The sequence below is a fragment of the Salmo trutta genome, chromosome 34 (assembly GCF_901001165.1).
Source record: "Salmo trutta chromosome 34, fSalTru1.1, whole genome shotgun sequence".
In the NCBI taxonomy this organism is placed as follows: Eukaryota; Metazoa; Chordata; class Actinopteri; order Salmoniformes; family Salmonidae; genus Salmo; species Salmo trutta.
Genome location: NC_042990.1, coordinates 12,958,678 through 13,184,569, shown reverse-complemented (window position 1 = coordinate 13,184,569; position 225,892 = coordinate 12,958,678). Strand labels below are relative to the sequence as shown.

At 43.2% G+C, this 225,892-nt stretch overlaps 5 protein-coding genes and 1 long non-coding RNA gene across 15 annotated transcripts; 5 read left to right on the top strand and 1 right to left on the bottom strand.

Annotated features, from left to right (window-relative positions):
• Positions 1-4,302: 4,302 nt before the first annotated feature.
• On the bottom strand, positions 4,303-11,687 carry snapin (SNAP associated protein). The gene is made up of 4 exons (XM_029731906.1): positions 11,554-11,687; positions 6,161-6,207; positions 5,707-5,825; positions 4,303-5,404 (listed from the first exon to the last, which is right to left on the bottom strand). Exons 1-4 carry the CDS (start codon positions 11,667-11,669, stop codon positions 5,297-5,299), a joined length of 390 nt encoding a protein of 129 aa, XP_029587766.1. The 5' UTR covers positions 11,670-11,687; the 3' UTR covers positions 4,303-5,296.
• Positions 11,680-17,585, top strand: chtopa (chromatin target of PRMT1a). Of its 3 annotated transcripts, none has more exons than XM_029731902.1 (6): positions 11,680-12,057; positions 12,776-12,859; positions 14,018-14,168; positions 14,631-14,814; positions 15,914-16,057; positions 16,230-17,585. In XM_029731902.1, exons 2-6 carry the CDS (start codon positions 12,795-12,797, stop codon positions 16,445-16,447), a joined length of 762 nt encoding a protein of 253 aa, XP_029587762.1. In that variant the 5' UTR covers positions 11,680-12,057; positions 12,776-12,794; the 3' UTR covers positions 16,448-17,585. The 3 variants fall into 3 exon arrangements, with proteins under 3 accessions (XP_029587762.1, XP_029587764.1, XP_029587765.1); XM_029731904.1 differs by having other exon boundaries at positions 12,776-13,118; XM_029731905.1 differs by lacking the exon at positions 12,776-12,859.
• A 14,228-nt stretch (positions 17,586-31,813) lies between these two features.
• LOC115173625 (interleukin enhancer-binding factor 2 homolog) lies at positions 31,814-39,202 on the top strand. Its single transcript, XM_029731901.1, has 15 exons — positions 31,814-32,201; positions 32,666-32,725; positions 34,315-34,357; positions 34,708-34,812; positions 35,047-35,124; positions 35,236-35,338; positions 35,747-35,812; positions 36,077-36,193; positions 36,466-36,544; positions 36,891-36,978; positions 37,373-37,434; positions 37,571-37,685; positions 37,879-37,969; positions 38,056-38,247; positions 38,890-39,202. Exons 1-14 carry the CDS (start codon positions 32,197-32,199, stop codon positions 38,205-38,207), a joined length of 1,164 nt encoding a protein of 387 aa, XP_029587761.1. The 5' UTR covers positions 31,814-32,196; the 3' UTR covers positions 38,208-38,247; positions 38,890-39,202.
• A 15,466-nt stretch (positions 39,203-54,668) lies between these two features.
• LOC115173623 (atrial natriuretic peptide receptor 1) lies at positions 54,669-181,290 on the top strand. 3 transcript variants are annotated; one of them, XM_029731898.1, is made up of 23 exons: positions 54,669-55,026; positions 55,380-55,482; positions 58,302-59,084; positions 105,905-106,092; positions 119,494-119,607; positions 129,387-129,522; positions 160,717-160,811; positions 161,015-161,150; positions 162,993-163,077; positions 165,437-165,557; positions 166,251-166,325; positions 167,600-167,680; positions 167,994-168,098; positions 168,526-168,597; positions 169,451-169,610; positions 171,387-171,542; positions 175,054-175,222; positions 175,511-175,657; positions 175,880-176,003; positions 176,990-177,058; positions 177,931-178,105; positions 178,254-178,352; positions 178,466-181,290. In XM_029731898.1, the coding sequence occupies exons 3-23, from the start codon at positions 58,316-58,318 to the stop codon at positions 178,615-178,617; spliced, it is 3,228 nt and encodes a 1,075-aa protein (XP_029587758.1). In that variant the 5' UTR covers positions 54,669-55,026; positions 55,380-55,482; positions 58,302-58,315; the 3' UTR covers positions 178,618-181,290. The 3 variants fall into 3 exon arrangements, with proteins under 3 accessions (XP_029587758.1, XP_029587757.1, XP_029587759.1); XM_029731899.1 differs by having other exon boundaries at positions 54,688-54,768; XM_029731897.1 differs by having other exon boundaries at positions 54,669-55,482.
• On the top strand, positions 120,516-120,913 carry LOC115173624 (uncharacterized). 2 transcript variants are annotated; one of them, XR_003871634.1, is made up of 2 exons: positions 120,516-120,740; positions 120,821-120,913. It is a non-coding gene; the product is annotated as an uncharacterized LOC115173624 (long non-coding RNA). The 2 variants fall into 2 exon arrangements; XR_003871635.1 differs by having other exon boundaries at positions 120,516-120,745.
• Positions 181,291-193,886: 12,596 nt separating the features above from the next.
• On the top strand, positions 193,887-216,753 carry LOC115173622 (integrator complex subunit 3). Of its 5 annotated transcripts, none has more exons than XM_029731896.1 (29): positions 193,887-194,217; positions 194,924-195,007; positions 195,975-196,058; positions 197,965-198,078; positions 198,231-198,315; positions 198,510-198,576; positions 199,013-199,154; positions 200,272-200,401; positions 200,524-200,621; positions 200,819-201,010; positions 201,216-201,303; positions 201,546-201,625; positions 202,036-202,127; positions 202,348-202,466; positions 203,150-203,272; positions 203,779-203,911; positions 204,632-204,686; positions 205,344-205,447; positions 205,543-205,707; positions 206,059-206,212; positions 207,824-207,892; positions 208,000-208,075; positions 208,190-208,303; positions 212,725-212,773; positions 212,871-213,038; positions 214,775-214,875; positions 215,083-215,155; positions 215,298-215,454; positions 215,737-216,753. In XM_029731896.1, exons 1-29 carry the CDS (start codon positions 194,134-194,136, stop codon positions 215,812-215,814), a joined length of 3,078 nt encoding a protein of 1,025 aa, XP_029587756.1. In that variant the 5' UTR covers positions 193,887-194,133; the 3' UTR covers positions 215,815-216,753. The 5 variants fall into 5 exon arrangements, with proteins under 5 accessions (XP_029587756.1, XP_029587752.1, XP_029587755.1 ...); XM_029731892.1 differs by having other exon boundaries at positions 202,348-202,478; positions 203,150-203,278; XM_029731895.1 differs by having other exon boundaries at positions 200,272-200,407; positions 203,150-203,278.
• Positions 216,754-225,892: the final 9,139 nt, after the last annotated feature.

The following is a 225,892-nucleotide window of genomic DNA, read 5'->3' as shown; positions in this document are numbered from 1 at the left end:
TTAACAAGGCAAGTCAGTTAAGAACAGCTCGGGATTTGATCTAGCAACCTTTCAGTAACTGGCCCAATGCTCTAACAACTAGGCTACCTGTCGCCCGAGTAGGCCTACACACCGCCCCAAGTTTGATGACTATTGTATTGTTTATTATGTCCCTATTATTTTTGCACCGCTAAGCATTTCACTGTTGTATTCTGCGCACAGCAAGTCGCACATGACAAATAAACTTTGATTTGATTTGACCCTCATTTGTTAGCTCTAAGGTCATTTTAGAGTGAAACTGAAGAGGCATGGCTAACAATAACAGACAACAAGGTACCATGGTGACAAATAGGGCAACTAGTACTCCACTTGTCTTGGGTAATACATTTGATCTACTGAACTCTAGAAAGAGTGTGATAACTTTTTTTTCTAAACCAACCATCAAATCAAATCAAATGTTATTTGTCACATGCGCCAAATACAACCGTTGTAGACCTTACAGTGAAATGCGTACTTACTAGCCCTTAACCAACAATGCAGTTTTAAGAAAATACCTAAAAGAAATGTAAGAGATATGAATAAATAATTAAAGAGCAGCAGTAAATAACAATAGCGAGGCTATATACAGAGTCAATGTGCGGGGGCACCGGTGTCGAGGTAATTGAGGTAATATGTACATGTAGGTAGAGTTATTAAAGTGACTATACATAGATAATAACAGAGAGTAGCAGCAGCATAGAAGGGGAGGAGGGGTGCAATGCAAATAGTCTGGGTAGCCATTTGATTAGCTGTTCAGGAGTCTTATGGCTTTGGGGTAGAAGCTGTTTAGAAGCCTCTTGGACCTAGACTTGGTGCTCCGGTATCGCTTGCCGTGCGGTAGCAGAGAGAGCAGTCTATGACTAGGGTGGCTCGAGTCTTTGACAATTTTTTGGATGGCAGGAAGCTTGGGCCCGGTGATGTACTGGGCCGTATGCTCTACCCTCTGTAGTGCCTTGCGGTCAGAGGCCGAGCAGTTGCCATACCAGGCAGTGATGCAACCCGTCAGGATGCTCTCGATGGTGCAGCTGTAGAACCTTTTGAGCATCTGAGGACCCATGCCAAATCTTTTCAGTCCCCTGAGGGGGGATATGTTTTGTCGTGCCCTCTTCACGACTGTCTTGGTGTGCTTGGACCATGTTAGTTTGTTGGTGATGTGGACGCCAAGGAACTTGAAGCTCTCAACCTGCTCCACTACAGCCCTGTCGATGAGAATGGGGGCGTGCTCGGTCCTCCTTTTCCTGTAGTCCACAATCATCTAATTTGTCCTGATCATGTTGATGGAGAGGTTGTTGTCCTTGCACCACACGGTCAGGTCTCTGACCTCCTCCCTATAGGCTGTCTCATCGTTGTCAGTGATCAGGCCTACCACTGTTGTGTAATCAGCAAACTTAATGATGGTGTTGGAGTCATGCCTGGCCGTGCAGTCGTGAGTGAACAGGGAGGACAGGATGGGACTGAGCACGCACCCCTGAGGGGCCCACATGTTGAGGATCAGCGTGGCAGATGTGTTGTTACCTACCCATACCACCTGGGGGCGGCCCGTCAGGAAGTCCAGGATTCAGTTGCAGAGTCCCAGGGTCCTTAGCTTATTGATGAGCTTTGAGGGCACTATGGTGTTGAACACTGAGCTGCAGTCAATGAATAGCATTCTCACATAGGTGTTCCTTATGTCCAGGTGTGAAAGGGCAATGTGGAGTGCAATAGAGTTTGCATCATCTGTGGATCTGTTGGTGCGGTATGCAAATTGGAGTAGGTCTAGGGTTTCTGGGAAAATGGTGTTGATGTGAGCCATGACCAGCCTTTCAAAGCATGTCATGGCTACAGACATGAGTGCTACAGGGCGGTAATCATTTAGACAGGTTACCATGCCCCTTCAAATCAAATCAAAGTTTATTTGTCACGTGCGCCGAATACAACAGATGAAGACCTTACAGTGAAATGCTTACTTACAGGCTCTAACCAGTAGTGCAAAAAGGTATTAGGTAAACAATAGGTAGGTAAAGAAATAAAACAACAGTAAAAAGACAGGCTATATACAGTAGCGAGGCTATAAAAGTAGCGAGGCTACATACAAACACCGGTTAGTCAGGCTGATTGAGGTAGTATGTACATTTAGATATGGTTAAAGTAACTATGCATATATGCATATAACAGAGAGTAGCGGTGGTGTAAAACAGGGGTTGGTGGGTGGTGGGTGGGTGCGTGGCATATGTGAGTGCTACTACCTCTACCTGAGCCCCAGGCTTTGTGGTACAGGTCATTAAACGATTGCTTCTGCACTGCAGAGAGAGAAACGCAGAAGGGGGCTGGATCCTCAAAGATACAATAGAGTTATAGGCATAAAGAACTGTCGTGAAATTCTATCTAACTCTCCATTGAAAGTGCCATACATACCTGTCTGCACAAATTCTCCCCAAATCCATATTCAACCTAAGATGACGCAACCATAAAACTCAAACTCGGCCTCACCCAATCCATTTTGATCAATTCCTCTTCCACAAGCCTTCCCCTCTTGACCTCCACCCCTCTCATATCCCTCTCTCACATTCCCTGCTACTCTAGCTCAAACCCAACGGGGTCACCTTCAACCCCCCTTCTCTCATTACAAAACATTCAGTATTGACATTGGAGGCAGACATACATTGTATTTTATCACTGATCCAATTATGCAAGAGGGCAATGCTGATAAAGGTATTCAGGCGAAGGACTTTTTAAAAAGAGAGGTGGAGGAATTCTAGCTCGATCTCATATTTGTTGGCTAACAATGACCATAGGAACTGACAAGAAAGCACAAAAAGATATGGGAGCAGGCTAGAGCAATACATTTTTTTTTTAAAACACAGCCCATTGTTCTAACAACAGGTTTGAACAGTTCAATGTCTTGTTGGTCCTAAATGACCACAATCAGTGATGTTACATTCCACTGATGGTCAATATACACTCACCGGACAGTTTATTAGGTACACCCATCTACTACTGAGCCAGATTCCCCCCCCCCCCCTGCCTCCAGAACAAAACAAGGTGTTGGAAACGTTTCACAGGGATGATGGTCCATGCTGACACAATGGCATTGTTGTTGCCGATTGGACGGCAGTAAGTTCATGCTGCGAACAGCCCGTTCCACCTCATCCTAAATATGCTCTATTGGGTTAAGGTCTGGGGACTGACCAGGCCACGCAAGTAAACTGAACTCACTGTCATGTTCCAGGCAATGTTTTTCCACTCATTTGTCCAGTGTTGGTGATCATGTGCCCACTGGAGCCGCTTCTTCTTGTTTTTATCTGATAGGAGTGGAACCTGGCGGGGTCGTCTGCTGCAATAACCCATCTGTGACAAGGATCAACGAGTTGTGCATTCCCAGATGCCGTTCTGCACAACACTGTTGTACAGCGACGTTATTTGTCTGTTTGTGGCCCGCCTGTTAGCTTGCACAATTCTTGCCATTCTTATTCGACCTCTCTCATCAACAACCTGTTTTTGTCCACAGGACTGCCAGTGACTGGATTCTTTTTGTTTGTCCCACCTTTTTAAGTAAAACATAAAACACGGTCATGCGTGAAAAGCCCAGGAGGACGGCCGTTTCTGAGATACTGGATCCGGTGCACCGGGCACCGACGATCATACCACGCTCAAAGTCGCTTACAGTAGGTCACTCGTTTCGCCCATTCTAACTTTCATTCGAACAGTAACTGAACGCTTCAATGGCTGCTTTATACAGCCAGCCACGGCCATGTGACTCACTGTCTGTAGGAGCGATCCATTTTCGGGAACAAGGTGGCGTACCTAATCAATTGATCTTAGTATCCTACAACGCTGTCTCTCATGGCATGACAACACAATTATTTAAGATCAGTATACCCACATCAACTTTATTTACCACACAAGGTTTGTTTGTGAGAAAGACGGAGTTGGTTGAGATTTGTGATTAGAATTACATCGCCTTTTTTAAAGTGTCCTTGAAGTTTACTGTTAAAATGCTTGAAAACTGTTGATAAGAAGGATACTGGCTCGACACCATTCATCTTCCACGTTGATACTGATCTGTCATCTTGAACCAATTAAAACTGTGTAAAACTTAAAAATATTTTACTACAATAACACATTTCATTGTGGAGTCAGACCCCTCCCATAGAACTCAAATAATTGTATGAATTTGCTCTGATTGTCTATACACACACATCATGCAACCATGTAACGACAGTAGTACTAAGAAAGTTTCCTTATACTACAATTTATACACATTAACAGAGTATATGTGCAATTCATAATACAGAGGACCGAAAAAAATTGTGATGCTTCTGTTTTATTCAATAGCAACTAAGTACAGAAGTTGTCATTAACATATTTTGTATGGTTAGGTAATACTGCACTGTTGGAGCTAGAAACAAGCATTTTGCTGCACCTGCGATACCATCTGCAAAATATGTGTATGCGACCAATAAAATGTGATTTGACCAATACAATTAGATTTGACATCGAGAAAAAAAAAGGTTTGACAAACCATATTAGGCAGGGTTGCATATCAGTTGCTGCTAGAAGCGTGAAACAGTGACGGCTCCGTTTCCGTACATTCCTTGCATCTTTTTTTCTGCACTACATTGTATTGCCGGGTCTAGTTACTTAGTCCACAGTGACAAAAATACTTCACCCTAGAAAAGAACAGGTTCCATCAACTACATGTCTGTGGCCATAGCTTTGAATGGAATGCAGAGGCATCCATACACATATTCTGGAAAGAGAGAGGGTTGTAAAAATCAGTAGGCCCAAAGTCCTCCAGCAGTGTAAACACATTTCTTTGCATAAAATTATTATTTTCGATTCCAATTTTAGCTTGCGCAATCGTAACATTTGATCAAGTTGTGTACGTTTTTGAAGCAAAGCACCCCTGATTCCAATTGCCTTATTGAAAACTAGCAGTTTATGACAACTCAAGACACGTACACGTTGCTACAATAGCACAAAGCAGAGATGTGAGGTTGGCGTTTAAGCAGGTAAACTGAGTATTGCCTTAGTCTGTGAGAATGGAAAGAGAACTTGTCACTAGTTGGGACCCCAACCCCCCCTCCCCCTAAAAATGTAAATATGTTTGAAAATAATAGCGCCCCTTGTGCAATACCGGATTTCCCGGTATGGTACAAGAACGGTATGAACATCTGCATACTGCCCAACCCCAGTGGAGTTTGTGAAAACTTTATTCAGTCCAGGACACAGGCAGACAAGCTCAGTGTTGTTATTAAGCAGTTTTTTCCAAGCTGAGGAGTGGGGCATGGTTTACTGGTCATGGTTTACTGGGCGACCGAGGCGTGAACGCTCCAGAGGTCTCCAGCATGGTCTTCCGACGCGCTGTCTCTTTGGCGACGTTGTGATTGAGCCGTCGCAACCGTTCCTAGAGAGAGGGAGAAAGAGTGAAACTCAAGTGAGCATTGAAAGTCAGTAGCTTGACATAATATACCACCTGAGCTGCATGAATTCAAAATGCACACAACAAAGCAGAATTGCCATGCCCATTGGAATTAATGTCTAGATAGATACATGGGATGAACACTACGTCACTGAATTTGACAGTGACACACATACAAATAGCGTGTTAGATACAAGGATAGGAGTAAAAGAAGGCCCACAAAATAGCATAAGATACTGCACAGGCAAAGAAAGAAAGCATCCACGCTCTTGCTTTGAGCCACTGACCTGAGCATTCTGTAGTATGTTGTTGACCAGCACCACCCTGCGTCTTGCATTCAGCAGCTTTTTCACATAGGGATCCAGGTCTAGCACCACCTTCTGGTGCTCATTTATCCTGCACAGCTCTAAAAATGAAGGGATGAGATGAGGATGACCGACAGGATGATTGGCTAATCTCATAAAGAAAATGGATAAGGCAGCAGCCATTTTGGTAAAGTATTCAAGCTATTGTTCATGCCTTCAATTTGTAGGATTTATTCTGTATGTAGTTAAAAGCAATGTATTTTTTATGACCTCATGAGAACCACATCACAGCAGCCTCTGCCTGTCTCACACAGGGGTTTTCATGGGCTCGGCAATGGGCTTTCTTTCACAAGGTCAAGTGCATTAACCAGGCACCCGTCCACTTCCCTGTTCCCCCGGGAGTGCATAATAAGCATGTAAAAGTGAATCATTTTACCTGTGGCTAGATTGTCTATGTGTTCTCGTAGTTCCACCTGGCTTTCCCTATAACAAAAAAACAACACAATAGCATTATAAATAGAGAAATATAGTAAAGTAACAAATCATGACTACTACTACAACAGACCGAGTGGTTACAGAAGACATTGATAGCTGTAGCCTAGGCCTACAGCAAGTAACAAATGAATGAGGAAAGGACACATTCAGAACGTCCCCCCATAAAAACACGGCACTTCGAGACAATTGACTTTTCGTAGCAGGTTAGGAGAGCATTTTCTCTCACTCTAACCCTTTTCCTAACCTTAACTCCCTAACCTGCTAAGTTAATTATCTTAACCTGCTGTGTAAGTTCTCCTAGCCTGCTACGAAAAAATGTGTAGCCGAGCCATCAACACAGAGAATAGTGAGGCACTGGACAGAAGAGACAGACTCAAAGACGCAGGACTGTTTTGAGGATACTGATTGGAATATGTTCATCCACCCAGGACTCATCCATCAACGTTGAGGAATATACACTGTCAGTCACAGGCTTCAATAGGAAATGTGTTGATGTACCCACAATAACAATCCGAACATACCCCAAACAAAAACCCTTGGTGAACGGAGATATCCGTACCATTCTGAGAGCTCGTACTGCAGCATTCAATGTCAGCAGAACAAACCACAATGACTCGGTGGCCAGCAACGTGTATAAGCAAGCAGGTACAAGCTCCACAAATCTATTAGGGATGCAAAAAGACAATACAGACTCAAACTTGAATTTATATTCGACAACTCAGACTCGCATCGCATGGGACAAGGACTACAGACTATCACGGACTACAAAGACAAATTAAGCTGTGTGATGCCCACTGAAGCGTCCATCTCAGAGGAGCTTAACACATTCTTAACACATTCTATTCCATCCAGGAAGGACGGCCAGACGTATCCTCAGACATCTTCAACCTGTCCCTGTCAAGGCTGTAGTCCCCACCTGCTTCAAGGAGCCCACCATCATCCAAGTGCCCAAGAAAAGCAAGGTGACATGGCCAAATGACTATCGCCCGGTCATTATGAAGTGCTTCAAGAGGCTGGTCATGGCTCAAATTAAAGCTAGCATGCCAGGCACACTGGACCTGACCGCAAGGCCCTCCAACGGGTGGTGAAGACGGCCCAGTACATCACTGGGACCGTGCTCCCACCCATCCAGGACATCTACTCGAAACAGTGCCTGAGGAATGACCACAGAACCATCAAGAAACCCACACACTCCAGCCACGAGCTGTTCACTCCCGATACAGTCCGCCTGACGGTAAGGAACATGAGGTCTGATACCAAGAGGCTCAGAGACAGGTTCTATCTACAAGCCATCAGACTGCTGAACACTTGAACTGGCTGACCACCTGCTCTGATTCTCCACACGCATGCACTCACGCACACATTCATGCTTCAGATATATATATTTTTTTTTAAAGTAGGGGCATGGATCAGAAAACGAGTCAGTATCTGGTTTGACCACCATTTGCCTCATGCATTTGCCTCGTAACACATCTGCTTCGCATAGAGTTGATCAGGTTGTTGATTGTGGCCTGTGGGATGTTGTCCCATTCCTCTTCAATGGCTGTGCAAAGTTGTTGGATATTGGCAGGAGCTGGAAAGCGCTGTCGTACACGTCAATCCAGAGCATCCCAAACATGCTCAGTGAGTGACATGTCTGGTGACTATACAGGCCATGGAAGAACTGGGACATTTTCAGCTTCCAGGAATTGTGTACAGATCCTTGATGAACGGTATGACAATGGGCCTCAGGATCTCGTCACAGTATCTCAGTGCATTCAAATTTACATAAATAAAATGTTTTTCTATTCTATATCGAAGTGGCATGTTTTTAGGGAATCTCCCTCCCTGGGACTAAACCCCTCCCTCTGCAACTAGATCCTGGACTTCCTGACGGGCCGCCCTAAGGTGGTAAGGGTAGGTAACAACACATTTGCCACTCTGATCCTCAACACAACATGCATGCTCAGTCGCCTCCTGTACTCCCTGTTCACACATGACTGCATGGCCAAGCACGACTCCAACACCATCATTAAGTTTGCCGACGACAACAGTGGTAGGCCTGATCACCGACAACGATGAGACAGCCTATAGGGAGAAGGTCAGAGACCTGGTAGTTTGGTTCCAGGATAACAACCTCTCACTCAACGTGATCAAGACAAAGATGATGATTGTGGACTACAGGAAAAGGAGGACCGAGCACGCCCCCATTCTCATCGACGGGGCTGTTGTGGAGCAGGTTGAGAGCTTCAAGTTCCTTGGTGTCCACATCACCAACAAACTATCATGGTCCAAATGGAGGTCAACCGATTAATCGGAATAGCCGATTAATTAGCGCCGATTTCAAGTTTTCATAACAATCGGTATTTTTGGCCACCGATTTGCCATTTTTTTTTATTTACACCTTTATTTAACTAGGCAAGTCAGATTAAGAACACATTCTTATTTACAATGACGGCCTAGAAACGGGGGTTAACTGCCTTGTTCAGGGGGGATTCTTTTTTGCAACCTTCGGTTACCAGTCCAATGCTCTAACCACCTGTCTTACATTGCACTCCACAAGGATTAACAGGCTGACTACCTGTTACGCGAGGGCAGCAAGAAGCAAAGGTAAATTGCTAGCTAGCATTAGACTTATAAAAAAAACTATCAATCTTAACATAATCACTAGTTAACTACACATGGTTGATATTACTAGTTTATCTAACGTGTCCTGCGCTGCATATAATCGATGCGGTGCCTGTTAATTTTCATTGAATCACAGCCTACTTCGACAAACGGGTGTTGACTTAACAAGCCCATCTGCGAAAAAAGTACTGTCGTTGCACCAATGTACCTAACCATAAACATCAATGCCTAACAGGAATATTTAGACTTAGCCACCTGTTAGATAAAATACGGAACGGTTCCGTAGGTCACTGAAAGAAAAAAACTTTTGTTTTCGAGATGATAGTTTCCGGATTCGACCATATTAATGACCTGAGGCTCGTATTTCTGTGAGTTTATTATATTATAATTAAATCTATGATTTGATAGAGCAGTCTGACTGAGCGGTGGTAGGCACCAGCAGGCTCATTCATTCAAACAGCCCCTCGCTGTGCTTCAAACATTGCGCTGTTTATGACTTCAACCTGGGTGGGTATCATTTGTGGAATGTTCCAACAGGAATCTATTCCAAAAACGTCGTAAATAACAAGGTTTCCAAAAAACAACGCATACAAAGTTGTATAGCGGCAGAATAAGATACCGGGTAGGGAGTGGTCTATTTCATTGCGTTTTTCACTCATCACGTTTATTCCGAAAAATTTCTGTCCTCACATGTCTGTTTGCCTATGGACAAACATTAAGAATAAGCTACGTGGTGAGTTGATGCCTATTCGGCAGCTAGTTAGCTAGGTTTGTATGCGTTGCTACTTTGTATGCGTTGTTGGTTGGCAACCTTTTACTTTACGTTTTTTGGAACAGATTCCTGTTGGAACGTTCCAGAAATTATACCCACCCCTTCAAGCCTATCAACTCCCAAGATTAGGCTGGTGTAACCGATGTGAAATGGCTAGCTAGTTAGCCGGGTGCACGCTAATAGCGTTTCAAAAGTCACTCGCTCAGAGACTAGTAGTTGTTTCCCTTGCTCTGCATGGGTAACGCTGCTTCGAGGGTGGCTGTTGTCGATGTGTTCCTGGTTCGAGCCCAGGTAGGAGCGAGGAAAGGGACGGAAGCTATACTGTTACACTGGCAATACTAAAGTGCCTATAAGAACATCCAATTGTCAAAGGTATATGAAATATAAATGGTATAGAGAGAAATAGTCCTATAATTCCTATAATAACTACAACCTAAAACTTCTTACCTGGGAATATTGAAGACTCATGTTAAAAGGAACCACCAGCTTTCATATGTTCCCATGTTCTGAGCAAGGCACTTAAACATTAGCTTTCTTACATGGCACATATTGCACTTTTACTTTCTTCTCCAACACTTTGTTTTTGCATTATTTAAACCAAATTGAACATGTTTCATTATTTATTTGAGGCTAAATTGATTTTATTGATGTATTATATTAAGTTAAAATAAGTGTTCATTCAGTATTGTTGTAATTGTCATTATTACAAAAAATAATAATAAATAATCGTCCAATGAATCGGTATCGGGGTTTTTGGTCCTACAATAATCGGTATCGGCATTGAAAAATCATAATCGGTCGACCTCTAGTCCAAACACACCAAGACACCCGTGAAGAGGGCACAACAACACCTTTTCCCCCTCAGGACACTGAAAAGATTTGGCATGGGTCCTCAGATCCTCAAAAGGTTCTACAGCTGCCCCATAAAGAGCATCCTGACTGGTTGCATCACCACCTGGTATGACAACTGCTCAGCCTCCGACTGCAAGGCACTACATACGGCCCAGTACATCACTGGGGCCAAGCTTCCTGCCATCCAGGACCTCTATACCAGGCGGTGTCAGAGGAAGGCCCAAAAGATTGTCAAAGACTCCAGCCACCCTAGTCATAGACTGTTCTCTCTGCTACCGCACAACAAGCGGTACCGGAGTGACAAGTCTCCTTCCAAAAGGCTTCTTAACAGCTTCTAACCCCAAGCCATAAGACTCCTGATCAGCTAATTAAATGGCTACCTGGACTTTTCGCTGCTGCTACTCTCTGTTTATTATCCATACATAGTCACTTTACCTCTACATACATGTAAATATTACCTCAATTACCTTGAGTAACCTGTGCCCTCGCACATTGACTCTGTACCCCCTGTATATAGCCTCGCTACCGTTATTTTATTGTTGCTCCTTAAAATGTGTTTTAATTTTTCTATTATTATTTATTTATATATATTTTACTTCAGTTGATTTTAGTAAACACTTTTTCTTAAACCTGCATTGTTGGTTAAGGGCTTGTAAGAAAGCATTTCACTAAGGTCTAACACCTTTTGTATTCGGCATGTCATAAATACAATTTGATTTGATTTACTAGGGAAGGAGGGGCTGGATCACGGGACTGTCATGAATATATTAGTTTATTGCCGCATTCTAAACAACTGGGAACTCGGAAATCTCCGACTTCAGTTCGTTCAAGACAACCGAGACTATCGGAAGAAAACCGAGCTCCAACTGGTTTTTTTTTTTTTAACGGTCATACAACACGGAATTCCAAGTAGGGAACTCGGGACTCTTTTCAGAGCTCCGACTTTCCACTTGAACATCTCTGACGTCATGATTTCAACTCGTTTGTTCCGAGTTGTCTTGAACGCACCATATGTGTCTAGCAAGCTAACTAGCTGTGATTGAAGGGAGCGGTATCTAGCAAGCACAATTGAAGTTGAAGCAAAAATATTGCTAGCTACCCACCTCACTGAGTGCACATGAAGATCAAGCTGCTGGACAGCTGGTTTCAAGAGGCCAAGCAGTCCCTCTGCAATTGCATCTTTCCCCGACGGTGTCTCCACAACAGCTAGAGCAGCCATTCCTCTTCCAGAACCAGAAGTGATAACAAGAAACGTAAAGCACGCCAGGAAGTAGCTCTGTGACGTAGCTGTAAAACCTCTCCATTTTCCGTCGTCAGGTAGTTAGCACCATTTTGTAAGGAAATGAGAGAGGGAGAATAGGCTGGCCTCAGTTTATATATTTTTAAGCAGATACGATTTTAATCACTGTAGCTAGCTAGTGTAGTTCGTATTTTAGTAGTATCCGTAAGAGCAAGGTTAAATAAAACATCTAGTGAGTAGTGGATCCAGATCTGTCGGTTGCAACTAGCTTAACGTTCGCTGCTAACGTTAACTGGGCTATCGCTCAAGCTAACGCGCTTGCTAGCAAAGTGATACACGAGTATCGGCAAAACAAGCAACGATCGAAGTGAGTTAACTAATAATCGCCTATTGGACTTGTTTCAGACAATGTTGACTGTTTTTAGTTAGATATTTCCTAACTAGCTACGTTGGCGAATAATGTTCAGGCTCGATAGGACGACAGTCTAACTTGAGTTTACAGGCTCCTATTGTTTTTCGCACAGTCACAGCCTACTTAGTTAATTAGCTAGTTAACGTAGTTAGCTAGCTTTCCTAGTTGTCCCGTCTCTCGTTGGCATTCAAAAGCAGTGAAGTCGACTCATTTGCTACATTTTGTTTTATGAACTGGACGTGTATATTGTGCCTTTCGGGAAAGTCTATATGTTTATTTCGAGCCCGTGGCGTGGCCCTTTTGCGTCTTTTCTTCAAATGATGTATCCAACATTAACGTTAGTTGGCAAATGAAAGGATACTAGCTAACTGCATACCACAACTAGTCAAACGCAAGCTAGCCATCTACTAACTAAGCTGACCATTTTGCCAGCTAAATATAATGTATTATTGTGAAACTAGCTAGTAACATTACCTATGACCTTGAATGGTTATGCACAAATGGAATGACCAACACTGGTATATTTCCTTCTCCTGGCTCGTGAAATTGTTTTTCTAACCTATTTTTCCCGCACTACACCTTCCCCTGGCACCTCCGAATTTGACCTACCCCACCCACCCTCCCTATCCCTTTCTATCACTTTCTATCCCTCTCATATGTTGCTGGTTCCAAGGAGTTCAAGCGAAGTCAAAATGAGTGCTCCCTCCTCCCAAAAAGTCGTGCTGAAAAGCACCACCAAGCAGTCCCTGAATGAGCGGTGAGACGCGCTACGCACCCTGACAGCACTAAGCGAGGCGAAGGTCGAAAAAGTGGTACAGACGGCCCTAGTGTGCTCTACTACGGAAGGCCACTGTTGGGGACCAGACATGGACGCTAGACTGCCCGGGGCAGACGTGTGCGCTGCTCACTCAAAATGCATGCCGTATTCACCGTTTGCTGACATTAGAAGTTTGGAGTGCCTTTTGTGTGAGCAGCGCACACTTAGACCCAAGGAGAGAGGGTAACAGTGATGCTTGGTAAGGCGATGGCCGAGAATGGGCACAGGCCGCACTCCTGATATGCCCCGGCACTCCTCCTCTCTGTGTGTCACACATTGGTGCAGTCCCAAAATATACTGTACATATGGGAGAGGAGAGACCAAACCAATGAAAAGGGGAGGGTGCACCCTCCCTCCCGCTCCTCTCCCACCCTCTCTACACACACACAACTCTCTCTCAACTAAATGACTGTTTATTTAGCCATTTTGTGTCCTTTTCCTCTTCTTTGCTACTACTTTCATTTTCAGTTCTCTGTGCTCTGAAGTCTTTCTGTGAGACTAGGTGCCCAGTCCTAGCCCGGACGTGACCAACCCCCCTTTCCTTGCTCTTCTCTCCCCCTTTTCCTCCTTTTCTCATATGTGTGGTGTGAGCACAAGGCACGGTCCGGGCTGTAAGTGGCTGGGTTGCCAGATACCCCTCCAGTCCTGGGCCTCCAACCTCTGCCAGGCCTTTTTCAAAGGCTGATGCCATCAAAACGGGGTGGCGTGGAGGCCTGTAAGTGGCAATCACTCTCCTCTCTTGTCATCCACTTTCCTTTCTCTCTGTTTTCTCTTCTGCCTTTCTCATTATTTCCTCCAATCTGTTCTAGTGTTTCTTCTGCTGCTTTCTCTATCTTTCCACTTTTGTTTTAACCTAAAATGTGCTGAATTGCTTCCAGAAAGCATTTTGGGTTGTCAAATACTTAAAAATGAGAGAGAGCAAAACAAAGAGAGTGAGGTGCCAACAAGCGGGGCATTCATAACACACGCCACAGCTCCTGTGGCCGTGTCCATGGTATGAGAAATGACTTGATTTGGAACCATCCCTCCCCCTCCGTATCCTCTCTCTCTCTCCCTCCTTTTACCCCCTCTCTGTCCCGCTCCCCCTCCCCTCCAAAGCTTCACTACCATGCTGAAGAACAAGGCGCCGACAGCGGTGAGTGTGCGAGCCACCATGCAGCAGCAACACATGGCCAGTGCCCGCAACCGCCGCCTCGCCCAGCAAATGGAGAACAGGCCCTCTGTGCAGGCTGCTCTGCACCACAAGCAGGTGAGACAAGGTGATCTAGCTCAATTAGTCTTTCTGCAATTCCTCACCTTCTCAACAGTATTGGAGGAGACGGTCCAAGTCCCTTCTCTCGGGCCTTCTTCTCCAGTGCATTTTGAGGAGGAATCGGGGAAAGATGAATTGAGAGAGCCAAATGGGGAGACATCTGAAGCACTGTAAACAGGTGAGATTGCGAGAGGAATGGCACACCGGAGACAGGCCATGTTCTACAAACGTGTAAGAGGGAGATAGGGTACAGGAAAAAGGCTATACACTTAATAGATATTAGGAAATGCTTGACACAGACCTAGAGGGCACCATAGAGCAAAGGTTAATATACAGATCACATAAATGGCTGAGTGTTTGGGTCAAGCACTGAAGCGACAACTTGACAAATCCAGCACAGGAGGTCAACACCTCCCTAACCCTGCCACTTGGTATCAACCTACCACCTAACCCTCCCAGAGCCTGAAGCAGCGCCTTGGGAAGAGCAACATCCAGGCCAGGCTGGGCCGGCCCATCGGGGCCTTGATGCGGGGGGGCACTGGCGGCCGGGGATTCGCTGTTGGAGGGATGAGGGGGATGACGAGAGGAGGCCTGCGAGGCCGCGGCAGAGGAGGAACCCTGAGGGGCGCTATGGCTCTGAGAGGTGAGCATTTGGTACCACACAGCAAAGCCTACTGGGATTGATGTTTTTCTACAATGTTAGAATTGAAAACGTTGGCTTCATAAATTGTTGAAAGACATTTGACATGACATTTCATGATTTCTCTTAAATGTTCAACTCTGGGGCTGGAATACACTTTCCACAGTGCTGTCCAGGCTTTTAAGTATGACTCATACTTTTTTACGGGGGGGTAAGGCAAACTTTTTATTATTTTAAGGGGTGACGTGATCTCATCAGTAAACTAGTTTGAGCAAATCCACCCTGCTGAGTTGAATGGAATAGTCCAGGTGGATCTGTCATAGTATGGCTTAACCCCCTGGTTTACTATCCATCCCCTCAACCTGGGGGAATGTGGCTGTCAATCATTGTGACTCCACCCTCCATAAACCCCCTGCTGTCCTGGTTGGTCCGGCACCTGTTGTGCTACTGAGCATGTGGTGACAAATCTAACAGCTGCACTGCCCCTGCTTATCCACACAGTTACCCCACACCCACTTCTACACACTCCCGGTGGAGGGGATTGGGGATTTTAGACTCCATTAAGACAACAACAAAAAATGACAGTAATACTTCAAGTGAAATTCATTTAAAGACGTTGGCTTTAAATGATCCAGGTTTAGAATGTAATGGTGCAGATACAAGATGTGCACTGTGGTCACGTATATGTTGCATACAATGCAGAACTGTGGCATTCCAGGATAAAAAAAACAAAACAATGTTGGTCATAGCATTTGAAGTGATATTAGTGCACTTTTACTGTAGAAGGAATTGTTATTCAGTGAATACCCCATGCCTAGTTAGAACAGAAGTGACTTGAGAATACATGGGCAAACACCTCTAACCTGTCTGTCATGGCAAGCGTAAAACAAGTTGGAGTATAAATGACATGCGTAACATGTTTTACCCTTCCATAGAATTTGAATACTTAAGCTGCTTTAGTTAAGTTGGTGGCTGAGATGTGGGTCAATGATGGGCATATAAAAGGTTTTTGCGTTCACTTGACAACTTTGTTCTTAAACTGAAACGTGGTTAGCTAAGTCACTAGTTAACTGCTCCTTTGTTACATCCTGTGTCCTGATAGGGAATCGCCTTCCCCCAGGCATGGGCCAGATGCGTGGCAGAGGGGGTCCAGGACGTGTGGCCCTCCGTAGGGGGATGCGTCAAAGAGGGGCTGCTGGTCGTGGTGCCTTCGGCAGAGGAGCTGGAAGAGGAGTGGGAGCCAGGGGTAAGGAACTGGATTCAGAGTTCAGATTCATTTCATCTGTAAATTGACACATCACAATCTACCTCAGGTTTCTTGTTTACATGAACACTTATACAGCAACCATTTTGTTAACGCATTGTGATTCCATCTTTAATTTTTTGGGGGGGGTGTTGACCACCATCTTTCCCTCCAGGACGAGGTGGTCTGCGTGGGCGTGGTGGCTTCGCTGGCAGGGGTGGTGGCCGCGGTCGCGGGGGTGGAAGAGGAGGCCGCGGCAGGGGAGGTGGCCCAGGAATGACCCGCGAGCAGCTGGACAACCAGCTTGACGCCTACATGTCCAAGACCAAGGGCAACCTGGACGCTGAGCTGGACGCGTACATGGCCCAAGCTGACCCAGAGGGCATGGAGTGAACCAGGACCTCCACTGTGAGAGTAGGGACTCCTTCAACAGGCCCACACTGAGACAGTATTGATAACATGAAAGACGCAGAGAGAAGCTTGTATAGTACTATTACACCACACAAATGTAATGATAAACGCACTTACGTAAACTCTGTGCACTGTCTCACATTACATGGCTAAAATTTGTGATGTGATCACAACCTCTGCTTGAATATAAAACGCACATTCACTGACACACATGCATACAAACACACTTGTTCTAAAATTGTGGGCCTATGAAGAGAACTGTTCGAAACTTTTTCCTGAATGTGGACTTGACCATTCTATCAGTATCAGTACAAAGTAGACTCGCACCTGCACAGTTTGAAACCTTTTTCCTGTGTGTGCATGAAGAACGCAAAGATCTTTTAAACTTGAATGGACGACACTGACCGGAGTAGAGACTTAAAGAACCAACATTATCAACGCTCCTGAAATGCCTGCTTTTTGGACCAGAATCTCCCTTGGCAGAGTGTTTTGAAACTGAATTGGGACTGTTACCGAACTTTACGTCTATGTCCATATGGTTAAAAGTGCTTTAGCTCCATCATGTCTAACTAGCATCCACTTCTTATATTTCGTAAACCTATTTTTTACAACCATGTTTTTATGTTAGGATTTGTATTTAGTATTGGATGCTCCTTTTACGGTGTTAGCAGAAGTGTACAAAGACTTGACTCTCGAGTAGAAAAATTGAATGAAAATTACAAGGGGAATTCTAGAAAAATCTTTTGTGTTTTTATTCTATTTAACGCCACCAACTTAAGCTTTGCTTCTGGAGAATTGAAGTATGTTGCTGTCTTTGGTTGAAACTCCCCTAACAGCATTTTATGGATGCTTGTCATACCAAATAAGCAACTACACGAGATGCTAAATATTTCAATCCAAGTTGCAAAGGTGTGCGAGTGGTCTTCCCCCCCCCCCTGGTGTCAATTGTAAGAATTTGAGATGGTCTTTAAAAAAACTGGTTGTACACCACTCAAATAAAGTGAGTGGAAATGTTTTCAGATTGTGTCCATCTGGATGAAACTCCAAATGCTATGCAATTCCCTCTCCTTCCAACTGGTTATTGTCATAGAATAGAGAATAAACTTTCATCTTTTAACATCGTAGTTGTTTGGGTATTGGTTCCATCACGTGTTCTTTCAAGACTAATACACTGCGAGCACTTTGGTTAAATCACCATATACACTCAATGGCCAGCTTATTAGGTACACCACCCCTGACCTGAAAATGGATTGCTATATAAAGCAGACAGGCAGCGAGTTACTGTTCGTTTGAATGTTAGAATGGGAAAAACGAGTGACCTAAGCAACTTTGAGTGTTGTTATGATTGTCAGTGCCAGATCCAATATTTCCTTAACAGCTGGACTCCTGGGCTTCTCGCGCACGGCAGTGTCTAGGGATTACTGAGAATGGTGCAACAAAACATCCAGTCAGCGGCAGTCCTGTGGAGGGAAAAAAGTTTGTAGATGAGGTCAAAGGAGTATGGCAAGCTAACGGGGCCACAGACAAATAATGGCGTGGTACAACAGTGTGAACCCTGACAACCCCTACGAACACCTTTGGGATGAATTGAAACGCCGACTGCGAGCCAGGCCTAATCGCCAAACATCAGTGCCCGACCTCACTAATGTTTGTGGCTGAATGGAAGCAAGTCCCCGCAGCAATGTTCCAACATCTAGTGGAAAGCCTTCCCAGAAGAGTGGAGGCTGTTATAGCAGCAAAGGGGTACCAACTCCAAATGAATGCCCATGATTTGGAATTCGATGCGAAGGTGTCCACATACTTCTGGTCATGTAGTGTAATTTGTAAAGGACCAAAGTACAAGTTAATTCTACTCTAATCTTATATTTTAACAATACCATTCCTCTGTAGCTGTAGCAATTGTAATTATTCTGTAGTACAACATTGCATTGTAGTTGAAATTAGTGGGGTTTTTTCTTGAACACAGTCCCTGTAATTAAAATGTCTCAACTCATAGCTTTATCACACAGCAATTAATATGTAACAGTTATTACATCATTTGAATAATTACAGGGTTACTACCCAAACAACACTATAAATTACCTTTGTTGAAAGCCTAATGGCCGACTTATTGGTAGATCTTGTCGTAAAAAGTGCATGTCTGTGATTTTGAAGTCATAAGAATATCCATGCATTTCAATATATTCTCCCCTGTGTATTTATTTGGACAGTGAAGCTAAAACCTTTAATTTGTCTGTATACTCCAGCATAGTCCCCCCATTTGAAGGTGTCAACAGTATTTGGACAAATTATAGTGTATTAAATTTTGTAAAAAGTGTAGTATTTGGTCCCATATTCCTATTTACTAAATGTAACACATAAGTGAATTTTGTCCAAATAATTATGACACCTTCAAATAGGGGGACTAGATACATAAAGTGCTTGAGGGAAGAAGTGTGTCCTTACTGGCCCTCCATCACAACACTTTCTGCAGCATCTGGTCTTCCAGCCAAGGGTTGACGTCATCAAAAGAGGACAATTTCATACGTTTGCAATGAAGTTGGATTATTGGGTAGCTATAATTAGTAGGCAAATTGCTTCATATTTGAGTAACCTAGTTGATTAAATATCACTTCAATGTGAAAGAAAACAAATTAAAACTGATTATTGCCATTTTGATTGTAACTGGTCAATTAACATGTTATACTTTTTGTAAAATGGTTTTCGTGTCTATCTATTTCAACATCAATCTAAAGAAAGAAGACGCAAAACATATTGTTAAATTTCAAGAAAACGCCCAGGTCGATGGTTGCTATCCATCGACCTCTGGGTTATGGGCCCAGCACGGTTCCGATGCGCCACTCTGCCCCTGTCGGCGTTAAGATCCTGGATATGTATTCACTCTTTCTGATGGCAGTCTACACGTTGACATTGTGCCTTTTGTTAGGGTTAAACTGGCTATTTGTTTGCATAACCTATATAATATACCGGGGAAGCTATGCTACAATATTAAGTATATAAACTACGGATAAGTCAACTGCTGAAGACAAGAACTACAACCGGCGACAGGAAGTGCGTCACGAGGCTGGGACCAGCCTGCACGCCGACGATAGGATGAGCAAGTTTAAACCACGCTCCTCCTCCCTCTGACAGGCCAGCATTGAGCGGGAACTCTCTGTCAGAGTATATAAGGGAAAACAATAGGATGTGACGCTCTCTTCTCTGTCTGCCCTGCGTGGTGTCACAGCGAGACCGTATATATACGAACAAAGTATTTACCACACACGTGTTTGCAATAATTAAAGAACAAAGAAAACTTGAGTTACTCTTTGCCAAATAGTTTGTTCTAATACCAGATTTGAATTGACGCGACCTTACACTTTGTCCGTAGCAGTACTCCATCCAGAGTTGCCATGTCCGCAGTTTTCTTATTAAACTTGGGCCACTTTGAAAACGATGTCGCGGGGGAAAATGTAGACTATTGGTTGCGGGTGGCATGTTTTTATATATTTCCCTGTGACCTGCAGCTGCTGACTATTAAGCAGTGAGCTGGCTGTTACTGAGTGAGTGAGTGAGTGAATGGTGGGGAGAGGGGCGGGAGGTGTGTGTGTGTGTATTGAGATAGCACTGCACGCGCGCATATCGTGACAACTTTTTACCAGTTGTAGGTAGGCTATTTAGATTGTCATCATGAAGACACCTACACTACCGGTCAAAAGTTTTAGATCACCTACTTATTCAAGGGTTTTTCTTTATTTTGACTATTTTCTACATTGTAGAATAATAGTGAAGACATCAAAACTATGAAAAAACACATGGAATCATGTAGTAACCAAAAAAGTGTTAAACAAGTCCCCCCCAAAATTATATTGAGATTCTTCAAAGTTGCCACCCTTTGCCTTGATGACAGCTTTGTACACTCTGGCATACTCTCAACCAGCATCACCTGGAATGCTTTTCCAACAATCTTGAAGGAGTTCCCACATATGCTTGTTGGCTGCTTTTCCTTCACTCTGCGGTCCAACTCATCCCAAACCATCTCAATTGGGTTGAGGTTGGATGATTGTGGAGGCCAGGTCATCTGATGCAGCACTCCATCACTCTCCTTCTTAGTCAAATAGCCCTTACACACAGGTTGCCTAGTGGTTAATGTTGGGCCAGTAACCGAAAGGTTGCTGGATCGAATCCCCGAGCTGACAAGGTAAAAATATGTCGTTCTGCCCCTGAACAAGGCAGTTAACCCACTATTCCCCGGTAGGCCATCATTGTAAATAAGAATTTGTTCTTTACTAACTTGCCTAGTTAAATAAAAAAATAAAAAAATACACCACTTGGAGGTGTGTTGGGTCATTGTCCTGTTGAAAAACAAAAGATAGTCCCCCTAAGTGCAAACCAGATGGGATGGCGTATCGCTGTGGTAGCCATGCTGGTTAAGTGTACCTTGAATTCTAAATAAATCACAGACAGTGTCACCAGCAAAGCACCATCACACCTCCTCCTCCATGCTTCACGGTGGGAACCACACAGGATGAGATCATCTGTTCACCTACTCTGCATCTCACAAAGACACGCGGTTGCAACCAAAAATCTCAAATTTGGGCTAATCAGACCAAAGGACAGATTTCCACCCTTCTAATGTCCATTGCTCATGTTTCTTGGCCCAAGCAAGTCTCTTCTTATTATTGGTGTCTTTTAGTAGTGGGTTTTTTGCAGCAATTCGACCATGAAAGCCTGATTCACACAGTCTCCTCTGAGCAGTTGATGTTGAGATGTGTCTGTTACTTGAACTCTGTGAAGCATTTATTTAGCCGCAATTTCTGAAGCTGGTAACTCTAATGAACTTATCCTCTGCAGAGGTAATTCTGGGTCTTCCATTCCCATGGCGGTCCTCATGAGAGCCAGTTTCATCATCGCGCTTGATGGTTTTTGCAACTGCATTTGAAGAAACGTTCAAAGTTATTGACATTTCCGGTATTGACTGACCTTGATGTCTTAAAGTAATGATGGACTGTCATTTCTCTGCTTATTTAAGCTGTTCTTGCTTAATATGGACTTGGTCTTTTACCAAATAGGGCTATCTTCTGTATACCCACCCTACCTTGTCACAACACAACTGATTGGCTCAAACGCATTAAGAAGGAAATGAATTCCACTCATCAACTTTTAACAAGGCACACCTGTTAATTGAAATGCATTCCAGGTGACTACCCCATGAAGCTGGTTGAGAGAATGCCAAGAGTGTGCAAAGCTGTCATCAAGGCAAACGGTTGCTACTTTGAAGAATCTCAAATATAAAATATATTTTGATTTGTTTAACACTTTTTTGGTTACTACATGATTCCAAATTTGTTATTTCACAGTTCTGATGTCTTCATCATTATTCTACAATGTAGAAACTAGTAAAAATAAAGAAAAACCATTGAATGAGTAGCAATTTTTTTTGTCTGGTAGCAGGGGTTGCTATGTGTGTGTAACATGAATATGTGTGTATATATATATATATATATACAGTTGAAGTCGGAAGTTTACATACACTTAGGCTGGAGTCATTAAAACTAGTTTTTCAACCACTCCACAAATTTCTTGTTTTGTAACAGTATTTTTTATTGGAGTTTCACAATTTTCACCCATATTAAGAGATACAACAACAAAGACAAGGCAAAAAAAACAGCACTCACTTACACATATCCGTATGTATGCACGCACGTACACAAACACACACACCATTTTCCTCTCCCCGCTCAGCGCTTCTCTCACCCCATCCCCCCGTTGCGTCTCTCAATACATACATTTTAAACAAACATAAACAGATATACAAAATAAAATAAATAAATAAAAAATACAAATAAGAAAAAAAGAGAAAAAAAAAGCTCAGTTTAAACCAAGAAGTTGAGTTCCCCACATGGACCGTACAGTGTAATTCTGAAATACATAGATCACCATTCTAAGAGAATCCTTGCAGCATAATAGCTGATACTTCAGGTTCTAGGTAATTTAGGTAAGGCTCCCATACTTTGTAGAACTGATCTGTCTTAGAATGCAATGTACATGTCAGATATTCCAGCGGCACCCATTCAAATAGTATCTTATGCCAATCTTTAATAGAGGGAACTTTATCACTAATCCACTGTAAAAGTATGTTTTTCCTCGCTGCGAAGGTGAGGATGTTGTAAAGCCTCCTCTTACCCACAGAAGTTACATGCCTACTAGGGAGACCTAACAGTAGAGAAACTGGGTCCAATTCTAGATCGACCCCTAGGATCTTTTCAATTTCTTGCAGAACACCAGACCAATATCTTTGTATTTTGGTACATGACCATAAACAATGTGTTAGGGTGCCTGTATCAGTTTTACATTTAAGACATTGAGGAGGAGAGGAAGAGGGGCTAAAAGCATGTCTGCGATTTGGGGATATATGCAATCTGTGTATTATTATTAATTGAATTGCTCTAGTACGATTACATATAGATATTGTTTTTGCATATTTCCAAATGTCCTCCCACATCTCTTCGTCAATAGTAACAGACAGTTCTTTCTCCCACACTTGTTTCACCCTCTGTGTGTCAACAGCGGAAAAGGACCTTAAAGCATCATAAAACAGACTTACAGACATTTTCCTTTGTGGGGAAAAAAGCATTATTTCAATGACAGACATATCAGGGTTGCCAATTAAGGTGGTGCTCTTCAGAATATAATGTCTTACTTGTAGGAAACGGAAAAAGTCCTGCTTTGGGAGTTGATATTTCTCGACCATCTGCTCAAATGACAATAAAATCTTATCCGCAAATAAGTCATTTAGTCTGCGTATGCCCTTATTAAGCCAAACGTTAAAGCCAGCATCCAGCAATCCTGGGGCAAAATCTGGGTTGTTAAGAATTGGGGTAAGAGCAGAGGTTAGTTTGGACCTTCCCAGGAAACGTTGAACTGACCTCCATACTTTGAGTGTGTTAAGTGTAATGGGGTTGTTACAGTGATCTTTTACAGACTTGAAACTTGTGAAAAACAAAAGATCCTGTAAAGGGTATTTTACAAGAGAAGTCTCAATGTCTAACCAAATAGAGGAGTCATCTTTTGTGATCCAGTCTGAAATATAACATAGGTGGGCACACCACTGATAGAACCTGATATTGGGCAGATCCAAGCCACCCATAGAACTTGGCAGCTGCAATATTGCCATCTTAAGTCTTGGCTTGCGTTTACTCCATATAAAGGAACTTAGCCATCCATTTACATCCTTTATTACCTTATTGGAGAGTAATACTGGGATCATTTGAATTGGGTAAAGTAGCCTAGGTAAAATGTTCATTTTCAAGAGGGATATTCTACCCAACCATGAAATCGGAAGAGAGTTCCAGCGCTCCAGATCCTGTCTTATTGTGTCGAACAAGGGAACAAAATTGGCTTTTTGCATTTGTTGGAATTTAGGAGTTACAAATATACCCAGATATGTAAAACATGAGGGAGACCATTTAAAAGGGAAGGGGGGAGAAGTATTAGGTACAGAGTGAAGGTTACCAAGTGGCATAGCCTCTGATTTAGTTAGGTTAATCTTGTAGCCTGAGAATTCGCTGAATAACTCAATAATATTAATAAGAGATATGATTGAAGTCTCAGGATTAGAAATGAATATCAGGACATCATCAGCATACAAGCTTATTTTATGGTGAACATCACCAATGAGCAGCCCCTGTATAGCAGGCGTTACCCTGATGGCCTCGGCCAGTGGTTCCATAACAAGTGCAAATAGGAGGGGGGACAAAGGACAGCCCTGTCTGGTACCTCTGTGTATAGAGAAGCTATTTGACCGTAGTCCATTAGTAAGGACAGCAGCCTGAGGATCACCATATAAAACTTTCACCCATTTTATAAAGTTGTCCCCCAGACCAAATTTATTTAGAGCAAAGAATAGGTAAGACCACTCCACACGATCAAATGCTTTCTCAGCATCTAGGGAGAGCACAAGACCATCCATAGCACTTGGTAGACTTCAATTACATTAAGAAGCCGTCTGACATTGTTACTGACCTACGTCCCTTGATGAAGCCAGTTTGGTCTCCTTTCACAATTAGTGGCAGTGAGTCCTCTAATCTTGTGGCTAGAATTTTAGAAAGCAATTTTCTATCCACATTCAGAAGGGAAATTGGTCTGTATGAGGAACAAGACTCCGGACATTTTCCCTTTTTGAGAATAAGTGATATGTTGGCTTCTCGCAGCGTTTGGGGGAGCTGGTCATTTGAAAATGAGTGGTTAAACATATCACGCAATGGCTCAAGGATCAGGCCATGGAACTCTTTATGGAACTCACCACAAAACCCGTCCGGACCTGGGGCCTTACCATTTTGCAGATTCTTAATTGCGGACATTATCTCTTCTTCAGTAATAGGGGCATTAAGGAGAGACCTCTGTTCTTCGGAGATAGTAGGGAGCTCAATCTTAGAAAATAAGTTCTCCATTAACTTGGGTGCGTCATTTGGCAGTTCTGAGGCATAAAGATTTGCATAAAATTTCTTAAATGAGTCATTTATCAATTTATTTTCATATAAATGATTTCCATCAGAATCAGTAATAGCCGCAATTGACTGTGAGTCAGCTCTCTTTTTAGCTAGGTACGCCAAGAACTTTCCTGGCTTATGTTCATATAGCTTTTGCTTGACAAATCTCATTTTCTTTTCAGCGTCCTGTGTTAGGAGGGAGTCCAACATTGATCTAATGACTGATATTTCCTTTAATAGGGCAGGAGTGGGAGTTTTAATGTAGTCCTTCTCTTTAGTTCCTAATTTACCCTCTAGTGTTTTTTGCTTTTCACGCTTTTTCCGCCTCTTAGTGGCTGCGTATGACATAATCAGACCCCTGGCGTACGCCTTACAGGTTTCCCAAAGGAGTGAGGGGTTATCTGTTGATTGAGAGTTAATAGAGAAAAATGCTTTAAACTCTGTAATAAAATATGATGTGAATGTATGGTCTTTAAGAATGGTTGTATTCAACCTCCAATGTCTTGACTGATTGAATGCCCCGTTGAGTTTTATGTCCAGGATCACCTCCGCATGATCAGATATGACTATGCTTCCTATCCTAGCGGATAAAACAGACTGCAGTGACGTCCTGGGCATAAAAAAGTAATCTATTCTAGTCTGACATCCATGAGGTGCAGAGAAAAAAGTGAACTCTCTGTTGGAGGGATGAAAAGCTCTCCAAACATCAGCATACCCCAGATCATCACAAATAGCTGTAAGTGACTTAGCTTGAGGAGAGAGTGAGGCTATACCACTGGGAAGCTTATCAATAAGGGGGTTCAACAAACAATTAAAATCTCCTCCAACCACTGCAGTGTCTGAGTTTAACTCTGAAAAGTCTAGAAATACCTTAGTGAGGAAGTCAGGGGGGTGGGCAGGGGGGAAGTAAATATTCATTATGGAAATGCTCTGCCCTTGTAAAGTACCATTAATTATAACAAAGCGACCCAATTTATCTTTCACACACTTCAAGACCTTAAGTGGTAGGTTCTTTTTCACAAGAATTGCTACACCTCTACTTCTGGATGTAAATGATGAGAAAAACACTTGACCAAACCCCCCTTGTTGTAATTTCAGATGCTCCTTATCATTCAAATGAGTTTCTTGTAACAGGGCATTATCAATATTTTATTTTTTCAAAAAGGACAGTACCTTCTTCCTTTTAATGGGGTTATGGCTCCCTCTAATGTTCCATGTACATACACGTAGTCTGTTACCTGCCATTGCGCTTTGACCATTCAATATCCAGACTGAATCCTACTGTAAAAATGGGGTGGTACCTTTTTCCATGTGTTGAACTCTCCTCTATCTCACTGAGCGTAAACAAACGATATGAACCCTGAACTCGAACTATACTAAACCCAAAAATTAAACATGTAAAGATCCAAAAGGGGATTTTCCCACTAGCTAACATGCAGGGGATTTCAACTTTCCAATGTAGACTCTTAAGTCCGCATTGCCACTCAATAGCCTCATCCTTTATATATGTGGAAATTAAAATCAATAGAAGAAGATTGAGGCTCTTCCACCTAAAACCAAGCCTGGGCACCAATATAGGTTCACACATATCTCAGTCTGAGCCACGGCGGCAGTTACTTTAGCAAGAAAAATAATACCGATACGAATATTACTGAACAGGAGCACGTGAGAACTTACATCACTGTTTCATGATCAGATTCAAAATAAAATAAGACGTTATCCAATGCTGCGGAGGTGCAGCTTAAGGTTATTTACCCGAGAGAGTCAATAAACGCAGCAGCCTCTTCAGATGTGTAGAGTTTTTTAGGCGATCCGTTAACCATAATCTTCAATGTGGCCGGGTACAGCAGTGCGTAGTCGATCATTCTCTTGAGTCAAGCCTTCACCTCATCAAACGCTTTGCGCCTTCGTACAACCGCTGTGGAATAATCATTGAAGAATGAGACCTTTGGACCTTTACGTTGACTACCGTCAGAACCGATGTTTCTAGCCGCATCCATGACGCGCTGCTTGTCGGTAAAGTTGTGGAACTTTATAACCACTGGTCGTGGGCGCTGATTGGGACCGGGTATCGGTGCTTGAGAGCGATGTGCTCTGTCTAGCTTCACACGACCAGCCTTAGTGTCCATTTGTAGGTAGCCAGGGATCCATTCCTCAAAAAATTTCACTGAACGTGTCCCTTCAGAATTTTCCGGGAGTCCCACAACACGGATATTGCATCTGCGTCCTCGATTATCCAAGTCGTCAATGTGCTCCGCCATTTCGCACACCTGTTTCTCAAGTGCTTTTATCTTAGTGTCCATGGATGTAGTTGAAGTTTCCACAGTAGCAATTCTTCCTTCCGCCTCATCAACACGTTTGACAACCCTCTGTAGTTCAGCTGAATGGCCTGCTATTGCTTCCAGGACCGTTCTTATCTTAACATCGATAACTTTAGTAATGTTATCCGTCATCCTTTGAATCGCCAGGTCAATTGTGCCTGGATCCGCAATGTTAGATTCGCTAACGTTGGCTAGCTCATCCTGCACATCTACAGGGATGGCGGATTTGGTCGACTTCTTAGTATCTCTGTTGGGCATGTTGTCGGAGATTTTTGAGAAATAGTCGCCAAGACTCATTGTAGGGTAACTTATTTAGCCAATTCTACCACTTTTCCAAGCTAGGAGATTAATGTAAGAATATAAATTTACGAATACCGCGTGAGCTCACTGAAACACTGTGTTCTCTCTACGGCGCCATTTTGTTCCCCCACAAATGTCTTGTTAACAAACGATAGTTTTGTCAAGTCAGTTAGGACATCTACCTTGTGCATGACACAAGTAATTTTTCCAACAATTATTTACAGACAGATTATTTCACTTATAATTCACTGTATCACAATTCCAGTGGGTCAGAAGTTTACATCCATTGAGTTGACTGTGCCTTTAAACAGCTTGGAAAATTCCAGAAAATGATGTAATTGCTTTAGAAGCTTCTGATAGGCAAATGTACATCATTTGAGTCAATTGGAGGTGTACCTATGGATGAAAGTCAAGGCCTACCTTCAAACTCAGTGCCTCTTTGCTTGACATCATGGGAAAATCTAAAGAAATCAGCCAATATCTTAGAAAAAAATGGTAGACCTCCACAAGTCTGGTTCATCCTTGGGAGCAATTTCCAAAATCCTGAAGGAACCACGTTCATCTGTACAAACAATAGTACGCAAGTATAAACACCATGGGACCACGCAGCCGTCATACCGCTCAGGAAGGAGACGCGTTCTGTCTCCTAGAGATGAAAATACTTTGGTGCGAAAAGTGCAAATCAATCCCAGAACAACAGCAAAGGACCTTGTGAAGATGCTGGAGGAAACAGGTACAAAAGTATCTATATCCACAGTAAAACAAGTCCTATATCGACATAACCTGAAAGGCTGCTCAGCAAGGAAGCAGCCACTGCTCCAAAACCGCCATAAAAAAAGCCAGACCACAGTTTGCAACTGCACATGGGGACAAAGATCGTAATTTTGGGAGAAATGTCCTCTGGTCTGATGAAACAGAAATATAACTGTTTGGCCATAATGACCATCATTATGTTTGGAGGAAAAAGGGGGATGCTTTCAAGCCGAGGAACACCATCCCAACCGTGAAGCACAGGGGTGGCATCATCATGTTGTGGGGGTGCTTTGCTGCAGGAGGGACTGGTGCACTTCACAAAAAAGATGGCATCATGAGGCAGGAAAATTATGTGGATATATTGAAGCAACATCTCAAGACATCAGTCAGGAAGTTAAAGCTTGGTGGCAAATGGGTCTTCCAAATGGACAATGACCCCAAGCACACTTCCAAAGTTGTGGCAAAATGGCTTAAGGACAACAAAGTCAAGGTATTGGAGAGGCCATCACAAAGCCCTGACCTCAAGCCTATAGAAAATGTGTGGGCAGAACTGAAAAAAACGTGTGCGAGCAAGGAGGCCTACATACCTGACTCAGTTACACCAGCTCTGTCAGGAGGAATGGGCCAAAATTCCCCCAACTTATTGTGGGAAGCATGTGGAAGGCTACCCGAAATGTTTGACTCAAGTTAAACAGTTTAAAGGCAATGCTACCAAATACTAATTTAGTGTATGTAAGCTTCCGACCCACTAGGAATGTGATGAAAGAAATAAAAGCTGAAATAAATAATTCTCTCAACTATTTTTCTGACATTTCACATTCTTAAAATAAAGTGGTGATCCTAACTGACCTAAAAGAGGGCATTTTTACGAGGATTAAATGTCAGGAATTATGAAAAACTGAGTTTAAATGTATTTGGCTAAGGTGTATGTAACCTTCAGACTTCAACTGTATATATATATACGGTATATATATATATATATATATATATATATATATATATATATACTGCTAAAAAAAACAAAGGGAACACTTAAACAACACATCCTAGATCTGAATGAAATAAATAATCTTATTAAATACTTTTTTCTTTACATAGTTGAATGTCCTGACAACAAAATCACACAAAAATAATCAATGGAAATCCAATTTATCAACCCATGGAGGTCTGGATTTGGAGTCACACTCAAAATTAAAGTGGAAAACCACACTACAGGCTGATCCAACTTTGATGTAATGTCCTTAAAACAAGTCAAAATGAGGCTCAGTAGTGTGTGTGGCCTCCACGTGCCTGTATGACCTCCCTACAACGCCTGGGCATGCTCCTGATGAGGTGGCGGATGGTCTCCTGAGGGATCTCCTCCCAGACCTGGACTAAAGCATCCGCCAACTCCTGGACAGTCTGTGGTGCAACATGGCGTTGGTGGATGGAGCGAGACATGATGTCCCAGATGTGCTCAATTGGATTCAGGTCTGGGGAACGGGCGGGCCAGTTCATAGCATCAATGCCTTCCTCTTGCAGGAACTGCTGACACACTCCAGCCACATGAGGTCTAGCATTGTCTTGCATTAGGAGGAACCCAGGGCCAACCGCACCAGCATATGGTCTCACAAGGGGTCTGAGGATCTCATCTCGGTACATAATGTCAGTCAGGCTACCTCTGGCGAGCACATGGAGAAATGCCACCCCACACCATGACTGACCCACCGCCAAACCGGTCATGCTGGAGGATGTTGCAGGCAGCAGAACGTTCTCCACGGCGTCCCCAGACTCTGTCACGTCTGTCACGTGCTCAGTGTGAACCTGCTTTCATCTGTGAAGAGCACAGGGCGCCAGTGGCGAATTTGCCAATTTTGGTGTTCTCTGGCAAATGCCAAACGTCCTGCGCGGTGTTGGGCTGTAAGCACAACCCCCACCTGTGGACGTCGGGCCCTCATACCACCCTCATGGAGTCTGTTTCTGACCGTTTGAGCAGATACATGCACATTTGTGGCCTGCTGGAGGTCATTTTGCAGTTTTCTGGCAGTGCTTCTCCTGCTCCTCCTTGCACAAAGGCGGAGGTAGCGGTCCTGCTGCTGGGTTGTTGCCCTCCTACGGCCTCCTCCACGTCTCCTGATGTACTGGCCTGTCTCCTGGTAGCGCCTCCATGCTCTGGACACTACGCTGACAGACACAGCAAACCTTCTTGCCACAGCTCGCATTGATGTGCCATCCTGGATGAGCTGCACTATCTGAGCCACTTGTGTGGGTTGTAGACTCCGTCTCATGCTACCACTAGAGTGAAAGCACCACCAGCATTCAAAAGTGACCAAAATATCAGCCAGAAAGCATAGGAACTGAGAAGTGGTCTGTGGTCCCCACCTGCAGAACCACTCCTTTATAGGGGGTGTCTTGCTAATTGCCTATAATTTCCACCTGTTGTCTATTCCATTTGCACAACAGCATGTGAAATTTATTGTCAATCAGTGTTGCTTCCTAAGTGGACAGTTTGATTTCACAGAAGTGTGATTGACTTGGAGTTACATTGTGTTGTTTAAGTGTTCCCTTTATTTTTTTGAGCAGTGTATATATATATATAGTACATACACACTACCTATCAAAAGTTTGGGGTCACTTAGAAATTTACTTGTACATTTTTTGTCCATTAAAATGACATAAAATGTATCAGAAATACAGTGTAGACATGTTAATGTTGTAAATGACTATTGTAGCTGGAAACAGATTATTTTTTTATGGAATATCTACATAGGCATACAGAGGCCCATTATCAGCAACCATCACTCCTGTGTTCCAATGGCACGTTGTGTTAGCTAATCCAAGTTAATCATTTTAAAAGGCTAATTGATCATTAGAAAACCCTTTTGCAATTATGTTAGCACAGCTGAAAGCTGTTGTTTTGATTAAAAAAGCTAAAAACTGGCCTCCTTTAGACTAGATGAGTATCAGCATTTGTGGGTTCGATTACAGGTTCAAAATGGCCAGAAACAAATAACTTTCTTCTGAAACTTATCAGTCTATTCTTGTTCTGAGAAATGAAGGCTAGAAATTGCCAAGAAACTGAAGATCTCGTACAACACTGTGTACTACTCCCTTCACAGAACAGCGCAAACTGGCTCTAACCAGAATAGAAAGAGGAGTGGGGGACACGGTGCACAACTGAGCAAGAGGACAAGTACATTTGTGTCTAGCTTGAGAAACAGACGCCGAACATGTCCTCAACTGGCAGCTTCATTAAATAGTACCCGCAAAACACCCGTCTCAACATCAACAGTGAAGAGGCAACTCTGGGTCTTGGCAGGGTTGCAAAGAAAAAGCCATATCTCAGACTGGCCAATAAATAAAAAGAAACGATGGTCAAAAGAACACAGACACTGGACAGAGGAACTCTGCCTAGACGGCCAGCATCCCGCTTATTCACTGTTGACATTGGCTATATACCACACCTCCTTTGAGTTATAGCTTAATTACAGCAGTCAAAACAAGTTAAATCGACATCCATTGATGGAAAATGATCAGGGGAGTTTAAGAAAGGCAAATTATATTTTCTCTTGTGACATATTCTTAAACTCGCAAGAATTTGTATTTTGATGGAAAACCGAATTAAATTATTCTGTTAGCCTGTATCAAAACAAGTTACGTCGATATTCCATCTTAATTCGTTCGATAACGTTATGGTGGAAAGGGTTTATTGGATACATGTGGCAACTCCTTTCTTTCTGCGAACTTCTGGCTAGTTTTCAGGCCTTATGTACAGTTTCTGGGTAATTGGGGTCGAAATTTTTATGTGGACCTGGCAACCCTGACTCCATTAGTCTGCCTGACCGGCGTTGGATGCTGGTGATTTCTCTGTGAATATCTACATTAAAACATCAACACGTCTTACGCGATGAGGTAATTTCATACATCTGATAAAATCGCAATGTTGGATTATATTTATACAGTATCCAACTGTAAAAGATGTGTAGACAGACAGAATTTAAAGGGGTGGGTTAGAAGAGGTTTTATTAGCTAGCAACGTGTAGCGTGCTAACATTAGCCCAGCTAGCCTTTTTTTCTTCTTAACTAGCCGTCTTTGTTAGCCAGGTGGCCTGTAGCATAGCTTTACTGATAACTAACTAGTTAGTTGGTGGATAGCTTTGTAGATAGGTAGCTATCTTGTTAATTTATGATTAGGTAGCTAGCTAGATGTGCATTGTTATCTTAGTAAAATGAATGAACAGTCAGTAGCTAGCCCCGTTAGCCATGCTATGGTAGCAGCTAGCTAGTTAGCTGCTGCTGCTTCTTCAGCAAATGAGTTAATGAGGTAATTGCTATCACACAACTAACTAATGTATTGATAATGTAATACATTTCAGAGGCGATAGGGGCAGGGGCCGGGGTGGCCGGTTCGGCTCACGTGGTGGACTGGTGCAAGGGTGAGTAGCTAGTTAGCCAGTTGCTAGAATAATAATATTGCCTTGTCTTTCATTCTTCTAGCCAGATGAGCCTTGGCATTACTTTGAAGTTGTAGACCACTTCAAATTGAGCATGCCTGCTTTTAGTTTTGTGTGATGCCATAATGGTTGATTTACTTTGCCCACAACTGTAAAGTTAACCAGTCCAATTTATGATTTAGGCCTATGAGATTTAATATTCATGAGGTAACTTTTCCAACTAAAATTCATAGAAGAATATCAAATCAAATGTTATTGGTCGCATACTGCCGACAGTGCAGTAATATCCAACAAATTACACAACATATACACACATCTAAGTAGGAATTAATATTAAGTGACTAAGATGTCGTAGAATAGTATAGAATACAATATATACATATTTTTTTATTTCACCTTTATTTAACCAGGTAGGCAAGTTGTGAACAAGTTCTCATTTACAATTGCGACCTGGCCAAGATAAAGCAAAGCAGTTCGACAACATACAACAACACAGAGTTACACATGGAGTAAAACAAACATACAGTCAATAATACTGTAGAAAAATAAGTCTATATACAATGTGAGCAAATGAGGTGAGATAAGGGAGGTAAAGGCAAAAAGGCCATGGTGGCAAAGTAAATACAATATAGCAAGTAAAACACTGGAATGGTAGATTTGTAGCAGAAGAAAGTGCAAAGTAGAAATAGAAATAATGGGGTGCAAAGGAGCAAAAGAAATAAATACAGTAGGGGAAAAGGTAGTTGTTTGGGCTAAATTATAGATGGGCATATGAGATGAGATGAGTAATGCAAGATATGTAAACCTTATTTAAGTGACTAGTGTTCCATTCCTTGAAGTGGCCAGTGATTTCTAGTCTAATCCTATAGGCAGCACCCTCTAATGTGCTAATGATGGCTGTTTAACAGTCTGATGGCCTTGAGATAGAAACAGTTTTTCAGTCTCTCGGCCCCAACTTTGATGCACCTGTACTGACCTCACCTTGATGCCCCTGTACTGACCTCACCTTCTGGATGTTAGCGGGGTGAACAGGCAGTGGCTCAGGTGGTCGATGTCCTTGCTGATCCTTTTGGCCTTCCTGTGACATCGGGGGCTGTAGGTATCCTGGAGGGCGGGTAGTTTGCTCCCGGTAATGCGTTGGGCAGACCGTACCACCCTCTGGAGAGCCTTGCAGTTGCGGGCGGTGCAGGACGCTTTCAATTGTGCATCTGTAAAAGTTTGAGGGTTTTAGGTGACAAGCCAAATTTCTTTAGCATCCTGAGGTTGAAGAGGCTCTGTTGCGCCTTCTTCACCACGCTGTCTGTGTGGGTGGGCCATTTCAGTTTGTCAGTAATGTGTGCGCCAAACTTGAAGCTTTCCACCTTCTCCGCTGCGGTCCCATCGATGTAGATAGGGGGGTGCACCCTCTCCTGTTTCCTGAAGTCCACGATCATCTCCTTTGTTTTGTTGACGTTGAGTGAGAGGTTGTTTTCGAGGCACCACACTCCCAGAGCCCTCACCACCTCTGTATCTGTATCTGAATGTCTGGTGCAATATAAGATTAATCAATGTTTATTGGTCCCTTGTTTCAGGTATCGGCCATTTGTCCCCCACATTCCCTTTGACTTTTATGTGGTGAGTATTTGCCACTTTATGTCAAGCATCCTTCCCATATACATGAGCTCTTGCACCAATGGTTATTTTGAAGAGAGCATATCAGTGGTGCAGCATGTAGCTCACTTTCATTGAAATCAACAATTTCTTATTGTCTCATTCTCCTGAGTCAGACAGTACAGGCAGATTGTAATTAATGGAGATCAGCTCACCTACTCATACTGATTGTAATCGATGGAGATCAGCTCACCTACTCATACAGAATGGTCTAATGCTCTAGTTAAAACAACAGGGATCTTGTCAAAGTAATACAGTAGCGCCGATAGGGATGTCGAGTGGACAGTGCTAAGCTGGCTCTGTGGTTCCCCCAGTGTGAGATGGCCTTCCCCAGAGTGAAGGCAGCAGCAGATGAGACTGCCTTCAGCGAGTGTCTACTGAAGAGGAATCAGGACCTCAGCCCCACACCCGCAGAGCAGGTGGAGAACACGCACACAAACCTCTCTCTCTCTCTCTCTCTCTCTCTCTCTCAAATCTTCAACACACTACACTCTCACTCGGTCATCCTCACTCAAACCACACTTGCTGGATCATTTAACTCAAGCTGTTGTATGTACACACCAGCATATTCCTTTAGGTTATGTGTTAAACAACACACCTACGCTATGCTTATTTCCATTGACTACATGCAAACTCTCTGCTCCCCCTTTCAGTCCTCTATCTTGTCCCTGGTCACCAAGATCAACAACGTCATCGACAACCTCATCGTCGCCCCCGGCAACTTTGAAGTGGTGAGTTCCAGACCTTAGTAGAGATTAACGTGCCGAAATGTATCTGTATCTTGGATAACATATTTAGCCATGTACAATAACAATGGGAATTTCTTTCTCCTCTCATTCCAGCAAATTGAAGAGGTACGTCAGGTGGGCTCATACAAGAAAGGCACCATGACAACGGGACACAATGTCGCTGACCTGGTGGTCATCCTCAAGATCTTGCCCACACGTGAGTTCTGTGTGTGTGCCAACAAAGCAAAGCCCATTTGATACATTATTTGATTGGTCTTCAAATGTCAACGACGTTGATTGCTGCACAGCATTTTGCAATATTGCTGGGTTATAATACATCCACATTTGCATCATTTAGCAGCTCTTATCCAGAGAAACTTACAGGAGCAATTAGGGTTAAGTGCCTTGCTCAAGGGGACATGGACAGGTTTTTTTTTTTTTTTACCTTGTCGGCTTGGGGATTCGAACAGGCAACATTTCGGTTACTAGCCTAACACCGCTAGGCTACCTGCCGCCCTAAAATAAATCATTCCTCATCCTGGGCTGTATTTCCCATAGCAGCCATTTTGAAATTGTCTCCATTGGTTGTACTGAACCCCCATAATGAAAGTTGTCTCTCTTGCAGTGGAGGCTGTCGCGGCTCTTGGCAACAAAGTGGTGGAGACCCTTCGCACACAAGACCCTGCTGAAGGTGACCGATATTACACAGTTGCATTTGTTTTCATGTAGCCACATTGCAACATTAGTCACTGAAGTTAGATTTAGCTTTCAATAGCATCAATTCTGCTCCTATTTAGCTTTGTTGATAGGTCGTGCCATGTTGTTTTAGCGACGAATTCATTCAAAAGTGTAAATACAAGGATAATGTAGGCATGCTGGGTAATAGGATACAGGGTATTCTTGATCTTCAGTGGTTAGGATGTAATGTTGCCAACTGACTCCCTCTTTGTCCTAGTTCTCTCCATGCTGACGAATGAGACAGGTTTTGAGATCAGCTCTGCCGATGCAACAGTGAAAATCCTCATCACCACCGTTCCCCCCAACCTGCGCAAGCTGGACCCTGAACTGCACTGTATGTACATTCAGACGCACACACACACACAGTACAATGTGATATAATGTAAACACGAGCTGCCCTCAACTACACTCATAGATCTACATAAAAATAATTCAAAACACTCAGGTAGATGCTCTGTGATTGGCACAAAGCTCTCTGTCGTGCATGCCATAAGCATTCATTGTAGACTGGAGGTTTTTAATGTAGCTGTATTGTCTGTTTTCAGCTAGACAATGGTGCTGTAAGTGGTCATAACGGTGTCGGTGATATGGTCTCTTTCTCCCCAGTGGACATCAAGGTGCTGCAGAGTGCTCTGGCCGCCATCCGCCATGCCCGCTGGTTTGAGGAGAACGCCTCCCAATCTACGTAAGACACATTTAAAAACCCTTTGGTCTTTTACCTCCCAACCCGTTTACCCTCCCAAACCGATATCTCCTCAGTATGTGTCTCAAATGATGTAATAGGTCCTCAGTCTCCTTTTTTTCTGGAACCTTTCACTTTTCACATCCTCAATATTTCTTACAAGTGAAGGAGGAATAAAGGGAGACTTTTTTAATCCTAAATGTTTCAGCCATAATGACCTTCTGTCTTGATAAAGACCGTCTCCCTTTATTATCCTGTGTATATTGTAAATGGCAATACAGCAAAGCGCTGACTAACTTAACTCCTTTTAAAGTGTTCAACTCGTGTCCTGGTTATTGTTGTAATTTAGGGTGAAAGTGCTGATTCGCCTGCTGAAGGATCTGAGGGTGCGTTTCCCCGGGTTCGAGCCTCTCACCCCCTGGATTCTGGATCTACTGGTGAGTCCATTGCACTGACCGTAGTTCTACTGAATGTACAGGTTCTGCCACGACATCCCCCATTCTCACGACTCAACACTTAACTTGTGATCGTAGTTAACCCACTGCATTCATCACAGTTATGCTGATGTTCAGTTCTACTGGTGGGGACACTACACCTACCATTAACACAACTACTGGTAAACCATTAGCATCTAATACTGGTGAGGCACCATAATGGAGGATTTAGCTATTTGTTGTGAATTACCACACACAGAGGAAGTCACCTGGCTAATATGTTATGTTCTGTGTGATTCTCTGTCTTTGCTATTGTATTGTCCCTAACTGAACGCTTGTATCGTATCATGGCATAACTAAAGGAGGAATGAATAAGGAATGAAGTGTTTCTGCTCAGGGTCATTCTGCTGTCATGAACAACCCCTCCAGGCAACCCCTGTCACTCAATGTGGCTTACAGGTGACTCTTCTCATTCCCCCAGTCAGTTGTTTTTCAACTGTAGGTGTCTTTTGTTGACTGTCTCATTTTCAAAACATGACTTTGTGATACTTTACTGGCGGTGCCTTCATTTTTTTGTTGATGTTGCTCTTTTCAGACGCTGCCTACAGATGTTGGCCGCCGGACTTTTCCTGCCAGGCTCAGTGGGCATCACTGACCCCTGTGAGAGTGGAAACTTCCGGGTGCACACCGTTATGACCCTCGAGCAGCAGGTAATATCTTAGCTTTAGCTGCCTTCATGGTACAGGGGTGGGGAACCTTGGTCCTGGTGACAGGGTTTGCTCCAGCCCAGCACTAAATCAGCACTAATTCTTAGTTTCCATGATCATATGTGTTTGGTTAGGATTACTTTTAGGTGATTCACATAGGTTTATCAATTGAAAGTGTGTGTCTGTTTTTTTGTAGGACATGGTTTGTTTCACTGCTCAGACATTGGTCAGGGTCCTCTCTCATGGAGGGTACAGGAAGATTCTGGGCCTGGAGGGTGATGCCAGCTGTGAGTACCTCTCTCTGTCTCTCTCTCTCTCACTCACTCCCTTTTTCTCAAAGTAAACATTAAACAAATCTACCTCACCCTCCCAGACCTGGCTTCGGAAATGTCCACATGGGACGGCGTGATCGTCACACCCTCTGAGAAGGCCTACGAGAAGCCACCAGAGAGGAAGGAAGAGGAGGATGAGGCACTAGAGGAAGGAGGAGATGTAGAGGATGAAAGCATGGAGACACAGGAGTGAGGAAGACCCGGAAAGTGATGCGCCACCAGTGGGCTGCCAGGTACTAGTAGCCAGGCTCATTACCAGGCTAGCTAGCTAGCTGCCTAGCTTGTTGTTACATCTCCTACAGTAGCTTAGTTAGAACATTTAATGTAACGTTCTATAAATTAGCCTAGTTGCTAGTAGCAAATCCCATTAATGTATTTAAGAGTTAACAAAATCAACATAACTTTTTTTGTTTATGGAAATAAGTCATTGTCATGCCAAGTCATAAAGTATAAGCGATGTAGCTGCCACACAACTCACCAGCCAGAGACTAGCCGGCGAGAGTAGTGCATGGAGCCATCTACTGTATCAGTGTTACAGGCGAGAATTCTGCCAAATCAGCTCCGCTTCACACAGAGTATAATACAAGAAGGTTTGCAAAGGACATTCTTTTGTCTTTGAGAACCACCCGAAGTTCGACTTCGATTCTAACCCTGTGTCCAGTGATGATGGAGCCAGATATTTTATTTAGTAAAAGAGAAGAAAAAAAAGGTCAATGATCAATTGGTTAGTGGAAGACGGGCAGCACCATTAGCGTTGCAAGTGACGGGGAGTAACAAATGCTGTAAGTGGTGGGATCCAAGTCACTCTTTTACCCATACAATGTGATCTGAGGCTTAACAACGTTTTATTCCCCCCCCCTCTTGTCGCCATCTAGAGGATCCAGTGCCACGTCTTTTTAAATGAACGTTTACCCCTGACTCTTTGAGACCCTTCACTCGCCCCTTTGTTCTTCAATGAAGTTCATGTCCACTAATGAATTGACTGCAACAACCTGGACCAAAGTTCTCCAACTGGACGGACAGACTCGCATAGACTGTTACTGGTCCCTCAACGCCCTCAACAAAAATGAAATTCGCGGTCTTTCCAGAAAGGGACGGGTGTCGCTATCTATTTGTATTCCGTGTCTTTGTCTGGTTTTTACTTTGTAGCAACAATGATGACTAAATTAAACAGCTTTTTTTAACATTTTAATGCCTCTTTATGTAAATACAGCAATGCATACCTTTATTTTCAAATGTGTGGCTGGCTAGATAGAAAACATAGCCCCGTACTTGTGAAAAGACACTTCATTTTCAGAGGTTAGATCTGGTCGTGTAATTACCTCCACAGAACATTTCCAGTCTAGGTACTCTACATTTAACAAACCTTTTTAGTGTTTAATTTATTGGATCACAGTTAAACTTAAATGCTGTTTTGCAGTTCAGATTTTAGAGGTTACCCAGTAAGAGGAGCATTTAATTCAAAACATAATTGTCAACAAAACAATCTGATCATAAGATGCCATGTAATTTGTGAAAAACTTGTAACGTTCATACTCCTTTTTTATATCAAAACTCAAACACGTCACTGAATAGGGATCGTGATTTAATTGACGCAAGTATTACACACCTTAGTATCAGTTATAGGTAGGCTTATTGTTTTGGTTACCTTGCTAATAACCAAAAGTCTCCAAGTAATGCTCTTAAGTTAGCGCTGGAAAATACCTGGATCTTTTGAATGGACTCAACATAGGCACTCAAGCAATTTGTAATAGGGTCTCTGTCACTAAACCCTCCCTCAAAGTTCCATAATGGGGTGAAAATAGCAGCCATCTTGGTCAGGGAGAAAAATCCAAAACCAGTCTAATTGGAATGAATAGCAGTAGAGGCATAGGTAGTGCGTTTCCTGCTTTTACTTATGCAGGAAATAAAAGCAATGCATGTGATGTATCAGAAACAGTTTTTTTTATGGGTTTTATACACATTTTCTGTATAAATAGTCTTTAAAATATATGTATACAGACCGTACATGTCTGATTGTGCTTTATTGGAAAGCTGTGAGTGCTATTATATGATATAATATCAGTTCTTGTTGCATTTACAGCTTGTCTAAGTCCTATCAACTGATTTGAGCCAATGTATGGCTGTGGATTGACTGCATTGTTGGAATGGAATGTTGGCATATTGGCAGTTCATTTGACAGATTTAAGGAATAATTTGAATAATTCCTCAAACTGACTGGCTAGCAAGCTAACTCGCATGCAGTGCAGATAAATTCTTCACATTCATTGTTTTACACATATCTTATCACAGGACTGGCAAACCATAGTTGACAAACTCCCTGACAAGGTTAAAGTCCATTCTGTTATTCTAATTGTCATCTTTTTTTTTTTTTTTGAAGTTGTAGGTATCACAATCGAAATAGGACTTACAGTAATACAATAGGGCCTAATGCGGTAACTCTGAAGACTGCATAACATTAGAACAATTGATGACCAGCCACAAGTAGCATTGCATGCCTGTAGATGGCATCAGAGTATTTCAGACAGCAGACAAGCTCAAGCGACTGTTGCTGAAATCCCAATGATGATCAATCAATCAACTCTACAATTCTAAAGGTAGCTAGCTCATCACGCTATGTACCATGATCTTACCATTTACCAAATCTAATGCTATTCTCAATAATTTAATCCGAAACAGGATATTCATGATATTGGGTTGTATTCTTACATATAATGGCTCAAGTCCATCCAATGGCGTGTTTACTGAGTGAATTTAACCAATGAGCTGCAGTGAATTAGTGTCTGTTCGAGACCGTGTGATCTTGTTTTTGATCCAGTAGACCTTATTAACCTAACAGTGAGGTCGTCAAGACATTCAGATGTCTTGGCATTACAGCCAAGGTGTTGGGTTGACAGCAGCATGGGTTCAGACCCCGGTCGGGACTAAAGCCCTGACTTTTCTATGTAGAATGTACAAAAACCTACATTTCCCATGCTGATTATAAGCCATTTATCTTTTAGCATTAAACAGGGACTGTGTGTGGTGGTAAAGCACTACAGTTTAGTCATCCTATCTTATAAACTGGGTCGGCCTTAAGTCTTCAAGCCCAGGTCTTATAGAACGGTCTTTCAGCCTTCAACAACCAGCTCCTTCAAACTTAGTTTGTCACAGTTAACTATATCGTAGTTTATTGTATTGCAAAGATCTCTCAACAGCTCTTTTTCAAACAAACGTGACATCTTCCTTCCAATTTCTAACAACTGAGCCATATCTGTAAATGCCACATCTTGTTCACTTTCCATTTCCCTCCTTTTCTGAAGCAATTGCCTGGAACAGCCTATTTTTGTTCCCCTGCAGGAGATAAACTGGGATGTTTGAATGGGAGTGAGAAGCAATTTACTCAGTCGAATAAAACTGGCACTCGGAATCTGGGATCCTATTGAGTCACACAGGGGCGCCCAGCTGTTCCAATGACACCAGGAACAGAGGAAAGACATGGACTAAGCACCTCAATCACAATGACGACATCAGAAAAATTCTTGTTTGAACCGATATTTCCCTGCTGAGAAATTAATTTCCCTTCAAACTCATACCAATTCATATTGCTCGGTTAATGGAATCTTATAAAGGACTGAAAATGAACTGATCGCCGGGAAACGCGAGCGGGGGAAAAATTCACATTGCATGAAATGAGTTGTCGGCGGGAGAAAATCTCCATGTACTCTATAGCTGGGATTGTAAAGATAGACACAATTGTGAGCTGAAAGTAGCCTAGATGCATCACCCTCACTCAGACACTTATTAAAATAGTGCAGAAAATAGGAACAAGTGGTCTCAAACTACTAGAGAGCATTTGGAGGCAGCATGCTTGTACAATCAGTCTTGTCATTGGCTGAAATCCTGGACATTGGTCTGCAAAACTGGACATTTAGTCCCATGTAGCCTTATATACAGTACGTTTTTCCAGCATTATTTCCCATAGAGTGAGCGTTGTCTCACCTGTTCCTTCAGAGAACCTTGGTTACATACTGTACGTAATGGAACCTTTCAATATCTCAGGTCTAGATCGGACACTAATTCAGAGGATGAAAACCTACAGGAGTCAACTTCGACACCCTCCTCTCTATAATCACTGTTCTGGTGACTCATCTCGTCTCTCACTCCGAGGGAACAGTTTCTCAATGGCGCCGTGTCAATAATAGTAATTGAAATGAAACGGAAAGGACATGCAGCTGCTGTCAGAGTCACATAATGTAAAATCTACATCATTAGCTTGCAGTCATTTACAAATGGCCATAAATGAGTGTCTAGTGAGTGCCATTTAAACAGAGTGCCTGGTTAATTACAGTACTTTTACCCAATCTTCCTATATACTTAGGCAAAGGTAGTAATGGTTAAATGTGCAACAACATTGTTTTTGAACTAGCATCACATGACAGTAACCTTGTCTGAGACATGAGGGTTTGACATTGACGCATGTCCTCCATTTGATTTTGGCCACACAGTTGATGCTTAAAATCTACGTTTGTCACATCCATAATTGCCATGCTCCACACCATGCTGATGCTAATTTGTACTTTGTCCAGAACAAAATACTGTGTAGACTGGCCATTAGCTTAGCGCTAGAAGAGAAACAATATATGTGTCATCCACATGAGCAGAAATAACCTTCCAAGGTCAGGGGCTTGAGGTAGAAGTTGCCCCTGATCCTAATTTCCCAACACCAAATACTGACCTTATACCCATGAGGAGGATATCAGACTTGGACCAGTGGTTGGGAGGAGGGTGGTGCGGCTCTCTATTCTAAGCCCTGTTAGGCAGTAGCTAGTCTGGTATTTGTAATCATTAGTACCTCTCAGTCTCCTCCCACAGAGAACATCTCTAGACAGTTGCTCTTTCTTCCCATCAATAGCTACATTTCCTCATCAATACCTGGGAACCTATCTCCAAGAATATCCCCATTGTCTCAAGACACACATGTATGTTTGACTCCTCTCCAGTATTACAGTTTTTCTCAGCGTCTCGGGTACAAAAGCAAGAAAATTATCAGAAGTTCTATGTATCTCTTAGACCGCTTTTTGCAAAACATTAAATACAAATATTTTCAGTATTTGTTTTGACGTGTATGGAATTGTTTGGTTAAAAATATATAAAATGAGAGTAATTTCTCAGGATTCTGTACCTTTGGATAGTTGTACTTCTAATTTTGATCATTATGATTTAGTAACTTGGACTCAATAGATAAGTATGGTTACATGAATCTTTTTGCAGGCATTCATGTTATTGTTAGGGGTTCACAGTGAAACCTACGTCTAGCCTTCCCTGTGGCTCAGTTGGTAGAGCATGGTGTTTGCAACGCTAGCATGGTGTGTGCAACGCCAGGGTTGTGGGTTCGATTCCCACGGGGGGCCAGTACAAAAAAATGCATGAAATGAAATGTATTCATTCACAGCTGTAAGTCGCTCTGGATAAGAGCGTCTGCTAAATGACTAAAAATGTTATTCTCTACTTATTGTTTTTTTTTTTATGTACATGGCCAAATAATTCAAGCATAGATTGGTAACTTTTTTTCTAATTTGGCACAGAAATTTGAGGCCATTAGGGTGGCAGGTAGACTAGCGGTTAAGAGCGTTGGGCCAGTAACAAAATGTCAGTGGTTTGAATCCTCGAGCTGACTAGGTGAAACCTCTGATGTGCCTTTGAGCAAGGCACTTAACCCTCATTGCTCCTGTAAGTAACTCTAGATAAGAGTGTAAATGACTAAAGAGTGCTAAATGACTAAAATGTAAATGAATAACTTAGTCAAAAAGAATGGTACCGATTGGGCTATAGATGGTGTGGTGCTGTTATAACCAGTCTCACTTATACCCTCATATCCATTGACCTTGAAACTTTGTATGTAGGTTTCTTTCCTCATGCTGAACAAATTTGCCTCAAGAACCAATAAGGTCCGCCTGGATAGATTTTTGAAAACAAAATAACACATCTCTGGAACATCTCTTGTACATCTCTAAACTTAGTTTGAGAGAAGCTATGGGATTGGTTAAGAGATGACTGAGTTATTGATCAATCATTTAAGTCCTTCGTAAATCCACTCCACAATGGCCTATCAACATGAAACGTTTTAGGGTCATCAAAGCCATCACCATGATGAACCATGTTAAGTTTGGCATTGATATTTAAAAATAAATAAATAAGGACACTATTAACGCTAATGCTCAAAATCCTCTGCAATCATCTTCTCATTGATCCATGTGTCAGATTCTCAGATTTTGTATGTAGAATCACTACATCAGTACTTAATGGTTTTGAGAAAAAAATTGTTGCTGCATTCGAATATGACTGCACTGTACCTATAGTGGCACCTTCACCTATAGATGCACCTTCTTCCATAAGTTAGATTGACTCCAGATTTGGTATATAGACTCAATTAATTAGCCTCTAATGAATTTAAGAATTATTAGTTTCTGCATTCAAAGTCGGTAACACTGCAAACCTAGATGGCACCATATCTCACCAGGGCTATAAGAACTGAACCGATGGACATGGGCCATGAAATTTGGTATGTAAAATGTATGTATATTTCTTTAGAAGCTGTGTGAATATAAAGTCACTGCAACCATAGATGGCTGCACCAGACCAGTTGGTAGCAATATAGATGTCATTGGCATCATAGGATACTAGAGCAATTCATTTATTCAAGTGGACTTTTTCTCATGCAAATTAATGTTCGATTTTAATTATGCAGATGAACAATGTGAAGTATTGTGAAAATAATACTGGAAATATTTCACAAATCTTAACATAAACCATTAGTCAAATTGACCCCAGAATTGGTATACAAACTCGATACATTAAGTAATGACTATAAGAATGATTACTTGCTGCATTCAAAGAACCAACCTACAGCACTAGACTAAACTTCACTTGCATCATCCTTGTGGAATTGATAAACATGCTTTTACAGATTGCACATGAAGGAAGATAGTTCCTACATGATAGGGTGCTTGCTTTGTTATCCAACTGATCTTGTGTCCTATCCGTCATCATGTGAACCCCATTCATTGCTGCTCGCAGTTATATTTATGAATGTATTTGCAATTTTGACGGTATAAAAGTTTTGATTCATGCATTTGTTTCAAGAAGGTAACTACATTTTGAAAATACATTTACTGTTTTACAAAAGGCCACAGAGTTCTGTATCTTGTGAACTCTTGTTTTGAAAATCAACAACATTATTCCAAAAAATGCTTGCACGCGATTAGGAAAAACTGTAACTTTATTCTCAGTCTTTATTCTCAGTCTTTTGAATGACTGATTTCTCATCTCTCCTCCTCTGGACCACTGTGTACAGTATGAAAGTTTTCATCTTGACCAATTAGGAATTTAATGATAAATGTTACTATTCAAAAGTAGGGTGAAATCAAAACCATGTCTGGTATCGGTCTGATATTTTCTAAACTGGCTAAAGGGCAACCAATTAACTGTGTCTTTCGATTGGTTGGTTGCACCCTTTAACCGTAACCCGGGCATGCATATACAGTTTGATGTGACTCATCCAATTTTTTTTTTTTTTGCATATCCGAAATCTGTTGTTTTTCCTGCAGTCTGAACAGCCAAAAAGCCCTTGGAATCGGATATGTTAAGTCACATTTCAAACCACCTTCGTAAGTGGTTTTAAGTCAGATTTAAATCTGATTCCTGGTCATGTGTCTGAACGGTCAAATCTGATTTATTTGCCCTCAAGTGGTTTTTAGACTGTTATTTGGCAGTTTGACAAGAAAATGAGGTAGCTAACTAGCTTTCTAATTGTTTACAAACAAATTAGTCAATGTGCCAGACAGCTAAACAGCTAACTAACTAGTTGACTGCTGTAGCTTGCCAAAAATGACTTGTTTTGAAAGTTGGATAATCTTATACTTTGAGGCTTTAAAAGTGTTCTTACTCTGATTTTGAACATTCAAAGCAGCTGGGAAGCGTCCATGGCAGGCATTGTTGTCACTTTACAGTGCATTTGGAAAGTATTCAGACCCCACAACCTTTTCCACATTTTGTTACATTACAGCCTTATTCTAAAAATTATTAAAATAGTTTTTTCCCCCTCAATCTACACACCATACCCCATAATGACAAAGCGAAACAGGTTTGTAGAAATGTTCTAGTCTCCCAATCCCTGCCACTGAAAAACATCCCAACAGCAGGATGCTGCCACCACCAAGCTTCACTGTAGGAATAGTGCCAGGTTTCCTCCAGAAGTGACGCTTGACATTCAGGCCAAAGAGTTCAACCCTGATTTCATCAGACCAGAGAATCTTGTTTCTCATGGTCTGAGAGTCCTTTAGGTGTCTTTTGATAAACTCCAAGCGGGCTGTCATGTGCCTTTTACTGAGGAGTGGCTTCCGTCTGGCCACTCTACCATAAAGGCCTGATTGGTGGAGTGCTGCAGAGATGGTTGTACTTCTGGAAGGTTCTCCCGTCTCCACAGAGGAACTCTGGAGCTCTTTCAGAGTGACCATCGGGTTCTTGCTCACCTCCCAGACCAAGGCCCTTCTCCGATTGCTCAGTTTGGCTGGGCGACCAGGTCTAGGAAGAGTCTTGGTGGTTCCAAACTTCTTCCATTTAAGAATGGTGGAGGCCACTGTGTTCTTGGGGAACTTCAATGAGGCAGAATTTTTTTATACCCTTCCCCTAACCTGTGCCTTGACAAAATCCTGTCTCAGAGCTCTACGGACAATTCCTTCAACCTCATGGCTTGGTTTTTGCTCTGACATGCACTGTCAACTGTGGGACCTTATATAGACTAGAGGTCGACCGATTAATCAGAATGGCCGATTAATTAGGGCCGATTTCAAGTTTTCATAACAATCGGTAATCGGTATTTTTGGACACAGATTTTTTTTTACACCTTTATTTAACTAGGCAAGTCAGTTAAGAACACATTCTTATTTTCAATGACGGCCTAGGAACGGTGTGTTAACTGCCTTGTTCAGGGGCAGAACGACAGATTTTTACCTTGTCAGCTCAGGGATTCAATCTTGCAACCTTACGGTTAACTAGTCCAACGCTCTAACCACCTGCTTTACATTGCACCCCACGAGGAGCCTGCCTGTTACGGGAATGCAGTAAGAAGCCAGGGTAAGTTGCTAGCTAGCATTAAACTTATCTTATAAAAAACAATCAATCAATCAATCATAATCACTAGTTAACTACACATGGTTGATGATATTACTAGTTTATCTAGCCTGTCCTGCGTTGCATATAATCGATACGGTGCGCATTTGCGAAAAAGGACTGTCATTGCTCCAACGTGTACCTAACCATAAACATCAATGTCTTTCTTAAAATCAATACACAAGTATATATTTTTAAACCTGCATATTTAGCTAAAAGAAATCCAGGTTAGCAGGCAATATTAACCAGGTGAAATTGTGTCACTTCTCTTGCGTTCATTGCACGCAGAGTCAGGGTATATGCAACAGTTTGGGCCGCCTGGCTCGTTGCGAACTAATTTGCCAGAATTTTACGTAATTATGACATAACATTGAAGGTTGTGCAATGTAACAGAAATATTTAGACTTAGGGATGCCACCCGTTAGATAAAATACGGAACGTTTCGTATTTCACAGAAAAAAAAAGTTTTGTTTTCGAGATGATAGTTTCCGGATGCGACCATATTAATGACCTAAGGCTCGTATTTCTGTGTGTTTATTATATTATAATTAAGTCTATGATTTGATAGAGCAGTCTGACTGAGCGGTGGTAGCACCAGAAGGCTCATAAGCGTTCATTCAAACAGCACTTTCATGCGTTTTGCCAGCAGGTGTTCGCAATGCTTCAAGCATTGCGCTGTTTATGACTTCAAGCCTATCAACTCCCAAGATTAGGCTGGTGTAACCGATGTGAAATGGCTAGCTAGTTAGCGGGGTGCGCGCTAATAGCGTTTCAAACGTCACTCACTCTGAGACTTGGAGTAGTTGTTCCCCTTGCTCTGCATGGGTAACGCTGCTTCGAGGGTGGCTGTTGTTGATGTGTTCCTGGTTCGAGCCCAGGTAGGAGCGAGGAGAGGGACGGATGCTATACTGTTACACTGGCAATACTAAAGTGCCTATAAGAACATCCAATAGTCAAAGGTATATGAAATACAATCGTATAGAGAGAAAAGTCCTATAATTCCTATAATAACTACAACCTAAAACTTCTTACCTGGGAATATTGAAGACTCATGTTAAAAGGAACCACCAGCTTTCATATGTTCTCATGTTCTGAGCAAGGCACTTAAACGTTAGCTTTCTTACATGGCACATATTGCACTTTTACTTTCTTCTCCAACACTTCGTTTTTGCATTATTTAAACTAAATTGAACATGTTTCATTAGTTATTTGAGGCTAAATTGATTTTATTGATGTATTATACACTGCTCAAAAAAATAAAGGGAACACTTAAACAACACAATGTAACTCCAAGTCAATCACACTTCTGTGAAATCAAACTGTCCACTTAGGAAGCAACACTGATTGACAATAAATTTCACATGCTGTTGTGCAAATGGAATAGACAACAGGGGGAAATTATAGGCAATTAGCAAGACACCCCCAATAAAGGAGTGGTTCTGCAGGTGGGGACCACAGACCACTTCTCAGTTCCTATGCTTCCTGGCGGATGTTTTGGTCACTTTTGAATGCTGGCGGTGCTTTCACTCTAGTGGTAGCATGAGACGGAGTCTACAACCCACACAAGTGGCTCAGGTAGTGCAGCTCATCCAGGATGGCACATCAATGCGAGCAATGGCAAGAAGGTTTGCTGTGTCTGTCAGCGTAGTGTCCAGAGCATGGAGGCGCTACCAGGAGACAGGCCAGTACATCAGGAGACGTGGAGGAGGCCGTAGGAGGGCAACAACCCAGCAGCAGGACCGCTACCTCCGCCTTTGTGCAAGGAGGAGCAGGAGAAGCACTGCCAGAGCCCTGAAAAATGACCTCCAGCAGGCCACAAATGTGCATGTGTCTGCTCAAACGGTCAGAAACAGACTCCATGAGGGTGGTATGAGGGCCCGACGTCCACAAGTGGGGGTTGTGCTTACTGCCCAACACCGTGCAGGACGTTTGGCATTTGCCAGAGAACACCAAGATTGGCAAATTCGCCACTGGCGCCCTGTGCTCTTCACAGATGAAAGCAGGTTCACACTGAGCACGTGACAGACGTGACAGAGTCTGGAGACGCCGTGGAGAACGTTCTGCTGCCTGCAACATCCTCCAGCATGACCGGTTTGGCGGTGGGTCAGTCATGGTGTGGGGTGGCATTTCTTTGGCGGGCCGCACAGCCCTCCATGTGCTCACCAGAGGTAGCCTGACTGCCATTAGGTACCGAGATGAGATCCTCAGACCCCTTGTGAGACCATGTGCTGGTGCGGTTGGCCCTGGGTTCCTCCTAATGCAAGATAATGCTAGACCTCATGTGGCTGGAGTGTGTCAGCAGTTCCTGCTAGAGCAAGGCATTGATGCTATGGACTGGCCCGCCCGTTCCCCAGACCTGAATCCAATTGAGCACATCTTGGACATCATGTCTCGCTCCATCCACCAACGCCACGTTGCACCACAGACTGTCCAGGAGTTGGCGGATGCTTTAGTCCAGGTCTGGGAGGAGATCCCTCAGGAGACCATCCGCCACCTCATCAGGAGCATGCCCAGGCGTTGTAGGGAGGTCATACAAGCACGTGGAGGCCACACATACTACTGAGCCTCATTTTGACTTGTTTTAAGGACATTACATCAAAGTTGGATCAGCCTGTAGTGTGGTTTTCCACTTTAATTTTGAGTGTGACTCCAAATCCAGACCTCCATGGGTTGATAAATTGGATTTCCATTGATTATTTTTGTGTGATTTTGTTGTCAGCACATTCAACTATGTAAAGAAAAAAGTATTTAATAAGATTATTTCTTTCATTCAGATCTAGGATGTGTTGTTTAAGTGTTCCCTTTATTTTTTTGAGCAGTATATTAAGTTACAATAAGTGTTCATTCAGTATTGTTGTAATTGTCATTATTACAAATAAATAAATAATCAGCCGATTAATCGGTATCGTTTTTTTCTGGTCCTCCAATAATCGGTACCGGCGTTGAAAAATCATTATTGGTCGACCTCTAATATAGACAGGTGTGTGCCTTTCCAAATCATGTCCAATCAATTGAATTTACCACAGGTTGACTCCAATCAAGTTGTAGAAACATCTCAAGGGTGATCAATGGAAACAGGATGAACCTGAGCTCAATTTCAAGTCTCATAGCAAAGGGTTTGAATACTTATGTAAATAAGGTATCTCTTTTTTATTATTAATACATTTGCTTTGTCATTATGGGGTATTGTGTGTAGATTGATGAGGGTAAAAAATAATTTAATCTCTTTTAGAATAAGAATGTGAAGTAACAAAATGTGGAAAAAGTCAATGGGTCTGAATACTTTCCGAATGCACTGCTTGCTACATAACAACTCGAATGTGGCGGCCTCGCTATCTCAATATCACTCCTTCTCATTTCGCCGTTTCTTGTCCACACTTCTTGTCTCCATGCCTTCTGGAATGTGATCAAAGCCTGGTGCAATTGGCTGCCTTCTCTCGAATTCAACGATTCCAGCTGCTACCAGGAACTTGTACCGCTATGCCACAGATTACCCATGGTTGGCAGCTGCACAACCCCATAGCACAACATGTCACCCATGCGGGATGTGGCAGTTTCCAGCGCTCCCTCTTGGGGGCTAACTGTAATCAGAAATGCATAGTTTAGTTGAGCTTGTCAGCTGTGATGCCTCCGATTGAGGGCAAAGAGTCTGAAAAAGTCAGCAAATGAACTGCTGTAACTGACTTGTGTCCTACGACATATGCATATTGCATAGGCCTGCAGTGTGTTTATATTCATATTGGACATCTGTTATTTGACTATTTGCGATGGATAACAGTGTTTTGTACCTAATTAGTTGCAATTATCTTGCACTGACTCAATGAGGTGGGGGAGTTAATGGATGGGAACGTGAAAGGTCTTGCTACATACTGTATTTACCAAAGGAGAGGTGAATGTGGTTAATAAGTCATTGTCCGTTTTCAGCTAAGCCAAGATGGTTTCCATGGGATACCTGAACGTGTGGTACTTTCCCTAGCATTAATTAAGGCCGTAGATTAGTCCCCACTCTCTACATTTCTCTGTATAGGTTCTGTGTGGACTGCTCTTTTTTCCATTTATATGACAGATCTATTACAGGTTTCCTCAATCGCGTACAAGTCTTTTTTTGGAACAATGTTGTCGATTTTCAAAACGGAGTTCTCGAGACACAGAACTCTGTGGCCCTTTTGCAAAAACAGTAAATGTGTTTTCAAAATGTAGTTGCCATCACAAAACCAATACATTCATCTAAATTATATTATACCGTCAAAATTGCAAATATATTGAACGGAAATATAAAACGCAACATGTAAAGTCTTGGTCCCATGTTTCATGAGCTTAAATGATCCCAGAAATGTTCCATATGCACAAAAATATTATTTCTCTCAAATGTTGTGCACAGATTTGTTTACATCCATGTTAGTGAGTATTTCTCATTTGCCAAGATAATCCATCCACCTGACAGGTGTGGCATATCAAGAAGCTGATTAAACATCATGATCATTACACAGGTGCAAATTGTGATGGGGACAAAAGGCCACTAAAATGTGCAGTTTTGTCACACAACACAATGCCAGTTTTGAGGGAGCATGCAATTTGCATGCTTACTGCAGTAATGTCCACCAGAGCTATTGCCAGATAATGTAATGTTAATTTCTCTACCATAAGCCGCCTCCAATGTTATTTTATATAATTTGGCAGTACGTCCAACCAGCCTCACAACCGCAGACCACGTGCAACCACACCAGCCCAGGACTTCCACATCCGGGTTCTTCACCTGCGGGATTGTCTGAGACCAGCCACCTGGACAGCTGATGAAACTGAAGAGTATTTCTGTCTGTAATAAAGCCCTTTTGTGGGGAAAAACTCATTCTGATTTGCCAAGGCTGGTTCCCCAGTGGGTGGGCCTGGCTCCCAAGTGGGTGGGCCGCAATATTGCGGTTTGTCTCTCTTGAGACGCCATAGCAACAACATAGGTAGCATACCTGGAGTGATTTAGAATTTTGTGCATTAGTATTTAGTGATTACCGGAAACAGTGAACTCAATTGCACAAATGTTTCTTCTGATGAAAACAATGTATATATTCTGTGAACAGAATACATAACAGTGAATTTTGTATTCACCGACGACAGTCAGGTATGAAGGCAAGAAAATTATCAGAAGTTCTGTAAATGTATTTCAGCATTTGATCATTGCTGCGATTGAGAAAAATTACAGTTCAGAGAATGCCAAGAGTGCAAAGTTGTCATCAAGGCAAAGGGTGGCTACTTTGAAGAATCTAAAACAAAATATATTTTGATTTGTTTAACACTTTTTTGGTTACTACATGATTCCATATGTTATTTCATAGTGTTGATGTTTCACTATTATTCTACAATGTAGAAAATAATCAAAATAAAGAAAAACCATTGAATGAGTAGGTGTTAACATTTTTTTTACTGGTACAGTATATACTCCCAACAATTTAAGTAACGTTGGTTAGGATTACCCATTAAATTGTTGGGGGCACAGTCTCTGTCTTTCTTTATTTTCATACAAATTACTCTCTGTTAGTCAGCACCTCCATAAAAATAGTTTTTTGGGGTGGTGTCAGCTGATGATTTTTACTAGACTGTAGCTTACTCCCACACACAGGCAAACACACAGGCAAACACACACAAACACGTAGTGAAGAAAAGCCTCATTAGTGAAGCTGCATCATGTCAGAACCATTGAAGCAAGTAGCCAGAAATTAATAGTTTTCTTCTATGGTAAGATCAAGGCACTCTCTCACACCCACACACACCCACAAATGTGTGTGTGTCGACCACACACTAACAACATCAATTTCTGCCACCACAGCGGTGTTCGGCTCGCCATTTCACTCATTGAGACCATTAGCAGCTTTGGAACAGTGTGAGTCGGCAGGTTCAAAGGGACAGAGACCAAAGAGAAGGGAAGAGGACCCAGAGAGGTGAGGCATCATCACATGATACGCTCTGGGCAAGAAATGCTAGTGGGAGTGCAGGGAAAGAGTCATCAAGAGAGGGAGTAAAGCAAAACATGAAGGAATTGTGGAGGTTTTTTTTGGTCCTATGTCTGTACGTTAGTGTGTACAATAGCTACATAAGAGGCTTCTGGGGTCATGATGTTTTATTTCTTTATTTAACCTTTATTTATCCTGAGGTATTCTGTGGTCTTCCACCAGTTAATCGTGTGTGTGTGTGTGTGTGTGTAGGGGAGAGAGAAGCATGTGTATAATTGTCAGAACAGTGTGATGACTAATGACCTGAGTGCACTGGCCTAGTGGAAGAGGGAGGGAGGGAAGGGGGGGTGGATGAGTATGTGTGTGGGGGAGGAGGGTCTGTCGGGGGTGTTCAGAGATAATATCCAGGAAGAGGCACAGGGAAGAGAGGGAGTGCGCCACTGTGCCACATCCTGTTTTGGAAACCGTATCCTGTAACCTTATTGGAGTGTGGCTTGGGACGGTTGGGCCGAAGGATAAGGGGCTAGATGGGTGGACAGCAGTGGAGGAGGGTCGTACGTTACCCAAGGGAAACGCGTGTGGGGGTAAGAGGAGCGTGGTGACCTCACTCCTCTGTGGGAGGTACACGTCCCGCGGGTGATTTAGGAGCCGCCATGGCACTTGGCACCCTGCAAACACACGTTCTTCCGCCGCCGTGCGTCCGGGAAGCCAACGAGCGCTTGTGTTTTCCCTTTATTGATCTGGTAGTTGTTTTTCAGCGAGCAGAGCACGCTTGCAAGTGATGTAAGATCCAGGATAGGGCAAGGTGAAATTAAACAAAGTGCAGTGAAGACAAGAGAGGGGGAGAGGGACTAAGTGGCAATAAAAGCTTAATGGACGTACAAAAATAGCACACTAATTGAGAGGAAGAGGGGAAAAAAACGTGGAACAATGAAAAGGAAGAGGAGCATGTGATTAAAATGCAGGAGGTCAGTGTGGGTTGGGCAGAAATTCCGCTCTACCTTGGTTCACTCTTAAGAGCTTTTAGCCTAGCTTAGTGACAGTCGGTAGTAGGCAATTGTTCAATACATTTTGTTGATATGAGTCCATTTGCAGAAGTCACAAACAGTAGCCTACAATAGTATCCGGTCATAATAGGAGTGACTGGATTACCATATGCAATCACAGTTAACCTTACAAGGCATATTTTGCAAAAGTCTAACTCAGCTGGCGTACTCAGATTGAGGAACAATGGTTCCAGATGTGCACATCGACCAAGCTCAACCAATCAAGCATTTATCTGGAAATCAGATCACCAGCCCTGATATCCAAACTATTACCTTACATGCATTTGGGAATACGCACACGCACACAATGACGCATACATTTCCTTATGCACACACACACACTCAAACATAATGTTTAGGTTCGTTTTGGCATAAATTAGCAGGCAATGACTCAGCTCCCCATCCAACCATTCAGCACACATTTGTTGTTATTGATGACACATGGTAATATGATGGTATATGCCTCCCCTTCCCAACCCTGTGCACAAAAGCAAATATATCACACTGTCGCACACACACACTGGTTACCCTTGTGACCCGAGCTCCCCAGCGCTTGCGTATTCATCAGCGCGAGAGAGAGATCGATCCTTGTGTGCTGCTGTGTGATTGAGTTGAGTTCAATGTTGGCGATGTGCGGAGAGAGGAAACCGCTGCACGCACCTCAAAGAATGACAGCCCGGTTCATCCGTCGTCTTCGATTAACTTTGGATGTTTAGCTGATGTCGACTTTTTACTTTTTTCTTCAATGGAACCAACAAGAGACTAGTAAAATCGCAGCCTTCACAGGAACAGCAAAACAATGTGTTGGAATTTAGTCTAAGAAGCAGTGGCTTCAGATTCTAAATAAACGAACGTGATAGACATTAAGGTATAAGTCAGTCACCTGCTGCAGATATTCACCTAACTATTGGGATATTAATGATCCCAAATATCTGCCAGAGCTAAGAGTACGTTTTCCTACAGCCTAGTGTTGCCCATTAAGCGTATAGCCTTGCCTACTTGGCAGACGCTCCTGGCATACATAGAGAGCTCTTATATAAACGGTTTCTGCGTTAAAAAAAAACTAGGCATTTCAAGAAGACAACAGTTCAATTCTACAGTTCAACCTGAATTGAAGGAGTTAGGAGATCAATGATTTGCACTCTAGTGCGAGTGGTGCGCAACGAGATGTCTCTCTCATGAGGCGCAATGTCTTTACAGCTTCGCATCTTCCATTGACAGGAGAGTCACCGGGAGACCATCAACCAAGAAACTCGATAGGCTGTCCAGAGACAATCTGTGGAAGAGATACACAAAATGGCGAGACATAGCCATCGAAATTGAGGTAAAATGTACTTTTAATTAAATGTAGGCTAATCCTGTAAAGTTTAAAGCAATACTTGGCAGACCGCGGGGTTATTTTATTTGCCCCCCAAGTTTTCTGCGCAAAAAATGAATAAATAAAAATGTTTTATTTTTTATTTGTTTTTATTTGTTGGACATAAAATACTATTAAAACATCAGCAATCAGCTCCAAGTGATATTAATTTTGTTAATCCGCTCCAAAGTATACCCACGCATAATAGAGATATTCAGAAATAAGAAAGCTGATTGAGGATCTTTTTACTGGTGAATGTTTTATTTTTTATGACCATGTTTTTCTCTCTGCTTGCATTTTGTATTTATATTTTTATGTGTGTATTTTCTGTAATTCAGGGCTCATCTGTAAAATATACCTTGGTCTCAGTATGACTCCCTGATCAAATAAAGGTTAAATAAAAAATATATGCGATCATATACAAATGTAAGCAAAGTTTGAAATTATTACAGTGAGGCAAAAAAGTATTTGATCCCCTGCTGATTTTGTACTTTGCCCACTGACAAAGAAATGATCAGTCTATAATTTTAATGGTAGGTTCATTTGAAGAGTGAGAGGCAGAATAACAACAAAAAAAATCCAGAAAAACGCATGCCAAAAATGTTATTAAATGATTTGCATTTTAATGAGGGAAATAAGTATTTGACCCCTCTGCAAAACATGACTTAGTACTTGGTGGCAAAACCCTTGTTGGCAATCACAGAGGTCAGACGTTTCTTGTAGTTGGCCACCAGGTTTGCACACATCTCAGGAGGGGTTTTGTCCCACTCTTTGCAGATCTTCTCCAAGTCATTAAGGTTTCAAGGCTGACGTTTGGCAACTTGAACCTTCAGCTCCATCCACAGATTTTCTATGGGATTAAGGTCTGGAGACTGGCTAGGCCACTCCAGGACCTTAATGTACTTCTTCTTGAGCCACTCCTTTGTTGCGTTGGCCGTGTGTTTTAGGTCATTGTCATGCTGGAATACCCATTCACGTCCCATTTTCAATGCCCTGGCTGAGGGAAACAGGTTCTCACCCAAGATTTGACAGTACATGGCCCTGTCCATTGTCCCTTTGATGCAGTGAAGTTGTCCTGTCCCCTTAGCAGAAAAACACTCCCAAAGCATAATGTTTCCACCTCCATGTTTGACGGTGGGGATGGTGTTCTTGGGGTCATAGGCAGCATTCCTCCTCCTCCAAACACGGCGAGTTGAGTTGATGCCAAAGAGCTCCATTTTGGTCTCATCTGACCACAACACTTTCACCCAGTTGTCCTCTGAATCATTCAGATGTTCATTGGCAAACTTCAGACGGGCATGTATATGTGCTGTCTTGAGCAGGGGGACCTTGCGGGCGCTGCAGGATTTCAGTCCTTCACGGCGTAGTGTGTTACCAATTGTTTTCTTGGTGACTATGCTGGTCCCAGCTGCCTTGAGATCATTGACAAGATCCTCCCGTGTAGTTCTGGGCTGATTCCTCACCGTTCTCATGATCATTGCAACTCCATGAGGTGAGATCTTGCATGGAGCCCCAGGCCGAGGGAGATTGACAGTTCTTTTGTGTTTCTTCCATTTGCGAATAATCGCACCAACTGTTGTCACCTTCTCACCAAGCTGCTTGGCGATGGTCTTGTAGCCCATTCCAGCCTTGTGTAGGTCTACAATCTTGTCCCTGACATCCTTGGAGAGCTTTTTGGTCTTGGCCATGGTGGAGAGTTTGGAATCTGATTGATTGATTGCTTCTGTGGACAGGTGTCTTTTATACAGGTAACAAGATGAGATTAGGAGCACTCCCTTTAAGAGTGTGCTCCTAATCTCAGCTCGTTACCTGTATAAAAGACACCTGGGAGCCAGAAATCTTTCTGATTGAGAGGGGGTCAAATACTTATTTCCCTCATTAAAATGCAAATCAATTTATAACATTTTTGACATGCGTTTTTCTGGATTTTTGTTGTTGTTATTCTGTCTCTCACTGTTCAAATAAACCTACCATTAAAATTATAGACTGATCATTTCTTTGTCAGTGGGCAAACGTACAAAATCAGCAGGGGATCAAATACTTTTTTCCCTCACTGTATGTTTTAGTCAAATGTTATATCTGTTTTGGCTTCTTGCGGTCAATTTGCAGTCTACAAATTATTTGTAATTAAGTTCTGACTTCCTGACCATCTAAAAAATGATTGGCCCACGGCTGAATCTAGTTGATGATCCATGCAATAGGTAATTTGATAAAAACACTTGGAGTAGCCTATTTGTTTGCAAAGATGACGCACTTCGCTGACAGCTCAGTTAGTTTTGGCTTCACGCTCACAAATACATCACTGGTTGACTACGGGGTTATACTTATTTTTTTGGTGCCTCAAGTAAGAAAGTAACTGTTATGCAATTACTAGATAAGATGTTCAAAGTGAAGTATACAGTGACAGATCTAGTAGCCATCCTCACTCACAACCAGTCAAATGCCAAACTTTATCATAGCATGTGTCTTATCCACACACACCAAATAAGTAGATTAGAACCTGTTAATATCATGATACTTCCCTTATCCCCCCTCCTATTTTTCCCTTATTCTGTCAGTCTGCCATCCATCCAAATTCCACGATATTTGACATAGAATAAATTCAACACTACTTTGATAGTCTTATCTAGTGGTTATTCAAAATCCTGCTGCAGAATTGACCTGAATCGAAGAATCATTCAAACCAGAAGGCCACAAATGCCTCTGGGGGTTGGGGCTGGTGTCATAATGTTGTAAATCATTACTAACAGGCCACCTCACGCACTCTGTGTGTTTGTTCCTGCCAGCCCCCCTGTGGTTGATGGTGATGCCTGAGCCCAACCCAGCAATGCAGAAGACGAGAACCTGGTGGTGGCAGGGCCGACTGGGAGTTTCTCTGCTGTTTTTGTTTTTCCCGCTCCTCAGGACCGAACCGCTCCAACTCGAGCTGTCGTTCAATGGACTTTCGGAGCCCCAGAATGTAACACTGGCTGCTATCCTGCCTTTGCACAACACTGAATACCCGTGGGCCTGGCCTCGCGTGGGACCCGCTCTGATCAGAGCTCTGGAGCGAGTCAATGACGAACCCACCCTGCTGCCGGGCCACCGCCTCCGCATCGTCTACGACAGCAGCGAAAGCAAAGACGGAGTCTGCTCCGACTCAGTGGCGCCATTGGTGGCCGTGGACCTCAAGTTCTCCTACGACCCGTGGGCCTTCATTGGGCCTGGCTGCGACTACGCTTCGTCTCCTGTGGGCCGCTTCACCACCCACTGGGACGTTCCCATGGTGACGGCCGGGGCAGCGGCCATCGGCTTCAACATGTACACGTCCATCACCAACACGGGCCCCACACACAAGAAGCTGGGCGAGTTTGGGGTGCGCCTGCATCGCCATTTTGGCTGGCACAGGCATGCCATGCTCATGTTCAGCGACAACAAAGACGACGACCGGCCATACTACTTTACGGCAGAGGGGTTGTACACGCAGCTGCAGCTGGACAACATCACCACAGCAGACAAGGTCTTCAATGAGAAGACTGGACCGGTCCAGTATGATGACCTCATCAGTGACATAAGCCAGAGTGCCCGAGGTGAGCTCCCAGTCCAATCTCTGTCCATCTGACCTCTGTCCTTTTTCTACCTAAAGTATTCTGGACACCCTCTGTCTTAATCTGGGTGACTGTTTAAGCCTTGTTCTCATCTTGATAACGTTTTTTTTTCTTCTTACAATCGCATACAGATGCATACATGTTGACATGGTTTTATCAAAAACCTGAGAAAATAGCTCCCAATCGGTCACAAACCCAGCTTACAGTAGATTTGCCTGAATGTCAATGTCCGCACATTAAAGCCATATGTGTAGAATGTGAAAATAAGTGGCCTGACCAATTGCTGTTTGGCTGTAATGGTATTTTCATTCCATTATTTCAGTCATCTGCAGAGAGCAGTCATTCCCAGTTGGTCCTTATTTCAAGACCACATGTGTATGCTGTTTTCATTTGCAACCACTCTTTTCATTATTGTAAATTGACCTGTCAACTTACTAATTATCTCGACACGTGACGTCTCAATTACCAGATGTTGGACTAAGTGCACATGCGCAGTTTCAATCCAATAGATTGAATGATAATATATGAGCTGAAGTTTTATTGACCTAGTGAGTCAATAAACAGATGGACCTACAATGTTACCAAACGCGTATTAATGCATGGAACTGGCAGAGCGAGAAGGAAAAAAGTTGTTAACTTGCCACAATGTCAATTAACACATAACACATTAAGAGAGAGGAAAACGGACATCTGTTAACACGCATTTAACCGACAGCATGACAATGTAGGAAGAGGAAATAGAAATGGCTAAAAATCCATCATGGCGGACCTTACGGATCCCTGAGGCACATTGGTTCCTTGTGGGGAGAGGGACCTACGTACCGAATTTCACGACTTTAGGTCAAACAGGGTGAGGGGTGTGACCTTTTAAAGTTTGCATTTTCAATCTCTTGTCATAGCGCCACCATCTGGCCGATCGGCGTCATTTTGTAAATGCCGGATCTCCACGCATCATTCACCCATCATTCACCCACCCGTCAAAATCGGGCCAGTGCTGTCTCAGATGTCACTTGTGACTAATGCACTAATGTACTAACATACTAACGGATGGAGACAAGTCCTCAGTCCCCTCCCCGATTTCAGCGTGGGGAACAATAAATCATGGCAGGTAAGAAGTGTAGAGGGAGTTAGAGAAAGTGAAAAAGAGTGGGTGTGCACAAGCAAAGCGATAGGTCTGTGAAAAATACAGTATATTGGAGGAAACAGGATAGTGAGAGAGATTGCAAATAGTAAGAGGACGTTGGACCGAGAGATGGCAAGTGTTAAAATATAATGGTGTTGAAAGGGTTCAAATATTGAATCATATCGTGTAGGAATAGAATAGTGCTCTCTGCTTTGTTGGGCTATGGATGAATCATAATGAGTCCACCCCTCCGCTTTAGCTCCGTGTGTGTCAGTGGTCCTATCCACATGGCAGCAGGGGAACACCCTGTGCACATTCTGACACCACAACCTACCACATTTCTTCCCATAAAGAGATGATGCGTCTGGGACTGTGTCTGCAGGTGTGAGGAGCCTCGCGGTTTCTGCTCAGATGTGCAGAAAGTTCAGCTGGCATCGCCTTGCTGCTGCCGAGACCATTAAAGGTGCCTCCACAGGCGCTAAAGTCTAGGAGAGGAGTAGAGGCGTCCAGGAAATGCTGACAGAACATGAACCTGAAAACTCTCTATCACACACACACACACACACACACACACACACACACACACACACACACTAAGTTGGGCACCTCCCCACCAAATAGCAATGGAAAGTTGCGGGAAACTTTAACAGAGGCAACTCCGCTTGGCATACAGCTAACCTTATTAAGTACTCGAGCGCTTCATTGTTATTTCAAATCTGTAACTAATTAAGTGCTCCCTGGCTAGCGCCCTTCACTGAACCGCCACCAAGCAATCAATATCTCCAATATGAAGTTTGAGACCACTGTTAATGGATGTTGCTTCGATTCGATAATTGGCTAGTTCAGGTGTTGACTTATGCTGTCATTTGCATTTTCTCACACCATATAATTATTTCTTTTGGAATTAACCCAGAAAGTAACTGTCTCTAGTTGGGTGTAAAATCCATGTATTGATTGAAAGAAATGTGTCGATGGGAATGCTTGATTGGTGCTAGTTTAATTGTAATGGGGAATGTATTGTCTGTTTCCTTTGACACATGCAGACACATGCATTTCTGTGGCTCGTAGTTTCTGAGACAGAGGACATTACGTGAACTTGAATGTTAGAATGTAGGTGGTATGACTGCCCTGTTGGGAACCACCTCCCTCCTCGCATCGTGCCCAGCCCCAGCCAGTTTCCTGTATTCCACTCCCCCAGTTCCCACATGGGTACGACAACATTTTTAATTAAAAGTCCCAAACTTAAGCAAGAGGTCTAGCCAGTGGCCCCTCTTTGACTTTATAAGGGAAATGGCTCAGGACATTTCTGACACAAAGGTATTTCCTGCGAAACATCATTTGTCCTGACTTTTTGTTCTTCTTGGCCACTGTTTTATAGGGCTATTTCGGGTATCGGCCCCGTATGACCGCCATCTGAGTTTATTGACTGTGTCAAACAGTCGTTTGTCTCCCGAGCAACTGGGAATCAATTCACAGGCTAAGCTGACCAGGCTGGGGGCGGAGTGGTGGTGGGTGGGAGAGAGAAGGAGAGGGAGAGGGAGAAGGAGAGAGAAGAGGGATGGCTGGCTCCTCGGCTTTATCCCAGTCCATTGTTGAGGGATGCTCAGTTCTCACATGATCTTCGCTGCACTCACCCTCCCTCACCAGGAGCCTAAACTTTTTGTTGTTGGTCAAAATAAGACCGTACCATCAGTGTCCTGTCAGAATCCCTCCACCAATCACCGCTTCAAGAGATTAGGAAACCAATGGGAACCACTCTTAATTGGTAAGAATCCACAGTTTAAAATGAATAATTCTTTCAAAATGCTAGCCCTGTGGACAATATCCCAGTGTTGTTTTCCTGTTGTGTTTTTCCGGTTGTAGCCTGTCCAAGCCCCAGGGCCTCTGGAATGATATAAGGCTGATGGTAAAAGGAAACAACGTCATTTGATGAAATGATTTGCAAGCAGCGCTCTATATCTGAGCCAGCAGTCCCATTAAGTCCCATTAAAAGGCAGAAAAATAAGCCTGGTTTCTCTGGCTCTTTGAGTTGCAGTGGAGGCGGAGAGCTCCCCTAATTCAAACAGCATGGAGACTTCCAGTGTGGAATTACTTAGTGGTGCTTTGGCTGTCTCATCCGTCGTGTTTACCCCCCCAGCGGCGTTTAGCAAATCACAGCTGGAGATTGTGTCGGTTTGTTAGACTGGAAGGCAAGAGAAGGGGATTGAGAGAGAGAGAGAGATTAAGAGCGATACTGTTAGAAAGACATTTAAACATAGAAATAGAGCCCAGCTAGCATATTATGTTCTGAGAACCATATGTTTCTTAGAGCTTGGTAAAAGCTTGGTTGTCCTATGTTTTTTTTTTACATACAACCTTCAGACAACTTTCTGGGAATGGTGGAGGATAGTTACTTGGCTTCGGAACATTCTCAACACATTTTTAAGAACTTGACAAAAATACATTATTATCTTGGTATTTCATTACTTTAACAGAATGTTTCCTAAAAGTTCAAACATAGTGATATTTTAATTTCAATTTTGGTAATGTTCTAGGAACAATCTCCAACTGGTTTGACATTGAAAATGTTTTCAAATAGTTCAGAGAACGTTAAGAAACAATGTTCTTCTGTGAGAATTTCAGTACTTCAGCATAACATTTCCTACAGGTTTCATCATGGTTCTATTTCAAGTAATGTTCTCAAATTGTTCCAAGAACATTAAGAACTTTCCAGAAAAAACAGAAAACTTTAGTAACATTCAGAGAACATTATAAGAATGTTATTTAAAAGCATAAGCATTCCCTTCTCAGCATCAGACAACTCTTTCTTTCTTGTTAAGTGTGTCCAGGTGTGTTGGCTGCACCCACTAATTGACCACACCTGATCTTAAGAAGATTATAGGTTGAAATCTCACTGATGCCATGTCACAGCAAAAAATAAATGTGCTTGCATGATTTAATTTCTAAGGAAATTAATTTCCATGTGTCCTATCTGTGCTTGGTGTAAAAAAAAAAAAAGAAGTTCACCCAAAATGAGCTAGCAGTTTAAAAAAAAAAGTCTTATTGAAATATTCAGTGAAAGTTTTAAGGAAGTTACAAAAAAAACCTCCCATTTCCTTTCTCAGAGCATTAAGAAAACCTTACAGGAAAACATTCAAGGAGCCAGAGAAAAACATTCTCAGAACCTACCTGTAACGTAAAAGTAAATATCCCCAGAAAAGGCAAAATGTTCACTTCTGTTCTCAGAACCTTTTTTTTTTTAAATGCAGTTTTACCAGTCAGGAAACATATGGCTTTGTTCCCACAACCAATGTGAAACCGAAAACATACGTTTTCACAACTTGCAAGGAACTAAATGTGCTAGCTGGGAGAGCTTTTGTAATGCTGTTCCATCAGATGAGGCTGGTGGGAGGAGCTATAGGAGGACGGGCTCATTGTAATGGCTGAAATGGAATCAATGGAACGGGGTCCAACACGTTGTTTGATGTGTTTGGTACCATTCCATTGATTCCATTCCAGCCATTACAAGGAGCCGTCCTCCTATAGTTCCTCCCACCAGCCTCCTCTTTGTTCCATTATTACTTGTAATTGCCCTGGCAGCGTTCACCTGTCACAGTTATGCCGGTAAAGAGTATTTGGATCAGAATGTTAATTTACCATAGAGTCATAGATCTCACCAGAAGGGGAGACAGAGTGTGCCAGAATGTGGCAGCTTGTCAAACACAGCCCGAGGGGCAATGAGAAAACAGTTTTGTCGTAACTTGCTCACAGGGAAATATGCAAAGTATTTCTTTAATCACATTCCAAATTATTTAGTTCTGGCTGTTTATCTTCCCATCCAAGTAAAATGTTCAACCAATGGTAATAATTTACTTTAAATATTACCTGCCCTGGGGCTATGCAAACAAAGTTGCAAAACAATCAGTTAAAATTTAAAAACATAGAAATTAGTGAGAGAAATAAAGACATAAAGAGACGGCGGAGGCTTGGCCAATGAGGGCTGTCTCGGAAATAGAAAGAAAAAGACCAAGAGAGCCAAGACAGAGAACTGGAGAAACGCAAATGGAGTGTGAATGAAAGCACAGAGCTGCTTTGTAAACCTCAGCTTAGCTGGATTTGAGAGTTTACCCTTTAAGGTATTCGGATAGACGGCCCGTTTTAAAAAAAAATTATCCTCCTGATGTGCCAGGATGAAAGTTTGACGGAGAGGAGAATCCGCAAAGCATGGCTGAGCTGAGGAGATAGTTTCCATGGATACGGGCAGCATCTGCGCCGGAGCGCAGGAACAGGTGGGCGTGACAGGAGCTATCACCTGCCCTCCTGTGTGGTATATTTTCCTCTGGCGCACATTGGAACTGTCAGTGTGACCACCAGATTGTTGGTCTCTCCTATTCCCTCTCTCCCTCTTTCACGTGCTCTCAAACATACAGAAACACTCACAGTCTGTCTCTCTCTCACACACCACATTCAAATACATACAAGTGGCAGAGTATGATTCAATCTTCTGTAAATCACACAATAACCATATGTTCGAATTCATGTCATGTTAAATCAAAGATTATTTTGTCACGTGCGCCGAATACAACAGGTGTAGACCTTAAAGTGAAATGCTTACTTACTGTGCACGTATGTGCATCTGACAGGGTACATTTAATGCATGTGGACTAATGATGTGCAGATGTCTAATACTCCCAGATACACAGCAGCCACACATCTGAATGTAAATCAAATTCGCAGGCTAAGTTTTTTACCTAAGCATCTAACTGACATCACTGGACTCATATGAGAAAAAAAGGCATGCAATTGCTATAGACAATTAACAAGACAGGACTTCGAGAACTGACATATACAGTGCATTTGGGAAAAGTATTCAGACCCCTTCACTTTTTCCATATTTTGTTACGTTACAGCCTTATTGTAAAATGTATTGAATTAAGGTTTTTCCTTATCAATTTACACACAATACCCCTTAATGACAAAGCAAAAACAGCTTTTTAGACATTTTAGCAAGTTTATTAAACATAAATACTGAAATACCTTAGTTACATAAGTATTCAGACCATTTGTTTTGAGACTTTACATTTTGCTCAGGCGCATCATGTTTCCATTGATCATCCTTGAGATGTTTCTACAACTTGATTGAAGTGCACCTGTGGTAAATTCAATTTATTGTACATGATTTAGAAAGGCACACACCTATCTATATAAGGTCCCACAGTTGACAGTGCATGTCAGAGCAAAAACCAAGCCATGAGGTTGAAGGAATTGTCCGTAGAGCTCCGAGACAGGATTGTGTTGAGGCCCAGATCTGGGAAAGGGTACCAAAAAATGTCTGCAGCATTGAAGGTCCCCAAGAACACAGTGGCCTCCATCATTCTTAAATGGAAGAAGTTTGGAACCACCAAGACTCTTCCTAGAGCTGGCCGTCTGGCCAAACTGAGCAATCAGGGGGGGAAGGGCCTTGGTCTGGGAGGTGAGCAAGAACCCGATGGGCACTCTGACAGAGCTCCAGAGTTCTTCTGTGGAGATGGGAGAACCTTCCAGAAGTATAACCATCTCTGCAGCACTCCACCAATCAGGCCTTTATGGTAGAGTGGCCAGATGGAAGCCACTCCTCAGTAAAAGGCACATGACACCTAAAGGACTCTCAGACAATGAGAAACAAGATTCTCTGGTCTGATGAAACCAAGATTGAACTCTTTGACCTGGATGCCAAGCGTCACGTCTGGAGGAAACATGGCACCATCTCTACGGTGAAGCATGGTGGTGGCAGCATCATGCTGGGGGGACTGGGAGACTAGTCAGAATCGAGGGAAAGATGAACGGAGCAAAGTACAGAGATCCTTGATGAAAACCTACTCCAGAGAACTCAGGAGCTCAGACTGCGGCGAAGGTTCACCTTCCAACAGGACAACGACCCTAAGCACACATCCAAGACAACGCAGGAGTGGCTTCGGGACAAGTCTCTGAATGTCCTTGAGTGGCCCAGCCAGAGCTCAGACTTGAACACGATCTAACATTTTTGGAGAGACCAGAAAATAGCTGTGCAGTGGCGCTCCCAATCCAACCTGACAGAGCTTGATAGAATCTGCAGAGAAGAATGGAAGAAATTCCCCAAATACAGGTGTGCCCAGCTTGTGGCGTCATACCCAAGAAGACTGTAGGCTGTAATCACTGCCAAAGGTGCTTCAACAAAGTACTGAGTAAAGGGTCTGAATACTTATGTTAATGTGATATTTTTTTTTTCTTTATATACATTTGCAGAAATTTCTTATTTTTGCTTTGTACTTATGAGGTATTGTTTGTAGATTGATGAGGGAAATTTATTTAATCAATTTTAGAATAAGGCTGTAATGTAACAAAGTGGAAAATCAAGGGGTCTGAATACTTTCAGAATGCACTGTATTTACTTTTTTCAACTTGCCTGGATTTGATTCACATGATTAAATTTGAACTACAAATTGGATGCGCAAGCAAGGGCATCGCTAGAAGTGTTGTCACGTAAATTAAATAATGTCAAATAAAGCAACTATTCCCATTCATTATGCTATGTGAAATTTTATCAACGCATCTGATTCTGTGGAATTGTTTATCTGCCACTATCTCACAACTGTTTGATGTCAATAGAATGGATACAAGTTTTGGAGTGAATACGCTCCCTGTCATCATTGCAAATTACTTGATGAACAGAGGTTTATCATTGGTTGAGTTGTCATATCGACTGAAAAGGTAACCCAATGCCTTGTGCACTGGGGCAAAATGATACGATATCGGTCCACTTCTCTGAATTGGTGTGAATTACTTTCACACCAGCTGCGAATCTAACACCTTTTTGTATTGGCAAACTAGGTTGCCTTTTCTTTCTTCTCATTTTGGCATAAAAATCCTATCACACCTGTTCAAACAAAACAAACAACCCCTTTCAAATTATCCAGGTTTGACAGATATCCACCTTAAATGGTCCATGGAAGTCAGTATGGGTATGAAGTAGAGTTGACCGGACATGGCTGAACACACATAGGGCTGTTACGGTGACCGCATTACCGCCACCTGCGGTCACAAGTTATGAAGACAGTCAAATTCCACGTGACTTTTTAGTTACGGTAATTAGGCTTCTCCAAGCTATGATGCTGCTGATGGTCATTAGTAGCCTACCAAGCTTGCTAACTGCCTGATATTATTAATTCTATTGTCCCTCTAATCACTCTGACATCAATGCAAATGTAATCGAAAATCTAATCAAACACTCCATGTGAGCCCATGAGCTCATGTTGCGCAACATTCATATAGGTTATGCAATTGCGTGAGAAAACAGAGTGATGGCCTCTGTTAAAAAGAGGAGGATCCCATCAGCCTAACTGACATACATACGTAGCGCTTGTTTGAAGTTTGGGGTAGATTATTTTCACCATAAAAATGCACCTTTATGATAAAAGCATTACATGCATAATCGCATTTGCGACTAATGGTACATTCACGCTAATAGCCTACTGCCGTGTGCGCATTGCTGTGCTTATAATGTGAAGATGTAGCCTAATAGTTTATCAATATTTTAAGCTAAACGTTCTGATCTGTTGCGTCAGCCTCATTATGTAAAAAGGTTTTTTGATGCCAGTTGTTGTAGTAATTTGGAATCTATCACATCCCACAACTGTGCCAGACTACGTTTGGAATATTTATTTCTCATACAGAATATGTCAACTTTTGAACCATGGGGGATAGTAGGTTGACAGGCTAGTGGTTTTGCTGTTTGGTAGGCCTACTCATCTTGTTGACTGACTAAAAGTAAATGTGGACAGTTCTTCCAATATCTTCAATATTTGCCTCGAAATTGGATAAGGACGTGCGCAGTTCCGTCCAGGATGTGTCCGTTTTCACTTGTAGCCTGTGAGAAAGACCCGATCACGTGATGGAGCGCCACGTGAGTGAGGGGTGCAAACAGCACGCAGGTAGATGGTAATTATTATCATTATTATATTCAGCCCAAAGGCACAACAGCTACTGGCCGAAAAAGGCATGGATTTTTTTAGGGGGCATTACGGCCACACAAAGGGGGTGCCGTCGGGAAATTCGAGGCATTACCAAGTGCTTGTCAAATTGTGAATGAGAGACTGATGAAGTATGTGCAGCCTGTCCAAAAAATACGAGCTCATGCCTTTCATGCAACTTTTTTCAAATCATCATTAGAGTCACATCATGCAGCCTTAGAATGTATTGAAAATCAAAACATATAGCCCAACGTTTGTATCATGACTAAAGTTACATAAATAACACAAAATTAAGCATATAGGAGTACCTGTTTTGTTGTTAAGCGCTCAACACAGAATAGCCGCATGTGCGCACTCCCTCAAATCGTTGGGAGAAAATATCCTTTCTATTTTATTCAATTGTATTCTTCATACTACAAAATAATGCCACGGAATTTTAAGCAAATCTTGTCTGCTAAATGGAACTAGTGTAGCCCACAGCCATATGACATAGCCAGATCAGTACCTAACATAAGGACAACTCAGAGTATGTTATTCTGTTCTTCTGAAATTTTCTTCATGTTTCTTTAGACCTGTCTAAAATAAATAATGGATTTATTGTGAAGGTGTAGGCTATATTAAATTGATTTATTACACTTTCTAAAATGCTGATGTTCCAAAGGTCTGCATCAGTGGCTTGTAGGATATGTGTGGAAGCCAGAAGATGCTAAATGTGTTTATGTTAACTAACGGTCAATTACCGTGAGACCGGAAGTTATTTGCTTGACAGTCACTGGCTGATGAACTTCTGTGACCACCACAGCCCTAAACACACCCTGAATCTAACATGACCTCCAATTGAACCAGGTGTGAAAGCCAACTTAGATGGGCAGTTTGACCAGACATAGCTGAAGAGGAATCCACCTGATGGGGGTCAGTGTTTAGGCACTCAGACAGGACGATGCACCTGGACACAGTCGCTACGTAACAGACGGAGCATGTTGTTTGGCTGAAGGACCACTGAAGCGCGGCTCCGGGGGTGACGCCTGGCTAAATGGCACAGCACACACACACACAGAGGAGCGATGGGTCTAACCCTACCTGATTTATAACGGCTGATACAATACAGAATGACATGGGTAGAAAGATTGCTGGTCCGATTAGCCTGGCAAACGCTCCTGCCATTTTTGTGGGCTCTAATAAAGGGGACCATCTGTTGCCCCTGGAGATGTGAGGCATTGCTTCTGTTTTCCATATGCAAGGCCCGCCACCGCTCGTCATCAACGCGCTGGACGTAGTGTGTAAACAAGATGGGCCTGCTGCTGCATTTCTTTCACCACCTAGAATCTAACTCTGCCTGAGATGCTTCCTCGACACAAGAAAAATGGATTTGACGGAATGGAAATGTTACACTGAGCTAAACATTTTAACGATGTCGGAGAGCTTAGTCAACCTGCTAATATTCCCTGGCAAGAAGCAAATATAAAATTACTTACTAACACAAAGTCAGTCCTTGTTCACCTTCACCCCTAGAAGAGATTTATTATGTACATCGAGCCAGGTACAGTTTTGTGATTGTAAATTATTTAGGCAGGGTACTTTGCAGTATGCAAAGATAATGCATCTTAAATCATGCAAATCCCTGTATATAAGATTGATAGTAGCTTTGACCCAGCCTTCCTCTTCGAAGAGCGAATGTGAGATTATTCAAGATAAGATAAGTAGACATTTAGATTGTGAGGTTTTATATCCTAGTCGATGTATTGATTGGTTACAGAATACTTAGGGCACTTTGAATTTCACTTATGTGAAACAAAAGCATCTTACCAATACAAATCCATGTATATAGGATAATGATTAAGATTGGCAGGTTTAATACTGATATAAAATCCTGATTTTTAGACCCTTTTCAATGTATTGTTAATAGTCTGTTTGACATGTGGCTTTCATTAACCAGAAATGGCCGTAAAGATCTGGCAACCCTCACCCATCCCAACCTTCATTAATCCTCTCCACGGGGCAGCCACAAATCAACACTGACAGATGACACTCAGAGGACATCCCCACCCCATCTACATCCTCTACATCTACCTAGAGGGAACGGGAGAGGGGCGAGATGGAAAGCGAGATCATATGAGAGACGGAGAAAAGGGGCACAAGAGGGAAAGGAAAAAGAAAGAGAGAGACAGGCAAAGAGAGAGAGGAATGGAAGAGAGAAATGCAAGAGAAAGAGGAGCTAGACGACCGCGTATAAGTAATGAGAGTGATTATAAAGAAAGAGAGGAGAAGGAAGGAGAGATAGAGACAGAATGTGTGTGAGAAATGGAGCAGATCGTCCTCCAGTAATGAAGTCGTCTCCCAGCTCCTCAGTCTTAAGTCCCTCACCCCGTCTAATTTACGCTTGCCGCCTCACGACCCCATCCAGCAGAATAATTTAATCAGGCAGAATTTGTTTAGAATAATGACTCTTTCTTGGATGCTTTATATTTAGCATTAGCGCATAGGTTGTTTCAGGATAGGGAATTGCTTGTGGCAGTTGAGGTATTGTTTTTGTCCACATACAGTTGAAGTCGGAAGTTTACATACACCTTAGCCAAATACATTTAAACTCAGTTTTTCACAATCTCTGACATTTAATCCTAGTAAAAAGTCCCTGTCTTAGGTCAGTTAGGATCACCACTTTATTATAAGAATGTGAAATGTCAGAATAATAGTAGAGAGAATGATTTATTTATTTCAGCTTTAATTTCTTTCATTACATTCCCAGTGGGTCAGAAGTTTACATACACTCAATTAGTATTTGGTAGCATTGCCTTTAAATTGTTTAACTTGGGTTTCGGGTAGCCTTCCACAAGCTTCCCACAATAAGTTGGGGGATTTTGGCCCATTCCCCCTGACAGAGCTGGTATAACTGAGTCAGGTTTGTAGGCCTCCTTGCTCGCACATGCTTTTTCAGTTCTGCCCACACATTTTCTATAGGATTGAGGTCAGGGCTTTGTGATGGCCACTCCAATACCTTGACTTTGTTGTCCTTAAGCCATTTTCCCACTACTTTGGAAGTATGCTTGGGGTCATTGTCCATTTGGAAAACCCATTTGCGACCAAGCTTTAACTTCCTGACTGTTGTCTTGAGATGTTGCTTCAATATATCCACATAATTTTCTTCCCTCATGATGCCATCTATTTTGTGAAGTGCAGCAGTCCCTCCTGCAGCAAAGCACCCCCACAACATGATTCTGCCACCCCGTGCTTCACGGTTGGGATGGTGTTCTTCGGCTTGCAAGCCTCCCCCTTTTTCCTCCAAACATAACGATGGTCATTATGGCCAAACAGTTCTATTTTTTAATTTAATTTTTAAATTTATTTCACCTTTATTTAACCAGCTAAGCTAGTTGAGAACAAGTTCTAATTTACAACTGTGACCTGGCCAAGATAATGCAAAGCAGTGCGACAGAAACAACAACACAGAGTTACATGGAATAAACAAGCGTACAGTCAATAACACAATAGAAAAAAAAGAAAGGCTATATACAGTGTGTGCAAATGGCATGAGGAGGTATGGCAATAAATAGGCCATAGTAGCAAAGTAATTACAATTTAGCAGATTAACACAGGAGTGATAGATGAGCAGATGATGATGAGCAGATGATGGTGTGTAAGTAGTGATACTGGTGTGCAAAAGAGCAGCAAAGTAAATAAAAACAATATGGGGATGAGGTAGGTAGATTGGGTGGGCTATTTACAGATGGACTATGTACAGCTGCAGCGATCGGTTAGCTGCTCAGATAGCTGATGTTTAAAGTTAGTGAGGGAAATGAAAGTCTCCGGCTTCAACGATTTTTACAATTCGTTCCAGTCACTGGCAGCAGAGAACTGGAAGGAAAGGTGGCCAAAGGAGGTGTTGGCTTTGGGGATGACAAGTGAGATATACCTGCTGGAGCACGTGCTACGGGTGGGTGTTGTTATCGTGACCAGTGAGCTGAGATAAGGCAAAGCTTTACCTAGCATAGACTTGTAGATGACCTGGAGCCAGTGGGTCTGGCGACGAATATGTAGCGAGGGCCAGCCGACTAGAGCATACAGGTCGCAGTGGTGGGTAGTATAAGGCGCTTTGGTAACAAAACGGATGGCACTGTGAAAGACTGCATCCAATTTGCTGAGTAGTGTATTGGAGGCTATTTTGTAGATGACATCGCCAAAGTCGAGGATCGGTAGGATAGTCAGTTTTACTAGGGTAAGTTTGGCGGCGTGTTGCGAAATAGAAAGTCGTCTCTAGATTTGATTTTGGATTGGAGATGTTGATGTTTGGATTGGAGATTGGAATGACTGGAACGAACTGCAAAAATCACTGAAGCTGGAGACTCATATCTCCCTCACTAGCTTTAAGCACCAGCTGTCAGAGCAGCTCACAGATCACTGCACCTGTACATCTGTATATAGCCCATCTATCTACCTACCTCATCCCCATACTGTATTTATTTATTTATCTTGCTCCTTTGCACCCCAGTATCTCTACTTGCACATTCATCTTCTGCACATCTACCATTCCAGTGTTTAATTGCTATATTGCAATTACTTCGCCACCATGGCCTATTTATTGCCTTAACTCCCTTATCTTACCTCATTTGCACTAACTGTATATAGACTTTTTGTTTTCTTTTGTTCTACTGTATTATTGACTGTATGTTTTGTTTATTCCATGTGTAACTCTGTGTGTCAAATTGCTATGCTTTATCTTGGCCAGGTCGCAGTTGCAAATGAGAACTTGTTCTCAACTAGCCTACCTGGTTAAATAAAGGTGAAATAAAAATAAATAAAAATCTTGACGGAAAATGTTGTAGTTGGGTATGGAAATCTCAGAATTTTTGGTGGCCTTCCTAAGCCAGGATTCAGACACGACAAGGACATCAGGGTTGGTGGAGTGTGCTAAAGCAGTGAGTAAAAGAAACTTAGGGAGGAGGCTTCTGATGTTAACATGCATGAAACCAAGGCTTTTTCGATTACAGAAGTCAACAAATGAGAGTGCGGCTAGCAAAACTGGTCGTCTAGTGCGTTGGGGACAGAGAATAAAAGGAGCAGATTTCTGGGTGTGGTAGAATAGATTCAGGGCATAATGTGCAGACATGGGTATGGTGGGGTGCAGGTACAGTGGAGGTAAGCCCAGGCACTGAGTGATGATAATTGAGGTTGCATCTCTGGAAATGCTGGTTATACTGGGTGAGGTCACCGCATGTGTGGGAGGTGGGACAAAGGAGGTATCTAAGACATGTACAGTGGGACTAGGGGTTCCGCGGTAAATTAAAACAATGATAATTATCCTAAACAACAGTATACAAGGCATATTGACATTTGAGAGAGACATAAAGCGAGGCATAAAGCAATCACAGGTGTTGATTGGAAGAGCTAGCTAAGTCAACAATGGGTAAGACATCAACAGCTAAGTCAACAACAGGTAAAATGGCGATGAATGGGCAGAGAGGGTCGGTTAACTACACACAGGGCCTGAGTTCGGGGCTAGGGCCGACAGATAAACAAAGGTAAACAATGTGGCGTACCGTGATAAATGAACAGTCCATCAGGCATCAGCTATGTAGCCAAGTGATCATAGGGTCCAGTTTACAGCAATAGATGGAACAGGGAAGCCGCTAGGTAGTCATTACTACGCTAGCACGTGGGAGACAGGGCGTTTAAAGTTAGCAGTCCGGGGTAAGGAGAAGCGTCTGCTCTGTCGTCCGGCAAAGGCCGGTTGAAGGCACAGCTGATGGAATTACGTCTGCGGACCAGTCATGGTGGTACGGCGGGGCGCCGTGTCGACGAAGGGACCGGGCCAGATGGCAAAAGAGGTATTGTAGTTGTGGGAATTTCGTTTGCTAGCCGGGAGATGTGCCTGGCTCAGGGCTAGCTTCGGGGCTGGGTCACTCAGTTGAAGATAGCTAGCTGTGATGATCAATGGTCCAGGGTTTACGGCAGGAATCTGGCGTTGTAGTGGAGAAAAACAGTCCGAGGCTGGCAGGTATTATCCAGGCTAAAAAACGGCTGGTGCCTGAGCAGAGGGTAAAGGCCGCTAGCAGTGGCTAACAATGACTGAATGGCTAGTAACTTAGCTAATTAGCTGGCTACCTTCTGATGAAAGTTTTGGCTATAGGGTCTAAAAAAAATAGCGGATCCGTGTCACATTGAATGAGGCGGGTTACCGGAAGGTATGTTTAATTTAAAAATGAAAAAAGAGATTGAAAAATAAATTGGAATATATACAAAAAAGACGAAAAATATAAAAAGTAAACGAGAGGACAACAAACCACGTCTGCACTGCTACGCCATCTTGGATCTGTTTCATCAGACAGGAGGAAATTTTTCCAAAAAGTATGATCTTTGTCCCCATGTGCATTTGTAAACCATAGTCTGGCTTTTTTATGGTGGCTTTGGAGCAGTGGCTTCTTCCTTGCTGAGTGGCCTTTCAGTTTGTCGACATAGGACTCATTTTACTGTGGATATTGATATTTTGTACCTGTTTTCTCCAGCATCTTCACAAAGTCCTTTGCTGTTGTTCTGGGATTGATTTGCACTTTTCGCACCAAAGTACGTTCATCTCTAGGAGACAGAACGCATCTCCTTCTTGAGCGGTATGACGGCTGCGTGGTCCCATGGTGTTTATACTTGCGTACTATTGTTTGTACAGGTGAAGGTGGTACCTTCAGGCATTTGAAAATTGCTCCCAAGGATGAACCAGACTAGTGGAGGTCTACAATTTTCTTCTGAGGTCTTGGCTGATTTTCCCATGATGTCAAGCAAAGAGGCACTGAGTTTGAAGGTAGGCCTTGAAATACATCAACAGGTGCACCTCCAATTGACCCAAATTATGTCAAATAGCCTATCAGAAGCTTCTAAAGCAATTACGTAATTTTCTGGAATTTTCCAAGCTGTTTAAAGGCACAGTCAACTTAGTGTATGTAAACTTCTGATCCACTGGAATTGTGATACAGTGAAATAATCTGTCTGTAAACAATTGTTGGAAAAATTACTTGTGTCATGCACAAGGTAGATGTCCTAACTGACTTGACAAAACTATAGTTTGTTAACAAGACATTTGTGGAGTGGTGGAAAAACGAGTTTGAATGACTCCAACCTAAGTGTATGTAAACTTCCGACTTCAACTGTACATCTGGTTGTTTTGTCAGGTATAGTATGGATTCTTTCAGGGTCAGGAAAGGTTGATTTATGCCACAGATTATCCATTATATTGACTAGATACTCAAGTGGCCGCTCTAACAATGAATAGGTGTATTAAAAAATGGAAGGCAGTAGGGAGGAGGCAAGATCAGTTTGGACCCTTCAAGCCAATGAGAGGGCAGAAATGCATGTGAACAACAGGCACAATGTCAAAATTGGCTGTATTGTAATAATTCATGAAAATAAAAATGTTAAATAAAATAATATTTGATTTAAGGTTAGGGTTAGGCATACGGTTAGCAGTGTGGTTGGGGTTAGGTTTAAAATCTAATTTTAATAAGAGAAACCGTAGAATTAGGCAGGGTTTGTTTTTTGGTAACTAGTGACGACCAGGCAAAACACTGATAAAAAGTGTTTTTTCTCCAAGTTGCCGGGATGTCACATGTCGTACTTACAGTGCATTCAGAAAGCATTCAGACCCCTTATCTTTTTCCATATTTTGTTGTGTTACAGTCTTATTCTAAAATGGATTAAATTAATTGTTTTCTGCATCAATATACCCACAATACCCAATAATGACAAAGCAAAAACAAGTTATGACTTTTTGCAGATTTATAATAAAAAAAATACAGAAATACCTTATTTACATAAGTATTCAGACCCTTTGCTATTAGACTTCAAATTGAGCTCAGGTGCATCCTGTTTCCTTTGATCATCCTTGAGATGTTTCTACAACTTGATTGGAATCCACCTGTGGAAAATGATATTGATTGGACATGATTTGTAAAGGCACACACCTGTCTATATAAGGCCCCACAGTTGACAGTGCATGTCAGAGCAAAAACCAAGCCATGAGGTCGAAGGAATTGTCTGTAGAACTCCCGAGACAGGATTGTGTTGAGGCACAGATCTGGGGAAGTGTACCAAAAACATTTCTGTAGCATTGAAGGTCTTCAAGAACACAGTGCCTCCATCATTCTTAAATCGAAGAAGTTTGGAACCACCAAGACTCTTCCTAGAGCTGGCCGCCCGGCCAAACTGAGCAATCGGGGGAGAAGGGCCTTGGTCAGGGAGGTGACCAAGAACCCACTGGTCACTCTGACAGAGCTCCAGAGTTCCTCTGTGGAGATGGGAGAACCTTCCAGAAGGACAACCATCTCTGCAGCACTCCACCAATCAGGCCTTTATGGTAGAGTTGCCAGATGGAAGCCACTCCTCAGTAAAAGGCACATGGCAGCCCGCTTGGAGTTTGCCAAAAGTCACCTAAAAGACTCTCAGACCATGAGAACCAACATTTTCTGGTCTGATGAAACCAAGATTGAATTCTTTGGCCTGAATGCCAAGCGTCACGTCTGGAGGAAAACTGGCACCATCCCTACGGTGAAGCATGGTGGTGGCAACATCATGCTGTGGAGATGTTTTTCAGTGGCAGGGACTGGGAGACTAGTCAGGATCGAGGGAAAGATGAACGGAGCAAAGTACAGCGAGATCCTTGATAAAAACCTGCTCCAGAATGCTCAAGACCTCAGACTCTGGTTAAGGTTCACCTTTCAACAGGACAATGACCCTAAGCACACAGCCAAGACAACGCAGGAGTGGCTTCAGGACAAGTCTCTGAATGTCCTTGAGTGGCCCAGCCAGATCCCGGACTTGAACCCGGTTGAACATCTCCGAAGAGACCTGAAAATAGCTGTGCAGCGATGCTCCCCATCCAACCTCACAGAGCTTGAGAGGATTTGCAGAGAAGAATGGGACAAACTCCGCAAATACAGCTGTGCCAAGCTTGTGGCGTCATACCCAAGAAGACTGTAGGCTGTAATCGCTTGCAAAGGTGCTTCAACAAAGTACTGATTGATTGATTGATACTGAGTAAAGGGTCTGAATACTTATGTCAATTTGATATTAGTTTTTTATTTGTAATACAAAAAAAGTCTAACAAACATGTTTTTGCTTTGTTATTATGGTGTATTGTGTGTAGATTGATAAGGGGGGAAAAAACGATTTAATCAATTTTGGAATAAGGCTGTAACTTAACAAAATGTGGAAAAAGTCAAGGGTTCTGAATACTTTCCGAATGAACTGTATGTATATCAGTACACTCGTCACAACCTAATCATTATGAAACTTCTATTCAATCAAATAAGCCACATGATGCAAATAAGCAATTACATTTTTTGTTAACCAAATTCAACACTCATTGATCTCCATACAAACACTCCTCGCTTGAAGAGTGGAAAAAAAGAAAAGACGCCACCTGCTCGAGAAGAAAGATTTTTGGCCCAGTTATACCTCTCGCTTCGCATCTTCCTCTCTGTTTATTCTAACAGAAGGGTTGTGTGCAGATCTAGAATCAAACAGTAGGTTTACTAGTTTTCTTTCAAATATTTGGGCATTTGATTGATCATGCCAGGAATGCCAAATTGATGGGGTTTGTACTTTTGGGACGATTCCATTTAGCCAGACAAGTGCAATCAACTGCCGCCCAAGTATTATAAAGACAACAAATACTATACCATCTGAAGCCAGGTCTGGTTGTATAAATAATGAAGTTTGTGAAAACGTGCTACTTGTGTGGTGAAGAGAGCTATTTTCAGTGGTTTGAGTCTTCTTTAGACTCATTGCTTCTTCTTTTCGGCAGGTGCCGGCTGATCAACTGTGAGCCAATGTAAACGGAGGGCAGAGCGTAATGCCTTTAGCTAACAGAATGTGACAAGTGTGTCTCAACAGCGTGAAATTAATGAATGATTCCGCTTTTCAATGTGTTAGGAGCACATTTTTGTATCAGCCTTCACAGATAATTGTCAAAAATGGTGCAACTTAACAATGGGTGACCATTCAGACCATTTTTAATACAGGAAATAAATGCTATCTACACGTTTGTCCTAGTCTAACTTTAAAAAAATATATATTCCATCTAGAGTTACCAAAAAGTACTTTGTTTAGGATGTGTTTTGCCTTGGTATTTGTTTAAGTATTTCATTAATAGGCATATTGTCTTTCCCCAGCAATTTATGATGTGGCTGGCTGGCTTTTAAATCATCTGGTGTTTCCTGTATTGAGGTTTTCTGGAACAGAGTGCGTTATGATATCCATAGTTATATTTATACACTGCTCAAAAAAATAAAGGGAACACTTAAACAACACAATGTAACTCCAAGTCAATCACACTTCTGTGAAATCAAACTGTCCACTTAGGAAGCAACACTGATTGACAATACATTTCACATGCTGTTGTGCAAATGGAATAGACAACAGGTGGAAATTATAGGCAATTAGCAAGACACCCCCAATAAAGGAGTGGTTCTGCAGGTGGGGACCACAGACCACTTCTCAGTTCCTATGCTTCCTGGCTGATGTTTTGGTGACTTTTTCATGCTGTCGGTGCTTTCACTCTAGTGGTAGCATGAGACGGAGTCTACAACCCACACAAGTGGCTCAGGTAGTGCAGCTCATCCAGGATGGCACATCAATGCGAGCTGTGGCAAGAAGGTTTGCTGTGTCTGTCAGCGTAGTGTCCAGAGCATGGAGGCGCCACCAGGAGACAGGCCAGTACATCAGGAGACGTGGAGGAGGCCGTAGGAGGGCAACAATCATCAAATCAAATCAAATTTATTTATATAGCCCTTCGTATATCAGCTGAAATCTCAAAGTGCTGTACAGAAACCCAGCCTAAAACCCCAAACAGCAAGCAAAGCATGTGAAAGAAGCACGGTGGCTAGGAAAAACTCCCTAGGAAAAACTCCCTAGAAAGGCCAAAAACCTAGGAAGAAACCTAGAGAGGAACCAGGCTATGGGGGGTGGCCAGTCCTCTTCTGGCTGTGCCGGGTGGATATTATAACAGAACATAGTCAAGTTGTTAAAATGTTCATAAATGACCAGCATGGTCAAATAATAATAATCATAGTAGTTGTCGAGGGTGCAACAAGCACGTCCGGTGAACAGGTCAGGTGTTCCGTAGCCGCAGGCAGAACAGTTGAAACTGGAGCAGCAGCATGGCCAGGTGGACTGGGGACAGCAAGGAGTCATCATGCCAGGTAGTCCCGAGGCATGGTCCTAGGGCTCAGGTCCTCCGAGAGAAAGAAAGAAAGAGAGAAAGAGAGAATTAGAGAGAGCATATTTAAATTCACACAGGACACCGGATAAGACAAGAGAATACTCCAGATGTAACAGACTGACCCTAGCCCCCCGACACATAAACTACTGCAGCATAAATACTGGAGGCTGAGACAGGAGGGATCAGAAGACACTGTGGCCCCATCCGATGATACCCCCGGACAGGGCCAAACAGGCAGGATATAACCCCACCCACTTTGCCAAAGCACAGCCCCCACACCACTGGAGGGATGTCTACAACCACCAACTTACCGTCCGAAGACAAGGCCGAGTATAGCCCACAAAATCTCCGCCAAGGCACAACCCAAGGGGGGGCGCCAACCCAGACAGGAAGACCACGTCAGTGACTCAACCCACTCAAGTGACGCACCCCTCCCATGGACGGCATGGAAGAACACCAGTAAGTCAGTGACTCAGCCCCTGTAATAGGGTTAGAGGCAGAGAATCCCAGTGGAAAGAGGGGAACCGGCAAGGCAGAGACAGCAAGGGCGGTTCGTTGCTCCAGCCTTTCCGTTCACCTTCACACTCCTGGGCCAGACTATACTTAATCATAGGACCTACTGAAGAGATAAGTCTTCAGTAAAGACTTAAAGGTTGAGACTGAGTCTGCGTCTCTCACATGGGTAGGCAGACCATTCCATAAAAATGGAGCTCTATAGGAGAAAGCCCTACCTCCAGCCGTTTGCTTAGAAATTCTAGGGACAATTAGGAGGCCTGCGTCTTGTGACCGTAGCGTACGTGTAGGTATGTACGGCAGGACCAAATCGGAAAGATAGGTAGGAGCAAGCCCATGTAATGCTTTGTAGGTTAGCAGTAAAACCTTGAAATCAGCCCTTGCCTTAACAGGAAGCCAGTGTAGGGAGGCTAGCACTGGAGTAATATGATCAAATTTTTTGGTTCTAGTCAGGATTCTAGCGGCCGTATTTAACACTAACTGAAGTTTGTTTAGTGCTTTATCCGGGTAGCCGGAAAGTAGAGCATTGCAGTAGTCCAGCCTAGAAGTAACAAAAGCATGGATTAATTTTTCTGTGTCATTTTTGGACAGAAAGTTTCTGATTTTTGCAATGTTACGTAGATGGAAAAAAAGCTGTCCTTGAAACAGTCTTGATATGTTCTTCAAAAGAGAGATCAGGGTCCAGAGTAACGCCGAGGTCCTTCACAGTTTTATTTGAGACGACTGCACAACCATCCAGATTAATTGTCAGATTGAACAGAAGATCTCTTTGTTTCTTGGGACCTAGAACAAGCATCTCTGTTTTGTCCGATTTTAAAAGCAGAACGTTTGCAGCCATCCACTTCCTTATGTCTGAAACACAGGCTTCTAGCGAGGGCAATTTTGGGGCTTCACCATGTTTCATTGAAATGTACAGCTGTGTGTCGTCCGCATAGCAGTGAAATTTAACATTATGTTTTCGAATGACATCCCCAAGAGGTAAAATGTATAGTGAAAACAATAGTGGTCCTAAAACGGAACCTTTTCCATGTGAATGTTAAAGTCACCAAAAATTTGAATATTATCTGCTATGACTACAAGATCCGATAGGAATTCAGGGAACTCAGTAAGGAACACTGCATATGGCCCAGGAGGCCTGTAAACAGTAGCTATAAAAAGTGAGTGAGTCGGCTGCATAGATTTCATGACTAGAAGCTCAAAAGACGAAAACGTCATAGTTTTTTTTTTTTGTAAATTGAAATTTGCTATCGTAGATGTTAGCAACACCTCCGCCTTTGCCGGATGCACGGGGGGTATGGTCACTAGTGTAACCAGGGGGTGAGGCCTCATTTAACACAGTAAATTCATCAGGCTTAAGCCATGTTTCAGTCAGGCCAATCAGATCAAGATTATGATCAGTGATTAGTTCATTGACTATAACTGCCTTGGAAGTGAGGGATCTAACATTAAGTAACCCAATTTTGAGATGTGAAGTATCACAATCGCTTTCAATAATGGCAGGAATGGAGGAGGTCTTTATACTAGTGAGATTACTAAAGCGAACACCGCCATTTTTTATTTTGCCCAACCTAGATCGAGGCACAGACACGGTCTCAATGGGGAAAGCTGAGCTGACTACGCTGACTGTGCTAATGGCAGACTCCACTAAGCTGGCAGGCTGGCTAACAGCCTGCTGCCTGGCCTGCACCCTATTTCATTGTGGAGCTAGAGGAGTTAGAGCCCTATCTATGTTCGTAGATAAGATGAGAGCACCCCTCCAGCTAGGATGGAGTCCGTCACTCCTCAACAGGCCAGGCTTGGTCCTGTTTGTGGGTGAGTCCCAGAAAGAGGGCCAGTTATCTACAAATTATATCTTTTGGGAGGGGCAGAACACAGTTTTCAACCAGTGATTGAGTTGTGAGACTCTGCTGTAGAGCTCATCACTCCCCCTAACTGGGAGGGGGCCAGAGACAATTAATCGATGCCGACACATCTTTCTAGCTGATTTACACGCTGAAGCTATGTTGCGCTTGGTGACTTCTGACTGTTTCATCCTAACATCGTTGGTGCCGACGTGGATAACAATATCTCTATACTCTCTACACTCGCCAGTTTTAGCTTTAGCCAGCACCGTCTTTAGATTAGCCTTAACGTCGGTAGCCCTGCCCCCTGGTAAACAGTGTATGATCGCTGGATGATTCGTTTTAAGTCTAATACTGCGGGTAATGGAGTCGCCAATGACTAGGGTTTTCAATTTGTCAGAGCTAATGGTGGGAGCCGTCGGCATCTCAGACCCCACAGCGGGAGGAGTAGAGACCAGAGAAGTCTCGGCCTCTGACTCCGACTCGCTTAATGGGGAGAACCGGTTGAACGTTTCTGTCGGCTGAATAAGCGACACCGGTTGAGCATTCCTACAGCGTTTCCCTCCAGAAGCCATGAGAAAGTTGTCCGGCTGCGGGGACCGTGCGAGGGGGTTTATACTAACGTTACTATCTGTACTTGCTGGTGGCACAGACGCTGTTTCATCCTTTCCTACACTGAAATTGCCCTTGCCTAACGATTGCGTCTGAAGCTGGGCTTGCAGCACAGCTATCCTTGCCGTAAGGCGATCGTTCTCCTGTATATTATAAGTACAACGACTGCAATTAGAAGGCATCATGTTAATGTTACTTAGCTTCGGCTGTTTGAAGTCCTGACAAACCATGTCCAGAAAAAACCTCCGGGGTAAAAAAGTTGAATGGAAAAAAGTTGAGTGAGGGTAAAAAGTAAAAATATACGCTAATGAAAAAGTAAAAACCGTCAGGTAGCAAAGTAAGATCGGCAACAAAAACACACAGCAGCGTAAACAAGTCTGCAAGTTGTGACCGGAAGTGATGAGTGATGATCAATCCAGCAGCAGGATTGTGCAAGGAGGAGCAGGAGAAGCACTGCCAGAGCCCTGCAAAATGACCTCCAGCAGGCCACAAATGTGCATGTGTCTGTTCAAACGGTCAGAAACAGACTCTATGAGGGTGGTATGAGGGCCCGACGTCCACAGGTGGGGGTTGTGCTTACAGCCCAACACCATGCAGGACGTTTGGCATTTGCCAGAGAACACCAAGATTGGCAAATTCGCCACTGACGCCCTGTGCTCTTCACAGATGAAAGCAGGTTCACACTGAGCACATGTGACAGACGTGACAGAGTCTGGAGACGCCGTGGAGAACGTTCTGCTGCCTGCAACATCCTCCAGCATGACCGGTTTGGCGGTGGGTCAGTCATGGTGTGGGGTGGCATTTCTTTGGGGGGCCGCACAGCCCTCCATGTGCTCGCCAGAGGTAGCCTGACTGCCATTAGGTACCGAGATGAGATCCTCAGACCCCTTGTGAGACCATATGCTGGTGCGGTTGGCCCTGGGTTCCTCCTAATGCAAGACAATGCTAGACCTCATGTGGCTGGAGTGTGTCAGCAGTTCCTGCAAGAGGAAGGCATTGATGCTATGGACTGGCCCGCCCGTTCCCCAGACCTGAATCCAATTGAGCACATCTGGGACATCATGTCTCGCTCCATCCACCAACGCCACGTTGCACCACAGACTGTCCAGGAGTTGGCGGATGCTTTAGTCCAGGTCTGGGAGGAGATCCCTCAGGAGACCATCCGCCACCTCATCAGGAGCATGCCCAGGCGTTGTAGGGAGGTCATACAGGCACGTGGAGGCCACACGCACTACTGAGCCTCATTTTGACTTGTTTTAAGGACATTACATCAAAGTTGGATCAGCCTGTAGTGTGGTTTTCCACTTTAATTTTGAGTGTGACTCCAAATCCAGACCTTCATGGGTTGATAAATTGGATTTCCATTGATTATTTTTGTGTGATTTTGTTGTCAGCACATTCAACTATGTAAAGAAAAAAGTATTTAATAAGATTATTTCTTTCATTCAGATCTATGATGTGTTGTTTAAGTGTTCCCTTTATTTTTTTGAGCAGTATATAAACGTATCAATGAAGCCCAATGCTTCTATAGATCTTTTTAACAGCTTTTTGAGGAGGAGTGGAAGTGAACCCTGGCACCCAAAGAACTTTCTAAACAACAGCTGTTCTGTCGCAGATGTAAAACAGCTAGCTAAACTACAGTAGCTAACTTAGTTGTTTTCTCAAGGTTAAAATTAGCATTTTGACCATAGTATTGAGAATGAATGTTTATAGATTTTCCAAAGAAGCATCGCAGCGGGCTGCACTGCCTGCATAGATGATGTGTAGTACACAGGTAAGTTGTTTATCAAGTTAACCATCTATTCTAGGTAAAGTCAGTTTCACTTTCAAGTTTTATTAGTCGTATGTACGGGTTACGCATGGTATACATCGTCCAAATTGGTTACTTGCTGGTTACTTCTCGACAATGCAACAACAATAAGAAACAATAAAAGATAAGAATATAAACAAAGTAAATGGCAGTACAATAGCATTTTTTTTGTCTGTTAGCAGGGGTTGCGATGTGTGTGTAACATGGATGTATATATGTGTGTATATATACAGTTGAAGTGGGAAGTTTACATACACTTAGGTTGGAGTCATTAAAACTCGTTTTTCCACCACTCCACAAATGTCCTGTTAACAAACTATAGTTTTGGCAAGTCGGTTAGGACATCTACTTTGTGCATGACACAAGTAATTTTTCCAACAATTGTTTACAGACAGATTATTTCACTTATAACTCACTGTGTCACAATTCCAGTGGGTCAGAAGTTTACATACACTAAGTTGACTGTGCCTTTAAACAGCTTGGAAAATTCCAGAAAATGATGTCATGGCTTTAGAAGCTTCAGATAGGCTAATTGACATCATTTGAGTCAATTGGAGGTGTACCTGTGGATGTATTTCAAGGCCTACCTTCAAACTCAGTGCCTCTTTGCTTGACATCATGGGAAAATCAAAAGAAATCAGCCAAGACCTCAGAAAAAAGGATGAACCAGACCTCCACAAGTCTTTGGGAGCAATTTCCAAACGCCTGAAGGTACCACGTTCATCTGTACAAACAATAGTACGCAAGTATAAACACCATGGGACCACGCAGCCGTCATACCGCTCAGGAATGAGACACGTTCTGTCTCCTAGAGATGAACGTACTTTAGTTGCAAAAGTTCAAATCAAACCCAGAACAACAGCAAAGGACCTTGTGAAGATGCTGGAGGAAACAGGTACAAAGTATATATATCCACAATAAAATGAGTCCTATGTCGACATAACCTGAAAGGCTGCTCAGCAAGGATGAAGCCACTGCTCCAAAACCGCCATGAAAAAGCCAGACTACAGTTTGCAACTGCACATGGGGACAAAGATCGTACTTTTTGGAGAAATGTCCTCTGGTCTGATGAAACAGAAATAGAACTGTTTGGCCATAATGACCATTCTTATGTTTGGAGGAAAAAGGGGGAGGCTTGCAAGCCGAAGAACACCATCCTAACCGTGACACACAGGGGTGGCAGCATCATGTTGTGGGTGTGCTTTGCTGTAGGAGGGACTAGTGCACTTCACAAAATAGATGCCATCATGAGGGCGGAAAATGATGTGGATATCTCAAGACATCAGTCAGGAAGTTAAAGCTTGGTCGCAAATGGGTCTTCCAAATGGACAATGATCCCAAGCATACTTCCAAAGTTGTGGCAAAATGGCTTAAGGACAACAAAGTCAAGGTATTGGAGTGGCCATCACAAAGCCCTGACCTCAATCCTGTAGAAAATGTGTGGGCAGAACTGATAAAGCGTGTGCGAGCAAGAAGGCCTACAAACCTGACTCAGTTACACCAGCTCTGTCAGGAGGAATGGGCCAAAATTCCCCCAACTTATTGTGGGAAGCATGTGGAAGGCTACCCGAAACATTTGACCCAAGTTAAACAATTTAAAGGCAATGCTACCAAATACTAATTGAGTGTATGTAAACTTCTGACCCACTGGGAATGTGATGAAAGAAATACAATCTGAAATAAATAATTCTCTCCACAATTATTCTGACATTTCACATTAACATAAAGTGGTAATCCAAACTGACCTAAGACAGGGAATTTTTACTAGGATTAAAATGTCAGAAATTGTGAAAAACTGAGTTTAAATGTATTTGGCTAAGGTGTATGTAAACGTCCGACTTTAATAACTGTATATGTCTGTGTGGGTGTGTGCATGAGTGAGTGCATGTGTGCTAAGGTGCAGAGAATCAGAGCAGGTGGTCAGTCCAGTTCAGGTGTTCAGCAGTCTGATTGCTTGTAGATAGAAACTGTCTCTGAGCCTGTTGGTATCAGTCGTCATGCTCCTATACTGTCTGCCCAACGGTAAGAGAGAGAACAGCTCATGGCTGGGGTGTGTGGGGTACTTGATGAAGTTACGTTCCTTCCTCAGGCACCTTTTCAAGTATATGTCCTGGATGGGTGGTAGCACGGTCCCAGTGATGTACTGGGCCGTCTTCACTACCCGCTGGAGGGCCTTGCGGTCATAGATGGAGAAATTTCCGTACCAGGACATGACTGGTCAGGATGCTCTCGATGGTGCAATGGTTGAATTTGGAGAGGACCCGGGGCGGCATGTCGAATTTCTTCAGCCGCCTGAGGAAGTAGAGATGCTGTTGCGCCCTCTTAATAAGAGTGTAGGTTTGGTTGGTCCATGACAAGTCCTCGGTGAAGTGGACTCCAAAGAACTCTCTCTACTCCTTTGTCTTGCTGATGTTGAGGGAGAGGTTGTTGCCATAACATCACAATGCCAGTTCACTTACCTCCTCCCTATAGTCCGACTCGTCTTTGTTTGTTATCAGGCCTACAACCGTGGTGTCGTCAGCAAACTTGATGATGGAGTTGGTGTCGTGCAAAGCCATGCAGTTGTGGGTGAACAGGGAGTACAGCAGAGGACTGAGGACACACCCCTGGGGGGGCCCTGTGTTAAGAGGCAGTGTGGAGGAGGTGTTGTTGCCAATCCTCACAGCATGTGGTCTGCCCGTCAGGAAGTCCAGGATCCAGTTGCAGAGGGTGGTGTCCAGACCCAGGACTTTGAGCTTGATGTCAAGCTTGGAGGTAACAATAGTGTTGAATCCTGAACTGTAGTTAATGAACAGCATTCAGTGCCTTCGCATACAGTGCCTTCAGAAAGTATTCACACCCCTTGACTTCTTCTACATTTTGTTGTGTTGCAGCATGAATTAAACATTTATTAAATTTAGATTTTGTCACTGGCCTACACACAATACCCCATAATGTCAAAGTGGAATTATGTTTTTACACATTTTTACTAATTCATTAGAAATGAAAAGCTGAAATGTCTTGAGGTTTTCCAATGCATCGCAAAGAAGTGCCCCTATTAATAGATGGGTAAAGAAAAAACTGACATTAAATATCCCTTTGAGCATGGTGAAGTTATTAATTACACTTTGGATGGTGTATCAATACACCTAGTCACTACAAAGATACAAGGAAACTTCCTAACTCAGTTGCCAGAGAGGATGGAAACTGCTCAAGGATTCCACCATTTGCCAATGGTGACTTCAAAACAGTTACAGAGTTTAATGGCTGTGATAGGAGAAAACTGAAGATGGATTAACAACATTGTAGTTACTCCACAATACTAACCTAATTGACAGAGTGAACAGAAGGAAGCCTGTGCAGAATAAACAAATTCCAAAACATAGATATTGTTTGTGTTAATGCACTAAACTAAAACTGCTAAAAAAATGTGGCAAAGAAATTTACTTTATGTACTAAATACAAAGTGTTATGTTTAGGGCAAATCCAATACAACACATCACTGAGTACCACTCTCCATATTTTGGTGGTGGCTGCATCATGTTATGGGTATGCTTGTCATTGGCAAGGACTAAGAAGTTCTTTATGATAAAAAAGAAACAGAATAAAGCTAAGCACAGGCAAAATCTGAGAGCAAAACCTGGTTTAGTCTGGTTTCCAACAGACACTGGGAGACATTTGCCTTTCATCAGGTCAATAACCTAAAAAAACAAGGCCAAATATACACTGTAGTTGCTTACCATGATGAATAATGAACTTGACAGAGCTTCAAGAATAAAAACTAAGAATAATTTGCAAATATTGTACAGTCCAGGTGTGCAACGCTCTTAGAGACTTACCCAGAAAGACTCCAACATTTACTGACTCAGGAGGTTGAATACTTATCTAATGAAGATATATTAGTATTTTTCAATAATTCTGTATTTTTCTTCCACTTTGACAGAGATTTTGTAGATTGTTAACAAAGAAATTACAATGAAATCCATTTTAATCTTGTAACGTCTGCGTCCAACTCACACTCCCAAACACTTAGATCCCTGGAATGCAGCCCACTTTCCAGCTCACTCTCCAGATCCCAATCACCGGAATTCTAATCACCTGTTCACACTCCTGCATGTCATCATCCCACACTATTTAGTTCAGTTCCTTGCACCCCATCACTGTAAGGTATTGTTTGTCTTGAGACACACTTCTTTCGGAACTCTATTTTTTTCCCGTCCTTCACTCCTCCCGTGTATGATAGCTTTTGTCTGCCTCACTCACAACGCCTTTTGCCTATTCCCTGCCTGTACTGTTGCCATTTTAGACCTACCGTGTATGGCCTTCTGCCTGCCCCTGGACCCAGCTACCTGCCTCCTATGGTCCCTTCCAATAAACACATGCTGCGCTCTGCACTTGAAACCAGCTCTCTGTCTCCTATCGTGTTCATTACAGAATACCTCACCAAAAACGACAGATGGATTCAGCGGAGCTGCAGCTACGTCTAGCACGACAGGAGGAACAGATCGATGAACTCTGCGACCTCCTTCGCTAGTCCATTCCTGCTTCCCCGATATCAGGTGCCACAGCCTCCTCTGGTTCATCCTCCCCTACCAAAAGGTAGTTTGGTATCCCGGCTCCTCTTTCTGCTAATGGGGTCACTCAGTTTGTGGAGGGACTTGTGGACTCAGGGGCCGCAGGAAATTTCATTGACAAACAATTGGCACAACAGTCAAACTAATACCTGTTAATCCTCCCTTTAGGATTAATGCGCTGGACAGACAATCTCTCGGAACTGGTCTTGTGACACCTCCCAAATTACACCCATGTGGCTTCTTTTCCAAGAAACTTTCACCCGCTGAGAGGAACTATGATGTCGGGAACCTAGAGCTTCTCGAAATGAAGCTGGCTATCGAAGAGTGGCGCCACCGTTTAGAGGGAGCTCATCACACATACATTGTCCTTACCGACAACCGCAATTTGGAGTACTTAAGAACTGCCAAGAGGTTCAACCTCAGACAGTCTCGCTGGGCACTCTTCTTTACCCGCTTCAACTTCACCATCACCTATCTGCCCGTCAAGAAAAATGTGAAGGCTGATTCCTTATCCCGCCTATTTGACTCCCCTTCCTCTAACCCAGCTCCCGAGCCCATCCTGCCTCCGTCTTGCATCGTGGGACCCATACAGTGGGAAATCCAATCCAAGAGGCCCTAAGCCACGACCCAGCACCTGCAGGCAAGACCTACATTCCAGCGTCCGTCAGACCCCAACTAATGCAGTGGTGCCATACCTCGCTGAGTTCTTGCCATCTTAGAATCACCCGGACCACGAAGATACAGACACGCAAGCTCTGGTGGTCGCCCCTAACAGCAGACGTCCGAGATTACGTTCTCTCCTGTCCCGTCTGTGCATGGGCAAAGAGCCCTCGACAACTACCTACCGGTAAGCTCGAGCCTTTACCTACACCACACAGACCCATGGTCTCACATCGCCATGGATTTCCTCACGGATCTGCCGGACTCTTCAGGCTTCACGACTATTTTAGTTGTGGTGGACCGGTTCTTCAAGATGTGCCGACTCATCCCCCTTCCGCATCTAACTAATGCCATGGAAATGGCCGAGTGCATGCCCCCCCCGCCCCTGACTGGGGGTCTCCATCAGCCTATCCTCCGGATACCATCCCCAAACCAACGGGCAGTTGGAACGTCTGAATCAGGAAATAGGGAAGTACCTTCGTCAACACTGCACCCACCAACCACACAAGTAGAGTCGCTATCTAGCCTGGGCCGAATACGCACAGAACTTCCTGGTGCATTCCTCACTCCATCTCACTCCTTTTCAGTGTGTCCTCGGGTACCAACCCCCCGTGTTCCCATGGGAGACCGAGCCCGGAACTGTGCCTACCGTCGATGAGTGGTTTCGAGTGAGCAGGTTTGGGAGACCGCACACCGGCACCTCCATCAAGCATCCCTCTCCCAGAAACCGTTCGCTGACCAGCGTCGCCAACCTACCCCACTCTTCCATCCTGGGCAACGTGTGTGGCTCTCTATCCGGGACATCCGGCATCGTGACCCCTGCAAAAGGTTCAGTCCCCGGTTCATTGGTCCCTTCAAATAACACACCGCATCAATCCTGTCACCTACCGTCTCCAGTTGCCCCGCCATGACCAGATCTCCTCATCCTTCCATGTGTCCCTCCTCAAGCCTGTGAGGTACAGCCCTCTCCATCCTCCTGTGGCGCACCCCCCCATTTGACGTCGGCGGTGCACCGGCTTATTCCATCCAAGCCCTCGACTCCAAGCGCCTGGGTGGTCGCATCCACTACCTGGTGGATTGGGAGGGGTACGGACCCGAAGAACAGTCCTGTGTCCCCGCTCAGGTCATCCTCGACCCAGCCATGACCCTGGCTTTCCACCGGAACCGTCCTGACCGCCCAGCTCTACGCCCCCTGGAGGAGTTCCCCTGCTCAGCTTTGTAACACAACAAAATGTGAAAAAATCACATTTTATTGGTCACATACACATGATTAGCAGATGTTAATGCGAATGTAGCAAAATGCTTGTGCTTCTAGTTCCAACAGTGCAGTAATATCTAACAAATCATCTATTCAATTCCCAACAACTACCCCATACACACAAATCTAACAAGTAATCTAACAATTCCTCAACTACCTAATAAACACAAATCTAAAGGGGTGAATGACAATATGTACATATAAATATATGGATGAGCGATGGCCGAGAGGCATAGGCAAGGTGCAGTAGATGGTATAAAATACAGTATATACATGTGATATGAGTAATGTAAGATATGTAAACATTATCAAAGTGGCATTGTTTAAAGGGACTAGTGATCCATTTATTAAAGTGTCCAGTGATTGGGTCTCAATGTGGGCAGCCGCCTCTCTGTGCTAGTGATCGCTGTTTAGCAGTCTGATTGCCTTGAGATAGAAGCTGTTTCTCAATCTCTCGGTCCCAGCTTTGATGCACCTGTACTGACCTCGCCTTCTGCATGATAGCGGTGTGAACAGGCAGTGGCTTGAGTGGTTGTTGATGTTTTTGATGTTTTTGATGTTTTTGATGATGTTTTTGGCCTTCCTGTGACATCGGGTTCTGTAGGTGTCATGGAGGGCAGGTAGTTTGCCCCCGGTGATGCGTTGTGCAGACCGCACCACCCTCTGGAGAGCCTTGCGGTTGACGGCGGTGCAGTTGCCATACCAGGTTGTGATACAGCCCGACAGGATGCTCTCGATTGTGCATCTGTAAAAGTTTGTCAGTGTTTTGGATGACAAGCCAAATTTCTTCAGCCTCCTATGTGGGTGGACCATGTCAGTTTGTCTGTGATGTGTATGCACAGGAACTTAAAATTGTCCACCTTCTCCACTGCTGACCCTTCAATGTGGATAGGGGGGTGCACCCCTGCTGTTTCCTGAAGTCCACGATCATCTCCTTTGTTTTGTTGATGTTGAGTGAGAGGTTGTTTTCCTGACCCCACACTCCGAGTGTCCTCAGGATTTGAGACCCAGGGTCTCAAGCTTGATGATGAGCTTGGAAGGTACTATGGTGTTGAATGCTGAGCTGTAGTCAATAAACAGCATTCTTACATAGGTATTCCTTTTTGTCCAGATGGGATAGGGCAGTGTGCAGTGCGATGGCGATTGCGTCATCTGTGGACCTGTTGAGGTGCTATGCAAACTGACGTGGGTCTAGGGTGGCCGGTAAGATGGCGGTGATATGACTAACCTCTCAAAGCACTTCATGATGACAGAAGTGAGTGCTATGGGGCGGTAGTAATTTAGATCAGTTTTCTTTGCCTTCTTGGGTACAGGAACAATGGTAGCCATCTTGAAGCATATGGGGACAACAGACAGGGATAGGGAGCGATTAAATATGTCCGTTAACACACCAGCCAGCTGGTCTGCGCATGCTCTGAGGACGCGGCTATGGATGCCGTCTGGGCCAGCAGCCTTGCGAGGGTTAACATGTTTAAATGTTTTACTCACGTCAGCCACTGAGAAGGAGAAGGGGGGGCGGGGCAGTCTTTGTTAGCGAGCCGCGGTGGTGGCACCGTATTATCCTCAAAGCAGACATAGAAGGTGTTTAATTTGTCTGGAAGCGTGACGTCGGTATCCATGACGTGGCTGTTTTTTGTTTTTGTAGTCTGTAATTTCCTGTAGACCCTGCCATTGAATTGCGACTCCACCTTGTCCCTGTACCGGCATTTTGCTTGTTTGATTGCCTTGCAGAGGGAATAACTACACTGTTTATATTCAGCCATATCACCAGACCTCTTTCCATGGTTAAATGCGGTGGATCACGCTTTCAGTTTTTTGCGAATGCCGCCATCCATCCACTGTTTCTGGTTAGGGTAGGTTTTAGTAGTTACAGTGGGTACGACATCTCCAATGCACTTATTTATAAACGCACTCACCGAGTCAGCGTATAGATCAATGTCGTTCTCTGAGGCTGAGTGGAACATATTCCAGTCTGTGTGATAAAAACCATCTTGGCGCATGGCTTCCGATTGGTCAGACCAGTGTTGAATGGTTCTCTTCACTGGTACATCCTGTTTGAGTTTCTGCCTATAAGCCGGGATGAGCAAGATGGCGTCGTGGTCGGATTTGCCGAAGGGAGGGCGGGAGAGGGCTTTGTATGCATCGCGGAAGTTAGGGTAGCAGTGGACCAGAAGACCGCTCCGTCTGCCCCTTCTGCGTCACCGTTGTTTTCGGTCAGCTGCTGGGATTAGATCCATTGTCCTCGGTGGTGGTCCGAAGAGAGGATCGGCTTCGGGAAAGTCGTATTCCTGTTCGTAATCTTGGTAAGTTGACGTTGCTCTTATATCCAATAGTTCTTTCCGGCAGTATGTAATAAGACTTAACATTTCCTGGGGTAACAATGTAAGAAATAATACATTAAAAAACTAAATACTGCATAGTTTCCTAAGAACGCGAAGCAAGGCGACCATCTCTGTCGGCACCATTTCAAGGGGTGTGAATACTTTCTGAAGGCACTGTATCTCCAATGGGCTATATATGCTATTGGTTTACTGTCAGAATTGGTTGTACGACAACAGAAATGCTGTTAAAAGTACCAATGCATTGACCTCGAACATGCATGGAGATCTATCTACCGAGTGTGCAGGTTTATGGTCTAGCCCAGCACTGCCATTCAGCTTATTATTTGTATTAGACACTATTGATTTAACTATTCAATGATTTCTTGTTTTGGAGTATGATGGATGTCTGAACCCATTAACCATTTACATAGGCATTCTTTGTATGAATGAAATAAAATGTTGGTTCATTGAATTAAGTACAGTAACTTTTTTGATCATTGAACATTCCCTGTTTGTCTATTTTTATTTGATTGTCACACTCATTTTGTCTGACGATATTGCAGAGATTTGCAGCTGAAGCTGATGTTCTTTATCATTGGTGTGGGTGTAACAATCCCTGTATGGCTGACCTGAGATGCAACCCCTGTCCACAACAACACTTCATACCCACAAGCATCATCCATTATCCTACCAAAACTATGATCTTGGTTAGGCTAGGATAACAGTACTTTAGTTCTCAGGGCAGGTGACATCACAACATGATGGCTTTGTCTCACTTTGTCTTTCCTTGATTACTCTCGTCCAATCTCCTCACCTGTATTATATTGCAACTGTATTGGAGAAGGTACAAGGTCCCTACCCTCTGACCTTCTCCAGGAGGCGAATCGAGGAAGGATGAATGAAGAAATAGCCTAACACTCACGTGTCAACTAGCTCACGTGCTACACACTCACCCTTCTGCTACACCCACTGACCTCCTTTTCTGCGTCAACTTCAGCAGCCAGCAGAGCAGACTGTGTGAACTGAGTCAATCTAGCACCCACAGAATACATTTTGTGAGTACTTAATTATGCTAAATTGACTGCGGCTGAGTTATACTGTTGGTGGGTAGGAGGTGGTGAAAGCAGTGTGACTGTAGCAGAGGTGAGCTTCAGGTGAGTTCTAGTAGCCACTATGATGTGATGTCATCCCCCTAAGACTTGAAGTAGTGTCTCCTTCTGTCTATCATGAATGTATTTATATTTTAATACCATAAGCATCTCAGCTGCGGGAGGATATCCTCCGGCAATTTGCTTCCTTCTGCTATACTCGCCTTCCTCCTTCTCCAGTGGTTGGCATGCTAGCTACAAGGCCATGCAAACTCACATTCAAAGTCCAATGTGACATCAGCAAAGAGACCTACTCCGACTCTGTCATCAGTTAGACAGTCAAGATCATGGATCTAAAAAACGGAAAGGATGCCCATAAACAGAGAATGAGAACATTCTTTATTTTGGAAATCTCTTCCAAAGTATTCCAACGCATAATAGAGAGATTCTGTAAAGTAAGTGTAGAAGAGGTGAAAAAACCCAAAACATTATTGTTCTATATCAACAATGACAAGCCACCGGGTTCTGACAACTTGGATGGAAAATTATTGAGGATAATAGGGACGATATTGCCACTCCTGCCATATCTTCAATTTTAGCCTACTAGAAAGTACAGTTGAAGTCAGAAGTTCACATACACCTTAGCCAGTTTTTCACAATTCCTGACATTTAATCCTAGTAAATATTCCCTGTCTTAGGTCAGTTAAGATCACCTGTTACGTTCATCAATGGAAGGATCGGACCAAGTTGCAGCGTGGTAGGCGTACATTTTAATTTTATTAAATGAACACTGAAACAAAACAAATACAACCGAACCATAACGTTCAGTAGGGCTACACAGCACAGTTCCAAAAACAAGAAGCCCACAAACTAAAGGTGGAAAAAAGGCTGCCTAAGTATGATCCCCAATCAAAGACAACGATAGACAGCTGCCTCTGATTGGGAACCATACCCAGCCAACAAAGAAATAGAAAACATAGATTGCCCACCCTAGTCACACCCTGACCTAACCAAATAGAGAATAAAAGGGATCTCTAAGGTCAGGGCGTGACATAACCACTTTATTTTAAGAATGTGAAATGTCAGAATAATAGTAGAGAATGAGAACATTTTCTATAGGATTGAGATCAAGACTTTGTGATGGCCACTCCAATACCTTGACTTTGTTGTCCTTAAGCCATTTTGCCACAACTTTGGAAGTATGCTTGGGGTCATTGTCCATTTGGAAGACCCATTTGCGACCAAGCTTTAACTTCCTGACTGATGTCTTGAGATGTAGCTTCAATATATCCACATAATTTTCCTTTCTCATGATGCCATCTATTTTGTGAAGTGCACCAGTCCTTCCTGCAGCAAAGCACCCCCACAACATGATGCTGCCACCCCCGTGCTTCACAGTTGGGATGGTGTTCTTCGGCTTGCAAGCCCCCCACTTTTTCCTTCAAACATAACGATGGTCATTATGGCCAAACAGTTCTATTTTTGTTTCATCAGACCATAGGACATTTCTCCAAAAAGTACGATCTTTGTCCCCATGTGCAGTTGCAAACCGTAGTCTGGCTTTTTTATGGCGGTTTTGGAGCAGTGACTTCTTCCTTGCTGAGCGGCCTTTCAGGTTATGTCGATATAGAACTCGTTTTACTGTGGATATAGATACCTTTGTACCTGTTTCCTCCAGCATCTTCACAAGGTTCTTTGCTGTTGTTCTGGCATTGATTTGCACTTTTCGCACCAAAGTACGTTCATCTCTAGGAGACAGACGTGAGCGGTACAACGGCTGCGTGATCCCATGGTGTTTATACTTGCATAGTATTGTTTGTACAGATGAACATGGTACCTTCAGGCGTTTGGAAATTGCTCTCAATGATGAACCAGAGGTCTTGGCTGATTTCTTTTGATTTTCCCATGATGTCAAGCAGAGGCACTGAGTTTGAAGGTAGGCCTTGAAATACATCAACAGGTACACCTCCAATTGACTCAAATGATGTCAATTAGCCTATCAGAAGCTTCTAAAGCCATGACATCATTTTCTGGAATTTTCCAAGCTGTTTAAAGGCACAGTCAACTTAGTGTATGTAAACTTCTGACCCACTAACAGAGTAACCACAGCAAACAATCCCACACAAAGACTAGCAGGCAGCGGAGGTAAATAAACCCACCGAAATCAACTAATAGGACACAGGTGTGAACAAAACAGACAGACACAAGCGAAAAGGAAAAATGGATCAGTGGCAGCTAGTAGGCTGGCGACGACGGCCGCCAAGAACCGCCCGAACAGGGAGAGGAGCCACCTTCGGTGGAAGTCGTGACAAAAGCCGCCTTTACTGGCTCAAATAAATCAAATCAAATCAAATTTATTTATATAGCCCTTCGTACATCAGCTGAAATCTCAAAGTGCTGTACAGAAACCCAGCCTAAAACCCCAAACAGCAAGCAATGCATGTGAAAGAAACACGGTGGCTAGGAAAAACTCCCTAGGAAAAACTCCCTTGAAAGGCCAAAAACCTAGGAAGAAACCTAGAGAGGAACCAGGCTATGAGGGGTGGCCAGTCCTCTTCTGGCTGTGCCGGGTGGATATTATAACAAAACATGGTCAAGATGTTAAAATGTTCATAAATGACCAGCATGGTCAAATAATAATAATCATAGTAGTTGTCGAGGGTGCAACAAGCACGTCCGGTGAACAGGTCAGGGTTCCGTAGCCGCAGGCAGAACAGTTGAAACTGGAGCAGCAGCATGGCCAGGTGGACTGGGGACAGCAAGGAGACATCATGCCAGGTAGTCCCGAGGCATGGTCCTAGGGCTCAGGTCCTCCGAGAGAAAGAAAGAAAGAGAGAAAGAGAGAATTAGAGAGAGCATATTTAAATTCACACAGGACACCGGATAAGACAAGAGAAATACTCCAGATGTAACAGACTGACCCTAGCCCCCCGACACATAAACTACTGCAGCATAAATACTGGAGGCTGAGACAGGAGGGATCCGAAGACACTGTAGCCCCATCCGATGATACCCCCGGACAGGGCCAAACAGGCAGGATATAACCCCACCCACTTTGCCAAAGCACAGCCCCCACACCACTAGAGGGATGTCTACAACCACCAACTTACCGTCCTAAGACAAGGCCGAGTATAGCCCACAAATAGCGGACCAATCAGCCAGTACCCAACCCTTAGTAAACTTTTGTAAAAAATGTTTGACCAGATACAATTCTATTTTACAGTAAACAAATTGACAACAGGCTTTCAGCACGCTTATAGGGAAGGACATTCAAGTAAAGCCAGTGTGTCTATGTATACGGATGACTCAACACTATACATGTCAGCTACTACAGTGACTGAAATGACAGCAACACTTAACAAAGAGCTGCAGTTAGTTTCAGAATGGGTGGCAAGGAATAAGTTAGTCCTAAATATTTCAAAAACAAAAAGCATTGTATTTGGGACAAGTCATTCACTAAACGCTAAACCTCAACTAAATCTTGTAATGAATAATGTGGAAATTGAGCAAGTTGAGGTGATAAACTGCTTGGAGTAACACTGGATTGTAAACTGTTGTAGTCAAAGCTTATTGATAGCTAAGACAATAGCTAAGATGGGGAGCAGTCTGTCCATAATAAAGTGGTGCTCTGCCTTCTTAACAGCTCTATCAACAAGGAAGGTCCTACAGGCCCCTGTTTTGTTACACTTGGACTACTGTTGAGTTGTGTGGTCAGGTGATACAAAGAGGGACTTAGGAAAATTGCAATTGCTCAGAACAGGGCAGCACGGCTGGCCCCTGGATGTACACAGAGAGCTAACATGAATAATATGGATGTCAATCTCTCCTGGCTCAAAGTGGAGGAGAGATTGACTTCATCACTACTTGTATTTGTGAGAGGTATTGACATGTTGAATGCACTGAGCTGTCTGTTTGAACTACTGGCACACAGCTCAGACACCCATGCATACCCCACAAGACATGCTACCAGAGGTCTCTTCACAGTCCCCAAGTCCAGAACAGGTGCACAGTACTACATAGAGCCATGACTACATGGAACTCTATTCCACATCAAGTAACTGATGCAAGCAGTAGAATCAGATGAAAAAAACAGATAAAAATTAACCTTATGGAACAGCGGGGATTGTAAAGAGACACAAACACAAGCACAGACACATGCATACAGACACACAATAACATACGCACTATACGCACTATACACACACATGTACACCTGGATTGTGTGTTGTAGATATGTGGTAGTAGAATAGTGGCCTGTTTTGAATGTATTGTAATGTTTTTAAATTGTTGTAAACTGCCTTAATTTTGCTGGACACCAGGAAGAGTGGGGATCCATAATAAATACAAATACAGAATATGTGATAGTATACAAATCTAAGTAAGGTTTGAAATTATTATGTTTTAGTCAAATAGTATATATGTTTGGGCTACTTGAGGTCAATTTGCAGTCTACAAATTATTTGTAATTATGTTCTGGCCTCCTGACCATCCACTCAAGAAAATATTGTCCCGCAGCTGAATCTAGTTGATGATCCCTGGCCTATGATATTAGTTAGAGCACATAAAGATGTATATAATTTATATAAAAAAAGAGGAAATTCTGGACTCCTATGCTATATATACAAAAGTATGTGGACAACCCTTCAAATGAGTGTTGACTATTTCAGCCACACCTGTTGCTGAAAGGCATATAAAATCGATCACACAGACAAACATTGGCAGTTACTGAAGAGCTCGGTGACTTTCAACGTGGCACCGTCATAGGATGCCACCTTTCCAACAAGTCAGTTCGCCAACTGTCCGTCTACTGTAAGAGCTGCCCGTCAACTGTAAGTGCTGTTATTGTGACATGGAAACGTCTAGGAGCAACAACTGCTCAGCCGCGAAGTGGTAGGCCACACAAGCTTACAGAACAGGACCGCCTAGTGCTGAAACATGTAGCGTGTAAAAATTGTCTGTCCTTTGTTGCAACACTCACTACCGAGTTCCAAACTACCTCTGGAAGCAAAGTCAGCACAAGAACTGTTCGTCGGGAGCTTCAGAAATGGGTTTTCATGGCCGAGCAGCCGCACACAAGTCTAAGAACAACATGCCCATTGCCAAGCATCAGCTGGAGTGGTGTAAAGCTTGCCGCCATTGGACTCTGGAGCAGTGGAAATGCGTTCTCTGGAGTGATGAATCACGCTTCACCATCTGGCAGTCCAACGGACGAATCTAGGTTTAGGGGATGCCAGGAGAACACTACTTGGCATAGTGCCAACTGTAAAGTTTGGTGGAGGAGGAATAATGGTCTGGGGCTGTTTTTTATGGTTCGGACTGGGCTCCGTAGTTCCAGTGAGGGGGAAATCTTAAAGCTACAGCATACAATGACATTCTAAATGATTCTGTGCTTCCAACTTTGTGGCAACAGTTTAGGGCGTGACCCAAATGCAGACACAGGAGGCAGATGGTTGAGGAGTAGGAAAAAGGCAGGTCGTGGACAAGCGAGAGTTCATAAACAAGGTCAGAGGCCAAACAGTACCAGGCAATAGGCAGGCACGAGGTCAGAACAGGCAGAGTGGTCAGGCATGCGGATACGGCGTCAGGACAGGCAAGGGTGAAAACCAGGAGGGCTAGGAAAAAACAGAGACTGGGGAAAATAGGAGCTAGAAAAAACGCTGGTTGACTTGGCAAAACAAGATGAACTGGCACAGAGAGACAGGAAACACAGGGATAAATACACCGGGGACTAATGGGGAAATATGTGACACCTGTAGGTGGGTGGAGACAATAACAAAGACATGTGAAACAGATCAGGGCGTGACACCTTTCCTGTTTCAGCATGACAATGCCCCCGTGCACAAAGCAAGGTCCATACAGAAATGATTTGTCGAGATCGGTTTGGAAGAACTTGACTGGCCTGCACAGAGCCCTGACCTCAACCCCATCGAACACTTTTGGGATGAATTGGAACGCCAACTGCGAGCCAGGCCTAATCGCCAAACATTAGTGCCCGACCTCACTAATGCACATGGTTTTACCGCAACAAGCGCTACAGACTAGCGCAACACTATTCAATTGAAATGGTGGTAAACAAATGAAAGTGGCTACATCTCTGATCAGAAATGAAATCAGAAATGAAATGAAATAAATACAGTACCAGTCAAAAGTTCGGACACACCTACTCATTCAAGTTTTTTGTTTTTGTTTTACTATTTTCTACATTGTAGAGTAATAGTGTAGACATCAAAACTATGCAATAACACATATGGAACCATGTAGTAACCAAAAAAGTGTTGAACAAATCAAAATATGTTTTATATTTTAGATTCTTAAAAGTAGCCACCCTTTGCCTTGATGGCTGCTTTGCATTCTCTCAACCAGCTTCATGAGGTTGTCACCTGGAATGCTTTTCCAATAGTCTTGAAAGAGTTCCCACATATGCTGAGCACTTGTTGGCTGCTTTTCCTTCATTATTCGGTCCAACTCATCCCAAACCATCTCAATTGGGTTGAGGTCTGGAGATTGTGGAAGCAAGGTCATCTAATGCAGCACTCCATCACTGTCCTTCTTGGTCAAATAGCCCTTACACAGCCTGGAGGTGTGTTTCGGGTCATTGTCCTGTTGAAAAACTAATTATAGTCTCACTAAGCGCAAACCAGATTGGCTAGTGTACCACTGCAAAATGCTGTGGTAGCCATGCTGGTTAAGTGTGCCTTGAATTCAAAATGAATCACCAGCAAAGCACCCCCACACCATCACACCTCCTCTTCCATGCTTCACGGTGGGAACCACACATGCCAAGATCCTACATTCACCTTCTCTGCATCTCACAAAGACATGGCGGTTGGAACCAAAAATCTCAAATTTGAACTCATCAGACCAAAGGACAGATTTCCATCGGTCTAATGTCCTTTGCTCTTGTTTCTTGGCCAAAGCAAGTCTCTTCTTCTTATTGGTGTCCTTTAGTAGTGATTTCTTTGCAGCAATTTGACCATGAAGGCCTGATTCACGCAGTCTCTGAGCAGTTGATGTTGAGATATATCTGTTACTTGAACTCTGTGAAGCATATATTTGGGATGCAATTTCTGAGACTGATAACTCTAATGAACTTATCCTCTGCAGCAGAGGTAACTCTGGGTCTTCCTTTCCTGTGGCGGTCCTCATGAGACCCAGTTTCATCATATCGATTGAAGAAACTGCGACTGCACTTGAAGAAACTTTCAAAGTTCTTGAAATGTTTCGTATTGACTGACCTTGATGTCTTAAAGTAATGATGGACTGTCATTTCTCTTTGCTTATTTGAGCCGTTCTTTCCATAATATGGACTTTGTCTTTTACCAAATAGGACTATCTTCTGTATACCACCCCCCACCTTGTCACAACACAACTGATTGGCTCAAATGCATTAATTAAGAAGGAAAGAAATTCCACAAATGAACTTTTAACAAGGCACACCTGTTCATTGAAATACATTCCAGTTGACTACCTCATGAATGCTGTGAGAATGCTATTCACTGACTATAGCTCAGTGTTCAACACCATAGTGCCCTCAAAGCTCATCACTAAGCTAAGGATCCTAGGACTAAACACCTCCCTCTGCAACTGGATCCTGGACTTCCTGACGGGCCGCTCCCAGGTGGTAAGGGTAGGTAACAATACATCTGCCACTCTGACCCTCAGGGGTACGTGCTCAGTCCCCTCCTGTACTCCCTGTTCACCCACGACTGCATGGCCAGGCACGACTGCAACACCCTCATTAAGTTTGCTAACAACACAACAGTGGTAGGCCTGATCACTGACAATGATGAGACAGCCTATAGGGAGGAGGTCAGAGACCTGGCCGGGTGGTGCCAGAGTAACAACCTATCCCTCAATGCAATCAAGACAAAGGAGATGATTGTGGACTACCGGAAAAGGAAGACCGAGCACGCCCCCATTCTCATCGGTGGGGCTGTAGTGGAGCAGGTTGAGAGCTTCAAGTTCCTTGGTGTCCACATCACCAACAAACTAGAATAGTCCAAACACACCAAGACAGTCGTGAAAAGGGCACGACAAAGCCTATTCACCCTCAGGAAACTAAAAAGATTTTGCATGGGTCCTCAGATCCTCAAAAGGTTCTACAGCTGCAACATTGAGAGCATCCTGACTGGTTGCATCACTGCCTGGTTGGTACGGCAACTGCTCAGCCTTCGACTGCAAGGCACTACGGAGGGTAGTGCCAACGGCCCAGTACTTCATTGGGGCTAAGCTGCCTGCCATCCAGGACCTCTATACCAGGCAGTACCAGAGCAAGGCCCTAAAAATTGTCAAAGACTCCAGCCACCCCAGTCATAGACTGTTCTCTCTGCTAGCGCATGGAAAGCGGTACCAGAGCGCCAAGTCTAGCACCAAAAGGCTTCTCAACAGCTTTTACCCCCAAGTCATAAGACTTCTGAACAGCTAATCAAATGGCTACCCGGACTATGCATTGTGTCCCCCCCTTGCCAACCCAGCCCCCCCCCCCCCCCTCTGTTTATGATCTATGCATAGTCACTTTAACTATACTACCTCAAATAGCCCAACTAACCGGTGCACCTGCACATTGACTCTGTACTGGTACCACCTGTATATAGCCTCGCTACTGTTATTTTTTGTTGTTGTGTTTTTTATGTTATTTCTTTACTTATCCATTGTTTACCTAATACCTATTTTTTAACTTAACTGCACTGTTGGTTAAGGGCTTGTAAGTAAGCATTTGACTTTTAGGTCTACACCTGTTGTATTCGGCGCACGTGACAAATACACTTTGATTTGATTTGAAGCTGGTTGAGAGAATGCCAAGAATTTGCAAAGCTGTCATCAAAGCTAAGGATGGCTTACTTTGAAGAATCTCAACTATAAAATATATTTGTTTAACACTTTTTTGGTTACTACATGATTCCATATGTGTTATTTCATAGTTATGATGTCTTCACTATTATTCTACAATGCAGAAAATAGTAAAAAATTAAGAAAAACCCTTGAATGAGTAGGTATGTCCAAACTTTTTAATGGTACTGTATATTGGAGCAGTAGAACTTCTAAGTAGGCTTCAATTACTTTTCAAGGACCAAATAGCCTAGAGGAAATGTTCAAGGTAGGCTATTCCATTTACTGGTAGATTTCATAACTTGGAACATATTTTTCCTACCACTTTCCCACCCCTACTGCTGTCGGTCTTCGGAGAGCTGCTCCACGCAACAACCAGCTGTGTAAGAGCTGGTGTTCTCTCTGCTCGTCATATTATCAATAGGCTGAATGTGTGCAGCGCACGCGTGATAAATATTTGACATAAGGAACGAAGAGCTTCGGGAACCCATCTGTTTAATAATCAATTATATAGCTTCGGTTAAAAATAACATTATTACAATATTTTTTTTCATTGGCACAAGCGGGCATCTGACAGGGATGGTCAACTGGCCCGGAGGGTTTCCAAATCCTCCCCTGCCAGTGGGCAGACCTGTATGTTGAGCCCTGAATGACTTTATCAGATGATTACTCATGATTTGGATCCAACCAAATCATGGTCTGATGCCACCAACTGTAAAAGTTAGTGACACCTGGGGAAAATGTTAGTCTGGAGCCCTGGTCAGATGCTCATTAAAAAAGGGCACCCCTCTTTCTTTTTTAACATTGGCCTATTTATTTTCAGCAACAGCACACTAGTCACTCATTGTAAGCTAGTTAGTGCCAGTGACTTCTAGTAGGCTACTAACTAGAGTGGAAATGAGTGACATCGGGAAAACGGGCTATCAGCTGATCATATCGAAATAATAATGATGTAAATCTGCTATTTAGCTTTGCTGTCAAAATAAGCTAAATAGCCTTGATTTGAGTTTGTTCTGTTGACATCTGCTTCTTACTAACAAACTTGAATTCCCCTTTTCTCCGTCTATAGCAGTGAGACAGACATGACAGGTCCAACTCAAAGTAACCTACCTGTATTGAAACGTTTAGCCCATAACCAGCAAGGCTCACTGCATGCAGAAGTCAGGCATGACGGAGGGGGTATTTGCCAAGATTCAAGACACATTTAATTAGCTAGTTTGATGTGCAATTCGTTACATTTAAAATATATATATTTAAAAGTGACAAAATGAAAAACAAAAGCCACCAAGCTGATAGGAGGCCAAAAGGGCACTTTCTCATAGATTTGATTTGATATATTAGGACCCCCATTAGCCAACACCATTGGCGACAGCTGGTCTTACTGGGGTCCGACACATAACGAAAAAGACATTACAGACAAAATACTTTAACATGTAATGTGTTTGTGTGTGTTTTTGCGCAACTATCAGTTCCACATACATGTCAGTACATACACACAACAAGTAAGTCACATGAGGGGGAGGAGTTGTGCCGTGAGGTGTTACTTTGTTTGTTTTTTGAAACTATGTTTGCTTTTCACTTGCGCTATATAAGATGGAAGGGAGTTTCCTGCTCTCATGGCTCTGTATAATACTGTACGTTTCCTTGAATTTGTTCTGGACCTGGGGACTGTGAAAAGACCCCTGGTGGCATGTCTGCTGGGGTAAGTGTGTGTGTCAGTGTTGTGTGTAAGTTGACTCTGTAAACAATTTGGAATGTCCAACACTTGAATGTTTCTAATCAAAACAAGAAGTGACGCAATCGGTCTTTCCTCAACTCTTAGCCGAGAGAGAATGGCTTGCATAGTATTAATATTAGCCCAATTAAGAGCAAGAGGTCCGGCTCTGTTCTGGGCCAGATGCAGCTTAACTAGATCTTTATTTGCAGCACATGACCATATGACTAGCCAATAATCAAGATAAGATAAACTAGAGCATGCAGGACTTGCTTTGTGGAGTGTGGTGTCAAAAAAAGCAGAGCATCTCTTTATTACATGATGTCTAGACCGGGCACGCGCGTACCTCCGCATGTTGATTTTGTACATCCACTCCAGACGCGATCAGGACACGCAGGTTGAAATATCAAAACAAACTCTGAACCAACTGTATTAATTTGGGGACAGGTCAAAACACATTAAACATTCATTGACATTTAGGTAGCTAACTTTCTGTTGTTAGCTAATTTGTCCTAGGATATAAACATTTGGTTGTTATTTTACCTGAAATGCACAAGGTCCTTTTTTCTGGAACTTTGTAGAATTTTGATAAAAGGATGCACTTGAGCTCAATTTCAAGTCTCATAGCAAAGGGTCTGAATATGGTATTTCTGTGAATTATTTGTTATAAATTTGCTAACATTTCCAAGAACCTGTTTTGTCATTAAGGTGTATTGTGCGTAGATTGATGAGATGTTTCTTTTTTTATCCATTTCAGAATAAGGCTGAAAAGTAACAAAATGTGGAAAAATGAAAGGCATCTGAATAATTTCTGAACGCACTGTATAGTATGTTTCACAAAATCCTAACATATAATAGAAACTGTAATTCGTAACATATAGGAAATGGGAGATGGACATCCACAAATGAATGCATATGATACGAAACGTAACGTATACTAAATGTAGTGTTTTGGATTTACGTACAGAATACGAAATGCTCTGAGAACAGGTTGCAGTGCAGTGGATGTTAGTCTTTCACCTATGTCCTTTTTCCTCAATGTTGCACCTGCATTGCTCATTAACAGTACTAGCCAATTCCCCTTATTGTTTTCTGTCCACCCTCTGTAGGGTCACTCAAACAGTAGAACATTGGTAAATTCCACTGTGGTACACAAACAGTAGCACATTGGTAAATTCCACTGTGGTACACAAACAGTAGCACATTGGTAAATTCCACTGTGGCACACAAACAGTAGCATACAGTGGTACATTCCACTGATATACTGTACATGTCATTGATACATTCTTCTTCTTCTACTTTTTCTTCAGTGGTGTACATGTGCTGCTCATGGGACACTTTCCGGAGGCTGATGGTACAGTTCTGGAGGGAGGGCCTGCCCCCGGAGGACTATGCCTTCTTCTTCATCGACCTGTTCGGCCACAGCCTGAGGAAGCGGCCCGCTAGGCCCTGGTACAGAGGAGACGCAGACGACCACGCCGCCAAGAAGGCCTTCAGGGTGAGAGGGGGATGACAGAGAGGAATGAGGGAGATCTGTAGGAACGAAGGGAGGGAGAGAATGAGTAAGGGGTATGGGAGAGAGATTTAGTGGGGACTGCGTCTTTGGGTCTGGGAAAAGCGCAATAAAAATCTGATTTATTATTATGCTGTAGTTATGAGTAATATACGACTGGTAGGAAGGAGGGATGAGAGATTTTTTTTACCAGGTAGCCTAAAAAAGAGGAATGGAGGGAGGATAGAATGAGTAGAGGATATAGGAGAGGGATTTAGTGGGGTACTGTAGTTATGAGTGATATTACGATCGGAGGGAGGGTAAATGAGTGATGATTGCGCAAGAGATAAGAAAAAAAGGCTTAAATCATGCAGCTGTATCGGTAGGTAATAAGAGGTTCATGTTACATTATTTTGATGAGGTTGTGAAACAGGAAGTTTCATCGGAATTTCAAGGAAATCGCATTAACCCGGTGAAAAATTGGAGTGTTTGCCAAAGAATTGCAAGGTTTTTCTGTGATATACAGTGCATTACGAAAGTATTCATACCCCTTGACTTTTTCCACATTTTGTTGTGTTACAGCCTGAATTTTAAATGGATTAAATATACTGTACCAGTCAAAAGTTTAAACACACCTACTCATTCAAGTTTTTTTCTTTATTTTACTATTTTCTGCATTGTAGAGTAATAGTGAAGACATCAAAATTATGAAATGACACATATGGAATCATGTAGTAACCAAAAAAGTGTTAAACAAATCAAAATATATTTTATATTTGAGATTCTTCAAAGTAGCCACCCTTTGCCTTGATGACAGCTTTGCACACTCTTGGCATTATATTAACCAGCTTCATGAGATAGAATGGAATGCATTCACCTGGAATGCATTTCAATTAACAGGTGTGCCTTGTTAAAAGGCTGTGCGAAGTTGCTGGATATTAGCGGGAACTGGAACACGCTGTTGTATATGTCAATCCAGAGCATCCCAAATATGCTCAATGGGTGACATGTCTGGTGAGTATGCAGGCCATGGAATAACTGGGACAACAGAAGGTGATGGCGGCAGATGAATGGCACGACAGTGGGCCTCGGGATCTCGTCACGGTATCTCTGTGCATTCAGCTTGCCATCGATAAAATGCAATTGTATTCATTGTCCATAGCTTATGCCTGCCCATACCATAACCCCACCGCCACCATGGGGCACTCTGTTCACAACGTTGACATCAGCAAACCGTTCACACACACGACGCCATACACATGGTCTGCGGGTGTGAGGCTGGTTAGACGTACTGCCAAATTCTATAAAAGGACATTGGAGGTGGTTTATGATAGAGAAATGAACATTCAATTCTCTGGCAAGAGCTCAGGTTGATATTCCTGCAGTCAGCATGCCAATTGCACACTCCCTCAAAACTTGAGACATCTGTGGCATTGTGTTGTGTGACAAAACTGCACATTTTAGAGTGGCATTTTATTGTCCCCAGCACAAGGTGTACTTGAGTAATGATCATGCTTTTTAATCAACTCCTTGATATGCCACACTTGTAAGGTGGATGGATTATCTTGGCAAAGGAGAAATACTCACTAACATGGATGTAAACAAATTTGTGCACAACATTTGAGAGAAATAAGCTTTTTGTGTGTATTGAACATTTCTGGGATATTTTATTTCAGCTAATGAAACATGGGACCAACACACAGTTTTTATTTTTGTTCTGTGTAAAATAAAAAAACAGACAGTGAATATCCCTTTGAGCATGGTGAAGTTATTCATTTCACTTTAGATGGTGTATCAATACACCCAGTCACTACAAAGATACAGGTGTCCTTCCTAACTCAGTTGTTCACCATTAGGCCAATGGTTACTTTAAAACAGTTAAAGAGTTAGTTACGCCACAATACTAACCTAATTGACAGAGTGAAAAGAAGGAAGCCTGTACAGAATACAAATATTCCAAAACATGCATCCTGTTAGCAACAAGTCACTAAAGTAATACTGCAAACAATGTGGTAAAGCAATTCACTTTTTGTCCTGAATACAAAGTGTTATGTTTGGGGCAAATCCAATACAACACATTACTGAGTACCATTCTCCATATTTTCAAACATTGTGGTGGCTGCATCATGCTATGGGTAGTAATCGTTAAGGACTGTGGAGTTTTTCAGGATAAAAAGAAACGGAATGGAGCTAAGCGCAGGCAAATCCTAGGGGAAAGCCTGGTTCAGTCTGCTTTCCACCAGATAGTGGGTGATGAATCCACCTTTCAGCTGGACAATAACCTAAAACACAAAGCCAAATCTACACTGGAGTTGCTTACCAAGAAGACAGTGAATGTTCCTGAGTGGCCGAGTTACAGTTTTGTCCTAAATCTACTTGAAAATCTATTGCAAGACTTGAAAATGGTTGTCTAGAAATGATAACCAAACAATTTAACAGAAAATAATAATGTGCAAATGTTACACAATCCAGGTGTGCAAAACTCTTAGAGATTTACCCAGAAAGACTCACAGCTGTAATTGCTGCCAAATGTGCTTCTACAAAGTATTGACTCAGGGATGAGAATACTTAGGTAAATTAGATAATTCTGTATTTCATTTGGGATAATTTTGGGATAACATTTGGGATAATTTGCAAAAATTTGCAAAAATGTCTGTAAACATGTTTTCACTTGGTCATTATTGGGTATTGTGTGTAGATTGGTGAGAAAACAAATCACTTTACTCCATTTTGAATTCAGGTTGTAACACAACATAATGTGGAATAAGTCAAGGGGTATGAATACTTTCTGATGGCAATGTACTGTATGTACCTTTTTCAAGAGAGGAATGGATGAGAAAAAGGAATGAGGAAAAAATGACTATGCCAAAAACATGCTACAGCTGAATATGTCTGATTATATCTCCCATTACACAGTAACACTGTATGAGATATATAATGTGTTTACCATGCAGATGCCTTGTCTTGATGACAGTACCCAGACAGCAAAACTATAACCACACCTACAAGTTACGGCCAGTTACCACTTGGTATTACGGTCTCTTAACCCAAGCTAATCCATTTTCCCGGCATACTAAACCATTTGACAAAACAAACTTGCACAGTGAATGGAAGTTATGTAAAGTTTGTCCCTCTGGCGTTCATTTTAAATAGATGCAAGCTGCACCTCAAGGGGGGACGCTAGCTGTGTACAGCGCTGTCAGCATGTTTTCTAACCCTAATTAACCATGTACATTAGTCTGTACTGTAAATCAAAACTATTTCACTGCTTCGCAAATAAAGTCTAGAGCTTCGTGTGTGCTACACCTTCTACAGTCGTGGCCAAAAGTTTTGAGAATGACACAAATATACATTTTCACAGTCTGCTGCCTCAGTTTGTATGATGGCAATTTGCATATACTCCAGAATGTTATGAAGAGTGATCAGATGAATTGCAAAGTCCCTCTTTGCCATGCAAATGAACTGAATCCCAAAAAACATTTCCACTGCATTTCAGCCCTTCCACAAAAGGACCAGCTGACATCATGTCAGTGATTCTCTCGTTAACACAGGTGTGATTGTTGACTAGGACAAGGCTGGAGATCACTCTGTCATGCTGATTGAGTTCGAATAACAGACTGGAATCTTCAAAAGGAAGATGCTTGGAATCATTGTTCTTCCTCTGTCAACCATGGTTACCTGCAAGGAAACACGTGCCGTCATCATTGCTTTGCACAAAAAGGGCTTCACAGGCAAGTATATTGCTGCCAGTAAGATTGCACCTAAATCAACCATTTATTCGATCATCAAGAACTTCAAGGAGAGCGGTTCAATTGTTGTGAAGAAGGCTTCAGGGCGCCCAAGAAAGTCCAGCAAGCGCCAGGACTGTCTCCTAAAGTTGATTCAGCTTCGGGATAGGGGCACCACCAGTACAGAGCTTGCTTAGGAATGGCAGCAGGCAGGTGTGAGTGCATCTGCACACACAGTGAGGCGAAGACTTTTGGAGGATGGCCTGGTGTCAAGAAGGGCAGCAAAGAAGCCACTACTCTCCTCTCCAGGAAAAACATCAGGGACAGACTGATATAATGCAAAAGGTACAGGGATTGGACTGCTGAGGACTGGGATAAAGTCATTTTCTCTGATGAATCCCCTTTCCGATTGTTTGGGGCATCCGGAAAAAAGCTTGTCCGGAGAAGACAAGGTGAGCACTGCCATCAGTCCTGTGTCATGCCAACAGTAAAGCATCCTGAGACCATTCATGTGTGGGGTTGCTTCTCAGCCAAGGGAGTGGGCTCACTCACAATTTTGAATGGTACCAACACATCCTCCGAGAGCAACTTCTCCAAACCATCCAGGAACAGTTTGGTGATGAACAATGCCTTTTCCAGCATAATGGAGCACCTTGACATAAGGCAAAAGTGATAACTAAGTGGCTCGGGGAACAAAACATTGATATTTTGGGTCCATGGCCAGGATACTCCCCAGACCTTAATCCCATTGAGAACTTGTGGTTAATCCTCAAGAGGCGGGTGGACAAACAAAACCCCACAAATTCTGACAAACTCCAAACCTTGATTATGCAAGAATGGGCTGCCATCAGTCAGGATGTGGCCCAGAAGTTAATTGACAGCATGCCAGGGCGGATTGCAGAGGTCTTGAAAAAGAAGGGTCAGCACTGCAAATATTGACTCTTTGCATCAACTTCATGTAATTGTCAATAAAAGCCTTTGACACTTATGAAATGCTTGTAATTATACTTCAGTATTCCATAGTAACATCTGACAAAAATATCTAAAGACACTGAAGCAGCAAACGTTTTGGAAATTAATATTTGTGTCATTCTCAAAACTTTTGGCCACGACTGTACACTCTTAGAAAAAAAGGTGCTATCTGGAACCTAAAAGGGTTATTCAGCTGTCCCCACAGTTAGAACCCTTTTTGTTTCCAGGTAGAACCCTTTTGGATTCCAAGTAGAACCCTTTCCATAGAGGGTTCTACCTGGAACCAAAAAGGGCTCTAACTGAAACCCAAAAGGGTTATCCTATGGGAACAGCCAAAGAACCCTATGGGAACCCTTTTTTCTAAGAGTGTGCAGCATAAAGTTTGGTATGATTTTTAGATCCTTGAGTTTTTACAGAATACAGGCTCTGAACAATATCGCCACATTCTTAAATTACAGCTATGTTTTTACTCATGAGCTCGTGGAAGATCGGGCTCCTCGTCTTAAAAGTGTCACATGTAGCAGAGAGCCCATTTGTCATACATTCCTATGTATTACATAGATAGAATATGACTCACATCATGAGTATTATAGATTATCTCTTGCCTAAATGTATAAAGCCATGTTTAATTACAAATTAGTCGGTCAGTATGTTTAGTTCAGGGTTTTTTATGTTGATTGCCGTCTCCTCTTGCGTCATTCACTATTGTTGTAACGTCTACAATACAATAAGAAGAACGAGCAAGGAAAAGGAAAAATTAAGTAGATTGGAAAATTGAAAGAAGGCAGCATATCACAAAGAAATAGTGAATGCATTGAACATACAAAAAGACAGGGAAAAAAGAAAAGGATGATGAGTCTGCGGTAGGGAAACAGAGGGAAGGAATTATGCTAGTCGTATGGGATTTTGCCTCACAATTAGCTATTTCAGATGATGGACTGTGGCCTTCAAGGGAGAATGATGTGAGAAAAAACAACATTGGTTTGTTCTGAGCAAGGCAGTTAACCCACTGTTCCCCGGGCGCCGAAGACGTGGATGTTGATTAAGGCAGCCCCCCACACCTCTCTGATTCAGAGGGGTTGGGTTAAATGCGGAAGACACATTTCAGTTGAATACATTCAGTTGTTCAACTGACTAGGTATCCCCCTTCCCTTTCCCTTTCTTGGCGCTCCCGAGTGGCGCAGCGGTCTAAGGCACTGCATCTCAGTGCTCGAGGCGTCAATACAGACACCCTGGTTCGAATCCAGGCTGCATCACAACCGGCTGTGATGGTGAGGCCCATAGGGCGGCTCACAATTGGCCCAGCGTCGTCCAGGTTTGGCCGGTGTAGGCCGTCATTGTAATTTGATCTTAACTGACTTGCCTATTTTTTTTATTTTTTAACACAGGTGGGTATACGGCATTTGAGAATTCGTCATTGGCTTTGATACTCTGATTGGTTAGAGATGATCCAATCACTAATTTTGACGTCATCACAAAAGATTTCAACGATGGCAGTCTGAAGTATGTAGCAAACATAGAGCTGCGGAAGAATTCAGTTTGACTCATCAGGCAAGATGGTCATACAATGCCATGGGCCATTTAGATAATTGATTTAGAATTTTAGGACCCCTGTAGGTACAGTTGAAGTCGGAAGTTTACATAAACTTAGGTTAGAGTCATTAAAACTCGTTTTTCCACCACTCCACAAATTTCTTGTTAACAGACTATAGTTTTAGCAAGTCGGTTAGGACATCTACTTTGTGCATGACACAAGTAATTGTTCCAACAATTGTTTACAGACAGATTATTTCACTTAAAATTCACTGTATCACAATTCCAGTGGGTCAGAAGTTTACATACACTAAGTTGACTGTGCCTTTAAACAGCTTGGAAAATTCCAGAAAATTATGTCATGCCTTTAGAAGCTTCTGATAGGCTAATTGACATAATTTGAGTCAATTGGAGGTGTACCTGTGGATGTATTTCAAGGCCTACCTTCAAACTCAGTGCCTCTTTGGTTGACATCATGAGAAAATCAAAAGAAATCAGCCAAGACCTCAGAAAAAAGGATGAACCAGACCTCCACAAGTCTGGTTCATCTTTGGGAGCAATTTCTAAACGCCTGAAAGTACCACGTTCATCTGTACTAACAATAGTACGCAAGTATAAACACCATGGGACTACGCAGCCGTCATACGGCTCAGGAAGGAGACACGTTCTGTCTCCTAGAGATGAACGTACTTTAGTGCGAAAAGTGCAAATCAATCCCAGAACAACAGCAAAGGACCTTGTGAAAATACTGGAGGAAACAGGTACAAAAGTATCTATATCCACAATAAAATGAGTCCTATATCGGCATAACCTGAAAGGCCGCTCAGCAAGGAAGAAGCCACTGCTCCAAAACCGCCATAAAAAAGCCAGACTACTGTTTGCAACTGCACATGGGGACAAAGATCATACTTTTTGGAGAAATGTCCTCTGGTCTGATGAAACCGAAATAGAACTGTTTGGCCATAATGACCGTTGTTATGTTTGGAGGAAAAAGGGGGACGCTTGCAAGCCGAGGAACACCATCCCAACCTTGAAGCACGGGGGATGGTGAAGCACGGGGGATTTGCTGTAGGAGGGACCGGTGCACTTCACAAAATAGAGGGCATTACGAGGGAGGAAAATTATGTGGATATATTGAAGCAACATCTCAAGACATCAGTCAGGAAGTTAAAGCTTGGACGCAAATGGGTCTTCCAAATGGACAATGACCCCAAGCATACTTCCAAAGTGGTGGCAAAATGGCTTAAGGACAAACAAAGTCAAGGTATTGGGGTGGCTATCACAAAGCCCTGACCTCAATCCTATAGAAAATGTGTGAGCAGAACTGAAAAAGCGTGTGCGAGCAAGGAGGCCTACATACCTGTCTCAGTTACACCAGCTCTGTCAGGAGGAATGGGCCAAAATTCACTAAACTTATTGTGGGAAGCTTGTGGAAGGCTATCCGAAACGTTTGACCCAAGTTAAACAATTTAAAGGTAATGCTACCAAATACTAATTGAGTGTATGTAAACTTCTGACCCACTGGGAATGTGATGAAAGAAATAAAAGCTGAAATAAATAATTCTCTCTACTATTATTCTGACATTTCACATTCTTAACATAAAGTGGTGATCCTAACTGACCTAAGAGAGGGAATTTTTACTAGGATTAAATGTCAGGAATTGTGAAAAACTGAGTTTAAATGTATTTGGCTAAGGTGTATGTAAACTTCCGACTTCAACTGTGTCAGAAAAACATATTTAGAAACGCATTGAATAACACATTCATACGTGGCAAATCAGATAGTCAAAAAATAAATCAAAAGGAAGTGTTTTGAAGTATGTATCCTTTATCTGACAGATATAGAAAGCTCATTTTTATATATATATAAAACATATGTGGATTGACACATACTCTTATGATGTGGAAAGAACCTATTCATCTCCAGTCATTTTTACAGACACCGGCGGAAGCAGTTGATTGAGACGCAGCCCAGAAGTCTCTCTTAAACACACAGACTTTGATGAACACAATTATTATGCTAATTAGATTTAATTCAAATTTTACAAGTCCCATCTGCTGATGTCACAGACACTATCTTGAGTACAGCATTGGGCCAATGTGCCAATGATGTGTTGAAATTGGTTTTCTGTCCCCAAACACCAGTCTCCTGTTATTCCAATTTTTCAGTACACCAGGTATTCCTGCTTGGTCATGGTCTTATTTCAGACACTGATTGTTTGGAAATTGCAAACAGTATTCAGACCCCTTGACTTTTTCCACATTTTGTTACGTAGCAGCCGTATTCTAAAATTGATTAAATTGTTTTCTCCCCCTCGTTAATCTACACACAATACCCCATAATGACAAAGCAAAAGCAGGTTTTTAGTAATGTTTGCAAAAGTATACAAATCTGAAATATTACATTTACATAAGTATTCAGACCTTTTACTCAATACTTTGTTGAAGCACCTTTGGCAGCGATAACAGCTTTGAGTCTTCTTGGGTATGACACTGCAAGCTTGGCACCCTGTATTTGGGGGAGTTTCTCCCATTCTTCTCTGCAGATCCTCTCAAGCTCTGTCAGGTTGGATAGGGAACGTCGCTGCACAGCTATTATCAGCTCTCCCCTGAGATCTTCGATCGGGTTCAAGTCCGGGCTCTGGCTGGGCCACTCAAGGACATTCAGAGAAGCCATTCCTCCATTGTGTTGGATGTGTGCTTAGGGTCGTTGTCCTGTTGGAAGGCTAACCTTCGCCCCAGTCTGAAGTCCTGCGCACTCTGGAGCAGGTTTTCATCCAGGATCTCTCTGTACTTTGCTCCGTTCATCTTTCCCTCGATCCTGACTAGTCTCCCAGTCCCTGCCGCTGAAAAACATCCCCACAGCATGATGCTGCCACAACCATGCTTCATAGTAGGGATGGTAACGGGTTTCCTTCAGAGGTGACGCTTGGCATTCAGGCCAAAGAGTTGAATATTGGTTTCATCAGACCAGAGAATCTTGTTTTTCATGGTCTGAGAGTACCTTAAGTGCATTTGGGCAAACTCCAAGCAGACTGTCATGTGCCTTTTACTGAGGAGTAGCTTCCATCTGGATTGGTGGAGTGCTGCAGAAATGGTTGCCCTTCTGGAAAGTTCTCCCATCTCCACAGAGGCACTCTGGAGCTCTGTCAGAGTGACCATCGGGTTCTTAGTCACCTCCCTGACCAAGGCCCTTCTCTCCCGATTGCTCAGTTTGGCCAGGCGGCCAGCTCTAGGAAAAATCTTGGTGGTTCCAAACTTCTTCCATTTAAGATTGATGGAGGCCACTGTGTTCTTGAAGACCTGCAATGCTGCAGAAATGTTTTGGTACCCTTCTCCAGATCCTGTCTCTGAGCTCTACAGACAATTCCTTCGACCTCCTGGCTTGGTTTTTGCTCTGACATGTATTTTCAACTGTGGGACCTTATATAGACAAGTGTGTGCCTTTCCAAATCATGTCCAATCAATTTAATTTACCACAGTTGGACTCCAATCATCATGTAGAAACATCTCAAGGATGAGCTCAATTTTGAGTCTCATAGTAAAGGGTCTGAATACTTATGTAAATAAGGTATTTCAGTTTTTTATTTTCAATACATTTGCACACAAAAAAGAACTGTTTTTGCTTTGTCATTGTGTGTAGATTGATGAGGATTTTTTTTATTTAGAATAAGTTCGTAACGTAACCAGACAGATTACCAGGACATATACTCAGAGCATTCGTCTTCACTGACATTTTCAAACTCTCCATGACCGAGTCTGTAATACCTACATGTCCCTGTGCTCAAGAAAGCAATGGTAACCTGTCTAAATGACTACCGCCCTGTAGCACTCACGTCGGTAGCCATGAAGTGCTTTGAAAGGCTGGTTATGGCTCACATTAACACCATCGTCCCAGAAACCCTAGACCCACTCCAATTTGCATACCGCCCCCAACAGATCCACAGATTAAGCAATCTCAATCTCACTCCACACTGCTGTTTCCTACCTGGACAAAAGGAACACCTATGTGAGAATGCTGTTCATTGACTACAGTTCAGCGTTCAACAGCATAGTGCCCACAAAGCTCATCACTAAGCTAAGGACCCTGAGACTAAACACCTCCCTCTGCAACTGGATCCTGGACTTCCTGACGGGCCGCACCCTGGTGGTAAGGGTAGGCAACAACACATCTGCCACGCTGATCAGGGGCTCCTCAGGGGTGCGTGTTTAGACCCCTCCTGTACTCCCTGTTCACCCACGACTGTGTGGCCAAGTACGACTCCAACACCATTAAGTTTGCAAACGACACAACAGTGGTAGGCCTGATCACTGACAACGATGAGACAGCCTATAGGGAGGAGGTCAGAGACCCGGCAGTGTGGTGCCAGGACAATAACCTCTCCCTCAATGTGAGTAAGACAAAGGAGCTGATCGTGGACTACAGGAAAAGGAAGGCCGAATTCTCCCCCATTCACATTGACAGGGCTGTAGTCGAGTGGGTCGAGAGTTTCAAGTTCCTTGGTGTCCACATCACCAACAAACTATCATGGTCCAAACACACCAAGACAGCTGTGAAGAGGGCATGACAACGCCTTTTCCCCCTAAGGAAACTGAAAAGATTTGGCATGGGTCCCCAGATCCTCAAAAAGTTCTACAGCTGCACCATCGAGAGCATCCTGACCGGTTGCATCACCACCTGGTATGGCATCCGACAGTAAGGCGTTACAGGCATCACAGCCTGGCTCGGCATCCGACTGTAAGGCGCTACAGAGGGTAGTGCGTACGGCACAATACATCACTGGGGCCAAGCTTCCTGCCATCCAGGACCTGTATACTAGTTGGTGTCAGAGAATGGCCCAAAAAATTGTCAAAGACTCCAGTCACCCAAGTCATATACTGCTCTCTCTAGTACCGCACGGAAAGTGGTACCGGAGCGCCAAGTCTAGGTCCAAAAGGCCCCTTAATAGCTTCTACCCCCAATCCATAAGACTGCTGAACAATTAATCTTAGGGCCACCCGGACTATTTGCATTGCCCCCCCCCCCCCCTCAGTTTTTACACTGCTGCTACTCGCTGTTTATTATCTATGCATAGTCACTTTATCCCTATCTACATGTACAAATTACCTCAACTAACCTGTACCCCCGCAACTTGACTTGGTACCGGTACCCCCTGCATAAAGCCTTGTTATTGATCATTATTTTGATATTTTTTACTTTAGTTTATTTAGTAAATATTTTCTTAACTCTATTTTCTTTAAACTGCATTGTTGGTTAACGGCATGTAAGTACGCATTTCACGGTAAGGTCTACACCTGTTGTATTCGGTGCATATGACAAATAACATTTGTTTTGATTTGCTTTGTTTTAAACAAAATGTGGAAAAGGGAAGGGGTCTGAATACTTTCCGAATTCCTGATTCTCCCTGGATTATGTTGGAGAGGCTTCCATTAAAGAACACCCTCTGTGTTCTATTAGACAGGTAACTCTTTATCCACAATATAGCAGGGGGTGTAAAGCCATAACACATACGTTTTTCCGGCAGCAGACTATGATCGATAATGTCAAAAGTCCCACTGAAGTCTAACGCAACAGCACCCACAATCTTTTAATCATCATCTTTGAATGCATCAACTTTATTTTCTCAAACTCTTTAGGGACAAAGACCAAATTTGGAGTGAATCTGACTTTTAGTCCAACAACCCTTATTCTAAGCTTTAGTTTATTTATTTATTTATACATTTTTTAGCTTACGGCATTACGGTATTCCCAGGCGGTCTCACGTCCCAGTACTTATCACACTGGTATGGTATGGCCAGAAGCATATTTTTTTACCCAGTTTTCTCCCTGAATTAGATCCCTTGGCTCATCTCTGCAACGGTCAAGTCATGCGTCCCCCGAAACATGACCCGCCTGGGCGCCTACTTCTAATCACAATGCTCGCTTAACCCAGAAGTCAGCCGCACCAATGTGTTGGAGGACACACAGTTCGACTGAAGACCGGCATCAGCTTGCAGGTGCGCAGCCCTGTCACAAGGAGTTGCTAGAGCACGATGAGCAAAGGAAAGCCCCACCGGCCAAACCCTCCCCTACCCCGGACATCGCTAGGCCAATTGTGGGCCGTCCTATGGGGCTCCCGGTCACAGCCAGTTGTGACGCAGCCTGGGATCGAACCACAGGCTGTAGTTGCACCTCAGCACTGGGGTGCAGTGCTTTTGAGCGCTGCGCCACCCAGGAAAGATATCAATGCCAAACTTAACATGGATCATCATAGTAATATCTTTGATGCCCCTAAAAGGTTTCAAGTGTGAAGTGGATTTACAAAGGAGTGGATTTACAAAGGATTTAAATGGACACGTGAAGTCTGATTTCCTGATTCATCAATAACTCAAGCATCTCTTAACCAATCCCTTAGCTCAAACTAAGTTAAGAGATGTACCATGGGCATATGTACCGAATGTTGTGTTATTTGGACTTATGGTTAATGAGAATACGTTTTTCAAAAGTTTTCAAAAATTTCCAAGATGGAGGAAAATGTATCCTGACGGACCTTATGTGTCCTTGAGACGAATTTCTTCAGCATGAGGAAAGACGCCTACATACAACATTTCAAGTGTCTAGGTCAATACGGGTGTTTGGCCTCCCGAGTGGCGCAGCGGTCTAAGGCACTGCATCTCATTTCGAGAGGCGTCACTACAGTCCCAGGTTGTATCCCATCTGACCGTGATTGGGAGTCCCATAGGGCGGCACACAATTGGCCCAGCGTCGTCCGGGTTTGGCCGGGGCCAGGCCTTCATTGTAAATAAGAATTTGCTCTGAACTGACTTGCCTAGTTAAGTTAAGGTTAAATAAATACAAATAAAATAAGCGAGCCTGCTTTTTACAGCGCCACCTACAAGCCTATCGATGGGTGACTTTCTTTTTTGACCAAGTCATGGGCTCTAGTGTATGTGTGCCAAATTAGAAAAAAGTTACCAATCTATGCTAGAGTTATTGAACATGTCCAGGTTTTTTTTAAATCTAAGAATAACAATAGGTTTCACATCTTCGCTGTGAACCTCGAATTAAAATAAGACGCAGGAGTTGATGAGTGTTTGTGCTGTATGTAACATGAGACTATGGCAATGTGTATGGTATAATCTGTACGCTATGTGTTATTGCGTTTTTTGGGTTGTCATTCATCTATCCTGACAGAGTGTGAAGATCCTGACCTACAAAGAGCCACAGAACCCGGAGTACAAGGAGTTTGTTTCCAACCTGAAGACGGACGCCATGAACATGTTCAACTTCACCGTGGAAGACTCGCTGGTAAGTGAGGATGGCCAGTTGGTTGCTTGCTTGTTGGTTGATTGACAAATTGATTGAGAGGCAGGGTGATCCCAGAATAGAAAGAAGGTAGAAATAATACAGTAAAAGTTAAACTACATATGATGTTGGCAGGAGAGTGGTAGAGACAAAGAGGGTGTCTTTCTTATTCATAGGATGGACACTGAAGAACATCCAACTTTGGAAAGGATTGTACCTCCTTCAGACCCACAGACAGAATTAAATAGACAAAAAAAGTTGTTTTATTAGCTGTAAAAACACACCGATAAATTCACAGGCAGACTCATAGACCAACAGAAATGGAATCACCTCTTGCGGCTTATCTGCTGGCTCACAGTTACCGATGTGGGCCCAAACTGTGCCGCCTCTATCTGCCTTCACAATGCATGACCTTTCAAAGGCTGCTGGGACAAGAGCTTGTAGAATTTTCATAATTTCCCCTCAGTCTTAATGGATCTCATGGTAAAAAAAACAAAGGCTGGGTTCAATCTTTGCCAATAGGGATGTTCTACAATGTGATGTGTGTCAGGTTGTTTACACTGTATTGGAGTCAACAGAGTGATGGCCGACACACCTCCTGAGCTGATTAAAGGTGGTTAAAGATTAAAGATTGGAATCTTTTTTACCCTTCTATGCATTGAATCTGAACTCTTAGAAAAAAAGGTGCTCTCTAAAACTAGGTAGAACCCTTGTGAGTTCCATGTAGAACCCCCTGTAGAGAGTGTAGAGAATGAACATTCTGGCGTTTTGCCTTCTGGCTCAGTTTGGATTTGCTAGCATAGAATTACCTTAACCACATGACATTTGCAGGTTCTCAATATTCACATTTAAGAAACCTCTTTACCGGTATGCAATTATCAAACTTAAGTGTAAGTGTTACATTTCAATTCCAATATTTTCAAGTCAGTCAGCAATCGCTGTGGGACATCTAGAAATTGTAATTTCCTTGCACTTTTTGCATAATCCCTAAGTATGATTGTCAAGGAAAATTAAAATTTTATCAGACTGTTGTCTGGCAACAGATTTAGATGTTACACCTAAATACTAAATTCTGGTAACCATTGCTCTAATATATGGTTAGCTGTGCTCTTTTTGGCTCTGCTAATAGAATATAGGTTAAGTAAGAGATAAACACCTCCGTTCTGTACATTACCTTGGAAATGATGGACGACGCAGTGGAGTTAAATTTTCCAAGGTAATGTACAGAACGGAGGCATTCATCTCACTTATACCACAGTTGTCAAAGAAAACAATACTAAAGCACACATTTACCCGTAAAAAAAAAAAACATTGATATTTTCATTTTTATAAGCAAATTCATACTTGGTTGCTAGAGACGGTTGCTAGAGACGCGACCCAGTGGTTGGTTTGATTAGTTCGATATTTATGGACCCGAACCAGTTGTTCGTTCATTATGTTCCGTTGGTTCTTATCCCTTGCTTGCTAGCTAGCCGACTAGCTACGGCTAACACAGTCAAGACCTCAGCAGCCAGTATAACAGCCAAGTAGCTGCATTTCTATTTGTTTACGCCGTTTTCTATTGACATTCCTTTCGATACATCCATAACAATGAGCTGATAATGCCGATTTTCTCTGGCATAGCTAGAAATGTTTGCCTTCCCGTCAGGACACTCGTCGACACTGACTGTTAATTGCGAGGGGATCGCATTGCATAACAAACACTAGGGTAGAAGCTAGCTAAATAGTTTGTTGCTAGCAAACCTGCCAATATTACAACTGGATTAAAAAATATAAGTAGCTGTAAACAGCTGGATTAAACTAGAAACATGTGGAAGGATTTGACAGCATAGCGGCGGAGGGGACCGGAGAACTGTATGTTCATCACACCCCGTTAGGTCATCAGATGCTCCAAAAAGTAAATCTCTGGAAAAACAAATCAATGCTAGCAAGCTATGTGTTTTCCTCGTTGGACCTGTGTTTACAATGTATCCAATTTCAGTTTGTGTGGCTGTTGGTTTAGCTTTCTGTAACTTTGTAGCAAGTACGGCCTGCATGTGCAGGCGCGTATTGCGTCATGATTGCAAGGTGTCACGATATCTTTTACAACTGTCCCGTTACCCTGTTTTCTAAGTGGATTATTGGGCTTGCTGGAGTGTATATTTTCCACACAAACTTTGCTTTCAATGGTTGAAGTTATGCCACAGAATTTTTTTTATACTGCAAACAGGGATTTATCCATCAAATAGAGCCTGTAAAGTTACATATCTCCTCTTGGGAAGATTACGGGTCTTTTAGGTCTGCGGCATCATATTGTTTATGGAAAATAACAAACTATTGGTTTATAGCCACTTCTGTCGAGTGACAGGGCTGTGTGTCACACTCCAGTGTCTCTAGTCTCAGCCCAATCAATGTTAGGAAGTTAGGACGCTAGAAAGCCAGTCACTAATTAGTGCAGCAGCAGTCCAGGGAAGGTAGAAAGTAATGCTTCTCCTCCCATTTGGCACTTGGGAAAACTTGCTGATATACTGATTGCCATAGCAACACGGAGCCTAATGTAGAAATGGAAATTATTGCACAGTGTACTTGGGCAGCCCTGCTTATTACACTATGAGACAGGGGCTAAAGTTCAGGCTAAACATCTATGTGGATTTGCCAGCTCGTGAAAGCAGTTCCATGCATCTTTAGATCACATTTCATTTATGCGGTAGACAAGTTTCACTTAAATACACAAATTAAAATGTCTCTATGAAAAGTTGGTCTATTACACAAATTGTGTGAGACATTAATTGTGTGAAACCTTGTCAAGGTATATAAATGCTCGGCCTCCCGAGTGGCGCAGCCGTCTAAGGCACTGCATCGCACTGCTTGAGGCGTCACTACAGACCCAGGTTCAATCCCAATCTGGCTGTGACCAGAAGTCCCATAGGGCGGTGCACAATTGGCCCAGCGTTGTCTGGATTAGGTGAGGGTGGGGCTTTACTCATCTCGCTCTAGTGACTCCGCTGACTTCGGTTGTCAGTTGAACGGTGTTTCCTCCGACACATTGGTGTGGCTGTCTTCCGGGTTAAGCAGGCAGGTGTTTTTAAGGAGTGTGGTTTGGTGGGTCATGTTTCCTTTCCGGGAGGGCCTTTGCCTCTCCCGAGCCTGTTGGGGAGTTGCAGTGATGAGACAAGATAGTAATTGGATATCACAAAATTGGGGATAAAAAGGTTATGGAAAAAAAAGGTATATAAATGCTGTTATTATGTTTGAATTGTAGGTGGTAATAGAGTGACTGTGGGGTTAACGGGGAGTGTGAGTGTATGGAGCTGCCTGGCTAATATTCAAGGGTGTCCTCTGTAAGAGAGCTTAAATTGGTACTGAACGTCCCTGTGTGGCGCCAGCTAAAGTGCTGAACGAGAGGTGTGGGTGAATCTACCTTTGTTAGAGCCAGTGAGAGATGGTCTGTGGGGACGGTTGTTTGCTCAGGGACCAGCTCATGTACTTGTGTCTGTCTCTCTGTCTGCCTGTTAAAGGTCCAATGGAGACGTTTTTATCTCAATGTCAAATCCTTTCTGGGTAACAATGAAGTACCTTACTGTGATTGTTTTCAATTCAAATGGTCAAAAAGAAGCACAAATAGCTTCTTTGCAAAGAGAAATTTGTCAAGCAAGAATGTTGCTAGAACTGTCTGGGAGTGGTCTGAGTGGGGAGGGGAAAAACTAGCTGTTATTGGCAGAGAGGTTTGGAACTTTCTTTCTTATTGGTCTATTAACCAATTTACCGTGATGTCACCAGACAGGCCAAAGCTCCATTCCACCAAAACATTCAGTCTTTTCAAACAGCTCTTACAATAAAAGCGCATGATCATAATTTTCACAATTTCACAGTATAATTCCAACCTCATAGTGTGGAAGTATATACACTGCTCAAAAAAATAAAGGGAACACTTAAACAACACACCCTAGATCTGAATGAATGAAATAATCTTATTAAATACTTTTTTCTTTACATAGTTGAATTTGCTGACAACAAAATCACACAAAAATAATCAATGGAAATCCAATTTATCAACCCATGGAGGTCTGGATTTGGAGTCACACTCAAAATTAAAGTGGAAAACCACACTACAGGCTGATCCAACTTTGATGTAATGTCCTTAAAACAAGTCAAAATGAGGCTCAGTAGTGTGTGTGGCCTCCACGGGCCTGTATGACCTCCCTACAACACCTGGGCATGCTCCTGATGAGGTGGCGGATGGTCTCCCGAGGGATCTCCTCCCAGACCTGGACTAAAGCATCCGCCAACTCCTGGACAGTCTATGGTGCAACGTGGCGTTGGTGGATGGAGCGAGACATGATGTCCCAGATGTGCTCAATTGGATTCAGGTCTGGGGAACGGGCGGGCCAGTCCATAGCATCAATGCCTTCCTCTTGCAGGAACTGCTGACACACTCCAGCCACATGAGGTCTAGCATTGTCTTGCATTAGGAGGAACCCAGGGCCAACCGCACCAGCATATGGTCTCACAAGGGGTCTGAGGATCTCATCTCGGTACCTAATGGCAGTCAGGCTACCTCTGGCGAGCACATGGAGGGCTGTGCAGCCCCCCAAAGAAATGCCATCCCACACCATGACTGACCCACCACCAAACCGGTCATGCTGGAGGATGTTGCAGGCAGCAGAACGTTCTCCACGGCGTCTCCAGACTCTGTCACGTCTGTCACATGTGCTCAGTGTGAACCTGCTTTCATCTGTGAAGAGCACAGGGCGCCAGTGGCGAATTTGCCAATCTTGGTGTTCTCTGGCAAATGCCAAACGTCCTGCATGGTGTTGGGCTGTAAGCACAACCCCCACCTGTGGACGTCGGGCCCTCATACCACCCTCATGGAGTCTGTTTCTGACCGTTTGAGCAGACACATGCACATTTGTGGCCTGCTGGAGGTCATTTTTCAGGGCTCTGGCAGTGCTCCTTCTGCTCCTCCTTGCACAAAGGCGGAGGTAGCGGTCCTGCTGCGGGGTTGTTGCCCTCCTACGGCCTCCTCCATGTCTCCTGATGTACTGGCCTGTCTCCTGGTAGCACCTCCATGCTCTGGACACTACGCTGACAGACACAGCAAACCTTCTTGCCACAGCTCGCATTGATGTGCCATCCTGGATGAGCTGCACTACCTGAGCCACTTGTGTGGGTTGTAGACTCCGTCTCATGCTACCACTAGAGTGAAAGCACCGCCAGCATTCAAAAGTGACCAAAACATCAGCCAGGAAGCATAGGAACTGAGAAGTGGTCTGTGGTCACCACCTGCAGAACCACTCCTTTATTGGGGGTGTCTTGCTAATTGCCTATAATGTCCACCTGTTGTCTATTTCATTTGCACAACAGCATGTGAAATTTATTGTCAATCCGTGTTGCTTCCTAAGTGGACAGTTTGATTTCACAGAAGTGTGATTGACTTGGAGTTACATTGTGTTGTTTAAGTGTTCCCTTTATTTTTTTGAGCAGTATATAAAACACAGGGAAATCACAATGGGCCTTTAAAGGTGCAATATAAAGAAATCGCTCCGCCATTTCCTGATTGCTAAAAATAGAATAGTTTGCCTAATTTCAGTGTATGTGACAAAACAAGCAATGTGTAGACAATCAATCTAAACCGCTGTGAAATAACCAAAAATATTGTATTTTCGGCTGTTTGACGCTGGTGTACAAAATTGAAAGTAAAATACGCAAAAACGAAACGTAATAACGGCAAGCATAAAAGTAGTGCACATGGACCAGATCTATCGTGTCTTAGATTTGCTTTCAACCAGAATGACAAATCTATAACTCACATTTCTATGTGAATTTGGTTGGGTCGTCCAAAAAGTTTCATATTGCAGCTTTAAGACAAATTTAGGGTAGAAAAGACAAGTTTCGTCCTGATGGATCGCAGACACTCTTCTGTGCCACTCCACTGTGACCAACATGCCCTTAATTTTGTCTGCTTTGCCGTCACTTTTGTCTGCGACCCACCAGGACAACACTTGCCTTTTCTAACATAAATTGGGCCTTTGTCTGTCTGTCTGTCCGTCCATCTGTCAGTCTCTCTTTTGCCAATGAACAATGTCTGCTACTCTGATATCTCTCTGTTCAGCTCTCTCCATATCCCAAACTTTATTTTCCTCTCTTCCATGTGTCTGTACTGGGCTTGAATGAGTCCACCTAGCCACTGTTTTTGACTACCTAAGCCTTTCACCCCCCCCCCCCCCAAATCTTTAAATGCACATATCGGAGGTTATTTTTCTCACCCCTACAACTACTGCTGCATGCTTTGGAGATAGTTTTATCATTAAACTCCTTCACATCTTCATCCCTTGGTACCTGTGGGCAACAATGAGAGCGTCTGTCAAAATACCTACCGCAACATGAGTCACTAAGATCCCATCACTACTGTACTTATTAAAAACACACTGGGACCCACCACGTGTACAGAGTCAAAGGTCAATTTAAACATAAACAGACAGAGGAGAGAACTGACTAAATAAGCATCATGTTTGCTTATGTTTGATTAATGTGTGAATTTGTCATTATGGGATATTGTGTGTAGATGGGTGAGAAAAAAATATACATTTAATCCATTTTGAATTCAGGCTGTAACACAACAAAATTTGGAATAAGACTCGAATGAATCCACCTGGCCACTGTTTTGGACAACCTAAGCCTTTGTATGATCCAAATGTTTTTTTTAATTATATTATTTTATACTAATACACTTGCCAAGAGAAATAGATTTAGTTTAACAAGTAATACAAAAAGCTTTCACACCAGTGGTGTGTTTGACGTCGAAATAATGATGCATAAGCAGAAAAGGACCAACTGTAAAATATGGTGGTGGATCTCTGATGTTATGGGGCTATTTTGCTTCCACTGGTCCTGGGGCCCTTGTTAAGGTCAACGTCATCATGAACATTACCCAGCACCAGGATATTTTAGCCAAAAACCTATTTGCCTCTCCCAGGAGGCTGAAACTTGTAGGCAAGTGGATCTTCCAGCAAGATAATAACCCCACGCACACATCAAAATCCACAAAGAAATTGTTAAATGACCACAAAATCAACATATTGCAAGGGCCATCTCAGTCTCCGAACTTGAACCCCATTGGAAACCTGTGGTTTGAACTGAAGAAGGCAGTCCATAAGTGCAGATGAAGGAAATCAAGGATCTGGAAAGATACTGTATGGAGGAATGGTTCTCCATTCTCATAAAACATTTTATACAAAGGTTCAGTGCCGTTTTCCTCCCAATGTGAGGTATTGAAAGGTATTGAAAACAGGGGTGCCAATAAATTTGACCCCTATCTTTTTAGGGAAAAAAATATTGCTTGTTGAACAAAATCTCTTTCTCTGAGAAATGAAAAATAATATTGTTTTCCAATTTTTTTTTTAGCATGAATGATGATTCACTGAAAGATATGAAGGTATTCAGAGGATATTCCAGTGGACCATTTGAAGCATCTTCAAGGTTAATTTGCAGGGCTTCTCCAGATGTCCCATGTCCACAGTGGGAAGTTAGACAGTTCTAACCACAGGGGAATATGATCTGTTTCTCCATGTCTGAGCGATGTGAATATATGGCCAGTTTGGCCACACGTGTAAATCGCAGCTCCTAGTCTGGTCTCTAACACAAACAAATAAAGGTTTGACTTATGAGCCTGTGCTAAGCATTCTATAATAGTTATAGTTACACAGTTACATTCAGGGTCAGGAAATCCCTATGTCAGCTTGACCTCTTTCAAGGTTGATTCAGGACACACAGTCGCGGTTACAAACACAGACTCACATGCAGGCGTGTTTGACTCTGACTCACACAACAACATGTAAATACACTGTATATACAAAAGTATGTGGACACCCCTTCAAATTTGTGGATTCGGCTGGAGTGGTGTGAAGCTTGCCGCCATTGGACTCTGAAGCAGTGGAAACGCGTTCTCTGGAATGATGACTCAAGCTTCACCATCTGGCAGTCCGACGGACAATTCTGGGTTTGGCGGATGCCAGGAGAACGCTACCTGCCCCAATGCATAGTGTCAACTGTAAAGTTTGGTGGAGGAGGAATAATGGTCTGGGGCTATTTTTCATGGTTTGGGCTGGGTCCTTTAGTTCCAGTGAGGGGAAAATGTTAACGCTACAGCATACAATGACATTCTAGACGATTATGTGCTTCCAACTTTGTGGCAACAGTTTGGGGAAGGCCTTTCCTGTTTCAGCATGACAATACCCCCATGCACAAAGCGAGAAATGGTTTGTCGAGATCGGTGTGGAAGAACTTGACTTGCCTGCACAGAGCCCTGACCTCAACCCCATCGTACACCTTTGGGATGAATTGGAGCGCAGACTGCGAGCCAGGCCTAATCACCCAACATCCATGCCCGACCTCACTAATGCTCTTGTGGCTGAATGGAAGCAAGTCCCTACAACATCATGCCTTCCCAGAAGAGTGGAGGCTGTTATAGCAGCAAAGGGGGGACCAACTCCCTATTAATGCCCATGATTTTAGAATGAGATGTTCGACGAGCAGGTGTCCACATACTTTTGGTCATGTAGTGTATATGTGGGAGATATATTATGTACAACCTACCTAAAAGCAAGAGATCGCTATGTGCACAGGTAAAATCCGGGAAATTGCTGCTGGCCGTTGAAACAGGTTAGTATAATGGTAAAATAGAAGAGGAAAGATTATGTAACTATTGTGGGGCGGCAGGTAGCCAAGTGGTTAGAGTGTAGGGGCGGCAGGTAGCCTAGTGGTTAGAGTGTAGGGGCGGCAGGTAGCCTAGTGGTTAGAGTGTAGGGGCGGCAGGTAGCCTAGTGGTTAGAGTGTAGGGGCGGCAGGTAGCCTAGTGGTTAGAGTGTAGGGGCGGCAGGTAGCCTAGTGGTTAGAGTGTAGGGGCGGCAGGTAGCCTAGTGGTTAGAGTGTAGGGGCGGCAGGTAGCCTAGTGGTTAGAGTGTAGGGGCGGCAGGTAGCCTAGTGGTTAGAGTGTAGGGGCGGCAGGTAGCCTAGTGGTTAGAGTGTAGGACTAGTAACCGAAAGGTTGCAAGATTGAATCCCCGAGCTGACAAGGTAAAAATCTGTCGTTCTGCCCCTGAACAAGGCAGTTAACCCACTGTTCATAGGCCATCATTGAAAATAAGAATTTGTTGAGTTGCCTAGTTAAATTAAGGTAAAAAATAAATAAAAATTGTGACCTCAAATAAATAGAGAATGAAATACATTTTATTCTCTATTCCCTTATCTACCACGATATACGCTGGTCCTTATTCTAGAAAGTCCACCAGATTTACCCTGGCATTATGTGGCTGAGTGATGAGGAGAAACGGAAATGTTTTTTTGTCCATTGTGTATTTCCATTTGCGGATTTTTTTGATAAAGCCTGGAATAAAAGAAAAATGGTGACTTATAATTAAATTCTAAAAATATTTAGCTCCTATATAGCAAATGGCACTTATGTATATATATTGTGTGTACTGTAGGCCTGTCTCACACTTGAATCTTCTCTTTGTGCCAGAGTTGGTTCAAATGCCTTCCATTTCATTTTTCTGGATTTATTTATCTGTATACACTACCGGTCAAAAGTTTTAGAACACTACTCATTCAAGGGTTTTTACATTATTTTTACTATTGTCTACATTGTAGAATAATAGTGAAGACATCAAAACTATGAAAGAACACATATGGAATCATGTAGCCACCAAAAAAGTGTCAAAATATATTTTATATTTGAGATTCTTCAAATAGCCACCCTTTGCCTTGATGACAGCTTTGCACACTCTTGGCATTCTCTCAACTAGATGAACCTGATCGCAGGAGGCTTCTATGACGGCGTGATGCTTTACTCTCAGGCCCTGAATGAGACCATGACAGAGGCAGGGGGCCGGCCGCGAGGGGACACCGTCACCAAGAGGATGTGGAATCGCACGTACCATGGTGAGTCATTGCAGATACACACACACACATGTGTGCGCACGAACACACACACACACACAGAGAGGATGTGGAACCACACGTAACATGGTGAGTCAATGCAGATACACACACTCACAATGCTGTGTGTATCTGCTGGCTTTAAGGCCTGTCCATTGAACAGAAAAGGTCACCCATCATCTGTACACTGTTAGAAAAAAAGGTGCTATCTAGAACCTAAAAGAGCTCTACCTACGGCTTTTAAAGGGTCATGACTGCAGTCAAATTCCACATGACCATTTAATCATGGTAATTAGGCTTCTTCAAGCTCAGATGCTGCTGATGGTCATTAGTAGCCTAACAAAATTGCTAACTGCCTGGTACTCAGCATTCTATTCACTCTGACATCAATGCAAATGTAATCAAAATTGAATCAAACACTTCGTGAGAACCCCTAAGCTCATGTTGCGAAACATTTCTATAGACAATTGCGTGAGAAAACAGAGTTTTGATGACCTCTACTAAAAAGAGGACTATATTTATTTCTATAATTTCCTAATATTAAGCACATTGGTTATATTTACAACAGGAGTATAGCCTACCTGGCTGGCATGAGAATAAACCACGGGAAAAGCGTCCTCCATTCACTATTTAAGTGCATAGATGACAGGTATTTTTTCCCCTGCTCCTGTTTTGAGTCAGGTGCATGATAAGGGTCCATTCTAACTCAAAACAAATTTCACACATATATTATTTAGTATATGTAAAGAAAAGATTAAATCAAGAATAGTCTGATGGGTGACAATATTAGCCTAATAATATATTATCACTTGTGAATGATGCCCAGCTTGTGAGCGGTAAGGCAAGAAACAGAGCATGCCTTTTTTTCAACTTTTTCAAATCATAGTTGCACACCTCATGTAGCCTAGCACATAGGCATATATATTTGATAAGTTTTGTTTCACAACTAAAGTGTAAAAATGCACCTTTATAATGAAAGCATTACATGCATAATCGAATTTGCGGTCACTTTTGAAAATTGTGTTTTCCCGGTAATTGATTGCATTTTGGAACATGCGCTCTTACAGCCTACTGCCGTGTGCACATTGCTGCGCTGATAATGTGAAATAGTTTCTAAACATTTTAAGCTAAATGTTCTGATCTGTTGCATCAGCCTCATAGATTTTGAACGTTTTTATTTTTAAGCTAGTGGTTGTATTAATTTGGGATCTATGGCATCCCACAACTGTCCCAGACTATGTTTGGAATATTTATTTCTCGCACAGAATAGGTCAACTTTTGTACTATTGGGGGATAGGAGATTGACATAGGCTAGTGCTTTTGCTATTCGTTAGACCTACTCATCTTGTTGGCTGACGAAATGTAAATGTGGACAGTTCTTCCAATATCTTCAATATGCACCTCGGCAGTTGCGTACCTGATGTGTCTGTCTTCACTTGTGTCCTGTGAGAAAAACGTGATGGACATTGGCTAATAAGAATTGAGATACAGTGCATTTGGGGAAGTATTCAGACCTGTCACGTCATGGCCAGTATAAGGGTTAATTAGTATTGTAGTTTGGTCAGGACGTGACAGAGGGTATTTGTTTTATGTGGTTCAGGGTGGGTGATTGTTCTGTGTGTAAGCCGTATGCTTTACCAGACTGTTTGTAGTTGTTCGTTCGTTTCGTTTTGTTATTTTGTATGTTCATTTTTGTAGTTAATAAAAATCAAGATGAGCATACACGTACCTGCTGCGTTTTGGTCCTCTTTCACCAACGACAACCGTGACAGAATCACCCACCACTCAAGGACCAAGCAGCAGAGGAAGGAGCAGACGGCGTTCGAGTTGGACTGGCGGGAGAAGTGGACTTGGGAGGAAGTTCTGGACGGGGCCGGACCTTGGCACCAGGCTGGGGAGTATCGCCGCCCGCAGTGGGAAATTGAGGCAGCCAAGGCAGAGAGGCGGAGGTACGAGGCCATGGACGCGCTGAGGGAGAAGCACGAGAGGCACCCCCAATACATTTTTTGGGGGGGGCACACGGGTAGTTTGGCTAGGCGAAGGAAGAGCCGGAAGCCAGCTACCCGTGGTTATATGGAGGAGCGTATGGGGTGGAGAGCGCTATGTTTCGCTGAGAAGCGCACTATCTCACCCATACGCACGCACAGTCCGGTGCGAGTTATTCCAGCCCCTCGCAGGTGCCGTGCTAGAGCGGGCATCCAGCCTGGTAGGAGGATGCCTGCGCAGCGCATCTGGTCGCCGGTACGCCTCCGAGGACCAGGCTACCCAACTCCCGCTCTACGCACGGCTACCATCAGGCCCCTGCACAGCCCAGTCTGCCCTGTACAAGCACCCCGCTCGTACAGGGCTACTAGTTCCATCCAGCCAAGGCGGGTTGTGCAGGAGGTAAAATCTAGACCGGCTGTGCGCCTCCATAGCCCTGGGTTTCCAGCTCCTGTCTCTCGTGCGGACCCGGAAGTGCGTCAACCCAGTCCGACTCATCCTGTTCCCGCTCCCCGCACTAGCCTGCAAGTGCGTAAACCCAGCCTCGCCAGTCAACAGTCGTCAGAGCTTCCCGCCAGTCAACAGTCGTCGGAGCTTCCCGCCAGTCAACAGTCGTCGGAGCTGCCCGCCAGTCAACAGTCGTCGGAGCTGCCCGCCAGTCAACAGTCGTCGGAGCTGCCCGCCAGTCAACAGTCGTCGGAGCTGCCCGCCAGTCAACAGTCGCCGGAGTGGCCAGACTGCGCTGAACTGCCGGAGTGGCCAGACTGCGCTGAACTGCCGGAGTGGCCAGACTGCGCTGAACTGCCGGAGTGGCCAGACGGCGCTGAACTGCCGGAGTGGCCAGACTGCGCTGAACTGCCGGAGTGGCCAGACTGCCCTGAACTGCCGGAGTGGCCAGACTGCCCTGAACTGCCGGAGTGGCAAGACTGCCCTGAACTGCCGGAGTGGCCAGACTGCCCTGAACTGCCGGAGTGGCCAGACTGCCCTGAACTGCCGGAGTGGCCAGACTGCCCTGAACTGCCGGAGTGGCCAGACTGCCCTGAACTGCCGGAGTGGCCAGACTGCCCTGAACTGCCGGAGTGGCCAGACTGCGCTGAACTGCCGGAGTGGCCAGACTGCGCTGAACTGTCGGAGTGGCCAGACTGCGCTGAACTGCCGGAGTGGCCAGACTGCCCTGAACTGCCAGAGTGGCCAGACTGCCCTGAACTGCCGGAGTGGCCAGACTGCACAGACTGTCCCGAGCTGCCAGACTGTCCCGAGCTGCCAGACTGCCCAGACTGTCCTGAGCTGCCAGACTGCCCAGACTGTCCCGAGCTGCCAGACTGCCCAGACTGTCCCGAGTTGCCAGACTGCCCAGACTGTCCCGAGTTGCCAGACTGCCCAGACTGTCCCGAGTTGCCAGACTGCCCAGACTGTCCCGAGTTGCCAGACTGTCCCGAGTTGCCAGACTGCCCAGACTGTCCCGAGTTGCCAGACTGCCCAGACTGTCCCGAGTTGCCAGACTGCCCAGACTGTCCCGAGTTGCCAGACTGCCCAGACTGTCCCGAATTGCCAGACTGCCCAGACTGTCCCGAGTTGCCAGACTGCTCCGAGTTGCCAGACTGCCCTGAGTTGCCAGACTGCCCCGAGCTGCCAGACTGGCCAGACTGCCCCGAACTGCCAGAGTGGCCCGACTGCCGGGAAAGGCCTGAACCGGAGCCACCTCCTGATATAGGTGGGTTGGGGAGGGGGGGTGTAGCACAGTGCCGTCGTTGACGGCAGCCACCCTCCCTTTAGTAGAGGGGAATTTTTGTTTTGTTGTTTGGGGTTGTTGTTTTTGTTTTGTTTTTTGTTTTAAAGGTGCTTCCGGGGTTAGCACCTTTAAGGGGGGGGTACTGTCACGTCCTGGCCAGTATAAGGGTTAATTAGTATTGTAGTTTGGTCAGGACGTGACAGAGGGTATTTGTTTTATGTGGTTCAGGGTGGGTGATTGTTCTGTGTGTAAGCCGTATGCTTTACCAGACTGTTTGTAGTTGTTCGTTCGTTTCGTTTTGTTATTTTGTATGTTCATTTTTGTAGTTAATAAAAATCAAGATGAGCATACACGTACCTGCTGCGTTTTGGTCCTCTTTCACCAACGACAACCGTGACAAGACCCCTTGACTTTTTCCACTTTTTGTTACTGTGAGGACAGATGCTGGGAGATGAGAAGCAAGTACAGGGTGTGATGATTAAATGGAAAAATGGACATAACAAAACAAGAACAGCGTCTGGATGGGGGGAACAAAACTACATTAACCTTTCTGGGGGGGTGGGACGCTACCGTCCCACCTGGCCAACATCCAGTGAAATTGCAGAGCGCCAAATTCAAAAGCAGAAATACTCATTATAAAAATTCATGAAACATACAAGTGTTATACATCGGTTTAAAGATTAACTTCTTGTTAATCCAACCATGGTGTCAGATTTCAAAAAGACTTTACGGCGAAAGCAAACCATGCGATTATCTGAGAACAGCGCCCAGCAGACAAATCATTACAAACAGTAACCAGCCAAGTAGACGAGTAACAAAAGTCAGAAATAGCGATAAAATGAATCACTTACCTTTGATGATCTTCATATGGTTACACTCACAAAACTCCCAGTTACCCAATAAATGTTTGTTTTGTTCGATCAAGTCCCTCTTTATATCCATAAACCGTTTTGTTAGTGCGTTTTGTTCAGTATTCCATTGGAACAAAGCGCGGTCACAAAAGACAGACGAAAAATTCAGAAAAAGTACCATAAAGGGTCGTAGAAACATGTCAAACGATGTTTATAATCAATCCTCAAGTTGTTTTTGTCATAAATAATCGATCATATTTCAACCGGACAATATCTTCGTCAATAGGAAAGGAGAAACAAGAAAGGTGCGCTCCCGGTCACGCGCTGGCTTCATGTCTGGAAATTTCCACTGTCCACTCATTGAAAGTGCTGTTTCTCCCTCATTTTTCAGAGTAAAAGCCTGAAACAATGCCTAAAGACTAGCCACATGTCTTTGTATGGTGGATAGGCTTTCAATGGAATAGAGACATTTTAAAATAATAGCACTTCCTGCATGGATTTTCCTCAGGTTTTCACCTGCCATATCAGTTCTGTTATACTCACAGACATTATTTTAACCGTTTTGGAAACTTTAGAGTGTTTTCTATCCAAATCTACCAATGATATGCATATCCTAGCTTCTGGACCTGAGTAGCAGGCAGTTTACTTTGGGCACGCTTTTCATCCAAAATTCCGAATGCTGCCCCCTACCCTAGTGAGGTTAATGGATAAACGGACATATAACAAAACAAGAACAGCGTCTGGACAGGGGGAACAAAACGGCATTAATGCAGACACAGGGATCAAACTGAGGAACAGACAGATTTAAAAAAGTGAAGGAGTCCAGGTGAGTCCATTGATGCGCTGATGCACGTAATGATGGTGACAGGTGTGCGTAATGATGGGCCACTTGGCGTCCTCAAGTGCAAGAGAGAGGGAGCGGGAGTAGACATGACAGTTACGTTACAGCCTTATTCTAAAATGGATTAAATTGTTTTTTCCCCTCATCAATCTACACACACTACCCCATAATGATGAAGCAAAAACTGTTTTTTAGAAATATTTGCAAAAAACAAATGAAATCACATTTACATAAGTATTCAGACCCTTTACTCAGTATTTTGTTGAAGCACCTTTGGCAGCAATTACAGCCCCGAGTCTTCTTGGGTTAGACGCTACAAGCTTGGCAAACCTGTATTTGGGGAGTTTCTCCAATTCTTCTCTGCAGATCCTCTCAAGCTCGGTCAGGTTGGATGGGGAGCGTTGCAGCACAGCTATTTTCGAATAAGGCTGTAACGTATCAAAAGTGAAGGGGTCTGAAAGTTTTCAGAATTAACTGTAATTGGGTACATTTTCTAAATAGAGTAATCCTGTTACCTAGGCATTCTCTGTGTGAATACAATGTAATGACGCACTTCAAAGTGCTTAAATGTGCATAAAATCTGCAAAAATAAATTAAAGTGCCGTAATTGGAGACCTGCAGTTACCACACACTGTCAGTGCTTTTAAACGTTGAAATGTTAGTCTACTTCTCACAAGGCGCTACCTGCTCTGCACAAAAGACCACCCGTTGCCATTCCATGTCTCCATAACAACAACCTAACCCACAAACCGACTACCCCCCCGTCCCCTTACTTCTAAAACTGATTACACTGACCACTGTAGAGAACTCACAAGCACCTCTTGCTGTCTCCAATAAGCACTCACCAGCTAATCAAAGGGTGAAAAGGCATTGACATGATACAGCGAAGCAATTTAAGCAGTTAAAGAACGTTCAATATCAAAGATGGCAGCGCAAGCACACACATGATGTATAATCACATGTATTTGTGAAGATTTTAGAAGAAGCATGTCAAACGCTGTTTAAAATCATTTTTTATGCTATTTTTCTCGTAAAATAGCGATAATATTCCAACCAGACAATGTTGTATTCATTCAAAGAGGCAAAGAAAAAATGGCGAGGTCTCGTGAACGCGCATCTCCAATATCTCTGTCACCAGGCAGTCCACTGACAAACTGTGCTCCTGTTATCTGCCCAGAGACAGAAGACACCCCATTCCACTTTCTGGCGGCTTTAGAGAGCCAATGGAAGCCTTAGAAAGTGTCACGTTACAGCACAGATGCTGTAATGTTCATAGAGATGCAACAGAAGGACAACAAATTGTCAGACAGGGCACTTCCTGTATGGAATCTTCTCAGGTTTTGGCCTGCCATATGAGTTTTGTTATACTCACAGACACCATTCAAACAGTTTTAGAAACTTTAGAGTGTTTTCTATCCAAATCTACTAATTATATGCATATTCTAGTTTCTGGGCAGGAGTAGTAACCAGATTAAATCGGGTACGTTTTTTATCCGGCCGTGAAAATACTGCCCCCTATCCCAAAGAAGTTAAGCACCAGCTGTCAGAGCAGCTCACAGATCACTTCACCTGTACATAGCCCATCTGTAAACAGCCCATCCAACTACCTCATCCCCATACTGTATTTATTTATTTATCTTTCTCCTTTGCACCCCAGTATCTCTACTTGCACATTCATCTTCTGCCCAGTGTTTAATTGCTATATTGTAATTTACTTTGTCCCCATGGCCTATTTATTGCCTTACCTCCCTTATCTTACCTCATTTGCACTCACTGTATATAGACTTTTTGTTTTCTTTTTTTCTACTGTATTATTGACTGTATGTTTTCTTTATTCCATATGTAACTCTGTGTTGTCGTATGTGTCGAACTGCTATGCTTTATCTTGGCCAGGTCGCAGTTGTAAATTAAAACTTGTTCTAACTAGCCTACCTGGTTAAATAAAGGTGAAATAAATGCAAATAAAAATACATTTGGAAAAATGTCTAAAAACCTGTTTTTGCTTCGTCATCATGGGGTATTGTGTGTAGATTGATGAGGGGAAAAGTAAGGCTGTAACGTAACAAAATGTGGAAAATGTCAAGGGGTTTGAAAACTTTCCGAATGCACTGTATACATAATATAATGTTTTTTGGGGGGTCCGGGGGACCCTAGCGGCCGGGTTTCCTGTGCGACCACTTATGTCGCTTATGCCCAGGGCCGGCCCTGCAAATCATCACCTCGCAGGTAAACCATAACTTGATTGCATTGATCGAAAAAATACAATAATAAGATTACAAATTACCCTCAAGGGTCTCTCATTCTGTAACAACGCCTCTCGCCGGAGGGGGGTGTGTGGAATCAGGACCAGGAGGGCAGATGGGTTCCAGGGTAATAAAATGTTTATTCAGGCGGTCCCGAAGGCACAGCACAAACACAAAGGGAAAACCGCACAAAAGTCATATGCACCCACAGGGAAGGTGTGTAAAACCAGACAGGTGTGTAAAACCAGACAGGTGTGTAAAACCAGACAGGTGTGTAAAACCAGACAGAACTAAACGAAAAGGAAAATGGGATCGGTGGCAGCTAGTAGGCCGGCGACGACGACCGCCGAGCACCGCCCGAACAGGGAGAGGAGTCACCTTCGGTGGAAGTCGTGACACATTCTGACAGCGGAATGATTCGCTCGTCATACCAAAGTCCATCCTTCTCACTTGAGGCCTATCCAAGCTCTTATCTCTGCTTTTGTTCTTGATGTCGTCATGCAAACTTCCCTAACGAGTTAGCTCACTGGGCACCGTTTGCGTTGCTTCACCAGCGGGACTTCTTTTCATCATGAAGATAAGCTCACCGCGACTGATGGTCACATTCAGCGACAGCCTGTTACAGCACCATGATTCATATCTGTGTTTGATAGGATTGGATTGTAAGATGTCGTATGGGTACATTGTCAAATTGACGGTTTGCCTCCAAGGACTTATATTGGGTACATTGTGTTTGGTGGCTGACAGGGAATAGCATAATGTAGGGAGAGAGAGAGAGAGAGAGAGAGAGAGAGAGAGGAAGAGATAAATAGAGGAAAGAAAGAGACAGAAGGATAGAAAATCATGAGAGAGAGCGATGGAGACGGACACTGAGTAATACGGCAAATCTTGACCACGGGTCTATCAGGTGTCTAACTGTCGGAGCTATTGGCTGCTCCAGCCTGAGGGAGAGCACCAACTTCAGCTCTATTCTATTTTTCTTCCATTGTATTGACCAGCAGGCTGTCTGCCCCTGACTGACTCACTGAGGAGAACAGCACAGTCCCTCAGGGATTACGTGTCTGCTCCGGCCAAGGCACGCAAGAGCCAGTGACCTACCACAGTCACCCCCCCCCCACGCACGTGTGTAACAGAGAAAGAGAGAGAGTGTCTGTGTGTTTGTATGTTTGGTATTTAGTATTTTATTAGGATCCCCATTAGCTGCTACTCTTCCTGGGGTCCTGAGTGTATATGAGTGTGCGTGTTTGGTATTTAGTATTTTATTAGGATCCCCATTAGCTGCTACTCTTCCTGGGGTCCTGAGTGTATGTGTGTGTGTGTTTATTGAGACTACGTCGTGGGAGGGAAGCGCTCTCTCTCTTTCTGTTCTACAGGTTATTTTAAGCCATCTCTGCTGGGTTGTCTTCACGTGTCGGCTGATAGGAGTAAAAGCATTTTGACATGAGATAATACATAGAGGGTAGAGGTGAACTCCTCAGCGACCGTACACAGACACTGGAATGTGTATGTGTGTGTGTGTGCGTGGGTGCCTGTGCGTGTGTGTGTGTGTGTATAATTTACAGTATAAACACCCAGGTCTGTGCATGTTCTTGACTGGATTCAAGTGTGATACTTGTGCGTGTGTGTGTGTGAATCTGTATTAACAGTACTTTACTGTAATGTTCCGGACCTGTTCATCGCTATCCATGTTTATGTTTATGTCTACTGTTCATGCATAACTACCAGGGGTTGGTGCCTTACGGTGGCATTATCAGAGCCATGTAAGGGCACAGTTAGAACAGGTACTGCTGGCAAGTATAGCACAAAGACGTTGATTGGGCCTAGTTTTTTGGCTTGGTACTCAAGAAATGCTGGCGACCATGCCAGAAGCCAAGTGTGAGTTGGCTTGGGGGCGTGGTTTGATATGTTTCTTGGGTGTGTCCTTGCCACCACCAAGACACAACCATCTGTCAGAACCTGGCCCGCAACTGTTTCCCCCCCACTCAATCACAACAAACAAACCTCCTGCAGGTTGAGTTCAATAACTGCCGGAGGAAGCTTTGTATAGGTCAGTAGCCAACAGGGTAATACAAGAAGAATGCAATTGCTGAAATTATGTAGATATTCGAAATGAAGTGTTTTGATACGTTTCAAATGTACTAACAGGTCCATGTAGAATAAACAACCTTTAAATAATACCATAGAAGCGGTGTTCCGCTAATATAACAATGTGCACCTTTCACCTGCCATAGTCATTCCCAGCCGATACAGAAATTCCTATCGGCATAGTGTCAGGTGGTAATGGGGCTACCTTGGCAAACAGTGGTCATAACTTCCTATGTGATGTCTCGTATACAACAGGAGTTCCCTGATCCTGTTGCAGAATACACAGGGTTCCTCCTTCCCCATATTGACTGATACCGTTCAATTCAATCATTTAAAAAAAGACAACACAAGTAAAAGTTGTGTCCAGTAAAATGTTAATGCTGAGGGCCAGGTCTCTCTTCGTTTAGAGACCTCAGAATCAAGCCCGTCTGTCAGTCTGGACTTCATCACAGCATCTTGCATTGTACTGGCTCCATACATGTTTCTGTGAACACATACACACATAGTCACTGTTCTATTACCAATGTCAGTTAGGAGAGGTCATATCTGACACACAAACAGGTGATATTTTGACTTTTGAACAGATCATACTGAACATACCTAACTCTGTTCTCCCCATCGACCACCGTTGGTGAGCAGGCAAGAGGTGAGGCTGGAGGTAAGGTCTTTGCCAGCGCCCCATTTATGCACATGGCAGCGTAGATCAGCTCCTGGCCCCTAATCAAAGATACTGGTTGGTCACACACAACCACACACACAAAGCACTGATTACATACATTATCAATGGTTTTATGATTAGCATAGTGGAACCAACCTGATCGCTGCATTCACCTTTCTATTTCACTTCAAATGTCATGATATGTAATGTGAAATATAATGGTAAATGCAGTGATCAGGCTGGTTCCACCAGGCTAGGTTATGAAGGTCAATTGGGACAAAACTTGAAACTGTTTTGACCTTTGACCAGGTCAGATGTCACCAACTTGATTCAAGTTTCCTCCCTGAACCATTTCTAGGAATGCTCACAGCGAGGGCATGTCTGCGTGATGCTGAGGCTCCACTTGCTGGTAACCCTAACCTTAACCACACTGCTAACCTTATGCCTAACCCCAGTCTTGTGTAGCCATACCTCCAAAATCACGTCATTGTCACACCTCCCTTGGAGATTTGGAGAATTTTGTATTAGCCAAAACGGTTTGAATTGACCGCTGTGTTCATCACTGTTTTCAGACTGGGTAGGACACATTTCCGTATGCTAGTTTGCAGCATTGCAGAAAATGAAAGACAACCTGCAGGAAAAACTGAATTATGTTTTTCCAGAAGTGTGCTCTATAAACAAAATCAAGGTTTTATTCTGAGATTTCCTTGCCATCCTCACGCACTGTTGTACCTACTACACTAATCTAGTGAGCACCTTTGGAGCTTCGCCCAAGCAAGACGTTTGATTGGTTTGACGTGTTGCGAGGCGTTACTGATTTACAGCGTGTTCCCACCCCTATTTAGCAATTTTTCCCATTTTGGTTCTGGTTTTCGACAAGGCTAGACGAACCCTAACCTTAAATTATGGCCAAAAAGCCATTTTTTGTTTTCATTAATTTTATGATATAGCCAATTTAGAATTTGTGGCTGTGACAACTAGTGGAAACCCTAATTAAATGCTTTACAGATGTAGACTGATTGTAGCTCAAGATTGGATTAGATTCCTGCTGGTCACGTCGTTATAGTCAGACTCAAAAATGCATTGAATTGTTTAACTTGAGTCAAATGTTTCGGGTAGCCTTCCACAAGCTTCCCACAATAAGTTGGGTGAATTTTGGCCCATTCCTCCTGACAGAGCTGGTGTAACTGAATCAGGTTTGTAGGCCTTCTTGCTCGCACACACTTTTTCAGTTCTGCCCACAAATTTTCTATAGGATTGAGGTCGGGGCTTTGTGATGGCCACTCCAATACCTTGACTTTGTTGTCCTTAAGCCATTTTGCCACAGCTTTGGAAGTATGCTTGGGAACACGGTCCATTTGGAAAACCCATTTGCAACCAAGCTTTAACTTCCTGACTGATGTCTTGAGATGTAGCTTCAATATATCCACATCATTTTCCTCCCTCATGATGCCATCTATTTTGTGAAGTGCACCAGTCCCTCCTGCAGCAAAGCACCCCCACAACATGATGCTGCCACTCCCGTGCTTCACGGTTTGGATGGTGTTCTCCGGCTTGCAAGCATCCCCCTTTTTCCTCCAAACATAACGATGGTCATTATGGCCAAACAGTTCTATTTTTGTTTCATCAGACCAGAGGACATTTCTTCAAAAAGTTCGATCTTTGTCCCCATGTGCATTTGCAAACCGTAGTCTGGCTTTTTTATGGCGGTTTTAGAGCAGTGGCTTCTTCCTTGCTGACCGGTCTTTCAGGTTATGTCGATATAGGACTCGTTTTACTGTGGATATAGATACTTTTGTACCTGTTTCCTCCAGCATCTTCACAAGGTCCTTTGCTGTTGTTCTGGGATTGATTTGCACTTTTCACACCAAAGTACGTTCATCTCTAGGAGACAGAACGTGTCTCCTTCCTGAGCGTTATGACAGCTGCGTGGTCCCATGGTGTTTATACTTGCGTACTATTGTTTGTACAGATGAACGTGGTACCTTCAGGCATTTGGAAATTGCTCCCAAGGATGAACCAGACTTGTGGAGGTCTACAATTTTTTTTCTGAGGTCTTGGCTGATTTCTTTTGATTTTCCCATGATGTTGAGCAAAGAGGCACTGAGTTTGAAGGTAGGCCTTGAAATACATCCACAGGTACACCTCCAATTGACTCAAATGATGTCAATTAGCCTATCAGAATCTTCTAAAGACATGACATTTTCTGGAATTTTCCAAGCTGTTTAAGGGCATAGTCAACTTAGTGTATGTAAACTTCTGATGCACTGGAATTGTGATACAGTGAATTATAAGTGAAATAATCTGTCTGTAAACAATTGTTGGAAAAATTACTTGTATGATGCACAAAGTAGATGTCCTAACCGACTTGCCAAAACTATAGTTTGTTAACAACAAATTTGTGGAGTGGTTGAAAAACAAGTTTTAATGACGCCAACCTAAGTGTATGTAAACTTCCGACTTCAACTGTAAGCTTATATTAAACACAATAAGTTACGACCTAACTAAGTTGTAATGAGGTAGCTAGCTAGTTATCGAGCTAGCTAGCTATGCTAATGTTAGCTAAAACATTAGCTAGCCTGCCTCGCTAGATAACGGTTGTTAGCTTGCCTCGCTTTATCAAATGATAGGTACCTAGCTACATGACCAGCAATAACGTTATCTAACGTCGTTAGCTAAGTTATACCAGAGGTCATTATATTCCAGTATCTCTGGTTATGCTCACCACCACCAGTCGTTGCACACCAAGCTAGAGATACTGGTGCCTACTTGGGGACGGACAAACTCCAAGCACCTATTCCATACTAGTGTCCTTCGGCAGTGCATGCAAACCATAGAACTTTGGCTGTGGAGGCATGGTCAATCCATATATATGTTTTGATCTAACCCAAGATTGACCACAGTCGTTTCCAATGGGAGCAAATTAATCATAGACGTCAGAACAGACAAGGAAGTGGGTGGGGCCAAGCATGAGCTAGCGAGATCCTATTGTCGCGTTCTAGCAGGTATTTGCATATTTCCGTTCGGGAACGCCTACTTTGAGAAGTGCACAGTAACTACATTCGCCCTTGCACTCCTAAACAATGCACATTTTTTTCACTTTGGCAAAGGGTAAAGTCGACAGAGCTTAGTCCACTCTGGTCATAATAGATTCTAGTTTTGGGAACAGAAAAATGTATTGAGATAAAATGTTTCATCGCTGAGAAAATTTGGGAAATGTCGGACAAAATTTATCTCGCTCCATCTTCTCCCACTGCCAGCCACTGTGCTTCCTCTCATCACCATATTTGGCTTCAGATCTGCTGCAAGCAAGCCTGTTCTTTTTTTGTTTGGAACACAGCCCTGCATCCCCACCATCACACAATTACTGTTGTTTTTTACGCAAGCCAAAAGCAGTCCCTTACAAATCGCAAACTGGGTCAGGTGGGCGTCATTTGAAAGCTTACAGTATCTATTGCCAACATTACTTGCTAAGTTATAAAATACAATCTTTCAGTGTTATGCTTTCTTGTGCGCAGAGAATAGAGTCATGAGTGCATTTAGGTGTGTGTTCCATGTCAATTCTTTTCACAATACGGCGAACATGGGCATATTCTGTTCAGGAACTACCCAGGGTATGACGCCATGTCTTCTTTGTAACTGTACATCGAACATTGCAATTATAAATGTCGATACTGTAAATGAAATGAGTTTTGTTGTATGGAAATGTGAAGAGCACATTTGAACTCATGGGTGTGTGGTTTGCTTGTATGAATTCAAAGCCTTATTTATTATAATCCTCAACGTTTCATCTTCCAGAACACACCCTCTCCATTTACTGCATTCCCCTCACTTAACTCAGACAACACCAACATGTGCAAAAGTAATCCCATTGGCAGGAAGGATGGGGGCATCTTCTTGCTGCAGGTGTTGCTCCCACTTAGAACGTCTTACAGTTGAATACCATTCAGCGCTGTAAAGCAGAGACTTTGAGCTCAGGTATAGCAGGGGTAGGCAACCCTGTTCCTGGAGTGCAGCAGGTACCGCAGGATTTTGTTCCAGCTAGGCGCCACACCTGACCAACTTAGCTAATTGATCAGTTCAGTGATTGCCTAAATTCAACACTCCTGCGGCACTCCAGGATCAGGGTTGCCTAGCCCTGATGTATAGCATGTTACTGTACACAGACACTGTCTTCCTATTTATGCGCTTATCAGAGACCAAATCTGCCATTTTGTAAAGGGGAAATGGTTCTACCTGGAACCAAAAGAGTTCTACCTAGAACCAAAAGGGTTCTTCAAAGGGTTCTCCTATGGCCCTCAAACTCAACTCTGGACCTCGAAATCAGTTCCACTGCATTTTTTCATTGTTCCCCTCTAATCAGGGACTGATTTAAGACCTGGGAAACCAGGTGTGTACAATTAATTATCAGGTACAACAGAAAACCAGCAGGCTCCGGAACTCGTAGGGGACAGCCAAAGAACCCTCTTAGGTTCTTTTTTTTCTAAGAGTATAGGTTATGTGTGCTCTTGGGACATGTAGTTTTTGTGTGCAGGACAATGACTGACTTCTTCACAAGCTATCCAATCCCACAAAATGCCACTCAACAGTAAACTTCATTGTGGCTTAATCCCTTTTCCTCTCCATAGACAGACACAATCCGTCGGCCATTTAAAAAAAACAGATGCTCAGGCTGCTGCCTAAATGGCCTGTCTGCTCTACTCTCTCTCCTCCAATTATAATCATCCCTCTTTCCTTTCACCCCTTCATCTCCATCCTCTCCTCACCACCACCGCTTGATGCTTGATATCACACCAAGAGAACAGTCTCCCTTTGACAGGCGCCTTAATTCAAATGTTTAGCCACCACGTCTAGCTAGAATTTAATCAGGCTCTATTTGTATTGATGCTGTTCTGAAGACGGACCAGCCATCAGAAAGCAGTAATAACACCTTTAGGCCTGAGAGGGGAAAAGCGAGAGAGAGGGGAAAGAGAAGGTGAGGAACACCTTTCTAATGATGAGTTGCACCCTTTTATTGTCACATACACTGGATAGGTGCAGCGATGTGTTGTTTTACAGGGTCAGACATAGTAGTACAGCACCCTTGGAGCAAATAAGTTAAAACATTTATTTATTTTTTACCTTTATTTAACTAGGCAGGTCAGTTAAGAACAAATTCTTATTTACAATGATGGGCTACCCCGGCCAAACCCAGACGACGCTGGGCCAATTGTGCGCCGCCCAATCACGGCCGGTTGTGATTCAGCCTGGAATCGAACCAAGGTCTGCAGTGATGCCTCTAGCACTGAGATGCAGTGCCTTAGACCGTTGCGCCACTTGGGAGCCTCTGAAGTGCCTTACTCAAGGGCACATCGCCAAATTTTTTCACCTTGATGGCTCAGGTATTCAAACTGGCCCAATGCTCTAACCACTAGGGTACCTTCCACCCAATAAACTTGTCTCTCAGTCCTGACCAAACCATTCCTCAGAAATGTTACAGTGTAAAGTGGGGATTTGGGAAAGTTTGCATTGGATTTGCGTCATGAGAGGACGTCCGGTCAGCTAATTGCTCCTCTGTGGCTAGCGTATGTAAATAGCCAGAGAGATGGAGACGGATGTGGTGTAGAATTGGAGTGAGCCCCGCTTATCACATTAGTTGATGGGGCCTGAGTGAATTTGAACTTGGTGATATAGAATGTATGACGTTTTTCTGTGTTGGGAATGGTTACAAGGTTTTCAACGCCATTTTCTCTGATTTCATTAATACAGTCATATTCACCACCCCTGTAGATAAAGCAAACAATGACCATAATCATTTTCATTCCTTTGAATCAGACATTTATGCACTTATGCTGAAACCCCTCCACAAGACCATCCTACCAAGTGCTGGTCACCTGAAGACCTTAAGTTACCATAATAGACAAGCAATGAGCACCAAGACAATTTTTTTTGTCAGGAGTATTACCTTTTTCCAGGAGTAATATACTGTCGTATGAATTACTTGAAATTATGTGTAATGGCCTACGGGATGAATTTGGCCTAGTTCGGTCCTCTGCTGGGTTGACTTCATGTGTCGGCTGATAGGAGGAAACACACGGTGACATGAGTTAATACGTAGTAGGGTAGAGGTGAACTCCTCAGAGACACTACACAGACACTGGAATTAGTGTGTGTGTATGTGTGTGTGTGTGTGTGTTTGTGTGAAGAGAGAAATGCATGTAAGTGCGTAATGTTTATAGTCTCTTCTTTGTTTTCCCCAAATAATCAGGGCTCTATCCATCCTCCACGTCCAGTCCTGCATGTGTGCTGATTAACCTTTTTACTGCAGTGGGCTAAATCAGTTTCACACAGAGTGTTTCTTGGTAGTCTTAAACAAATCTACTTTGAAACAAAAGTCTACACCTCACACACATGGTTCTGGGTTTAATAAAAGAAGACATCTGTACCATGTCAGATATAGAGTTAAAATGTATTACATTTTGAGTTTGCGTCCCAATATTGCACTTTATACACAGAAAACGGAAGTATAACAAAACCGTTTGACATAGAAACACCAGATTTTCGGCAGCTTTTTTAAAAAATGTAAAAAAAAAAAATTATATGAATAACATTCCACCCATGAGGCCACTAGGTCATTTGACAGCAGGAAAGGGCTGCGACACATGTGGGTTCTGTCAGAACACATGACGGTACAGGACCAGAATAAAAGCAAGGAAATCTAATAAAGGGGAAACAGAGCATCCTGTTTATCTCTCCCATCTGGGCCCCCTCGCCCTCTGCCTCTGTCATACAGAGAGCAGCACAGCAGAGCAGCACCCTCCCCTCTTAAATCAGTTTTACCCTCACACTTGGTCTCTGTCTTGTTGCATCTAATCCTACCCAGTGTGCTGGTTACAATTTCATTATTATGAGGTGTTTTGTGACGTCACGTTCAGGTTGTTTACCAGCTATAAAAGGACATTTTTGAGACATCTTTTTAGCGATCAGAAAAATACATCTTTAACTGGTTGTAGTCTGGTAATCTGACCAGATCGTCTGGATGACGTCGTGAAAAAATAAGTCTCTAGATCGCATCTCTACAACCAGAAAACTGGTTGACAACCAGATAACGGCGTCATTATGCTACATTTTGTCAGCTAGGTAGGCCTACACTCTATTCTTGTATTTTGTCCCTCCTCAAAACTGCTCTATCCATTTAAATTGGTATCTCTCTGTCCAGGCTCTCACTCTTGTTGTTTTACTCTCTTTTATTTTATTACACCTTTACTGTACCTGTCTCTTCTTTATCTTCTTCATCTTGTACTCTTGTTACTATCTTGCTACTTTACTTGTCTTTTCATTACGCCATCTGTTTCTCCTTCCTTCTCCCCATTGGTCTGTTCCTCTAAGCTCGCTTTCCCGCTTTCTCTTTATCGACGCTCCCCGCCTTCTGAGGTCTCTGTCACTTTTTTTGCTATCCATCCCTCTTCACACTATTTCTCCCTATCTCTTCTCCTTTTCCTTTCTAGTTTTACAGAGTGGGCTCACTTTCTCTGACCCGCCACCTCTACCCCCAACCGAAGACTGCCAGCAACTCGGCCTCAACGTAACCTCAGCTTTCTCTAACTTTGCTATCACGTCCTTAAAATGTATTTTTTGACTTTCATTGCTTCAAACACCACAGTCTCTTTTTACCCCCCCCCCCTCTTTTTTTCTTCCCACATTATCGGCTTGCTCTAGCTGGCAGAGTGTTTGATGTCAAAGGCAGCTTGGACTCACAGAGCAAAGAGCAGACACACACAGTCAGGCCACCAGAGTCAGAGCCATGTCAGCTGCCCCTGACTGGCACAAAATGGACGCAGGTCGCCTCGTCACCCTCATCAGTGGGAAGGAAAACAAAGGCAGCCTGTGATGTCAGTCTGAGCAGTTTGCTTGGTCATTATTCTTGTACTGTAGTTCTGACGGATAATGTACAGTGTTTGACTGTCATAGCCACATGCCGTGTTGATATAGTGCCCTTCTTATCCCAGTGTGGTCTATATTACATGCTGTGTATACTACCATTCAAAAGTTTGGGGTCACTTAGAAATGTCCTTGTTTTTGAAAGAAAAGCAAATTTTTTGTCCATTAAAATAACATTAAATTGATCAGAAATACAGTGTAGACATTGTTAATGTTGTAAATGACTATTGTAGCTGGAAATGGCTGATTTTTTTATGGAATATCTACATAGGCGTACAGAGGCCATGAGACATAGTCCCGACACAAATCTAAGATTGCTACCCAAGCTGGCTGGTCATATGTTCTATTGGTTCGGTTGCCAGAGACGAGACCCAGTCGTTAAGTCTTTTTGTTGTGCATCTATGGACGTTCGTTGTTCGTACTAAATGTTCCATTGCCATACTGGCTGGCAATGTTCTTATCCTTTGCTTGCTAGCTAGCCAACTACGGCTAACTTACGGTCAGAATAACAGTAAAGGAGCTGCCTTTGCATTAGTTTAAGCTGTTTTCTAGTGACATTTATTTGGACACATCCATAACAATGAGCTAATGATACATGATTACCCTTGGCATAGAACATGTGCTCTCTCATCAGGACACTATTGTTTTGAAGAGCTAGCTAACAACACAGCTAACAAAATCACTTCAAACTGAAGCTGGAAAGACTGCAAACTAGCCGCATTTTGTTTAGTTCGACCTGTTTTCTATTGACATTTCTTTGTATATATCCATAAAAATGATGCTGATTCATGATTTGGACCGGCTGAACCTGACTGTCTGTCTTGTCCCGACTCCCGACTCCCTACACGTTCATTACTATGGGACAGCTGGAGATCAAATTTCAGTATTGAAACAATGTTGAACATTTCAGAGACAGACAGCATGGTTTATGAAATCTCCGCTATTGAAATCCAGTTGCTAGTCTAAAATAAATGGGAGATAATGTCTAGATGCTTTTTACAGTGGAGATCAAGTTTATAAATTGCCTGGCTGGGCTGATGACACAGTGGATCGCTCAGTGGGATGGAACAGAGGAAATAGGCATTTCAACATCATAGCTTTAGCCGGTGGTAACTTGTGGAATAGACACCAGCTGGAATGTGGTTTTAACCAATCAGCGCCCAGTATTAGACCCACCCGTTGTACACTGCTCAAAAAAATAAAGGGAACACTTAAACAACACAATGTAACTCCAAGTCAATCACACTTCTGTGAAATCAAACTGTCTACTTAACACTGATTGACAATAAATGTCACATGCTGTTGTGCAAATGGAATAGACAACAGGTGGAAATCATAGGCAATTAGCAAGACACCCCCAATAAAGGAGTGGTTCTGCAGGTGGTGACCACAGACCACTTCTCAGTTCGTATGCTTCCTGGCTGATGTTTTGGTCACTTTTGAATGCTGGCGGTGCTTTCACTCTAGTGGTAGCATGAGACGGAGTCTACAACCCACACAAGTGGCTCAGGTAGTGCAGCTCATCCAGGATGGCACATCAATGCGAGCTGTGGCAAGAAGGTTTGCTGTGTCTGTCAGCGTAGTGTCCAGAGCATGGAGGCGCTACCAGGAGACAGGCCAGTACATCAGGAGACGTGGAGGAAGCCGTAGGAGGGCAGCAACCCAGCAGCAGGACCGCTACCTCCGCCTTTGTGCAAGGAGGAGCAGGAGGAGCACTGCCAGAGCCCTGCAAAATGACCTCCAGCAGGCCACAAATGTGCATGTGTCTGCTCAAACGGTCAGAAACAGACTCCATGAGGGTGGTATGAGGGCCCGACGTCCACAGGTGGGGGTTGTGCTTACAGCCCAACACCGTGCAGGATGTTTGGCATTTGCCAGAGAACACCAAGATTGGCAAATTCGCCACTGGCGCCCTGTGCTCTTCACAGATGATAGCAGGTTCACACTGAGCACATGTGACAGACGTGACAGAGTCTGGAGACGCCGTGGAGAACGTTCTGCTGCCTGCAACATCCTCCAGCATGACCGGTTTGGCGGTGGGTCAGTCATGGTATTGGGTGGCATTTCTTTGGGGGGCCGCACAGCCCTCCATGTGCTTGCCAGAGGTAGCCTGACTGCCATTAGGTACCGAGATGAGATCCTCAGACCCCTTGTGAGACCATATGCTGGTGCGGTTGGCCCTGGGTTCCTCCTAATGCAAGACAATGCTAGACCTCATGTGGCTGGAGTGTGTCAGCAGTTCCTGCAAGAAGAAGGCATTGATGCTATGGACTGGCCCGCCCGTTCCCCAGACCTGAATCCAATTGAGCACATCTGGGACATCATGTCTCGCTCCATCCACCAACGCCACGTTGCACCACAGACTGTCCAGGAGTTGGCGGATGCTTTAGTCCAGGTCTGGGAGGAGATCCCTCAGGAGACCATCCGCCACCTCATCAGGAGCATGCCCAGGCGTTGTAGGGAGGTCATACAGGCACGTGGAGGCCACACACACTACTGAGCCTCATTTTGACTTGTTTTAAGGACATTACATCAAAGTTGGATCAGCCTGTAGTGTGGTTTTCCACTTTAATTTTGAGTGTGACTCCAAATCCAGACCTCCATGGGTTGATAAATTGGATTTCCATTGATTATTTTTGTGTGATTTTGTTGTCAGCACATTCAACTATGTAAAGAAAAAAGTATTTAATAAGATTATTTCATTCATTCAGATCTAGGATGTGTTATTTTAGTGTTCCCTTTATTTTTCTGAGCAGTGTATAATGGTCAACAACTCCGATTTTAAATCCAATCCACTCAGATGTTATAAAATGTCTTAGATTCATTCGTCTCTTTCTTATATGTTCCAGACCTGTACTGGTGAGATACTTACACTCTTTCTTTATCTTTACCTCTCTCATGAGCTATGGTTTCTTTGTCGCTGCCTTTCTCTCTCTGATCATGCTGAGAATAATGCTTTGTTAATGTCAGTATTGCCTTGTAACTTAAACTTTAGACCTTGTATGTGAATCCATTAATTTTACAAAGTAATCAAATACACTTTTAGAATTCCATTCTCAGACATTTCTTCATTGCCTATTACTGTAACTCAACTATAGTGTTCTATTACTGTAACTCAACTATAGTGTTCTATTACTGTAACTCAACTATAGAGTTATATTACTGTAACTCAACTATAGAGTTCTATTACTGTAACTCAACTATAGTGTTCTATTACTGTAACTCAACTATAGTGTTATATTACTGCAACTCAACTATAGTGTTCTATTACTGTAACTCAACTATAGAGTTCTATTGCTGTTACTCAACTATAGTGTTATATTACTGTAACTCAACTATAGAGTTATTACTGTAACTCAATTATAGTGTTATATTACTGTAACTCAACTATAGAGTTCTATTGCTGTAACTCAACTATAGTGTTATATTACTGTAAGTCAACTATAGTGTTATATTACTGTAACTCAACTATAGAGTTCTATTACTGTAACTCAACCATAGAGTTATATTACTGTAACTCAACTATAGTGTTCTATTACTGTAACTCAACTATAGTGTTATATTACTGTAACTCAACTATAGAGTTATATTACTGTAACTCAACTATAGAGTTATATTACTGTAACTCAATTATAGGGTTCTATTACTGTAACTCAACTATAGAGTTATATTACTGTAACTCAACCATAGAGTTATATTACTGTAACTCAACTATAGTGTTATATTACTGTAACTCAACTATAGTGTTCTATTACTGTAACTCAACTATAGTGTTATATTACTGTAACTCAACTATAGAGTTATATTACTGTAACTCAACTATAGAGTTATATTACTGTAACTCAATTATAGTGTTCTATTACTGTAAATCAACTATAGAGTTATATTACTGTAACTCAACTTTAATGTAAAATATTACTGTAACTCAACTATAGAGTTATATTACTGTAACTCATCTATAGAGTTATATTACTGTAACTCAACTATAGTGTTATATTACTGTAACTCAACTATAGTGTTATATTACTGTAACTCAACTATAGTGTTATATTACTGTAACTCAACTATAGAGTTATATTACTGTAACTCAACTATAGTGTTCTATTACTGTAACTCAACTATAGAGTTATATTACTGTAACTCATCTTTAATGTAAAATATTACTGTAACTCAACTATAGAGTTATATTACTGAAACTCAACTATAGTGTTATATTACTGTAACTCAACTATAGTGTTATATTACTGTAACTCAACTATAGAGTTCTATTACTGTAACTCAACTATAGTGTTCTATTACTGTAACTCAACTATAGTGTTATATTACTGTAACTCAACTATAGTGTTATATTACTGTAACTCAACTATAGTGTGTGTGTGTGTGTGTGTGTGTGTGTGTGTGTGTGTGTGTGTGTGTGTGTGTGTGTGTGTGTGTGTGTGTGTGTGTGTGTGATAATTATTATCTCACCAGAAAGGTATTTGATAGTGGAGGTCAGAAGTCAACTTCAGAACAGCCATAAACAACAATGGGTCACATTACTCTAAGTGGTCTGAGCCTGACGTCGCCACTCTATCTATTCTCTTCAGCATCGGCCAAACTGGTCTGAGGTCTGTGAATCATGACTGTGAGCTTCCATTCGCAATGGAGTGACAGCCTCTAGGGACTCTGGATCAGTTTCTGCATCTTTTACTACTTAACCAATTTACTAAGACTAACGTCCCTTTTACAGTACCTCCAAAACCCATTTTTTTACTAAGTGTTAAAAGACTCTAAATGGTGTTTTGGAGTGAGGGCTTATGTGTGTAGGTAAAACGGTTTACAGGGGCACATTGGTAGAGTCGTCCTTCGGAAAAGGAAACATTCTGTTGCAGTTCATGGCAGCACAGTTTTAGAATGGGATCATTCAGCTGACTTCAGGGTTTGTTTTGGATCCAGTGTGGTTTGTTTCTATTGAGAACAAGTGTCAAAATTTTGCAAACTAAACGAAGCAAAACAAACCACACTGGATCCAAAACAAACCCTGAAGTCAGCTGAATGATCACATTCTAAAACTGCACACAGTTCAGCCCCTGCACTGATAAAAAAAAAATCGCCCTTGGCGCTTGTTTATTATTTTTGATTAAGTCTTCAAAGCTGGTTAGATGTGGTTATTGAATCATTTCAAGCCTGTGGGTTGTGGGCTAAACCCTAAACAGCCATAATGTTGCCAGAGGCTGCCTGTGGGTAATGTGAGCTCAGTGGTGTGCTGCTGACTACTGAATCATCATGTTCTCCTGTTACACTGAGTTCAGCCTGCTCCCCTGTCTGCATCTATCCCCACTGTGCTGACGAGTGTTATAGGTAACTCATTGATGACTGTTGGTTTCTCTCTCTCTTTCTCTCTCTCTTTCAAATCCCCCTTCTCCCGCTCTCTTTATTTTTCAGTGTCTCTTTCTATATTTTTATTTCGCTCTTATAAAAGTTGTTTGATTGGCATGAGCAATGCAGTGTTGTAATGATGCAGTGTTGCAAATTTAACTAAAAAAACAACTTTTTTTTTCTCTCTTTCTGGTATGGAAATAAGAAGGTATTTCCAGCTCCCAAATGTTCAATTTAACAACCACCTCTCAGGTACCTCCTTGAACTCTGGTCCTAAAGTGTGCTGTGCACCCCCCCCCCCCCCCCCCCCCCCACACACACACACACAGACACACAGACATTATTGACTTTGCCCGTCCTCCCAAATCCATACATTTTTGTCCCTCGGACCGCACTGTATATCTCCACTTCCCCATTTCTCCTCTCACTGATTAGATTAGGCGCAGCTGTAGCCAGCGTGTGTCAATTCCCTTGATGGACACACACCCTGTGTCCAGGTGCGCGTCCACATGGCACCCTATTCCCTATACAGTGCACTCATTTGGACCAGAGTCCTATGGGACATTTGGAACGCACACGTATGTTTTGAATAGGAGAATGGAGAGTCCCTATTTCCTGTGGTTGGTTGCCTAGCACTGGTACTTTTTGTTTTTTGATTGCTCATGGTATTGATTGTACAAATGTTTTACATATGGTAATATACTTAATAGTTTTATTACGGTATAGGACAGCTGGTAGGAGTTGTATTTTAAATGGGAGAAATGCCCTTGTCATAGTGGCTGGTGGCACAGTACTTTTCCACTGCGTCTGATGTTTTTCGATCACACTGTTGATTTTGAGTTGGCCTAATATTTTCATTAGGACAACTGGCTAATGTCACAAGCCTGTGGTCTTCATATTTGTAAAGGACACGAACGTAAATGTTTTGATTATCAGATTGCCTGTTCTTATTCCAGGCACCGAAGAAGCATTGGAATGATTGGGACTGGAGAAGCATTAGCAAGCCAACAGTGTGATAATCCTTCTTGCTACCAATCATTGCCAGTCTGCCTTCCCTCCTATTCCTGATGTGTGACATCAACCAGTTCAGATTTTCATTAGGGCTCTAATCAGCAGTAATCAGCAGTAAATATAGTCTATTCAGCGCCATGCGCATTATCGACAATGCACTTCTAATATAGATAGAACAAGAGGGCCTGACACACACACACACACACACACACACACACACACTGACTAGCTCGGATGATTAACAAATAAACAAATCTTACATTTGAATCACCTATCTGGAGAAATCTCAATGACTGAACCAAAATGGCAATATTAGGCAAGACTGGAAATCAAAGTCACAATCCCAGTTATCTGATGATAATTATTTACCTTAAATTTACCTTAAATTGGGCTCCCGAGTGGCGCAGCGGTCTAAGGCACTGCATCTCAGTGCTAGAGGGGTCACTACAGACACCCTGGTTCGAATCCAGGCTGCATCACAACTGGCCGTGATTGTGAGTCCCGTAGGGCGGCGCACAATTGGCCCAGTGTCGTCTGGTTTTGGCCAGTGTAGGCCGTCATTGTAAATACATTTTAAAAATTGTAAAACATTTGTCATTCCAACCAAATAACCATGTTCCACATCAAAGCTCACAATACACCTTTACCTGATGCACAGTGTAGCTACATGGCCTCTGTACTTTAGTGAGCAGTTAAATAATTACGCACTCTGAAAGCACAGGGCCTTGAGAAAAACAAGCAAATGATCTATTTTCAAGATATGATATAACCCAGCTAAATGGGTGCCAAGAGCAATCCAGAACAACAACATGTTAAAAATATCTGTTGAAAAACAACCAGTCTGTCTTACATCTATTCTCAGAATAACATTCAACAGCGACCTTGTGGCCAATTTAGCATCACTGTACAATACCAAACATCTGAATCATTATGAGAGTACATTTTCAGAGGAGTTGTATCGATTGAGCACATACAGATGTAGGATCTTAATTTGATCCAGTTTGCTACAGCAGGAAAATAATCCTGCAGCAACAGGAAATGTTCATTATTATGCGTATTATAATTAATGGATTTTTTTTGTAGGGAGGATACATTTTTCGTTCGGGCAAATCAAGTCTGACATTTTAAACTTGAAATGATTAACTTTAGAAGCCTTTTTAAACCTTGAATACACTACAAGTTTGCATTTCCTGGACCCACTCGCCTAACTAAATCAATAGACTCCTGTAGCAAAGGATGCTCAACCAATAAATTCCCCTCTTTACTCTCATCAACCAATCGCCACAGAGATAAGAAGGCGGCTACCCAGCGGGTGTCCATGGGAACATCGAGGCTGGAGGTTGATGTTGTTCTCCTGTGATTCCCATCTTCGTCTTCTCCTAATCCCAACCTGGGAGTGGGATCGCTCGGTTCCTCCGATTCCCACAGCCCACTCTCTGTGAACTCCGCAAGCCTCTTCTCATGGCTCTTCAGTTACCCACAACCCCCTCGGTGACGATACGGTGCGGCACTGTTGCATTTCATAAGGGAAAGCCTGTGTTATTCCATGATAAATGGCCCCGATGTTACATTAGCTCATGTGTGTGGTTGGTTCCTTTGTGACTTCTTGGCTGGTTGCTTCCGTGTTGACAGTTTTAAGAGGCCCCGGATACGTTGGGGCAGGCATGTTTTGGGTTGTCTAACAGCCATGGGTTCCTGTGTGTTTCCTGGCTGATTGTTTCAATGTGACATGGAAGAGGCCACTACATTGGAATGTATAGCTTTTAAACATACAGGAATTTATTTCATTTGTTTGTCATTTAGCAGATGCTCTTATCCAGAGCGACTTACAGTAGTAGTGATTGCATACGTTTGTCATACTTTTCCGTACTGGTCCCCCCGTGGGAATCGTACCCACAACCCTGGCGTTGCAAGCGCCATACTCTACCAACTGAGCCACAGAGGACTTAAAAGAAAGGCATTTGAATTTAATTAAAATGGCTGATTAATGATATGTGAGCCTTTATAATTATCAGTGGGTTGTGTTGACATTTCTAAAGCAAACACAAGCATCGTATTCAATTTGTTAATTTTACTGTGAAAATGACAAAGGAAATGTCAACTTAGCTCGTTACCGAGTGACCTTCCATTGTAATTTGTTAATAATTTATAATACATGAATAAGGCATGAATAAGCTTTAATAACAAGCGGGACCTATGCCGGAAGAGTCTCCATTAATGGAGGCTCCATAGAACGGGTAAACAAGGTACCTCTTCATTGATCTGAGTAGTGAGTGACAGATGTGGTCGGGATGGGAAGAGGGCTCTGCTCTCATCATAAAGAGACAGATTGGCGGAGGAGCAGGGAGACATAAGTGGACTGGTCTATGCAATCACTACAGCGGGTTTAGCCAGCTCTCTTATAGAGATCTATACTGAAACCCACTGAGGCTGGCGACTCAGGCAGATTGGCAACAGATAGATGGAGAGATTGCAGGAGGAGGTTATGAAAGTGTGGAGAGAGAGTGGAAGAGATGTGAAGAGGAGAGATGGAGAGAGGAGATGGACTGAGGTGGTTACAGAAAGTGAAAGGAGAGATGTGGAAAGAAGGAGAGGGGGAAAGAGAAGAGATTAAAGGTTGAGAGGGGTTTTTAGAAAAAGTGGGTAAATAAGATGGGGAATGGAGCTGAGAGGAGAAGCAAGATGGAGAGATCAGAAATCCCAGAAATTGTGAAAGTGAGGTGAGAGAGATGGAAAAAAAACATTGAAGGACACAGAAATAGGAAGATAATGAAGGGAATTTAAAGAGACAGAAAAGAGAGAGAAATGGTCAGGTCCAAAATGATTGGCGCCCTTGATAACGAAAAAAAAGACTGTATGAAATAAACAATAGACATACTGAGCTATATTGTAAGCTCAAAAAAACAGCAGCATTATATTATTTTAAACTAATACGAATGAAAAAAAGAAGGAGACCTGACTGTTCATAGCAAACAAATATAAAGGAAACATAATTTCGGCCAAACAGAGAGGGAATGAGGCAGATTGGTCCTGTGAAGTGGATGACAGTGTTCAGGCAGGACTGATGGAGTAGCACAGGCACCAGAAGTCAGGGGCAGGGCATTGACTTTCTGCTTCTACACAGAGGGGCTCCTATTACAATGACTAATGGACCAGGGGTTGATGTGTGTGTGTGTTTTAACCTGTGGGTGACCTTCATGTATGGCTGATTTGAAACATGGAACGTGGTCTGGATATATTGTGTGTGGGTGTGTGTATCTGTTTCTACATTTGAGACTGAAAGCCAGAAAGCTTGATCGATTTTGTCGCGTTACCCGGCGCGAGATTAAAAGCAGCATCCCTGTTATCATTCAGTTAAATGGAAATTCTCTTTATTTGACTGTGGTGGTGCACGACCCACCCCTCGGGCTCTGCCTGTCTGACTGACAGCTGGGAAAACATGTCAGACGAGATCTGCTCCTCTTCCTCTCTTTCTCCTTCTTTCCCTACACGCTCACACTTACACACACACACACTTTACTTGCTTTAATTACAGTTCTGTTTTCAATGCACCCCTCGACCGCTCCCCCGCTCACCCGCCTAGCTGTCAGCACAGGGCCAAACCACATGCCCCTGCTACCACGATTAGTACTGTCAGAGATGAGCACTGCTGCCACTGTGCTTTTTACTCCCACGTTAATTAGCCAGGTATTTTACAACACAAGGGATAGACATTTTAGAACAGAAGGACAGAAAGAGTGAAGATGTTTTACGTTTAGACAAATGGCTCTGTTAGAAAGAATTTCAAATATATCCTTTCTTCCTTCCTTCAGTCCTTTCTTCCTTTAGTCCTTCCTTCCTTCAGTCCTTTCTTCCTTTAGTCCTTCCTTCCTTCAGTCCTTTCTTCCTTTAGTCCTTCCTTCCTTCAGTCCTTTCTTCCTTTAGTCCTTCCTTCCTTCAGTCCTTTCTTCCTTTAGTCCTTCCTTCCTTCAGTCCTTTCTTCCTTTAGTCCTTCCTTCCTTCAGTCCTTTCTTCCTTTAGTCCTTCCTTCCTTCAGTCCTTTCTTCCTTTAGTCCTTCCTCCCTTCAGTCCTTTCTTCCTTTAGTCCTTCCTTCCTTCAGTCCTTTCTTCCTTTAGTCCTTCCTTCCTTCAGTCCTTTCTTCCTTTAGTCCTTCCTTCCTTCAGTCCTTTCTTCCTTTAGTCCTTCCTTCCTTCAGTCCTTTCTTCCTTTAGTCCTTCCTCCCTTCAGTCCTTTCTTCCTTTAGTCCTTCCCTGCTTCCTTCCTTTCTTCCTTCCTTGAAGTAATCCTAGATCTGACATTTTTGGACGAGGTTAAATTATGTAGTGGAACCCTTGCTTTCACCTTTCCAGTCGTGTTTCGGTTAGTGATGATTACTTCAAGGCAGGGAGAAGAGGGACACTATTCAAAACTTTTTTTTTGTCAGATTTACAAGTGATGGATATCTGTCCTGTAGATTCAAAGTTGAGTAGCTGCTCTATATAGTTTGACACTGAGAGGTCATAAATCGGCAGTGTCGTCATGATATAGACAGACATCATGTAGCGTAGCGACAAATGAGTTTACTGTAATGGACGTTATGTCCTTTGGCGTGCGTCATATGTACATGTCAGAACAGATCAATCTGTGCATGTCTGTTGAAATAATGACGGTTTTGAAAGAACCATGGCCATCTGGGCCGAATGCCCTTTGAAGTAAGACCGTAGACGAATGATGTGATAATTAACCCCGGTACAATGTAAAGCGCTTTGAGACCTAAGCCTTGAGCGTCAGATAAATATAAATGCATTCCATCCGGGATTCACTCTGTAAAGCTTAGAGACCTTAGTATATAAGCAGTAGTTTGGTACATTTAGTCTCCGAGTGAGCTGTACTACCTCAGTCAACTATGAGCCTTATAGACTCAGGTCAGGGACAGCCGCTGTGATACTGCACATATCTGATCTGAGATCAGAGCAGTAGAACATGTAGGCGGCAGAATGTTGGACACAGAGAAAATAAATGAAGAGACTATGCAATGATTCATTTCTTTTTATGACGTTGAGCATGGTAGAAATACTAAATAATTCACAATAAACTGAACGTATTTCTATAGGCTCATTTAAAAATCTGTTCAACTCTGAGTCCCGAAAGAGAGAGAGAGAGAGCTTTTCTTTTCAAAACTTTGTTACTAGACTCTTCCACCACGGGGGTCTGAAGAGGTGAACAAGTGAGTGTTTGGGTTTGGAGGCCGGGCTTTTGACATCGAGGTTACAGGCTCAGTTCCCAGCCACTGTGTGTCTCTGTCATTGATCAAATAAGCCAAAGAGGTGAATTATGGGAAAGGCCTCAGTGCCTGTGAAGTTAAACAGATGATGGGGACTAAAAGTCAGCTCACGTGATGTTATTAGCAGAACAATTTCTGCAATGTTTGTGCCGCATAGCACCCTAACATCTTCTAGCAACAGTGTTTTTAAAACACTGTACAGGGTTTTGTTTTCGTTTTTTGTGACAATCTAACTTTGTAGCTCCCACAACTGTAGGGCCAGTGACCAAACTAAGGGATGGCGTCAGTTTGAATCAACTCATATGTTTTCCTTGGTTTCCCCGATTGATATTCAAAACCATGTCCGTCTCAAGTGTGCACAGTGTAGATGAATGAGCCATGTGGGTGACTTAACCCAGGACGTGATCCAAGAGAGGGGATTTGCATCACATTATGCTCCTATTTTCCACTACCCCCTCCCAAACAGTAAACTTGCTAATTTACCTCCAATTTGGACTTGAGGTTTACAATACATTTTTACAGTATCTATATTTCCCAATCACGTTACCCTCTTATGCCAGCATGATACTGTATATGTGGGAGAAGTAGTTCTAGACATTTTTAGTTCATGACATTGCCCCCAAGTGGTCACGATCGTCTTGCCTTGGAATATTGGTTTGACTCAAGACCTGCATGCCTTAGCTACCAGCTTACACAGTGAGTGGAGAAACAGTGAGTGGAGAAACAGTGAGTGGAGAAACAGTGAGTGGAGAAACAGTGAGTGGAGAAACTAAGAAGAAAGGAAAGATATTAGTATCATGTGTAAAGCTACAGTAGCTGAAATTAAGGATATCTGTTTAAAATACCTCTATTGGTTTTGATCACCCTGTCGCAGGAGAATTTACCTGCACCTGCAATGCAGGACATTTGAAACGTGTTGTTTATTTCAGGTTTAAAAAGGCTTCTGAAGTTTGGAATTTCTACTTTGATGCTGTTGGTTTGTTATACTGTGGGGGAAAGGATGTAGCAACACACGGGGACTGGCAACAGGCGGTGCTACACATTATGGACCCGGCTGGCTATGGTTTGTTTGTTTGTTTTTGTAAAGGACAACAAAATCAGCCAACGGGATCATACAAAAGGCCCATCTCTCAAACTTGAAAGCAATGAGGAAATAGCAGAGCTTGCGCCCAGATTGTGCACCTGAATCCTTTGTGTTAATCTCTGTTCTTTCTCGCTCTCTCTCTGTCTCTCTCCTCTCTTCTGTGGCAGGTGTTACTGGCTTGGTTCAGATTGATGGGGCAGGTGATCGGGAGATTGACTTTGCCTTGTGGGACATGACTGATCTTGACTCTGGGGTCTTTCAGGTAGGCACTGACTGCTCCTCGCACCAATTGGTGGTTAGGCACAAACACACACTGGTACATAAATACACACTCACTCTGTAGCTGTCTTCTTTGTCCTGGACACTCTTCAAGTGTAGCAGCTATAAAACCTACAATGACAAGGCACTTTCATTACACAGACAACACCGAAAGTTACAGTAGTTTTCTACCCTGTGTGTCTCCAGATCGTGTCCGTCTACAACAGCACCCTGAAGGAGCTGGTTCCAGTGCCGGGCATGAAGGTCCAGTGGCCGGGGGGCGCCCCCCCCCAAGACATCCCCGAATGTGGCTTCAAGAACGACAAGCCCGCCTGCTTAGCACGTATGCACTGAAGAACCCCTTGGGCCTCATTTATCAACATAAAAATATGTATATTTGCATATGCATAAACAAAACCCACTCACAATTGTACGAACATTGAAAGAGATTTTTTTTTGTTGATAAATTGATAAATGAGGCCCCTGACTTCTGACCTCTAGGATTGTTTAGTCTGTCATGGAGGAATCCTAACCTGAGCAATTCACACATACACTACACTACATGACCAATGACCACACCTTGATGAGGTTGAGGTCAGGCCTCTGTGCAGGCCAGTCATGTTCTTCCCCACCAATCTTGACAAACCATTTCTGTATGGACCTTGCTTTGTGCACAGGGGCAGTGTTATGCTGAAACAAGAAAGGGCCTTCCCCAAACTCTTGCCACAAAGTTGGAAGCACAGAATCGTCTAGAATGTCATCGTATGCTGCAGAATTAAGATTTTCCTTCACTGGAACTAAAGGGCCCAGCACGAACCATGATAAACAGCCCCAGACCATTATTCCTCCTCCACCAAATTTTACAGTTGGCACTATGCATTGGGGCAGGTAGCGTTTTCCTGGCATCCGCCAAACCCAAATTCATCCACTGCTCCAGAGTCCAATGGCGGCAAGCTTTACCCCAGTCCAGCCAAGGCTTGGCATTGCGTATGGTGATCTTAGGCTTGTGTGCAGCTGCTCGGCTCTGGAAACCAATTTCATGAAGCTCCTGACGAACAGTTATTGTGCTGACGTTGCTTGTGCTGACGTTGCTTCCACGCTCTTCAGCACTCGCCGGTCCCGTTCTGTGTGGCCTACCACTTTGCCGCTGAGCCGTTGTTGCTCCTAGACGTTTCCACTTCACAATAACAGCACTTACAGTTGACCGGGACAGCTGTGGCAGGGTAAAAATTTGACAAACTTACTTGTGGCTTCCTATGACGGTGCCATGTTGAAAGTCACTGAGCTCTTCAGTAAGGCCATTCTACTGCCAATGTTTGTCTATGGAGATTGCATGGCGGTGTGCTCGATTTTATACACTTGCCAGCAATGGGTGTGGCTGAAATAGCCAAATCCACTAATTTGAAGGGGTGTCCACATACTTTGTACATCTAGTGTATGTGTGCTTTTGTATATATAGTGTAACTCAGTTAACTCACACAAATCCCCCATTGACCACGTTACATTATTTGCATGATGTCACTGTACACATAGACATCTCAAGTTAGGATTTGAACCTTAGGTTTCGATGATTGCACGGTAACATTATCTGCAGAAACATTTTATAGGATTGTTCTCATTCAGTAGATGTTATTTGTGAATATCCACAGAAATATCTGACAGTCTCATTTTCATAACGGTCTCATTTTCATGACAATCTCATTATCATAACAGCCTCGTTATCATGCACGGTGGCGTTTGTTTTTCATTTGTATTTGGCAGCTGCTTCGCTAGTAAGATCAGGAACATCAAGAGATTAGGTTTCCCGCTGTGTCATGATTTAGGTGTTTTTTGAGACATGAAAGTTAAATTAATATTTATGGAATCCAATCAATCATACACTGCGGGAAACCAACACTTCAGTACATTGCCAAAACACACAAAACAAAATGTTGCAGACAAAATACATATTTCCAAGTCAAACAAACCTGTTGTTGTTTCAGCAACTTCTATTGTTTGGTTATTTTTCCCTACCATAGTTGAAAGCACTGGCTAGAAGTGGCTCTGGATAGCAGTGCCTCCTAAGTAACTAAATGTAATACACATATCATTTCAGGGCATAGGCTTTACATGCTATGACATGTGCTATTGAATTTGGCCCTGGGTAAAATGTCATATAACTTCAATAATTTTCCTTTCCTCCCAGGGACGGTCACTATGCACCAGATGGTGGCCATTGTGGCTTGCTTCATCTTCGTCATCATCGTCACTGTCACCGTCTTCATCTACAGGTCAGTGGTGCCCCCTTTTTTTACCGTCCCTCTTCGCTGAGGAAGACACCGGTCGATGGTATGGGTTCTGATGACACCTTTCCACTCCCGACCCCTCCTCCACCCTTCCTCTATCGCTCTCTCAATTCTGTTCACTCTCTTCCCATACTCTGCTCTTCTTTCATTTTCTCAATTTTATTTCCCCCCCATCTCTTTCTCTTCTGTTTGCTTTTCTTCCGTTTTCTACCGTTTCTTTCTCCATGTTAAACTTTCTTACCCACGTTGTTACTCTGTCTATCTCTCCCTTGTCCTCTTCACCCTATGACTCTCCTCTTTTCACTATCTTTCTTCCTCTGCCCTCTTTTCCCTTACTCTTTCTTCACACATTAGATCAGGCCAAGAAGGAACGAATGAAAGTGATTCTGTCTCCTCTTCAATGATGACTCACCACTAGGGTCATGTTCATCAGGCACCAAACAGAAATAAACACACTGAAACAGGGAGCGACTACCTGGAGTTGTTTAATAAGAAAAGTTAATTTTCCGTTGCAAAGCATTTGAATATATTTAGCGTTGTGCGCGCTAATGAACACGGACCAGTGTTTGCCCTTTGACTCTCCTGTCCTGTATCCAGCTCCATCAGACTCGCAGCTGAAAACGTCACTTGCTTTATAGCTTATTATGTCTTCTGATAAAATTGTTGAACATTGAGTGCAAGTCCAGGTGAAAGTTTACCTTACTTTCTAAAAAAAAATGTGTCCCTGGAGGAACATCATGCCTAAGGTCAAAGTTTATTATGTCTCATTTCAAATATAAAAAAACGATATGTTTTTACATTTTCTAGAGTTAAGTTTGATAGGTGAAAAGGGAAACAGTTCAAGTCCAGTTCCATATTTTAGCAAATAATTATGCTCACTTTGTGTTTGATATAAGCTATCCTGTATCTTTACTTTTGTCAGATATTTCCGATATTTCACATTTTACGATGCCCTTATCTACTTCCCCAGAGTCAGATGAACAGATGAGCACGCTAGCAGATACCCATAGACTTCCAATCCTCGTGCTAACGCTAGTTAGCATTGGCTCGCAAAAACTACCTCTAACTTCCTTCTTACTGGACACAGAGACAGGAGTTCATCTGACTCTGGGGAAGTAGATAAAGGGCCTCATTTACCAAAATCCCAAAGTATCCCTTTAAAAGTTGTGATGTGCTGTAAAATTACACAGATCCTTTTGACACTTTGTCCCGCGTTATACATACAGCAAGGTGCAGATCATTTGAATAGCACATAGCCATAGGCGGATACATTTCTGAATGTTCATTTTCATATTCTTGTAGGATAAGTGCTTACTATATTAATGACTTAATCTATGGATGACTTAGTCTGTGTGAAGTGAATCTGTAAATGTGTTGTTTATTGTCGTTGGAAGCTACTGTATGATGTGTTTGTATGTTCATAGATTTTAAAAAAACAACAACATAAACGTGTTATTACTACACATGAATAGTGACTTTTTGGCCTTTTCTTTTACGTAATGTTCCATTACAGTAAAGAATGTTATATCAAGCACAGGAGGCTGCTGAGGGGAGGACGGCTCATAACAATGGCTGGAATGGACTGAATGGAATTGTATTGAACACATGGAAACCATGTGTGTGATGTGTTTGATACCATTCCATTCATTCCGTTCCAGCCATTACTATGAGCCTGTCCTCCCCAATTAAGGTGCCACCAGCCGCCTGTGATGTCAAGGTACATGTCGAAACAACTTCACACATACAGCACTGTTGGTGAATGAGGACTCGATTAAGTTGTAATCACAAATTGAGGGGCGACACTCAATGACAGATATTAATCTCTATCAATACTCAATGAATTAATCCCATCCCCAATACTATAGTTGGGTTGCACGTGTTTCTGAGAAATGTGTGTGTGAATACCGTTTGTAGCTTGTAATGGGTGGGGTGACAGGTATTGATGGGCTGTGTGGGTAGAGGTACAGTCTTACACAGTGTACACTGACACTGAAACACATCCATCCCTCTCCTTAATCTTTCTGTCCTTTATTCTGGATTCTCATTCTCCCTCTCTCTCTCTTTCTCTTCATTGATTTCTCTTTCTCTGTCGCACTCACACGACAGAAGCTGCTCTCCTTTCTCTGCTCTCTCCTTCTATTTTTTTTTCCTTCCTTCCTTCCTTCTCTCTCTCTCTCTCTCTCTCTCTCTCTCTCTCGCTCTCGCTCTCTCTTCCATTCTATCACTGAACCTCTCTCAAGCCTCCTCTCTCCATCACCTTTTGGTCTCCCCTTCTCTCACCCACCCCCCCTTCTCTCTCTCTGTTTGACCCTCTCTCACTCCCCCCCCACACTCTCTCCCTCAGGAAGCTGAAATTGGAGAATGAGTTGGCTGCTCAGCTCTGGCGAGTGCAATGGGAAGACGTGCAGATGAGTGACCTGGAGAAAGTGCTGCGCAGGGCCTGCAGCAGACTCACCCTGTCTCTGGTACTGCATGGAGAAACACGCACATAGAGACATGAAATACAGTACACACACACACACACACACACTGACACACACCTACACACACATACACACACCTACACGCACCTACACACACCTACACGCACCTACACGCACCTACACACACCTACACACACCGACACACACAACAACAGGCACCTACACACACCTACACGCACCTACACACACCTACACACACCTTCACACACACCTACACACACACACACCTACATACACCTACACACACACACACACACACACACCTACACACACACACACACACACACACACACACGCACACACACGCACACACCTACACACACACACCTACACGCACACACCTACATGCACACACACACACCTACACGCACACACACCTACACACACCTAAACACACCTACACACACCTACACACACCTACACGCACCTACACACACACCTACACACACCTACACGCACCTACACACACACACCTACACACACCTACACGCACACACACCTAAACACACCTACACACACCAACACTCACCTACACACACCTACACACACCTACACACACACCTACACACACCTACACGCACCTACACGTACACCGATACAGAGAAACACTCTGTGTTGAAAAAGCACAGATATGCACGCTGAAAAGTCCTCATTCCCTCTCGATATGGTCCACAGAGAGGCTCCAACTATGGCTCCTTCCTGACCATGGAAGGAAACTTCCAGATCTACGCCAAAACTGGCTACTACAAGGTCTGTTCTTTTACACAGGGCTTGTTGTCACACCGACAATGCTTATGATATTTGCTTTATTAAGGATTTGTGTAGTGCTACCTGCAATAGTTGTTCCCACTTTAAACAAAGTACAATGTATAAAGGCTTTATATAGCATGCATAAAGGCTTTATAAGCACTACATAGATGCTTCACAAATCGTCTATAAGCGTATGTTTTACTCTATAAATCAGGGGTTCTCAAACTTTTGGGGCCAGGGACCCCTTTTGTGATAGCAAATTCATTAGGGACCTCATCAGACACAACACGAGTGAGATTAAAATAACATAGTAGTTTTGCTAACTTTGGCAGTGCATTGCCAGACGAACCAAGTCTCGGGCCCTGGGAAGGAACATTTTAAAGGCCCCCTCTTAGCATCGGAGAGAACATTTAGCGTTTTCAAGCTAATTCCCTGCAATTCTACACATTTTGTCATGGGGCAGAGAGATGCTTTGTTGTTGCAGCTATAAAGCTAATATTGTGCAATTCAACACATTTTACCATGAGGCAGAGAGAAAAGTTTACAATTTTAAAGCTTTAATTACAGGGCATTTATGTTTTAAAAAAAAAAACTTTGGGGGGAATACAAGAACTATTGAGTTGAAAAATGTATAATTGGTGGCGTTCTGTGATCACTACTAACCATGTGAGCCTCCCAGGCCCATGTTGCCCAGGGTTAAGAACATAGATTGTAGATTAATATGTCATTGTCTTGTATTGTAGTACACCCTCTAAACATATTCCACTGATCCCTTTGCCATAATTAGTTTCATTTCTTCTTGTTAATAATATTCATTTAAAAAAACATTGGGCCGCAGACCCCCTGCACTACCTGGACCCCACTTTGAGAACCCCTGCTATAAATGCTGTATAAACATACATTGTGTGTTTTGTCACATTTGGCAATTCGCCCTACAGTGGGAATGGTTATGTCACCCTTCATAAACCATTTATAGTGTATGACATATGCTTACAGATGATTTGTGAAGCATTTATGTAGTGCTTATGAAGCCTTTATCAGTTTTACTTCGTTTAAAGTGAGACCCAATATTTGCCAGGGATAAGTGTCCGTACCAGGATTCTGCTAGGGTTCACGTGGGCAGTTGCATTGTTTACATCCTTGGAGTAGGAATTACAAGTGCATTCCACTCCCTTTAACAGTACTTTCAAATAAATAGATATTATTATATTATTGAAGGACACTTAAAGTCCAATGATGGTGAAATATTGTGTTAACGTGGCCTCCTTTTCCAGGGAAACATTTCTGCCATTAAGTACGTCACTAACAAGAAGCGCATCGAGCTCACCAGGATGGTGCTCTTCGAGCTCAAACATGTGAGTGTTTTATTCAGTAGGCCTGTAAACATGTTGCCAGAGCAACAATGTCCTTTCTACTATTTCCTCTACTTATCACGTTCCTAAGGTGTATACTTCGCTCAGGTGTCAATTAGGTCCCGTGTGGCTCAGTTGGTAGAGCATGGTGTTTGCAATGCCAGGGTTGTGGGTTCGATTCCCACGGGGGACCAGTACGGGATTTTTTTTAATGAAATGTATGCATTCCTCTGGATAAGAGTGTCTGCTAAATGACTAAAATGTAAATGTAGATTGTAACTAAGTATGTTGTGAATGTTCATCTTCTTGCCTCCAGATGCGTGATGTTCAAAACGAGCACTTGACTCGCTTTATCGGAGCCTGTATCGATCCTCCTAACATCTGTATCATCACAGAGTACTGTCCCCGAGGCAGCCTGCAGGTACTTCACACAGCCTATAGGATCTCCTTGTTCTGTTCTATAACCTCACGACCTTAGCGTTGTTAACTGAAACCCATTTTGTTCTCTCATCTCCCACATCACACATTCACACAGTGAGTAAGTAATGAGCCATCTAGCTTACAGTAGCTACCCTTGGGTCTTGAGGTGGTTGGTTTGCCATCTAGGCTACATGTTGTTGAACACCAACAGCCTGTGTGGATGGAATATGACATGTCATGCATATTAGTATGTCGGCATTGTGGCCTGGGATTGACCTGTTGGTGACCTTCATGTATAGCTGATTTGAAACATGGAATAGGGTCTGAATATGAGAGGGTGTGTGTGAGGGTGTGTGTGTGTGTGTGTGTGTGCGTGTGTGCGTGCGTGCGTGCGTAAATAGTCACGGTTCTGTTCATGTGTTGTGCAGGATCTTATGGAGAGCGAGACCATCACCTTGGACTGGATGTTCAGATACTCTCTGATCAACGACATTGTTAAGGTGCGTCTCCATCCTTCATCCAGAGATTCTTTTCATTCAGAAACAGGACAGTATAGAAGGAGGAAAGACAGGAGGGGTTTGTGACAAAGTAGCGATGGGTCCTGGATTCGAACCAACCGGATCACGAGCATAATATGTCTATGTGCTGAAGGGCCCAGACCACTTAACTGGTACTTAAGGTTGTTTTCACAGTATCGGGGCTGGGGGAGAGGTCGAAAACATTCAACTCATATTTATTCTATCGTACCTCGATAGCTTTTGGTTTTGTCAATGAAGAAAGTTATGCCAAGCCTGGTACCTGTCACTCCCACTTTCTTGCATGCTCTTACACTAGATTTGTGACATATATTTTCAACAAGATGTTTGGGATAAGACCACATCCAACCAACCCGTCAGGTATATTGCCTGCAGCAGGAGTTGGGATTTTTCAGGTTTTGGAGATGTGTGTGTGTGCGTGCATACGTGCGGCCGGGCATGTGTTGTGATGCTAATGATGAAGGGTAGACAGATGGTGTCTGATGAATGAAGAAGTCATGCATTTTACCTGAGTTAGTCTCTATTTAATGCCCCTCAATGTATTTTCTAGAAGAGATAGCCGTCCTTTTTTTTTGTCCACAGGAAGTTCAAGGTTTGGCAGAGGAAGTTATGCCTATTTTCAATGGAAGTTAATGGGAGGGTACACATTTTTTGGTTATAGACCTGTAATGCATAGGTTGTTCAGCGAATGCAATTTCATTGGCTAAAAGCATGTGACAGTTCCTGCCCCTCTGCATGGACCTGTGCAGGAAACATTTTACACAGGGTCGCCCACTGTTTGGAGAAATATTGTGAATCGCATCATCTTTCATTCTAGGGAATGGCCTTCCTTCACAACAGCGTCATCGTCTCCCATGGTAACCTGAAGTCCTCTAACTGCGTGGTGGACAGTCGCTTTGTTCTGAAGATCACTGACTACGGGCTGGCTAGCTTTCGCGAAAAGTCCAATATGGAGGACACACACGCCTACTATGCCCGTGAGTTACCAGAGCTGCAGAGACACACTCACGCGTAGACAAAGACTTGAACGCATGAGCAAACAAACACACACACACACACACTCTACATTAACTCAAACCAAGTGATTGAGCGGCACGATTCCTGCTATTGTTGTTGGTGTTATTCAAATAAACTAAACATGCCATTTTTCTGATACTATGGTCTGTTTTACACAATATATTTCTGTCTATATGTTCTGTAACAATGTCCTCTCCTGAGAAAGCCCTTGCTGGCTCCATTTAATTACTTGTCATTGATGTGGCTCAACAGTCAAATCACCAGGCTGAAAAAGTATTGATTAGTTGCTGATTGAAAGGGTGGGTATTAAAACTCTGTCTTTCTCTCTCTCTAAGTACATCTTTGAAATGGCCTTTTATTCTTATGTTGTGTATAATGTGTAAAAAATATATATATTTGGACACACCTACTCATTCCAGGGTTTTTCTTTCTTTTTACTATTTTCTATATTGTAGAATAATAGTGAAGACATCAAAATAATGAAAAACACATATGGAATCATGTAGTAACCAAAAAAGTGTTAATATTTAATATATTTATATATTTTATATTTGAGATTCTTCAAAGTAGTCACCCTTTGTCTTGATGACAGCTTTGCACACTCTTGGCATTCTCTCAACTGGCTTCATGAGGTAGTTACCTGGAATGCATTTCAATTAACAGGTGTGCCTTGTTAAAAGTTAATTTGTGGAATTTCTTTCCTTCTTAATGCGTTTGAGCCAATCAGTTGTGTTGTGACAAGGTAGGGGTCGTGTATACAGAAGATAGCCCTATTTGGTAAAAGACCAAGTCCATATTATGGCAAGAACAGATCAAATAAGCAAAGAGAAACAACAGTCCATCATTACTTTAAGACATGAAGGTCAGTCAATATGGAACATTTCAAGAACTTGATGAAACTGCCTCTCATGAGGACCGCCACAGGAAAGGAAGACCCACTACATGATTCCATGTGTTATTTCATCGTTCATTTTATTCTACAATGTAGATAATAGTAAAATAAAGAAAAACCCTTGAATGAGTAGGTGTGACCAAACTTTTGACTGGTACTGCATATATAGTCTATAATGTGTATATTTATGTTTTATTATACAGGGCACATTCGAAAAAGAGACCTAGGTTTCAATATGTTGTGGTAGAAATTCTTGTACAGGGACACTTGAAGTAAATCTTAAATGAATCCCCGTTTATTGTCAGCGCGCTGGAGAGGTTCCAACCATCTTAATGCACCACAGTACACATGTCAATCAGGAGTCCTGCTGGGGCAGTCCCAGTAGTTGTCTTATATACGGCTATACACAGACAAGTTCTATTTGCATGATTTAGCATAATTAATTAATCATTACCATTTGTTTCATTCATGTGACCGACAAATACTGGTTTATAACATGTGACAGACAAATACTTCACGAGGCTTCTTCTCTCTAAGCTGAGACCTTGAAACTGAGATATCTAGTTCGTTCTCAAAACAGTCATTTGTTTTCAAAACACGGTCTGAACGTACTGCCACATTGCAGCTACAGATAATGAGGATTTGTACAGTCAGCCACTTGCATGAACAAAGAAATTGGTTATTAGAACAGCACATGAATAGAAGACAGAAATTAATTATAAGAAAAGCACAAACATTAACATTTCCATTACAATGTCTTCCCTGTTAAAATAAAGGTTTCCCCCTCTACCTCCCTCTTTCTTTCTTTCTCTCCCATCCCCCTTCACTCCCTCTCCCTCTATAGGGAAATTGTGGGCAGCTCCAGAGCTGCTGAGGGCAGATAGTCCCCCACCATGTGGCACACAGAAAGGTGACATCTACAGCTTCGGCATCATTCTGCAGGAGCTGGCCCTGCTCCGAGGTGTCTTCCACGTCGAGGGGGACACCCTCAGCCCCAAAGGTGTGTGTATGTCTGTGCGTGTTCTTCAGGCAAGTACAATGCATTCAGAAAGTATTCACACCCCTTGACTTTTTCCACATTTTGTTGTGTTACAGCCTGAATTTAAAATTGATTAAATTGAGATTGAGATTTTGTCACTCGCCTACACACAATACCATATAATGTCAAGGTGGACTTATGTTTTCCCGAAATGTTTACCATTTAATTAAAAATTAAAAGCAATTTGTTATGGGAAGCCTAAATAAATTCAGGAGTAAACATTTTCTTAACAAGTCACATAATAAGTTGCATGGACTCACTCTGTGTGCAATATTAGTATTTAACATGATTTTTTTCTCATCTCTATTCCCTACACATTAAGGTCCCTCAGTCGAGCAGTGAATTTCAAACACAGATTAAACCACAAAGACCAGGGAGGTTTTCCAATGCCTCGCAAAGTAGGACCCCTATTGGTAGATGGGTAAAAAATAATAAAAAGCAGACATTGAATATGGTGAAGTTTTTAATTACACTTTGAATGATATATCAATTCACCCAGTCACTACAAGATAGACGTCTTTCCGAACTCAGTTGCCGGATAGGAAGGAAACCGCTCAGGGATTTCCCCATGAGGCAATGGTGACATTAAAATAGTTTGAGTTGAATGGCTGTGATAGGAGAAAACTGAGGATGGGTCAACAACATTGCACTTACTCCACAATGCTAACCTACAGTAATTACAGGAGTGGAAAGAAGGAAGCCTGTAGAGAATACAAATATTCCAACAAGCCACTGAAGTAATTCTGCAAAATGTGGCAAAGCAATTCACTTTTTGTCCTGGATATAGTGTTATGTTTCAGGCAAATCCAATACAACACATTACTGAGTAATTTGAGTATTTTCAAGCGTAGTGGTGGCTGCATCATGTTATGGGTATGCTTGTAATTGTTAAGGACTGTGGAGTTTTTCAGGATATAAAATACATTTAATGGAGTTAAGCACAGGCAAAATCCTAGAGGAAAACCTGGTTCAGTCTGCTTTCCACCAGACACTGGGAGATGAATTCAACTTTCAGCAGTACAATAACCTAAAACACAAGGCCAAATCTATACTAGAGTTGCTTACCAATAAGACAATGAATGCTCCTGTGTGGCCAAGTTGCAGTTTTGACTTAAATCTACTTGAAAATCTATAGCAAGACCTGAAAATGGTTGTCTAGCAATGATCAACAACCAATTTGACAGAGCTTGAAGAATTTTGAAATGAATAATGGACCAATGTTGCGCAATCCAGGTGTGGAAAGGTCTTAGAGACTTACCCAGAAAGACTCACAGCTGTAATCATTGCCAAAGGTGCCTCTACAAAGTATTGACTCAGGGTTGTGAACACTTATGTGAATGAGATATTTCTGTATTTCATTTTCAATACATTTGCAAAAATTTCTAGAAACATGTTTTCACTTTGGGTATTGCCTGTAGATGGCTGAGGGGAAATTTTTTTATTTAATCCATTTTGAATTCAGGCTGTAACACAACAAAATGTGGAATAAGTCAAGGACTATGAATACTTTCTAAGGCACTGTAATTATATAGAATACATATCAAGGTAAATAGGGTTAGACTTAAAGATTGAAGTACAGACATGGAATAACAATGAAAAGACAATGAAAAGAGAAAAACGGATGAGGTTGGCATCTTTTATTTTGATTATTTTGGGGAAAGACAAAGCATTTAATTGCACAATATATATTTATTTTATTACCTTTAACCAGGTTAGTCTCATTGAGATAAAAACAAATTCAAGAGAGGCCTGGACTATATTAGCTTCTGTGTTGAACACAAATCATTTTGAAAGGCATCTTGGAGAGAGAGAAACACTTTTCTTTTTTTTTCTTTTTTTTACACATTTGTCATTTCTTATTTGTGTTCTCCAAGAAGCATGTCACTGAATCCAATTAGATTCTGAGAAGTGTGTGGGTTTCTCAACCCTCCTTCCTCCTGTCGCTCTCTCTATATCTCTCTCTCTCGGGAAGTACTATGAACATGTGTGTATGTGTTTGTTCATGCAGGTCTAGTAATACCTATAATTACTAGTATGCTAATAATGTGCCCACCCCAGCAGTGATAACCCATAGTTGTAATACATTACTTTTTAAAATGCTAAATGTAGTAAATCATGTAGTACTCTCTTTCCTTCTCTTTTTTCTATCTTTCTTTCTTAATTTCTGTATTTTTCTCTCCCCCCTCTCTCTCCCTCTTTCCCTCCCCCTCTCTCTCCCTCTTTCCCTCCCCCTCTCTCTCGCTCTCCCTCCCCCCTCTCTCTCCCTCCCCCCTCTCTCTCTTCTTCCCCATCTCTCTCTCTCCCTCCCCCTTTCTCTCTCCCACACATCTCTCTGTCTCTTCTTCCCCTTCTCTCTTTTCTTCCCCCTTCTCTCTCTCTCTCTCTCTCTCTCTCCCTCAGGTGTTTTTTTTTATCAATCTTCACCTTCCATCTTCCCTTTTACATTCCAGTCCTGTCAGCCCTGATTCTGTCATATCTCTAAGGTGCCGACTCTCTGTCACCATATATCTTTCACCACACACAGACACACACACACAGAGACACACACACAATGTATAAGTACACATACTTACACATTGTAAATTGCTGCCATCCACCTTATTCTCCAGGGAAACATAAATCTCCTGCCTAGGAAAATCTGCTCAGGACTCTTTGACATTCCCCTAAGTATGTAGGATCAAAAGTAGATCCCAGTGGTCATAAAGGGCTAGCTCCCTAGTTGCTGTCAGTAGAAATGCCTAGGCAGGCTCTTATGGAAGCACATTGTTATTCTGTACATGAACAGAGTTAAGAATGTGCCGTAAGCTCACTCCACAGCTAGCTTGAAATGTTGCCAATCGGTTCGCCTGTTGTCAAGCGGGGGTGGTCATGTGTGTTGGTGGGGTAAAGCAGGGGTTCCCAACCTTTTTTCCACATGGCCCCTTTTTTCTCATTTTCATTGTTTATTGAGATTGCCTATATTAAATACACCACCAGTTTGATTTTGTTTAATTTGAGGGACCTAGGAAAATGTGTGTTTTTAACAGAACACATTGTTTCCTTCAACCTCATTCTGACTTGGCCTTTCATATTCAAGTCTATTAGGATGCCTCTGCGTTTGAAGTGCCGCCTTGTTCGGGAACAGAAACGAAAGAGAGAGGGAAGGAGATTGAGACTTGATGACAGAGAAGAGACTTATAAGAAGGAGTGTTTTGTTGTTGATACAGTTATGTCTCTGAAACTATTGACCTTGAGAAAGAGGCTGGTTTTACTGCAACCTTGGGACTATTCTAACGTGTCTCGTTCTTGTTACTGGAAAGGAAAAGAGGCTTGTCTGTCCAAGGTAGCTTTTCTAAATTAAGCTCACTTGAGCTCCACCTCTCTCGCTCTGAAATTGAAATGTGCCTTAGTACAATAGTACAATATGGTTTTATGGATTCTCACATATTCTCTCACCATCGTCTCTTCCTCCCTCCCTCTTTCTCTCTACCAGAGATCGTAGAGCGCGTGGCGCTGGGCCAGTGGCCCTACCTGCGGCCCTCCCTCTGCCCCCAGAGCCACAGTGAAGAGGTGGGCCAGCTCATGCAGCGCTGCTGGAACGAGGACGTGAACGAGAGGCCCGAGTTCCACCACATCAAGCTGCTGCTGCGCAAACACAACAGGTACACTATGTCTGTACGCACTGCTTAAACCTCCATTAACACCATGCATGTTATATGGCGCCTGATCTACAGACATGCACTGATACCTATCCACTCACGTTAGAGATCTGCATGCATTCACAATAAGTCTCCACACACAAACATGTCCGTGTTTATTTTACCCAACGACTTGATGTACTCACAACAGGTTTGCACTGCTCTGGCAACTACCGTCAAAAACCTCCCGCTGCCGTTTTACCTGTTCATTTCTCCTCTCCTCCATCCCTCCCGCCATCCCTCCCTCCACAGAGGTTATGGGTCTAATATCCTGGACAACCTGTTGTCTCGTATGGAGCAGTACGCCAATAACCTGGAAGAACTGGTGGAGGAAAGAACACAGGCTTACCATGAAGAGAAACGCAAGGCCGAGGCACTGCTCTACCAGATACTTCCACAGTGAGTGTATTAAGAGGATCACAGTGGAAATAAGTTGTTTAGCTTTTTTGTTATCCTAAATGATTTTTAAGTCAATGTACTAAGTTGTGTAAAAAAATAATAATAATTAGGTCCAAAAAACTATACACACAAACATAATTTGGTGATTGGACTGAAACACACAAAAACACACACACACACACACACACTCACTCTGCTTATCACTGTCTGTGTGTGATGAAGCTCTGTAGCGGAGCAGCTGAAGAGAGGGGAGACGGTGCAGGCTGAGGCCTTTGACTCGGTCACCATCTACTTCAGTGACATCGTGGGCTTTACCGCCATCTCAGCAGAGAGCACGCCCATGCAGGTCAGTCCAGAATGAACGTAGTCAACAGCAGCTTTACCTCCATCTCAGCAGAGAGCACGCCCATGCAGGTCAGTCCAGAATGAACGTAGTCTACAGCAGGTTAACCTCCATCTCAGCAGAGAGCACGCCCATGCAGGTCAGTCCAGAATGAACGTAGTCAACAGCAGGTTAACCTCCATCTCAGCAGAGAGCACGCCCATGCAGGTCAGTCCAGAATGAACGTAGTCTACAGCAGGTTAACCTCCATCTCAGCAGAGAGCACGCCCATGCAGGTCAGTCCAGAATGAACGTAGTCTACAGCAGGTTAACCTCCATCTCAGCAGAGAGCACGCCCATGCAGGTCAGTCCTGAATGAACGTAGTCAACAGCAGCTTTACCTCCATCTCAGCAGAGAGCACGCCCATGCAGGTCAGTCCAGAATGAACGTAGTCTACAGCAGGTTAACCTCCATCTCAGCAGAGAGCACGCCCATGCAGGTCAGTCCAGAATGAACGTAGTCAACAGCAGCTTTACCTCCATCTCAGCAGAGAGCACGCCCATGCAGGTCAGTCCAGAATGAACGTAGTCAACAGCAGCTTTACCTCCATCTCAGCAGAGAGCACGCCCATGCAGGTCAGTCCAGAATGAACGTAGTCTACAGCAGGTTAACCTCCATCTCAGCAGAGAGCACGCCCATGCAGGTCAGTCCTGAATGAACGTAGTCAACAGCAGCTTGACAATACAGTCTAGTCCTGATATGCAATGACTTTAGGCTATCATGAATGAGAAGTGGAGTATGCCGTTTTTCTGAGCAAATGAAAATAATATATTTGAGTTGGGATCGATCAACTGCACTTCATTTCAGCATACTTGTGTTCAATGTGTACTTTTCAGACGTTAACTGTATTGCAACTGCCTCATATCTGAAGGCAAATGAATTGACTGTTATTCTACTTAAAGGACACATATTTTATGCAGTGGCTGAAAGTCTTCATGTTTCCCTATAGGTGGTGACCCTATTGAATGACCTCTACACGTGTTTCGATGCCATCATCGACAACTTCGATGTTTATAAGGTGAAGTCAGAGTCTAAACCTTGTTATTCACACAGGGTGTGCACGCGTTTAATACAACTGATTCAGCTACTCAAGTCAATCAATCAAATGTATTTATACAGCCCTTCTTACATCAGCTGATATATCAAAGTGCTGTACAGAAACCCAGCCTAAAACCCCAAACAGCAAGCAATGCAGGTGTAGAAGCATGGTGGTTAGGGAAAACCCACTAGAAAGGCCGAAACCTAGAGAGGAACCAGGCTCTGAGGGGTGGCCAGTCCTCTTCTGGCTGTGCCGGGTGGAGATTATAACAGAACATGGCGAAGATGTTGAAATGTTCATAAATGACCAGCATGGTCAAATAATAATAATCACAGTGAACAGGTCAGGGTTCCATAGCCGTAGGAAGAACAGTTGTAACTGGAGCAGCAGCACGGCCAGGTGGACTGGGGACAACAAGGAGTCATCATGCCAGGTAGTCCTGAGGCATGGTCCTAGGGCTCAGGTCCTCTGAGAGAGAGAGAGAAAGAAAGAGAGAATTTGAGAGAGCATACTTAAATTCACACAGGACACCGGATAAGACAGGAGAAATACTCCAGATATAACAGACTGACCCTAGCCCCCGACACATAAATTACTGCAGCATAAATACTGGAGGCTGAGACAGGAGGGGTCAGGAGACACTGTGGCCTCATCCGATGATGGGGCTTGAAGACTAGTTAAGTGCTCAAGTGCTTGAAGACTAGTTAAATCAGGTGTGTTGGAGCTAGAATGACACAAAGACCTGGACATGCTGTGAGCCTCCTGTACCACGGTTACCCACCACTGGGTCAAAGACATATTAAAGAACCCTGGTGACAGCGTGACCGTCTCTCACTCTGTGGCGCCCTCAGGTGGAGACGATAGGCGATGCGTACATGGTGGTGTCTGGGCTGCCCGTGAGGAATGGCAATCTGCACGGCCGAGAGATCGCCCGCATGTCGCTAGCCCTGCTGGAGGCCGTACACTCCTTCAGGATCCGCCACCGACCTGCCCAGCAGCTCTTTCTGCGCAGCGGCATCCACAGTGGTGAGCGGCGGGAAGGGGGGGTTGTATGGTTCAAATAGTATTTGTTTTCTGACAAATGCACTTCCTTGAGCTTGTCTGACACTGTGGAATCATTAGGGTCTGTGGAATATTGGAATAGGTTGTGTGTGTGTGTGTGTGTTCTCTCCAGGCCCAGTGTGCGCTGGTGTTGTAGGACTGAAGATGCCTCGGTTCTGTCTGTTTGGAGACACAGTCAACACAGCCTCTCGCATGGAATCCAATGGGGAGGGTGAGAGTGACCCATCTCTTGTATCTACAATCTCATGACCTATCAGGATACACATACACTAGTCCTTCTCTGGCTTCAAATGACCACCTTTCTGTCACGTTATCATCCCTCAGCCCTGAAGATCCACGTGTCGGAGGCCACGCGCGTGGTGCTGGACGACTTCAACTGTTTCCAGCTGGAGCTGAGGGGAGACGTGGAGATGAAGGGCAAAGGGAGGATGAAGACCTACTGGCTACTGGGGGAGAGCATCAACAACATGGCTTAAGAGAGAGAGAGAGAGAGAGAGAGACGTGGGAGAGCGAGAGAAGGAGAGAGAGCGAGACACAGGAGAGACACGAGAGCGAGAGAGAGATGCATACTGTTTAGTCTGTATTGGAGAGACGTGGTAGAAAAGAGACGTAAGGGAAGGGAGGGCTGAGGTAAAAGGCACATACATGCATACAGATTCACATGGGAACGGAGTGAAATGGAAATAAGCAAAAAACTGTACTGCTGACAACTTCCTCCTTAATGATAGTCTCATTGACAGAGTCTCACTGCTCTTCATGGGAATACCTTGGTTCCTATAGGTGGACAAGCCCTCTCTAGATTGACTTACCATGGTGGATCTTCCATGGACAGCTTTAGACTTGTAGACTTGTAGACTTGTAGACTCTCCAACCAAAGGAACGATATCACTGCTAAGCCGCCGTGTGCCGATTGGCGAGGCACCGCCTCTGATTGACACAGACGACGGGCATTTGCGAACGACGCCACCAAGTGTTCCAGAGTTGTAACTGTCACTTTTGCGAACAAACATTTTGGACATTCTTGTTGGACCTGTTGTTTGTGGTGACGAGAGTTGTCCAATGTGTTATTTTGTGGTTATTTGACTTTGTGACTGACTTGGTGTTCTCTAACATTTGTGTAGAGGCCTTAGTGTTATGTGAAGCATTCCCTGGTGTTTTTCTATTTATTTCACAGTGGTGTGTGTTCTATATTACTGTATCAGTTTGTTCTATATCAGTCGAACATGAGTCAACTGAAGTCCAGAGGGCTATACAACGAATATAGCTCGATATATTCGGGCTTTTCTGAAATTAGCTAGCTTCAGTTAGCTTCACGTTCCAGCTCAGGCTTCACGCATGTTATGAAGGCAGATATTGATCGTTCACCCGCCGCTTACTTGAGCCGGGTTTGTAACTGCGCGTTCATGTCGCACATTGCTAGTCGAAAGCCAAACTGAGACAATACTGAATCATTAGTCCATGGGCGAGTCGGTGACACATTTTCATTTTTGACAAAATGTAAATGAAAGGAAAATCAAACCTGTAAATTCAGCAGGCTATGGTGTGAAATGGGCTATTGCAAGTGCCGTCTGTCTTGCGCATATCGTTTATTTGGTGTGCTTAGCAATGCACGAGTGCCACGACTCCCCACTCCTATCGATAAAATCATTGTATGAATTCATACGACAGTTTTACTGCACGTGAAGTTTCAAATGCATCCAGTCATTACTAAATGTGTTGTGTGAAATGTATTTGAGTATTACTATTTATAACACACACGAATTTGATTGGCTCAAAGACTTAATTCGGGATAAATTGAGTAAACACTGAGTTAGCCTTTCCGGGAGTAGATTAGTTCTGAAGGATATATATTACACTCATTTTGAAGTTCAGATTTTCTAATTGTCCTTTTTCCTTTTTTTTTACAAGATGATGTTATACTCAATAACTTATATTTCACACTCAAGGGTACAAAAGAAAGAGTGAGTCTAGCTCTTCACTTCTCTTCTGATTTCTTTCAGATTGGGAGTCCTAAATGGCATACATAGTATAGTGAAAAATTATATATTTAAATGTATATATGCCCATAAACTCTCAAAGTTGACTCTCTGAGGATACTGGTTTGGCTTGTGATTTGCAAACATGTTACAACAAACTACTTTTTTGCCTTTTCGTTCCGTTCGTTGGTGTTTTTGGGTGGCTTTGCTCGTTGTCTATCTGAAAGGAACAGCTGCACCACCTAGCTACTTGGCTCAGAAGTGGAGCATCACTGATAGGAAGCAGGCACCCATATACCAACCAGCGCTATGGACCATGTGAATGTGCTCTCACTTGAACGGCCCTAAACCTTAAACTTATCATCAGTGAGAATATCCCCTTTCCAACTTAAGTCTAAATGAGTTGATCATTTCATTTTCCACGAGTGAATGTATCACCTAAGCCAAAGCCAATACCCCTGAAATAATCAGGATTGGTAATGTGGAGTGTAAATGATAACAGCTCTGTGTGATGTCAGGGAGACGCGTCATTGATCAGTAGTAACTCACCCAATGTCAGGCTTGATCTGACTGGTAACCTAGCGGGCAACACTGGTTTCAGTATAATCTATTTTATGGCATCGTAGTCAGGTTGTATACTGGTTGTGTGAAAGTTTATGCAGAAGTTAATTATTTTTAGCAAACAGAAAAATAAGTCTTTGTCTAGTTGTAATCTGAAAAGATAACAACAAAAAATATGATGTCGTTCCCATTATGTCTTCTTGTCGTGAAAAATATGTCTTTGCCTGGTTGTAACAGAGACCAGTTGCTTGTAATGTGGTTGTATGATTTCTTCTCAACCAGAAAACCAGTTTGCAACAAGAAAATGACATCATTAAGACAATTCCAAGGCAGGTCCGTCTGCATACGGTATGTGTCCACTATGAATGTGGTCACATGGCTTCTTTAAATGCGTTTCTGATGCAGTAAAATGTATTGTGTTGTTTTGGTTGCCTTGTCTGTATTTTCGAGGAGTGGGTTGGTCTTTGAATTACTGTATGTTACAATGTACTGTTGTGTTTTAAAATATGACATTGGCGTTGGTTTGGGGGGGGAGAAAGAAATGTTTAGTTAGATTGCCTGTCTTGTTTCGGGTCAGTTGAATGTCTTTATAAAATTAGTTGATAACCCACATTTTCTTCTGAGTTAATAGCAATGTGTTATTGTGCTTGATGTAATTTTGGCCGAAACGTGATGTACTTTCCATGTTTAGTTATTTGTTAGACCTTACAATCTAAGTGGGACTGTCTATGCATACAATTGCATTTTGTATCACAGTAGGGCACAACAACCCACATACTCGTAGTCTAATCTACAGGTTACATATTTCTATCTATATATAAACTTGAAATAATAGAGATATAAGTACAAGGTCAAACAGTAAGTACAAACAACACAGTAAAAAAACAGCTTCAAAGACGTAACACTTTGACTGCTTTTATTTGTACTGTGTAGCACTTTGAAAAAAGTTATTTGTCACAGAGTGCTTAAAAAAGATGCTGACGAGGCAGATTCTACACACAGCGTTAAGGAAGAAATCTGCAGTGGTGGAAAAAGTACCCAGTTGTCATACTTGAGTAAAAGTAAAGGTACCTTAATAGAAAAGGACTCAAGTAAAAGTGAGTCACCCACTAAAATACTACTTGAGTAGAAGTATTTGGTTTTAAATGTACTTAGGTATCAAAAGTAAAAGTATAAATAATTTAAAATTGCTTGTGTTAAGCAAACTAGACGACACTATTTTATTTTTTACGGAGAGCCAGCACACAGACATAATTTACTAACCAAGTATTTGTTTTTAGTGAGTCTGTCAGATCAGAGGCAGTAGGGATGACCAGGGATGTTCTCTTGATAAGTGTGTGAATTGGACCATTTTCCTGTGCTGCTTAGCATTCAAAATGTAACAAGTACTTTTGAGTGTCTAGGAAAACGTATGGAGTAAAAAGTGAATTATTTTCTTTAGGAATAGGTCAAAGTTGTCAAAAATATAAATAGTAAAGTACAGATACCCCAAAAAACTACTTAAGTAGTACTTTAAAGTATTTTTACTTAAGTACTTTACACCACTGGAAACCTGAAAGGAAGCGGAACCAAATGAGGAGTCTATCTTTCTCTGGCAAGTCAGCTGAAAGTTCAGATTTGATATGATCCTGAAGGTTAGTAATTTGTTAATGTCAAGAGATCAGTATTAAACCTCCTGAATCAACGCATGTTAGAATCACCTCTGGCGGTGATTAGAGCTCTGAGTCTTTCTGGGTAAGTCTCTAAGAGCTTTGCACACCTGGATTGTACAATAGTTGCCCATTATTCTTTTCAAAATTCTTCCAGCTCTGTGAAGTTAGTTGTTGATCATTGCAAGACAGCCATGTTCAAGTCTTGCCAAATCAAAACTGTAACTAAGCCACTCATGAACATTCAATGTCGTCTTGGTAAGCAACTCCAGTGTATATTTGGCTTGTGTTTTAGGTAATTGTCCTGCTGAAAGGTGAATTTGTCTCCCAGTGTCTGGTGTAATGCAGACTGAACCAACTTTCCCTTCAGGATTTTGCCCATGCTTAGCTCCATTCCATTTATTTTTATCCTTAAAAAAACTCCCTAGTCCTTGCTGATTACATACACATAACATGATGCAGCCACCACCATGCTTGAAAATATGAAGAGTGGTACTCAGTGATGTGTTGTGGTGTTGGATTTGCCCCAAACATGAAGCTTTTTATTCAGGACAAAAAGTACATTTTGTTACTACATTTTTTTTGCAGTAATACTTTAGTGCCTTATTGCAAACAGGGTGCATGTTTTGGAATATTATTATTCTTTACAGGCTTCCTTCTTTTCACTCTGTCATTTATGTTAGTATTGTGGAGTTACTACAATGTTGTTGATCCATCCTCAGTTATCTCCTATTACAGCCATTAAACTCAATAACCGATTTTAAAATCACCATTGGTCTCATGGTGAAATCAATGAGCGGTTTCCTTCCTCTGAGTTAGGAAGTGCACCTGTATCTTTATACACCATCCAACTTGTAATTAATAACTGCACCATGCTCAAAGGGATATATCATTTCTGCTTGTTTTGTTTGACCTATCTACCAATAGGTGCCCCATTGGAAAACCACCATTTTTCCTTTTCTTTGTGGTTGTATCTGTGCTTGAAATTCACTCCTCGACTGAGGGACCTTACAGATAATTATATGTGTGGGGTACAGAGATGGGGTACTCATTTTAAAAATCATGTTAAACACTATTATTGCACAGTCATGCAACTTATTATGTGACTTGTTTAGCACATTTTTACTTATTTATGCTTGTCATAACAAAAGGGCTGAATACTTATTGACTCAAGACATTTTGTCTTTTTATTTTTAATGAATTTGTCAACATTTCTAAAAACAGAATTCCACTTTGACATTATGGGGTACTGTGTCTAGAAGTGTGGTGCAAAATCTTGATTGAATCCATTTTAAACTCAGGCTCTAACACAGCAAAATGTGGAAAAAGTAAACGGGTGTGAATACTTTCTGAAGGCACTGCAAATCTTCTAGTTTCATGAGATTGAACACATGAGCAAAGCAACACTACTTAATTTCCTTACAATGGATGTTTTTGGAGCAATTACAGGCATTTCTAATCTCTGCTCAAAAACCATCATCTTCAAAAACCACTGTCTTAATGACTACAGTTCTCTGATGGAGGGGGAAGCAGTCATCACTACTGACTACTTATGACTGTAAACAAAATAAGTGTGGATTATACAGTTTAGCTATATTACTGACCGGGGTTGACGTCAATTAAATTTCAATCAGAAAGAAAAACGTTTTCGATGAAGAGTTTCTCATCAGTATATTGAGAAATCGTTAAAAATAACTTTTTTAATTATTTAATTTACATTATGAATTGACAGAATTAATAAAATAGTCCTGAACCCTGTTACTGACTTTTCATGTCTCCTGTGTTATTTATTTTTCATGCCGAAAAATCTGTTAAATGGATTGTGTTGCTCAATTATTTGGTTTACAATGAAACAGGGTAAAGGGGGGAGATTGCAAATGTGTTTCCTCTGTTACACCACGTCTTTGTTCAGGAAACATTCTGTCTTAACCAGGAAAATATGCATACCCACTTTGGATAGCTATGTTACTGTCACGACTTCCTCCGAAGTCGGTCCCTCTCCTTGTTCGGGTGACGTTCGGCGGTTGACGTCACCGGTCTTCTAGCCATCGCCGATCCACCTGTCATCTTCCATTTTTTTTGTCTTGTCTTCCCACACATCTGGTTTCAATTCCATCATTACATGTTGTGTATATAACCCTTTGCTCCCCCCATGTCCTTGTCCGGTATTGTTTATTGTAGTGCTTGTGCACGTTATGCTGGTGTGTGAAGGGTTTTACCCATTGATTTTTGTACTGTTTACGGTGGTTTTATTTATTAAACTGCGCCGTTGTAAATCAGTTTTGCTCTCCTGCAGCTGACTTCTCTGCCGCCAGTACGCACCCCTTACAGAATACCGGACCAAACTTATGGAGTCAGCAGGAGCAGGTACCCCGGGTATAGAGGTGGAGGAGCGCGTCCGGGAGCACGCAGCAATGCTCCACCATCTTGGCGTTGTCCAGACAATGGACCGCTGGGAGAGACAGGGCCTCCACCAGCACAGCTGCCTCCACCAGCACAGCCGGGGTCTCCACTACGCGTCCCTCCTTCTCCTGGTCCCAGCGAGATTCGTCTCTCCCTTCCCCAGGAATACGATGGGACGGCTGCGAACTGCCAGGGGTTCCTCTTACAGCTGGACTTAAACCTGGCAACCGTCCACCCGGCTCCTTCAGGCCGTGAGAGGGTGTCCGCCCTCGTCTCGTGCCTCACCGAGAAAGCCCTGGAGTGGGCCAATGCTGTGTGGAGAGAGGGAGATGCGGCGTTGAACCAGTTTGAGGAGTTCTCCCGCCGCTTCCGGGCAGTCTTCGACCGCCCGCCCGAGGGTAGAGCGGCGGGTGAACGCCTCTTCCATCTGAGGCAGGGGACGAGGAGCACCCAGGAGTTCGCCCTGGAGTTTCGGACCCTGGCTGCCAGCACGGGATGGAACGACAGGGCCCTAATCGACCATTATCGCTGCAGTCTGCGCGAGGACATCCGTCGGGAGTTGGCCTGCAGAGACACCACCCTCACGTTCGACCAGCTGGTGGACCTGTCCATCCGGCTGGATAACCTGCTGGCTGCCCGCAGACATTCAGATTGGGGTCTGTTGTTTCCATTCCCCCAGCACCCCCTCTCCGATACCCATGGAGCTGGGAGGGGCGGTGCGCAGGGAGACCGGAGGGGGTTTCAGCTCGTGCACCATCTGTGGCCGCAGAGGTCACACTGCCGGTCGGTGCCGGGTTGGTTCCCCTGGGTATCGAGGTAGCAGGCAGGGCGCTCTGGCGTCACCCCAGGTGAGCCGGCACCCTTCTCACCCAGAGCCCTCTGTCGCACATATATGTGTGTATGTCACTTTTCCTGAGTTTTCCCTGCATTCCCAGCATAAGGCGCTCGTCGATTCAGGCGCGGCTGGGAATTTTATAGATAGATCGTTCGCCCATAGTTTAGGGATCCCCATTGTTCCCGTGGCTGTGCCCTTCCCCGTTCACACCTTAGATCGTCGACCATTAGGGTCAGGGTTGATCAGGGAGGCCACCGCTCCTCTGGGCATGGTTACTTAGGGGGGTCACAAGGAGAGAATTAGTCTCATCCTTATTGACTCTCCTGCGTTTCCCGTGGTGCTAGGCCTACCCTGGTTAGTTTGTCATGACCCCACTGTTTCTTGACCACAGAGGGCTCTCACAGGGTGGTCGCGAGAGTGCTCGGGGAGGTGTTTAGGGGTTTCCGTTGGTGCTACTACGGTGGAAAGTGCAGACCAGGTCTCCACCGTGCGCATTCCCCCTGAATATGCCGATTTGGTTTCGCAACCTCCAAAAAGAAGGCGACTCAATTACCACCCCATCGACGGGGCGATTGCACGATAAATCTCCTGGTAGACGCTGCACTTCCCAGGAGTCACGTGTATCCCCTCTCACAGGCGGAGACGGAGGCTATGGAAACATATGTCTCTGAATCCCTGCGTCAGGGGTACATTCGGTCATCCACTTCACCCGCAGGTGCAGCGGTTCTTAGGGTTTGTCAACTACTACCGGAGGTTTATCCGAGGTTAGCGGCTCCCATTACCTCACTGCTGAAGGGAGGCCCGGTGCGTTTGAAGTGGTCAGCTGAGGCGGACAGGGCTTTTGGTCACCTGAGGGCTCTGTTTACCTCGGCCCCCGTACTGGCCCATCCGGATCCCTCTTTGGCGTTCATAGTGGAGGTGGACGCGTCCGAGGCTGGGATCGGAGCTGTGCTCTCTCAGCGCTCGGGTACACCACCGAAGCTCCGCCCCTTTGCCTTCTCGAAGAAGCTCAGCCCGGCGGAGCGAAACTATGATGTGGGGGACCGGGAGCTGTTGGCTGTCGTCAAGGCTTTGAAGGCGAAGGAGACATTGGCTAGAGGGGGCTAAACACCCTTTCCTCATCTGAACTGACTACCGCAATCTGGAGTACATCCGGGCAGCGAGGTGATTGAACTCCGCCAGGCAAGGTGGGCCATGTTTTTCACCCGTTTTGTGTTTACCCTTTCCTACAGACCAGGCTCCCAGAACGTGAAGGCAGACGCGTTGTCCCGGCTGTATGACACAGAGGAGCGGCCCATGGACCCCACTCCCATACTCCCCGCCTCCTGCCTGGTGGCGCTGGTAGTGTGGGAGCTGGCCGCGGATATTGAGCAGGCGTTACGTGCAGAGCCCGCTCCCGTCCAGTGTCCCGGTGGGCATCTGTACGTCCAGTCTGCTGTTCGTGACCGGTTGATCTATTAGGCCCACACGTCACCCTCCTCTGGTCATCCTGGGATCGGTCGGACAGTGCGCTGTTTGAGCGGAAGGTACTGGTGGCCGATCTTGGCTAAGGACGTGAGGGTTTATGTTTCCTCCTACTCGGTGTGCGCCCAGTGTAAGGCTCCTAGGCACCTGTCCAGAGGGAAGCTACACCCCTTACCCGTTCCACAACGGCCTTGGTCGCACCTGTCAGTGGATTTTCTAACCAATCTCCCCCCCTCACAGGGTAACACCGCGATCCTGGTCGTTGTGGATCAGTTCTCGAAGTCCTGTCATCTCCTCCCTCTGCCCGGTCTCCCTACGGCCCTACAGACTGCGGAGGCCTTGTTTACGCACGTCTTCCGGCACTACGCGGTGCCTGAGGATATAGTGTCTGATCGAGGTCTCCAATTCACGTCTAGGGTCTGGAAGGCGTTCATGGAACGTCTGGGGGTCTCGATCAGCCTTACTTCAGGGTTTCACCCCGAGAGTAATTGGCAGGTGGAGAGAGTAAACCAGGATGTGGGCAGGTTTCTGCGGTCCTATTGCCAGGACCGGCCGGGGGAGTGGGCGGCGTTCGTGCCCTGGGCCGAGATGGCACAGAACTCGCTTCGCCACTCCTCCACTAACCTCTCTCCCTTCCAGTGCGTACTGGGGTACCAGCCGGTTCTGGCGCCTTGGCATCAGAGTCAGACCGAGGCTCCTGTGGTGGACGACTGGTTCAGGTGCGCGGAGGAGACATGGAAAGCTGTCTGTGTTCACCTTCAGCGGGCCGTGCTGTGCCAAAAAGAGAACGCAGACCGCCACCGCAGTGAGGCCCCGGGGGTTCGCACCGGGGAACCGGGTCTGGCTCTCGACCCGAAACCTGCCCCTCCGCCTGCCCTGCCGGAAGCTGGGTCCGCGGTTTGTAGGGCCATTTAAAGTCCTGAGGAGAGTGAACGAGGTTTGTTATAGGTTACAGCTTCCCCCCAATTACCGTATTAACCCCTCGTTCCATGTGTCTATCCTCAGGCCGGTGGTGGCTGGCCCGCTCCAGGAGTCTGAGGTGCGGGAGGTTCCCAGCGTACTCGAGGGGGCCCCGGCGTACTCTGTTCGCTCCATACTGGATTCGAGGCGTCGGGCGAGGGGCCTTCAGTATCTCGTGGAGTGGGAGGGGTACGATCCGGAGGAGAGGTTCCGGTTGAGGACGTGTTGGATCCTGTAATGCTGCAGGAGTTCCACCGTCTTCGTCCGGATCACCCTGCGCCTCGCCCTCCGGGTCGTCCCCGAGGCCGGTGTCGACGCGCAGCTGGAGCCGCGCGTCAAGAGAGGGGTACTGCCTCTCCTTGTTCGGGCGACGTTCAGCAGTCGACGTCACCGGTCTTCTAGCCATCGCCGATTCACCTGTCATTTTCCATTTGTCTTGTCTTCCCACACACCTGGTTTCAATTCCATCATTACATGTTGTGTATTTAACCCTCTGTTCCCCCCATGTCCTTGTCCGTTATTGTTTATTGTAGTGCTTGTGTACGTTATGCTGGTGTGTGACGGGTTTTACTCATTGATTTTTGTACTGTTTACAGTGGTTTTATTTATTAAACTGCGCCATTGTAAATCAGTTTTGCTCTCCTGCGCCTGACTTCTCTGCCGCCAGTACGCACCCCTTACAGTTACTTTGTTTCCATTCTCTAATAATATTTTTTTTCCCAGCAGCATGGTGTAGCAGTTGTTTAAAATTACCTCTTAACTTCTATGAGCTACGTGGCCCACCCGCGGTACACACTACCAACAGCCAGTGAAATATCAGTGCGCGAAATACAAAACAGCAAAAATCTCATAATTTCATTTTCTCAAACAATCAACTATTTTACACCATTTTAAAGATAAACTTCTCATTAATCTAACCACATTGTTCTATTTCAAAAAGGCTTTACGGCGAAAGCATAAAATTAGATTATGTTAGGACATAAACTTCACAAGAAAAACCACACAGCCATTTTCCAAGCAAGGACATGCATCACAAAAACCAAAAATACAGCTAAAATATTCACTAACCTTTTGATGATCTTCATCAGATGGCACTCATAGGACTTCATGTTACACAATACATGTATGTTTTGCTCAATAAAGTTCATATTTATATCCAAAAACCCCATTTTACATTGGCGCGTGATGTTCAGAAAATGTTTTCCCACCAAAACTACCGGTGAATGAGCACACCAATTTACAAAAATACTCATCATAAACGTTGATAAAATTTACAACAGTTATTGAAAGAATTATAGAAATACTTCTCCTTAATGCAACCACTGTGTCAGATTTTAAAATAGCTTTACAGAGAAAGCACATTTTTCAATATTCTGAGTACATAGCTCAGCCATCAAAGCAAGCTATACAGATACCCGCCAAGTTCTGGGGTTAACGAAACTCAGAATGAGTATTACAAATATTCTCTTACCTTTGCTGATCTTCGTCAGAATGCACTCCCAGGACTCCTACTTCCACAAGAAATGTTCTTTTTGTTTGAAATACTCCATATTTATGTCCAAATACCTCCGTTTTGTTCGTGCGTTCAGATCACTATCCAAAGGCATAATGCGCGAGCGTAAATCCAGACACGAAAAGTCAAATGTTCCATTACCGTTCGTAGAAACATGTCAAACGTTGTTTACAATCAATCCTTAGGGTATTTTTAACATAAAACGTTGATAATATTCCAACCGGACAATAGCGTATTCATTACAGAGGAAAAAGAAGGAGCGGCGCGCCAAATGTGCCCGCGCAGTAAACAACTCACTGGTCCCAGGTAGTCCACTCATTGACTGAGCTCCTATTTTCTGCCCAGTAACAGGGGAAGGATGAAACACGTTTCTAAAGGCTGTTGACAGCCAATGGAAGCCTTAGGAAGTGCGACGTGACCCCACAGACACTGTAGTTTCGATAGGGATTCAAAAGAAGAACTACAATTCTCAGATTTCCCACTTCCTGGTTGGATTTTTCTCAGGTTTTTTCCTGCCATATGAGTTGTGTTATACTCACAGACATCATTTAAACAGTTTTAGAAACTTCAGTGTTTTCTATCCAAATCACTAATAATATGCAAATATTTGACTCTGGGACTGAGTATTAGGCAGTTTACTCTGGGCACGCTTTTCATCCAAAAATGAAAATATTGCCCCCTATAGCTTAAAAAGTTGTAAAGTATCTGTCTGTTATCTTCTATAGTTATGCAATATTGTTGAACACATTTATCAGTTGAACAAAATAATCTTGAAAGGAATCCTTTGGGAGCAAACATGTGTTGGGTCACTAGCCATTAATTGCTCTGAAAAAGATCTGGCCCAAACAAGCTCCTCATTATGAAACTGAATAAAACCATAGCAGGAATATGAAGTGGGTCTTCACACTCATCTGATTGTCTTTCTCTGCTTTCTGCTGTGTTGCTGGGTTCTTGTCAATCCAGTAATTTATTTAACCTTTATTTTAACAGGGAAAACATATTGAGAGCTAGGTCTCTTTTACAAATGCACCCTGTATATACAACATAAACATTATACCCATATTTATATTTATACATACACATACAGTACCAGTCAAAAGGTTGGACACACCTTCTCATTCCATTTATATTTTTACTATTTTCTTTATTGTAGAATAATAGCAAAGACATCAAAACTATGAAATAACACATATGGAATCATGTAGTAACCAAAAAAGTGTTAAACAAATCAAAATATATTTTATATTTGAGATTCTTCAAAGTAGCAACCGTTTGCCTTGATGACAGCTTTGCACACTCTTGGCATTCTCTCAACCAGCTTCATGAGGTAGTCACCTGGAATGCATTTCAATTAACAGGTGTGCCTTGTTAAAAGTTGATGAGTGGAATTCATTTCCTTCTTAATGCGTTTGAGCCAATCAGTTGTGTTGTGACAAGGTAGGGTGGGTATACAGAAGATAGCCCTATTTGGTAAAAGACCAAGTCCATATTAAGCAAGAACAGCTTAAATAAGCAGAGAAATGACAGTCCATCATTACTTTAAGACATCAAGGTCAGTCAATACCGGAAATGTCAATAACTTTGAACGTTTCTTCAAATGCAGTTGCAAAAACCATCAAGCGCGATGATGAAACTGGCTCTCATGAGGACCGCCATGGGAATGGAAGACCCAGAATTACCTCTGCAGAGGATAAGTTCATTAGAGTTACCAGCCTCAGAAATTTCAGCCCAAATAAATGCACAGAGTTCAAGTAACAGACACATCTCAACATAAACTGTTCAGGGGAAACTGTGTGAATCAGGCTTTCATGGTTGAATTGCTGCAAAGAAACCACTACTAAAGGACACCAATAAGAAGAAGAGACTTGCTTGGGCCAAGAAACACGAGCAATGGACATTAGACCGGTGGAAATTTGTCCTTTGGTCTGGAGTCTAAATGTGAGATTTTGGGTTCCAACCGCCATGTCTTTGTGAGATGCGGTGTGGGTGAACGGATGATCTCCACATGTGTAATTCCCACCGTAAAGCATGGAGGAGGAGGTGTTATGGTGTGGGGGTGCTTTGCTGGTGACACTGTCAGTGATTTATTTAGAATTCAAGGCACACAACCAGTATGGCTACCACAGCATTCTGCAGCGATACACCATCCCATCTGGTTTGGGCTTAGTGGGACTATCATTTGTTTTTCAACAGGACAATGACCCAACACACCTCCAGGCTGTGTAAGGGCTATTTTACCAAGAAGGAGAGTGATGGAGTGCTGCATCAGATGACCTGGCCTCCACAATCCCCCGACCTCAACCCAAATTGAGATGGTTTAGGATGAGTCGGATTGCAGAGTGAAGGAAAAGCAGCCAACAAGTGCTCAGCATGTGGGAACTCCTTCAAGACTGTTGGAAAAGCATTACAGATGAAACTGGTTGAGAGAATGCCAAGAGTGTGCAAAGCTGTCATCAAGGCAAAGGGTGGCTATTTGAAGAATCTCAAATATAAAATATCTCACCAGATTCACAGAACTCAATCTTAATAACAACAAACCTTGAGGGCAGTTTTTCCAGGATTTGGGGGCCTTATAGAGAGCCTGGATCTTGGTTGCAACCACATCCAGACCTTGGGTGATACTTTCAAGGAGGGTTTGCAGAAACTCAAGATGTTGGATTTGACAGGAAATAATATTAAATCAATCAGAAAAGAAGACTTTAAAGCGTACAATCATATAGGGAGTTGATTTTATCTGATAATCAAATTGTCAATTTGGAACCTGTGGCCTTTGAGAGACTGGCCAGCCTAACATACTGTACCTTCATCTGTCATCAAATAAACTTAATGAAGACCATATAACAGGCACTGTGTTCACAGGACGAAGAAGCTTACTAACCCTTAATATGTCCCAGAATGCTATATATTCTATGACACAAAAGAAACAAATCCCTCCAACATTCTCTAACCTGCTATCCCTGGAAAACATCAATATTGACAATCAGGGTCCGAATGGGAAAATACGTCATTATATACCCTCTAACTTTCTTGACAGATGTATTTTTCTTAACTCCCTGCACCCGGACACGTTCATTCACACACCCCACTTGGTGCACATAATCTATAATGACCTCACGGCCCACCCTTCGGAGCTGTTTCACCCAATCCCAATGCTAAAACAGCTCTACCTGTCCAATTCCTGACTTCTATCTTTAGATTTCCTCATATGAGCCAAACTCACTCAAGTAAGAGGCTTACAAGTAGCTCAGAACGAGGTTACAGAGATCAGTGAGACAATGATATGTTCTCTTTCTGCCTTAAATTTCCTTAAATTTAGAAATAACTCTTTCCCCTGTGACTGAAGCAATGCTTGGTTCATCCAGTGTGTGAAGAACAGCAACCAAACACAAGTTGTTTATGCGCATGATTTTGTTTTCAAATTCCCAGAGGATAAGAAAGGCACTAAACTGTTGGACCTTGACATCCACTCCTGTTTGGAAGACATAGCAGGCTTCTTCTATTTCATCACCACCACCTCATTTTCCCTCCTTACCCTGCTGGGGTCCTTTTTTACCATATCCACAACTGGTTTGGTTTCCCTGTAGATAAACAACTAAACTAAGCTCAACTAACATAACTCGTGAACTAAAACTAAACTAACTAAACTAATGGAATTCAACTAATTTAATAGAACTAAACTAGATTCAACAAATCTTCAATCACTTCTTGGTCGCTTCCTGTGTCCTTAGTTTGTGTTTAGTTTAAACTGAATTAATTACTGTGCATTGGTTTTAAAAAAAACGTTGAAACTTTGAAAAACTGGATAACTGTTATAGCTAAATGGTCCGTGTATGTAAAACATGAAAGTATATTTGCAAAAAATGTGTTTAATACATTTGGTCTGGCTTGCTTGGATGAATGTTGTTGTTCGTTGACATGGGTTGTTGCGCCCCCAGTGGTACAAATATATAACTAGTAGTTTGCCACAAAGGTTTTCTTGTCACTAAGCACATTTACCTTGGAGTAGGCTAATGTAGGCAGCTATAGCGAATTTCAAGCATGTTTCCAACGTTTTGCTTAATGAACTGTAAAATGTATTAATTAGAAGGTAATTGGTCTGAATGCTATTGTTTTAACTTAGCATGATAATGAAGAACAATGATCCTGATTTATTTTCAATACACACATTTCAACAACAAAAAAGACGATGCGCCTCTTCTATTATATACTTACAAACGTCTTAATTTCAATACTCAAGTTACGTTGCCACTCATTGGCCGGGTTTCTCTGCGTTCATTGGTAAACCATTATGTCATTCAAAATGAGTAGATCAATCATTGGCTTAAAAGAGCCTTATGGGCTCTCCCTTTTGCCAGCTCTGTGAACGAATACTTCCGCTAGGCCACCATGCCCTCCGGAAGTTAGTTTGTTTTATTCGGACACTGTCGAAAGCACTGGAGTTGAGACTGAGAGGTGGACAAACCAAGTCAAAAAAACACGGTGTCCGACGAAGACCGTGTAAAAAGAGTCTAAACAACTGTCTATTGTTAGAGCCGATCCATTGCTACGAGAAAACCATTTAGAATTTTCCCCGAACCCTAGTGTCTAACCCCTCAAGTCCTCTGGGGCCAGACGAAGCGAGGCGGGAGGTGATGGAGCCTTCACCGGCAAAGGGGAAACCGCAGGGTCGCCTACTGGTGTCCACGACCCTGGACGCAAAAGATGAGCTGGAGGAGGTAGGGCTACTATAAAACATATTCTCAAGAAGCTTTGCTACATCATACGAACAGCTGTTCAACCATACAGCACCTTATTAAACATTCACTACAAAGACACGGAACCATTTTACAAAATAGCCTGCATGTTGCTAGCTAGCTATCATTCAGCAAGTTTGGTTACTAATTCGAAATGGCATTTTATAGCCTAGCGTGTGTATGTTTGCAGTACATATTTTCGCTTTGTTGACGTGAGTTTAAATGATGGGAATCAAGCAGAATTTAGCGTAGCATTTAGCATGCTATTTTGGTAAACATAGAGACACGAGCCCATGCACATGCGCAAAGCTCATCATACACATGTCAATAAAGTACCTTTTCTGACAACCCTTGTAGTGATCCTTCCCCTAAAAAAATCAAGAGCCTAACCCCCACACGGTTAAGGAATTTTCATACAGTAGCTAGCTCAATTGACAGTGATCATCGTTCTATTGTTTGTGTGCAGTCTCTCTGTGTGATTTGTGTGTGTATGATTTCTCTGACTTGTTGTTCCCATGTGTTTTAGTGTGCTGTGTTGTTCTTTGTGTGGCATTTTGTGTGTGTTTCTGGCTGTGTGAGTGTGTGTGTATGCCCACATTGTGAATTGTGAACAATTAGACCTATCTATGCTTCTGGGTGTCTTTCTGTCATTGTGGTTAACATTCCTTTTTGTTGTTGTGTTCATTAGCGGTTGGAGAGGTGTGTGGGGATTGTCACTTCATTGACAAACGGCCTGTCGGAGCGTGAAGCCAACGATGCCATCACAGCTAATGTGAGTCCCTCGCCCTCTCACTAATAGTCCACCACCATGGGATGGGACTCTACATACTAGAATATGCAGATGCGATGTAGCTACTTACATATTTTAGTTGAGCCTTAGGATCTACATTACATTAGCTGTATAGCATAGGATTGAATTGAATCTAATAGAATGTGACTATGGTCAGAGTAATCCGTTGCTTAGCAATTGAGCTGTTCTCATTCACATTTCTGCAATGCCCTTTGTAAATGTTAGTACTCAAAGGATGTGATACATGTGCTACATAAGCATATTGAGATGTGTAAGATTATACAGTATGCTACTTGTAGGCTAGGTGAAAACTTATCCTACAAGCCCAAACTTTGATGGAGAAATGGGCTAGGGACTAAAATGTAGTGACAACTCCAATAAAATAATTAATTGCATGGCACTCTTATGTTTTTCAATGAAGTTATTAGGAAACAGCTGTAAATGTATTGTGATTTGTGACATGTACTATTAAACCCAACCCAACCTAATATCATTACAATTGCAAAGCACTATAAAGTTAGCTTAATTTCTCAGATAAAGTTACATTTCATCAAAATAATTTCAGGAATGCCAATCTTACCTGTTTCTAACTACAAAAACAAATTCAAGACAATCTGAGATGGTGGGTGTCGTGGCCTGCTGAAATTACATGGAATGTAGTATGTTGAATTGAATAGGTTCAAGTTACATGAAGCCCTAATACGGCTGAAGCCTCCTTCGTCAACACCATGATAATGGAGGCTACAGCCCCATCAAATTACATTTTATTTGTCACATGCTTCATAAACAACAGGTGTAGACTAACAGTGAAATGCTTACTTACGGGCCCTTCCCTACAATGCAGAGAGAGAGAGAGAAATAATAATAAATTACACAATGAGTAACGATAACTTGGTCAGGGCTAGGTTACATGGTATGATATATTGTCCTCATCTCCTCCCTTCTCTAGGTGTGTAAAGGTCCACAGCAGCACGAGGAGGTGTGTCTGGGACTCTTCGCTCTGCTGCTCACAGAGCCCCCACAGGCACAGAGGGTAAGGCCTCATTACTACCATATACATGATCATTATCATACTTCATATCATTATCATACACGTTATCATTTCATATGATCATTATGGTTGCCAAGTCAGACGGAGCTCATTTCGGGTAGATTCAACATTTTTACATCTTAGTCTAATTTCGTTATTGCGTTTTCAAAATACTCTGGAATAGTTTTCCTGTTCGCGGGAAGTCGAAAGCCAATTCTGGGAGACTCCAGGTCAAACCAGGAGGGTCGGAAAGCTCTCATGATCATGGCTCCATTGATTGCATTCACTATACGCACACCAATATTTATACACACCTCACATGGTTTGAATTAGCTTACATAGTGACTCTTGTGAGTGCACTAAAAATAGTGTGCTGTTATCAACACCCTAATACCTTGAATACTTTAGGCTACAGGATATGTGAATGGAATTATAGACTCTAAATACTCTACCACCCAGTGTTGTAAAGTACTAAGTAAAAATACTTTAAAGTACTACTTGAGTTGTTTTTTGGGGTATCTGTACTTTACATTACTATTTATATTTTTGGCAACTTTTACTTTTACTCTATACATTTTCCCTGACACCCAAAGTACTCGTTACAATTCACAAACTTATCAAGAGAACATGTCTGGTCACCCCTACTGCCTCTGATCTGGCAGACTCACTCACTAAACACACATGCTTTGTTTGTAAATTATGTCTGAGTGTGCCCCTGGCTATCCGTCAATACAAATAAAAAAATACAATTGTGCTGCTTAATATAAGGAACTTGAAATTATTTTTTTTACTTTTGATACTTAAGCACATCTTAGCAATTCCATTTACTTTTGATACATAAGTACATTTAAAACCAAATACTTTTAGACTTTACTCAAGTAGTATTTTACTGGGTGACTTTCACTTTTTACTTGAGTCATTTTCTATTAAGTTATCTTTACTTTTACTCAAGTATAACGATTGAGTACTTTCCCACCACTGCTACATACCAGTCTATACATCACATACACATCACATACACTGCAAACACTTCACAAATGTTCATGCTAAACTCTGAAGCCTCACTGTCCTTGTCAGTATCTACGGATTTCACGCAACAAACATCACACACACAGTACAGACGCTCATATTTATTACACCCTCACACAACACTATAAATACACACACTGCAGCCTCCTAAATCACTGTGTGAGATTACCAGTATCACACACACTTTATGCACATCTCACTTCCTCTAACACCGCTATTATATATATATATATACATACATACATACACACATACACACACACACACACACACACACAGACACACAGACACACAGACACACAGACACACACACACACACTTTCAGACTGTAGATTATCATTACACCTTATGATGAGACATGGACATTTCCACCGTAAGGTCCTGTAGAATGGGGCTGTTGGGGAAATCAATAGAAATGATTTAGAGAATAGTGAAGTTCTGATCCAGAGTCTGGTGTAGTGGTTAGCCCTCCAGACTCCGGACCACATATCACCCTGACAACATGGCTACTAATCCCGTCTCCTTCCTGTCTGTCTTCCTCTATCCGTCTCCCCTATACATTCTGACGTTCACTGTCCATATATATATCATTTCTTTATTGTTGTTTATAGAAGTTCACCATTTTTAAAACATTTTTTTTTTTTTTACAGAATGGTGAACTTCTATAATATTCCTGTGGCGCCTCTAAATCCTTGTCATCTGAACATGTTTGACTGGGTGCCCAATTTAACACACATGACATTATTTATACATAGCCCCTATTGATGCACAAAGCTGTTCGTTATCACACTGTGTTGTATGTACACTATGTATGTCAATATGCTGCAAAGCAAATGAGCCTTTCGTCATATAACACGTTTGTATTCTCTACTCTCCACAGTGCTACAGAGACCTGACCCTGGTGAATAGGGACGGCATGAACGTGATCCTGATCAAGATCAACCAGATCCTCATGGAGAAGTTCCTCAAGTTGCAAGACGTGTGCCGCACACAGGTAAACAGTTTGTCTCCGTGTAGAAAAGGCAGAAACGGTTTCTCAATTTAATTCGCTTTATTGACACAAAATACACATGTAGATTTTGATGTTTTCTAATGAGTAAGTGATTGACTAATGATCTCCCCCCCCCTCTCTCTCTCTCCCTTCAGTTGGTGTGGTTGGTGAGGGAGCTGGTGAAGAGTGGCGTAATCGGAGCGGACGGCATCCTCATGACCCTTATGAAGCAGATCGCAGGTCGGTCCGTTCACCACGTGTACTGTTGGTTTCGCTGCTTTCAGATGCAGAGCAAATCTTTCTGCCAATGTACAAAGTAGTATCTTGTCTTGTTTCACTGTTGCTCAAAATGGCTTCCTCACCTTTTTTGTTTATTTTGTCTGTGCGTTGGTTTGCTTGATTGAGCAGCTATGTGGCTTTTTTTCTGTGTCCAGGAGGAGACATCACCAATAAGAACCTGTGGCTGGCTGAGAATGTGCTGGACATACTGGTGGAACAAAGGTGTGTTGGCGAGTGGAGTTCAACAGGAAACACTCTTTCACTACAGTATTGTCATGTAATAAAAGTCCAACTGGTTCATAGGGCAAAAACACATCTCACACAATTAGTTTTAAAATAATCTAATGCTTCGAAGTAGGCTCATAACACATGAGAAGGGTTTACCAAGAAAAACTTCCAAAAGGACTCATTTGAGGCAGAAATTCAACAGAAATCAATCTCTGCCTTTTTTTTGTTGAGTGCTCCAACTCTTTTCTGCCTCAAGTTAGTCCTTTTGGAAGTTTTCCTTGGTCAGCCCTTTTCATAGTTGTTGTTATTGAGCACCCCTCTGTTCCTTTTTTTGCTCAACACACTCACACTTTATGGAAGTTTGGACTCATTTGGTTTACCATACAACAAACCTTTCCACAGTCATCTCTATCTCTTTTTTTTCCCTCAGGGAGTGGGTGCTGAAGAGTGGCATGCTGATAGCCATGTCAGTGTACACCTACCTACGCCTCATCGTGGACCACGGCACCCCGGCACTGCTGGTCCTCAGACAGAAGGAGGTGGACTTCTGTATCGGCCTGCTCCGAGAGAAGGTGAGGGAGGAGAGGAATGAAGGAGGGGGTGATGTAATGGGATCAGTGAGGTAAGGAGAAGAGCAATATTTTTATTTATTTTATTTTTATTAACCAGGTAGGCTAGTTGAGAACAAGTTCTCATTTGCAACTGCGACCTGGCCAAGATAAAGCATAGCAATTCGACACATACAACAACACAGAGTTACACATGGAATAAACAAAACATAGTCAATAATACAGTAGAACAAAAGAAAACAAAAAGTCTATATACAGTTAGTGCAAATGAGGTAAGTTAAGGCAATTAATAGGCCATGGTGGCGAAGTAATTACAATATAGCAATTAAACACTGGAATGGTAGATTTGCAGAAGATGAATGTGCAAGTAGAGATACTGGGGTGCAAAGGAGCAAGATAAATAAATACACTATGGGGATGAGGTAGGTAGATAGATGGGCTATATACAGATGGGCTATGTACAGGTGCAGTGATCTGTGAGCTGCTCTGACAGCTGGTGCTTAAAGCTAGGGAGGGAGATATGAGTCTCCAGCTTCAGTGATTTTTGCAGTTCGTTCCAGTCATTGGCAGCAGAGAACTGTAAGGAAAGACGACCAAAGGAGGAATTGGCTTTGGGGGTGACCAGTGAGATATACCTGCTGGAGCGCGTGCTACAAGTGGGTGCTGCTATGGTGACCAGTGAGCTGAGATAAGGCGGGGCTTTACCTAGCAGAGACTTGTAGATAACCTGTAGCCAGTGGGTTTGGCGACGAGTATGAAGTGAGGGCCAGCCAACGAGAGTGTACAGGTCGCAATGGTGGGTATCAATATAGTGAGTAAGGGAATGAGGGAGGAGTACATTTCAAGGTTGGAAGGAGGGAGAGGAAAGCGGGTGGAGTATAGTTAAGATAAACCACTGGGGGGGAGGGGGGGGGCGAATTGGAGTGAAGATGCATATGGATTCTTGATGGAAGGAGGACTGATAAGAAAGAAGATTTATGTCATATTCTATATGCCCAAGAACACAGACTGTTATTATACTGTATCTAGGTTTGACAAGGAGGAATTTCCACACAGCAATGAAGTAATTGAACTCTTAATGACATTTTCCTCTCTCTCTTCTACCCTCGTCCCTGTCTAGTTTATGGAGTGTTTTATCATTGGGAGAGACCTGGTGCGTCTGCTGCAGATTGTGGCCCGGATCCCGGAGATGGAGCTGCTGTGGAAAGACCTGCTCCACAACCCCCAGGCCCTGAGCCCTCAGTTCACTGGTAAGGGTAAGAGAGTGTCGCTCAGCACGGGGGGGGGGGGGGGGGGCGGCATGTGTCTGAGAGACTCGTGGCTCAGCTCTAAACCTCTCTCTTTCTCGCTCCCTCTCCGTCTGGTTCTACAGGCTTGCTGCAGCTCCTGACCGCTCGCACATCCCGGAAGTTCCTGGCTTGTCGCCTCACACCAGACATGGAGACCAAACTGCTCTTCATGACCTCCAGGGTAAACACACACACACACTACAACACTTCTCGGGATGGTACGAACACACACACACACACACACACACTACAACACTTCTCAGGATGGCACACACACACACACACACACACTACAACACTTCTCAGAACAGTACAAACACATGTATAGTACATGCATATACACATTCCTTTATGCCTATCCTGTCCCTCTCCCTGTAGGTGCGTTTTGGCCAGCAGAAGCGATACCAGGACTGGTTCCAGAGACAATACCTGTCCACGGCAGAGAGCCAGTCGCTGCGCTGCGACCTGATTCGCTACATCTGCGGTGTGGTGCACCCATCCAATGAGGTGTTGAGCTCCGACATCCTGCCCCGCTGGGCTATCATTGGCTGGCTGCTCACCACCTGCACGGTAAGGGGTGGGGCAAAGATGGCTAACGCTTTATTTTGCACTTATGCCAATGATGATTTCCTGTCTGTTAATTAAGTAAACAATAAAGATTTTTTACATTAGAATTTACCTAGTATTTACAGCTATTTAACTGGACGTTAACCATAAATAACATTAAGTAGTAATCACATTGTAATAAATACATTTTTATTACTTACGTCTTCAGTCTAACGTGGCGGCCTCCAACGCCAAGCTGGCCCTGTTCTACGACTGGCTCTTCTTCAGCCCAGAGAAGGACAGCATCATGAACATAGGTAAGACAGGGACGGGGACGGGGGACACCACCTATATCTCTTAATGTAAGGGGCCAATGTGCTCAACAAAATGTATAGAAGTAGGAAAACATGTTTTCGAATGCTGGGTTAGTGGTATATCAGAATAACGGAAAGAGGTTACAAGATGGACGCCTTTCTGCTATCACCTTCTCTCTGCCACAGTATGCACTGTTTTCTCTTCCCTTTCTGTTTTCATGGTTTACCCATCCTCCCTCTCTCAGAGCCGGCCATCTTGGTGATGCACCACTCCATGAAGCCTCATCCAGCCATCACTGCCACTCTCCTGGACTTCATGTGTCGGGTGAGTGGATGCACACATTACACAATGGCGCTCATTCATATCACTTAGCTATGGTGAATTTGCTGCTAATTTTAGCTATTCAAAGTGGAATAGACTTTGTTGACACGTGCTTCATGCTCCGTGTGTTAGCATAGCATTAGAGAGTGAAGAGATGTTTTTACATTTTGTGCGGTGTTCACCCGTTTGGTCTGACTTGGGAAACGAGTGGTAAATTTACAGCAGTGGGGACGTTTAATGGCAACTTTAATTAGTGTTCGTTGTGCCGTGCTTTAGAGAAGTTAGTTATGTGGTATTTTGGCCTTCTCTCAGATGTTTGACTCAGCTCCTCTTTTGACTCCTTCTTGCCTTCAGTTGATCCTACTCTGTTTTGCTCTCTTTTCTCCACCCACCCCCCTCTTTCTCCCTCACAGATCATCCCTCACTTTTTCCCCCCTCTGGAGGGGCAGGTGCGGCAGGGTGTCTTCAACTCTCTCACCTTCATCATGGAGAAAAGAGTGCTGGCGTGAGTCTCTCTCTCACGCATACATGCACACACCACCGCCATCATAGGATATATTTGACCATAGATAAACAAATTAATATTATATTTCAATTGAACCTATATATTTGATCCAATGATTTTGGTATCGTCAGTGATTTTAGTTATTTTATTCCATTTTATGTCAGTGGATCTTCATCAGCCTTATTGTAACCACATGTCGGTCTGTCTTTTCCTCCCTCAGTCACCTAGCCCCACTCTTTGACAACCCCAAACTGGACCGGGAGCTGCGCTCCATGCTGAGGGAACGCTTCCCAGAGTTCTGCAGTTCCCCCTCACCCCCCACCGAGGGAAGGGATGAAGGTACAAATGAAAGTAATGAAACTTTTATTTATTAACATGAATGAATGAATGAATGAATCAACACTGTTGGTGGTCCTTAAAGAGGACTTTCTTTACACAGCTCATTACAGTTACAGACATGCAAAATAAACGTCCCTCATCTGCAACCATTCTCCCCCGGACATGCACAATAACACTAATCAATATTGTCAGGTTGGGAATCATAAAGAAGCAACCTTTTGAATCATGCTTTATGATATTTGTAGAGTTGAAACTAGCCTCTTTCTAGCAACAGTAGGGAAACTAGACCTTGTCTCTTGAATAGACTCTAGTCCCTAGAGCTCAGGCTGTTGTGCCAACTGAAAGCGGCTTTGGGTAAAAGTGTCTGCTGAATTAGTGTCATGTTCCATCTTGAAAAGGAACCGTAAAGTAAAGCATTTTCAATTCAATATGACTTTATTGAATTGCATTGGGGTGCAGCTGACAGTTTAAAACGTGAATTGTCCCCACTAAATATCGCATGATTAAATAATTGATCCTAGCGTTAATGTTTAACTACTTTGAATAAGGTTATACAGGAAAATTGTGTGTGTTTTTGGAGGGATGTATCTAGCTAAGCTGTTATTCGTGCTGCCTTTATCTGAGAGCCTTCTGTTTCCTTGCCTCTACTCTACAATGCCGTCTAATCACCCTTCGCTCCTCAGTGAAAATGGAGGAGTCTGTTTCCTTGGAGATGGACAATCATGTGTTGCTGGACAAGGAGGACGGTTGCTATGACAACACGGAGGCTGCCTTCAGCGACGATGAGGAAGAGATTAACAACAAGGGTGAGGGTAAGGAAGGACACATTTTATTACTGCACTCAACCCATATAATGGATACTGTTTTATAACCACCAGACTCTCAACACTTAAATTGGTACAATCTATTCCACTGCATTTTACACCAAATGACCACTAACGTGATCTAGCCTGGTCCCAGATCTGTTTGTGCTGTCATGCCAACTCCTATGGATGACAATGACCATAGTAGTTGGATAGACAGCCCAAACAGATCTGGGACCAGGCCTATCACTAGCATAATCTCAACTCCGATTATCACCACATTAGATTAGTTTTGCTTTCACCCCCCCCTTTCAACATAGATCAGCAGCTTAATACATTACAACTGCTTTTAGCTTAGATGAAACAAAATCAGAAACTTGCATGTGAAAGCAATTTAGAAATCCACAAACCAATTCAAATGACTAGAAACATATTAGGGGCCTCAATCTCACTCTGCTTCTTACTCATCCACTTCAAGTCATTGTCTGACCTAATTTTGGTTATTACAGGAAATAAAAAGCGGGAGTTCCGATTCCACCCAATCAAAGAGGCCATTATTGAGGAGCCCGCTGACATCACTCCCTACGTGGACCAATTGGACGACATGATGAAGGAGAAGGTGTTGCAGTTACAGAAAGGAAGGTCAGTTGAGTGGATGTGACTTGACAATGCCCTCGCATCATAACATTATTTGTCTAACAAACGAGCACACTCAATTTAATTCAATTTAATTAGCGTTATTGGCATAAGACATTACCAAAGCAAACATATAGGAATACATTTTTTTTTTTATTCGTGGCAGCTTAAACACTCGAATCTTTCACATTCACTGACATTCTCAGTCAGATCCTCAGTCACACGTGCGCGATCCCAGATCAAGACCTTGGAGAGCTACTGGGTGCTGAGTCTTTTGTTCCACCCCAGCACTAATGCACTTGTTTCCAGCTAATCATGGTCCTCTTCAGTTTCGACCTTGATTATTTCAATCAGGTGGTTTACTGTGGGGCGAGAACAAAGACTTGCACACCCAGTAGATTTTCACCACCAGTGTTGGAGATCCCTGCTCTTCCCGTTCACACTGCTAACTTATGTATAGGATGAGGAGGCGTTGACAATAATGCCGTTCGCTTCATGCCTCTGCCTAGCTCACTAGTAGGTTGGGTTGTTTCTGCCGTTTTCCGTCCATTGATTCGAGTTGATTTGGAGAGCCGCTTTCATACTTCATCTCTCAGCCTCCCCCCAATCACTCCCATTGCTGTCATTGCTGATTGCAACAACATTGCTGATTACAGCACTGGAAGTCGTTTATTCAAAATGGGCTCGTTAATAATTATTTCCTTTCCCCATCTCTCCCTCCAACAGTGACACTGAGACACATTGTGAAGTCATGCAGGAGATCGTGGACCTAATCTTGGAGGTGAGTGAACTAAAATAATAATGTAGTCTGAATAACATGGGCTTAACTCCAGATATTTATTGGGGGGGTCATCATACACTGAGTGTACAAAACATGAAGGACACCTCTTAATATTGAGTTGCACCCCTGCCCTTTTGCCTTCAGAACAGCCTCAATTCGTCGGGGCATGGACTCCGCAAGGTGTTGAAAGCGTTCCACAGGGATGTTGGCCCATGTTGACTCCAATGCTTCCGACAGTTGTCAAGTTGGCTGGATGTCCTTTGGGTGTTGGACCATTCTTGATACACACGGAAAACTGTTGAGTGTGAAAAACGCAGAAGCGTTGCACCTACTACCATACCCCGTTCAAAGGCACTTAAATGTTTTGTCTTGCCCATTCACCCTCTGAATAGAACACATACACAATCAATTGTCTCAAGGCTTAAAAATCCTTATTTAATCTGTCTCCTCCCCTTAATCTACACTGATTGAAGTGGATTTAACAAGTGACATCAACAAGAGATCATAGCTTTCACCTGGATTCAGCTGGTCAGTCTGTCATGGAAAGAGCAGGTGTCCCTAATGTTTCGTATACTCAGTGTAAATCTTGTGGGGGAAATGGGAATTTTCTGTGTTTTATTGATGTTCCTGCTCTCTCGCCCTTTCTCTCTCTCTCAGGAGGACTTTGACTCAGAGCAGATGTCCACTCTGGCCTCCTGTCTGGCCGAGCTCTTCAAGGGCCACTTCAGAGGAGACGTGCTTCCCGACGAGATCACAGAAGAGTAAGTGTGTGTGCGGCCTCTGCCGTACATTTGTGTATACATGAGAGAATAATTAAAAATAAAAAAAGTAACTCTGTGTGTTCGTTCATTTCCAGGTCGCTGGAGGAGTCTGTGTGTAAGCCTGTGTGCCTGGTGTTCAGGAACCTGTGTCAGATGCAGGAGGACAACAGTGGCTTCTCAGTGCTGCTGGAGATGCTGGCGGAGCTCTACCAGAAACAGCCCAAGATCGGCTACCACCTGCTTTACTACCTCAAGGCCAGGTGAGGGCACTGGGGCCGCCACACTGCTTAGCATTAGCTTTAAAAATGAATGGAGAGCCCTTGGCTTCAGGGAGGCTGAGGGAGTAGTGGGTTAGAGATTTTGCTGTCTGCCTGAAGTTACTGATTATCTAGCTCCTTCCCTATAACCGTGCACTGTTTGGTTCTCTAATGCTGCTGGTAATGTTCCTTCTACCGCGATAAAGCCGTCATCGGAGACATGAGCCTGTACACATTTTTGCCATCTAACGGCTCTGTTGGTCTAACATCATTTGATCTAACGTTGTTGCACCATTGTTGGATCGTAGCTGTAATCTAGTTCTAACGTTGTTGTGACATCGTCTCCCACCACAGTAAAGCGGCGATGGGGAAGATGAGTCTGTATGAGTCTTTTGCCCAGGCCACAGCGCTAGGAGACCTGCACACCTGTCTGATGATGGATATGAAGGCCTGCCAGGAGGACGACATCAGGCTCCTCTGCTATCTCACACCATCCATCTACACCGAGGTACACACAAACACATACACACAAACACCATCTTCAGAGATTGACTTTTTCCAAATGTTGTGGTGTTACAGGCTGAATTTAAAATGGGTTAAATTCAGATTTTGAGTCACTGGTCTACTCACAATACCCCATGATGTCAAAGTGGAGTTATGTTTTTTTTTAAATTTTACAAATGAAAAGTTGAAATGGCTTGAATCAGTAAGTATTCAACCCTTTTGTTATGGTAAGCCTAAATAAGTTCAGGAGTAAAAATGTACTTAACAAGTCACATAATAAGTTACATGGACTCACTCTGTGTGCAGTAATTGTGTTTATCATGATTTTTAAATGATTACCTCATCTCTGTACCCCACACAATTTTCTGTAAGGTCCCTCATTTGAGCAGGGAATTTCAAACACAGATTCAACCACAAAGACCAGGGAGGTTTTCCAATGGTTCGCAAAGAAGGGCACCTATTTTGTAGATGGGTAAAACAAAGCAGACATTGAATATCCCTTTGAGCATTGTGCAGTTATTACACTTTGGATGGTGTATCAATACACCCAGTCACTACAAAGATACAGGCGTCCTTCCCAACTCAGTTGCCGGAGAGGAAGGAAACCGCTCAGGGATTTCACCATGAGGCCAATGGTGATGGGAGATAACTGAGAATTGTTCAACACCATTGTAGGTACTCCACAATACTAACATAAATAAGAGTGAAAAGAAGAAATTGTAAAAAAATGTTGCAAAGATATTAACTTTTTGTCCTGAATACAAAACGGTATGTTTGGGGCAAATTCAGCACAACACATCACTGAGTACCACTCTAAATATTTTCAAGCATGGTGGTGGCTGCATCATGTTATGGCTATGCCTGTCATCGGCAAGGACTAGAGTTATTTTTTTATTTTTTTTATTTTTTTATTTTTTTTTAGGGTAAAAATAAACGGAATGGAGCTAAGCACAGGTATAATCCTAGAGAGATTTGGTTCAGATTTGGTCTGCTTTCAAGCAGACACTGGTAGACAAATTCACCTTTCAGCAGGATAATAACCTAAAACACAAGGCCAAATATACACTTTAGTTGCTTACCAAGACGCCATTGCATGTTCCTGAGTGGACTAGTTAGAGTTTTGATTTAAATCAGCATGGAAATCTATGACAAGACTTGAAAATGGCTGTCTAGTAATGATCAAGAACCAACTTGACAGAGTTTAATTATTTTGAAGAGTAATGGGTTATTATTGTACAATCCAGGTGTGCAAATCTCTTAGACACTTATCCATATAGACTCACAGCTGTAATTGCTGCCGAACATGTCTTGACTCAGGGGGTTGAATACTTATCTAATCAAGATATATTAGTGTTTTATTTTCCATAAATGATGTTCTGTTAGAATTCTTCTTTGACAAAAAATGACAATTTTAAATCAATTTTAATCCCACTTTAACACAACAAAATGTGGAAAAAGTCAAGGGGTCTGAATACTTTCCAAATGTACTGTATATATTGAGGTCAAGACCATCTCATTTACATCAAAAAACACACTCATTCACCCAACACGCTCATTCACCCAACACTCCCTAGCCGGCCACCGTTTGACTGCTGACATCTCCCTCTCTCTGTAGTTCCCAGATGAGACATTGCGCAGCGCAGAGCTACTCAACATGATTGTAGCCGTCATCGATTCAACACAGGTAATTCAACCACACTCACACAAAAATACGCTGTACTGCATAGTATTTTTCTCCTTCAACCGTCCCATCTCACTCCCTCCATCTCTCTTTTGTTTTCTTTTTTTCAGCTGCAGGAGCTGATGTGTCACGTGATGATTGGCAATCTGGTGATGTTCCGCAAGGACTCTGTCCTCAATATCCTCAGTGAGTCGCGTATAACGTCAGACACACACACACTCATATACTGGCACACACACCCAGACTTAAAAACACAGACTCATAGTGCTTGTGTCTCACTGTATGAAATATTGTTTACAGTCCAGTCTCTGGATTGGGAGACGTTTGAGCAGTACAGCACCTGGCAGCTCTTCCTGGCCCACAGCATTCCACTGGAAACCATTATCCCCATCCTGCAGCACCTAAAGTACAAAGGTGAGATACACACACAAAGGCCTAGACACTGCTCTCCACTATTCTTAGCTAAATCACTTAGACCCCCTTACACTCGTAGAAATTGACCTAAATAGATTGGGCCAAATTTACTACACAAGAACTACACAAATCATATGCATGACCATGGCAGCAATTGAAATAACTTTTTGGAGATGGGGTAATTATCAGATGAGGACACAACAGTTGACCTTACACAAGACTGAATCTAAACATTACAATGTTGATTTTTTTTTTGTGCATTTTACACTTGCTGTACTTTTCACAACATTTGTCAATAACAAAATCTGAAAATACTCTGGATACGTTCAGTAACATAAGAATATTCATTGACATTTTGGAATGGGTGCAAGATAAGAAAAAAAACGATAACGAGGGTTTGAGTGAGAGGTCTAACTGGTGTCGCCAAGTGGTCGCACATTTCTCCAAACTGTGCACAGTTCCTAAGTCATTTCAAGGCACTTTTATGACTGAAGGAAGATCCTTCAGCTGTAAGGTGTTTTTTTTGAGCGCTCTTAGCGTTGCCATTGTGGAACTGAAGAAAGCACCATTGTAGTTTTTTGTGTGGAACACAGCCCTTCGTCCCCACCATCACACATAAACATTCCATTATTAATCGCAATCTGGATCAGGTGGGCATCATTGGAAAGCTTTTTCTATTGCCAACATGGCTAGCTCAGTTATAATCAGATTTGATTTGTCGCATGTGCTGAATACAACAGCTGTAGACCTTACCGTGAAATGCTTACTTATGAGCCCATAACCAACAATGCATTTCAAGAAATAAAGTTAAGAAATGATTTACTAAATAAATAAAATAAAAAGTAACACAAAATAACAAATACTGAGGCTATATACAGGGGGTACCGGTACCGAGTCAGTGTGCGGGGGTACAGGTTAGAGGTAATTTGTACATGTAGGTAGGGGTGAAGTGACTATGCATAGTTAATAAACAGCAAGTAGCAGCAGTGTAAAAACAAAGGGGGGGTTGTCAATGTAAGTAGTCTGGGTGGCCATTTGATTGTTTAGCAGTCTTATGGCTTGGGGGTAGAAGCTGTTAAGGAGCCTTTTGGACCTAGACTTGGTGTTCCGGTACCACTTGCCGTGCAGTAGCAGAGAAAACCGTCTATGACTTGGGTGACTGGAGTCTTCAACAATTTTTTGGGCCTTCCTCTGACACCGCCTAGTATATAAGTCCTGGATGGTCGGAAGCTTGGCCCCAGTGATGAACTCGGCTATATGTACTACCTTCTGTAGCGCCTTACGGTCGGATGCCGAACAGTTGCCATAACAGGCGGTGATGCAACCGGGGCTCCCGAGTGGCGTAGCGGTCTACGGCACTGCATCTCAGAGCTTGAGGCGTCACTACAGACACCCTGGTTCGAATCCAGGCTGTATAACAACCGGCCGTGATTGGGAGTCCCATAGGGCGGCACACAATTGGCCCGTCGTCCGGGTTTGATCTTAACTGACTTGCCTAGTAAATAAAGGTTCATTTTAAACCGATCAGTTTGCTCTCTATGGTGACGCTGTAGAACTTTTTGAGGATCTGGGGACCCATGCCAAATAGTTTCTCCTGAGGGGGAAAAGGTATTGTCGTGCCCTCTTCGACTGTCTTGATGTGTTTGGACCATGATAGTTTATTATTGATGTGGACGCCAAGGAACTTGAAACTCTTGACCCGCTCCACTACAGCCCTGTCGATGTGAATGGGGGTGTGTTCGGCCCTAGTCCACGATCATCTCCTTTGTCTTGCCCACGTTGAGGGAGAGGTTGTTGTCCTGGCACCACACTGCCTAGTCTTTGACCTCCTTCGCTGTTGTGTTGTCAGCAAACTTAATGATGTTGTTGGAGTCGTACTTTACCACGCAGTCGTGGGTGAACAGAGAGTACAGGAGGGGACTAAGCACGCACCCTGAGGGGGATGAGGGTGGCAGATGTGTTGTTGCCTACCCTTACCACCTGGGGGTGGCCCGTCAGGAAGTTCAGGATCCAGTTGCAGAGGGAGGTGTTTAGTCCCAGGGTCCTTAGCTTTGTGATGAGTTTCGTGGGCACTATGGTGTTGAACGCTGAGCTGTACCCATGAACAGCATTCTCACATAGGTGTTCCTTTTGTCCAGGTGTGAAAGGGTAGTGGGAGTGTGATTGAGATTGCCTTATCTGTGGATCTGTTGGTGCGGTATGCGAATTGTAATGGGTCTAGGGTTTCCGCAATAATGGTGTTGATGTGAGCCATGACCAGCCTTTCAAAGCACTTCATGGCTAACCGAAGTGAGTGCTACGGGGCGTTAGTCATTTAGGCGGGTTACCTTCCCTTTCCTGGGCACAGGGACTATGGTTGTCTGCTTGAAACATGTAGGTATTATAGACTTGGTCAGGGAGGACACTTGGTCCGCACATGCTGAGTACACGTACAGGTAATCTGTCTGGCCCAGCGGTCTTCTGAATGTTGACCTGTTTAAAGGTCTCGGTCACATCGGCTACGGAGAGCGTGATCATAGTCGTCCGGAACAGCTGGTGCTCTCATGCATGCTCCAGTGTTGCTTCCCTCAAAGCGAGCTTAAAACGCATTTAGCTCTTCTGCTAGGCTGGCGTCACTGGGCAGCTCGTGGCTGGATTTCTCTTTGTAGTCCATAATAGTTTGCAAGCCCTGCCGCATCCTACAAGCGTCAGAGCCGGTGTAGTAGGATTCAATCTTAGTCCTGTATTGAAGCTTTGCCTGTTTGATGGTTCGTCTGAAGGCATAGCGGGATTAGTGTCCGGATTAGTGTCCAGCTCCTTGAAAGCAGCAGCTCTAGCCTTTAGCTCGGTGCGGATATTGCCTGTAATCCATGGCTTCTGGTTGAGATATGTACGTACGGTTACTGTGGGGACGACGTCATTGATGCACTTATTGATGAAGCCGGTGACTGAGGTGGTATACTCCACAGTGCCATTTAATGAATCCCAGAACATATTCCAGTCTGTGCTAGCAAAACAGTCCTGTAGTTTAGCATCCGTATCATCTGACCACTTCCGTATTGAGCGAGTCACTGGTGCTTCCTGCTTTAGTTTTTGCTTGTAAGCAGGAGTCAGGAGGATAGAATTATGGTCAGATTTGCCAAATGGAGGGTGAGGGAGAGCTTTGTATGCGTCTCTGTGTGTGGAGTAAAGGTGGTCTAGAGTCCCTGACCACAAGGAGCACCGCTTCTGGATGAGCATTTTCTTATTTGCTTATGGCCTTATACAGCTCGTTGAGTGCGGTCTTAGTGCCAGCGTTGGTTTGGGGTGGTAAATAGACGGCTACGAAAAATATAGATAGTGTGGTCTACAGTTTATCATGAGGTACGCTACCTCAGGCGAGCATTGACTCAGTGAAACATAAGATATTACAGTTTTTAATGTCCCGTTGGTAGGGTAGTCTCGAGCAGAGATCATCCAGTTAATTCTCCAGTGATTGCACTTTGGCCAATAGAACAGATGGTAGAAGCGGGTTACCCACTCACCAACGAATTCTCAAAAGGCACTCTGATCTCCGCCCCCTGTATTTCCGTCTTTTCTTCACGCGAATGAGGGTGATTTGGGCCTGGTCTCATAGAAGCAGTATATCCTTCACGTCAGACTCATTAAATAAATAATATTTGTACAGATCGAGGTGAATAATTGCTGTTCTGATATCTAGAACCTCTTTTCGGTCATAGTAGACGGTACCAGCAACATTATGTACCAAATAAGTTAAAAACAATGTGAAAAAACACACAAAATAGCACAGTTGGTTAGGAGCCCGTTAAAACGGCTGCCATTCCCTCCGGCGCCATTATTATAAAATAACGTCTTAGTGTTAGGCTTTCAAAAGTCACTTCAGACAATCAGATGGTAATTTTAGTGCGCGTAGAATGTCATGAGTGCATTGAAGTGTGTGTTCTGCGGCAAATGTTCTCTACAATACGACAAACCGGCTATTTCTCTTCAGGACAACCCAGGGTATAACGCATGTCATCCTGTGGCTCAAACATAGCGGTCATAAACGTTGATACTGTAAATTACATGAGTTTTCAAATATGGATATGTGAAGTGCACATTTGGACATATAGGGGCATTTCCCTCACTCAGACAACACGTGTAAAAGTAGCCCAATTATTGGGGAGGGGGGCCCCATCTTCTGCGCGGTGCTCAAGTCTACCGGCTGTCAGTCAAAACCCACAGTGCTGTGAGGGGAGAACCTGAGTTCTGACGTCATCTATAGCGTGTTAATGTTAATAGCTGACAGTTAAGCTACTACCAGCTTATCTTTAGAATATTTGAGCTGGGTATGCTATTGGCCTTCACTAAAATGTGTTAATGGTTCTACACTGTTCTTTCCTGGTATTACCACTGGCATAATATGCTCATTCTATGCTCATGTTGTATCTCTTCCTTTCCAGAACACCCAGAAGCACTCTCCTGTTTGCTGTTGCAACTACGCAGGGAAAAGTAAGCTATAGTTACGGGTACATATCTGTGCAAATGAATAAAAACAAGACTACAGTGGCACCAGTACTGATCCCTGTGGTGCTCCTTCCCCCTTTAGGCCCAGTGGGGAGATGGTGAAGATGGTGCTGAGTCGGCCCTGCCACCCGGAGGACCAGTTCACCACCAGTATCCTGCGCCACTGGGCGGCCAAGCACGACGACGTCCTGGGAGAACACATCAAGGCCCTGCTCATCAAGAACAACAACCTGCCACGCAAACGCCAGAGGTGACTACGAGTCCACCGCTTTCCATTTTTAAAGAGATGGAGTTTTTACCCCAATCTTACTAGTTTTCTTTAATGTTGACATCCAATTGTTTTTTATTCGTTCGCTACACTTTCTAAAATAGCTCACACATACACTAGATGTACAAAGTATGTGGACACCCCTTCAAATTAGTGGATTCGGCTATTTCAGCCACACTCGTTGTTGACAGGTGTATAAAATCGAGCACACAGCCATGCAATTTCCATAGACAAACATTGACATTAGAATGGCCCGTCCTGAAGAGCTCAGTGACTTTCAACGTGGCGGCGTCATATGGATGCCACCTTTCCAACAAGTCAGTTTATCAAATTTCTGTCCTGCTAGAGCTGCCCCGTCAACTGTAACTGCTGTTATTGTGACATGGAAACGTCTAGGAACAACAACTGCTCAGCCGTGAAGTGGTAGGCTACACAAGCTCACAGAACGGGACCGCCGAGTACTGAAGCGCGTAGTGCGTAAAAATCGTCTGTCCTCACTTGCAACACTCACTACCGAGTTCCAAACTGCCACTGGAAGCAACGTCGTCGGGAGCTTCATGAAATGGGTTTCCATCGCCGAGCAGCCATACACAAGCCTAAGATCACCATGCACAATGCCAAGCGTCGGCTGGAGTGGTGTAAAGCTCGCTGCCATTGGACTCAGGAGTAGTGGAAATGCATTTTCTGGAGTGATGAATCACGCTTTGGTGGATGGCAGGAGAACGCTACCTGCCCCAATGCATAGTGCCAACTGTAAAGTTTGGTGGAGGAGGAATAATGGTCTGTTTCTCATGGTTCGGGCTAGGCCTCTTAGTTCCAGTGAAGGGAAATCTTAATGCTACAGCATACAATGACATTCTAGGCTTCCTACTTTGTGGCAACAGTTTGGGGAAGGCCCTTTCCTGTTTCAGCATGACAATGCCCCCGTGCACAAAGCGGGGACCATACAGAAATGGTTTGTTGAGATGTCTGTGGAAGAACTGACCTGAACCCCATCAAACACCTTTGGGATGAATTGGAATGCTAACTGCCAGCCAGGCCTAATCGCCCGACCTCCTTAATGCTCTTGTGGCTGAATGGAAGCAAGTCCCCACAACAATGTTCCAACATCAAGTGGAAAGCCCTCCCAGAAGAGTGGAGGCTGTTAAAGTAGCAAAAGGGGAACCAACTCCATATTAATGCCCATGATTTTGGAATGAGATGTTCAACGTGCAGATGCCCACATACTTTTGGTCATATAGTGTACTTCGATTCAACCTATAGCTCAACACTTTCACTCCAGAAGATCTGGGTTCGACTTAAAATATTTAATTATTCAAAAGAACTGTTTCCAGAGATTTAAAGTAACACTTTTCATACTCGTGTTCCATGCATTGTTTACTTCAGCGCTGATTCAAACTGATCTTTTCTCGGGGTAAGAAAAATGATTATCATTGGTGTAAAATCTCTTTAACTGAAGACACACACACATGGGTTTAAATGCTTCAGAATGGTGTTCTAGTGTTTCTGTTCATTGATGTTGAGCTTTTGTTGATTTTAACTGCACTGCAAATCACCCATGGTTTTGATTATAAGTTGAATCGGTTGTTTAAATGCTGGGCTGGAACAAAAGCCTGCACACTGTGTTGATGACCGTTAGGTTAAAGCCTGGTCACAGTAGTGTTCCTGTTCACCGGAGTATAAGGAAGGAGTGTTTTTATTGTCTGTGTGTCTCCCAGTCTGCGGAGCTCCAGCAGTAAACTGGCCCAGCTGACCCTGGAACAGATCCTGGAGCACATGGACAACCTGAGGCTGAACCTCAGCAATACCAAGAACAGCTGTGAGACACACACACACACACACACACACACACACACACACACACACACACACTGTTTTTACTATTGTAAAACACACATCTCTCCTGCAATAGCAACAAACTAACACTGCCTTATACACTTACCTTAGTATCCCCCAAACACATGTCTAACCCAGTGATAAGTACCGTACCGTGAACTCTGACCCTTCTCTGTCTGTGTGTCCCCAGTCTTCACACAGACACCCATCCTGCAGGCACTGCAGCACGTCCAGGCCAGCTGTGACGAGGCCCACAAGATGAGGTGAGACCCCAGACTCTCTTCCTGTCCTCAGAGGATCATTTAAAGATGCTATGAATAACACAGTTACTAGGAGTGTCTTATAGGGGTTTAAGAGTATGACAGGATTGTAAATGTGTCCCTTCTTTTTGTCTCCGCCGCTCAGATTCAGCGACCTGTTTTCATTGGCAGAGGAGTATGAAGAGCCCTCCTCCAAGCCTCCCAAGTCACGGCGCAAGGCCCCCGCTTCCTCTCCGCGGTCGCGTAAGGGAGCGGCCACTCCTGTTAGCAACGAGGAAGAAAGCGCATCCAGCAGTGCCTCGGTAGGTCCTCCTATGACCACTTCCTGTTTAGAGAGACTGTGTTAAGATGAGCCTCACATAGTCCCGTACCCTTTTACACTCCAGCCCCAGGATTAGATTTAGGTTCTATTGCTGATTAACAGAACCTAAACTGTTAATCAGTAACTATTTTGTGTCTCTCTCAGCTGTGTCGTTATAGTTTCAATATTAATTAAAAAAAATGTTTAGCTCTCCTGGTTTCAGAAGCTATTTCTGTCTCCATTTGTTCCTCAAACCTCCTTTTTATTTCCACCCCTACTCCAGGAGGAAGAGGACTCCAAACCCAAAGCTCCCAAGAGGAAGAGGAAAGGCTCATCTGCGGTGGCCTCGGACAGTGACTGACAGCCCCACAACCAACCCGCTCCCACCTGCCATAGTGACATCCCTGAAGACAGGACCATCAGCCAACCAGCTTCTCCAAACCACAGAGGAAACCCCGCCCCCAGAGACACTCAACAAGAGGGGGCAGGACTCCGCCGCATGGACTTTAATGCTACTGGCCGGAGCCATGGAGACGCTCTTCCTCTCCTCTCACTGGTCATTGGCTGCTTTGTGTCAGTTGGTCTGGCTGGATTGGTCAGGGGGGGCATTCCAAAGCGCTCGAGAAGCAGCGAGGGGAAATGCCAGTCGCCGTGGCACAGACTGACAGAAACACTGTTACGAGACTGATATCTGTATCCTTGAGGAAAGGATTACATGACTAGACTGGATGTTTAGGGGGAGTGAATGTGTTGCTCTATTGTCACTTAGAGGTCCGCCTATCACAATGCACTTGGGGACATCAGACCGACAAAGCATTTTCTAAGCCATGACCATGATGACCGAACAACCAGCAAGACCATCCAGTCCAGTCAATTTTAACAGAGGCACATGTGGAAGGTTAGGTTTAGGCGATTCACGCCGTTCCTGGAAAGAAAAGACACCTCTGTCACAATCCCACCCCCTCAACAACAAAAAAACAAAAATCCTTCCGCGTCTGAAAAAAAACTTTAACTATTGGTTGATAAACATACCTGTCGCCTGTTCCTGTTCACTTTTCATTTCTGATTGGCCAGAAGCGAGAACATGGACACACACACACTCTCTCTCATTGGATCATTTTAACCACAGATGGTTGGACTGTATGCGAGGTCAGAAATAAAGACTGTATGAATGGAGGAGCCAGATGTAGTCGCTGAACTTTTTAATGGAAATGTCTTTCTACTGAACTATTTTCATAAAAAAGGTCATAACTATGTTAAATGATTATGATATTAATAAAAAAAAAGGGCTAAAAAATAACTGTGGAGATATAGTCTTATGTAATGTGTTTGACGATTATCTTTAAATAAGAGATTGAATGTTGCATGTTAAGTATGATTCAGGCTTGTGGTTGAGTTTTCACACTGCAGCACAGCTCACACCAGTCAATGCTGTAACACTATCCAGGACATTACTGGAGTACCCTTCTGCTCAGAGATGTCTCATAATGTAGGCTATTTCATTATCTTAGCACTGGCTAAGTTTAGCAGTAGCTATTTAAACCAATCCGGACTGTAGATGAGTTTCTCCTGGCCCCATAGGCTACCTCCATTTTCCCCACTTACCCTGAAAGTAGTCTAAGTTAAAAAAAAAATAATAATGTTTTTAATACATATGTATCCAGTGCGAACTGAGGTTGAGACTAGAGGTCTTCATTTATTGACATTTGTTTCAAGATATCAATATTAAAGTATTGTCATTTGTATCTATCAGGCAAGTAATTTAATATCAGGCAAGTCAATTAAGAACATATTCTTATTTACAAGTTTCTATCAAGTTGTTATTCAGTATGTACATTAAATCACACATTGAGGTGAATGTACAAGATTGAAACATTGACTTAACTTAAGATCACATCTTCGATCACAAAATGCAATACTTGCACAGGGTTAAAGAACTTAAAGCATCTCTCTAGTAAGGCTTCCTCGATCACAGTTTACACAGCTCTCTTTTTATGTTCAAAACCCAGGATAGAGGGGCTGAGTGAATGTGGTCTGGACTCTGGAGGAGAGGCATTGAGTCCGAAAGGCTGTAGAAGGACAGAGAACCTGCTTTGTGATCCAGGTACACTCCTACTCTGGAGGACTGAGGGCCTGATACTTGAGTCTCAACACTATTGCGTCTGAAATGATAATCACCATGATGACACTGTAAACTCCAGGACTTGTCATTGAGTCCTAATTCTGAGTCTTTACCACCTGTTCTCTTAATATCTTTATATGAGGCTGCTATATACATCCGGACCACTTCTCTACCTCCCAGTAACAGCATCCACCTTTTCATATGCTGTGGAATATGAAAACCTGGGTGAAGGAATCTGGGAGAAGAGCAGAAAGTTAGAGGGTCAACTATCATACCCCCAAGACATGCTAACCTCCCCTGTAATTGGTAATGGTGAGAGATTAGCATGTCTTGGGGGTATGATCTTTGACCCTCTGTAACTTTCTCACTCATCATTATACCCAATTCATTCAGGATTATCTGTAGTCATGGTAGCATCCACATTTTTATATTTTACTTTTATTTAACTAGGCAAGTCAGTTAAGAACAAATTCTTATTTACAATCACGGCCAGATGTGATGCAGCCTGGATTTGAACCAGGGACTGCAGTGACACCTCTTGCACTGAGATGCCGTGCCTTAGACCACCACACCACTCAGGAGCCCTAAATGTAAATTGTGTAGAAACATATTTTCTTATTTATAATGCAAGTGACATCAAAATGACACAATTCATTATTTACCATTCATTTCTATCTTGCACAAAATAATCTGAAACGCAACCAAAACGAACTGCAAATGCATCCAGCAAGTTTGTAGAGTCACAAGCTTGATGTAGTCATTGTGTGCTAGGAATATGGGACCAAATACTCAACTGATACTTTATTCATAAGAATCTTCAGGGGTGTCAATTTTGACCCCTACCTTTTTGAGAAAAATGTATTACTTCTTAAACAAAATCTCTTGCGTAAAGGAATTGTATTAGTATATAATATTTCCCATTTTTTTTGCATACAATATAGCTCAATATTTTAATTATTCATTTTATACAGTCATTATTGCTTATCTTTATCAAGGGTGTCCATCATTTCAGACCCCACTGTGTATATATATATATATATATATCATTAGTCTGTATGTATTTTTAGATACAGGCCTATTGTAAATGTGTCTTATTGTAGTGTCACCATCTTTATTGCAAAAATAAATACAAATACAAACATGACTGTGCCCAACACACCCCCACCTGTTATGTTGGACACCTACTGATCAGAAAATATAACATGTATTGCTAAAATAAAGGTTTAAGGAAATAATGGCAGGCACCACATTACTACAAGACAAAACAGCTCACTCAACCAAGCCTGATGGTATTATAAGTATAAAAGCAAAGCTTTAAATATATATATATATATATATATATAAATAAGTTATAAAAGGTAGTGGAATGGAATAATGTCTTAGTTTGGTATGTGGAGAATCCAATACTTGACCTTGTATGCAGTACAAATCACATTATTGTGGGAGCACCTCCTCTAAGAGTATGATTTAGGGAGAGTATGGGGGAAGTAAGCATTGTGGTGCTCATGGTTTTCGATTTCCTTTATTTTTCGGCTTCAGACCAATGCCTACTTCTCACTTAAAATGTACATTTTTGTTTTTAATTAGTACAATGTTTAGTCAGTCTGTATGTAGGGACGTCAAACATTCAGGCTGCTGCACAGACACTAGTCTAGAGCGCCCGGTTAAATTATGTTTATTTCCAATTGTATTGTACAGGTAAAAACTGCTGAATGAGTCCAACAATGTACTGTGATTGATTTATTTTTGATGATATACCAGAAATGACCAAAATGGGTTTGCCCTGCCTACTGTATGGCTCTGTTTATATCAGGATATTTGTATTGGGGATATTGAATTTGAATGTAATATTTTTCCATTTGTAATGTACAAATTTAACTTGTATTTCATGATTTTAAACTGAATTGAGTGAATAAATATATTTCAATTTCATTGAATATTCAAATGCATATTTATATATTCAGTTTGAATATGGTAGATATTGTATTAATTTACTGTTATTTCAAGTTTATCAAAGTTTCATATATTCAACTTCTCAGATGCAGCCAGATTCAGTTTTCCAATTTCGTTCTCTAAATTCAGATTAAAAAACAGAGACAACATCCTGCTACCAAAGACAGTACAGTGTGAAGATAGGCTAAAACTGCTTCTGCAATAGAAATCCCAGATCACACTTTCAGGCGATGTCATGGCGACATTGGCTAGCAAAGCTCACGCAAAGACGTTTTTAAACTAACGCTCTCATTGTCCTATCTGTGGCTCTTACGTAGAAACACCTCATTGGGTCTAAGGGTTGTCTCGCGCCGAATTGCGCATGTGCAGGCCGTCATCAATGCACTGCTTCGACATAAAGTTATTCTGACGAAAATGAAAACGTGTCAGTTTGTCACTTTCCCGAGGTTGGAGTAATGACATGTTCAACTACTTCAGACATTGGCTCGAATCTAGGTTGTGCCTTTAGATTTCGAGAAAATTAACAACTAAGGAAGAATTGTTTACTTCTCTCATTGACTTCTCAAAACCCAAAACAACGGCCTAGTCTGTTTGGTCTGCTTCGCAATCGTTCGCAATGTTGCGCCTCTGGGTTTAGAAACTTTGTGTTGGTACTTTGCCAGACAGGAAAAGTAGAGAACAACAGATATAATTAAACGCTCACTATGGTAAAAAAAAAAAAAAAGGTTCTGGTGGTCCTGATGTGAATGTGGCATGTTTAATATATTTTCTTCCTTAGAGTTTGGCTCTAGTATTTGACACGTTATGGCTATTAACTAAGACTGGAATGTGGATGTGCTTTCTGTTCGCCTCTATGATGAGCTCAAGCTCTTTAGAAGGGAGTTTCACAAAAATCACAATTTGGCCCACAAGAATAGACTACATAATCAACAGTATGTGGACACCTGCTCACCGAACATCTCATTCCAAAATCATGGGTATTAATATGGAGTTGGTTCCCTTTTGCTGCTGTAACAGCCTCCGCTCTTCTAGGAAGGCTTTCCACTAGATGTTAGAACATTGCTGCAGTGACTTGCTTCTATTCAGTCACAAGAGCATTAGTGAGGTTGGGCACTGACGTTGGGTGATTAGGCCTAGCTCGCAATCCGCGTTCCAATTCATTGCAAAGGTGTTCAATGGGGATGAGGTTGAGGTCAAGCCAGTCAAGTTCTTCCACACCGATCTAAACAAAACATTTCTATATGGACCTTGCTTTGTGCACGGAGGCATTGTCATGCTGAAACAGGAAAGGGCCTTCACTGGATTTCCCTTCACTGGAACTAAGGGGCCTAGACCGAACCATGAAAAACAGCCCCAGACCATTATTAGTCCTCCACCAAACTTTACAGTTGGCACTACGCATTGGGGCAGGTAGCATTCTCCTGGCATCCGCCAAACCCAGATTCGTCCGTCGGACTGCCAGATGGTGAAGCGTGATTCATCACTCCAGTGAACACATTTCCACTGCTCCAGAGTCGAATGGCGGCGAGCTTTACACCACTCCAGCAGATGATTTTTGCATTGCGCATGGTGATCTTAGGCTTGTGTGCGGCTACTTGGCCATGGAAACCCCTGACGTTGCTTCCAGGGGCAGTTTTGAATTTAGTAGTGGGTGTTGCAACCGAGGACAGAAAAGCTTGTGTGGCCTACCACTTCACAGCTGCGCATTGTTGCTTCTAGATGTTTCCACTTCACAATAACAGCACTTACAGTTGACCAGGGCAGCTCTAGCAGGGCAGATATTTGACGAACTGACTTGTTGGAAAGGTGGCATCCTATGACGGTGACACTTTGAAAGTCACTGAGTTCTTCAGTAAGGCCATTCTACTGCTAATGTTTGTCTATGGAGATTGCATGGCTACGTGCTCGATTTTATACTCCTGTCAGCAATTGGTGTGGTTGAAATAGCCGAATCCACTAATATGATGGGGTGTCCACATACTTTTGTATGTATAGTGTATATACTGAACAAAAATATAAATGCAACAATTTCAAATATTTTACTGAGTTACAGTTCATATAAGGAAATCAGTTAATTGAAATAAATAAATTAGGCCCTAATTTATAGATTTCACATGACTGGGAATACAGATATGCATCTGTTGGTCACAGATACAGTACCTTTAAAAAAAGTAGGGACGTGGATCAGAAAACCAGTCAGTATCTGGTGTGACCACCATTTGCCTCATGCCGCTCAACACAACTCCAACACATAGAGTGAGAAGAGAGGAGACGAGAGGCAATCAGGAGAAGAGAGGAAAGGAGAGGACTGGGGAGAGAAGAAGAGGGGAGGAGAGAAGAAGAGGGGAGGAGAGGAGAAGAGGGTGGGGAGAGGGGAGGAGGAGAGAGGAGAGGAGGGGGAAGGAGAGGAGAAAATAGGAGAGAAGAGGGGTAGAGGAGGGTGGTGATCAGGAGACTGTCTGACTAGCTTATGTTTCTGCCAGAGGACTTGATCAGACTGTTGATTGTGGCCTGTGGAATGTTGTCTGACTCATTTTCAATGGCTGTGCGAAGTTGATGGATATTGTAGGGAACTGGAACACGCTGTCGAACACGTCGATCCAGAGCATCCAAAACATGCTCAATGGGTGACATGTCTGGTGAGTATGCAGGTCATGGAAAAACTGGGACATTTTCAGCTTCTAGGAAATGTGTACAGATCCTTGCAAAATGGGGCTGTGCATTATCATGCTGAAACATGAGGTGATCACGGCAGATGAATGGCACGACAATGAGCCTTAGTATCTCGCCACAATGTCTCTGTGTATCCAAATTGTCATCGATAAAATGCAATTGTGTTCGTTGTCTGTAGCTTATGCCTGCCCATACCATATCCCCACCGCCACTATGGGGCAGTCTATTCACAATGTTGACATCAGCAAACCGCTCGCCCACACGACGCCATACACGCTGACTGCCATCTGCCTGGTACAGTTGAAACCGGGATTCATCCGTGAAGAGCACACTTCTCCAGCGTTCTCTGAGCTTCCCTGAGACGGTTTCTGACAATTTGTGCAGAAATTCTTCAGTTGTGAAAACCCACAGTTTCATCAGCTGTCCAGGTGGCTGGTCTCGGACGATCCCTCAGGTGAAGAAGCCGGATGTGGAGGTCTGGCGTGGTTACACGTGGTCTGCAGTTGTGAGACAGGTTGGACGTACTGCCAAATTCTCTAAAACGACATTGGAGGTGGTATATGGTAGAGAAATTAACATTAAATTCTCTGGCAACAGCTCTGGTGGACATTCCTGCAGTCAGCATGCCAATTCACACCCTCAAAACTTGAGACATCTGTGGCATTAAGAGTGGCATTTTATTGTCCCCAGCACAAGGTGCACATGTGTAACGATCATGCTGTTTAATCAGCTTCTTGATATGCCACACCTGTCAGGTGGATGGATTATCTTGGCAAAGGAGAAATGCTCACTAACAGGGATGTAAACACATTTGTACCAAAAAAATTGAGAGAAATACACTTTTTGTGCGTATGGAAAATTTCTGGGATCTTTTATTTCAGCTCATGAAACATGGGATCAACATGATTTACATGTTGCGTTTATATTTTTGTTCAATAGTTGAATAGCCCTGTCATAGCTCTTCTAAGGATAGTCCCTCCACTGCCTATTTAATCTTGCTCCTGTGACTGACTGGGTTCCATACAAGTTTCCTTCATGTCACAAGACTGTGTTAGCCCATTTAGCTAAAGCCCATAGGGATGAGTGCAGGAAGCTAACACAAGTCTTCAATCTCCAGCAAGGTTACTCATCTCCAAGAGCATGGTTCATCAAACCCCCTCAGTTACATTTCACCTACCATTGACCTCATACTCAGAGATCACTGCACCAATATAACGGACTGGGTTCGAAATCAGGCCTACTGCACAACAACAACACTTTCTGTTGAGCAATTGAAGAAGGCCTTTTTCAATCGCACGGTGGGTTGGAACCCTTCAGGAGGGAGGTCACGTGTGTTTGCGAGGCAGAGGTCAAGTCTCAGTATGAACTGAGCCAGGGGGAAGTGGTACTCGTTAAGCAAGCATAGTCCTATAAAGTGTGTGTGTGTGTGTGTGTGTGCTTTTAATTATTATTATTTCATTGTTATAATTATTAGACAATAGTTGACATACGCTATCTACTAAGTATAGTTTTTTTCTCTTTCATTTGGACACTTGAAAACGAGATGGTGCATCTCAAGAGATTTCATTGTGCAAAACTTCAAATAGACCTAAATAAATACATGTGTTTTTTTTTACTGTTAAAAAGCTATTCACTTCGCTGGGACTCAAATAGAATGTCTGAGTCCCATATGGTGTCCATTTCATCCATTGCTTTCTATAAAAAGGCTTTCACCTCAGATTGAGGCCTTAAACCAAAATCTGGTTCAATGAGTTTTACATGTCTCTTTTGTAAACTCAACCAGAGGCATCATGCCCACATGGGGCATAAGGGCATGTGCCCCCTCAAACAAATGTTTCTCTGTAATCGGCCTACTACTAGCCACGTAGCAATTTTAGCAAAGTTGGCTTTAGCTAGAACAGATTGGGAACCTATCTCCCAACCTCATAACTAGCTACCAAGAAGCCATTTCAGGTTATCAAAGAGTAGCTATGTAACTATTTTTTACCTGGCATGCCTTCTGGCAAGGTTGGTAGACTTTAGAAAAGCAAGCAATAACTAAATGTACTGAATAAGACTCACAATCCTTTCAATCTTTTACCCAGATTTCAGCAGAGATGCAGAGAAGCATTTTCTGTTTCTTTAAAAAAAGAGACACCAGTCAGGATACAGATAGCTCAAGAGGCATGCTTAGATAGGCAGAAAAATCAACCTTTTTTTTACATAGATTTAAGCATAATGATTATGCCCTTTGAGTGCAGGAATCAGCTATTTCCAGTGTAATTCTCCAAATTCCAGACAGCGGACCACCCTCCAGCCTCACACTTAGTCCCCCCTCAGATTTTTGGGGTGCATGACGCCCCTGAACTCAACTGTTGGTGACTCAGTTCATCTTTAAATGTTACCAAGTGCAGGAGTTTATATGTATAGCCTGTAACATTGTGCATAGACAGGATTTGGACAATAAAGGCATTTAGTGTTATCTCGAGCGGATGACTCTCTTTCTCTCTGCGCTGCTGTCGCGTGATGGTCCTGTGATGGCAGAGAGAGGTACAGTACATTCGGAAAGTATTCAGACCCCTTGACTTTTTCCATATTTTGTTACATTACAGCCTTATTCAAAAATGGATTAAATAGTTTTTTTCCCCTCATCAAGCAACACACAATACCCCATAACGACAAAGCAAAAACATTTTTTTTTTTTTTTGCAAATGTATTAAATATATGACATTTACATTATTCAGACCCTGTGTGCTTAGGGTCATTGTCCTGTTGGAAGGTGAACCTTCGCCCCAGTCTGAGGTCCTGAGCTGTCATGTGCCCTTCCTGAGAAGTGACTTCCGTCTGGCACTCTACCATAAAGGCCTGATTGGTTGAGTGTTGCAGAGATGGTTGTCCTTCCGGAAGGTTCTCCCATCTCCACAGAGGAACTCTGGAGCTCTTTCAGAGTGACCATCAATTTATTGGTCACCTCCCAGTTTGGCAGCACGGTCAGCTCTAGGAAGAGACTTGCTGGTTCCAAACGTCTTCCATTTAAGAATAATGGAGGCCACAGTGTTCTTGGGGACCTTCAATGCTGCAGAAATGTTTTGGTACAATCCTGTCGCGGCGCTCTATGGACACTTTGTCCTCATGGCTTGATTTTTGCTCTGACATGCGCTGTCAACTGTGGGACCTTATATAGACACGTGTGCCTTTCCAAATCATGTCTAATCAATTGAATTTAACAACATGGAAAAAGTCAAGGGGTCTGAATACTTTCTGAATGCTCTGTATATGTGGCGACGCCTCGTGCTGTGGCGGGTGGGTCAATATAATCCTGCTATCGACACATATAGGCTATGTACATAGATCAGTGGTAGAAACCTGTATTTGGCTTTAACTAGGCATGTACAGGCGAGGGGTTTAGAAAAATGACTCAAATGAAAGGATTGCTTTGCCTGTGGTTCACAGTGGGTGGAATTGGAAGAAATTACGTTTTGATTGGAGATTTCGGTGCATTTCGTTTTCCTCGACAGCACATTGTTGATATTAGAAAATAAGTATGATTGGAAGTTTAGGCAAGTAATTCCAATTAGGGAATTGTTGTGGGATGTTGGCATACCATACTGCGCGTGTAACATTAGTGCCATGGGGAGGATTGTGCAGGTCGGCAGGTTGCTACAGTAGCCTAGTAGCATGTATTTTATAGGGATCAGATCTGGCTGACTTT

Coding starts and splice junctions, on each gene's coding strand:
- snapin (XM_029731906.1), bottom strand. CDS start 11,669: ATGGCTGCTCTAGCTGTTGTGGAGACACCGTCGGGGAAAGATGCAATT. Junction 5,826..6,160: donor CATAGACAATCTAGCCACAG/GTAAAATGATTC, acceptor CTTCATTTTTAG/AGCTGTGCAGGATAAATGAG. Junction 5,405..5,706: donor ACATACTACAGAATGCTCAG/GTCAGTGGCTCA, acceptor CCCTCTCTCTAG/GAACGGTTGCGACGGCTCAA.
- chtopa (XM_029731902.1), top strand. CDS start 12,795: ATGAGTGCTCCCTCCTCCCAAAAAGTCGTGCTGAAAAGCACCACCAAG. Junction 14,815..15,913: donor GGGCGCTATGGCTCTGAGAG/GTGAGCATTTGG, acceptor GTGTCCTGATAG/GGAATCGCCTTCCCCCAGGC. Junction 16,058..16,229: donor AAGAGGAGTGGGAGCCAGGG/GTAAGGAACTGG, acceptor CTTTCCCTCCAG/GACGAGGTGGTCTGCGTGGG.
- LOC115173625 (XM_029731901.1), top strand. Junction 34,813..35,046: donor GCCCCACACCCGCAGAGCAG/GTGGAGAACACG, acceptor TCCCCCTTTCAG/TCCTCTATCTTGTCCCTGGT. Junction 36,979..37,372: donor CCTGGATTCTGGATCTACTG/GTGAGTCCATTG, acceptor GTTTCTGCTCAG/GGTCATTCTGCTGTCATGAA.
- LOC115173623 (XM_029731898.1), top strand. CDS start 58,316: ATGGTGATGCCTGAGCCCAACCCAGCAATGCAGAAGACGAGAACCTGG. Junction 59,085..105,904: donor CATAAGCCAGAGTGCCCGAG/GTGAGCTCCCAG, acceptor CTTTTTCTTCAG/TGGTGTACATGTGCTGCTCA. Junction 106,093..119,493: donor CCGCCAAGAAGGCCTTCAGG/GTGAGAGGGGGA, acceptor CTATCCTGACAG/AGTGTGAAGATCCTGACCTA.
- LOC115173622 (XM_029731891.1), top strand. CDS start 194,134: ATGGAGCCTTCACCGGCAAAGGGGAAACCGCAGGGTCGCCTACTGGTG. Junction 198,577..199,012: donor GACATACTGGTGGAACAAAG/GTGTGTTGGCGA, acceptor TTTTTCCCTCAG/GGAGTGGGTGCTGAAGAGTG. Junction 200,622..200,818: donor TGCTCTTCATGACCTCCAGG/GTAAACACACAC, acceptor CTCTCCCTGTAG/GTGCGTTTTGGCCAGCAGAA.